Source organism: Mytilus trossulus, chromosome 3 (genome assembly GCF_036588685.1).
Source record: "Mytilus trossulus isolate FHL-02 chromosome 3, PNRI_Mtr1.1.1.hap1, whole genome shotgun sequence".
Lineage (NCBI taxonomy): Eukaryota > Metazoa > Mollusca > Bivalvia > Mytilida > Mytilidae > Mytilus > Mytilus trossulus.
The window spans coordinates 62490287-62778644 of NC_086375.1; the positions used below are offsets into that span (position 1 = coordinate 62490287).

The following is a 288358-nucleotide window of genomic DNA, read 5'->3' on the forward strand; positions in this document are numbered from 1 at the left end:
GAGTTAAATGCCTTGTTTATCTTTATAACTGTGTCCTGTTACCTTGATAATTTACTAACTATAAGTCCTTATTTTTTTTTATGTTACATGATATGTAAAAGCACTGGCCTCTATATTATTAACAACTTTTTACGGTTCAAAATCTCGAGGTGTCTGTTCCTGAACAGAGGAAAAACTAATTTTCGGAAAAATACTAACTAAAAAAATATATTTTTTTGTGTAGTTTCAATCTCTTTTTAAAGGGACAACACTAGTGTTTTGAACACAATCTCGTGCTTATGTCATGCTAGCGTTTATATATGAATTGAAGTGTTGAAGGTATACATTACCCACCAAGGAAATGTACTTATTCCTAATTAGGAAGTAATCAAATAAAACGGTATAATTAGTTGTGACGGATCGTGGACACAATTGGATCAGATATCGTCTTCAGGGACAGCTATTAACATTTAAAACATAAACTATATAAGACTTGAAATAATATGAAATCGTGCAGACAACCAGTTTTCTTCTTTTGTGTGCTATTAAATAGAAAAGGTGGAGAAAATTTAAAGATTAATATTCAAACAAACGTTTCTAAATATTTCCTTCATACAAACAGAATATAGATTGCTTAATTTTAGAAATATTTTGAATCTTTGTATCAGTAAAAGAAAGCATAACTCTGATGTAGGTTTGTCATGTTAAATCAGGAAGAATCAGGAAATAGATGCATTTAGTATGATAAAATATGCTTCAATTATAAAATAATTGAAATCATTTCATCGTTCAGTCATGAGACTCAGTAACCTTACATAACGCCATAAGTTACAAAAAATATACATATAACTAGATGACATAAGCTGTTATGGTATATTGCCTATGTATAAAACTATAAAAAAAAACGCATTACTTAATGCATATCATTTCAAATGTGAAATATTGTTTCAGCGATTGCTTGACCTCAAAATCCGTAATTGAACTAAAAGCAACAGAAGTATACCACTGTTCATCTCCACATAATATGATTTTCATTAAACGAATAAACGTTATCACTTTATAACTTAAATGGAAGCGTACCAAGCAGACGACACATTGAAGGATTAGAGTGCATTTTTAAAAAATATGAGCAAAAGTTTTTTTTTTAAAAGACAATTAAAAAAACATCAACATATTTCAAAAATAAATTTATTTGCATTTATCTGGTTCAGAAACACTGTTGCTCACGAAAAGATGCAGTTAGTTCACATAATGTCAAAATTGGCATTATGCTTTTGATGTTTCTTTTAATCATGCTAATTTTATAAAGAATTAGTTGTGATCTTACTTCTTGTACAAAATATCTTCTTTTTTGCACACGAAATGACGTCTTAAATATGCTTCATTTATATTACACCTGATATGTTGATGCTTACACCGTATAGCTAAGTAATGTTTACAAAGAAATTGCATGATCAATTACTCTATTAGTTTTATATATGTCTATTTGTTATTGATATCTGACAAATTTCAGGGGAAGATAGTTCAAACTCTAATATGCATTCATAAATCTTAGTAATATACACATTTTGACATAAATTGTTTTCATATATGGATTGATAATATAATTCGACATTTACTTAAAGAGGAATATTATTCCACGGAGTTTTAAATGTCAAAATAGATAATAACAAAATAACCATAAACTATGCACTACTTTATTAATTGGAAATGTTATGTAAGCAGCATAACTTCTTGAAGATTATTTCTACCTTTTGGGGATAAATTGCTAAAAAATAGTAAAGTGTGGTCATGATCAGGCGTACATATTGTTTTATTTACGTGAATATTTACGTAAATTATTTAAATTTGATAAATGTTCAAATTCCAATTGTGGATTTTAACATTTAACCGAAAGAAATTTATAAAAAGCTTTATTAAAACCCCCATTAGAAAACACTTCTATATACTACTGATATGAATAGTTTTACTCTACTTATATTCCACGGTCGACGAATCTCAGTTTTCAATGCTGTTTTAATCACAAGTCACTTTTTTATGAATGTAAAAATTATGTTCTAGTAAAATTTCAATCATTATGCATGTTGAAAAAAGGGACTGAAAATAAACTGACATTTCCATGGCTAAAAATAACATTTTAGATGAAAAGTTCAACTTTTTAAATTTTATTACTATACTTAAATTTTATTTTTTTTGAATATTTCACCATGTTTACTGCTTTGTATCATAGTTTCAACATTTTGCTAAAAAATGGGTGGGCTTTTGTTCTCTTTTTAAGAAATATTATGATACAATGTTTCTTCTTGATAATTTTTTTTCCGTCTCTTATACTTTATTAACACTAAAATGATTTAATATTTGGATTTGAAGTATAAGTATATGAATTATGTCATTTTGTTTATCATTGTTGACATATTCGTTTGTTTTTATAGTGATTATGGCAATAACACGATGTTGACTGCTGTACCCGTTTTATTTGACATTTTTACCTGTTATGTCTGTTTGTTTTGTTCACACATTGTTGGCAATATAATGAATGTTTCACGAGTGCCACACAAGTGAGAGGTTTAAGTTAGCCAGCTAAAACCAGGTTTCAGTCACTATTTTCTATATTAGGAAGTGTATGTACCAAGTCAAAAAATATAACAGTTGTTTTTACATTCGTTTGATACAATTGAAATTTATGATTTCGCTATTTAGTAAGGGATCCCGTTTTTAATTTGAAAGAGTTATGTAATGAATTTATTAGACTTTTTAGAAAATATGAAGAACATGTATAAAATCTAACGGGATGAGATATATTACGTTCGCAGCGGCACTTTTTTTAAATAACCTTCGGCAGAACCGCTGAAAAACAAATATTTCATAACAGAGAATGAATTAGACCTCAACCCGATAAAAGCTTTATAGCAAAAGGGAAAGTCTTAAGCATTTAAGGTCAACCTGACATGAAGGAGTTGGACCCTTAGTTAAAAAAATAATCTTTATTTATTAACAGAAAATTTAAGCAAGTGAATAGTTTAATATTGAACATCATTCATGCAACACCATATTTAATAAAAGGTCTATCATTGATGCTATTTATATAACACATTTATTAATATATAACCTTAACACTTTTGGAAAAATAAATCGTTCGCGTCTTGTTTATTGCTAGGCACTGGTTCAATGTCATTGCAACGGTATAATTTTCATAATATATAGTGTGTTATAATTATATAATATCTGTTGATTTGTTTGTACATTTCACTTTTATTCCCTATGCTGAATTAAAAAAATCAACGGCATCCACTTATATATATATTATATAACCTTAAAACTTTTGGACAAAAATCGTTCGCGTCTTGTTTAAATGTCATTGCAACGGTATAACTTTCATAATATATAGGGTGTTATAATTATATAATACCTGTTGATTTATTTGTACATTACACTTTAATTCCCTATGCTGAGTTAAACAATCAACTGCATCCACTTATATATTATATCCACGGATAAAATAGAGATAAATTTTTTTAAATAGTGAGAATTGTAGATATAAATGACATTTTTCCAACAACAAATACTCCGCAGATGATGTCACAAAATGCTGGACTTTTTGATCGACAAAAGATTTTTATTGGGTTTATGTATTGCTATTCCAACAGGTAGCCTGTTTTCAAAAGGTACTTTTTGTGCACCCCTAATGGCTGACTTGGTTTTTTTTACTCATTTGAAGTAGTATTCATATAGAAACTGCCTAAAGACAGAATAATATAGCATCTTGTTAAATACTTCATTTTTTTAGTTTTAGAAATATTGATGATGTCCTGTCGTTGAGTGCTTTCATCTCAAACGGATTTGAAATGATATATCTGAAAAACTTCATGATTTAAACATTCAAATCGTCAACTCTCAATTTCTAGTAACATACCATCTTTACCCATCGTATTGTGTTTACTTATTTCAATAAGTACGTCAAACTTATGCATATTCACACTAGTTTAAGAACTCCACCAACAGGAGGATCAAACAAAAAATGAGGAACGATAGCAATTACAATCATAACTTGGTCCACCGATACGATATGTTTGTTGCATTATTAACCAGTGACACATTTTCGCGGTCTAGTTACCAACTATACGGGAATGACTGCTCTTTGGATTTTTGAATTTGAATGTTCTATAAATTGATAATTGAGATTTAAACATTGGTTTACTACTGGTGAACTAAAAATATATTGAAAGCTTAATATTTGAGTAATATATTAAATTCTGTAAAAGGATAAACACTTTTAAGTTATTTAGAATATATTTCGGCTTATATTTGTTGTAGGTTTACACTTTTTTTTACCTTTGAAATGGTAGACGCAATAACGTAACGTGTGAACTTAAACATCACGTTAATACGTGCAAATTAAAAGATATTTCCATTAATGTAAGATATAGCTTGCAAAACTAATGGCTTTTACGTTTGTGAATCTCACTTTTGTTTAGATATAACGCCCGCACAGCTTGTTTTGCGTCTATGTTTTCAGAAATTACCATATTTCAAAAAAATATTGTTAAAAGTATAAATGTTTAATCTTTATGAATGTAATTCGACACTTTTTATAAGCTTGTTGTTTCAGTAGGCGTAATTGACTCATTGTATAACCATCACTTGATTATGATTGTGTATCTGTTAGTTAGAAAGATTAAAATTTATCATGTACGAACTCTCTAGCTTACACAAGCATCCATTGAAAAATACCAGCACATTTTTATGGTACGGTGTCATTGAAATTGTTTACTCTTTTAAACAAAATTGTTAATAACAAATGAACCCAATACAATGGAATATTACACTTTAGATAGTAGATTTTTTGTCTTTTGATTTTCCTCTAAGTTCAGTATTTTTGTGATTTTACTTTTTACAGATAAGAATATAACTTTTGCATGACAAGGTAAAAAAAGAAGTCATTAATTGTCTTTTTCAAAATGACTTTTAGATTAGGAACTACGCGAATTATGTAGTAGTAATAATATGGCTTAATTATCACGTAATGCATGTAAATTCAGACAGAAAACTAACCTAGCTCATTACTTAAAACAGTATTTTGTTTTATTCGCTTTTGGATAAGAAATAAAACTAAGACGACACAAGTTATCATGTTCAAATCGCGTCAATTGATCAAGGTATCTTTTTTCTTAATTATGAATCAACAATTTTTTTTCTATGAAAAATAAATGTAAATTCTTTTTTATTAATCTACTCTATATTCCTATACAAAATTATTTCATGGACATCGTTTTTTTTACATAGTTTTCCTTTCATTTTGAATGGCTTTTTTTCGCGGGAAAATCGCGTCATTTCTGAAATTCATAAAAAAAAACGATTTGCTTGACCTGTATTGCCTACCACAATATTAATGACGCTGAATGGAAAGTACTCAAAGAAATGGAGGCCAGAAGTGGGATTTTGAGAAGTTCTAGAATGTTTTTAGACATTCGGAAGTCGGGATTGAAACGGCCATTAAAAATTGTTATGTTTGAGCAATACTTGAGAATAACAATGAAAACTTACCTTAAGACAGTTTTTTTTTATTCTGCACTAATTTTTCTACGCTGGGAGTAGCGTAGTAACGTCATTGCGTATTTCCCCCTGTGTGTTGAGTTCAAACACAAATACCGAACGAACTAACAAGACGACCGATTTTAGACTAATATTTTTTTTAATAAATTTGAAAAAAAATTATTTCAACCAATTACTTACAACATGAACATTACTTGATTAGCATATTGATTATTTTTAAACAAATTTGAAATTTTATTTAGAACTTAGAAAATTATGTGTCGATTTTTTATTCAGCTTTCGGCAAAACTAATTTGCACCCTACGATCGTTTACACTGAATTTAGATGCTTTCCGACAAGTTTTGATTTTCATTATCACATGTGAATACATTGCAAATGAAAGCTTTTTAAAATAGTGTATCTCATTTTTTTTTATATTTAATACTTTTTGATAAATTTTATTTCAAAGTCGTGTATCGTTTCTTTTGTTGACTAGTATATGTAACACATACATAAACGACAATCACTGAATTTACAGGCTCCTGACTTGGGACAGGCACATACATAAATAATGTGGTGGGGTTAAACATGTTAGCGGGATCCCAACCCTCCCCTAACCTAGGACAGTGGTATAACAGTACAACATTAGAATGAACTATAAAAATCAGTTGAAAAAGGCTTAACTCATCAGATGGACAAAAATACAAGTGTACGGTAATGGCACGATTCAGTCTACTTAACATTATGTGATAACACCGAATGTTTTTTTTATCGTTGAACACGTATATGAAATGAGAAAAGCGACGGGTGCGACTATCAGATGATGATTCAGAAGCACAGAGATACTCTTAAATTCTTGGTTAGCCGTTATTTACTATGTTCAGTGTATTTTACTGTCTTTTCGTCGTATTCTGTCGTAGTTTATGTATGTTTTTTTTCGAGAAATGATTTTTACTTGGTATGGCATTAATCTTTAGACGTAAAAAACAATACTTTAGTTATAAATGAAGGTCAATCTAGAAAATATACAAATCATATTATTAAAACTTTTTTTTATTAGGAATTGGATTTTCAAATATGCAGGTCTCGAGCCAGCTTTTGAGCAGTACACTTGGTAGGGTTAAATTTTATAACATGCTCGCATCTTACGATTTTCTTACGATTTTCGAGAAAATAAAATTAAGTATTCTTTCTAATAATAGAAACAAAATATTTTAACATGATATAAACATCATGCCCAAAACAAATCACAAGCTACCTGTTGGAAACAAATAAGTCGTCTTTAACATATGGTAAGATAGTCTTGGGGTTAAGTGTTCATGAAAATGGTCATTCAAGAAAAGCGCTTCTAGCACAAAATCTTTATAAAATATTATTTTCAATAACATTTAAAAAAAAATAAAAAAATAACATTTTATAAAAGCAAATCGACAGAAGCGATTAATGATTGTTTTGCATCAAGATCTCTTAAATCCAAGACTTGGAAGTATAAAAGACAAAGGTCAAGACATGACAATCACGGAATACTACAATAGTAGTATATTACGTTTAATTCTAAATGCATGCATAAACAAACATGCTAAACACTCACCTATCTTATGAATACTAAATTATAAATCATTGTCACGCTTTTAATGATTTATCTTCATCAGGAACTCTTTAATCCTAAACCAGAGTGTATACATTGAATAGATGGTTATATGTAGGATTTCAGATAATTACAATTCTGATAAATTTTTGGGACATCATCATATCTTCTTCATGTGGCTTTTTCATCAACGTTTATCATGCATCTCATTTTATTCATAGTATTAATCTTTCCTTAATTAAATGAAGTTCTTTTTTCAAAAGAACCTGTTAAAATGCTTTTCAAATGTGTTACTTTTAATTTGAAGTTAAGCATAGAAATTGAAAAAAGTTTATTTCCTTGTTTTACTCATAGGTTATTTGCTATTCAACTTTGTACTTGTTTGGCTTTAAAACAAAAATTTGATATGAGCGTCACTGATGAGTCTTATGTAGAAGAAACAAGTTTCTGGCGTTCTAGATAATAATCCTGATGCCTTTGATAACTAATTATTTTAATTCACTGTTTTCCGCGGTTGCAGCTTTCCTATTAGCATTTAGTAGTTTTTTTAAGTCTGTATAACTTAAATCTCCTATAAACCTACCATAACATAAAATAACATTCCAAAGCAGAATCAGAAAATGACAAATATATATTCAAACTAAGTCGAAAATAAAACAACAATGCCGTGACACACACTACATAAAAAGACTAATGAACACGAACACAACAAAAAACGGGCTTGATCTCATGTGCTCCAGTAAGATAGACTGACCCTGTTCTATATTAGGAATCCATAATGTTAATCATGTAAGTACACATTCGGTGGTAAGTCTCTTTGGGTAATGTCAAAGAAAGAGGGACGAAAGATACCAGAGAGAGAGTCAAACTCATCGATAGACAATAAACTGAGACTGCTATGGCTAAAATAAAAAACAAATAGACAAATAATAGTACAGAAGACACAACATAGAAAACTAAAGACTAAGAAACATGAACCCCACCAACAACTGGAGGTGAACTCAGATGCTTCACATGTGGCAGCCGTCGAGTTAGAGGGAAAGAGGACAAGACTGTGATAACAACAACTGCAAGATATTAGTCGTCATCCTCATACTGTTTATAAGGGATAACTTTACGACTTTGAACCCTTGGTTTAAAGATAATTCCTAATGTAATTGTAGATTTAGAAGATAATCAGAAAGAGTAAAGAAAATGTGCAGGTCTCGAGCCAGCTTTGGAGCAGTACACTCAGTAGCGTTAATTTTATAACATGTGCGCTTCGCACGATTTTTGAAAAAAAGTTATTTAGTATTCTCTCTTATAACAGTTTCAAACAAACAACATTACGTATAAGAGGATGAAAAATATAGACTGATTTTTAAAACGCAGGTAAACATTGCTTGAAGCATTTGAAGTTATAAAACACAAACAAAATATTTTAACATGGTATTAACATCAAAACAAATCACAAACTACCTGTTGGAAACACTTTGTTTTACTATGATAATCCATGATAAAATGAGCGGGAGATACTAAAAACATAAGACTAACAAAAATTGATAAAAAAACATTTAAAAAACCCACAAAAAACGACAAAAACAACTGACAAAAGTCTACAAAACATTTCAAGGAAAACTAAAAAATAAATATCACGATAGTTACTGAATTAAAAAAAAATGTGGTATGATTGCCAATGAGATTTCTCTTTACAAGACATCAACAGACACAGAAATTAACAACTTTATGTCACCGCATGACCTTCAACAATGAGCAAAGCTAATGACACATTTTACAAGAAAAATGTTTTTGTAATTCATTTTTTATAAAATTAAATGCTTGAATTTTCACATGTGGTAGTCATTGTGTATTTATGATAACCATATATAACAGAAAATTTATAAAATACCACCATATTTTCAGTCAAGCGTAAATTGTAATATAAAACAGTTGCCATATATATATTATCTGGTATAATGTAAAAATGTACTAAATTTAATATGCTACCAAAATCACATTTTGATTGACACTCGTAACAGTATTGGAATAGTCGTCTTTTACATATGGTGAGATAGTCTTATAAATTGTAGCCCCTGTTGGGGTTGAGTGTTCATGAAAATGGTCAATCAAGAAAAGCGCTTCTAGCACAAAATCTTTATAAAATGTTATTTACAATAAAAAAAAAATTAATTTAATATTTTATAAAAGCAATCAGACCGAAGCAATTAATGATTTTTTGAACCAATTACTCTTAAATACAAGACAAGGAAGTATAAATAGAAAAGGTCAAGACATGACTTACAATCACGGAATACTAAAACTGTAGTATATTACGTTAAATTTAATTGTCTGCATAAACAAACGTGCTTAACACTCACATATCTTATGAATACTAAATTATAAATCATTGTCACGCTTTTAATGATTTATCTCGTCAGGAACTCTTTAATCCTAAACCATATTGCATACTTTGCATAGATGTTAATTTTCAGGATTTTAGGTTAATACAAATCTAATAAATTTTAGTGACATTATCATCTCTTCTTCATTTGGCTTTTTCATCAACGTATATCATGCATCTCATTTTATACCTAATAGTAAAAGAAAAGAGGCACGAAAGATACCAAATGGACAGTCAAACTCATAAATCTAAAACAAACTGACAACGTCATGGCTAAACATGAAAAAAACAAACAGAAAAACAATAGTACACATGACACAACATAGAAAACAAAAGAATAAACAACACGAACCCCACCAAAAACTAGGGCTGATCTCAGGTGCTCTATGTAATATATACTTAAAGAAATGTGAAACGATTGATTGGTGAAACATTATGTTTATCCAATTCTTAAACCAATGCATGTATATATCATAACCTTAGTCTTCTGTGTACGATTCTATCATTTTTACGCAAATATATCGTATAATCGTAAATGGTTTTCTCTCTGTCTGTTATGATTTAACAAATATGGCAGCTCATTAAAAGCCATGTTTAGACTCTGAAGTTTACCTATTGTCACCTTATAGTAAACATCAACCAAAAACATGGATATTGAGCACGTGTTTAACATGTACATTCAGATAATTGTTTATTTCAGTGACAGATCCATGCGTATTGCGATCACCGGATTTTTTACGAGAAGGTTCACGCTAAGGTCACCTTGGATACGTAAAATATGTTGGAGAATTGCTTCCTGGAAGCGAGCAATTAAAAAAAAGTAAGCTTCTTCTAAATGTGGACAATTTAAAGAATTTTCATCAGAAAAAATTATATGTACATAAGTTTAATAATGAAAACTATCCATTTTGTTATTAAAAAAACATATGAATCATTTTTATTTTATTTCAGGTTCCATATGACTTAAATGATGTGAAGTTCTTCCTTTAAAAGAAACTGTTAAAATTCTTTTTAAATGTGTTTCATTTAATTTGATGTTAAGTAAAGGAATTGGGAAAGTGTGTTTCCCTGTTTTATTCATAGGTTATTTTTGATACACTGTTTTCTTGGGTGCAGCTTTCCTATTAACTTTACATTTTTAAAACAAATTTGTATAGATTGAATCTCTTATAGATCTACCATAACATAACATAATATTCCAAATCAGAATTAGAAAATGACAACTATGTATTCAAACTTATAAGTCGAAAATAAAACAACAATGCCATGACACACACAACATAAAAAGACAAAGGAACATAATAACCACAAAAAAATAATGAAAACAGGGACTAAAGATACTCGTAGATTGAAAATAAACTGACAACGCAATGACTAAAAATAAAAAGACAAACAGACAAATAATAGTACAGAAAACACAACATAGAAAACAGAAGACTAAGCATCACGAACCCCACCAAAACTGGGGGTGATCTCAGTTAGATCTGACCCTGTTCTGATATGTGGAGTCCATCGTGTTGATCATGTAAGTACACATTCGGTCATAAGTCTCTTTGGATTATCTCAAGTTAGAAGAAAAGAAGACAGGACTGGTTACAACAACTGCAAGATATTAGTCGTCATCTGATTTTTTTTTGTGTTAACTTTACGACGCTAGGCATTATTGAAACTATCATGGCTTACAAATTTATGACACGTGATACTGAATATGCAACAGATACTAAAAATCTGCAGACGCGTTATATCAATCGATTCTTTTGAGTTTGTTATTCGGATATTTTCAGTGCTCAATCCTTTTCCTTAGCCCTAAATTTAAATTCGAGAAGTTTACAAAGTTGTTTTAATAGCTTTATTTTTCGATAAAAGCTTTTAAAGACAGTTAGTCATATCAAAATTAATTTCTTTATAATGTAACGAATTCATGCATGATTACGAGTTTATTCAGTTAAAAGAAATATGTAATTTGATGTTAAATCGAAAGAAGTATTACATAGCAACTGCAGACCGTAGTAAATTTGCCGGGTAATTCTTACATGTTAATTGTAGTTTGTTTTAAGTTAAATCGATTGATAAAAGGGTAACAGCTTTTGAAAACCAATCAAACATGACGATTTTACTAAGTAACATGAAACCGTTTTCAACTTGAAAAATAAAGTGTTATTGACAGGAAATATTGTTTTTTAATTTTTCAAGTGAACGGGTGATGATAAATGAATTCTAAAAAATAAACGTTGGACACAATCATATAGATCAAAGTGTGGTATAGAAATCGTTGTTTCTCTATAAATATTTCATTTGATTAAATCACATATATAAATAAAAATAGAATTTTGCAATTTTTTTATTTCCCGAAACACTGTAATTCATGGTTATAAAAGATCTCTTAATGAAAATATGCAGTAATATTTTTTAAAAGAATAAAACTCCTTTGATGAAACATAAAAATACAAAGGAGTATTATCCGAATGATAAGACTCTGTAAAACAAATAATTTCACTTTTAAAGTTACAGTCTACGAAATCAAGCATAATTAGTAGGTTTAGCTAGCTATAAAACCAGGTTCAATCAACCATTTTCTACATGTGTAAATGCCTGTAACAAGTCAGAAATATGACAGTTGTTATTCATTCTTTTGACGTGTTTTATCTTTTGATTGTGCAATTTGATTAAGGACTGTTCGTTTTGAGTTTTCCTCGAAGTTGAGTATTTTTATGATTTTACTTAATATGAGAGTCGCCTAGAATAACGATCATTGTTTATGCCGAAACCCTGATGTAATGTATTTTTGTTCCCTTTGTATTACATTTTTTGAACCTATTCAGACAGTAAAGGTTTCAGAATATTGGGCCAATGCCGTAAACATTTGCCTTATGTAAAGCTTGATACGATGTTTCAATATTGAAATTTTATATGGTCATTTGTACTGATACTTTGGTACATATAGAGAGTTGTCTCATTGACACTCATACCACATTTTTATATCTATAAACCGTACAATGTGTCATGGTTGCCAAACCGAAGAAAGGCAGATGTTAAGAACTAATAGTGTTACGCCACCGTGTTTGGACTTTTTATTTTATTATATTTGTGATTTTTAATTGGTGTAAATTATAAAGTTGTGTACATATAATCACTGCGATCTTGATCCATATAGATATTTGTTGTTATGTTCTCATCCGTATTTTACTGAAGAATTAACTTACTTAAAATTTACAGTATTTAAGATTCTCTCAATTTTATATATTGACTTTATAATGTGAGTGTTATTGTTCAATTTGTATTTGTGTATTAATTTCATTGACTTTGCAAAATGCAAAATAAGGATAATTTGTGAGTTGTGTTACCAATAAAGATGCTTTTTTTGAACGCATGTTCCTATTCTGGCAATTCTATTCAAGATCCTACATGTGATTACTCACAAATGTAGCCCGATAAATCAAATTATAAATTGCTGTCCAAATTAAGAGTGCTTGGAAATAATATTTGATAGACTTGATAAATAACAAGGTCTTCATATCGAAACGCTGAAGTACTGTTAGCTTGAGTCAATCACTATAAATGCATCGAGTATGCAGAGTATTGGAAGGCAGTGCACTTGGCAGATTTTCCTGCGCCACACATGCAGAGTATTAGAATGTGTGACACAAGTTGATTTTCCTGCATTAAGAATGCAGAGTATTAGAATGCATTGTCTCGAGTAGATTTTACTGCACCTTGTATTAGAATGCCTTGTCCCAACTTGATTGTTTCTTATCGACAACATACTTGTTGAGTTTGGAGGTAGACTTTTCCAACAAATTGTCGGCATCCCTATGGGAACAAACTGTGTGCCTCTTCTTGTCGACCTCTTCTTATTTTCATATGAATCGGAGTTCCTCCAGACACTTGTAAAAAACAAGAGAATCAAAGAAGCTAGATTATTCAATTTCCCTTTCAGATATATTGATGATGTTCTTTCCATAAACAATCCGAACTTTTCTGATTGGGTTCCATTAATATATCCCCCAGAACTAGAGATAACAGAAACAACAGACACGGCTTCCTCTGCCTCATTTTAGACTTATATCTCGAATTTGACTTACACAGTCATCTCAGTACCAGAATCTATGACAAACGAGACGATTTTAATTTTGAAATTATAAATTTCCACCACCTTAGTAGCAATATACCAACTTCACCTGCATATGAGATATATATTTCCCAACGTATTCGATATTCAAGAGCTTGCAGCTCCTACTCAGACTTTGTAAAACGTCGTCAGTGTCTGAATAAAAAGTTGAACGTCTCGTCCTTTTTCTAAAAAAGTTCATCGGAAGGTACCAAGACCTTGTTGATAAATATTCCGTATCAACTTCTCAAATAATAAACGATGGTCTTGATGTATAGATTCTGCGTACTGATGTTGTTGATCATCTTAACAACGTGTTTTATTGTTCTTTCAATTGTCTTTGTTCTATTATTAATATAACATTTACTGTTGAATGGTTATATGTGATATCCGTTTGACGTGGCTCGGTACTTATACATCTCGTCAGTGTGTTTGTATTGGCTTTCATTTTTTAGTGGTTTGTTTGTGTATGCGACTTTTTGTATTTCTATTGTTCTTATAACGTGACTCTGTACGTTAAAAGATCTCATCAGTATGATATTGTTCTATTATATGTCATTATGATATATTTCTATTATGAATTACTATATACGTTGAACCACAAACGTCAAAATCCTTCAATCGCGTAGTGGAATGAACTATTTTTGAACTCTTGAATATTCTATATATAACTTTTGGACTAGTTTAAATCTCTGTCTATTTCTGAAGTTTATTCTTACATACTTTTGATTTTTTAACCCTGTATGCTCACATTGTCTATGTAAATTTTAAAATTGTGTATATGCACATTGAACAACAAATTTATGTGACGTATAAAATTTTTTGACGTCAAACACTCAAATCAATCAATGTATTCGTAGATAGTAGATCTTTTTGTGTTCTGTTAAGTTGTTCCTTTTAAAATTGTTATACGATGATGACTGATGTACCCATATTTTGACTATTGTATTGTTTATTTAACTCATCAATGTATATATAACGGAATTTGATAAGACTGTCATTAAAGTGAGGGGGTTGGCGCTGTAGAACCAGGTTTAATCCACCATTTTCTACATTTAAAAATGCCTGTGGCAGGAATATGACAATTCTTGCCCATTCGTTTTAATGCGTTTTGTTATTTGATTTTGCCATGTGATTGTGGACTTTCCGAATTGATTTTCCTCTGAGTTCAGTATTTTTGTGATTTTACTTTTTGCATAGAGCACTTAAAGAATTGTTTTATTAAACATGTTGTATATCTTATTATATAAAACGTATTCTATTTCATGTCATACATTTCATGAACCAATGTATGTTTTTGAATTACGTATTAGTGAAGCAGAAAATAATAAAATTCATGAACTTTCATTATGTTCTTTTCTTCCATTGACGGAGTCCTATATAAGAAGCTCTGGGAATCTTGACTCGAACACTTACGAACGTAACACTATGTCGTCTTTTCATATTTCTCATTACAATGTGTTTCCAAAATAATTTTATTTATGCTATCTTCCTACAACCGTAACAAATCATCTGATAAGATGTAAAAGAAAAGAGGAACGAAAGATACCAAAGGGACAGTCAAACTCGTAAATCTAAAACAAACTGACAACGCCAGGGCTAAAAATGAAAAAGTCAAACAGAAAAACAATAGTACACATGACACAACATAGAAAACTGAAAAATAAACAACACGAACCCCACCAAAAACTAGGGGTGATCTCAGGTGCTCCGGAAGGATAAGCAGATCCTGCTCCACATGCGGCACCCGTCGTATTGCTTATGTGATTACAAATCCGGTAAACAGTCTAATTCGGTTGGTCAAATTCATGAAAGGGAAGGGGATTGTAGTTACGACGTAAGGAACATATCCGATATCATTTGTGAAACGGTTATTCCATAACGGTCAACCAACTCGTGATGGCGTCCGTAAGATTTACGAAGGGATGATTTCAACTTCACCATTTGGAACTCTTGGTTTAATAGCTTCCTTGTGAGCAGTAACCCTCTATCAAGAAAATCATGATAGGAAATGCAAGCACGGGAATATCGTATCAATTGGGAGATATATACCCCGTAAGCAGGTGCTGCTGGAATGTTGCTACTTAGAAATGGAAAGTTCACAATTGGAAAGCTGAAATCATCTCTTTTGTCGTAAAGTTTTGTCTTCAACCGACCCTCATTGTCAATTTCTAGATGTAAGTCAAGATATGAAGCCGACTTAACTGTATCTGTAGTATCCTTTATCTCCAATTCGATGGGATAGATGCGATCCACATAGTCACCAAATTTTGAATTGTTTAGTGAAAGAACGTCATCTATATAGCGGAAAGTAGAGTTAAAGGATATTGTTAACTTCTTATCTTTCTTCCTAAGAAGTTCCTGCATGAAGTCAGCCTCATAATAATAAAGAAACAAGTCAGCAAGTAGAGAGGCACAGTTTGTTCCCATTGGGATGCCGACAGTCTGTTGAAAAACCTCCGAAGGGTCAAAAACCGACGAAAAGTTCTTTTTTGGTTTCATAATGGCAATGTATATATGAATGGAGAAACTAGAGAGTAAATTGCAAAATTTTTACTTATTCGTAAAAAATTCTTTCATATCAAAATACACAATATATATACATCTGTACAAAACGATAATAATGAATGAAAATACATTACAAGTGAAAGTGCGATCTACTGCTCACTGATAATACCCCCGCCGCAAGTGAATAATATTAATAGTGTAAAAATATGCAAGTTTTCGGTAAACAGGAAGTTGTCGAGTGATGAATCTGAAAACGCAGCACACAGTATAGCTGACTTAGATAAACACTGAAACCAAATTATAGAAATCCTTGTATTGTAGTTCCTGAGAAAAATGCGACGAAAAATATTCATGGGACGGACGGACTGACTGACGGAAGGACAGACAGAGGTAAAACAGTATCCCCCCCTTTTTTAAAGCGGGGGTATAAAAACAATAATAACATATTACATAACATATTACATAATACAGTAGCTTCGCCTAGAAAATGGGGTCAACTAAGCCAAGCCAAAAATGTCATAGTTAGACAAAACAAATCACCTAGTATAAAAAAGAAGCAAAAACAAAAACAATCAATTTTCTAAGTACAGAAAAGGAGTTGAAAAAGGGGATGGAGGGAGGGAAATTGATAAAATCCCAAATAAAATCTTGTTTACATAAATATCGATCGTGTTGCTTATCAAGGATGTGTAAACTGTGACGTGTAGTGTACATACTGGCACACATTATCTAATGCAGGGGCTCTCCAAAGGAAAAGGCAAATTAACTAAGAATAAAACTAAAAAATTCCGTCATCTGCATAAAATAAGTTATTAAAACAACTTGCCTATAAACGCTCATTTCAATTCGTTTTCATCCCGTCATTTTTATTTTGCTTTTTTAAAACGATTATGTCGTTAATTGGCCAGAAATCAACTTCAGAATGTTAAGCTATGTGATGAATATCTTAATTAGAATCATTGTCATATATCAACTGAGATGAAACTAAATTATAAACATAAACAAATTTCTGAAGACACGGTTGAATTTTGTTCTTGAAAAGATAGATTTGTAATTTTAAGCGGCATATTTTACCTTTTTTAGAGATCTAGTTCCAAAGGATATCGTCTAAATGACGTCAACATTTTCGAATAATGGATACGATATGAACCAAGTCTTTCATCGAAGGTTAATCAATATAAAGCCAATTACTACAAAAATTCTGTATAACTTGCATTGAACCCCCCTACCCCAACTTTCATTGTATATCCCCTCTAAGTATTGACCATATTCATAACCCAAGTAATCTATAATTGACGTACTTGTTTACTCCGTTCTATAAAGATTTTTCGTATGATATCAACTGAAGTATCTTGTCTATATTCAGACCGTTAAAATATATTTATTTGTGCAAAACAAACACGTTTTGTGTACATACCGCTTATTATAAGGGAGAGGGCTAATTCGTTCGAATACGAAGATGATTATCTTCTGACATCAGACTCGGACTTCTCCTGAACTGATTTTTAATGTGCGTATTGTTATGCGTTTACTGTTCTACATTGGCTAGAGGTATAGGGGGACGGTTGAGATCTCATAAACATGTTTAACCCCGCCGCATTGTTGTGCATGTCCCAAGTCAGGAGCCTCTGGCCTTTGTTTGTCTTGTATTATTTTAATTTCAGTTTCTTGTGTACAATTAGGAAATTAGTATGGCGTTCATTATCTCTGAACTAGTATATATTTGTTTAGGGGCCAGCTGAAGGACGCCTCCGGGTGCGGGAATTTCTCGCTACATTGAAGACCTGTTGGTGACCTTCTGCTGTTGTTTTTTCTATGGTTGGGTTAGTGTCTCTTTGACACATTTCCCATTTCCATTCTCAATTTTAATTTGTATTGTATTTGTATCTTATGTGATACTGTACGTGTATGCTTTATTTGTATACCTATCATGTCTCGCATATCAATTTTTTATATTGCAGGTTGTACTTGTTTGGCTTGATAATATTTTGATATGAGCGTAACTGATGAGTCTTATGTAGACGAAACACGCGTCTTGAGTACTGAATTATAACCCTGGTACCTTTGATAACGTTTTACAGTAGTGTTCTGATGTTCAAATCTAACAAGTCGATAATGAAAAGACACATCAAGGCAACAGACAAAAAAAAGTGAGGAAATAAAAAAAAATTAGAATAAAATTCAACAGAAGCGGAACAAGATTGGTCGTCAAGGCTAGCGTCTACTGATTTGTCTTCATCAGCTGTAATGCGAATTCTCAATTTACCTTCACTGTCATTTCTAGCCGTTTGAAAACCATTAGTCTTTCAAACTACAATAGCCAAAAAAGTGTCCCAAAACAATACTTTTGTGGATTAAACTTTATCAGGAACCATTAAGGCCTAATATTTAAAGGACTGGATGAAAAAAGGTAAGAGCTACAAGACCTAAAAAGATAGAACATTAATGTTATTTGATGTTTTATCGAAAGAAGTAAATACATGGCATATGCAGACCGTAGAATTGTATAATTATTTGCTGCGTAATTTTAGCACTTAATTGTAGTTTGTTTATAGTTAAATCAGTTGAAAAAAAGGTTGACACTCTGTGAAATTGTGAGGGAACATTACTTTTTAATCCTTTATATGAACGAATTATCAGAAAACAAATGTTAAAAATATACGTTAAACACAATTGTACAGATAAAGAATAAAGCGTTGCATAGAAGTTGTGTTTTTTTTTACTTTGATAATTCATTTAATAAAATCACATGTATAAATGAAAATAACTTTCTGGTTATATACCAACTTTAAATTCCAATATGCTGTAAAAACATTATTTTCCCTTTTGAATGTATAGTAATTTTAGTTGGCTACAATAAGTATGAAGACGGTCATTGGAATAAGTGGTTAAAACATTTCAAAAATTTATTAAACGTACACCAGTTGACCTATTTTGGTTTTGTATCTCAGTCATGTGTATCCGACATCTGCTTGTATCATTTTCGTCATATCGACTTTGTAGACAGGTCTTCCAATAATGTTATACTACAACAATAATGCATTTCCTTTTAATTCTAATTAGCAACATGAACTAATGCGCTAAACACACAAAGATATTATGTATATTAAATTACAAATTAGTGTCACGAAATCATGCACATTTACTTACACTTAGATATATGAATGGTCGCCTAGACTTAATACCAGTGTTCAGACTGAAAAAAAAACACACGAGTGTACCCTGATGCAATGTGTTGCAATGTGAAACTATTCAGAAAATCTAAATTCAGAATATGAGGTGGACAACGTGAACACTTGTCATATGTAAATCTCTGCTCGTTTTATGTAGAACCATCTCTGTTTTATTGACTGGTGTATTGGATCTTTAAATTTAGCATGCGGAAAAGAAGTGTAAATGATATATAAAAAAAAATAAAAAGTTTTCATAGAATTGCAAGATGGTAAAGATTGTGATTTTAGTTATGCAAAATCCTTATTTGATTGACATCGGCGGCTGAATATACATCATCAAAATATTTCTAAAGACCATCTTGAATTGTTGAAGGAATCATGGTTAGAATTTTCGAAAGATATTTACTTGATTATTTTGACGACCTGGCTATAAATTTATTTTTTGTAAGGAGTTTAATAATTTTTCATACATTCAGTACGCGACATGTTTGTTTCCTTTTTATTTTTTATGTTAATAGTACCAAATGATAGATTCAGGTGTTTTATCTGCTTAAAAAGAACATTTTTTTCTTGCAAAGAGAACAAATTATCGACAACCTCTGGTTTCCTGAAAGGGTTGAAAACGTGTGTGCTTAATGTACGTCGTATGATGATAAAACTCTTCAAGAAGCATAATCAAAAATTTTGATCGCTTGAGATAAATTTTTGGTTAGTTTTGGTTGAGTATGCTTGAGAATTCGATATTTCGGGCTTTTAACTAAAAGATATAAATAAGTCCGTTAGTTTAACGAAATATATTATGTCCGCATTGAAAGAGCGATTAAAGAAATCAAGTTTACCGTGACATTTTAACCTGATCATTATGAATATCACTTTGTTCATATACTTGTATAAAATATTTCTAAAATTTTACATTTCAAAAACATTTAAAGTCTTTTAAAGGCTAGGAAAGGATTATAAGGTTTATTGACCAGGTGCGTAAGAATTTCCTCAGCTCGCTGATAAAAGTCCTTAATTGACTGCTTCCAGAATGTTATCAAATGACTTTCCGTTTATTTCCGTGACGTTTATCACATTCAACTTCGTGCACAATGACGATCACTAACAAGCTTGATTAACGTAAATAGTGCAGGGATAAAGGCGACCCCTTCTATCTGGTAAATGACGTCATAAAGGCGCGTATAATTGACGATTTTTTTTCCGGTGACGGATGAACTCGAAAGTGGTCTATTAAAATGGAGAAATATGTATTTGGTTGTCTGTAAATTATTAATTAGAAATTCATAAAAGAAAAAAATTCAATTAATAGTTCTTGTCTGTATTTTTATCTGCGAAAGTATATGATAAAATGATCATTTCATGTCATACCAGTATTTCATATCAGACCCTTTATCGGCCTGCGTTCCTGATATAAGCACTCGAGCCTGCAGGTCTTGGGCTGATATTATGACCGAGGCTGATAAAGAGTCTGATATGAAAAATACCATTAAATAATCTATACGTAACATACAGTTTTACACTTAATCTGCAGTTCAAAATTTAAAATCAGCATTACATTTGAAATATGACCAAACCTTTGATATAGATGGTGGACATTTTTATATTTACATCCACACAGTCTAAAAACCAAAAAAAACTAGCTAAAATCGTAATTGATTTCAATGAAGGCCAACAATGATCATTTCAAAATTTAATATTAAAATCTATGATTTCAACACACTTTCTATATTGTTCATCTCTTCATGAAAACATTGAAAAGAATGAAAGGAAACTTATCTACTGCCTAAATTTATTTCAAAATCACCAAGTTGACATGTTTGGTACTCGTTATTCATGAACCATTTACACCACTAGTTTAACATGTTATATACAGTTCGTAATTTCCATCTAAATTTCATATAATTAACATTTCGTTATCCTTTTTAATATATTGACTGCCATTTGATGAAGGAATCAATTTTATACGTTCATCCTTTTCAATTGTTTTTTTGTGACATTTCCAATTGTTTATTCAAAGGTCAAAGGTTAGATATGATAAACCAGATAAAAATGAACTTCTCTTGTATCGGAAATAGATCATTTTTTGGCGTCACGAAACGAATAAATAAATGGTTTTAAAAATTAGTGAATAAAAAAGAAATGATTTTATCATTGAAAATACTGTCACAATTTATAATGCATTACGCCGTGTCATTTATGTTACACATAATTACACCAATATTTTATAAGAATCGTTAAATAATTTACAAAATTACATTAAATTATATTATATTCAATGACTTTACATAATTTACAGCATCATAACTTAACTTTTTGTCCGATTATCTGACATTTGTTATATAACAATAGTAAATAACTAATTACAATATCGTGATTTCTACCCATTTAAAATATAATTGTATTGTTTTTCACGTAGTATGGGGTATTGAGTTTTCTCATGTTACATATTTCTGCACATTTCATTTTGTTGTGCAAATTGTCTTTAACATGTTCCAAATGAATAACAGATGTTGTATAGATGAAATAATTAAGGAATAAACTAACTTTGTTGTCTTATCACTAAAAATGATCACTAATTATTCCCCATTACAATTCTTCTTTAAATTGTTTTTAAATTGTGTTGTTATAAATGGCAGTTTCCAAATGAAAAAAGAACCGTATATGTCTGTTTTTAGTTAACAATTGTTATTTTGAATTATAACCTTTGCAAGATAGCCTGTCTTAAGAGTATAATATCATTGACGAATAGAAAGATCATACAAAATACGTCTGTGATTTATAAAGGAATATATTTTCCCGGCATAAACCCATTAAATATACCTTGCTTATATTTTGTTCAACAGATGTGTGTTTCGTCTACAAATTATTCACTTATGACTCTGGAATCCAAAAATTTAAAAAAGCTAAATAATGTACGAAGTCGCTGTAGTCTGATAGATTCAGTAAATCGTAATCCAAAATACTTTTCTGTCTTGAGAAAATATTAGTTGATTTTCATATTCTCTAATTAATGCTTTATAATGTAAGATATGTTAAATATTTAAAGCTTGGAGATGAAAACAAAAATATTCAAGCTTCAAAATATGAACCAGTCTCCAAAATTATGGAATAATCAGCTCGACACACAAAACCATAAGTTATATATGGAAAGACAACATAATAATAAAAAGAACAAAGAACGATAAAAGGAGAGTACAGATTCAGCAACGCACACTCCCAAAAAGAAGGAATGAGAGCACAGTTCACAAGACATGAAAAATGTAGGATAACAGAAATACCAAACTCCAAGGAAAATTTAATACGGAAGTTTTTTTTACCAGTTGTCAAAACTTAAATCTCAAACTAAGCAAACGAATGAAAACCAACTGTCATATTTCTGGCTTGGTACAGGCATTTCTTTTTGTAGAAAATGGTGGATTAGACTTGTTTTGCAGCTAGCCAAACCTCTTACTTGTATGACAGTAGCATAAAATGATATAAATTGACAACAATGTGTGAAAAACTGTATCGTTGGCGTCGTTGTTATATTTGTCATGGTTTTTTTTATAGAATTTTATTTAGTTTTGTTGTATTAACTCGGTTTTGCCTGCTGAATTCCTTTAATTGTCACATTAACTGTATATGTTTGACTTCTTACCCAATGTTGTCAATATAATATAACACTATACAACTATCATATAAGCAGAAGGCCTAACTTGCTATAAAACCAGTTTTGACCGATCATTCTCTTCAAAAAGTGAATATTTCAAGTCTGGAATATGACAAATGTTTTCCATCCTTTTTGTTGGTTAATAAAGTCTACTTTTGAATTGTCAGTTATATGGATTTATACCGTTTTAAAAAGCATTGGAGTTCGGTATTGTTGATATACCCTTTTCCTCACTCAATAATGATAATCTTAAAGATAATAATAATAACAATAATTATAATCATATTTACGCAAAAGCTACAGTGAAAATACATAGACAATCCCTTTTCTCGAGTTCACCGTTTTGTCGTTAGAAATACGATACCATTGACTTTGTGAATCATAAATAAATAAGACAGAGACTTTTGACATTCTTCACAACCCTTCTTTATACTGGAAAATAATAAGTTTCATAAAATGATATGGAAATTACAGAATTCAACCTTGATGTTCAAATTAGACGAAATTTATATCCTTTATATAATCAGATTGAAATTATATGAATGCTATGTAACAGAAGAATCTTAACACACCTCCTATAAGAATTTACAGTTTTTATTAAAACCAAGACCACTTTTTTTCTTCTTTAGTCTATTATTATATAAACATTGTACATTATTACCATGAAATACGTAAAATGTCGTTCATAAACAGTTAACGACCTTACATAATAAGATATTCTACAAAAACAACATTCTAGCGGTGATGTCGTAAAATGTTTACATATAAAAACCAGTTGATACGATATTTCGTAGTTAACGTGGTCCGTATAATTTTATTTTATTTTATTTGATTGGTGTTTTACGCATCTTTCAACGCTTATGCTTTTTCGTGGTGGTAAGTTTATATTGTTGGAGTAAGCAAGGGTACCAGGAGAGGACAATCAACCTTCGGTAGGACAATATATACAACCCTATTCAAATAATATTGGAGTCGAACGCTCCTGCCACATGCGGGATTCGAACTCACGAACTCAGTTTTTACAGGATAGTGATACAGTACTACTACTGCCTAGACCAATTGTCAATCAATTTTTCTTGAAAGATGGTTGTTGTTGAGGTAAGGGAACTTCTTGGTAAAATCATAGTAATTTTACAGTTTACATATCAAGAGCACATGAAGGATCATGTTGAATAAAAATAAGTTTTCCGCTCCGGGTTTGATATTTTGTAAAAACGGCGAAATGATAACGGTGTCTCCCTCAGTTTTAGTTTGTAACCTGGATTTGTTTTTCCTCTATCGATTTATGAATTTTGAACAGCGGTATACTATTGTTGCCTTTATTTGACATACTTCGGAGGGCCTGTTACGAATTATGCACAAACCCAACCAGCGGAAGGCGGGTGTAGATAAATCAATTTATATTTACGGCATAACAAGTTTTAGTAGGGGTGACAACCGTGACATTTTTCAAAAATGCGAGTTAATCAGGAGCACCTGAGATCACCCCTAATTTTTGGTGGGGTTCCTGTTGCTTATTCTTTAGTTTTCTATGTTGTGTCATGTGTACTATTTTTTGTCTGTATGTATTTTTCATTTCTAGCCATGGCGTTGGCAGTTTATTTTCGATTGATGAGTTTGACTGTCCATCTGGTATCTTTCTTCCCTCTATTTTAAAAGTAACTTGTGTTATATTAAGGTACATTAGATTTTCCTGAGACAAGTGCCTATGCAAAGGAGTTTTGATATATCTCCAATCAAACAAAAACAGAGTCAAACTATAAAAAGACAATGTAAAATAGTAAATTTGAAGAAAAACACTCAAACCAAGACCTAACAAAAATGCCAAAAAAAACAAAAAGTTATAACTTTCTATATGGTTTCTTTTCTTCAGATATTACGTTTAGGGGAAAAAATAGTTACTGTCTGAGCTTTTTATAAAAAAAACTGAAAGAGAAGATATTGGAAACCAATATATCAAAAACAGTACAATTGTAACACACTGCTACAAACTGTTTATATATCTCGTTAACATGTATAACAATCCTTCCTAATTTGGTACCTCATAAGACTAAAAAATATCAAGCTTCCATTCCTTTGTTTCTCAAATCATATGGGTTAAAAGTTTTATTTGAATTGACAAAATATACTTTTCATATGTATTGAATTCACATTTTCCTATAGTTTTATGCATTCAAATTTTAAAATGTCAAAAGTTGAAATTAAATTGACATTCAACTTAAAAATGTAACTTTTTTCAAATCATCTTGGATTTTTCATAATATCTGATTTTTTTTCGTAGTATACTGTAATAAAGCTTATCATTTTGTATTCATATCCACGTTTTGTTGTCAATTTTTATGCTTATAACTAAAAGGCAGACTAAACCATTTTTAGTTGGAAACATTGGGAATAAAATCATATAATTGTCTATAAATTTTATATTCCCTTTTTTGTTTATCTGTCATGAAATTATGTATTTTTTTCTCGAGTAAATATCTTACGACATGAATAATCAAACTTCAATCAAATTTTGATTCTTAAAAACATTAAACTTATTGTTGAATAGGCAAATGCAGTTAGAAGTCTACACAATACATTTTACAAAGTTTCTTTTGATTTACTGCAATTTACATTAGATCATAATGTCTTAAAAACTTATTCAAAACTATGCTGAACCAATCTGTTTAAGTGATTGTGCAATCTTATTTTACATCGTTTCAATGTTTTCACAAATGTTTTACAAGTACATTAGTAGATACTAAAATGATCATCTAAATTAATAAAATAAGAATCCTATTTATTTTATTATATAGACCAAAATCTGGAAATTGTTAAGAATAAAAAAATCTACTCGTAGTACTCAGCGAAAAATCCTGATTCAAACAATTTTATTCAAGAATATTTCATGTTTTTTTTTGTTTGAATAAATAACTTATATAAAGATGTATAACTCCTGGTTTGAATGGGCTTCGTGTTGACCTTTTTTGTAACCGTTGTTTTTATAAAACAAATTTACTTTTGTTAATGTTGTCATTTTATTTTTTTAATTTTTAATGTCCCTTTGATACATTGTAATATTTTTTATATATTGCATCGCGTATACCTACGGAGAAAACCCTGCTTATTTTGTTTACATATATAATCATTCCTTATAATATAACAAATAATCAATGCCCATTGTGTGGCCAAATTGCAGTTCATTAATAAGATTAAGTACTAAAGTTTCTTTATAAAAACTAGATGTTCTTGTTATCGAATAACGTTTTTTTTTATTATTCATACTTAGTAACTTTCACATACATCTTGGAATGTATCTTGGAATGTCTCAATCAAAAGAAATCATAAAAACCAAGAAACAAGACAAGAAAGTCATCTCATAGCAAGTATTACCAGTCAACGAACTAAACTTTTATCCATCGAAAGACAAGAAAATAATGAAACCCATAATTACAACTGTTACAATAACAATTGATAAATACATACCATAATAAAAAAATAAAAGAGAAATGAACAATCATCAATGAATAATGCTGCATTATACATTTCCAAAAATTTGTCAGAGAACTAAAAACTAATTTTCTTTTTTCAAATAATTTCTAATAAATGAATTCAAGATTTTTGTAAATTCGATAGGATACAAATATGAGCAATTGTATTTAGATTTCAGTAAAAATTGATATGTATTCTTCGTTTATGGTGAAACTTCTGTGTCCTTTTCCAAATTACGACATTTTGATTGTGAATACGCATTGCGGGTAATGCATGCATAGCAGGAGACATCTATCCTGTCGACGAATCGTTTTTAGGTACAAGAATTATATTTCAAACTTTCAAGCTAATAAGTAATTTTCGGACGATTGGACGATACCATGTATAACCGAATATGTCCTCGTTTTCGTAATAGACACTCTTTGTAACAGTATTATTTATTTTTCTGTTTCCTCTTTGATGATTGTCATAAAACTATTATAAAAAGCTTTAATAAAAATTAAACGAAGAGGAAGTTTAAACGGAAATGACTTCTTTTGTGACACCATCATCCCTTTCCTACTGTATTTATACAAATGAACGATTATTTCTTTAACTGATTTCTCTTTGAAAAAGTATTTGAATAATTGATTTAAAAGGTAAAAGTTATCTAAGTGAGAGGAAGCTGATTTTGTCTTCAAAACTTGTATCTGCATTACAGCGTATCTTTTCGAGTGTCCGTTCATATTTCTCAGAAATTTTAACTGTTGAAACCAAAACTGTCAGGCGAATGTACTTTAAACTGTTTCAACTAAGCAGTTTCATAGGTATAGCTTATGTTAAAACTTCGATAAGTTGAAACGCGCGTTTGGTGTACACAATTTTAATCCTGGTATCTATGATGAGTTTAAGGTAACCGATATCGTCCTCTCAAAGAGTACGGTATTTGAAAGTAATACGACGACGTTTGCTGTCTAGATTTTTTTCTCACATCTTTTAATCTTTCGTGGTAAATGCATCCTAAAGAGTCTTTCTGGTGTTTAAAAATTGTTTTTTTATTTTCTTTTAATGTTTATCACTTTGAAGTAGCTCACCCATACGAGGTTGACAAATAGTTAGTCAAAGAAGATTATAAATATGAAAAATTAATAACAAATAGTATGTTCACAAAATATATTGTTCCCCTAAGCACTAAAAGTTTATTGCTCTTCTTAAAGTATCAACATATTTCTATCAGGTTTTTTTATTGTCTCATTATTGTAACTTGAATTCAATATTTAACCTACATTATGAAGATAAATATATCCTGTATCATTAAAATGCTGTGTAATAATTGTAATTTTTCGCGTTTGAATACAATTATCACTCAAAACAAGCAAATTTGCTGCTGAATTATTAACCCCAAGATAGTTGTCCATATAAATGTTTAATCGATTTGTTAGAACAGATAAGTTTACTCTAGGTTCATTCAAGATTAAAAACAAAATCGTTTATCATTCATATGTTAAACTACTACTAGCAATACTAGATTAAGGGCATCCGATACAGTTTCTCGATATAATGTCATTTTTATAGTTTTGAAATATGTTGTAGGACTTGGCGAGTTATAAAATAAAACACAAAATAAAACATAGGTCGCCGTGCTCGTTTTCAAGAAAATTGAGGCTGAAAATTGGGGATTTGTGCATTTTTGTAAAAAAAGGGAGACAATGTTATAAAAATTTTGGAGCAAATATTCTTCGTCGTAAACTATTAAGATATGGTTCAATTTGAAGCTGTGATAAGTGACAGTAAGGAAAAAATAAATCCCTACACGAATGACTATACATTTATTCAAGCCTTGCTTGACATTGCGGAGCAGATGCTCAAATTGGTATTTTTTTAATCCCAAAAACATGGAAATAAAGTGTTTCTGAAAATGTCATTTTTATCATTTTTCATAGGTATAGCTTATGTTAAAACTTCGATAAGTTGAAACGCGCGTTTGGTGTACACAATTTTAATCCTGGTATCTATGATGAGTTTAAGGTAACCGATATCGTCCTCTCAAAGAGTACGGTATTTGAAAGTAATACGACGACGTTTGCTGTCTAGATTTTTTTCTCACATCTTTTAATCTTTCGTGGTAAATGCATCCTAAAGAGTCTTTCTGGTGTTTAAAAATTGTTTTTTTATTTTCTTTTAATGTTTATCACTTTGAAGTAGCTCACCCATACGAGGTTGACAAATAGTTAGTCAAAGAAGATTATAAATATGAAAAATTAATAACAAATAGTATGTTCACAAAATATATTGTTCCCCTAAGCACTAAAAGTTTATTGCTCTTCTTAAAGTATCAACATATTTCTATCAGGTTTTTTTATTGTCTCATTATTGTAACTTGAATTCAATATTTAACCTACATTATGAAGATAAATATATCCTGTATCATTAAAATGCTGTGTAATAATTGTAATTTTTCGCGTTTGAATACAATTATCACTCAAAACAAGCAAATTTGCTGCTGAATTATTAACCCCAAGATAGTTGTCCATATAAATGTTTAATCGATTTGTTAGAACAGATAAGTTTACTCTAGGTTCATTCAAGATTAAAAACAAAATCGTTTATCATTCATATGTTAAACTACTACTAGCAATACTAGATTAAGGGCATCCGATACAGTTTCTCGATATAATGTCATTTTTATAGTTTTGAAATATGTTGTAGGACTTGGCGAGTTATAAAATAAAACACAAAATAAAACATAGGTCGCCGTGCTCGTTTTCAAGAAAATTGAGGCTGAAAATTGGGGATTTGTGCATTTTTGTAAAAAAAGGGAGACAATGTTATAAAAATTTTGGAGCAAATATTCTTCGTCGTAAACTATTAAGATATGGTTCAATTTGAAGCTGTGATAAGTGACAGTAAGGAAAAAATAAATCCCTACACGAATGACTATACATTTATTCAAGCCTTGCTTGACATTGCGGAGCAGATGCTCAAATTGGTATTTTTTTAATCCCAAAAACATGGAAATAAAGTGTTTCTGAAAATGTCATTTTTATCATTTTTTCTGCATAAACTGCATTTTGTCATGCTTTCTCCAAATCTTAATTAAAAATTATATGTCACCGTGCTGGTTTCTATGCTAAACGCGATTTATCCTAAAAAAATTGCGTCCACTCCTTTGTAACCTCAACGTTAGCGTTAAAGTGCACGACGTTGCTGGCAGACTTTTTCGACGTTATCGCTGCAAATTACCGGCGACATTTTTCAGATGTATAAATATTGTTTGAAAAGAGCTCCCTAACATGCTAAAAATTGGTAATATTGTTTTCGGAAATAAAATCATGTAAATCATAAATACATCTCTTTGTTTGTGGTCTAAGTGACAAACATCTCAAGAAAAGTGATTACAGACTGTTGATAAATTTTACGGCTTTTAAGATTAAAGACTAGGCAATTTAGAACTTGACATACGGGTACATGTATTATACACACTCGTATATCAACTGATGTATTAATATATACCATAATTATGTTGACCTCTAGATGTTTTTTTGTTTTGTTTTGTTTTGTTTGGTGGGCTGCTGTTTCATTACAATACTCCTTCAAATCCCTCTATTCACGTTTTAATCACTTTAAGAATTTAACATTAACTCATAAAATTAAACTTTAATTTGGGTCAATGATAACAATTAAATAGAATTGGGAGGCTCCTAAACAGATAATATAGATGACTATGCGGTATGGGCTTTCCTCATTGTTAAAGACCGTACGATGACCTATAGTTGTTAATTTCTGTGTCATGTTTGTCTCTTGTGGAGAGTTGTCTCATTGGCGATTATACCATTAATGTGAGTACATTACATCATTCAATAACAAATAACTGAATGATTTACTTCATTAAGAAATTTATGAGTAAGATAGTCATACAGCAAACTGTGCTTCGGGGCATAATTCAATAAACACTTTTTATCTTCATCGAAACTATCCCAATACCCAGCTCTAAGGTATATTCATAAAGAGAAGTGCATAAAACCAGACGAAATCAAACGAACCAACAGAATGAGTGACAAACAACTATTGTATTGTGATATAGGTACATGCATTTTCTGAAGCTAAACCTCCCACGTGTAAAAAGTAAAATCAGAGGGAAAAAACAATCGGAAAAGTCCAAAATCACATGGCAAAATCAATTAACAAAACTCATTAAAAATGAATGGACAAGAACTGTCATATTCCTGACTTGGTACAGGCATTTCCAAATGTAGAAAAATAGTGGATAAAACCTGGTTTTATAGCGTTAACCTTTTCACTTTGATGACAGTCTCAGTAGTTGTTTGCAATTTCGTTATATTTACCAAATTGGGTGAAAAGCCAAATCATACACATAATGCTATTGTGGCTATGTTAGAATCCAGCATACCATGTGAAAGAGGGACGAAAGATACCAGAGGGACAGTCAAACTCATAAAAAGAAAATAAACTGACAACGCCATTGCTCAAAATAAAAAGTACAAACAGACAAACAATAGTACACACGACACAACATAGAAAACTAAAGAGTAAACAACACGAACCCCACCAAAAACTAGGGGTGAAACATACATCAATGTCATAAAACAAAACCGCCTCAAAAGTTCAAACAAATGGATATCGGGAAATGCAGGCATAACTAGTGACACTTCTCATGTTGACGCACCCGGTATCGCTCCTTTAATAATGCATGTGATTCCCTCATTTTTTCTTTACCTTGATTTGTCTTCTTAATCGATTTACTTTATTTGAACATAAATAAATTACTGTTGCCTTAAAGAAAAGAAAATTGAGAATGGAAATGGGGAATATGTCAAAGAGACAATAACCCGACCATAGAACAGACAACAGCAGAAGGTCACCAATAGGTCTTCCTTTCAAAGCAGCGAGATATTCCCGCACCCGGAGGCGTCCTTCAGCTGGCCCCAAAATAAATATTTCAACTAGTTCAGTGATAATGATCCCCATACTAAACTCCAAATTGTACACAACAAACTAAATCAAAAATGATACAAGACTAACAAAGGCCAGAGGCTCCTGACTTGGGACAGGCGCAAAAATGCGGCGGGTTAAACATGTTTGATTATTGAAATCTCAAATCTCATTTTGTTTAGTTCGATTGTATCACATTCCTGTCTTATTGTTTTACAACTGTGACATTTTTCCCCCAGATTATTTTCTTTGATCTTGAAATTGAACTGTTTTGAAGTCTCTGTAGGTCATTTGTAATATTACTTCCAAACAATAAGAAACGATTTTTATAGCACGAAGAATTTGTTAATGAATGATATCTTGAAGTCCCTTTGTCAAAGAGTCTCATTGACAGACACCCCATATCTAGCCAGAAATTATGTCTTATCACGGATCGGTATGATAAGTTGTCCATAAAATCCTTAAACGTTCCCATTTTGTTTAACATCTACACTCTTTTGAATTCATAAAAATACTTAAAGTGCCCTCAATAAGGCCACTTCTGGTTTTGCACCTCTAAATTCTTTCTACCTTCTGAGGCTCTGTTCGGTTTGGAGCCTTCTTGACTAAATGCGCATGGCAGTAGTTAACGTTTATGGCTATATAGAGCATGTATATAAATATTTCATTTTGACGAAATTGAAAATTTTAATTATCTTTTTAAGAAATGAAACTTTACAGTTCTTTTAAAATTATTTTTAGTCTTTTGTTTTCTTCTATAACAGCTAACTTTTGACATTTCCGTTTTTCCATATTGATGGATTTCCAGATTTTATTATTTTAATTTGACGAATGCATGACATCAGTTTTAATTTTGTCTTTTATACAAATAGACGAAAAGAGATTATTAATTCCTTAACTGTTTTTTTCTCCATTTAAGGTTGGTAATATCTCGATTCTTTTTTATGCCATGTCATTGGATATCAGGTGTCTCATTGCAATTAAACCACATCTTCTAATTTTTATATTTATCAACGGTTTTAAAGGATGCTATCCAGTTCAAAATTGATACTTTTAATGTACTTAAAGATGTATATGCACTACAAGAAAGAGATGTGGATGATTTATAATGAAAAAAGTAAAATAACAAAAATGCTGAACTCCCGATGATAATTCAAAACAGAAAGTCCATTATCAAATTGCAAAATCAAAAGCTAAAACACACCAATCGAATGGATAACAACTGTTATATTCCTGACTTGCTACAGGCATTTTTTTCTTATGTAGAAAATGGTGGATTAACCCTGGTTCTTATAGCTTGTTTTACAGTCACATTAAATTCCTTTATATTGAACACGATGTGTGAACAAAAAAAAACCCACACAATTGGAAAAAATGTAAAAAAAAAGGTACAGCAGTCAACATTGTGTTATAATTATAATTTCTATAAAAAAAATATGTATCAAAGAAGCAAAAAAGGTGTTACGTTTGTGCATTAACATTATATTTGCGCTAAAAAAATACTATGCGTTCACGCAGCTTTTGATTACGTTTGTACGCAACTATTTGACAGGTAAACTCAGGTAAATACAGGTTATAATACTTATTTATTCTTTAATTTATTCAAATATTTACAAGTAAAAACACCCCTTCTGATAGTCTAAGTTTACTAGCTTACTAACGAGAGAGTGGAACTAGGATTTGGAGGCAGGATGAATATAGGAAGATGTGGTGTGAGTGCCAATGAGACAACTCTTCATAGTCTGTTGTATTATGCACAAGTACTAAATACTAGAAACATAAAACAGATAAAAATGTTAAAATGTTAAAAACATTATCTAAAAGGTAAAGAAAAATACCGATAGTAAAGGAGAGGCGAAAGATACCAAAAGGACAGTCAAACTTATAGGTGAAAATAAACTGAAAACGCCATGACTTTAAATTTTGGTACGTGCAGACATTATTCATCTGCCAAATTATCACCAACTGTTATAGGATCAAGTAATGTCAACCCAAAACAATTTGTCAACCACAATCCAATTTCGCATTCTAGGTTAGTATACTGAACACTGCCCAAGTTTCTGAAATTTGCGCCACCAATTTTATCAATAATGGGATTTATCATGAATTTTATATTGTAATTTAAATTAACAAATTTTAAAATGAATAATTCATAGTCAGATATAATATGGCAATTACCAAAGAATAGTCAGTATATTTTTTTATAAGTATATTTATATTACCTTCATGTTTTACCCTGTGTTGACCTTCAAAAAAACAGGCGCAATTGTAATCAAAAGCTTTTTTGTTATCCCTAAATGCATGCAAACGTTATGCACCATAAAAAGGCATACAGGCAAAGTACCTTCGCTTAAATTAAGGACAAGAATACAAAATGTTTGCATAGCACAATACAACAATGACGTGGCTACAACATGTGGAACATTTTTATGGTCATCTAGAACACATATATGCTATTGGTTAACAAAATCTTAATGGTGTCCAAAAAAACATACGACGATATATTTGATCTTAACCACATGTATCCTTTGATCGTTTAACTTCATTGTGAGCAGCAACTCTTAAACGAGACATTTTAATAGGGAACGTCGTATCAAGCGCTAGAATAATAATTCTTATAACTGGACGACTCGCAATTATTCGAATTCACCATTTTTATGATTTTACTCTTATTGCATTGTTGTTTTAACTTTTTTTTAACGAAAAAACGTCGTTTTAACAACTGCAAATTTAATTTACTGAACAATCTCCCTGTTTGTTCAGTAAAACTAACGCTTCAGGGATGCCCTGTCAAATGCTGTAGACATGGTATTAATTATAACAGCAATAGTGCAATAAATCAGAATTTAGATAAAATAAAATAAAAAAAAAACTGCAAAGTTTTGTTTAAGAACATAGATTCTACATTGTATATTGAAATCTGAGAATGTCAACAAAATTTGATTTTAAGGTATAATACTGAATTCTTTTATGTTCCTTTTGTGAAACTACCGAATTTAAGTGTCATAAGGTTGACGTGATGTTAAACTGTAAGAAAGACATTTATGTTTTTTTTTTATTATTCCCGTTTAACCAATTGTCTATCACATCTTTAAAATACATAAATGTTCATATATTCTGCAAGACGTTATTGTTTACCTGTCAACAAAATAAACATTGAAAACCAACCAAAGTCTTTAATATGTGAATATAAAAAAAAGAAGATGTGGTATGATTGTCAATGAAAAAACTCTCCACAACAGACCAACATGACACAGAAATAAACAACGATAGGCCACCGATATCAATTCAGTTTCTATCGATATCAGGAAAACTTAACATAAGGAGAGTTATGCTTTTCTTTTTGTGTCCATTTTGGATATATATTCGTGAGCTAAAACTTTTGGTTTATCTCATCTTCTTATTATTTTTTTTGTAATCCCTATCCTCTACATGAAATACTCTGAAAGAAAATCAATCAAACATATGTGTATAGTTTACAATATCGCCATACAGCTATATACGCATGACCGGCAAGCCGAAAACAAGATTTCTGCAATATTAAAAGTATTTTTAGATATTTTATTCCCATACGATATTTTATAGGTTTTATATCAATTGTACAAATCATCTTTATGTGACGAAATGGATACCCTTTACTTTGGTGGGTGTCATTTAATGCTTACTTTTGATTCTTATGCAATCATATTTTTGGCCTGAGTGCCAGATATTATCCCCGACAGACATCCCACACACTGACATTTGTATGTTCAGTTTCGTTTGGGTTTTCTCGAAAATAAACACCTTTTGCGTATCATTCGGTAATGAAATGTCATTTCTCTATGAGAATGTTGTCATTGACTGTTTGCTTTACTTTCGACATTTAAACACTATCATTAAGATACAATTAACATCTTTTTGATTTTAAAATCAAAATTAAAGCATACCAAATGTTCATATCGATAAAAGAACGCTATTTGTACTAATATAATGGCTTCTGTATTTTGAAATCTAAAATTACAAATACTTTATCTAAATGAAATGATCTTATTGTTCAGTATTTTTGTGATTTTACTTTCCATCGTACAGAATAAAGGAGAATACAAATAACTTTATTTAAAGTTTCTTACTGAAGTGAATATATATTTATGTTCATTTGTCATTTGTATAAAAATCAGTTTTCATATCAGATTGCCACATTTAAAGTTTCCATGGATCATTCTAAAAGAGTTTGAACCAATGTTTTAACAGAAGATAACTCCAGACAAACAAATCTCAATAGCACGTTTTATTGTAAAACATAGATGTAAAAATGGCTTGATAGATTAGCCTGATCAGAAAGAATTGTCATAGAAATATGTCTTGTCAGTGCTTTATCTTTATTTCTGTTGGGAATTGTTCGGCTGCTACTAGCTAATATTTCTTATTTTGTCTGACAGTGCTTCTATTCCTATTTATTTTTTCTGGAAGTCAGGTAAAATTGATCTATGTATTTTCCTTACTTAGGTTATCTTTTTTTCTTCATTTTCTGTGTTAAAAATAAACTGACCAATTTATCTAAGACAACGTCTGACGTATTCAACAAAAAACAATAAAGCCAACTTGACAGATAATATTAGAATCTGAATATGACAAGAAATAAAAATGGCAGAGACTACACTGAAGTACTATAGTCAAAAATTGTATTCCAATGCTAAGGTCGACAAATATATGGACACATGTTGACGCTAATTTTTTCGCTTTTCGATAGAAACTGGTACTCTGAATATCTTTTTTGTAGGAAAATTGTGAGATTTGAGCATCTGTAAATAACTGTTGCCTCAATTTGTGTTTTGATGATAAACCTTCTCCCGATAGTACATCGTCTAAATCACCGTTAAGAAAAAAACATATTATTCCTAACACAAGAGAGCACATCTTCGAACAAGTCAGTTTTGATAATCAGATCTGATTACCATATCATTCGCTGTATTTAATGTATTTAAATATCTTTATGAACAATCTATCGATGTTCTTACTGTGAATGACCACAGAAGTTAAAACAATGATTGAAATCAGATTTAAAGACGAATTATCGTCCAAACGAAACTATTTTATTTCCGCAATATACCTCGTTGCATTAGAATTTCATATATCATTACGTCACAAACTTGTTTATCTTACGATAACGAGGCAAACTTTATTTCCTGAAAAGTAGATATAGGCATAATAAATTCTTTATCTAGTTTGAGCTTTGGTAATCAAATAGGAATCATCCATAGTTGTTTTCTAATACGTCTATCCTCTAAATCTTGTCTACGAATGTAAGGTACATTCGTCATTCGTAGTGCACAATGGTTTGTTAAAATACAAAAATGTTGATAAAACAAAATCAAAATTATTCTTTCTTTTACGACGAAGGTTCGTCTTACACTTTGACGGTAACGCCCGGGTTTCAATCTATTTCAGATGGAAGACATTAATTTGGTCCTTTTTTTTCAAAAAGTTTTTATGCTCTTAAATTTTTATTGTAGTCTTCAACATGATATGGATAGTTGCAGAAGTTAAACCTTAATGCCAAATATTTCAAAATGGTTACATCCAGTTTTGACAAACTAGACTTTATATTTCTCCTCAAAAATGATAATCTTCTATGTCAATTCATTTATGGAACATTTTATAATATGTACTTGTGCATAAATTATTATCTGAATTATCTGAAGCTAACAACACTTTGGTCTTAATATTCTCAGGTTAAAATGGGCCCATCCATATTTGGGAAGTTTTGGAGCTTTATTTTCAAAAAGTCTTTAACTTCGCATTTGGCTTTACCTTTAAACGATTTTATTTGCATCTTATGTCATCTGGAGTGTGAGTTAAAATCTATGTATGACTATTGTGTATCGGCATAGTACTATTGTCTTTATTTATGTAGACGAAATGCGCGTCTGGCTAACCAAAAAAATATCTTGGTATCTATTTTTAGTTTGAAAAAAGGAATGTGAAATGATATGCATTTGTAATTGGAACTTTCTCTAAAGATTTTAAAGATTTATGGAAGTTTTTGCAAGAATAATACCAAATTCCTACTTGGATTTCAGTGATGATATTGAAATATGACCAGGATGAACAGAGGCTTTTAAACTTTGGTAAAGTGTTTAACTCAAGTCGTGTTTCTTAGGAAAGTGACCCGAGTAAAGAATTGATGGTATACATTAATTAAGTCATTACCTAATGTTTGCGTATCCATCTCCAGTTTACAAGTTTATTGATCGGAAAGACAGGAAATACCACCTAAATTAGACAATTATGGTTTACATCTGCATTTAGCAACGTCTCGTGGGCTAGAACCTTCCGAAAATTGACAATTACGCTGACAGTTTACCAAACGTAATAACTTGCCCAATGAATCTTATCATCTTCGAATATCTTTATTGCAGACCATTTATTCTGAATCATATGTTAATAGATAAAGAATAAAAAAGCAAATAAGCAAATACATTTATACCATATGAAAATGCAGTAGAGGGCGACATACCTTATGTATGCTGTTGTATGTAGGCGTTTGTTTTTGTTGCACCTCAGTGTTTCTGTTGTTCTACCTTTTCCTCTTACAGTTGATATGTTTCCCTCGGTTTTAGTTTGAAACCCGGATTTGTTTCCTCTCAATCGATTAATGAATTTTGAGCAACGGTATAATACTTTATTTACCCATTTACAAAAGATAATCAACAGTAACGCTAGCGCGCTGTCATGCTTTTAATATTAAGATCACATTAAAACTTCAAGGTTTATATAGTTATGTTGGTTTTGTTCATTCGTATATTTTGTCTTGGAATGAGTTCGGGGATACATTATTTTAGATATATTTGGAACTCGCGTTAATGAAATTGAATTTAGTAGGCCCAAAATAGTATTGATTAAACTTCATATAAAAAAAAGTTGTTGTGCTAAATTAGACAATAGCTCACTCAAGACAAAGGACAAGGGTGTGAACAATTATAGGTCTGGTATAGCCTTCAAAAAGTAGAAACATTCATATAATTATGAACGTTCGAGAATAAATAATAAGGGAACCAAACATCAACAAACAAGATGTAACAAGGTTAACTAAACCATCATTTATAGACTTTGTAGAAGGACGCCGAAAACTCAATGCTGCTTTAAAAGCATATGCCATGGCTATAAAAACAAAGAAGTATAATAGTTATCAAAGGTAAGCTAATGGTAAAAATGTAATGACTTTTATATTTGAAGTATGCAATTACAAATACTTTATCTAAATGAAATGATCTTATCGTTCAGGTTTTTTTTTATATACTAACAAAATAGAATACAAATATGTTTATTTATAGTATCTCACGAAAGTGTATAATATCTTTTTGTTCATTTGCCAAACAAGTACAAAGTTGAAGAGCATTGATGATCCAAAATTTCAAAATGTTGTGCCAATACGGCTAAGGTAATCATGCCTGGGATAAGAAAATCTTTAGTTTTCGAAAATTCAAGGTTGTGTAAACAGGAAATTTATTAAAATGACCACAATATTGATATTCATGTCAACACAGAAGTGATGACTACTGGGCTGGTGATACCCTCGAGGAAGAAACGTCCATTAGCAGTAGTTGCATCGACCCAGTGGTGGAAATAGTTATCAAAGGTACCAGGATTATAATTTAGTACTCCAGACGCGCGTTTCGACTACATAAAACTCATCAGTGACGCTCATATATAAAATTAACATTAGCATAGCAGCACATAATGTAATGTTATTTTATTGTCTGTTGTCCCAATTCTGTTACAAAAGTTAAAAAAACCCACCAAAGACATAAGGAAATCGCAGCAATTCTCTTCATTAAATTCTTTATTACAGCAATGCATCACTTTAAATCTAGTTAAAATACAGAACACTGACAACTGGCAGATATATTTGCTACAAATATGTGTTGGTTTAAAGTTTGTAGGAGTCAATAGAACAGAAAATACTTCAAATTGTTTTTTTGTTTTCTTATTATAGACAGATAAATCTACCTTGAGATTTAGTTTTAACTGTAAAAAGTGCCCCACCTACACTTTATAATGCTTCTTTTGTTGAGTTGCAATTTACTCATTAATACACCCATTTTAAACAATTGATGTTTCAAGATTACGTGTCTTAAAGAATGCATAAATCTTCATTGTACGGAGATTGTTGCTAAATATAGCTAAATACGATAAAGCAATGCCTTTAATTAAAAAATGATTAAGCGACAGACTCTCTTATTTCACTCGTTGTAGGACCCAAGTAATCCTTTAAGTCCTTAATGTATTTTCATGCGTTGCTTTTTTAAAACACTATGCAATATCTTTGTTCTGGGTATTCCATCTATCTTTTTCACATAATGAGAGTGTGTATAATAAATTCATGAATATGCATCAAAACCATATTTCATTTCAGACATAGTTGTTCTTTTAAAATATGTGTTATGTTGTTCACCTCTGTCACGTCCGGGTTTTTTTTCTTTCGGAAAACATTATAGACTTATTTGTAATGTTTCCTTTTTAAATCTGTTATTTTTTTTATCTAACTTGAAAAAATATTAATCCTTTTTAGATATTAAGAAAAACATCTAGAATTTACCGATTTAAAAGACAGAGTTAGGTAAATATCCGTGAGAATAATTTTTTCTTTCAAAGAAAATAAATTTCGCACTGAAATTTTACATACCAAAAGGTAATGAACGTAAACACAGTAACTGTTTAATGCATTTAGTAAAAGAAAGGAAGACATGAGGTACGTATTTCCGCTTATTTCAATGCACTCATTTTGAAAAACTACCTTAATGAGTTTGAAATGCTTGCTAATGGATTAACACATGACTGACCATGTTAAATCACATGTATTGACCCTAGTGCTTATTTTAGCTGCAACATGTTATACTGAGCTGTATTACGAAATGGTTTTCTGCCAATAAAAGAGAAAGAAGTGAAACGTAACTAAAATGATTACAGAAACTAGTAAGTATTTATCGGAAAGTTGTTTCGTCAAGGGATACTTTATGGTTGACAGGCGTGAAAAAATGAGTATAGATGATTATTATGTGAGAGTTTTCCGAATAAAAGCCTTCGTTTATTAGGAATAGTTGTCTGATCTGCCATAATACATTTGATTACGAATTCTTCATCACCAGCACGTGGGGATAAAATGACAATTTATTACAAGGAATTGAATTACAAAAGATTTATATAAAAATGAAGATAGTCAGTTTTATTTATCTTTATTCTCCGATTCTCTAAATATTCTTTAAATTGGATAACAAATAATATGAAATTTAGTAAAACATACAAATGATTGATTGTGTTTGCAGATAATGTGTGACCATCAAAAGTACTTATAAATATATCTTAGGGTGTTGCGGTTTACTTCTCATTTATATGTACAACTACAAGAAAATGAAAATAACACATGAAACATTTCGTGCGTTGAAAGAAACAGAGGTGAAAGATACCAAAGCGACATAAAGTCTAATAGTTCGAGAATAAAGCTAAAAAAGTATCAAAAGACAAACAACAGTATACAAAACACAATAAAGGTAAAAAAAACCAAAGACAAACAAGAATGTGTCCAACGTACACGGATGCCCCACTCGCACTAACATTTTCCATGTTCAATGGACCGTGAATTTGGGTAAACAATCTAATTTTGTATTTAATTAGAGATATCATACTATAGAGAACATTTGTACTAAGTTTAAAGTTTTAACCCTGTATGCTAGCATTGTCCTTGTGAAATTTACTTTTTTTTTATATGTACATTGGACGACAAATATATGTGACGTATACAATTTTCTGACGTCAGACACGCTAATCAATGAATATGTTTGTAGATAGATGTTTTTGTGTTCTGCTCAATTGTTCCTTTTAAATTTGTACACGATGATGACTGCTGTACCCATATTTTGACTATTTTATTTATTGTGTCTGTTTAGTAACGCATCATTGTAAATATAACAGCATTTAATGAGACTGTCATAAAATTGAGAGAGTTAGCGCTATAAAACCAGTTTTAATCCACCATTTTCTACATTTGAAAATGCCTGTACCAAGTCAGAAATATGACAGTTCTTGTCCATTCGTTTTTTATGTGTTTTGTTATTTGATTTTGCCATGTGATTATGGACTAACCGAATTGATTTTCCTCTGAGTTCAGTATTTTTGTGACTTTCCTTTTTATGGACTTCAACTACCTTGACCAAATACTTTAACCTGAAACTCGCACTTTCATTTTCTATATCCAGTGGACCGTGAATTTGGGGTCAAAAGTCTAATTTGGCTAAAAAATTAGAAAGATCATATCATAATGCTCCTCTACTATCGTAGTTGGGACAAAAAACATAAACAAAAACTTGGGCTGATCTCAAGTGCTCCTGAGGGGTAAGTATATCCTGCTATATACATAGCACCCATCTTATTACTGATGTTAGTACACATCCGGTTATAAGTCTTATTCTGTAGGTCAATGTCGTGAAAAAAGAAAAGGATCGTTTTTACGACATATCCGTTATCATCTGTAAAATGGATATAAGTGTAATACCACAATTGATTTTTCCCTATCAATCTTTGTTACAGAACTTTTTCAAAAATACAGAATAGATTTTTGTTTCAAATACAGAAACACTTAGCATGAGTAATAATTTATTCTGTCCTGTACTACATACACAATTTCACATTGCATAGCATTTGTGAAAAATATAACCATCACCAATCAAATTTGAAACTCTTCTTTACCTGTGTGCAAGCTTTAAAACTATGTAAGCTCAAGTTTCGAAAATATTCTATTAACACCTCCAAATAAAAAAGAAAAGTGCTTTGAATTGCTAGAACCAAAATATATTTTTATGACTCAGATTTTTTTTTACTGCAATGAAATGTAGAATATCTTACCTGTAACTGTCATATTCAATGGAGTATTTTATACGACCCTTTTTTCGTATGCAACCGAAAGCGACGTACTATGGTTTGGTTGTATTACACCTATACTATAACGGTCAATCAACTCGTAACAATTTTAACATCATCACTTGGAGCTCTTGGTTTATTCCTTGTGAGCAGCAACCCTCTATCAAGGAAATAATGACAGGAAATACAAGCTCTGGAATATATTATCAAATGAGAGATACATATACTCCAAACGCTGCTTGAATCTTGCAACATAGAAATGGAAACATCCCAATTCGGAACCTAAAATCATTCTGTTTTTTGGAACGTTATATATGTAAGTCAATATATGAGGCAGACTTAACTCATCTGTCGTATCCTTTATCGCAAGTTCGAGTGGATAGATGCATTTAAGAAAGCGCTTTTGATATTTAACCATCGGAAATCCAAAATCCAGAATTTTTATTGCGACGATAAGGCCTCTACGAGTAATGCATATCCTTCTATAGTACTAGAATGCAAAAATACCGAACTCCCAGGGAAATTCAAAACTGAAAGTTCCTAATCAAATGGCAAAGTCAAAAGTCCAAACACATCAAACGAATGATTAACAAATGTCAAATTCCTGACTTGGTAAAGGCATTTTCTTCTTTAGAAAATGGTGGATTGGGCCTAGTTTATAGATAGCCAAACCTCCCACTTTTATGATAGTCGCATATATTTTAACTTTTGTTAAATCTCGGTTTATACTAAAGGAATCAATTTACCAAATCTTTAGAAAACATGTGGTTCCTACTGCAAAAAAGTTTAGATTTAATAGGACGTTTTAGCATTAGCTTCGCTAATCTTACAGGCATACGCATTTTGCTGCGTTAAGGGCATACGATACAGTTACAGGGAAGGTAATGACGTTGCTAACGTAATTTGTTATTTTCGCGACGTCAAACTGTGACATATCGGGAAAAGATGCATTTTTCGACTGATTTTTATCATTCAAACTGATTTAATTTGAAAACGAGTTCATGGACCCCTATTTTTCAAAACGGCATTTTGTTTCATTTTGCAGGGAGATTATGTGACCAAAATTTTATAAAACTGTAAATAGAGGATTTTTTTTAATTTTGATAAACATGCAGTAAAAAATGACGTTTTTTCCTCAATTCATGAACATTTGATAAATATGAGTTATTTCTGAATAAAAAAATGCATATTATTTTAGGATATTTATAAAATACAGAAATTACCGATTATTTAACAAAAACAATTTGTGTTTATCTTTTATAACAAATAAGTTATGTCTTTCTTTCGAAAAAGTAATTACTGCCACAAATCTGAATTTCGAGCAAATATACAAAATTTCGACCTCATTTTACTCAAAAAGTAGCACATGAAGGTATATTTTTTATAACAAATTTGATTTAATCAAGAAAAAAATAGCCTATATGCAAATTTTCATGAACTTGTAAATACAGGATCAAAACTGTATCGTATGCCCTTAATTTGCATATGCGTTTGCATTTCACTTTCTATTAAGAGTAGATTGTTGTTGTTATTGGTTTTGGTAGGCGGCTTACTTATATAGAAATTGCGCCTTTAATTCATATAAAATTAATATTATAAAATATATAAACTTTATTTATAGAATTACGTTTTGGCGAGTTCTTATATAAAGTAGAATGATTTTGAGTTATTTGGTATCATGTATTTTAAAACCAGACCATAAAAACGCAGTTTAAAGGGAGAGCTTATATGGTGCTCAACTTGTACTATAATTTTCTCTGACTTAAGAAATGATGTGTATCTAATGTTGTTTTGTCAGTCAAAGCCGTGAAGGTCTCATCATTTTATGCTGATTGCAGATTCCGCCTCAACTTGAGTGAAACATTAATACTATTCAAATGCGCACTTCAATAGCCGATTTCAATCATATTACTTCCAATGGAATCATTGCCCTAAAATAAAATCAGTCCGACAACTAAATTGGGAATCATGGTTAATCAAACTAAACGTATGATATGTAATATTTAGATGATTTCATATAAATAACATTTGATCATCATCCAACTTTCTTATATGTTCCCAAATCACGCACATTTATGAAGAGATGTCTACACTTTTCCTATCTCATGTAAATCAATCGACCAATAATATTCCCGATGGAAAATTACAAAAAGTGTTTCATAACTTCAAAAGCATCGATCAAAACAAATCCGTACAGGAACGTTTCCCATGTGACTTTTGGTCCGATTAGATATATTGGATAACAGACAGTATAAAGGGTAAATAGAAATATACAATTATTGAAGATGACGTGTTAAATTTGGCCAAAGTGATGTCTTTCAATGTCACCTTGGATGGTTTGATATATTTTGTCTTAATTGAAAAAGGCACAATGTCAAAACTATCAGGCGTCTTTATTTACATATATATTAAGAATTTTTTTTTTTAGATTTTTTAGAATTCCAGGTACTGCCGTTTAACTGGATTGTCATTTGACGTGATATCAATTGACAATAACAATGCATTTGTAAGGATTTATGATCAAGACAAACTTCATGTGTAAATATAAAAAAGAAGATGTGGTTTGATTGCCAATGAGACAACTATCCACAAAAGACCAAAATGACACAGACATTAACAACTATAGGTCACCGTACGGCCTTCAACAATGACAAAAGCCCATACCGCATAGTCAGCTGTAAAAGGCCCCGATAAGACAATGTAAAACAATGCAAACGAGAAAACTAACGGCCTTATTTATGTAAAAAAATGACCTGTTTATTATGATTACCTTTTGTTATAAATAATTATACTTAAAAACGCATAGTACACAGTTTTAATTTCAGTCTTGCAGAATTTAACTTTTCGTCATTCTTGAGGTGAGAAAACACATATTGACTCTCCCCTCGATAGCTAAGCTAAGTTGATGTTCCAGTCGATTAGAAAGAAAGAAATCGAGGTAACAACTAGAAACTAAGGAACCGCCTGAACTATTGAGGAAGAGGTAATGAATGCGTCGACAGGGTCTGGGTCTTGTCATTCAAATTCACACTCAGTAAAACTGTCACTATCGGTAAAATTACAGATCAGACTACAATAGTAGTATCTGATGATGTAAGACTGAGAACGCTATCGTAATTGTATCCCGAACAAATATTCAGTTGAAAAAACTGTGACATGATTACCGTGCATAATATTGCGAGACAATTAATGCTGTCCTATTTTCAATGAAATTATCAACTTAATACAAAAGAGGAACGAAAGATAAATCGAAAATAAACTAAAAACGCCATGGATAATAATGAAACACACACAGACAACCAATAGTACACATGACACAACATAGAAAACCAAAGAATAAGCAACAAGAACCCCACCAAAAACTAGAGGTGATCTCAGGTGCCTCTGGAAGGGTAAGCAGATCCTGCTCCACATGTGGCACCCGTTGGGTTGCTTAAGTGATAACAGATCCGGTAAATAGTCTAATTCGGTAGGTCATATTCATGAAAGGAAAGTTTTCAATAAATCAAATTACTATAGAATATGTTCAGTATGTTCAAATATGGGTCGTAGGTAGTATTTTAATATATCTCAATCACCAATATTGTAAAAATTCTAAATTTTTTACTTGTTAAATATTTCTTGCAGGAAAAGAATATATATTTGATATAAAATGCATAAAGTAAAATACGAAAAAGTGGAACGAAATGACTGATCCTGCAACATAAAAACAATATTGCGAAACTTTCATTAGGTTTTTTCGTTAAATCGTTAAAAGTGAGAGGTTTAGTGTTATAAAACCCGATTCAATACACCATTTTCTACATTTGAAAATGGCTGTACCAAGTCAAGAATATGACAGTTGTTGTCCATTCGTTTGATGTGTTTTATCATTTGAGTTTGCCTTTTAAAGGGACACTAGCAGTCAAATTCATGTTCACCGATTTTAATCAAATTCTAATATTTGATTTTTACACCGTAAAACATGTATCCAAACTATTCAAAAAGTTTAAATAAACAATAAACAGGGCACGGGCATGAACATACGTAGACTCATTTCTTGTGTATTTAAGTCTAGACGCCAGCTAACTAACTAAAGACATCTGATGACCATATAAGCGATGTCAACATAAATATAGATATAAATAGATTAAGCAGACTTGTGCTTTTGGATTATTATAGGTCTATTTCATTTTATATTATAGATGAACAATAAATGTTTATCATCGTTTTTACAAATATAAGATTTTTTTTGTGGATCGCATCAGTCTATCAAATGATTCACCTTTGTTTCGCTTTCAATGTTGACATTTTAGACATACAGTTAAGGTGTTATCTTTCTCAAGCTAAGGGATTAAATTGAAGTTCACATGAATAGATTCAATGAGGTCGGATTGTTTACTTGCAAATGAATAATTCATAATCAATGTTGTTTTTTTTTAATTTGAACCGTACTGGCTGCTAAAAGTTAATTATTATTTCACTATATGCAATCCATTAACGATTTTTTCATATATCTCGTAGCTAGCGTCCCTTTAGTAAGGGACTTTCTGTTTTGAATTTCCCTCGAAAATCAATATTTTTGTGATTTTACTTTTTTCAAATGTTCATGTTTTCGCCATGGCAACGGAGATGGGATTTCTATTATATTCAGAGGAGTACAAAAAGTTTAAAAGTGTCTGATGTTACAATTTGACCCAGGGACAGTTCATATGACGTCATACTGATATGTGCAAAAGTCTAGACCATAGAGTCGCGAACTTTCCTGTTGAACACTTAGATCATATTTCTTATACGAAAAATAGGTTTAAGAACTCGTGAAATTGAATATCGTTTGATTTTCTTTGGTTATTTTAATTAGTAATAATAAACTTGTCATAGGTATTTTTATTATCATATTGAAATTAAATAATGAAAGGTTATATCAAACAATATCAAGTTCTTGCTTGCTTATGAAACCAATTATTTTTTTAACATGTCAATTTATATTGTTTAATTGTACTTTTATGGTAATACTTGGCTTTAACTGATACTTTCATCACAGTCTTACATTCTCATTTTCAAACGCGTCGATTGTAACCAGATGAATGTGACCTGTATATATTACACGTAAGAGCGCTGTTTGAGATTTCATCAGTATGACAAAATTTAGTTTCTTCTTAGTGTTATATTTAATACTGCCATAAAAGTGCGAGAGGTTGGGCTAGCCACAAAATCAGGTTCGACCCACCCTTTTATCTTAAAATGTCCTGTACCAAGTAAGTAAAATGGCAGTTGTTTTGTTAGTTTGTTTCTGTCAAATACATGTCGTTTGTTTTTTGTTCACGCCAGTGTTCCTGATGTTTCGTTGTCTTCCTGTTATAGTTGATGTGCTTCCCTCGGTTTAAGTTGTAACCTGGATTGTTTTTTTCTTAATCGATTTATGACTTTCAAACAGGAGTAAACTACTGTTGCCTTTATTTTTTAACCAGTTGATAATATGATGAAAGCTGCATGGCAAGCATTATTTAGTGTTTGTAAAAGAGTTCGTATTGCTTCGAGTAAAAGCTATAATATGCGAAGTCTCTTTGATATCCATTGAACTAACTTTCTGTTTTTGATAATTTCTGGTTTGTTCATTGTCAGCTTTAATTTAATAATTTATAATTTTGATTTTCATTTGAAACAATTGGTTAGATGTATCATGCCTTCTCTTGTAGAAACTAACATAGAAACAAGGATACCAAGTAAACTAAGCAGATAACTATTGTGGTTATCTCTAGTTTAGAAACTCGTATTTAAGTTATTACACGCGTTTCTGGCTCTCCTCAACCACTAGATGTGTTTTAGACATACATGACACAAGCTTGCATGATGTTACTTACTTTAGTTTCTACATGTCTTTTAAAATTTTACGATTAACATAGTAATTTAAAGTTGATGGTACTATACCAAGACAGTTTTATAGCATAACTTCTGTATCTCGTTATACTCAGACCTGAATCTGTGTCTATTGTATCTTTCATTGAATGTTGAATGTGCTTTTTCATATGTCTTTTTTGGTTTCTTTGATACATATGAAGTGACATCCCGACATTGTGTTATTGTGCTAGTGTAAATTTTGGCATTTTTGTTTTCTATTTCTGCTAAAGTGCTTAGTCTATATGCCTTTTAGTTTTCTTTGTTGCATGTTTGTTTGTTTTTATAGTGATTAAAATTATAACACATTGTTGACTGCTGTGCCCCTATTCAAAAATTTTACCTATTATGTCTGTTTGGTTTGTTTACACATCTTTAATTGTCCATATAAGGGAATTTGTTGCGGCTGTCATACAAGTGAGAGGCTTAGCTAGCTTTAAAACCAGCTTTAATCCACCATTTTCTACATAAGAAAATGCATCCACCATTTTCTACAAAGGAAAAAGCAAGTACGTAGTCAGGTATATGAAAGATGATTTGCATTCCTTTGGTGTGTTTCAGCTTTTGATTTTGCCATTTGATTATGGACTTTTCTTTTCGAATTTTCCTCGGAGTTCAGTATTATGTTTATTTTACTTTTTACTTACTACACTTTGGATAATCTTATTCCAAGTAAACGCGTTTGAGCTTTTGATTTTGCCATTTTATTAAGGAATTTCCGTTTTGAATTTCCCTTGGAGTTCGGTATTTTTGTTATTTTACTTTTTACTACAAACGATACATCCGAGATACAAAAATGTACAACAGATGAAATTGTAAGTAACATCAGACAGTCTAATAAGATATGATGGCGGTAGATAGCATCGTAAACTTACAAAGTAGGGAAATACTCTGTCGAAGAAAACAAAAGAGTAGCAAAATATTGTTGTATGTTACTTCTTATTTCAATATTCTATAAATATTATCCTTTCCAAAAGTGTTCGAATAGTGCACACTTTGATGTGTTTTTTTTTTATTTAATGTTCATGAATGAATTGTGTTAAAAGTCTTATGAAAAAAAGTTATTTTATGAAAACTAACATGGATCATTGCTGTACCCTGTCATGTAGCTTTACATTCATTCCGTACACAAATCTATTTAACCAACTGAATGCAGTACCAAAAAAACAAACATAGAAAAAAGAAACTTATACCAATTTAGCCTTCCTACCTGGAACAAATGCGTTCAAGAACTACGAACTAAAAATACTTATTCTTATCAATAAGGAAACAACTGCTTATATTTCCTTGTGTGGGATGAGGTACCATTTGACGTCGTTTAAACACAGACACTCGTCATAATTACTGCCTACAGTTTCTCTAATATCTATTACTGAAATGAACATGTAAACATTTCTGCATGGTAACTCTCGACATGACCTTTCCTGTATAGCACATAAAAAAATTATTACTTAACAATTAATCACCATTTTATGGATACCAATAACTACAAGTCACTGGTGCTTTCAACTTTTCTTAGAATTATGTTCTTTCTAATCCGATTTCTTAAGCATAATATGAGGAGAAGAAAAACCATATGGGATTTAGATTCATTAGATGGAGAAAAACCTTGATCTTAAAAAGGTCAAATTTGACTAAATTTCTATTAACAGTTTCGTTTAAGCTTTTAAAATGATGTCCTTGAGTTCAATAAGAAACGGGCACAAAGAGTTTTAAGGTCAAACATTAAAGCCGATTTCATCTCCAATAACTAGAACGGTGCTTTTGAGAGGAGTGTCCTAAGGGAAATATTTCAAAGTTGATAAAACGCTTTTGAAAACGACTTGAGCAACACTACAGATAGCAGATGATAAAACAACAAATCGCTAAGTGGTGGTCATGGCTATGAACGTATTTTAGAAAAAGTTGTCATTTGATTAGGGAATTTCCGTTTTAAATTTTTCTCAGAGATCAGTATTTTTGTGATTTTACTCTTTTTTGTATGCTTTAGTTTTATACATTTATATTTTCATGGGGAAAAGAAAGATCTACCTCTTTTTCGTTATTTACTTTACAAGATTGAAGAAAATGAGTGAAAAAAAGAAATTAAAGAAATAAGAGTTAATGTATCAGATACTGTTTTCACTACTAAACATATAAACTCCTTATTATCCATGATATTATTGTTTATATTCATGTCAAAAAGTTTTGCAGTATTATAAATATCATCAGGTAACAAAGGAAACTTTGACTTTTGAGTTAACTTAGGGACTTCATTATTGAACAGTAAAAGTCAAAAACATCAAAATCAGATGCATCCTGTATTTTCTGGTCCATGCCATTGTTCAGATTTTGTCAAGTAGAAACATCCCAAAACCAAATTTGCGACAGACAGACACATGCATCAATATTACCCTCTCATTGAGCTGTGGATAAACTAGACAATAACAAATTCAAATATCTCAGTTCATCCTGTCAGGACTTCTTGTGATACATTTGATTAATTCTTTAGACCTTAAAAACAACTGCTTCTATAGTTTTTGTTCATTATTCTAATTTTTCTGGGTTTTTTTCTGTTTTCTGTTTTAGTATTTTATCCTGTTCTGGATCGCTCTACCTTTTTTTTTTCTATTGAATGATATTGTTCTTGTTAGTTCCATAGATTCACTAAATTTCTGATTCTGATTTAAATGTATCACTTCAGTTTTCCTTGTTCGTTCAGTATATTATTGATATTTCCTTTTTTTTTTTTTTTTTTCTCTTTTTTTTGTTATATTTCTTCCTTTGTAAAGTATTTCAATTTGTCTTTATCTATTTTTTGTTTTACTAGTATTAACATAATATATCTCTGACTTTGTTCAACATTTGGGATCTCATTGCTGCTATTTAACTCATTTTTCTTCCTCATAATTTTTTTTTATTATATTTTTTTGTATGGAAAAAGAAAGGATATGCAATACTAAAAATTGAAAATAAAATTTGATTCAATTTTCATAATGCACTACAGTTTATCTCAAGACGAATTCTTTTACAACTGTTTTTCATCTTGACAGTTGCATGTAGGTATGCATGATGTTACTGTTTTTTTTTTATTCTAGTTTTATTTCTTGTTAGTTTCTTTCAACATATCATAAGACTTTGAGAACTAATTGTTTCTTCAATTTCCTGACATCATTTATTTATGCAACATTTGATAAACAATTTGCATTTTCATTTTGATATCTCATATAAATATACTAAAATTTCCTTCTCTTTTTTTCACTTTTTTGTCTCTCTTATAACATCAGTCGTTACTACAGAGTAATAGAACATATTGTCTGATCAAAGCAAATAGTATAACTCAGTAATAATTCAGTGATGATGACATGATAATAATTCTTATTTTTCAATGCTTATATTTGCTGCCCTTATTAGTTTCAATAGATCATAAGCCGTTTCTTTACAAACTCGACAGATATCATCATCCTTATTTGCATTAAATCCATGTGAACAATGAATATAGCACAATAGTATCACACAGCAGCCTTCCATGCAGTCAGAATTCTCTTTAATGTAGAAACTGACAAATATGGCAAGTTTGAACACAGTACTGGTAGTGTTGGAGAACCTGAAAGTATTCAAATATATTTAAAGTTTCAGTAGAATTAACAGTTAGTCTATATAACCTGAACTTACATAAATTGCTCACTGATTGAAATATGAGATCACTTTAATATGTAACTGGTGTAATATATATATAAATTTTCATTAAACACTTAGTGGTAAATAGAACTACATCAATGGTTATCGTTCTCAATCAGCCATATATAATGATATCAATATCAGTCATGGTAACACTCACTTTATCAAAACCCTAATCTGTTTTACGTCATGACATTGAAAAACATCTATTTAAGGTATATATTAAAGTGTATATTATGATAAAGGCTCTTTCTATATCACACACCATATCAACCTCCAACCAATATAATCCCTTGTGTTGCACTCTTGGGATTATATTGATGTCTCAGATTGATAAATATGTAATATTGAAAAAGCCATATAATATTCTCTATGTATCAACACACTGATCAAAATGTGATTTATAGCATATAGTCTTGCTATTTCCATTTTTCTAATGCAGTTCAAACATAACAAACAGAAATTTCATCACCTTATTTCAATCTGTGTCATTGACTGGTGATATGTAATTGAAAATCAAACATAAATAATGCAGTTACAACTTATTATTATTTTTTTAAAACAACAGGCTCTCAAGAGAGTTAATCCCTCATCTAGTAGTATAATACCATTATGATATCTATTTGACTTTTATTTGGATCTGTTATATTTGCTTATTTCTAAACTTATTTACTGAGTATTCACTGATGTTCTTTTGTTTACCATGTAAGAATTTTTTCCACTGTATACAATTTTAGAATATTCTATTGTATACAATGTTAGGATACTCCACTGAATTTAATGTAGAGGTCACCATTGTTTGTAACAAAAGTCTCGGGTCAAGTTTCAAATATATTTGACAGTGACTGCCAACCAAAGATTCCCGATCAAAATCAAATACAATAACGAGACAATTACCTAAAATTGAAATAGACAGACCATCATATTTACATGTGGCAGGTTTGTTTTTTTTAAATTTGAGAGATCCTCACACCCCCCTTTTTTTGCATCTAGACCTGTTGAATTATAAAAGAAACAGAAAAAAATACACTCTAACAGTTTGTTTTAGAAATAGCAACTGAAGTCTATAAATTTGGTTTCACATATACCAAAACAGATGTATAACAGTTCTATTATTTTTGGTAAAACATCATTTAATAAATTTATACTATATACAGCATTGTTTCCAGTATTCCTACTGGGCAAGGAACTATGGTAGAATTTTTTTAATCTGTGTTATAAATCATTTTTAATAATGTTATCGTAACAATCTATTCTGTTTTTTGTGATGATTGAATATTGTTCCTGTTATAGTTTTCCACCTGGAATTACATGGTCTTGATTTATTTTTCTATTGGAACACAATGTATAGGAACATTCTATTGTTCTTCATAAAGCAATGACTTTTACTGCAATGTATTGTATCTGCTTATCAAATTAAATTTGAAAATATGCATAAATCAGACAACTATTTGTGCCAAATATGCATGCATGCTTCAAACCTTTGAGAATCAAATAGACCCAAAAGAGGGTGAAAACATAATGTTTATTTAATTAAGTATGATGAGTTAGATAGAGAAAATTCATATAACAGACATATACAATAATTAATACATTTCCTTACATAATTTTTAGCATAAAATCAATAACAAAAAAATAAACTGTGTGTTTCTGGAAGTCTATTTTTTTTAGCACTTTCTGCATTTAATGATATAAAGAACTAGTTTTTACCAGTTTTCATTGAAATTTATTATCTCACAAGTCATCATAACATAAACTGAAAAGTTATTAGGGGAAAACAAAGACAAATCAAGCTGGATTGACTTGTAATTACAATTGTGTTCATTCCACTATGTACAGCCATAAAACAACAATTTGCTATCAATTTGACAGAATTTTGATTACTGTTAAATGATTAATATTTTTATCAGGCCTTCTGCTCCATTGGTTTAATTGTTGATCACATGATAAGTTATGTTTTATTTGGTTAATTGTGATTTTTTTTATTTATGTGTAGGTATAATAGGGTGGGTGTTGGTTCAGGTTGAATGATTACAGTTCAGTCAAATGTCACTTTATATCAGATTTTATATGTAACTTCAAAATTACAAACCAAGTTGGAATCTGTCTTCATTGATTTTGAGCTGATTTGCAATGGTTTTTTTTAGAATTGATAACAAATATATTTGAAGATAAAGTAACAAAACATAAAAGTTAAAATATATGTTTAGGATGTTTCATTTGGGGCATCATAAGAATTCAAGGGAAAATAATTTGGAAATTAAATTATTTTAAAGACAAACTTGGTTGATTTTATATAATCAACATGCATAAAAAAAATTATCAGCTGGCATGATAGTTTTAGAAATAAACTTCATGTGAAACTAAGTAAAAACCATAAGCCTTTGTTAGTCTTGTTTGTTTTTGGTTCACTTGTATGTTTAGGAGTTGAGTATGGCATCAATATCACTGAATTAGTATGGTATATATTATTATTTAGGGGACACCTAAAGCCGGCTTCTGGGTGTTGGATTTTCTCACTTCATTGAAGACCTATTGGTGGCCTTGAACTTTTTTCTGCTATTTGGTCAAGTTGTTGTCATTTTGACACATTCCCCGTTTCCATTATCTATTCTATTAAAAATAAAAAAAACAAAGAATTCCCTAAGGAAAGAAACTGAGACAACAGACAAAACCCAGAGGCTGGGAAAAAATTGGTTGCTTATATAGGGAATCACTGAAGCGTGACTAGAGTGGGCCCCCTCCTAGCCAGTCAGTGGGCCCCCACTTATGAAAATTTCTAGATTCGCCACTGAAACCTGACAGCAATATATCCCTCTGCCTTTTGAGCCAGTAAGCTCTGATTAAGCTTGTATTGATTGTAATGTTTGTACTCACCTTCTACGATAATGTTGGAGATATTTGTTGTAATGTTTGTACTCACCTTCTACGATAATATTGGAGATATTTGTTGTAATGTTTGTACTCACTTTCTACGATTATATTGGAGATATTTGTTGTAATGTTTGTACTCACCTTCTACGATAATATTGGAGATATTTGTTGTAATGTTTGTACTCACCTTCTACGATTATATTGGAGATATTTGTTGTAATGTTTGTACTCACCTTCTACGATTATATTGGAGATATTTGTTGTAATGTTTGTACTCACTTTCTACGATTATATTGGAGATATTTGTTGTAATGTTTGTACTCACCTTCTACGATAATATTGGAGATATTTGTTGTTATGTTTGTACTCACCTTCTACGATTATATTGGAGATATTTGTTGTAATGTTTGTACTCACTTTCTATGATTATATTGGAGATATTTGTTGTAATGTTTGTACTCACCTTCTACGATTATATTGGAGATATTTGTTGTAATGTTTGTACTCACCTTCTACGATTATATTGGAGATATTTGTTGTAATGTTTGTACTCACTTTCTACGATTATATTTGAGATATTTGATTATATTGGAGATATTTGATGTAATGTTTGTACTCATCTTCTACGATTATATTGGAGATATTTGTTGTAATGTTTGTACTCACTTTCTACGATTATATTTGAGATATTTGATTATATTGGAGATATTTGATGTAATGTTTGTACTCATCTTCTACGATTATATTGGAGATATTTGTTGTAATGTTTGTACTCACTTTCTATGATTATTTTGGAGATATTTGTTGTAATGTTTGTACTCACCTTCTACGATTCTATTGGAGATATTTGTTGTAATGTTTGTACTCACCTTCTACGATTATATTGGAGATATTTGTTGTAATGTTTGTACTCACCTTCTACGATTATATTGGAGATATTTGTTGTAATGTTTGTACTCACTTTCTACGATTATATTGGAGACATTTGTTGTAATGTTTGTACTCACTTTCTACGAATATATTGGAGATATTTGTTGTTATGTTTGTACTCACCTTCTATGATAATATTGGAGATATTTGTTGTAATGTTAGTACTCACCTTCTACGATTATATTGGAGATATTTGTTGTAATGTTTGTACTCACTTTCTACGATTATATTGGAGATATTTGTTGTAATGTTTGTACTCACCTTCTACGATTATATTGTACTCACTTTCTACGATTATATTGGAGATATTTGTTGTAATGTTTGTACTCACTTTCTACGATTATATTGGAGATATTTGTTGTAATGTTTGTACTCACTTTCTACGATTATATTGGAGATATTTGTTGTAATGTTTGTACTCACTTTCTACGATTATATTGGAGATATTTGTTGTAATGTTTGTACTCACCTTCTACGATTATATTGGAGATATTTGTTGTAATGGGTGTACTCACCTTCTACGATTATATTGGAGATATTTGTTGTAATGTTTGTACTCACCTTCTATGATTATATTGGAGATATTTGTTGTAATGTTTGTACTCACTTTCTACCATTATATTGGAGATATTTGTTGTAATGTTTGTACTCACCTTCTACGATTATATTGGAGATATTTGTTGTAATGTTTGTACTCACTTTTGTACTCACCTTCTACGATTATATTGGAGATATTTGTTGTAATGTTTGTACTCACTTTCTACGATTATATTGGAGATATTTGTTGTAATGTTTGTACTCACCTTCTACGATTATATTGGAGATATTTTTGTTGTAATGTTTGTACTCACCTTCTACGATTATATTGGAGATATTTGTTGTAATGTTTGTACTCACTTTCTACGATTATATTGGAGATATTTGTTGTAATGTTTGTACTCACTTTCTACGATAATATTGGAGATATTTGTTGTAATGTTTGTACTCACCTTCTACGATTATATTGGAGATATTTGTTGTAATGTTTGTACTCACTTTCTACGATTATATTGGAGATATTTGTTGTAATGTTTGTACTCACCTTCTACGATAATATTGGAGATATTTGTTGTAATGTTTGTACTCACCTTCTACGATTATATTGGAGATATTTGTTGTAATGTTTGTACTCACTTTCTACGATAATATTGGAGATATTTGTTGTAATGTTTGTACTCACTTTCTACGATAATATTGGAGATATTTGTTGTAATGTTTGTACTCACCTTCTACGATTATATTGGAGATATTTGTTGTAATGTTTGTACTCACTTTCTACGTTGTAATGTTTGTACTCACCTTCTACAATTATATTGGAGATATTTGTTGTAATGTTTGTACTCACCTTCTACGATAATATTGGAGATATTTGTTGTAATGTTTGTACTCACTTTCTACGATTATAATGGAGATATTTGTTGTAATGTTTGTACTCACTTTCTACGATAATATTGGAGATATTTGTTGTAATGTTTGTACTCACTTTCTACAATTATATTGGAGATATTTGTTGTAATGTTTGTACTCAAATTCTACGATTATATTGGAGATATTTGTTGTAATGTTTGTACTCAAATTCTACGATTATATTGGAGATATTTGTTGTAATGTTTGTACTCACCTTCTACGATTATATTGGAGATATTTGTTGTAATGTTTGTACTCACCTTCTACGATTATATTGGCGATATTTGTTGTAATGTTTGTACTCACCTTCTACGATAATATTGGAGATATTTGTTGTAATGTTTGAACTCACTTTCTACGATTATATTAGAGATATTTGTTGTAATGTTTGTACTCACTTTCTACGATTATATTGGAGATATTTGTTGTAATGTTTGTACTCACCTTCTACGATTATATTGGAGATATTTGTTGTAATGTTTGTACTCACCTTCTACGATTATATTGGAGATATTTGTTGTAATGTTTGTACTCACTTTCTACGATTATATTGGAGATATTTGTTGTAATGTTTGTACTCACTTTCTACGATTATATTGGAGATATTTGTTGTAATGTTTGTACTCACTTTCTACCATTATATTGGAGATATTTGTTGTAATGTTTGTACTCACCTTCTACGATTATATTGGAGATATTTGTTGTAATGTTAGTACTCACCTTCTACGATAATATTGGAGATATTTGTTGTAATGTTTGTACTCACCTTCTACGATTATATTTGAGATATTTGTTGGTGTTGGAATATCAAACCAGGTCAGATATGGGGTCAATTGTAAAAGTTCATAACCTTTTAAAACTTCTCCTTGTAAATACTTAACCAGCAATTCCATGTGATCTGAAAAATAGTTGAAAAAAAATACTGTAAATTCAGAAAATATCGCAGTTTTTATTATTGCAAAAAATGTGACAGAATTATAATTGGAATAATTTTAACTCGCATTTTGAAATTTCACATATTGAACAGGATTTTTCTCAATTTTTCAAAAATTCAAATTGCATTTTAGTCTTAAACAATAATAAATGCTCGCAACAGTTTCTGAATTAACAGTAGTTACTGGAGTAAAGAAATATTCAAATAATTCAGCTGAAGATTTTGATTAATTTTGATCACTCTTGTTCGATTATTTTTGAAGTGCTATTTAATTGCATTATCATTACAATAATAGAGAACAATGAACTTAAAATAATTATAAAGCAAAATTATTTTTGTTCGAATTACCATACTCAAACATAATGAAGCATTGCTATTTCAAAAATTGGAAGATAGCCAATTAATAAGGTTAACTAGGCCTGTCATTTTTTGTTCTGTATAAATGACAAACAAAGAACAAATAACTAAAAGTAATCACAATTAATGATGCCATGTCAAAGAATAAGAGAAACGTCAACAAATTGGACGATTCATCTATCAAAGGAGTCTGACTATAACACCTGGTATACCATGTGATACAGTTAAAGTACAGGACCCTTATATAACATGCTGACATAGGTAATGACATTTGACATTCTTTGACTCAATTATTTGATTTCCAAGGGAGTATTCTTCCGTGGCTTCATATTAATATAATATGCTATAATGAGAACACATTTCTTCCTAATTTACCAAGTTAACATTTCATTCTTAAAATAAATAAACAGGGAAGGCATCACAAATAAAATTAATAGTTACAAATTTAAATCGATCAACTTTTCAAATATTTGAAGATAGAAAAGCAATTATTTTCCAGGGAAATCATCCATTTCCTATCTGCACATAAAACCACGGTAACCAGTGTAATTAAAAAGTACAACAACAATGAACAACGTTCATCAATTCCCTCTTTAGTCCAACTTTTAAAATAGCTGACTCTTTGTAGCTTATAACTTAATTACTAGTCCTTTTATCAGGCATTTTAGTTAAAAAAATAAGATATTAGTTTAAGTCATCTGCTATCTCTATTTATTATTAAATCGAAAACATGCAATAAACTGCATCACAAAGTAATAATAAAGTTTCATGTGATTACGTATTATATAAAATGGTTCATTAAAGATACAATAAAATACCTAACGGTTTACAGAAAATATTTATCAGAATATTATATAACATTTTGATTTACAGATAATTCCTAATTTCCCCAAAGCTGACTGCCATAAAATACTTCTGCTCCATTTGCAATGTTGAAAATATGAATAGCTGGGAAATTCATAATAAAGTTGTTTATTAAGATTAAAGTTATAAATATTAAGTACAGAAAGTACAAAAATCTATAATTATTAACTAAATGAATCTGAAATCAATATTCTTCATTGTCAAAACAATATTTATTGTGAGTTTGCCTTCATTTTTTTTTATTAATAAAACCTATATATTTCACTAGGTCTTCATCAAAAATATATATTTTATGCAAAATTTGATGTATACTAGTAGTAATCAATAATTATGAAACTAAGGCACTTTCTTTATAGTTTTCTTGCATTTGATTCTTTTATTAATTATAAAACAAGGAGATGTATCCAAAGTTTAAATGAAGTGGATGTAGGCAAACATAGGCAACCATACAGCCTTCTACAATGAGCAAAACCCATACTGTATAGTGGGCTATTGAAAGTCCACACATTAAAAATATGAAACAATTCAATTGAGAAATCTAGAGGCTTTTTTTCTAACAAAACAATTTACTAATCCATTTATTCTTGTTATACGGTATAAAAGACTGTTGGACCTTAGGGTTAGAAATGAGGAATTCTAATAAATATTTCCTGTGGATCCTTCATGTCATTTTTTAATGTTTTTAGATGTTTGATAGAAAAGTTCTTTTTATTTCTCTTAATACACCAATAAAACACTATTTATCTTTCAATTTTATGAAATTCAAAACATCTGCATGAACTTGAGGTTTATCTCCTGGTATGGTAACAAATATCACAACATTTCACATCTGCTAGCACAAACTGTATGTGTTTAGTTATAATTATTGGAAAATTATCCTAAGATAAGATTTCAAATCTTTTTTTTTTTTTTAATTTCATTAATTTAAAGTATTTTAACAAGAATGTGTTCATATTAAATGTATGCCCAAAAACCCCACTATCATTTTCTATGTTCAATGGAACTTCAGTTGGGATCCAAACTCTTAATAAAGCATTACGATAAGAAAGATCATATCATAGGGAACATGTGATTGGACTTCAACTTCATCAAAAACTACCTTGACCAAAAACTTTAACCTGAATCGAGACAGATGGACAAACAGACAAACAAATGAACAGAGGCACTGCTTGAAAAACATAATTCTCATTAGGTTGGGCATAAAAAGAAAATAAACAAGCATTCTGAGAGTATATCATGGCAATACATAGTCCCCTTCTGGTTAAAGATTAATTGTCCTGGAAAAAAATACTAACTTGATCTATAAATTGTCATGGTGTTAACTATATAACAAATATCAAGTCAATATCTTCAAGCAATACGAAAAAAAAGTGATATTTTAGGTGAATTTTAAAGGACCACAACTATGCAAAAAATCATTAGAACGAAACAAAATTAAAACTTAGTCTGTAACCTGTCATGATAAAACTATATACCATTTATCAAGTCAAAGGACCATAACTGCTCACAAAATTGTCGGACCCACACCTCATTCTAACTTGACCTATAACTTGTCAGGATAAAACAATGAACCAAATCCATATGTTCAAGCATGACAAAAAAAATGCCAGAAACTGATCACTTGAATCATTTTTTTATTATAAGTCCACAACTTCGCACTAAATCACAAAATATGATAAAAACAGAATACCAATTATAAAAATCAATATCTTCAAGCATAACAAAAAGAGGGTAGAAAACTGATTATTTTAGTGAATTTTGTAAGTCAAAGGACAATAACTCTGCATTAAATCATCAGACTGGACCAAAATCAAACTTCATCTGCTAGCCGGTGTCACTGGAAATAACACCAACGTTTGCTTTTTTTCAAGATGAGACAAAAAAAAATCTATATTTAATAACAGTGACTTTGAACTAGGACCTATTGACCCTTAAAAGTTATAGACTTCTTTATCTTTTTTAAATTTTTCATTGGTATTAAGTTTCTTTTCAATAAATGAAGAAATCTCATTTTTTTTTCCAAAAAGCCTTTTAATATATTAAGCACTTGACCATATTGACCCGAAAATAAGTTGGAATCAAATTGGAATCAATTTTGTTTTAATGGGGTCTTTAATTTAGCAAGGGAAATTCAAGATTCTATCCAAAAAGCTTTTGTTTTGTACAGATGAACTGACAAACAGGTAAGTGACAGCTTAACACTGATCTAAAGGACCTTGACCACAGCAAATTCAACTGTTTTCTTAATCTCATATGAATTTGTTGAAGTTTTTTAGTAATTCCAAGGTATTGATAGACACCTATATTAAAGTGAGAAAACTAATATGTCTACTAGATCAATTTCAAATACTTGTTTCATTATACAACTTTGACATATGCAGAGGTAGAAATGAGAGAGTATTTTATTTCTTTTATCATTTCTTTGGAACGTGACAAATAGTCTTTACTTGATGAAGATTATATAACCTAGTCGTTTGTTTAACATCAATTTACGATATTAAATTTATCCGTCCAGTATACATTTCCTAATCATAAAAACGATACACAATTACTTTATGAAATTGTATGACGTTAGTTTTAGTAATCATTTTTTGTTATTTACACGATGACTGTGTTGGGCCATGCCAGACAACAATTATCATGGCTCCTTAACCTCAGTGACTATTCCTACTGATGCAGTTAGACATACGATCTTACAGTAATCAATTACTTCTTACATAATACAAATATAATCATACGATTCATTTGATTTCTGACACGCTTCAAAGATCAACTGTTTTATAAAGTCATAATTATCATGCAATATAATTTATCAACATTCTATATCGCAAATAAACATTTATTCTTTCTCGTATAAATGATACTTGTTGCAATTAAAAGATGTATTTTTGCTTTGCTAGGAACAGTGATCATAAATATATCAAATGACACTTTATCAAATAAAAATATATCAATAAGTTAGACAATCAAACATAAAAAAAAATTCGTAAAATATAATATGGGAGTTTTAATAACGTTAATTAAGCAATCATCTTAATTAACGTAAAATTTATAGAACCAAGGTACATGGGAGTTAACGTCCAAAATCACTCCATAAATCTATCATAGAAGAGTACACACCACCTAATGGAGGAGACAGACTTATTTAATCATTATTACTCATAATTAGCCATTGTAATTGTATAACATAAATAAATATCTATAAAGATTACTTGTACTTAGCCAAAAGAAAATCCATACAAATGTATAACTTTAATACTGTAAGTGCAATGTAAGTTGTTTTTGCATCATAGGCGAAAGATAAAAAGATTAATAATTTCAAGCGTTATTAGCAAAAAAAAAATGCAAATTTATTAGTGAGGTATGACGATTCTATAGAAGTAATTGCTTGTCATAATTATTTCTGAGCAGGAAGGAAACAATAATAGATTAAGTGTTAATATCTTTTAGTGTTTTAGAAAAATAATCAAATTTTCATTTCACACCTACTTGTTATATGTTAGTTCATTGATTTCTCTGTCAGAGTCATTTTATTTTAGCTTACAAATTTTATATGATAGAATTTTAAAGATGGATATTGCATTAACAATATATAACCTGCTTGCTTCAACAATCACCTTGCCCAACAATTCCACAGAACTAATTGAAATCACTGGAAATTGCCCAAAAATTCCACTTGGATTTCATTGAATCCCTGTGGGATTAAAAAAATATCACTGAGATTCCAATAGAATTCCCATTGGAATCCTTTGAAAATCCAGACAAAATTGTCAAGTGGAAACCAGTGGAATTCAAACTGGGATTTGCATAGGATTCCAGTGGAATTCCACTGACCACTTTTAGTAGGGTAACCTGTTTTTCTATTTGTCAAGAACCTTTTCTAGTGTATGTGGTAGAATCTTAAAGATGAATATTGCATAAACAATATCTAACCTGATTGCCATTTGTCTAGAACATTTTCTAGTTTGGCTTTTAGAGACAACAAAAACTCCATCTTTAACAGCTGATTCTTGTGGTCTACATCCTGACTGAGTATCTGATGGTTACTTCTATAGTATGCTAGAGCAAGCTTCAGTTGTATTACACCCTCTGACTTCAAATCAAAATCTGTTTTGTCTAAAATCTAAAATAAATTAAATAAATGTAACACCATCTGCTCTACAGTTTTTGGTCTAGAACCTTAATTAAATAAATAAATCAACAAGCCTTGAGAACAAATGTATCATTTTCTGTATTTAATTTAAAAAGAGAATTAGAAGATGATATATCATTGTCATTTAGACAGCTATCTGTTACTGACCAAATGAATAAGATGTAAACAATTACAGGTCATTGTATGACCTTCAACAATTACCAAAACCAATACAGTATATTAAGCTACACAAAAGCCATTTAATGACAAAAATATAAAAGTGAAAACATACAACCTGGTATGCACCAAAACAATAAACAAATAATGTTTGGCAGACTACAACTATAACTTTAAAATTTAGAAACTTACAGATGATAGGTCATATTCTAGGTTATTATAAGACCTGAAAAGATTTCTTTTCATTAAAAAATATCAGATCTTGCAAGTTGCTGCAACTCAAATTGCTCAAATCAAATACAGATAAATCTAAGGAAAGTCAACAAAACTATGATATTGAACTAGAATGAACTTGTTTTCAATTACTAACCAATTTTTACACAGCTCTTGACAAGTAATCAACTATAAAAAAAAAATTGGTTCCAGATCAGTTCAGTTTTGTTTGTTTGTTTTATGGTGCAAGACTTATTAAGTTTAAATTTTTGATAAACATAGGGAATACAATTTTGATTCATGACATACATTTATGACCCAAGGTTCAGTGCACACGCTGAAATGTCTCGCCTTCTTTACTAATCATTGATATTATGTTCATAGTCCTAAATATAAAGCTTTACTACAACTATCACATAAACTTATCATGATCAAGGAAAATGTTGTCAAGGTCATATAAACCAAACAAGAAATACATGTAAATCTTACAATCATTCAATACACTAAACATGGTTGACCGATTGCTTAAAGTTTCTAAGAAACAGACTTAACCAAGAAAACTAAACATTGACCAAAGAACCATGAAAATTAGGACAAGGTCAGATGAACAATGCCAGGCAGACATGTACAGCTTGCAATTTTTCCATCCAACAAATAAAGTTGACCTATAACTTGTAGTTAAAGAACTAGAGGCTCTAAAGAGCATGTGTCGCTCACCTTGGTCTATGTGAATATTCAACTAAGGACACAGATGGATTCATGACAAAATGGTGTTTTGGTGATGGTGATATGTTTGTAGATCTTACTTTACTGAACATTCTTGCTGCTTACAATTATCTCTATCTTTAGTGATTGGCCCAATTTTTTTCAGTGGAAAATGTTAGCAAAAATTTACAAATTATATGAAAATTGTTAAAAATTAACTATAAAGGGCGATCTCTATCTATAATAATATTCAAGATAATGACCAAAAACGGCAAATTTTCCTTAAAATTACCAATTCAGGGGCAGCAACCTAACAACAGGTTGTACGATTCATCTGAAAATTTCAGGGCAGATAGATCTTGACCTGATAAAACATTTGACCCATTGTCATATTTGCTCTTAATGCTTTGGGTTTTGAGTTATTAGCAAAAAACTGCATTTTACCCCTCTGTTCTATTTTTAGCCATGGCAGCCATCTTGGTTGATTGGCAGGGTCACCAGACACAATTTTTAATCAAGATACCCCAATGATGATTGTGGCCAAGTATGGTTTAATTTGGCCAAGTAGTTTCTGAGAAGAAGATTTTTGTAAAAGATTACTTAGATTTACGAAAAATTGTTAAAAATTGACTATAAAGGGCAATAACTCCTAAAGGGGTCAACTGACCATTTCAGTCATGTTGACTTATTTGTAAATCTTACTTTGCTGAACATTATTGCTGTGGACAGTTTATCTCTATCTATAATAATATTCAAGATAATAACCAAAAACAGCAAAATTTCCTTAAAATTACCAATTCAGGGGCAGCAACCTAACAAAGGGTTGTCCGATTCATCTGAAAATTTCAGGGCAGATAGATTTTGACCTGATAAACAATTTAACTTCGGTCAGATTTGCTATAAATGCTTTGGTTTTTGAGTTATAAGCTAAAAACTGCATTTTACCCCTATGTTCTATTTTTAGCTGTGGCATCCATCTTAGTTGGTTGGCCAGGTCACAGGACACAATTTTTAAACTAGATACCCCAATGATAGTTGTGGCCAAGTTTGGTTGAATTTGGCCCAGTTGTTTCAGAGGAGAAGATTTTTGTAAAAGATTACTAAGATTTACGAAAAATGGTTAAAAATTGACTATAAAGGGCAATTACTCCTTAAGGGATCAACTGACAATTTCGGTCATGTTGACTTATTTGTAAATCTTACTTTGCTGAACATTATTGCTGTTTACAGTTTATCTCTATCTATAATAATATTCAAGATAATAACCTAAAACAGCAAAATTTCCTTAAAATTACCAATTCAGGGGCAGCAACCCAACAATGGGTTGTCCAATTCATATGAAAATTTCAGGGCAGATAGGATTGACCTGATGAACAATTTTACCTCATGTCAGATTTTCTCTAAATGCTTTGGTTTTTGAGTTATAAGCCCAAAACTGCATTTTACCCCCTATGTTCTATTTTTAGCCATGGCGGCCATCTTGGTTGGTTGACTGGGTCACCGGACACAATTTTTAAACTAGATACCCTAATAATGATTTTGGCAATGTTTGGTTAAATTTGGCCCAGCAGTTTCAGAGGAGAAGATTTTTGTAAAAGTTAACGACGCCGGACGATGACGGACGCCAAGTGATGAGAAAAGCTCACTTGGCCCTTCGGACCAGGTGAGCTTAAAACAGACCAAAACACAAAAACTTAATATTGAGCAATGAATCATAAAAATGGGGTCAAGGTAAAATAAAACCTGCGAGACTCACATGTACATAATAAAATATTTCCATACACCAAATATAGTTGACCTATTGCATATAGTACTAGAAAAAAAGATCAAAACTCAAAAACTTTACTTTGACCACTGAACCATGAAAAATAAGGTCAAGGTCAAATGACACCTGCCAGCTAGACATGTACACCTTACAATTATTCCATACACCACATATAGTAGACCTATTACATACAGTATACAAAAAACAGACCAAAACACAAGAACTTAACTATAACCCACTGCACCTTAAAACAATGAAGTCAAGGTCAGATGACATCTGCCTGTTGGACATGTACACCTTACAATCCTTCCATACACAAAATATACTAGACCTATTGCTTACAATATCTTAGATATTGAATTGACCACCAAAACTTAACCTTGTTCACTGATCCATGAAATGAGGTCCATGTCAAGTGAAAACTGGTTGACAGGAATGAGGACCTTGCAATGTATGCACATACCAAATACAATTATCCTATTACACATAATAAGAGAGAAATTAACATTACAAAAAATCTTAACTTTTTTTTCAAGTAGTCACTGAACCATGAAAATGTGGTCAAGGACATTGGACATGTTACAGACGGAAACTTCATAACACGAGGCATCTATATAATAAGTGTCCACCTTTTAAAATATAAAGCTTTTGAGAAGTAAGCTAACTCTGCCCCTGCCACCAGATTACTATCCCTATGTTGAGCTTTCTGCGACAAAAGTCGCAGGCTCGACAAAAATCAAATAAAAAACATTTGAAATAAATCATACTTCAACAGTCCAATCTGATTAAAATAAGCTATATAAAAAAAAGAAGATGTGGTATGATTGCCAATGAGACAACTCTCCACAAGAGACCAAATGACACAGAAATTAACAACTATAGGTCACTGTATGGCTTACAAGGATCTGAAAACATTGTGTCCTACTTTCTTTCAGGAGCCTCTGGTTTTGTCCTAATAATACACACCTTTTTTTTACACAAAATTTGTAGGCAGTAATTTGATTAATATTGGCTGATTGGCTGAACATTAGAACAGAAGAAGAATGGAGTGTTGTCAGAATGACAGTCAGATCCTTGTCAGCAAATCTTGGAAACATGATCTCTATTTTCATCAGTCAACAGTCAGAAGTCTGACTGGAATAAGATGTGGAATTCTTATAAAGAACCTACTTTCTTTAACATCCATAGAAAACATCTTAACCCAATAAGCGAAAAAAAATGACAACACAAGCAAAATTAATGTCTCAAAATAATAATTTGATATTCACTTCCTACAAATAAAGTTACACTGTTCTTAGACTTATATATCCCAAGGTGTTCTTATGATTGTCACTGCCAACTATTCAATTTTTATAACAAATTAAATTCAAATTTTCTTCTCTCAAAGGGAATCTATTTCAATTTCATCTTACACAATATCTAGAAGTTTTTTCTCAACTCATAGTAACAGTTTTACCTGATTAAGTCCCAGCAAGGACATTATAGCTTCTGGTTTTTCCCTGGTGACACATTCATATAACACTGCTGACAGTATCTGAAGAATAGCACAAGCCTGAAAAAAAGACATTTTTGGTTATTATGTCACTAAATAAAACCTAAATAAATGTATCTGTATTGTCTGAGGGGGTTAAGAACTGTTGATTTTAACTTAACTGGACTCTTCCTGTTCTGCTGTGATAAATGCAGTTATAAGCAGGAAGTTGTTCAAAAACCAACTTTAAATTTTCATTCAAGTTTTGTAGACAAAGTCTTTTAGAATTACAATCTGTTATAAGAAAATGTTCTAAGGATTCTCTGTCATTTTACTTCCCTTTTCAATTTTTAATCCTGTTTTTTTCTTCTTTTTTTTTTTTACAAATTGCATGTTGTTGAGTTGCATGGTTCTTCTATTGAGTGTATATCATAGTGTATAAGTAAGTTTTATTTCAGTCAAAGCTGTTTATTTCAGTGCAAAGAACTTTTGTTTTTGAAAATCAAGATTTAGAAGCATTATTTTAATCCTAGTCATTAGATGCTTTCTAAATGAGATGATGAAACCTCTCTGACAAACAGGTCACAAAACATATATAGAACTTTATTACAGAAAAGCAACACCTCAGAAAAATTACAAACATGATAAGATTCAAACTTGAAATACTATTCCTCTGCAGTCTATTATCTTGCTATTGCATATATAAAATTTTAAAGTGGCATTAAAACATGTCCATCAAGTTTTCTAAATTGTCAACAAAATGAATCTATGTTATTTTCATTAGTGTGCTCCGCCATTGATAAGAAACATTGACAGATTCAGATAGAATGTGAGGATATGGCTGACAATCTGCTTTTTAGATCACATTTTTTATTTTTATTTTATTTTGCATACAACTATCAAAATTTTGTTTCACCTTGTATTAGGATAACTTTTTACCATGACTGATAATTAACTCCTTTATGTCAATAGACATTGGATTTTTCTCCTTTGAAATACCAGAAAGTAGTTGACATTTAAGACTAATGATCTATTAAACTGGCAAGTTATCTTATAAAGTTAAAGATATTTTAAGCAGTAGGCAGAAGATGAACTTATAGATGTTTCTACGTTGTAAATTGGTATAAAGTTTTGTTTAATGTTTCAACGTAGATCACACCTAGATAAATTAAAAGTTTCATTAATCATAGTGTAACATCTTTCCCACTAGTTTACATGCAATAGCCTTTAAAATAATGCGGAAAAATTTACAAAATATCTAATTTGATCACAACGTATCTTAAAACAAATAATGACTATATTTCATGTCATTTTAGCCATAATTTTACAGAAAATAGTGTGCATGCTATTTATTTAGCAATCCTATTAGGTATTAGTCTGATTAAAATGTACCAGGGTGAGACATGCACAACAACACAAATTGTACTTGTCATGCCACAGGCAAAAAAAAAGAAATTTTACAGCTCCCTAGATATAGCATTATCTAGAAACTTGTGCCATTTATATCTGTAAATATTCCATCATGTAAATCCTAGTGGATAATATCTCTGTTTCAATAATTATAAAAAAAATGTCTAATTATAATTTTACGTGATATTGATTTTCTTTTCTATTGCATGCATATTATTTGAATTTTTAATGTAATTTAATATGAAAATTGTCTTGTGTAAACATTGTAAAACAGACAAAATTCATACCAATTTATTATCAGTGGATACTAATAATAGCTGTTAACTAAATGAACCATGTAAGAGTTTATGGTATCATTAATAAACATTACTTTCTGCATTACAGAACAAACTCAACGTTTTTATCTGCATCAAATCAGAAAACAGCTTCAAATCCTTCTGAGTCATATCATAACAAGAAAAGGTCATTATGTAAACAACAAATTATGGCTTAAAAAGGTAATCAATGACTGTGGTCATAACAATGATCACAAATTGAGTGCACCTGCAACACAAAGCTCACAAGTTGGGTGCACCTGACATACAAAACTCACAAATTGAGCACACCTGCTATAAGGCGCTCAAAAATTGAATGAACCCTGGATGCAAACCTCACAAATCTCTTTTGTTATGGATAAAAAAAATGATTTACCTGGATCAAATCAAAGTATGGAGTTACACAACTAAACAAGAATGTGTCCCTAGTACAGGGATGCCCCATCCACACTATCATTTTCTATGTTCAGTGGACCGTGAAAAAAGGGTGTTATCTCTATTTTGGCATTAAAATTAGAAAAAGCATATCATATAGAACAGGTTTACTAAGTTTCAAGTTGATTGAACTTGAACTTCATCAAAAACAACCTGCACCAAAAACTTTAACCTGGACCCTGACAGACAGACGAACAGACCAGAAAATATAATGCAAGTAAATGGGGCATAAAAATATATGAAGTATCAAGTACAACTCTTATGCAAACTTTAGGAAATTAAACATAATTTACACATTTGTGACTGATACATGTGAATGGAAATGAGAAAAACAAAATATATCTGAGCATATCTCTTTGTATATGTGAGAGAGAGACATAATTCAAGTAACACAATCCCCAGATCTATCCTAATGGTAATACATACATCAAAGATATCTTATTCAAACTAAGTTAATGTCAGATTACCACATCAAAAAGCAGCAGTTTCATTTATTAAGCAATGTCTAACAAAGTAAAGTACATTGTCAGTTAGCTTTTGATGTCCATATACTCCATTAAAGAAGTTTATTTACTTTCATGTCTGTATCAATGATTCCTCCAAACTCCCACTATTGGCTTTCTAATCACACGATATCGAGTGTCAACTCTGTTTCTAAGATCTTAATTACTTTAACATAGACATGTCACTTAAAAGTATCATCTAAGTGTTTGTAAGAACTATAGAAAATGTAGGAGGTTGAAGACTAGGTTATAAGTTTACACATCCTGGAACAAGCCTCTTTTTCAAACATAAGTTGTATAGGTAATATATAAATGATATTTGTTCAAGTAAAGCCCTTGACTGTACAATAGTACAATAAAACAGAATAATGGCATAGAAATGTGTTGGTGGTATTGTTTGGTTTTTTCACTTTTTAAACTTTCAGGTGTTAATTCCTCTATCATAAAGTATATTGTATATTGACACTGAATTTAACTCACTCATGTTTAATACAAAATATCTGAAAGTTTTGAAAATAATACCAACAGAAATTTAAAAAAAGTAATATCTAAGAGACAAAATGATTCACTATTGCAAGTCCTGTTTATCCTCAGGAATTGATCTTATGGTTAAATAAACTTGTTTATATTCATGGCTAATTTAATTCAATCTATCAGTTTTTATCATTGCTATGTGTGTGATGGCTGCTCCTTTAATCATGTCTAGATTTGATATTATTGGTAATATTCATCATCAAGTTATCACATATCTACCTAACCATGCAAAGAAGATCAAGTTACGGTGAATATGATCTAGTTATGATTAATTACAGTTATACATGACATAAACTAATATTCCTAAATCGTCTATTCATGAAATCATCAACAATATTTCATATTTTCATTTCATCTGCAAAACATAATCAATAAACAAATGTCCAAAGAACCTAATAACTTCATATTAAGAAGATTAAAAAATGACTATTTATGTGTATAGATTTACCATCTTGAAGACAGCGATATGATTGAGACACGGACGGAGAATTTATGGATACTTTCGAGCTTTATATCATGAAATCATTTTTTTTGTTAGCCTTGTATGAATACGTGATTATTTAACTTAAAATCACAAGTTTTACAACATCTATTTCAGTCTTAGTTCTTATTTTCTTTTAATTAGATATTTTAAATCTTCTTTATCAATAAAAACATTTGTAATCTCTTATTACTCTCATGTTTCTTCATTCGTAATGTTTTAAGTGCAAGGCAAATTAAAAACTACACATAACGTTAATTCCATTGATCTTCGATAATGTTTTCAAATTATACACTATATACTATCTCAGATAATTATTTTATGAATAAGAAAGTTCCTTTGAATAATAAATTTATATTTTAATTGTAGAATTACTGTTTTTATTACACTTGAAAACACTAGAACTTTCTGATATACTTTTAAAGTTTTTATAAGACCTAGTTAATTCATAAATACTAATAAATGTCTATGTGCAAAGGGGAATAACTCTTGATTTTGCCAATATATGCATATCTCATGTTTGTGAACAAATTTTGTACTTACATACCCCATGTGGGCACTTAAGGGAAATAAAATGTCTTAATGTCTTTTACAAATTACAAAGTTCATGAACATCTAATATACCACATAGGAAGGGTTGCTTTAACTTCTTGCATATTGAGCAATTAAAGAAATTCAAAGTTCAAAGCCACATAACTCAAGATTTGTCAATGGACTACTATGACCTGCATATGTTGGTAGCATTTGACTAATTTCTTACAATGTGCATATTTTCAGGAGCATCTGAAGAAGCAGCAGTAAGAGTTGATTGTACAGAGAGCACACTGATAACTAAACAGGAGTTGAGTGCACAAAGAGGAAATTAAAACTAAACAGGAGTTGAGTGCACAAAGAGCACAATGATAACTAAACAGGAGTTGAGTGCACAAAGAATACAATGAGAATAAAACTGGAGTTGAGTGCAGAAAAAGCACAATGATAACTAAACAAGAGTTGAGTGCACAAAAGGCACAATGAGAACTACACAGGAGTTGAGTGCACAATCATAATTCACTAGAAGATGAGTGCACAACTAGCATAATGATAACTAAACAGGAGTTGACTGCACAAAAAGCACAATGATAACTAAACAGAAGTTGAGTGTACAAAAGGCACAATGATAACTTAACAGGAGTTGAGTGTACAAAAGGCACAATGATAACTAAACAGGAGTTGAGTGTACAAAAGGCATAATGATAACTAAACAGGAGTTGAGTGTACAATCATTATTTACTAGAAGATGATTGCACAACTAGCATAATGATAACTAAACAGGATTAGACTGCACAAAAAGCACAATGATAACTAAACAGGAGTTGAGTGCACAAAAGGCACAATGATAACTAAACAGGAGTTGAGTGCACAAAAGGCACAATGATAACTAAACAGGAGTTGACTGCACAAAAGGCACAATGATAACTAAACAGAAGTTGAGTGTACAAAAGGCACAATGATAACTAAACAGGAGTTGAGTGCACAAAAGGCACAATGATAACTAAACAGGAGTTGACTGCACAAAAGGCACAATGATAACTAAACAGAAGTTGAGTGTACAAAAGGCACAATGATAACTAAACAGGAGTTGAGTGCACAAAAGGCACAATGATAACTAAACAGGAGTTGACTGCACAAAAGGCACAATGATAACTAAACAGAAGTTGAGTGTACAAAAGGCACAATGATAACTAAACAGGAGTTGAGTGCACAAAAGGCACAATGATAACTAAACAGGAGTTGACTGCACAAAAGGCACAATGATAACTAAACAGAAGTTGAGTGTACAAAAGGCACAATGATAACATAACAGGAGTTGAATGTACAAAAGGCACAATGATAACTAAACAGGAGTTGACTGCACAAAAGGCACAATGGTAACTTAACAGGAGTTGAGTGCACAAAAGGCACAATGATAACTAAACAGGAGTTGAGTGCACAAAGAGCACAATGATAACTAAACAGGAGTTGAGTGCACAACTAGAATAATGATAACTAAACTGGAGTTCAGTGCATAAAGAGGACAATGATAACTAAACAGGAGTTGAGTGCACAAAAGGCATAATGATAACTTAACAGGAGTTGAGTGCACAATCATAATTTACAAGAAGATCATTGCAAAACTAGCATAATGATAACTAAACAGGAGTTGACTGCACAAAAAGCACAATGATAACTAAACAGGAGTTGAGTGCACAAAAGGCACAATGATAACTAAACAGGAGTTGAGTGCACAAAAGGCACAATGATAACTAAACAGGAGTTGAGTGCACAACTAGAATAATGATAACTAAACTGAAGTTGAGTGCATAAAGAGGACAATGATAACTAAACAGGAGTTGAGTGCACAAAGAGCATAATGATAACTAAACAGAAGTTGAGTGCACAAAGAATACAATGATAACTAAACAGGAGTTGAGATCACAAAGAGTACAATCATAACTAAACAGGAGTTTAGTGCATAAAGAGCACAATATAAACTATTAAAATCTTTTAAAAGCAAAGATCTGACATTTTACAAAGAACAAAAAATCCTAAAATATTAATGCTAATGCAATACCATACCATATTTCAATGATATCACATAAATACTCCTTCATAAAACACCTACTAAAAAAGGTAATTTCTTAAGTCATTGGAGCACTGCTACTGAAGCCACAAGGACTCATACTTTAAGTATCAATAATGTATAACTGATAGTTAATGTACTCTAAGAGAACAATCAACAATGTCTCCCTTCCAATTACATTTGTTGCAGGAAGAATGAACAGATGAGTAGCAGAAAACTGTCATATCAACAATAATTTCTTCTTCAGAAACTAGGTGACAAGTAATTGCAACTAGAAAAAAACATCTATTTCAGGGCCTTTTATAGCTGACTATGCGGTATGGGCTTTGCTCATTGTTGAAGGCTGTACGGTGAACTATAGTTGTTAATTTCTGTGTCATTTTGGCCCCTTGTGGACAGTTGTCTCATTGGCAATCATACCACATCTTCTTTTTTATATTAAGTACTTTATCACTACACAATTATTTACCAAAGTCAGCTATATGGTTATATATAAATTTATTTTTATACCCAACATTAAGCAATGTTCTACTAATAGAAACAGTGGGCCTTTTTTATTATGACTATACCCAACATAAAGAAATGTTCTACTAATAGAAGCAGGGGCCTTTTTTTATTATGACTATACCCAACATAAAGAAATGTTCTACTAATAGAAGCAGGGGCCTTTTTTTATTGTGACTATACACAACATAAAGAAATGTTGTACTAATAGAAGCAGGGGCCTTTTTTTATTATGACTATACCCAACATAAAGAAATGTTCTACTAATAGAAACAGTGGGCCTTTTTTTTATTATGACTATACCCAACATAAAGAAATGTTCTCCTAATAGAAGCAGGGGCCTTTTTTTTATTATGACTATACCCAACATATAGAAATTTTCTACTAATAGAAGCAGGGGCCTTTTTTTATTATGACTATACTCAACATAAAGAAATGTTCTACTAATAGAAGCAGGGGCCTTTTTTTTATTATGACTATACCCAACATAAAGAAATGTTCTACTAATAGAAGCAGGGGCCTTTTTTTATTGTGACTATACACAACATTAAGAAATGTTGTACTAATAGAAGCAGGGGCCTTTTTTTATTATGACTATACCCAACATAAAGAAGTGTTCTACTAATAGAAACAGGGGCCTTTTTTTATTATGACTATACCCAACATATAGAAATGTTCTACTAATAGAAGCAGGGGCCTTTTTTTATTATGACTATACCCAACATAAAGAAATGTTCTACTAATAGAAGCAGGGGCCTTTTTTTATTATGACTATACCCAACATAAAGAATTGTTCTACTAATAGAAGCAGGGGCCTTTTTTTATTATGACTATACCCAACATATAGAAATGTTCTACTAATAGAAGCAGGGGCCTTTTTTTATTATGACTATACCCAACATAAAGAAATGTTCTACTAATAGAAGCAGGGGCCTTTTTTTATTATGACTATACCCAACATATAGAAATGTTCTACTAATAGAAGCAGGGGCCTTTTTTTATTATGACTATACCCAACATATAGTAATGTTAAACTAATAGAAGCAGGGGCCTTTTTTTATAATGACTATACCCAACATAAAGAAATGTTCTACTAATAGAAACAGTGGGCCTTTTTTATTGTGAAAATACCCAACATAAAGAAATGTTCTACTAATAGAAGCAGGGGCCTTTTTTTATAATGACTATATCCAACATAAAGAAATGTTCTACTTATAGAAACAGTGGGCCTTTTTTTTTTATTATGGCTATACCCAACATAAAGAAATGCTCTACTAATAGAAGCAGGGTCCTTTTTTATTATGACTATACCCAACATATAGAAATATTCTACTTATAGAAACATGGACCTTTTTAATGGGACAGAAGAAAACATATAACATAAGTTTGAATCAGAACTTTTTCGGATTAAAAATTCATGTTCAACTAAAACTGATTTCAGATTTACAACACAAATCTATCAAAAAATACAAATGACAGAAGATAGGAGCTGACATTGACCCATTCTGACCAGCTGAGCTGAGGTTGACAATGTGAAAATGTGACAAATGGAAGTTATCAGCGACCTTGACTGGCTGTACAGCCCTCACACAGTCAGTATGTGAGTTCTGGTCTGAAGTAGGCTTTATATTCTACCCTGAGATGCATTTTCATATTTGTTGTGCTTCCTTTTACCTATACCACCCAACTCATTTGCTCCTTAATTTTCATATGAAGGCTTTGAGATGTGAGCAGAAATTATCTGAAGAGAAGGTATCAGTGATATCGTAAAACATAAGGAGACATCATCATACATACTTTCTACAAAGCTGTCTTATTGAGGGAAGAAAGAAAAGAAATAGCCTGTTAAAAAGTGAATGGGTTTTATGTGTATAGATACCAGCTTTATTGAGGGAAGAAAGGAGAGAAATAGCCTGTTAAAAAGTGAATGGGTTTTATGTGTATAGATACCAGCTTTATTGAGGGAAGAAAGGAGAGAAATAGCCTGTTAAAAAGTTAATGGGTTTTATGTGTATAGATACCAGCTGTCTATGAGTTTGACTGTTCTACTGGTATCTTTCGCCTCTCTATTTAACACAACATTACTTTTTTTTAGTAAAAAAAAATGTGCCAAAATCTTATAATTTTTACATATCAAGCTGCAAAGTCTATTAATAGTAATGCTATGTAACATATAGACAGAGATACACATATTTAGGCATGAAAATTACTTTAAGATGTGAGAAAACTAGTACAAAAATGTTTTAAACAATTAAAAAAAATATAAATCTTAAGTACTGCTGTATTTATACATCAATTAAATTAGAAGGAAGCAATTTTTATGTAAAAATGATTTTATTTGGTAAAGTGAATTTACACCAATAAGATTTATTATACAAGATATATCATATCTTAAACTAAAATTTGGTAAAGTATGATGTAGATTGTCTAAATAAAATGCAAGGATAATTTATTATTGATACTAATTTTCCATTAATTTCTTTTTTTCCCACAATAATGTAACAGAATTTTAATAACAAACACATAAAACAGCCCTGATATTAACACTGCAAGCATATAGATTGCCAAGTGAAGGATTGTTTTTGAAAATTCCAACAAACACAATACAGCTGTCAAATTTCACGTCAAATAGAAAATTTATTCCAAAACCAAATCAAAAATTTATTAAGCTGTTATTAGTTTCTAATACATGCAATACTATAAACCATTTTTTTTAGAATTTATACGAGCTCCAATGACTCATGCTATAGCTGCACGACCATAACAGTAACTTTTAATACAAGCATGATTCCCATCCTGTTAGATTCTATCTCCCCTCCAAGGAATCATGTCATAATACCACAATCTAATTTGTCATGCTATCAAATATTTAAAAGGCATTTGATGAGGTTTTTAAGGTGAAGATGCCTTTAATCTGACATTACTGTTTGGTTGAAGGGCAGATTTACTAGGTAATCTTTGAAGAAATGTCCCTTTAAAACACGAATAGTATCCTTTCATGTATTGATATTATCTGTAGTGAAATTAAAACTTAATGAAGTTAATTCAGAGTCAGAACACTTAAAAAATGATCTTTCAAATTCTTTTTTTTAGGAAAATGAAATAAAAAAAGAAGAGAATTGAAATGGGGAATGTGCAAGAGACAACAACCCAAACAAAGACCAGTAAACAGCACGAAACAGGAAACAAAAACAAGCATTATAAAAAAAATGTGGAGAACTGATTATTTGAGTGATTTTTCTAAGTCCAAGGACCATAGCTCTGAAAAGAATCATCCGATTAACAAATGACAATGACATCAAGTTATCAATAAAGCTCACTTGACCCCTCTGTAACAAGAAACTATAATTCAAGTAGTATATCAATACCATGATGTAGCCATAATAATTAAAAATATCATTAAATAGCAATGAAAATCAGCCTACTCTGTAATAAAGATGATCAACTACACATGCTGCAATGTCTGGTCTCCTTTACTAACCATTGATATTATGCTTATTCATGTAGTTCTTAATATATAGCTTTACTACAACTATCAAATAAACTTAACATGATCCAAGAAAAAGAGATCAAAGGTCAGATGAACCAAACTAGAAATACATGAACACCTTACAATCATTCCATACACCAAATATACTTTCAGTATACATGTAGTTGACCTATTGCACATCCTAGAAACAAACTTAACCAGGAAAATTGAACATCGATCAATGAAGCATTAAAATGAGGTCAAGATGAATTCTTATGTCCTTTTCAAATTTATTTTTTTCTTCTGTCCTTTTCAAATGTAGTTTTTTCTTACGTCCTTTTCAAATGTAGTTTTTTCTTACGTCATTTTCAAAAGTACTTCTGTAAAGCAATGACTCGCTTTCAATGTACAAAAATATTTCTTCAGCAGTCCTTAAAAATATCCTTCTATGTATCTTATTTACCTTAAATGTTTTTTCATTTGGAAAATTGCTTCATCAAAAGGCTTTAATAATGATCTGTAATATGATCATTACAGTTTGAGGATTAGGAATTAGAGCAGGTTTGTTATCTCCTGTAATAAAACCCTTAGGGCTAGCAGTTGTTGGCATCTCTTCATGATGCAAAGGCCTGTGTGAGAACACTGATTTATAAAATTAGTAGATGTTGTAACTACAGTAGCAGTTACCAGATTAGTATTACGCAAATGGTGATTGGAAATTGAACTTAATTTTGGACTTTTCCTAAACCAAAAACAAAATATCCAATAAATCTCCATTACTGTTATATTGAAACATAAAATATTTAACTGATAATCAAATTATGAATCTGTGTTAATTTGGCAATTAAACGTTATATAATTAAGGATATCAGTGAAGTTTACACTTTATCAGATCTGTTTTTATGACAATATGTAAGAAAAATTTTAAAACACAATTTTGAAATGATATATAACACAAGGAAAATTTACTATTTCACATAAATTGTCAGTCAACTACTTTTTTTTTCACACTTGAATGTAACAACACTTAAATTACATACACATCTAAAAGGAAAAACTTAATAATGCAATCACTAATATAACTATGCCATTGATCCAATTATATAATTTTTAACAAACAGATATTATGAAACTGTAAAATTCCATATCAAATACTAATTCTATTTCATTAATAGTATATTTGTTCTAAAACTCTTATTATAAATTTTATCTGAAATGTTTGTCATAACACTATATGGCTTAGTTTCAATTAATCTTTTGTTTCATTGTTCCCAAAGTGCTCATATTTTCTGGATTTGTCCTTTTTATTAAAATCTTGATAGAAATTCTCTACAATAGACAAAACAAAATATTTCTTATGATTCAGGGGGGAAAATCCAGATTAAGACAATCTTTTGGAAAGACTATTTTCTCAAACACTGGTAAACTGTCTGGTCAAAACAGTGACATATGATGGTTTGACCCAATTGATATTTTCAAGATGGCTTGTTTGCACCAAATTACCTTTATCAATTTATTTATGTTTACCAGACAGATACATCAATTTTCAGCAAATTGTGATGATACCTTAAGTACAATACTTTATGAAATAAACGAGACTACTGTTGCATACAGTAGAATGAAGATTTAGAAGGTTATTTCGTACAACAAGACTATTTCGAAAGATTATAATATACAGATGAGAAGTGCATTGCTGTTCTTATTGGATATCTGTCATATCTACATCAGATTTAGTCACAGAAGACTAATTATCAAAAAAATGTATATATGTATTTACATCACTAGTTGGTTTTTTTTGTAATCAATGAAAGATTGTGATTTCTAGATGGAATCTAAAAATCTCATTGACTGAATTCAACAAAGAACAATAGATATTGTTTTTATCAAATGGGACAGTTCACTTCGGAAAAATTTAAATGGCCAGGTATACATCAACTGATTCTGGAGTAAGATTTTATTTTGTGTCCAATGCTAAAAGAACCACCATCAAGTTTCAGGTACCTGGCCTGGTTCAGAAACAGAAGGGGAGGTAAATCTAGTGATTGATCATTGAAATGTACCAATTTATAGTCTGGACTAGTGCAATTACAAACCTACACAAAAATAAAATGTGCAATAAAAAAAAAGTTTACTAAGAGTCATTTAAACTCTTGCATTCAAATAAGTAAAAAACTAAAGCATACAAAAAAGAAAAGCAATATTACATTATACCATATAAATAGTACTGAATCTGATGAGAAATACCACACTATGCTATAAATTTCTGATGGGTTTTGAGGTTGTAAACCAAAGTTCCCAATAGGATTATAAGTTTCCATTTACCAAAAGTTTGGCAGCAATCAGCATATTTTATCGTATTTTGTAAGTCAAACATCTATTTGTAATTCAACCAGTGAAAATGTTTGATAATGTTTACAGATCAATGGCTGATGAAAACCAAATCATAATGTGCTTGTGGTTCAGGGAAGCTAAATGAATTTACAATCAATTAAAATTTAACACATAATCAGGGCCTTATATATGAAGACATTAAACATAAAATACTACCTCCGTATACTTTGATCTGAGGAAGTATTCTGTCATGGCATGGATTCTTGTGTCACTAGTAAAGGCTTTTACAACATCTGGCTGTGAAAACAAAATGAAATTATTACATCTTTTTTATAGTATTTCATCAAGATTGTGTGAAACATTATATGCACTGTTAATTGACAAAAAAGTATGTTTATGAGCCTTTTAATATTTGATAGAACATACAAATCCATCCTCCCTGGATGACAATCTATCTTGTACAGATAAAAATCAATCACCATTTATTACAAGATAAAAACTCTCATTAAAATGACAGAAATCAATAGCGATAACACTTGTGCGTTGTTTTTTCTTCAAAGGTTTAAGTCTATACAATAAAACAGTTCAATCAGATCGAAACAAGTGTAGTTTGTATTGCACATCCAATTTTTGTTTTATTTTTATTATCTTCTTTGTATAATAATATGCTATTATACAATATATGCTAAGAAAGATAACTTATTTTACATAAATATCTATAAATACCTTGTAATACATCATGAGCTAAGAAAGATAACTTATTTTACATAAATATCTATAATTACCTTGACTAAACAATGACTAGAATGATCACTGGTTAAGGATTTAGCTAACATACTTCTATATCCCTGCAACAATAAAATGAATATTATTAATTTGTAACCTGTCAACCTTTACAGTACCAAAAAGTTATGATTTGTATACTGAACAGCTACTAACAGGACTTGATAAAAAAGATAAATATTTAGAGGTCTACCATAATAAACAAAAAACTATTTGTCAACACATTTTATCTGTGTTGAAGATGGATGCTAATTTTTTTAGGAATTGGTGACACCTACCAGCTAGACATGTACACCTTACAATCATTCCATACACCAAATATAGTAGAACTATTGCATACAGTATAAAAAAAAAACAGACAAAAAAACAAAAACTTAACTATAACTACTGAACCATGAAAATGAGGTCAAGGTCAGATGACACCTGCCAGATGGACATGAACACCTTACAGTCCTTCCATTCACCGAATATACTAGACCTATAGCTTATAGTATCTGAAATATGGACTTGACCACCAAGCCTTAACCTTGTTCACGGATCCATGAAATGAGATTGTGGTCAAAAGAAAACTGTCTGACAGACATGAAGACCTTGCAAGGTATGCACATACCTAATATAGTTATCATATTACTTATAATAAGAGAGAAATTAACATTATAAAAAATCTCAACTTATCTCCACTTTTTTTCAAGTAGCCACTGAACAATACAAATGAGGTCAAAGACAAAAACTTTGTAACATAAGACATCTATATACAAAGTATGAAGCATCCAGGTCTTCCATTCTCTAAAATATAAAGCTTCTAAAAGTTACCAGACACTGTAGCTGGATCATTATCCCTTTGTCAAGCTTCCTGCAACAAAAGTTTCAGGTCACATCACTGTATTACTTTTTGTCAGCTCATTTTATCTTTGTTAAAATGCTATTTTTTTAAGGAGTTGGTGGCAACTTTTCAATAAAATCTTAATATTACTTTGCTGATTATTTGTCCTACATAAAAATTCAGTTCAATCCATCCATAATGTTGTAGTTTAATGTGACAGCTGTCATGTTGTTGGTTTGTCTGCAGAAACACTGCAAACAATTCATGTATTAACATTCATGAGGTAGGGCCACAGTTCACTCCCTAAGATTCTGTACAACATAATTTTCTGTTTATCACAAAAGTAAAAACACAAAAATAAAACAAAATGATAAGAACAAAATCCAATATTTACCTTAGGATCTTCTACATAAGACAAATGGCCTGCTCTTTGTTTAACATATAATGTTCCCTGCTTAGATAACAGACATAAGACAAATGGCCTGCTCTTTGTTTAACATATAATGTTCCCTGCTTAGATAACAGACATAAGACAAATTGCCTGCTCTTTGTTTAACATATAATGTTCCCTGCTTAGATAACAGACATAAGACAAATGGCCTGCTCTTTGTTTAACAAATAATGTTCCCTGCTTAGATAACAGACATAAGACAAATGGCCTGCTCTTTGTTTAATATATAATGTTCCCTGCTTAGATAACAGACATAAGACAAATGGCCTGCTCTTTGTTTAACATATAATGTTCCCTGCTTAGATAACAGTCCAATATTTACCTTTGGATCTTCTACATAAGACAAATGACCTGCTCTTTGTTTAACATATAATGTTCCCTGCTTAGATAACAGACATAAGACAAATGGCCTGCTCCTTGTTTAACATATAATGTTCCCTGCTTGGATAACAGTCCAATATTTACCTTAGGATCTTCTACATAAGACAAATGACCTGCTCTTTGTTTAACATATAATATTCCCTGCTTAGATAACAGTCCAATATTTACCTTAGGATCTTCTACATAAGACAAATGACCTGCTCTTTGTTTAACATACAATGTTCCCTGCTTAGATAACAGTCCAATATTTACCTTAGGATCTCCTACATAAGACAAATGACCTGCTCTTTGTTTAACATACAATGTTCCCTGCTTAGATAACAGTCCAATATTTACCTTAGGATCTTCTACATAAGACAAATGACCTGCTCTTTGTTTAACATATAATGTTCCCTGCTTAGATAACAGTCCAATATTTACCTTAGGATCTTCTACATAAGACAAATGACCTGCTCTTTGTTTAACATATAATGTTCCCTGCTTAGATAACAGTCCAATATTTACCTTAGGATCTTCTACATAAGACAAATGACCTGCTCTTTGTTTAACATATAATGTTCCCTGCTTAGATAACAGTCCAATATTTACCTTAGGATCCTCTACATCAGACAAATGACCTGCTCTTTGTTTAACATATAATGTTCCCTGCTTAGATAACAGTTCAATATTTACCTTTGGATCTTCCACTTAAGATAAATGACCTGCTCTTTGTTTAACATATAATGTTCCCTGCTTAGATAACAGTCCAATATTTACCTTTGGATCTTCCACATAAGATAAATGACCTGCTCTTTGTTTAACATATAATGTTCCCTGCTTAGATAACAGTCCAATATTTACCTTAGGATCTTCCACATAAGACAAATGACCTGCTCTTTGTTTAACATATAATGTTCCCTGCTTATATAACAGTCCAATATTTACCTTAGGATCTTCTTCATAAGACAAATGACCTGCTCTTTGTTTAACATATAATGTTCCCTGCTTAGATAACAGTCCAATATTTACCTTAGGATCTTCTACATAAGACAAATGACCTGCTCTTTGTTTAACATATAATGTTCCCTGCTTAGATAACAGTCCAATATTTACCTTAGGATCTTCTACATAAGACAAATGACCTGCTCTTTGTTTAACATATAATGTTCCCTGCTTAGATAACAGTCCAATATTTACCTTAGGATCTTCTACATAAGACAAATGACATGCTCTTTGTTTAACATATAATGTTCCCTGCTTAGATAACAGTCCAATATTTACCTTAGGATCTTCTACATAAGACAAATGACCTGCTCGTTGTTTAACATATAATGTTCCCTGCTTAGATAACAGTCCAATATTTACCTTAGGATCTTCTACATAAGATAAATGACCTGCTCTTTGTTTAACATATAATGTTCCCTGCTTAGATAACAGTCCAATATTTACCTTTGGATCTTCTACATAAGATAAATGACCTGCTCTTTGTTTAACATATAATGTTCCCTGCTTAGATAACAGTCCAATATTTACCTTAGGATCTTCTACATAAGACAAATGACCTGCTCTTTGTTTAACATATAATGTTCCCTGCTTCGATAACAGTCCAATATTTACCTTTGGATCTTCTACATAAGATAAATGACCTGCTCTTTGTCTAACATATAATGTTCCCTGCTTAGATAACAGTCCAATATTTACCTTAGGATCTTCCACATAAGACAAATGGACCTGCTCTTTGTTTAACATATAATGTTCCCTGCTTAGATAACAGTCCAATATTTACCTTAGGATCTTCTACATAAGACAAATGACCTGCTCTTTGTTTAACATATAATGTTCCCTGCTTATATAACAGTCCAATATTTACCTTAGGATCTTCTACATAAGACAAATGACCTGCTCTTTGTTTAACATATAATGTTCCCTGCTTAGATAACAGTTCAATATTTACCTTAGGATCTTCTACATAAGACAAATGACATGCTCTTTGTTTAACATATAATGTTCCCTGCTTAGATAACAGTCCAATATTTACCTTAGGATCTTCTACATAAGACAAATGACCTGCTCGTTGTTTAACATATAATGTTCCCTGCTTAGATAACAGTCCAATATTTACCTTAGGATCTTCTACATAAGATAAATGACCTGCTCTTTGTTTAACATATAATGTTCCCTGCTTAGATAACAGTCCAATATTTACCTTTGGATCTTCTACATAAGATAAATGACCTGCTCTTTGTTTAACATATAATGTTCCCTGCTTAGATAACAGTCCAATATTTACCTTAGGATCTTCTACATAAGACAAATGACCTGCTCTTTGTTTAACATATAATGTTCCCTGCTTCGATAACAGTCCAATATTTACCTTTGGATCTTCTACATAAGATAAATGACCTGCTCTTTGTCTAACATATAATGTTCCCTGCTTAGATAACAGTCCAATATTTACCTTAGGATCTTCCACATAAGACAAATGGACCTGCTCTTTGTTTAACATATAATGTTCCCTGCTTAGATAACAGTCCAATATTTACCTTAGGATCTTCCACATAAGACAAATGGACCTGCTCTTTGTTTAACATATAATATTCCCCACTTAGATAACAGTCCAATATTTACCTTAGGATCTTCCACATAAGACAAATGGACCTGCTCTTTGTTTAACATATAATGTTCCCTGCTTAGATAACAGTCCAATATTTACCTTAGGATCTTCTACATAAGACAAATGACCTGCTCTTTGTTTAACATATAATGTTCCCTGCTTATATAACAGTCCAATATTTACCTTAGGATCTTCTACATAAGACAAATGACCTGCTCTTTGTTTAACATATAATGTTCCCTGCTTAGATAACAGTATCCTGAAAATACACAAAATGACTGCTTCATCTAAATATTAGCTTAATGAAACAACATGAAAAATATCTAAGATGTAAAACTAATATTCATATAAGTGTGCTAAACTTTTGTTACCTGGAAGTTCAGTAACTCATCACAGAGGTATCCAGACTAACATTATAATCTGGAACCAGTTTATAACAGAAAAAACATGAGAATCATTTATTATGACAAATTAGAGCTGTTCTTGATTAGTCAATCTTGACTTTTCTAAAATGATTTTCTAGAATTACCATTCTTAAATGAAATATAACATATAAATTCATTTTTTTTAAAGATGAACAATGAAAAATTTCAATCAAATGAACTCTTTATTTTTATGAATGATTTAAACAAACTCACTCTAGTATACTCCAGTTCTTATCTCTATGGAAAACTATCGGCCAGTATCTTGGTCCCAGAATATGTACCTGGCAATAAAAGAGAAGTACAGTATATTGAGCAGTAAGATGAAAGGAAAAATGTACATAATTTGCATATCAATTAATCATATATACTTCGTAATATATACATTTCAATTGTATGTGTACAAATGTAAAACACATGTACAAACAATGGCAATTATGTAGTATCAGATATCCATAATGATATAATTTCCAGTCGCAGCCAGTTGATCACTCTATGGCATTACAATTATTATTTTAATACTCTGTGGTGATCAGTTTGTATTGGTGGAGGGAGCCGGATTGCCCGGAGATAATCAACAAACTTCTGTAGGAAAACTGACAAAATTCTAGTTAATTAGGATTGGAGTCGAGCACACCTTTACAGCCTTCTCTAGGAAAACTGACAATTCTAGTTAATTAGGATTGGAGTCGAGCACACCTTTACAACCTTCTCTAGGAAAACTGACAATTCTAGTTAATTAGGATTGGAGTCGAGCACACCTTTACAACCTTCTCTAGGAAAACTGACAATTCTAGTTAATTAGGATTGGAGTCGAGCACACCTTTACAGCCTTCTCTAGGAAAACTGACAATTCTAGTTAATTAGGATTGGAGTCGAGCACACCTTTACAGCCTTCTCTAGGAAAACTGACAATTCTAGTTAATTAGGATTGGAGTCGAGCACACCTTTACAGCCTTCTCTAGGAAAACTGACAATTCTAGTTAATTAGGATTGGAGTCGAGCACACCTTTACAACCTTCTCTAGGAAAACTGACAATTCTAGTTAATTAGGATTGGAGTCGAGCACACCTTTACAGCCTTCTCTAGGAAAACTGACAATTCTAGTTAATTAGAATTGGAGTCGAGCACACCTTTACAGCCTTCTCTAGGAAAACTGACAATTCTAGTTAATTAGGATTGGAGTCGAGCACACCTTTACAGCCTTCTCTAGGAAAACTGACAATTCTAGTTAATTAGGATTGGAGTCGAGCACACCTTTACAGCCTTCTCTAGGAAAACTGACAATTCTAGTTAATTAGGATTGGAGTCGAGCACACCTTTACAGCCTTCTCTAGGAAAACTGACAATTCTAGTTAATTAGGATTGGAGTCGAGCACACCTTTACAGCCTTCTCTAGGAAAACTGACAATTCTAGTTAATTAGAATTGGAGTCGAGCACACCTTTACAGCCTTCTCTAGGAAAACTGACAATTCTAGTTAATTAGGATTGGAGTCGAGCACACCTTTATTACCTCAGTTTTTACAAGCTTATGATACATAAGTTCAACTTCTTAGACAACTTGGCCACTGATGACCCATAGGTATCACAATTTTTTTTAAATGTCCAAGCTTATGAAATGAATAAAAAAAAAATACGGTTATATGTCCTTGTTTCATTTCAATAATGCTAAATGATATAAATGTACATAAATTATCAATACCTCTTGAATGAGATGTAACTCTGGCAGAAGACAGGGAGCTGTAGTTGTAAATGAAACATTTTGGTAAGCTTCAGTATCCTGCAATGTATGGATAAAATCAATAAACATTATATTTACTAACATCAAAGTACTATTTTCAACATCACAAGGACTTGTAATTTCAATAACATGTTCTTGAATCTTCAAGACAAAACATGAATAATAAATCATTTACTTCTGTTATTGTAAAATAAAAAATATTCATTCTATCAAAATGTTTAAAGAATTCATCTGTTGTCAATAACTTATTACAAATATTCAAAAACATAAATATAAGTATGAATATCTAAAAATGAACATTCAAATAATACTGATTATATCTTTTGGCAAACACAGGGTATACAAATGAGTTATACCAAACTTTCAAGGCAGGACACAAAAAAAACCAAAGCTTAATACAACCAGATGCTCCGCAGGGCGCAGCTTTATACGACCGCAGAGGTTGAACCCTGAACGGTTGGGGCAAGTATGGACACAACATTCAAGCTGGATTCAGCTCTAAATTTGGATTGTGATTAAATAGTTGACACAGCATAGGTTTCTGACACAGAATGAATGTGGTCTATAAACTTGAAAATTTTTTTTTGCCTTTGAGCAATTCACTATGCTGTTGAATATTAATCCTCTCAAAAAAATGTTTGAAGAAATTTTCTTTTTATTTATGAAATCTGAAATGAAAAAAAATGACCCCCCCAAATTTTTTTTCACATCCCCCTTTCCCTTATTTCAAAACTGATCTCAATTCAAATTTCTAATGAAGTTTGCAACAATAACTACTCATTTAAATATATCATAAAATATTAAAATGTAAAAAAAGTGCTTGTTATCACTGACAATGACTGAATGGTAAAGATTGTTTTAATCTATCAGTTGGTAGTAAAAGTGAATATACATTGTATATTGTATAAAACAATGATTTCAGTTGATTCAACTACTATTCTGGACAAAGAAAGAAAACTCCAATTGAAATCCAATTGGAATTTCTTGCTATTGCACAATATTGTGCAATTAGATATTTCTTGCTATTGTGCAATACTGTGCAATTGAAAATATTTGCTATTGCACAATACTGTGCAATTGAAGATTTCTTGCTATTGCACATTACTGTGCAATTGAAGATTACTTGCTATTGCTGAATTTATAACTGTGCAATTGAAAATTTCTTGCTATTGCACAATACTTAATATAATACTTTTGGATCCTGATTTGGACCAACTTGAAAACTGGGTCCATAATCAAAAATCTAAGTACATGTTTAGATTCAGCATATCAAAGAGGCCCAAGAATTCAATTTTTGTTAAAATTAAACTTAGTTTAATTTTGGACCCTTTGGACTTTAATGTAGACCAATTTTAAAACGGGACCAAAAGTTAAGAATCTACATACACATTTAGATTTGGCATATCAAAGAACCCCAATTATTCAATTTTTGATGAAATCAAACAAAGTTAAATTTTGGACCCCGATTTGGGCCAACTTGAAAACTGGGCCAATAATAAAAAATCGAAGTACATTTTTAGATTCAGCACATCAAAGAATCCCAAGCATTCAATTTTTGTTAAAATCAAACTAAGTTTAATTTTGGACCCTTTGGACCTTAATGTAGACCAATTTGAAAACGGGACCAAAAATTAAGAATCTACATACACAGTTAGATTCGGCATATCAAAGAACCCCAATTATTCAATTTTTGATGAAATCAAACAAAGTTTAATTTTGGACCCTTTTGGCCCTTTATTCCTAAACTGTTGGGACCAAAACTCCCAAAATCAATTCCAACCTTCCTTTTATGGTCATAAACCTTATATTTAAATTTCATAGATTTCTATTTATAAATACTAAAGTTATGGTGCGAAAACCAAGAAAAATGCTTATTTGGGTCCCTTTTTGGCCCCTTATTCTGAAACTGTTGGGACCTAAACTCCCAAAATCAATACCAACCTTCCTTTTGTGGTCATAAACATTGTGTTTAAATTTCATTGATTTCTATTTACTTAAACTAAAGTTATTGTGCGAAAACCAAGAATAATGCTTATTTGGGCCCTTTTTTGGCCGCTAATTCCTAAACTGTTGGAACCAAAACTCCCAAAATCAATCCCAACCTTTCTTTTGGGTTCATAAACCTTGTGTCAACATTTCATTGATTTCTATTAACTTAAACTAAAGTTATAGTGCGAAAACCAAGAAAATGCTTATTTGGGCCCTTTTTGGCCTCTAATTCCTAAAATGTTGGGACCAAAACTCCCAAAATCAATCCCAACCTTTCTTTAGAGGTCATAAACCTTGTGTTAAAATTTCATAGATTTCTATTCACTTTTACTAAAGTTAGAGTGCGAAAACTAAAAGTATTCGGATGACAACGACGACGACGCAGACGACGACGCCAACGTGATAGCAATATATGATGAAATTTTTTTCAAATTTTGCGGTCATATAAAAAAATACTATTTAACAACAATTTGAATGAAATCAAACCAGCTAACAAAAATAAACATTTATAAATTTTCCAAATACAATACCTGAACTAACCTTGAACTTGACCTCCATTGGTACATAACATGGCTGTCCTGTGTCTACATCTCTAGGTAAAACTACTCTCATCTCAGTAGCAAGGACATACAAATGTCTGAAGGCTTGTAAATGGTATCTGTAATCAATGAGGTCTAATTTCAGTGATAAGGGTAAAACATAGACCTTATAAACAATTCTCTAATTGTCTCATCCTTTGTAAAAAGTATCTGTTATAACTAAATTCTGAACATAAGACCCTGAATATACAAATGGAGAAAGAACTGGGACATTCAATGTTTAAATAATTTGAAATGGTATCTTTCAAAAAACAACAGATAGACCTGTATAAATAGTTTGATGACCTTTACCTACACATTGAACATTAACACTTTTTAAAGTCGAAAAGCCTACATAGAGTGATTTAATATTTCAATGCAGTGACTTCATATTTTTTGTAAGCACTGACAAATTTCAACTTTCATCTCTGACATGAGAGAGTTGTAGAGAGGAGCTACTTACACAGAATATAATATTTAACTGAATTACCAAATGAATGGAGAAAAAGTTCATTTTTAAACACAGAAGCATTTACTGGTAGATAATAATTGGAAGCAAAACACTTAGTTTAACAGGAAATATGTATTTATTTTTTTCAGTGTTCTATCTAAAATTCTCTCAAACTATCTGCGACTATTTGAACAAGAATATTGTCCTACCTGTTATCATTACTATGTATAGGAAACTTAGGAAACATAGCACATAACAATACTGCTATAGACTCTGGAGCAGTCTTTAATGAATATCTGTAATAAAAAGGAAATAAAATTTAAAAACTAAGCTAATCTGAATATCGGATATAGATATTACCAAGATGTAGTTTATTATAGGCTTCATTGTGTTAATAAGATTGAAGGCCGAAACCTTTAAATTTATCAAGAACCATTCAAGTTATGACTTTGAAGTATTACAGCCCTTAACATTTCAAATTGATAAATTAACAGTAAACAGAACAAAATCACAGCATCTATTGTATTACCAGTTTTAATTTACAACAAAAATCAATTACTGCACTGTAGATTTGAAATATGGTACTAAACATGTGTTAGACTAACACATAAAAGGCATCAATATTATCTGTATATGGTCTACATTATATTAAAATAGCCAAAATGTCTTTTGTTGATGCCATTAGAGAACTATATCCTTTGTTTGGCATTTGATACACTAATATCATATATGTTTAACTTACCTACAACCTCCCAGGAATAGAAGTCCTATAGACATACTGATGGCCATGTGAGATCCATACATAACGTACAAGTTATATGGAGGTCCAACTCTAGATCTAAGGTATCTACAGATCCTCAAAACTTCTAAATTACCAGTTCCAGCCATTACCTTAAAAACAGAATATTATGTCTATTTAGCTTTTGCAAACTTCTTTTTTATTTGTTTACTCAAAAGAAACATTGACTCATCTTTTTGTCATCATATGTTCAAGGTACTATATAAAACAAACATTATGTAAAATTACTACTACATTTCACAAGATTTTTCATGGATATTAATTACAATACAGAAGCATAAGAAACATACAATGTTGTTAAAAAGTCTAGGAGGGTGGAAAAGAGTCTAATGCACTTTTTTAAAAACTCTGTTGATGACTACAAAATTTGAAGTTTTACTTTTTTTTTTTACAATATCATTCAGGAAGTTTAATTTTTATTTATTTTCAGAGCTTTACCTATCCCTCATACAATACTTACTGAAACAAACATCACTTGAAATTTAATTATAACACTATTATTATTACCTTCAATGATTTTGATATTTTGATGACATGGTAAATCCAAACAAGTGCAGAATTTATGAATTTGAAAATATAACATTCAAGTCAATAAAACCCTTGTGATGCAATAATAATCAATAGAAGAATCTGTATAATAAACTTACAAGTGCTATTGATACTAATACAGTCATCAAGCAACTCTCTACGGTACTTTTACCTGCTTGTTCAACCAGTCTAGGATTTGTTTGGAATGTCAAGAATAATTTGATACTTCTCATCTGAAAAGAAAACCATAAAATATGACTGCATAGAATAAAAAAAATATTCGATTAAAAAACACTTTTGAAACTTAATTTTATATTATTTTTGTCTTCGTCTACATCTTAGTACTATCCTTTTTTTTGCAAAAATTTATAACAAGACAGTTTTTTTTTAGGTTTATAAGAAGTTCAAAAAAAATCCACACAACTTTGTTTTTTACAAATAATTTGAATTACTGGCTTCTCCTTGGTTTAGATAAAATGCTTCAAATAATGCATTTAAGATGTCATACATATTTACAAGCTGAAAACTGTTTTCCATTGTATTTGATAACAATTTGTATTATACTTACTAATGTTTCAAATGCAGACTGATTAGCTGTACCTGCAAACTTGAGACCTATCACCATACTAGCTCCAGCCAGAATATTACAGTAAGCTTGACTGAAAATTTAAAGGCATTTTAATCTTAAAATCTAATCTGAATATATTTTACTGTTATACAGTTGCATTTAAATTTTAATAATTCTAAAAACATCTTTTTTACTTATATAAACGATTGATACTCACAAAATGTTTACTCAAATATATATCATACTCATTTAAAATGTGTTCATGATAGTAACTTATATTAATATTTAGGTAACTTTTATTATCGCTATTTTAAGCATTTTTCCTTTGATCTTTTTTTTGTGATAATTTTACATAACATGCTACTCGCTTGAGATGGAAAATTATCGCTATAAACTAAGAAGGCATGTGGCGTTGCTAACGAAACTGACATGAAATTGAAAACGTCGGCATAGGTAAAGTAGGGATAAAGAGATTATCATTATTCAACTTGATCGCCGTACTGGCTCAAGCGAGAAAATCAATCTTGTTAAGATGATCAACAATAATCTATAACTATTTAAAAAAAAAAATTATATGCAAGCTTTATATCTAACCTTTGTGTTTCAAAATCAGTCATATTGTCATCTTCAGCTGATTCCTCAACATGACCTCTGTTGAAGGCATTCCTCTGTAAAATCTACAAATAATCAAATAGTCACACAATATAATAGACTTTGATCCTAAGAAAGGAAAGAAATAACAAATAATTAATGATAAATCCCTATGCAATACTTCATTAAAATGTTTTAATGTACATTAGCCATCAGAATACTATAATTGAAAATAAAAATTTAACAAAAAAATTAACAAACATATCAATTTACAAGTCTAGGAGAATAAAATCATTTATAAAATCAAACAAATATGACGATACAGATACCTCAGGAACATTATTCTTCAGCCATTCAAAAGTAGGTAATACTGTATCCCACATCACCAATCCTTTACTTAATGTCTGAAATCAAAGTCAAACAGCATATGAATCTCAAATATAATAAGTTTCACCTTTAAAAATAACAACATGTTCCAAATACATAAAAATATTAAATCCAATTTCAATATGAACTTAAAATATAAGCCTACCATCAATTTAAGAAGTTTGGATTTGTGTTCTAGCGTAATTTGTATTTATACATTATTGTGTTTTTTTTTTTTGCTCTTTAAGTAAAAAGCCTGGCACCATATTAGTGTTTTACAGTTTGTGTTTGTAAAAAAAATGTTTGGTTTGTGGGGGTAACGGATGAGAATTAATGTACAAAGCTATATTAACATCTCCAACATATGATCCTACAAAATAAACTGTATCTTCTTTACTTTACTTGTGGTGTATACCTATGTTCAACATTAAATAGTCTGGTCTCACATTACCATAAAAACTCTTGGAGTATGCCTACACTTAACTTTAAGAAATCTCATATCACCTGATATAACACCATTATACCTACCCTCAACATTAAAGTCTTCTCTCACATTACTAAACACAATCCTGTTACGCTTAACTGGTGGTGTATACCTCCACTTAATTTTATGAAATCTAATATCACCTGATATAACGCAATAATACCTACCCTCAACATTAAGAAGTCTGGTCTGACATGATCTAACATAAACTGTGTATCTGCTACACTTAACCATTCTGCTACAGCACTGAAACAAATAGTTTAATACTATACCATTTATTATCTAAACAGAGTTTTAAAAAATCACAAAAAAATAGTAAATTTAGGAGGTTTCGAGATAACGCAGCTCAAAAGATTGACTTTTATAACTATCCTAATATTGAAAAGAAATATTGATTTTTACCAAAATTGTTTTCAATTAAAAGAAAACTAAGTTAAGAGGGGGTAAAAATAAGACATCAGAGAACAAATATTATATTCAACATCATAGCAGAACAAGAATGTGTCCAAAGTACATGGATGCCCCACTCCCACTATCATTTTCCATGTTCCATGGACCGTGAAATTGGGGTCAAAAGTCTAATTTGGCTTTAAAATTAGAAATATCATATCATAATCATCAAGTGTACTAAGTTTCAAGTTGATTGGACTTCAGCTTCATCAAAAACTACCTTGACCAAAAACTTTAACCTGAAAATCCCACTTTCATTTTACATGTATATGTTCAGTTGACTGTGAAATTGGGGTCAAAAGTCTAATTTGGCTTAAAAATTAGAAAGATCATATCATAAGCAACAAGTGTACTAAGTTTCAAGTTGTTTGGACTTCATCTTCATCAAAAACTACTTTGACCAAAAACTTTCACCTGGGGACGAACGGACAGACGGACGGACGGACGGACGAACGAACGAACAAACAGAGCCACAGACCAGAAAACATAATGCCCCTCTACTATCCTAGGTGGGGCATAAAAACACAGACAACTGATTTCACAAGAAGACGTGCTACATTTCTGTATCTCAGTATACAACAGCTGTCTGAGTACAACACATTAGTAAAACCATACCTGTTATTAGATTTAAAGTAGAGCATGCCCAAAGCCAAAGTAGCTCCAGGTGAAGTCACATCTACATTTACTGCATCTCCTTCCTGTGAATAAAATAAACACATTATAAAATTTACATTAGATTGTATGTTCTTTTCAAACCTAACTAACTAATTGATCAAGCTAATAGACTAATCAATAAAGTGACTTTATGTAATATCAGTTTTAAATTTTCCAATTGTAATGTTTAAAGGAGTAGGATCATTAAGACCCCTTTTTGGCCCCAAAATAAAGCAGATTTACAAAATTGTGAAAATGTAATCTTTTAGCTATTTACTGGATAGAAGAATGCTTCTGCTACATGAATATGGGCTGCTTTTAACAATACAATGTATATATATTGGGTACTAGAATCATTAAGTCATGCTAAATTACTGAAATCTTCACAATTTAAGCATTTTAGTTAAATTTTAGACGGTTTCCGTCTTAAATGAAAGTGGTCACATTTGTGTTCATTCAAAATATTGAAATGTAAGTTGTATTTGATGAAAGTGTCTAAAATCTTTTGTTAGATGAACCTAAAATTTGAGGCCAAAATCTGCCCTTACCTACTCCTTTCCTGGAATGTATGTCTATTAGACTGAAATATACACCCAACAATTATTCTTTTCCAGGAAGAATAAATTGGGAAATGCAAAATTTCCAATAATTCACTTTAAGAGCTAATGTGCAATCATCGGTTACATAATGAAAATTACTTGTCAAACAAACTTCTCTAGATAAAATAAAATAAAGCATTCAACTATTCTAAAATACTGAAAGAACCAAAAGCTATTGTAATCTAAACTATATTTACAAGAAGGTAAATGAAACATGTCTTAAACTACTGTAAGTTCCGAAAATATTGCATGCATTTATTTTTGTGATGATATTGGACAGTGGACAAAAATATGATATAAATTACTGTGATCACAATAGGAATTTCAGAGGAAAGCAAGAAAATTCGACGTCATTTTCTGATTTTAACCAATGAAGTACTGAGATCAAACGATTTTTTTTTCATATAATGGGTGCAGAAAGGGATAAATTGATGAAGAATAAGATAAATGTATTTATAAGATATCAGGATATGAGTACATATTGCAATCTTCTCTCAGTCACATTATTCCATTTCATTAAAAAACATCACAATAATTTCTGAATTTACAGTATACATAACTCTATCAACTTCAACACTCTAGAGTCTACTGAAAGAAATAATAACAGCCTAAACCAACATGATCATTCTATATGACCATACCTTGATATGGTAACTTGGTGATTTGTATCTCTCTTTGTTAGGTCCAATCTGAAACAAAACCATAGGAACCCCTTCAATTCACTCACTATCTAAAAAGCCTCAAACAATAGTAAATTTAAAAGTATAAAATCATCAGATATACACATATCCATAGTATATTTATTGCCATGGTTAAGTTTTATACTACATCTTGCATACAGGCATTTGCCTTTATAATCTATTTATCAAAGCCCTTTTTTCTCTTCATGTTAAAATACGTTTCTTTCATTGCATACTAATATTGATACAGATAGTGATAATACAAACTTAGTCTTTACACTATAAAAACAGTCACAAATTCTGAAATAATAATTGACTACAGTAACTTTGACAACACTTAACAATTACATTTTTACACATTCAAATTATCTTTGTTTTCATTTTACTAACAAATATTGTTGAACCTTATTATTTATATAGAAAATGACATGACAACATAAACAGTCATAACTATTTAAAACAAAGCTTACCAATGGTCTCTTGTGTCCACCAATCATAAAATGACAAAGTGTGTCAGCCATGTTTAAATCAGACTTCACAACTTGTTCACCACCCTTCTACAAAATAAATAATAAAAATCACAATTTCAAATCAAAAACAGATTACTTTCAATGAAAATGAATACTTGAAAGGCAAAGTTGACCATAGATGGATAGTTGTCTCATTGGCAATCATACCACATCTTCTTTTTTTATACTTAAATGACTTTTTTATTTACCTCCCCTTCTTTTCAAATAGCTATTCAACTGTTTCTGTTCTAAAATATCATTGGCTTTCAAATATTAGGCTTTGACCTTCCTGGTGAAATTAAATCCACAAACGTGTTCTTTAACATTAATTAAAATTTAATTAATAAAATATTTTTTTATTTGTTTATTTTAATTGTGTGCGAGAAAGACTTATTAGGACAGAGAAAAAAAACAACAGTTTTAACAGTTAACTATATGGACAAAAGAGCTATGAAAGATGTTACATTTTAAAAAACATGATTAAAAAACAAATTTACTAACCCCAAACATAACCAGTCCTAAAGCCAATCCAGCAGCTAATGAGTATGATTCTCTGTCATTACAATTCTCCATCTCTGGTCCTGGTGGTCTACCTACATGTAAATAACTCAAATCAATACTACATCTAACACAATTATCTTTCTGTTCTTCATTTTCATTAGAACATTAAACCTATTTGATTTGAGCACTTCTTTATAAGACTGAAAGTGGAAATCAAAGTACATAACATTCAAAAAAATTGAATACTGTAAATACAGAAATTATTGTGATGTTTTCATCATTGGGAAAAAGGCGACAAGGTTATCATTGCTATAATTTATACTCACATTTTTGAATTTTTTATATGAATTAAACAGGATTTTTCTCAATATCGCAAAGATAAAAATCCCATTTTAGTTTAAAATGGAGAAAAAATCGCAATAATAAATAGACACAATAACTTCTGAATTTACAGTAACTAAATGCTTGATTTTCATAATTTCACAAAAAAGTTTGGTAAACATATTTTGGTTTAAATTGTCATTAATAACTATAGAATAGAGCAAAATGGTGAGTTTACAAATGAGACAACTATTCAGACAAAGTTTGGGTTTTAAATCTTGTTCTTTTATTGAAGGTGGTACCTAACACTACAGGGAGATAACTCTGTAAAATCAGCAAAACATTAAAATTATGTTGCGTTGTCAAGGGAATTTAAGCTTCTCAATGATCAAAATAAGTGTTTGTCAAACTGCTATATAACCAGTGTAATTTTTTCAATAAGACGGTTGTTTCAAACTTTTTGAAAATTTTATATTTTTATCAAAGGGTAAAATTAAATACTTCGTCAAATTTTATGAAAATTAAACGAGCCAAATTAATTTTACTGCAGGTGTTGGGTACCACTTTAACAGCATATATTATAAACAATGAGGAGCACAATGAATGTCAAAGAAAAGAAATGGTATGCACTGAACTTACCAATTTCAGCCAATAAGACTTCAGCTGTATGTCTGTGGGCGGTTCCTTGGAATACTAGCCCCACCCCTAGTATAGCAGCGACCTGAACATTATGTGGAACATTGAGTTCTGTAGAGGTAGGGGGCAGTAAAGCTGGTACATGAATACTTAATACTTTGGTGGTTGATATATCCATTGTTCCTCTCCTGTAAATAAGTATTAAAACATGTGTCATTGTGAATAAATATATTCTCTAAATTTTTAAACTTGTCATGAGTATTTATGTCGTATCCTGTATAATATCTGTAAGTCTGATTGAATTCTGTCAATCTGTTTACAAAAAGTAAACTGTTGCAAGCCAATACAAATGATCCCCAATCTGTTGCCACTTTAAAGTCAGTGCCAGACAGGCCTCACAATTATGATATGTATACACTATTCACTGTCAAAGCATACCTTGTAATATACAACTGGCTCATAAATTTATTTTTGTACAATTTCGGTTATGTTTCAAAATTTTAAGTTCTGTATTTTAGACGTCAACAAGATATATATATAATTTGGTACTTTTTTAGTAAAAAGTAAAAGAAAACAGTTTTTTCTCTGATTTGTTATTTGGATGCTGTCTCATTGATTAAAACTAAACATCTAATTGGATTCATTATAAAACTGTGATTGTACTTTAAACTTACTTTGCTGCAGCCATTCCTAATAACAAGCCAACTGTTGTCATTTCATGACCCTGTAAAAAATAGTACAATTTACATAGGAAATCCACATAATTTAATGTCTTTTCTTGTAGCATTGTTTTTTGAACTAATATCAGTCTAAGAAACTTATATGCATCCATTATATAATTGAATATGGCATTATAAACAATAAGATGATTTTTTTATGTAGAGTTTACTTTTATTTAGTTTATGACGTAATATGATTGTTAAAGTCATATCAAGTTTGCACAAACCTTCATATATCCCAGAATTGTTCACTGACCACCAAAATTCATGCAATTTTGACTTGTTGTTACTAACAATTTAAACTTAAGACCCAAGACAAAAGATAGAGAGACAGCTGTTAAACAGACAAACTTATATATTGCTTCCATAACTTATATTGATTGAGGAGTTTGAAAGAAAATCATTATTGAAAAAATAAACCGATTTTATGAGCAATACAGAAACTCTATAGCATATACAGTAGACTCCACCTAATCGGATATCGGTTAAACGAATATATCGGCTATTGTAATATTATGTCAAAACACCGAACCATTCCCTATACATTTCAGTCAAAATACATCGGATAATCGAATATCGGTTATTAGAATATATCGGCTAATTGGATAGGAATATTCATGAAAAATGTGTGAAAATCCTGTACAATCGAATATTTTTAAATAATTTCATATTTTTCTTGACAGGAAATGAAGCCGGAAGTTGCGCCATTACGAAGTTTAAGAAAACTTCAGTACAGAAATGTTTCATTTTATTAATAAAACGATCTTTTACAGTCAAATAAAACATGTTTTTTCTTGTTGTCTTGTTTATTCTATGAATCTGATATTATATTTTGCCTAAGATATGTTTATTATGTGTTTATCCAAATGGGATCGTTATCATTTACTTCACAAACAACGACACGACAGAAATAATAAACTGTGCATGATGTTCATCAATATTTATTAAATATGAATGAAAAGTACCTTTTTCTCAACAATTTATTAAAATATATATAAAAGTCCCTTGTAAAAATAAGGAATCGTTTGTCAATAGCATATCCCAGGTGAAATAGATTTATGTAACTTGTACACACGTACGCCATTTTCCTAATTTGCATAATATTCAGCTTTTAATTTTGAACCACGACAAATAAGATAGAAAAGCAAATTAGTTTTACTCATCTTGATGTCCTATTTTATAATCATAAAAGTAGTTGTATTTCTTGAAATTGGAAATGTGTTTCATAAATAAAAAACTGTAGAAAATTAGATCCGAGTTCGATCAACTTCTTAAGCTATTAATAGATTTACCTGTGGCCTACTTCCGAGAATTCATAGTTATTTTTAGCTTTTACCTGTTTTAACACTTAACACACAAATGAAACAAATCACGCAAAAACAACAAGTCTCATTATTTAAGAGGTATATATTTTATTCAGATAATCAACACATAATTAAAAATCAACAGACTGACAGATATCCAAAATACATTATAATCAACTGATCGATCTATTACTCAATCAACCGAATTATCCGAACTTGTACCTGAAAAAAACATTGAGATTATAGTTACAAATTTCCATTAATAAAGCAGCTTTAATAGCTATTGGTATCTTAGGGCTGTGTCTGTCAAGTTTGAAAAAAAACTTGGAGGAATATACGTTCATCGGCTAATTGAATATATCGGACAATCGGATATTTTTAGCTGACATTTTGGGTATCCGATTGGCCGGAGTCTACTGTATAGCCAGTTTAGCACTGACACAGAAACTTTAAAAAACAAAAAAAAAACAGAAAAAAAATACAAAAGACATACCTTACTAAGATAATCATGAACATTAAGCATATGAAGATTAACAAGATGACCATTTAGTCCAAGGGCCATCAGGAATCCAGCATATTCATTGGTCAGATCATTACTCTTTGGTTTGTTGTATATTATCCACGTAGAATCAACCTACAAAACAAATCAATGTAGAAAAACAACCATATATCTTTTTAAATATGAGTCCTTTCATAGTACAAAAGAATATAAGCATTGAAAAAGTAAATTGCTGTTTATAAATAATTTGCCTTTTCGATTAGAAGCATTTTGCTGTAAACTAGCTAGAAATTAGCCTAGAATCCATAGAAAAATCAGCAAAATTTCTGTTTAAAGGCATTCTATTGAATGATTATACAACCTATATTTCAATCCTTATACTGTAAGATCTGAATCCATGTAAAAGTTTGAAGCTTAAGAACTACCTGTAGCATATAAAAAAAGTTTTTCACTACTTATACACCAAACTTAAAACTGATACTATCTTTAACTAATCCAGTAGCTATAGTAGTAGTAGTTTACCTGTGATGAATTAGCCATTCTCAATCCAGTAGCTATAGTAGTAGTAGTTTACCTGTGATGAATTAGCCATTCTCAATCCTGCAGCAACACGATTGTGGAATTGTGGCCATGCTGACATATCAGGTGGGGTATCAATGTGGGTTAGATCTATAGTAGTAGTAGTTTACCTGTGATGAATTAGCCATTCTCAACCCAGCAGCCACACCATTGTGGAATTGTGGCCATGCTGACATATTAGGTGGGGTATCAATGTGGGTTAGATCTATAGTAGTAGTAGTTTACCTGTGACGAATTAGCCATTCTCAACCCAGCAGCCACACCATCTACAGTAGCATTTCTACGAAACAATTAGGTGGGGTATCAATGTGGGTTAGATCTACAGTAGCATTTCTACGAAACAATAGTAGTTTACCTGTGATGAATTAGCCATTCTCAACCCAGCAGCCACACCATTGTGGAATTGTGGCCATGCTGACATATTAGGTGGGGTATCAATGTGGGTTAGATCTATAGTAGTAGTAGTTTACCTGTGATGAATTAGCCATTCTCAATCCTGCAGCCACACCATTGTGGAATTGTGGCCATGCTGACATATTAGGTGGGGTATCAATGTGGGTTAGATCTATAGTAGTAGTAGTTTACCTGTGATGAATTAGCCATTCTCAACCCAGCAGCCACACCATTGTGGAATTGTGGCCATGCTGACATATTAGGTGGGGTATCAATGTGGGTTAGATCTACAGTAGCATTTCTACAAAACAATAAGAAATGATTATAAGTACAAATATTTGTTAATTTCATTTACTTCCATAGTAGTTTGTTCTCTGTTTTCATTTGGAAAATTTACCAGTATGTGAATAAACAAAATACTTGTTAATCAGTAACAAATAAGGTTAATTGTGTGCAGATTTAAATTATGTGGCATAACCATATTCAAGTTACAAGTATCAACAGATTGTTGATAATGACGTCTTTACACTAAATCCATTAGAAGTTGAATGTGTTCGGATTCATATTTTAATCTTTAACAGATGATTTTTTATTAGTTGTTATTGGCTTTTAACTTACTGCAAGTTCTATCAGATCTGTTCTTAGTGTCTTTTTTTTTGTGGAGATGTACATGTATAAATATACATCCAATCTGTGATTTATTAAAAGTTTTTTCTGCTGTGTGAGGATTTGATAAGTTGAGCCCTTTTCAACCATTTTTATAGTATGTTCTTTGCTTATTGTTGATGGCTGAACAGTAAACTATAGTTGTAAACTTCAGTGTCATTTAATTTTGTCTGTGGTGGAGAGTTGTCTCATTGTCAATCACACCACATCATTACATGTTTATACATGCTGCAAAGAAATTTTGATTCACTTAAAATTCAATTGCAGTAAATTCTGGGTCTATAAATGTTTTTACTTTCAGGAAATTAACCAAATACAATAGAAAAATACAGAAATCTCAAATGATTGTATAAGAATAAATTATTAATTAAAGGGCATAATTCATAAAACCTTTAATATTGTTAAGAATTACGCTAATATTAATGTACCTTTTTGCGGTACAGCCACTATCTTTGTGACGTCGCCTAATTGTGATACTTTATGTTGTATTGAATAGAAACGCATAATGGCAGACGTAGTTCTATCTTTAACACCTTAGTTAGCTAACGATCAAATACACAATGCAACACAATAATCTACAAATATAATTATGATCTGAACTAGCACAACATTTAATCCCTCATTCCTCTGCAAAACATACATTACATATAGGCAATAATTGTTAACCTGTCATTATACTATGATTTTCCTTTGGAACACTAACCTTGGTGGGGCTCTTCCTGTCAGACATAATTTAGGTGTAGGTAAAGCTTCTGTAGGCAGTGGATGGTAAGAACACATGGTGAACATTCCTCTGCAAAACAATTATAGTTATTGTAGACAAATTGACATCTTTATACATGTATCTATGTTTTATTATTGAACTAAAGATATAAATGTAAGACAATTTTCTACAACTTAAAGTGTTCATGATCTTATATGGGATGATAGTAGTTTCATATCAGAGTTTGTCAAGGTTTAATTAGGGCTTACAACACAGCATGCCAAATATGCTAACTATTGGAGACATGTAGATTCCACAACTGCAACAAGTGTGTTACGATATTCTCCACTCGAGACAGTTAAATTTTAATATTTAAAGCGTGAGGCTTTGCAGAGCATTTTAAATAGTTGAGAGTGGAGAAATATCAAAATACACGAGTTATAGTAAAGGAATCTGTTTCTCTAATGATTTTTATCTATCTTATTGAAAGATTTGAACAAAGCTGTGTACTTTTTATGTGACGTCATCAGGCATGGTCGCCTTTTTTCATGACGTCACAATTGGAAATTCATAAGAAACATAGAAAATTTAACTTCACAATAAAATTTCGACCAATCATTTATCATTTGCTGAGAACAAATTTTTCACTAGAGATTAGAAATATTTTTCTTACACCTGTCAGGAAATGTGAAAATAGCATGAAAATTAGAGAACATGTATTACATTGTTATGACCCAACATAATGCTGCTTTTTTTTAATTGTGTTGTTCTTAAATCAGAGACATGCCAAATTGTGAAATGTCCATGGAAACAGATATTCACTACTAAGCTTTTTTGTTGTTGATAGGCTCTATATTCTTATTCACTCAATTTAATTCATATTCACATATTCATATGTCACAAAAAAAGTTTTTAATGTCTGCAATAAACTTTTAACTAACTGATACGATTTAAACCCTACTATGAAGTTTGAAATTCATTGAAGGGTTGGAATAGCATCAGATCCACATTAAACAAGTACAAATAAATTAATCATAAAATATACTCTACCTTCCACATGGTAATGCCATTGTCCTGATACAAATAGAGTACAAATGTCTCTCTTGTTCTTCAATAAAATCATGGTCACTGAAATAGCAAAATTAATAAATAGTTCTGAGGTAATATTTTCTTTTTCATTCACATTATTCCTAGAATAATATTATGCAGTTCATATGTCCATATATCTATCATAAACCTTATTTTCATTGAAAAAATATTGTGAAGGGAAAAAGGCTCACAGTGAAGTTTCAAAAAGCAAGATTTTAAAGGTACATGTAAACTTTAAACAAGACCAATTCTAGGTTTAGACCTGCATCACTGCATGCAATTGTTTAATTACTATATTATACTTGATCTTAACTGATCATTCCCTTTCACTGATGCCAGTAAAACTTGGGTCAATATTCCTTCAACAAGAACCAAGAAAAATAAAACAACATTTTTTCTTACATCGAGTGTTGTAAAATATCAAACAATAGGCAAACAGAAAGTCTACATGGCCTACTCACTTCAACTCAACATTATTAAGCTGCAGACCAACTATAAAACCATACCCTTTTATTGAAGCCAAGAACATTGTTGACAAAAGTTTTCTTTTGATAGACGGTATGGGCTTTGCTCATTGTTGAAGGCAGTACGGTTACCTATAGTTGTTAATGTTTGTGTCATTTTGGTCTTTTGTGGATAGTTGTCTCATTGGCAATAATACTGCATCTTCTTTTTTATAAGATAGACAGAAGGAGTGGATCAGTTACTAGACTTGCTTCTATGGTATTTACCTGACTTCTGGTCTCTGCACAAGGGCTATTCTTGCAGGCCTTGATGATTGCAACAGTCTTCTCACTTCTTGTACCCTTAAATCTTCACTAAATCTCAGTTTTAATAGCTGAAAGAATTAGAAGAAAATAATAATTAATAAATTTCTTCTGTTCACATCTTTGTTATATGGTCATTGTTAGTTATTTGTCTCCGGTAGAATAATCCATGTTTAATTAGGCCTTGTTTTTTTAATTTGTTGGTTTAAGGATCTGAGGACCTGATTTTGCTGATTTTCAGAATAAAAATAAAATTGTCTTTTCATGCTTTATTTTTCCCACCGACCCTAACAAATGCATTATCCCTGAATTTTTTTTTTACAGGAAATTACTAGATGCAATGTTGATGACAGCTGAGCAATAATATTTCAACGAACTAAAATTTAAGAAATGAGGACAAAATAGCATATAAGAAAGGTGAAATACCTATTTATTTTGCATATTTTTCTGTCTTGAAAAATATTTTTTTTTCTTTTTTCCCTGACCGACCGACCGACCGGACTTTTTTATTGGGAAAATTCGTAAACCAACAAATTAAAAAAACGTGGCCTTATATCCATGAAATTAACTTTTCTAACCATGAAATATTAGGACGCCTGAGACCTTTGAAATAAATAGACTATTGTATAGCTAGCAAACTCTGTGGACCATACTACAGTATGGGATCATACCAATATAACCATAAAAAATTCAAATGTACCTCTTCATCAGTATGTGCCATGCCATCCTCTTCTTCCTTTGTCTCTTTATTTTTAGACTGGTACCAATTATTTACACCTGGTCTTGGTTCTGGCTTAGCTTTAGTAAGTGATAACAGTTGAGATATATCTTGTCGACCTATAAAAGTACATAACAGCCCACAGCTTTAATATTTGAACATTTGTTTTTTCAATATTCAGGATTTATGTTAAATTGTAAGGAGTTCAGTTACTCATAATACTAGTACCCATTATTGAGAATATTGGCAAAAAATGACTTGAACTATTCTGGCATACAACTCTTTATACAAGTGAAAACATGCTGTAAAATTTTACTGATCAAACATCCCCTGCCTCCACATTATTAAACACATTTCTACTCCAGTCATTAATGACATTCAATGTTAAATAATACCTATGAGAACATATGCCTCCTCTGGCCAATCAGAGGGTGGATTACATCTACAGTGGAATATAGCTTCACGAAATGGTAGAGCTATTCCTATTGGAAGTCGTTCTAAATCCCTCTTTGTCATACCTGAAAATATTTGAAACATATCATTGTAAGCATTTAGGAAGCTGAACTAATCATTATTTTATTAAGATTTGTAATACAGATCACTTTATAATTACTACTGTATCCTTTTATTTACAGTTCCAATCTAACATTTACATATAGCAGATATCGAATATGACTTTTGTTGAATAAGATAAACAACTCAATTAATACATGTATCACACAACTGTATTTTCAGCAGATTTTTGGTGATTATAAGGAGAGAAAAATTATCAACTTGCTATATTTATTTTAAATCATCATTAAGACCTACAGTGAAAATTAAACAAAAAAGTGTTCATAAAATAATATAACTTAAAAATAAAATAATGTGATAAGTGTGATAAATACCCAGTTCTGTCATATATAAAACCATCCGTTCCAATACACTAGCTGTAGGTACAGTGATAGAGAAACTCCGGGAGAAACTCCTGGACATTGATAAATCACACGTAGGAGCTCTGTGGCCTGAAATACATATATGTAATTTTAAAAAGTCTAATATGAATACAAACAGCATTTCTATAATATTTTTAAATACCATGTGATAAAAACTAAAGGCTCTTAAGAGCCTGTGTCTCTCACCTTGGTCTATGTGTATATTAAACAAAGGACACAGATGGATTCACAAAATTGTGTTTTGGTGATGGTGATGTGTTTGTAGATCTTACTTTATTGAAAATTCTTGTTAGTTACAGAGGAAATATTTTGTAAAAGTTTACAAAAATTTACCAAATTAATGAAAATTGACTATAAAGCACAATAACTCCTTTAGGGATGGTCAACTGACCATTTTGGTCATGTTTACCTATTTGTAGTTCTTACTTTGCTTAACATTATTGATGTTTACAATTTATCTAGATCTCTATCTATCATAGTGTTCAAGATAATAACCAAAAACGGCAAATTTTTCTTTAAAAGTTACCAATTGGTAGGGAGTAACTCAACAACCAGTTGTCCAATTCATCCAAAAATTTCAGGGCAGAGATGTATTTACTTAATATACAATTTAACCCATTGTCAGAATAGCTATAAATGCTTTGGTTTCAGAGTTTTAAGCCAAAATCTACATTTAACCCCTATGTTCTATTTTTAGCCATGGTGACCATCTTGGTTGATGGGCTCGGTCACCGGACACATTTTGAAACTAGATACCCAAATAATGATTGTGGGTAAGTTTGGTTAAATTTGGGTGAGTAGTTTCAAAGGACAAGATTTTTGTAAAAAATTACAAAATTTACCAAAAATTGGTAAAAAATTACCAATTCAGGTAGAGCAACCCAACAACCCGTTTTTCGATTTATCTGAAAATTTGAGGGTAGATAGATCTGAACTTGATATACAATTTGACCTTGTCAGATTTGCTCTAAATGCTTTGGATTCAGAGTTATAAGCAAAAATCTACATTTTACCCCTATATTCTATTTTTAGCCATGGCGGCCATCTTGGTTGGTTGGTTGGCCCGGTCTGCGTACAATTTTTTTTTAACTAATTACCCTAATAATGATTGTCGCCAAGTTTGATTAAATTTGGCCCAGTAGTTTCAGAGGAGAAATTTTTTGTAAAAGTTTAAGACGACAGACGCCAAGTGATGAGAAAAGCTCACTTGGCCCTTTGGGCCAGATGGGCTAGAAATAAATAGAAAATGAATCAGAATGAGAATTTTTAAATAGACTTGATATTTTGTCCTAGGCCTGTCTAAAATATCACTGAGAATTTCTTGAGATAATCACATGATGCACACAATGTTGCAATTTTCAAGTCTGGTTATTGTCAACATGAATTAGCAAGAATTTTACATTTTTTTTAATAAAACTTAAACATTACATTATATAGATATAGGAAGATGTGGTGTGAGTGCCAATGACACAACTCTCCATCCATTATGTTCTATAACCTTTTTTGGATATAATTTTTTCCCTACAATTAACATGCAAAAATTGAGGAGAATAAAACACCATTCAACCACATGCATCTTGCTCCCTAATAATTTGCCACATAAATATATATATAGTCTCAATCCACTTATGACAAACATATATAGAGCAAACGTGCAATTGTTTCATATTCAACATACAATTTTTGGAGATTTTGGAGATGAGGAGAAACACATACATAATAACAAGATAAATCAAACTGGTGCTACAGGGACTTCACAACAATATCTAGTAAGAATTATCTTATGAATTTTATCCTATACTAGAAATTTGTTTTAACACTCTCTTGGCTATTTTACTGAGGTATCTGAGGGATTTCTATGAGGTAAATTATATTCATTGACTGTTTATAAGGAATGTTTGTAAAGAAGCAAGGCAATCTGCACTAATAGAAAGGAAACTTGCTAGCTTCTAGTGGGCAAGGAATACCAGACTAAACATATCTATTTTTATCAATCTGATTAAATAACGAGATTTTTAGTCTTTACAAAAGCATTCATAATCTCTCTTTCTCAATCTGATTAAATAATGATATTCAAGACAGCAGAAAAGCAACCATATCTCTTTTTCTCTATTTGAATAAATATTGAGATTTTAGACGGCAGATAAAGCAGGATTTTCAGTGTTAGATGATTAAAATAAAGCATTTTAATTTATGCACCATTATCTGTGCAATTTCTGTCATCTGCTCCTACTAATGGATGATATGAATGATGCATTTTTAGACTATAGAAGAATACAACACCAGAAAAGGAGAGGAAAAGTTGAATTACCAGTACCTGATTTTATCTTTGTACCTAGCATTAATCATTAATAAAATTAAAAAGTCTAACATAAAAAGTCTAACATAAAAAAATCTATAAATAGAAAGGACAAGGTACGATAAGGCATGTTATGGGACCCCCTATTTTCTCACTTTTCAAATTCTGTTTTGAAAAGCTACTTTTTATGTTAAAACATTCACTGATGTTTTGAAGATTGTTTGGATGAACTTAAAAACCACTAATTTTTGCATCTGGTTGAGGTGAGGGGGTTAACTTTCTCTTATTATTCAAATATTGTAACCATTATTCATTTTGCAGGTGATTTCACAACAAATTCTTATTTCTATAGTGCCTGCGCCAAATTGACCCAGGATCATAAGTGTCATAACAACTGTTTTTGCTGACTAAATCGCAATATTTTTTTCTAGGTCACGTAGGCGCACGTTATTGAATTTTAAGAAACAATGGCCAAAAATTGTTCTTTTTACGATTTTGATGCCCTTTTACCCCCATCAAAACTCATCCATTTTCTGAAATTAATTGTTTTGAAATTCATACAAACAAACTTCAAACCTAACAGAATATTTTTACAAGATAAGTAGCTTTCCAAAGCAAAATTTAGAAAATGAGAAAATAGGGGGGCCAAAAACGGGCCTTATCATACCTTGTCCTTTATCTAACATTATGTTTTATCAATAAGTCACAAAGGTGGACTTAGATACATCACTCAGAATTAATCAATTATGTCAATACATGTACATATATTCTGGTGTTCAGGGTATGTTCAAATTTTTTTTTAGTATACAAAAGAGTTCTGTTCTATTACTTCCGTCTAAAAACAATTTTACAGCAAGCTGTAACAAATGTTTTCTCATAATTTTTTTTTATTTCATATGAAGCCATAATCTTTCAATCAGTTTAATTGAGATTTGGAGCTTGCTTGTAAGTAACAGCTAGAAGTCCTTTGCTAATTTATGAATCAATGTCATTTTGGTTTAGTTTTTTTCTGTTACCCCTTCTAACATCAGACTCTGACTTCTTTTAAACTGAGTTTTACTGAGTGCATTGCTGTGTGTTTGCTAATTCTACATTGGCTAGAGGTAAAAGGGGAGAGTTAAATTCTCACTAAACATGTTTAACCCTGCCTCATTTATGAGCCTGTCCCAAGTCAGGAGCTTGAAAAATCTACAAAAATTAGACATCAAGCTATCACCATAAACAACACATATCTGAGGTCACTAGTCTGGAGAAAAAAGACAAACTCTTTCTAAATATCTCTAAACGTACATGAATATCATAATATGAAAACTTTCATCTTGTATTTGCAATTATACAGAATTTTACCGTTGCTATTTAAATTGGCTAAAATTTAACATACCTGCAGGGGCCACTCTCCTTAAACATCTCTCAATGGCTTGTTCTGTGTTTAACTTCTTCTTCATCATCAATGCATACAACTGAAATATTATCATCATACTAAATTGTGAGCAAACATTTATATAAGATTACACAAAACCCTTTGCCTCTACTACTCTTGGAATACATATAAATGAAAAATGCTTGTTTCTGTAAAAGCTTATTTTTAAATTCCATACCTGTATGAGTTAGCATAAAAATGTCCATGTTAACAATTGATAACAAGGTTTTCTTTAACAACTTATTTCAGACTTGTTTATTAATCAGAAAGTGAGAACTCATTGTCTTCCAATAAAAAAACATTTAATTATAAATAATCTCTAAAGTGAATCTGTAAGCTTAACATTAAGAAATAGGGGCAATAAGGCCCTTATTTGGCTCATATATTACCCCCAATTTAAAAATTACCACACATATTAATAAATTTGTCCAAACTAGCTTCTAGGTATTCAGAAAATAAAAACAAATTTCACATTGAACAAGTTACCATGGCATCAAACCATGACTAAATTTGCATATTTTGAAAACAATAGATATAGGAAGATGTGGTGTGAGTGCCAATGAGACAACTCTCCATCCAAATAACAATTTAAAAATTAAACCATTATAGGTTAAAGTACGGCCTTCAACACGGAGCCTTGGCTCACACCGAACAACAAGCTATAAAGGGCCCCAAAATTACTAGTGTAAAACCATTCAAACGGGAAAACCAACGGTCTAAAATCTTGATTTTCCACGGTTTTCATCAAATTCTAAGTATGTTTCCACCATGGAAATAACGATGGAAAACTGCATAAATTCTGCATTTTTCAGCGTTTTTGCAAAAATGGTTCTTATGAATGACTACAGTTAAATTGGGTCGTCATCAGATAAAAATCTTTATGTTTTTCGTTTACATTTCTTGACCCAATTTATTTCCAAACATTATGTGCCACTCTGAAAAAGTTATCAAACATTTTACTTTCTTGTGCAAAAACTGGGCCTAATGCCCCTACTCCTTTAAAATATTGTATGTGTACTCACTGAGATAACATTCCTGATATTGTTACACACTGCTGGTATAAAGGGAAATAATCCAGGATCTTCATTCCTCATGTGTTTCAACACCCACTGGTAAACTGATGGTACATGTTCACTGTAAATACCGGGGTACTGCATCTTTGTTAAATTCTCTGAAGACAAAATATACTAAAAATCAATCATGCTCATATTGGCATACATAAAACTTAAACAGTTCCTTCATTTGGACTAATACAATCTTCAATCAGCTTCATAAAGCAGAAATAAATGAGGTGTGCTGATGAGGTTACTACAAAAAATAACTAGTGATTCCATAATAAACAAACCTGACATTGTGAAAACACATCTTAAGAGTGTTATAACAATTATAATGGTCATAAGAATGCAGTAAAAAGATATGGCTGAATGTAATATCAAACACCAATAGTGGCAGGATAAGGTTGTAAATTTACCACCTAAAATTTTCACCATTTTTTATTAATCTGAAATTATATCCATATCACTAGTTTTTAATTGAGGTAACTGGAGGTAAGAGTTATTTCCAACTATTGCTATGATGGAGGCCAATGTGCACAAATTCACTCGTAAATCGGCTAAATTCAAACGGTTATACTGACAGCTAGATTTAGAATTTGTTTTAACTAAATAATCATTGTCTGTTTAAGCCTTGTATGTGTCAAAACTAAGGTCTAGTAGAGATCTCTTATCAGACTTGTGCTTGTAAATGTTATAATTTGGTTAGTCAAATAAGAGAGCCAACCAATTCGTCCTCTAACATGAATTCCAAGGGAAATAACTCTCACTCAAATTATGTCATACTGAAAAATATCTACTCAGGTGAACACTGTTGTGATAGTGAAAAAATGTTTTGATCTTACCCCCAAATATTAAAATAACGTATGAAGACTGGTGTCTAAAACTATACCTACCACTGTTTATCTGACTAATGTCATCAATCTGTTGACTAAAACTATACCTACCACTGTTTATCTGACTAATGTCATCAATCTGTTGACTAAAACTATACCTACCACCGTTTATCTGACTAATGTCATCAATCTGTTGACTAAAACTATACCTACCACCGTTTATCTGACTAATGTCATCAATCTGTTGACTAAAACTATACCTACCACTGTTTATCTGACTAATGTCATCAATCTGTTGACTAAAACTATACCTACCACCGTTTATCTGACTAATGTCATCAATCTGTTGACTAAAACTATACCTACCACCGTTTATCTGACTTATGTCATCAATCTGTTGACTAAAACTATACCTACCACCGTTTATCTGACTAATGTCATCAATCTGTTGACTAAAACTATACCTACCACCGTTTATCTGACTAATGTCATCAATCTGTTGACTAAAACTATACCTACCACCGTTTATCTGACTAATGTCATCAATCTGTTGACTAAAACTATACCTACCACCGTTTATCTGACTAATGTCATCAATCTGTTAACTAAAACTATACCTATCACTGTTTATCTGACTAATGTCATCAATCTGTTGACTAAAACTATACCTACCACCGTTTATCTGACTAATGTCATCAATCTGTTGACTAAAACTATACCTACCACTGTTTATCTGACTAATGTCATCAATCTGTTGACTTAAACTATACCTACCACTGTTTATCTGACTAATGTCATCAATCTGTTGACTAAAACTATACCTACCACTGTTTATCTGACTAATGTCATCAATCTGTTGACTAAAACTATACCTACCACTGTTTATCTGACTAATGTCATCAATCTGTTGACTAAAACTATACCTACCACCGTTTATCTGACTAATGTCATCAATCTGTTGACTAAAACTATACCTACCACTGTTTATCTGACTAATGTCATCAATCTGTTGACTAAAACTATACCTACCACTGTTTATCTGACTAATGTCATCAATCTGTTGAAACAAATGTGGATAATCTCTACAGTAATAATCTGTGTAGTTAGAGCACTTCAAATCACTAAAATAAAAGAAAACATGTTTTTCTTTTATGAGTCTTCATATCGATATGTTTGAAAATGTTGTTATTTGTTTTTCCATAGCATACAAGGAAGTAATATAAATACAGAACTATAACAGGTATTTCAAAAATTGGCTATACCATGTATTTCTAAGATATCTAAACACAATATTAGAGGTGGGATAGGAGGGGTCCTGATCCCGAAATCCCGGGCTTAAAAAAACGAAATCCCGAGGTCCCTAATTCAAATAAAGTAAATCCCGACGTCCTGAAATTCGAAAACAAGAGTTCCCGGACCCCGAAAGGGTCAATCCCGAAATCCCGAGCTTAAAAACAGCCAATCCCGGAGTCCCGATAAAGGTCCTATCCCCCCTCATATTACAGTTTCCTTGACAAATCAGTCAGGTAACATTTAGTTTCAACACTAGTATAAAGAATATAACTATTTACCTGGCTATCTGCAACAAGATGGGAGCTAACTTAGAAAGTTCATCTGTCAGTAAAATGTTCAACTTCATATCCTGGTCAAAAAATCAACTTAAACAATCAGAATTCAACATGATATTTTGTATGATTTCCATAGCAGAAAAATTTCCACATGTATCAAATTTAACATGATATTTTGTATGATTTCCATAGCAGAAACATTTCCTAATGTATCAAATTTTAAGATGAACATACTTCTACATCGTTTGGTTGCTAATACATACTTAAATATGAACAAAAGCTTTTAAGTTTCATTAAACAGAGTAAAATATCAACTTCTTTTTATTTTGAACATTGATTTAAATTGTAAATATATTGTATATTGATCTGTTTATATATTGCTTCAACCTAAAACATCATCAGCACAATATTACATATATCATTGATTTCCAGCAGTGTATAACTTCTTGAAATTACCATTTATACACTTCATAAATAATTTACAGTAAATCTAACAAAACTCTATTCCGACATGTGTCATTTACAGGACATGAAAACATCCAAAAGTAAACCTTATATCATATATACTTGATAATCAGCAATATAATTGGCTATTTTGTCTTTCACAGAATTCAATTACTGTTATATACGGAAAACATATTTTTTGTGTCATACATTAATGATAAAGAATAAGAAACTAGCTTACCTCATAAACCAAATGTAAAGCCATCAATATAGATGGTATGTGTGCAAATAATTGTGCAGATGTATTGATGCCACAAGGCTTAGAGTAAGATGTGGCATCAGGTAATGAGCTTGCATGACTTAGACCCAGTGATGATTCCATGGTGGCATTCATAAATTCATTGTGGTCAGAATTTATCAAACATTCCCAGTCCTGTAAAATACATTGTAATTTTGAATATCTTTCTGATAAGTATCTTCTTTTAACATGTGAAATTAACATTTGTCCTCTTTATACATGCTTTTATTTTGATATCAAAATTTATGTCTTTTACTATATATAAAAGAAAATAATCATGAATATGGTATAAAAGTTTTAGAAATAACTTTTTGTTATCATTGCCTTATTTACATTCATAATAATATAACTGTAGCATTTTTACATTTCTTACAGCAAAAAACATCCTAAGTTGTTCCTTCAAATTATTTTACTGCTTACTATAGAATAGATATACAATTTCCTGGTGTTATTTTTAACTTTTGTATGTAATTCATTTACATTCATAATAATATAACTGTAGCATTTTTACATTTCTTACAGCAAAAAACATCCTAAGTTGTTCCTTCAAATTATTTTACTGCTTACTATAGAATAGATATACAATTTCCTGGTGTTATTTTTAACTTTTGTATATAATTCAAAATATGTACAAATTTCAATCATGCACTGGGGATTTCAACTTTTAAGTATGAACAGTTTATTCAGACAACTTACCTCTTCACAACCTTGATCAGATTGTTTTGGTTTCTTTTGAGCAACAACTGGTGACATAGAAACATCAAGATCTTGCTGTAAAGATATGAAAAAAAATGTGAGTCATTCAAATGCATATATAAATGCCACTTTTATAATTTTATTTTAACCATATTGTTTTCAATTATATATAGATAAATGATATCTTATAATGATAAATCCTACCAAAAACTTCAGAATTTAAAGTGGTTTAAAAAATTCTGTAGTGTCAAAGGTATCTCAATAAGAACTTATAATTGCAACTTTCAAATAATAGTTGATATGTAATTTATTCAATCTTAAAATTTGCTTCTAGGAATGAATTTGAAGACATTTCAACATCATGAATCCATAGTACCTGACTTGTCAAGGCTAATCTTGTAGTATCATAGCCCATTAGATTGAGAAGGCATCTTGTAAACAAGGCCCATTCAGACTGGTTCCCAAGGCCACCTGGAGTATTTCTTGCTGTATACCATTTACCAAGTAACAAGATGGCTAAGTCTTTTGGTAACATGTGTTTCAGTCCATTCAGACAAGCTTCAACTGCAAATTTAAGATTACCATATTAATGAGATATTTGAACTTGTTAAGTTTAACTAGAAATTTATACCCATTCTTCATTTTACGATAATTTCAAGATAGCTAATTATTTATATCCCTACTTGTAATCAATAAGAATATAATAGGTATTCAACAATTGATGCAACATTAAGATTATCAGGTATGCACTTTAAAGTAAAAGAGCCTTTATGATACTTAGATTGAGAACTTCTGTTATAATCTACGGTGTAAAACATACTTACTGCCTGGTGAATTAGTCTGGTTAGGCATAGCAGCTCTACAGAGGTGACCATTCATTAATTCCTGAAACATAGTAATAGCTATATCATTCTACATAATATTTTATACGTATCTAGAAGTAGTAGATAACTAATGTTTTGCATTATCTTGAAAACCTTGCAAAATGTGTAAAATTATAAACTTAATGTATTTCAAGTTTAATCCACATTCAATCCAGATATAGTTTATAATTTTTTCTTTATGGGTTTAACATTTATGTTCACTTTTGTTTTGATAAAAATCCCAAAGCTTTAAGTACAGAAATATCTTGAAAACATTCATTACAATATTAGTGTAAACATATTTTATTAATTAAATTCAGGTAAAGTAACGTACACAAATAGGCATTTACATATACAGGTGAAATAATTAATAGGACCCAGAAACTAGCTGTTAGCTTATATTAATCTGTTTCCTACATTAGAATATTGATGAGGGGATAAATAGACATAAAAAACTGACACCATTATTACTATCCTATACCATTAATTGCTTGGGAAGTATAGAATGCTTACACATTGTTTAATTTTACAGTAATATTCCGTGTCTTTAATACTTACAATAGTAAACTTGACTCCAACATTATCCCTGAGACCTTGAACAAACCCAGTTGGAACTGGACAATCCTCAAAGTTAGCTGACTCGTCTGCATCAGATACGGGAGAAATATGGTTCAGCTGTAATCATAAAATAACATGTCAAAACATGGAAAGTTGATGGTGCCATGATGTTCACCACTTTTAATAAGCTTACAAGTTATTCATAATAAGGATATATTTAAATACATGATCCATCTCTATTGAAATCCTATGTTACATCTTGATATTTATTGGAATTGCATGGTCAATTATGGATAAAATTACAATCACTATTCTAGCATGGATAAAATTACAATCACTAGTCCAGCATGGTATTTATTGTAATCACTTGATCCATTAATGCCATAATTTCATTAACATGGTTAATTAAGGTACTGAGTAATCATTTATCAATGTGTTCAAATTGAAATATCCTACCTCTTCATCATCAAATCTAGCATCCATAGCACTAGGAGGTCTACTGGAGGTAAATATTCTACCTCTGGTAGGACTGTTAAGTGGTGTTACGGTTCTCAACATACTTATAGATCCTGTTCCTATAGGTAAAGTTGGTACATGGAGCCTGTTGATCTGTGTAAATATTGAAAAAAAATTAAGCATACATATACAGTTGTGTTGCTATAAACTTCCAAACTGAATTTCCTAAAAACAACCAAGGCAAAGTTTTCTCTGTATACATCCAGTTTCTGAGATTTGTCGTTCGTAGTTAAGTGATATGTAAATTTTTCATCTTAGACATCAAGCTAAATTGCAATTCAGACAGATTTTGGTATATCTATTGGCTTATTTGCTTATGAAGATAACAGATGACAGACATTAACTGTAAGCAATGGTTCTTGGGTGCCTTTCAAGACAGCTTAAGGTGGTACCTAACACTTTAACTAAAAATAATTTGGCTCGTTTAATTTTCTTAGAAATTATGACAAAGTATTTACTTTGACCCTTTGACAGAAATATAAAAATTTCAAAAAATTTGAACCAACCATTTTATCAGAAAATTACACTGGTTATATAGCAGTTTAACAAACACTTATTTTGATCATTGAGAAGCTTAATATTCCCTTATGAACACTATGTCATTAAAACGTTAAGCTGATTTTACAGAGTTATCTCCCTGTAGTGTTAGGTACCACCTTAACTAAAAAGAGCACAAAAATAAATGAGTTTCAGATCTTACCTTTGTGCTCCCACTATAAACCCATAATACATTTGTAGGGTCAATAACTATCAACAGATCTAAGGTCTGAAAAATAAAATACAATTTTATTTAATATATTTTTATAAATATCCAAAGCATTGTCAGAGGTTTTCTAATGAATTAAAAGCCTATATAAAAAAAGAAGAAAATATGTCTATGGGACACAGATGATGCCCCTGCTTGCATATAACGCTATAAAGGGCATAACTCCAGAATGGTTCAAGTGATGCCAACCAAATTCCTAATTAATCTGAGTTTTGTGGTTATCATAAGCATTGTGTATGAGTTTCATAAAATTTGGTGTTGATAAAGTCAGAATGAAACCATTTTTGGGATGTTTGAACGAACTGACAAGGGTAATACTTAATGCGCTTTTGGGAAACAAGTTTATATTGCAATTTATATTAATCCCTTTTCACTTTGTGGGTGCGAGTGCTGCCTTGTAGCAGCATTAGCCTACCCTTTTTCAAAATCTACAAGGGTGTCTTTTATGTGTAATAGATATGGCTCTTTCTAAACACAGTTTTAGTCATTTATGATCCCCTTCCAACGGACTATCATTGTTTCTCAAGACCATACTCGCAAATGGTGACAAGGGAGATTCAATTTTTGTTGCTTATTTGTGACACTAGATTGCTGTCTTATGCCTCGTTCACACAGACATTTAATTTGAATTGAATTCGAAATTGAATGCAAATCGAATTCGCTAATTGCATTCACACACTCTTCTTTTTTAATTCGAATTGATTCGAATTGGCTAATTTGAATTATCCAATTCGCATTAGAAATACGCTTTTGTTAGTACGTACTAAAAGGTAACCTCATTTGGACAGTAAAGCGAATTTGACGTGCATTGTAATTCGAATTAGAATGACGTTAGGAAGTAAAACGATTTGAACGTGAATTAAATTAATTCGAATTAGTTAATGCGAAACAAATTCGAATTACATGTGAACTTAGCATTATTAACATACACCCACATCTTCTTATGTTCAATTACATATTTACAGAAAATTTAAATACTTACCTCTACTGGCAAAGCATCTTTTGCCTGTATTACAGATACTGAACCAAAAATCAGCTGACTAAGGTCATTGCTTTCTTCAAACTTAACACATCTGTGATAAAAAATTAGGTTGCTGATGATGATATTTTTGTCAATAAATGACTAGATAATCTTAACTGGTTATTGTATTATTTATTTTACTTTAGAGATTGATAGTTGAATTTTCATACATTCAAAGTCAACATTAAGTTCATATAAACAAATAAAAGTGATCAAAACAACAAAACTACAAAATTTTCCAAAGGTAACACAATAAAAATCTGAGTTAAAAATGCCAGCCTACCTTAGTTGTTGTCTGTATGATATAAGATAGCACATATATTGTTGTCCACATAGATCTCTGGTCAGGAAGGCTTTGGATGACTTTCCTAAAGATCCATCTCTACAAATCATTATATGTAAGAATTCTTTAAAAATGATCTTTTATCCCTATAGAAATAATTTATTTACAAAAAAATTCTAGGAGCAATATTCCAATCAATTACATTTCTTTGCATTCAGTTATTTGTGATATTAAGACTTTTTTAAATGGCTGTTAAGTATTATTTACAGACATGTTATGCTTCTATTTGATATTTTTTACATTTGAAAACAAGCTTTTTTCCTGAATTATCATGGGGTGAGCAGACTATTGGTATCTGTAAAGATTTTCACTGATATAACGGTCATTGTAGTGTCTCAATTCTTTTATGTTTTTAATTTGGTAAACACTTACTTGAGACACTACTTTTTTTTTAATTTTGTCAGAAAAGTTAAGCATGCTGCTTACGCTTCAGATAGAAAAATTACAATGGTTACCTTATGGCTGGTGCAGGTTCTGTCCATAGATGTTCAAAGCATACTTCTGGTTTAAGTGGTTCTACCCATTCAGAGTAGCTCTCATTTATCAACGATACATTATAGGAACCTACAGGTGGTGTCCTGAAGAATCCAGCAGGACTTCTGGCTACACTGGGGGACGGAGACTGGAACCTGATCACTGAGGCTGTACCCACAACTGCTGGGGACTGAGCGCGACTGTCAAAATATGAGATCATTAGATATTTACAAGTTTTAACAAAATCTTTTGCACATGCATGTGTATAATTTAGTTTATGGTGTTTTCTTTCTCTTTGCTCTGGTCTTTTATTTTTTAAACATTTATTCTGAGTTAAATTACCAGTCTAGATTGAATTTTCCATTAAATTTGATGCATTCAAAATTCAAAACTACTTTTAATGTTACATAAGTTATTTGATTTTTTTCCAACTGTGCCACTTATACATCAAATTGTTTTACTAAAACAAGAGTTATAAAATTTAATATTGTTTGTTTTACAAGTAATATTATTTAATCAAAATATATTTTCATTTCTTTATGTAACCACAAACCTAACAGCAGCCATAGTATTAACAGCAGGACTCAGACTTTGGGATCTGATAAATCCACCACCAGGAGAACTGATTCTACCAGAGAAGTTTCTCATCGGAGATACACTTGGTGACTGGGCTGACAAATTACTGATGAAACGAGAATGATTACTTGCTGACAAATTTAGTCCAATTGAAGTGGTGTTACCAGGGGGCTGTAGGAAACTGGTCTCAAAAGTGGCACATACCGAACTGCACTCCTGTACATATATATTATTAAAATGAATCATAAAGAAATAAAATCATGATCTTGGACTCAACTCAGAGGTCAATGAGTATGCAAGAGTTTCTATATAGTAACATAATATATAATTTTAAATAAATTTCCAGAACATTTTGAACCAATTTTTACAAAGTTACAATGTAGTATCTGTTTCATATAAATTAAAACATGTAAATGCTGTGGAATTTTTCATTTGAGATCTATTTTTTTGTTAACTTATAGCATGGAATGGCTTTCTATATATTTAGGTGTAATTTACTTTGATTCAATAAACTAGTATCATGAACTATCATTTCTTACATCTGCTCTGGCTTTTCTGACCCTCCATACAGTATGTACTCCTATCATTGTATCATATGTAAATACTAGGGATGGTTCCACACTGGTAAACACTATGTGCTGAGTATTATCTGTTAAGTACGAAATCTTAGGGTAGCCACTTACACCTATAGAATATAAAAAAATATTTGTATAGTCTAATATACAAAATTATTGAAAATTGAGTAAAAGAACATAACAGGCTATTATTTGAACTTGGAATTATTTTTAATTATGGAATTTGCATAATTTCTTGTGCTTGAATTTTTTAAAATATTCCATGTTTATTCTGTACTTTGATGTTCTGTGCTGTGCACAAAACTTTCTATTACAAAGCAGATAGTACATTTTCAATATAATGTACTGTGCCGTGCACAACACTATCCATACAAAATACATTGTATGGAAAGTGTGATGAACCGCTCAAAACATTAAAATACCAAATAAACATGGAAATTAGTAAAAATTTCAAGCACAAGAAATAATGCAAATTCCATAATTTCAAGTTCAAATAATCAGTCCAACATCCATGCACAAGAAAGTGAAAATTTCATATCTTCTCTCAATTATAAAATGGTTGAGTAGTGCTATAAATCTGTCATTTCATACTGATAAGGCGACTGATATTATTACAACAAACAGATGTTTAAAACACAAAATTGTTAAACTTTTAAAGTTTAGGGAAAATGCACAGGCACTTATGGGGTTGACCCTCCCCTTTTTTCCTAATTTTTGGTGTTTAATTAAATTTTTATTGGAATTGTTCTTGATGTTGTTTATCCTGACTTTTAAGATTAATTTGAAAACCTAATTATTTTTAAATATGTTTTTTTTTAATATTTTGATCTTGCAATTTATTGGAAAAAAATTTTTTTGTAAAAAAATCAAAATCACATATATATAAGAAAAAAAAGATACATTTCTTGATTGGTATTGTGTATTTATTTTAATCTCTTCTTGTAATTGTCACCTATGAATTGAGAAAGAAACCATGTGGCATCTGTGAACTAACATAATATAATTGATGTGACAGTTTAATTTGAAAATATTGTGTTTTCTAAGTGGTGCAGGAGATAAGTTCACTTTCTATTCAACATCATTTTGATGCAAATTCTTGGGCTTAGTTTGAAGACTGTAATAGCCTGTTACATGCAGATTTATTTTAAAACTTAGGATAAATTCTACCATGCATCCACAAAAATAGTTAACAAAAGGATGATGATTTTTGTCTGATTTGTTTGTCTTATTTTCATATCTTTATGAGTATATTTCAAAAAGATGCATCTTCTTTTTTATATGTTGTCAGACATGAAAGACTTTAATCAACTTTATAAAAGTTAAATTATTTACTTTCTACAAAAGTCTTATTTTCACACTTGTTCAAATTTTTTATTCCGTTATAACATACCTGATGTTTTAGTAATAACAGGAGCTACTTCATCCAGTGGATGTAACATACTGAATACTGTCGTCTGATTGGGAGAGTTTCTGAAATAAAGTTACAAACTGAAGGAATCCATAAAAAAATCTAAATAATGCAATTTACTTGAAAAATATTGATAATATACTATCATTGTGCAATAAAATAAAATGATATTACCAACAGGAACCAGCAAGTCGTTATAGGGTCGGATAGATCAAACGCCAGTCATCTGCCATTCGGAGTTCCGCAAGGTTCAGTTCTCGGACCAAAACTGTATTGTCTTTTTTCGAGACCAATTGGAAATATATGCCGTCGTCATGGTTTCAAATTTCACTGCTATGCAGATGACACACAGGTCTACATGACAATAAAACTGCTCGATGACTGGAACAACTATGTTAAAAGACTTGAATTGTGTTTGGAAGAAATTGGCATTTGGATGTCAAACAATCTGTTGAAACTAAACCAAGATAAAACGGAACTGATCGTCTTTTCATCGAAACATCAGTCGAAGAACATGCCTGTTTTCCAACTTAAAGTAGGTGAAAATGTCATCAACAGTGTCACATCGGTACGTAATCTTGGTGTTTATTTTGACAGCCTTCTTACCATGTAAAAACAAGTTGCGTCTATCGTAAAATCATATAATTACCATCTGTGCAACATTGGACTAGTCCGACATTTCATCTCTACGGATGCTTGTAAAACCCTGGTTAATTCCCTTGTAACTTCCAGACTTGACTACGCAAATAGTCTACTCTTCGGCGTTAACAAGTGTCAAATTGAAAGGTTACAGAGAGTTCAGAACACTGGAGCCTGTCTTGTTACGAAAACTAGAAAAGAGAACACATTACACCTATTCTCGCTGGACTGCACTGGCTCCCTGTTGAATTCCGGCCAAAGTTCAAAATCCTTGTCTATACGTACACGGCACTGCAAAGAACTACCCTGGACTATATACAGGAACTATTACATCTCCAAACAACAACTAGGGCACTACGATCAGAGGGCAGCATTAGACTCGAACTGCCACATGTCCGAACAAAAACGTACGGTGAAAGACAATTTAATCGTGCTGCCGCTACCCTATGGAACAATCTACCTGTACAAATTCGTCACTCTAAATCTGTTTAGTGTTTTAAAAAACAATTGAAGACATATTTTTACAGACTTGCATTTAATAAGCTGTTATCTTAATTCTTATTCCTTTTATTTGAAAATGTGCTGTGATTTTTGTCTTTTTGTTTTCTTCGTACAATTTTTATTCTAGCAAAAGTTTTCATGACCATTTCAATTATTTATCACAATCTTTCTGCTAAATTTTTAATATATTTTCGCTTTCTATGTTTTAATTTACTTTTTTTGTACTTATCATTGATTTTAATTCTATTATTTTTCTATCATTATAATTATTTATGTTCATATATCTTTCATATATACGTTTTTAGTTCTTTTAAATACAACATTTTTTATTTCATTTTGTTTTGTGGTTAACTTGTTATATTTTTATCATGTATATATATATGTAAAGCGCCTTAGAGTGATTTTATTGTTATATAGGGCGCTATAGAAATTTTTACTATTATTATTATCATTATTAATAATATAATAGTGTTTTTGATTAAATGGACAGTAACTTAAAACGTAAGCATGAGGTGTACATTGCAGTGACTCATCCATAATTGATATATAACAACAGGTTTCCCAAAACAATGTGCAGAGCTTAACCAAAATCAAAAGCAGAATCAAATCTAGATTCTAGTTTCCAAGTAGGATTACCTTTTACCACTTGTCATCTCTGTTGGTGACACTGTTCTCTCAAATAATAAACCATTCTTGATTACCCAGGAATTAGCAACCTGTAAGACACAAAGTTAGTGTTCATTTTGAAAAATTCAATTCTTCAGTTTTGTTTTAAATATATAAGATTTGATAAAAATTTTCAAAGAATGTGTTAATGCTAAATAATTGGGTTTATTTTAAATACTATGTTATCAGCTTTTAGAAGTTCTTAAAAAAAATTTCAAACCATGTTACAAAATAAAATCATAAATACAAATACCTGCACTTTTCCATTGAACCATGAAAATTGCTATCCATAGTAAGGAATGATCTATAAAAATGTACATGAGCATGATGAGACCAAGGGAAGGTACATGCACTTTCAAATATCAACTATGGGTGACATAATTATGTAGGTGTTTCTATTGAAAACATATGATAAATCCTAAAATTCCATCCCTAGGTATCTCCATTTTTAAAGAACCCTAGGAACCATCGAGTTTTAATGAAAAAGCCCTTAAAAGTTTTTCTTTTTTTTAATTTTGTTCATTGATACTTCAGTAGCTTAAAAATAAAAATGATCTCTGTAGATGGTTGAAAACATTAATATTAAAAAGCCAATAAAATGACTTAAGAGAAAACCATATAGTACTCAATGTACATTTGTTGTATACATTTATTAATAGACCTGAAATGGTAAAGCTGTGTTGAATTCTCCTCCTTTTTCCATGAAACAGCTGACAGATCCAGACTCCACTACACATATTCCCTTCTGTAGATCACCTGAAAACATATATCAAGTGTGCATTTCTAAATCTAAAAGTTATATGCATTGGATCTAATCAAATCAACTTAACTTCTATATGCTTTGAAATGTATTCTAAATTACTAAAGAGTGGAGAAAATTCCCTATCTTTCAGTATAAAAACATGCATGAAACAAACTTTTTCAGCATTGTGCACACAGTTTTTCAGCTTTCTACTTCCGACTGGTAAAAGACGTATTTGTGAGTCTGATGTTCAATAGAAATTTCAATATATAAACAAATTTATGAACATACCCTGAATATCTGTTGTAGGTATGGAATTAACAGGAATCTCACTTTTTGGTAGAATAAAACTACACCAGAGCGCCTGTAAAACAACAAATAATAATAAAACTATTATAAAATAAAACTCATTTGATTTTCAACATAATTTTAATTCAGATATTTACTATGGTAAAACATAATTTGCTTTGAAATTATCACAACTGTCAAAAAACTTCTTTTTTTTAAATATCTTATAGGTAAATGTCATTTTGAAATGCAGGTACTGCTCACAATGTGATACCCATCCACTGCAATTTCCATGATTTGCTGAGTGGAACTTAAGAATTTGGATTAAAATCAAAATAGCATGTTCACAATAGCATTATGATTAAGATTATGAGAAAGTTACTATTGTTGTTCTCACCTGTAACACCTGAGATTCTACAGTAAAAGTTTTCATCACTGATCTGGCCCCATTCTGTCCTCCTTTGCTCCATACTACAGTGCAACCACTCACATACAGTTCTTCATCAAATTCCTCTTCTGTTGCAATTGGGTCATCTATATGATGTCGGAAATGCCACTGTTCCTTCTGAATATAAAAAAAAACAATAATCTTAATATACATAGTAACAGTTCCCTTTTTGTCTTGTAAATAACAAGCTTATTGAAATGACAAATAATGTGAACAAATAATTGTCAATGCTCTCCAAAATTGTTGTTCACCAGATTGTGAAGGTTGGTTACATGTTGGCTTGTGTTTAAAACTATGAGTTTCTGCAATGTGAATTGATTTTCATTTGTTGTTCACTAACTTTGGACAGTTACAGGAAATCACAAATGTATTTGTTCAGTGAAATATAACCGATTCATTTTTTTTCAGATTTGAAAGTAGTAAACTTTAAGATCTGTGTTATCAAGGATTCAGCATTCTCAAGAAATGGCTGGTAATGTGACATTGATGGCAAAAGGTTTCTACTTTTTATTTCAAAGAGAAACATCTCAGTTATTTTAAAATATTAATTAAACACTAAAAATTTCACAAATTAATGAACAACAAACATTTATCATGTTTGCAGTACAAAATCCTTAGAATAAAAGACAGCAACACTTCATCATGTTCATAGAAATTGAAAAGCCTTAATATTAGGAAGGTTTACATGTACATGTACATAATTTTTCCCACTTATTATATTTTATAACTCACAATGTGCTTATGAGAGTATTTTATTCTGCAATATTCTAATAACATTTTTCTTACCTTGTTATTTTCTTGTATAGATATATCCCTGAATGATTTAAGTAGTGGTAGGCCATGCTCAGCCTGTACTGCATTCTGAACCTGCAGCTGAAACTTCCCAGGATGACGTCGGCAAAATTCCCGGCCAAAAGGGACAAAGTCCTGGGTGTCACAGGCCGCTATCATATCATCGACATCCAGGTTGACAGGTTATATATATCTCAAACTGAAATGCAAATAAAAGTAATTAATTTTATTTTGTACTACTGTAGTGAGTCTAACACTAAGCATGCTTTCAAACATTGTCAAACATGGTACAGACATGATAGACCACCACGCCGCGATATAGCCTTTTTGTGCTAATGCGGCTTAAAGCAACCAACAATCAATCAATGATAGACCACTAGAAGAAAATAGAAAAGTTGATTGAACATGATGTGCAAAAAAGATTCATTGACTAGTGAACTGGGTCATAAAAATTGAAAACCTTTCATTCAAATCTGTTTGACAATTCGATTTGCAGTTATCTATGTCTTCTTTTTTTCACTACCACTTGGTTCAGACAGAGACATGTATACTAAAGAGATTAGCGACTTGTAAATCTCGCGGACTTCACGTGTGTAAACTCGTACCCAGCATCCTCTAATCATAAGATAACGTGATTAGCAGTAGTCTAGACAATCGATAATAATCACTAGGAACACCCTATTGTTTTTCTTTGTATTAATGACCAGGACAAAGACTTTCAGAATTAAAATCTTGTATTATAAACAAATTCATGCCACTGTTTACATGTAGCATCAATCGGTCTGTTAATTAGGGGGTCCCATGATTAGGTGTGTATGTGGAAAATTATTACCTTTGCAGGAAATAACTGTGTAATGTCGAAGATGTCAGCAAGCGAAAATTTCCCTTTTAAAATTAACTTTCATCTCAATATTTATATCTATATTAAAATTGATGCTTGGTGGTTGTTGTGATATTCACGATGTCCAAGACAGATTTTTTATCATGGGACGACAATTTAGATTTAGATATATTGTATGGGGAATACACAGACACTGACCCAATTGTAGATAGTGACCACAACTTTGTTCTAGCGACAGGTGTGCACCCCTCCCCCCCCAAAAAAAAAAGGTCAAGGAAATTGATAAGAATTTAAGTGCAGATGTTACTGCTACTGATGTTTACAAATGTCCTGACTGTGACAAGATTCTGAAATCTATCTCTGGGTTCCGTGGACACACTTCAAGACAAGGAAAAAAATTGAAAGGTAATTTAGGCGAAAATGTTACTTTTTTCCTTCATCCTTTTAACAAGGACGCATTTGTAAAAAAAAAAAAGAATATGCAAAAGTACAAAAATGTACATGTCCTTTCAAAGTATTTAAGGTCCTATCCATGCATGCTATGTTAATTTTGAACTACTTCCCTAAGAAAAACTTTAAGAATCATCAATTCCGCCAAGATTGAATAATTGTTATGAAAACAAAATGTCAAAGTGGCTTGGTACTTAATTTAAATGGCTTCGTGGTGCATATATCATGTATATGTCTTATTAAGCATAACAACTTGACAAGATATGTTGGGCTACTTTACACTGTGACACAAAGTTTCAAGTTTTAACACCAGGGGTTCACACTACCTTGTTTATGATGTTAATAATTAATCTAGAAAGACTTCATCAATTTGTTAACAACAGGTGACATTTCTGCATGTCCAAGTGGTTTAATTACATGAGTTACTAACTTATTAAGCGGAAGAATCATACAGCTACTGATAACCTAACATATTTGAACTTTTATTACGTCATGTACCTTTCAGGATGTTTACTTATTAATAGGTGTCAAATTATAAACAGTTTAATTACCATGATCAAGATTTTTAATTAGCAACATTAAAACCTGAATCAATGGAGCTTATCAACAAGAACATTAGCATGTGTTTAGTAATTTAATTATCATTGCTTTAATTTTCAAGTAAAAGTACATTATGACTCTGAAGCCATTTTGAGACCATTCAAGTAGTTTTGTTATTCAACGATCATTATATTCAGGATTATCCTAGTCCAACTATAATAGAAGAAACCGTTTTATAAACCTTATATGTCATTGTTTAAACAAGCACAACCTCGAAATTTTGCTTAGTTTTATTTATTTTTGTTCCAAAAGTCGGGAGCCTTATCGAGTACTGAATCTTAAATTTGGGCTTCTTGAATCAGGATATAAATTCGCCTATAATTTTATTAACTTTTACTAAAGAAATCTTAAAATTACAAATAAACTATGCCTCTACATAAATTTAAGTTATTCTTAACTGAATTGTTTTGATGATAGATTGTATTTTATTTTAATTTGGTTGTTTTCTGTACGTTTAAGCTGTTTGTAAATAATCAATATGGCGGATTGTTTGGCGAATTTTCTACTCTCGAGAAATCTCATGCACACGCGTGAAGTTGACCGCTGGTTAATATCCGTAACGATAAGTTGCCAATCTCTGTATTTATATGTCTCTGGTTCAGACTAAGACTTTTATCTTGTTGGCAGTGTATGCACGTACCCACATGCAAGTACGAATAGCCAAATTGCAGTTCGTAGGCTACGCATACCCACATATTTATAATAAAATGGCATCAGATCAGGAATGAAATATATACAGAAATTATCGCAATTAGTAAATAAATTGATTAAAACTACTTAGAAGTTTTTTAAATATTTATAAGTGAATAGTTTTCTCATTTAATTAATATTCTTAAAATGGAAGAGAGTGATATTGGGAAGACATTTCAAAGTTATGGTCTATGTGCATATAATACTAAGGACACACATAACAACGGCGCTCTTCTCCACCGTGTATAAAAGCCTAAACAAGATTTTACATGTACCACTACAGATACAGATTGTCTGAATGATAACATTTATAGCTAATATAGGACTTTCTGCAGGTTGGTCAACAAATGGCATTGACCACGGTCTTGCACAGTTCACTTGTGCAGATATTATATTCATTACCAGTAAAAAAGCATTGGTTTGCAATTCGTCTTTATACATCCAGCCACAGTTCCTTTAATGTGATTTGATTTTACTTGCGCTTTATATAAACACAGATTTATAGGTGATAAGCACTAATGTATCATGCTCAGATGAAAATCTTTGCTGTTCGAAAAATTCTGCCAAAAATTTATGAAACCGGAAAACACAAATGTAATATACAAAAACAAATCCCGATCAACTATGTAACACATCCGGATATAGCTGTCAATAACTTAGTTTTTATAACTTTTTAAGAGATTTTAATATACATTGATCATGAAGTACATATAACATTCCACTGAGAAAAACTGCCTTTTTAGATTTTATTGAATTCTTACATCTTAACCTATTATTATTTTAATACATAGATCTTTTTAAATAAAACCTCTTTTTAATGTACATTTTATGCATACCAAAAAGCAAATTTAAATGAAACATAATTTTAAATATAAATAAAACTAAGTCACATACTTAAGTGAATACACTTGTATGGTAGAATACTTTGTAATAATAAGGTCCATGTAAATATGCCTTGCATGACATTCCTATTGTTAATTGTTTATTTATATGTGCTGTACATATGTTGGAAAATTTTTGTTTTATCATTTTAAAAACAAAATTTTAAGTTAAGGGAAAACTCCATATATATTTGGAGGTGCTCCTAATTAAAGGAGGCTTATACCAAGAAGAAGAAGAAGAAGAAGTCAACTTGGCCTATAAAAGAAAGGGCGAAATAGTCTAAATAGAATAAGCTCTACACATTTTGACGATATGTCAGTATTTTTTATAAAATGGGATTTATCAGTGGACAAACATGCCTTGTTTGGTTCTCATGCACTTTAGTAATAATAATAATCTACAAGCACACCTAGCTTGGTCTATTCAGGGACTCTCTATACTTATAATTAGTATAGAAAGTCCTTGGTCTGTGTCATTTTGATCCAGGGCATATTAAACAAAGGTCACTCAATAGCATTACAAAGAAACCTAAAGACAAGAATATAATTCATAACAAAATTCTCTGTTTTGCTGATGGTAACTTGATTCTAGCTGACTTATTGTAGATCCTACTTTAATGAACATTGTTTATAGTTATCTCCACCAGATTGTATAATGAACTTGGCCAAGTAGTTTCAGAGGAAAAGATTTTTGTAAAAGATTACAAAAATTTACCAAAAAAAAACGTTAAAGGGCAATAACGCCGAGATAACTCCTAAAGGGATCAATTAACAATTTGATAATGCTGACTTATTTGTCAGTATAGCTTACTTTTCTGGACATTTCTGCTGTTTACAGTTTATTTCTATCTATTAAATTCAAGATAATATAAAAAAAAACTGAAAAATTTCCTTATAATCACCAATTTTGGACCACTGTTGATTGATTCGTGTGAAAATTTAAGGGCAGATAGATCTTCACCTAATGAATATTTTGATCTCAAATCAGGTTTTCTTCATGTAAATGATTTAATTTGCTGAACAATTTTGCAGTTTACAGTTTATTTTTATATCTATCAGACGACGGACGGCAGACGCCAAGTGATGAGAAAAGCTCACTATTTCAATCCTGGTATCTATGATGAGTTTATTAATGCCCTTTTGGACCAGGTGAGCTAAAACAATCTGGTGGATAACTGGACATTTTATGTGTTTTTATTTTTTAAACATAATTATATTCCCTAATCAACTCATCTTCACGTATTTCGTGTGTTCTATGTCTTATCTATACGGTTTTACATCAAATATAAACTAATGTAATTGTAAAATCGTATGATACAAGTCAGAAAACATCTAATACGCAAAAATAAGTTAAAATATCAAGGAATTTAACTCTAGAAAACATTAAAAAAAAAACACCAGATGTATATACAGAGAAAAAGGAAATTCCTTTCCAAAAGTGCTTGTGTTGAAAGAAAAATATTGGAAAAAGGCCGCATTCAGTGTCCATTGAACTACCATGAAACCCTGGTCATTTACAATTCCAGCATCGGGATAATACCAGCTCTTAGTCAAATAAAAACTCAGTTTGACAACATGCAGTTGTATAGAACCAAATTAGTCGATCAAAATTTACTTCAATTAAAAAAAAAAACTTTGATCAGGGACAATCTATACTAACGTTAGAATAGAAAATCCCTGCTTTGATAAAATAAAACTGGCAAGAAAAGATTCAGAATGCATCTTTGAAACCAATGCATACTGCTTAGAATTTGATGAGAAAAGAATCGGATATCCCTAATACTGAACAAGAGGTTTTAGTGATTACACTGTCCAAAAAGAAAACCGTCATTGGGTTAAAGTTCTAAAATGTTTTTTGTATTTTTGTCTTTAATTTTTGCTTATGTGTTTGTCTATATGCTTATTGTGTTTCTTTTAAACATATGACGTTGCTCCGTACTTATACATCCCGTCAATGTATTACTGTTCTATGACAATTTTTGTGTATTCTTGTCTTTCATTTTTGCTAATGTGCTTTGTCTATATGCCTTATTTGTTTGTTTATATAATGATTAAGTTAATAACATAAAGTTGACTGCTGTTCCCCTATTTGTAACATTTTTACATATTAGGTTTTTTTGTTTTGTTCATTTAGTATTATGCGTTCTTATCATTTTCAATATCACCGGGAATTTGATGCGACTGTATTTTATCCACCATTTTCTACAGAAGAAAATATGTCTGTACCAAGTCATGGATATGACAGTTGTTTTTCATTCGTTTGGTGGGTTCAAGTTGAGCTTTTGATTATGCCATTAGATCAGAGACTTTCCGTTTTTAATTTTCCACGGAGTTCAGTATTTTTGTGATTTTGCTTTTTTATACAAAACATCCTGTATAGAACTTATGTAGAAATAAAATTGAGAAAGGAAATGGTGAATATGTCAAAGCGACAACCACCCGACCATAGAGCAAACAACAACCGAAGGCAACCAATGGGTCTTCAATGTAGCGAGAATTCCCGCACCCGTAGGTGTCCTTCAGCTGGCCCCTAAAATATGCATAATACAAAGGCCAGAGGCTCCTGACTTGGGACAGGCGCAAAATTGCGGCGGGGTTAAACATGTTTATGAGATCTCAACCCTCCCCCTATACCTCTAGCCAATGTAGAAAAGTAAAAGAATAACAATACGCAAATTAAAATTCAGTTCAAGAGAAGTCCGAGTCCGATGTCAAAAGATGTAACAAAAGAAAATAAATAAAATAACAATAATACATAAATAACAACAGACTACTAGCAGTTAACTGACATGCCAGCTCCAGACCTCAGTTAAACTGATTGAAAGATTATGTCTTCATCATATGAATATCAGGTACAATCCCTCCCGTTAGGGGTTTAGTATTATACTATCATAAAATATATGAGAAGAACATAACCCGTGTCATGCCAACAACTGGTTTTTTTAGAAATAAATGTGTTTAGTTCCGATGCAAAGACCCTATCAGTGAATCAATGTTAAAGCCAAAATATGCAATCTTTAATGACCTGACAACAGTATCGTAACTATATCCCCTTTTAATAAGTCTATTTAAAGGTTTTGTTAGTTTCTGAGGAGAATACTGACATTTTTGTGCTTTATAAAGAATATTTCCATAAAATTTTGGATGTGAAATACCTGAACGTATAAGATGTCTGCATGTTGAGTTATATTTACGAATTATTTCGTTATACCGGTGATAAAATTTAGTAAATGTTTTGACCAGTTTGTGATATCGAAAACCCTGGTGTAATAAATTTTCAGTAGTACATAAATTTCTCTCGCTAAAATCTAATACGTTGTTACATACACGAGCGAATCGTACAAGTTGAGATATATAAACACCATAAGATGGTGACGTTCCCTTGGATAAAAATGGATAATTAACAATAGGAAATGAAAAATCATCTCTTTTATCATAAATTTTTGTATAAAGCTTCCCGTTTATGATATAGATATCCAGATCGAGGAAAGGGCAGTGGTCATTGTTATCATTAGCTTAATTTAAAGTAAGTTCTACAGGATAAATTTCTTTAGTTTACATACTGAAGTCGTCATTATTGAGAGCCAATATATCATCCAAATATCTAAAAGTATTGTTAAATTTTTGTATCAAATGTTGTTTTGATGGGTCTTTACTAATTTTAGTCATAAATTGTAACCCATAACAATACAAAAACAGGTCCGCAATAAGTGGTGCATAGTTAGTCCCCATCTTAGTATGGATATTTTCTCGAAACCGTGCCAGTGATATTGTAATGTTGTTTTAAATGGTGCCAAGTAATCAGTAAATCTTTATTTAAAGTCGTCATATTAACACAATGTTGAAAAAAACTCTGATGAGCTTTTCATCGAAATTATCTATGGTTCATAAAGAAAAGAGACATGGTGGTCAAATAGTGCATTCGGATGTATGGTTCCTGCCAATGAAATTAGGTGTAATTTGGTCTTTATGATACAACCGACCTCGAACACCTGTAACGTACTTAATATGTCGTTTATTTATACAGCTTCGCTAATTGCTGCGAAAATATGCTCATAAGAAACTTCATGTCAACTAATGAAAATTTCGCAGTTATGAAGTTAATTGGCTGTTCTCTTTTAAAAATACCAATTATTTCATTGCATGTGTAGACATCTTTATGTTATCATATGTAATATATGTCTCTGTAACTATATACTGCCTGTTTTTCATGTATTTTCATGCCTAGCACACAGAAAAAAAGCATGAACACAAATATTTCACGGACAACAGAGACATGTCAATTTTCTTACTGGCAGTGATAAAATGTGGTAAACAAGTCAAAATAAGTCAGAATAAAGACGAAAGCTACGAAGTTCGTCTACAGAATGTGTTTTTCTACAGCACAATGTAGAAGTTGAATCTGACATCGAAATGTATAATATACAAGTGGCGTTCTAAACAAGGGTTAAAGGAAAGGAGTGTATGGATGACGAGTGTAAACCTGAACGTTTTTTTTTATCACACGGCAAATATATACAGAGCATAGAAGAACCTTTATAACAGAATAAACTTACAGAAACATTCTGGCCTTTATGGCAAGCCGCTGTGGAATTTATTCCCTATTTATTAATATCAAACCAGATTCTCCGCAGGGCGTAGCTTTATACGACCGCAGAGGTTGAACCCTGAACGGTAGGGGCAAGTATGGACACAACATTCAAGCTGGATTCAGCTCTAAATTTGGATTGTGATTAAATAGTTGACACAGCATAGGTTTCTGACACAGAATGAATGTGTTCTAATGAACTTAAAATTTTTGTTTTCTCTTAGAGCAATTCACTATGCTGTTGAATATTAATCCTCTCAAAAAAATGTTTGAAGAAATTTTCTTTTTATTTATGAAATTTCAAATGAGAAAAATTGAACCCAATTTTTTAATCACATCCCCCTTTCCCTTATTCCAAAACTAATCTCAATTAAAATATTCTAATGGAGTTTGCAACAATAACTACTCATTTAAGTACATCATAAAATATTAAGATGTAAAAAAACAGCTTGTTATCACTGAATGGTTAAGATTATTTAAATTTATCAGTTGGTAGTAAAAAGTGAATATACATTGTATATTGTATATAACAAAGATTTAAGTTGATTCTGGACAAAGAAAGATAACTCCAATTAAAAAAAATCTTGCTATTGCACAATAGTGTGCAATGAAATATTTCTTGCTTACTATTCTGGACAAAGAAAGATAACTCTAATTAAAAAAAAAATTTGCTATTTCACAATATTGTGCAATTAGATATTTCTTGCCATTGCGCAATACTGTGCAATTGAAAAGACTTGCTATTGCACAATACTTAATATATTAATTTTAGATCCTAATTTAGACCAACTTGAAAACTGGGCCCATAATCAAAAATCTAAGTACATGTTTAGATTCAGCATATCAAAGAGGCCCAAGAATTCAATTTTTGTTAAAATCAAACTTAGTTTAATTTTGGACCCTTTGGACTTTAATGTAAACCAATTTGAAAACAGGACCAAAAATGAAGAATCTACATACACAGTTAGATTTGGCATATCAAAGAACCCCATTTATTCAATTTTTGATGAAATCAAACAAAGTTTAATTTTGGACCCCGATTTGGACCAACTTGAAAACTGGGCCAATAATCAAGAATCTAAGTACATTTTTAGATTCAACATATCAAAGAACCCAAACGATTCATTTTTTGTCAAAATCAAACTAAGTTTAATTTTGGACCCTTTGGACCTTAATGTAGACCAATTTGAAAACGGGACCAAAAGTTAAGAATCTACATACACAGCTAGATTCGGCATATCAAAGAACCCCAATTATTCGATTTTGATAAAATCAAACAAAGTTTAATTTTGGACCCTTTGGGCCCCTTTTTCCTAAACTGTTGGGACTAAAACTCCCAAAATCAATACCAACCTTCCTTTTATGGTCATAAACCTTGTGTTTAAATTTCATAGATTTCTATTTACTTATACTAACGTTATGGTGCGAAAACCAAGAAAAATGCTTATTTGGGTCCCTTTTTGGCCCCTAATCCCTAAACTGTTGGGACCTAAACTCCCAAAATCAATACCAACCTTCCCTTTTATGGTCATAAACATTGTGTTTAAATTTCATTGATTTCTATTTACCTAAACTAAAGTTATTGTGCGAAAACCAAGAATAATGCTTATTTGGGCCCTTTTTTGGCTCCTAATTACTTAACTGTTGAAACCAAAACTCCCAAAATCGATCCCAACCTTTCTTTTGTGGTCATAAACCTTGTGTCAACATTTCATTGATTTCTATTAACTTAAACTAAAGTTATAGTGCAAAAACCAAGAACATGCTTATTTGGGCCCTTTTTGGCCCCTTATTCCTAAAATGTTGGGACCAAAACTCCCAAAATCAATACCAACCTTCCTTTTATGGTCATAAACCTTGTGTTAAAATTTCATAGATTTCTATTCACTTTTACTGAAGTTAGAGTGCGAAAACTAAAAGTATTCGGACGACGACGACGACGACAATGACGCAGACGACGACGACGCAGACGACGACGCCAACGTGATCGTTTATTAATATTAAATATTATTTTTTAATATTAATAAATCGAATATTTAATATTAATAAATATTTTTTAATATTAATAAATAGGTTTTATATTTCTCATATTAAAAAATCATTTTTTAATATTAAATATTTGATTTAATAATATCAAAAAATGATTTTTTAATATTAAAAAATCATTTATTAATATTAATAAATGATTTTTTAATATTAAAAAATCATTTATTAATATTAATAAATGATTTTTTAATATTAACAAATAGGGAATAAATTCCACAACGGCTTGCCATAGGCCTTTGCTTCACATTATGGGAACACAGTTTAAATGAACCGCAGTTATTTCTGTGTCTTTTAAGAAATTTTGTGTCAGTTTTCCAATAGTTGTTGGAGATGTGAAATCAAATTTGTTGGACAACTGTATACAGCGTTTTCGTTGACACTGGGTTTGACAAATTTCTTTTTTTTGAGATATGACAATAAGATACCATTTTAGGAAACTAGAAAAGTAGAGTGTGTATTTTAGAGACAATAATTGTACCTGCTATTCGTGAAGTAGTAGCTAAAATATGGTCTGACAAAAAAGGTACTTCATTGAATATTTACGATGTTGTGCCTCCAGGAGTAATTTTTATTTAGAAAAAAAATTTATGGACAGGCGCTAGTGAAAGTTCTTGTGATTAAACACACAAAATAGAACCCCTATGTTAAGTACCATTGTTTAAGAAGCAGTTTGGAAATGCAAAAGATTAACTGAAGAAGAAAGGCATCTATGGAAATAATGAAGTATGTGGTCCGCTACCTGTAAAAAAAGACTATGCGGTTATGTGTGGATTTCTGGAAACTAAATGATATGAGAATAGCAGATGTGAATCCGATCCCGAGATTTAGGATAATTTGGATGATTTGTATAGGTCTCAGAAGCTTTCATCACTGTACTTGATACAGCTTATCTTCTAATTCAAATTACCTCTAGTGATTTAGAAAAGACTGAATTTTCGACCCCATGCTGTGGATATACACAGTTTGCATCAATGCCATTTGAACTGTGTAACTCGGCATCTAATTCCAGAGAATAATTGTAGCATCAATAGCTATTTCCAGTGACATATTGCAGTGTTACATCTTTATGACATTATTATTTATGGTAAATCATCTCAATCGTTCAAATTTTGTAAAGGCCTTAATGGTTTTGTGGTAGCATGTTCACACCGAGTGCAGAAAATTGTGGGTTCGAACCCTGGCCTAGTCAAACCAAAGATTTTTAAATAAGTATTGGCTGCTGCTACGCTAAGCACACTGCATGAAAGAGTTGAAGAGTAAAAATAATGTGTTCAGGTAGGGTGACATGTACTCCTGTGTTGTTACATTTAAACTAACATGTTAAAAATTAGACTTAGCATGCCCATCTTGTACAAAGCGGGCTTAATATTCATATTACCTAACCCTAACCCAGTATTCTCGGTATAATTGTTATATTATTTCAAGTATTTATTTTCGTATTATATTTAAAGAATCTAACTTTATATTATATCTGAACATAGTATTATAAATTTAACAAATTTTAAACAGATTGTAGTTTTACTGAGATTACTTTAGCTTACCTTGCAGAATGGTCAAATATTGGTTTTCGTCGGTGTCATTTGTAATAACAAGAGGCTGTCACAACGACAGCAAACCGGATTTATTAGCATTTATTTGTGTCCTGGCAATATCACAAGAACCATTACTGATGATTGGTGAAAGTGAAAATTGTCAATATCAAATTTGACCTCTATTTTGTCATCAGTATCAACATATTAAAATTTGAAAAGATTGAATGGTTTGTGAGTAAATGCAACAACGTGAATGGAAATACCATTTTACGATCTTTCAAGAATCATAACTCCTGAACGGTAAAAGTCAAAATCGTCATTATTGAACTTGACCTCTATTTTGTCATCAGTAACAACATATTAAAATTTGAAAAGCTTTGGTTGAATGGTTCATGAGAAAATGCATGGACACGACTGGAAACACCATTTTTCAATCTTTCAAGAACCATAACTCCTGAACGGTAAAAGTCAAAATCGTCATTATTGAACTTGACCTCCATTTTGTCACCAGTAACAACATATTAAAATTTGGGAAGCTTTGGTAGAACAGTTCATGCGTAAATGCACGGACACGACTGGAAACGCCATTTTTCAATCTTTCAAGAACCATAGCTCCTGAACGGTGAAAGTCAAAATCGTCATTATTAAACTTGACCTCCATTTTGTCACCAGTAACAACATATTAAAATTTGGGAAGCTTTGGTAGAACTGTTCATGCGTAAATGCACGGACACGACTGGAAACACCATTTTTCAATCTTTCAAGAACCATAACTCCTGAACGGTAAAAGTCAAAATGGCCATTATTGAACTTAACTTTCATTTAGTTGTCAGTAACAACATATTAAAATTTTAAAAGCTTTGGTTGAACGATTCTTGAGTTAATGCACGGACAACATTTGATTGCCGCCCGCCCGCCGAGCATCCCCAATTTAATAACCGACATTTTTGTCACAAAAATCCGGTTAAAAATAGTTAAATAAATTGTTCCATGAAATTCAAAAAAAAAAAAAAATTAAAAAAAATATTCATATTACATTAAAATGTTTTATACTAAATATGCATTTCATTAGCCCCTTGACGTTTAGCATTTCTTCTCTTCATGTGTGTGATCTTAGGTGCTCATTTTAGTACAAAGAATTTTGACAGATGGTAATTCCTCTAAATAGATAGGTCAAATTGGAGAGAGAGGAGTGGCTGCAAGTATTGTACAAAACTAGACATACATTCGTGCATGAACAGCTTTAAAAGATGGAACCCAAATGTTTCACAGACATGAGATTTATTCTAAACTATATTTCAATGATAAAGATAAAGAAGGCAATTTGGCAACTTCCTGTTAAGAAAATAAGTACTAAAGGCTGAAAAAAAATGTAAAGAAATAAGGTAACTTTTATTGACAAAAAAAAAATCATCAAGACAAGTTGTAAAATGTCTAGGTAAGACACGGCAGATATTAAAAATTGTAAAAACCATGCATAGTGAAAAAACAAAAAGCTACTATAAAATGGTCAAAATCTTTGAATAAGCATTGTATATAGGTTATAATTGTCCTTAATGACATTTAAACAAATAAGCCACTAATATTAACTGTGTGTATTGTTTTTGGTAAAGATATCTAGATTTATATATTTCTTTTTAAAATATTTCTTAGACCAAAATAAATATGTTATCTAAAGTTTTAAGCAAAAGCTAGTCAACATTTTGATGGAGGATGGTATACGATAGTAGTTAGGCTCTTTAATAAAGTGTCTTTGAGATATAGATAAACGCTTGTGCCTTTATCAGTATGTACATTGGTCTAGTTAGAGAAGTTTTTTGAAATTAGAGCTCCATTCTCATAAATTTATAATGGTATTTTGAGTTACCATGTTCTACAATTCGTGCTTGAATGACTTATGAAAAAAAAGATGCACTTTCCCCATTTCAATTAAAAACAATTTATCATGACACAATTATATGAGAAACAAATGTCAAAAGACTTCTAAGGACAACTAAAAGTGCTAAGGTCACAAATGATACACGACCCATCACCCCCATCCCTTATTTTCATTTCAACATTTGTATTTGTAATTTAAACACAATTGAATAATTTAGTTTTAGATTATGTTAGATTATGTTCCTTTAAGTTATGAATCTAACATAATCTGAATGGAAAAACAAATAGACAGACACTAGAGCGGATGCACTGAACTACTTTGCTTATAAGGGTGTAAAAAATGAACACTTTTTTCACTGTGTTATAGTGGAGAGATTTATACAAAACCTTTCAAGGCCATTTGAATAAAAATAAATAATTAAAAAATCTGTCACACCAACATCCAAGATCTATACGATCAATATTCAATAACAATCAATCACAGTAACAAAACTTTTACAACCAAAGCGTAGCTCTTATATTTTGATTACAAACATTTGCGAGGTATAGTTTGACAACAATGTCATGCATAAAAAATAAAATGTTAACTACCTGGCTATAAACTAACACATTTTACCATGCAACTGATCAAATCAAATTTAGACTTTTACAGGAGCTATTGAAACTTATGGCAGTTGTATGAAAATTCTGCAGAAAAAAAAACACAGCTTTTTCAAGGCTTTCAGACATTGCATCAGAATATGATAACATATTTTCTTGCAATAGGTCAGTTCAATTTAGAATTGACCAGCTGCAATTAAATAAGTTAACACTTGATAAATTTTGAATATAATTAGCTACAATCTTTTATTTGATGTTTACATAGTAGTTTCATCATAAATATTATGCAATAGTGACTTTATTTTAGGTGCTTAAAATGGCACATCAAAATGTTAATGACTAGAAATGAAAGAAAATGCTCTCATTTTTATACTAAAACAGTGGGAGGTATAGTCTAAAATGATTAGATCATCAAATTACTTTACAAAACAGCATATATGTAAATATAAAAAACAGCACTTAAGAACTGAACACATGTAAAAAAAAATCAGAATCAAAACTAAAATACAGAGGTAAAAAAAAGTACAATCAGAAATCACACTTAACAATATATCTTAATGTAAACAAATAAATTATTCTTTTTTTTCTTTGACCTGGATTTTGAAATAATTGATAAAAAAAAATCCATCATTAGTTCAAAGGTTCATAAGACTTTTTCTGTCAATATTGAATTGATAAATCATCAGCCTATTAAAACTTTATTTCAATATCTAAAATACAACTTTTCTCTTACAATTTCATCTACTTCAATGGTCAATATGGAAATCATAAAAGTCCAACTTTATATCAGAAAGAATTTGAATCATACCAATATCTTTTTTAAGTTAAGCTTTTTCATTATGTATAAAACCAAGGATTTGTATAAAACTAAATAAATAAACTTAGTATTATATCATAAATAGAAGTCCTTTTACAGTATACAATTAAAATATAACCAAAGACTCTGCACTGCATTTTCCCCATGAAAACAAAAGTATCTACTTTAAAAAATGTACATGTACTACAAGGGGGTTGTTTAACAACCTTGACTACCTATGAGGGTCTCACTTAAATATTGTTAAACATCTTATCCGCTTTCATACAAATGACATTAGCTGTACAGAGAACCATGCTGTGTCCTGGTTTAAGCAGAATGTGTGCAAAGTACCAATTCCATGGTCATAGCTCCTATGAAAAGTGTCAAGTTTCAAAGAAAGTGCTGGGCAATTGTATTACTGTGAACATTCCTCTATTTGTGAATTGTTGTAAAATGTCAATTGTTAAAAAAAAAAAACCTGAATTGAGACTTGGCAAAGAACCATATAACTAGTGAAATCAATTCAAGGATATATAAAAATGTACTGACAACTTTGCTAACAAAGCATATAAAATTTGGGCATTTGATTTTATAGTTTCACCACACAATTAAAAGCCACAAAATTTGGTCAATAACAAACAATAACACATTTATAATACATTCAGTAATAGGCATTATGTAGATTAGCAGCCTGTCTAAGTATCAAGTCCTGACTTCCAAGGAAGGTGTTGTACGAAGAGACAGTCTTCCATTTCTTCTCTTTCTGTAAAATAAATAAAATGATTGATTGATGGGTGCTTAATGTCTAAATATAAACCATGCAAATTCAGAAGGATAACATGTCAATGTCATAAATATATCCTACTACTGGATTAAAACAACATTGAGAACAAAGAAAATGCTACCATTAATTGCTTGTTAGGTGTTTAATACCATTTTCAGCAACTAATGTACTATTTCAGGGTATTCATTTTTTGGTGGTGGAGGAAGCAAGAGTGTCTGCTGAGAACCACCAACCTCTGAAGGAAAACTGAAAATCTTAGTCAATTGAGATTGAAATTGAGCAAACCCTCCATGTGCAGGATTGGAAATCACAACCTCAGTTATAAAATGCAAAGCTGAATCCTTCCAACAGAAGTTGTAGCATTATATAGCAATTTTACCTGACCATATGGGGAAATAGGTATTTAGTCGGATCTTAACACGTTCTTGTGATTTGTTTAAACCGGTTTTCAATAAAAACATACGAAAAAATGTCAAAATGTTTAGGACTTAATTAAATCTGTATTTCGGTAAGATTGTGCAAGCATACGATTTTTATTGCGTCTTACACTTTGAGGAGTGAATAATCTGTAACTACTTTATTCAAATATTCTGTAAAAACGTTAATTTTGAGCCATGAAAGTCAAGTGGCTCAAGAATTTTTCTGAGGAAGTTTTAAAAAAGTGCAAAAAAATATTTTTACAGTGGGTTAGCTTTCATTAGTCTTCACTATCTATAGATTAACAACTTTTGGTTATATTTATAATTCAGAATCATCATTGAAGGTGGAGCACGATTGCGCAGTTGATTAATTATATGGATGTGCCATTTGTATGATGAGTGACATTCCGTGGTATTATGTGCCAATTCGAAAAAGTTATACGAGAATTGTCTCCCCTTTACAGGTTCATTTTTTTTATAATTATGTTTAGGTTTCTGATATAATTTTGAATAATTACAAAATGAATCAATGCAATATATTTCAGTTTTTGTTATTGATGTATCAAAACAATTGATGTACGAATATAATTTCATAAATTTGAAACGTTAAAATTTTTTACATACCAATATAAAGAAGTTTTTAACATTTTTGAAATAGACTATGAATAAAATTTACATGAAATTACTCCCCTTCATGATAGATTGATTGGGAAATGAGAAAATAATTTTATTTTTTTAAACAGATGAAATCTATATCAATCTGATTACAATTGTTAACTAGCAGTTTTTGAACATTTCATTCAGAACCATTAAGAGAACATTATAATTTTGGAAAAACAAGGAAAAAAGGAAAATTGTCCGAAAAATCACTGTCAAATAGGTGTGTTTGACTTTTGAGAAAATATTAGAGTTATCTCTCTTTGGGTATATGTTGAATTAATTGCCATTGTTTTACAAACACTTGTCTTTTAAAAAATATATCTAGATGGAAATCATTACTAACAAAAAGGTTAATACTAACAACTCTGTACATACCAATGATGGCACCAAAGAGGTTTGTCTCTTCTTGGTGTTTTTATGTAAATAGTAAATAAATAATTTTAATGATAAAAAAAAAAAAAAAAAGATTGGGAAATGAGCCAGAGTTATCTATTTGTCATTATAGAGAGGGAGTAGCAAGCAAATTTTAATTGTAGCTAATTCATTGTTAAAACTATGTTCCACTTAAACGAATGTTATTTTATACAAATATAAGGACATAAATAGCTAAATCTACAAATTTTGTTTGAAATTATGAATTTTTATTGCAATAGATTAATATGCTACATTATATATGGTAAATGTAAGAATTTGACACCTCAAATCTTAACAATTAACTTTGTTTTTAAGAGGATATATTCTAGTAGTATACCACTGTTTAATAGTTATAAATTGATGCCACTAAAAAGAATCTGAGTCACAAACCAAAACTGAGGGAAACACATTACTGAAATGAAAAAAGAATATTTTATCAAAACACTTACATTTTTAAGGTTAAATTCTTTCTCTCTGTCTTCCTCATCAAAATGTAGATTCCATACCTCTACCTCTCTCCATGCATTATCTGTATTATACTGATCATCAAAATATCCCTTGTAGATAACAGTGGAAGTAAAGGGAGATGAAGATCCATGGGAGGGAGAAAACTGTCGGAAAAACTAAAATAACAAAAAACACTTCACTGTAAAATTATATAATAAAAATATCCATCAAATGTATGTCATAAAATTCGAGAGTCTAGTAATTTTGAAAAGGTGAAGTGACAAGTCCAATCTAATTTAAAACTTTAAAGTTTGAAAAGTCAAGTGTAGCATGCTTTTAATATCAAATGAAAACACAATTACTAAACATACCAATAGAATGTCTTTATAAAATAAATCTATCAATACCCAAATTACTTCTAAAAAGCATGGAACCATTTTGTCAGAATATACTTTTCTGTTTTCTTCCAGAATATAACTTTTTTAATGTACTCTTCAACTTAATATGCTTGTAAAAGTGCAAAATATGACAACAAACCTTTATCATATCAGTGTCTTCCATGTCTGGATTGACCTTGGTAGCCGTATCTTCTGCTGTGAAGGTCAAAAACTTCTGACATACAGCACTAAACATAGTCAAATATCCATAATCACCTCCCTGTAAAATACACAATCTAAATTTTTTCTGTTATCCTACTGGTAAATGATAACTTTTATTAAAATTTCTGCACAAATCTGATGTCATTTTATCCTTTAACTCTACTTTCCGCTATATAGATAACGTTCTTTCACTAAACAATTCAAAATTTGGTGACTATATGGATTGCATCTATCCCATCGAATTGGAGATAAAGGATACTACAGATACAATTAAGTCGGTTTCATATCTTGACTTACATCTAGAAATTGACAATAAGGGTCGGTTGAAGACAAAACTTTACGACAAAAGAGATGATTTCAGCTTTCCAATTGTGAACTTTCCATTTCTAAGTAGCAACATTCCAGCAGCACCTGCATATGGGGTATATATCTCCCAATTGATACGATACTCCCGTGCTTGCATTTCCTATCATGATTTTCTTGATAGAGGGTTACTGCTTACAAGGAAGCTATTAAACCAAGAGTTCCAAATGGTGAAGTTGAAATCATCCCTTCGTAAATTTTACGGACGCCATCACGAGTTGGTTGACCGTTATGGAATAACCGTTTCACAAATGATTTCGGATATGTTCCTAACGTCATAACTACAATCCCCTTCCCTTTCATGAATTTGACCTACCGAATTAGACTAATTACCGGATTTGTAATCACATAAGCAACACGACGGGTGCCGCATGTGGAGCAGGATCTGCTTTACCCTTCTGGAGCACCTGAGATCACCCCTAGTTTTTTGGTGGGGTTCGTGTTGTTTATTCTTTAGTTTTCTATGTTGTGTCATGTGTACTATTGTTTTTCTGTTTGTCTTTTTCATTTTTAGCCATGGCGTTGTCAGTTTGTTTTAGATTTACGAGTTTGACTGTCCCTTTGGTATCTTTCGTCCCTCTTTTACTTGTTTAGAAACATATTAGATTTCAATTAGGTTAAAAGATTGATTTTTAAAGTCTGAAGTTTTACTGTCTATAGTTACTATGTTTGTTTTGAGTGTCACTGATGTTTTTTTTGTAGACAAAACAAGCATCTGATGTATATATAAAATTTTAATTCTGGTATCTATGATGAGTTTATTTAAAACTTTTAAAAGACTTCCTATGACTAATTAGATATATACTGATCTTGGGTAATTTTTTCATAATGGTGTTTAAGCACACAAAGTTTCAATCAAATCTGATGACTGGGTCTTAAAAGAAGTATGTTACCCTTGGTAATGAATACTCTGAACTGTCATTATTCTGTATGGCTATCGTTTCCAACACTCTTTTATCATCAACGATCAGGAAATCATCAGAGTTATCTTTCCTTTTCCAACGTGTGATAACCACCATTACATTATGATTAGGTCCCCATCTGTGTAGTCTCCCTCTTCCTCTTAAACCTGTTCTTCCTCGTGGGTTACTAGTTATATAGATATATAAAATTATAATGCATTGTTTTTGCCTGGCATACACAGAAAATAAAACAGTTCATATCATTCATTGTACCGGTATTTTCTTTTTGATTTTTATAAAAATTACTGTTTTGTTGCCTATATGAAGAGAAGTCCATCGATTTTGTTGAGTAAAAACTAATGAAAAAGAAGGCAAATAGAAGGGAAAAATCAAATCCATATATGACAAATGTTTTTAAAATGTTTTATAATATATTGTTTGAATGATGTCTTTTAAAATTTATCAACAATATCGTTGAAGCAGAGAAACTGTTTCAATTTTGATTTCACATAATTTTCAACCAATAAATTAATATCTATTAAAACTTTCTTACATAGGTAAATTACAGGTATCTAGCTGATATTTAACTTTGACTCCATCTTGTTTAATGTAAGTTTTTCTGTCTATCGACCTCTTCTTGCCTTTAATAACAACAGTTGTAGATGCATTCCATGCAGGCATTATACTAACTATTTCTGATTCTCTCACATTCTGCATAGACATGGCTTTACTGTCTACTAGAGATCTGTAACATCAATGATATAGCAATATTTTATCATAGATCTGAGAATTGTTCCCTAGTTGAAAACTTATTTGCATGTAAAGTATATATAGAGTTATATTTTTGATATTCTAAGGTTCTTACAAACTGGAATATACCAACTTTTTGATGACTCCAACTGTTCCTTTCATTACACACTGAACTTTTTTTTCCTTTGAAATACATCCCCATACGAATTATACTTATAACATAACTCCCAGTAACAGCACATACTTGTGGCATTGGCATTTCAAGTACCCAGAATTCTGAGATTTAACAATAAACTACATATTCCTATACACCAATACATGATTGGCAAAGGTCCATGAAACATCCTCTGCTTAAGAAAGGGGACTAAAGATACCAGAGGGACAGTCAAACTCATAAATCAAAAATAAACTGACAATGCCATGGCGAAAAATGAAAGGACAGACAGAAAAGCAATAGTACACATGACACAACATAGAAAACTAAATAATAAACAACACGAACCCCACAAAAAAAAGGGTTGATCTCAGGTGCTCCGGAAGGGTAGACAAATCCTGCTCCGCATAAGGCACCCATCGTGTTGCTTATGAGATAACAAATCCGGTAAATAGTCTAATTAGGTAGGTCACATTTATAAAAGGGAAGGGGATTGTAGTTACGACCTAAGCAAAATATCTGATATCATCTTTGAAATGGTTATTCCATAACGGTCAACCAACTTGTGATGGCGTCTGTAAAATTTATGAAGAGATGATTTCAACAACTTCACCATTTGGAACTCTTGATTTAATAGCTTTTAATAACAAAAGTGAAATAAAAAAGAAAGTATCATTTACATTAAGCTAACATTTAACCTACTGTAGATAGTCTTGATCAACATATGGTTGTGTCTTCTCTGGATAATTGTCTTTGGGGAAAGAATATACAACTGGATCATAGGTAATGTATAGTATCTGTAATTGTAAAATACAAACACAGTTTGTTGAAAAAAAACATTAAAGGCTAAATTCAACTTCTTCAAGCAAAGTTTACTTTAGTTCAGATGATTTTAGCATCATTTTTTGCTCATAGCTTTATTCATATTACATGCACAAGTAAATTGTCTTTGGATTTTTTTGGCTCAGAAGATTCCAGATAAAGGTTATCAGTTGGACACACTGACAATAAAACATAATGTTCTCCTTTCTATCAAAATTTTAGCACAAAATATTGATATACTGTAAATTCAGAAATAATTGCTGCATTTATTTTTGTGATTTTGTCATTTTTCACCAAAATGTAATTTTAGTTTTTGAGATATTTAAAGAAAATCCTGTTTAATTCGTGTAAAAAATATCAAAATGCAAGTTGCGATGATAATCCTGTCTCATTTTTCACATTAATAAAAACATAGCAATAATTTCTGAATTTACAGTATCTAAATTTATACCTCCCAAGGCACATATTTATCAAAGACAGGAAATCTGGTTACAGTTGTCTCTGGGTAAGGTGATCTTCTACTGAGCACATGTATAAAACTCTTTTCTGCTACCAAGGCTGGCTGCAACTGTGGATCTGAAAAAATATTACACAATCTAAATATTTGTTTTACTTTGGTCTGTTCATGTATATCAATAGATTCTTTCTATGTGACTAGTTTTCTGTGCATTCAAATTTTTAATCATATTTTATGGACTGTTACAGTGAGTAACACACCTTTAGGAATCCCTTTTTGTCTTTGCATTTTGAAAAGAATTTCTTTACAATAAGAAATCCCAATTCAAGATAAAAGATTGAGTTAAAAGTTCAATCAAGTCATATTGACATGAGCCAGTACACAATTCTATAGCCTTTGTCAGTAATTTTTCTATTATTCTTGTTCATTTTCAAACATGAAATGAGGTGTTCAGGTCTCTGTTCTTATCTCTTTATCTCTTTAGTAAATAATTAGGATGACCTATACTTTGTCTATTTTTGAAAAGTGCTGTAGATTATACAATGACCTATAAATATAATATTTATTCTTTTTTTGGATGTCTCACTTTGTTTAACATTATCCTTTTTTATTCATTTCAAAATTACTTGTCATATAAATTCATTTTTACCGTAATTAATTACTGGTTATTTAGTTTCAAATCTATAACCTCTTTGGTATATGGCCTTTCAAGACTACATGTACTGAACATCAATACTTAACTATCTAAGGCCACGGTTTTTTTATTTGTTGGTTTACGGATCCGCTGACCTGATTTTGCCGATTTTCAGAATAAAAATAAAATAGACTTTTCATGCTTTTTTATTCCCGCCGACCCTTATCAATGCATTATTCCTGAAAAATAATTAAAATTTTCTTTTTTCATAAAATGAAATGCATTAATCATTTACAAAGTTGATAACACTCTGTTGTGAAAAATAAAACTTCCAATTTACGTTTCTAAATATAGACAAATCAATTATAACTGACCTTGAAATGTCTTTTGCGCAAATAATTTTGCAGAACGAAACCTGTGTTGAAAACCTATTACAAAATAAGTTTGTTTCCCTTATTTTTCATCAGTCCGTAAGATGCATCATCTCAGAGAAATAGACTTGTCCAAATGTTGACAGGTGGAATACATCAATTAAAGTACTGAATATTAACAAATCATTTGAAATTTTCTTGTTTCATAAATATCAATCATTGGGATAAAAACAGGATTGCATGACAACTGATAAACCCGATATTGTCGTTTTTCCAGTGGACGAGTCTATTACGTTTTTCGACTCGTGTGTTGAAACTTATTTTTTGTACGACGTTTTCACATTTTTTTCTTTATCCATTTTGGTGATTAAAGATCATTATTTACCAAGTTTTCCGGAATTGATTGAGAGCTACGCGAATCTGTTTTTCTTGTTTGTGAAATGCCCGTGCAACCCCCCCTTTTTTTACAGGAAGTTATTAAACGATGTCATGCGATGTTCATGATCACTGATCAATAATATTTCATCTAACTAAATGTTAAGAAATGATGACAAAACAGCAAATAAGACAAACATTTTGTTAGTAAGGTGAAATATATGTTTATTTTGCATATTTTTTCTGTTTTGAAAGATTTTTTTTTCTTTTTTTTCCGACCAACCGACCCGACTTTTTTATGGGAAAAATCCGTAAACCAACAAATTAAAAAACCGTGCAAGTTAATTTTAATTTTCGTTATTTTGTCTTTGTTATTTTTTCAACCCACATAAATCAGTCATCAGAATAACAAATGTTTATTTTATGTGATTTTGTCATTGTATGACCTTATTAAAAATCTATTGTATCATTGAAACGGTTCTAATGCATATTTGTAAAAATACCTATATGGTCCAAAGACTCATATCATCAGGCCTGATAATAACCAAACAAAATCCCAAATACTCATATGGCCCTAACATATATATTAGTTTTCCAGAATACAGCATGATATATATGAATAGGTTTTCAAGCATTTATCAGATTCTGAACTTATAACTTACCCATTCACAAGAATGTTTTAGAAAAAAAGTATGAACTGAAGGAATTTTCTACATACTGGGATAAATAAACTTACTGATTTTCTCAATCATGTGTCTTAGTTCTTCAAGTGCCATTTGACAGTTAGTAACATTCTGTTCCAAATTAGAAATCTGTTCTACTAATTTACCATCAAATTTTCTTTCTTGTAAAAACTGGCTCATTATACTCTCTAACCTAGAAATGAATAGTTTGTAAGTTGAGAATTAAATATAGTATTGTTTGTACCAAATTTTTTCAAAACATCATATTCAAGTTTGTTTCCATCTACCAGTAAATCCTTAATAGACAGGACATACAAATTTAGCCCTATCATTTCAAAATACATTACCAGAGTATGTTTCAGGCCATTAATTCATTGTAAGCACACATTTTTTTCTCTGAATACTTACGTTTGATTGATCTTTAGCCCTACTTTTTGTCTTACTACCGACATCTTTCTGTTTGTCATCCTGTATTATTTATCAAAATACTCACATCTCACTTTGTTTTTAGGACTTCTGTTTTTAGACTTGTAAATTTCTGACTGCTTACAAAGGACTTTGAGTTAGGAGCTATTGTTTATATTAAAATTGACATCAGAGTAATTCAGCTATAAATTGTTTGGCTCATGTTCTTTTAGACTGTTGAAACCTTTAGCACCACTGTTTTTTTTCACATTTGACTGTGCTTATAAGCTCTACTGCTTTCTACAATACTCACATTTGACTTTGTTTATTAGCCCTGTTATCTTCCGCTTGAAGCTGCTCTTCATCAGTTTCCAATTTCTTGACAAAGTTCCCCCAATAACTGTAGTTCTCTGTATACTGAGTCATCATGATATTTATCTTACTAGCTCCATCCTAAAATATCAATTTGAGTAGATGTTAGACTATAGGATTAATTCTTTTCTTACAATTATTATTTTAACTACCATACATTATATAAGATCCAAAGGCCATGATTTCAGATTCTTTCTGAAAATTGACAAACAGTTGAATTTTCTCTACTTAAAACTATCAACTTTTTAATAATAATTTTAATCCTAACTAATTTGAAAGTTACCATGTAAAAGGGAGTAACATCATTTTTTTCTCTTTGCATTTATCAAATACACTAGGAGTAAAACTAAATATAAATTTTAACTCACTACTGTTTCCTTTTTTTTCTTGCAGCAATCAGATAAACGCCTGCAGCATCTTCTCCAACAATACCTGCATGAGCTGAATATACACTGGAGTAGCATTATGATATAGCTGATGATGTTTAATGGTGGAGGGAGGATTAGCTTCTCTTCAAAGTCTATAATCAGACTATACTTCTGGTACTTATATATAGATTCTGATTCACCTTGTACTTTAGAATTAGTAGAGCTGTAAAAAAAAATAAACTCATATTTAATTATTTTTACATGCTTTGATTAATGCTTTATTCATAATTAATGTGTCTGAAAATGTAAATAGAATTACTAAAACTTAAGTAACAATTGAAAGAGTCTGATGTGCCTACATTCGTTACACTCAAAAACATTTATTTGAAAGCCAAGAGTAAACGAAAATGCAACAATTTTGAATGTAAATAGATTGACTTTTATTTTCAAGATTTTAAAGTGAAATTCTTTATACTTTTTAAAACTTAATATGATATTAAGTACTAAATGAAAGAATACAAAAACACAGAAAGTCAACAAAAGATATGTGCAAAATATTCGTTATTTTGTTTATAACATCATTAAAATCGAATATGTAGTACTATGTTAATGTTACATGCATGTTATACATGGATGATTTTTATCTTTGATAGGCCCTTTATTTCTCCTGTAAACTGTAGGTCAGTGTCAATTGTCTGTATTGAGACTTGTTGAAAAGGTCTAATAATAAACTAATTTTAACTTATAACAAAATTTATTTAATATAACAGCTGAACTTACCTAAACAAAGCATACAGTAAAGTAACCATTATCAATTTAACAATAAGTAGATACTGTATAACTATCAGGTAACCTCCTAAACTATTGTATGGACACTTTTCTATTGGTGTAGTATCTCCTGGTGCTGAGGCTACAAAACAATTTCATATCAAAATATCTGAACTTAACCTCAAATACATGTTCAATAAACCAAATCTTAGTCATTAAACTTTCCAGTTTTTTTAATTTGTTAATTTCTGATTCTGAGAGTGATAATTAATACTATAACTTTTTTTGAAGTTCACAATTCAAGGTCTCTTACATTAGCACATTCACTTATTTTAAAATATCATATTGCTGGGGACACTTTTTTTCTTAAAAATCCCTATCATATACCATACAAATACCATAAATGAATGATTGCAAACTTAGTAAAACACTATTTTGTTAAATAGTCTAAAAGAAGAAGTTATAATGAAGGATCTAAATAATATTCTAGTACATTTTGTTCTGTTTACTCAGAAATACATGATAAGATGATGATTATCATATTGCAAACTTGCTAGGTTTCCATAGGGTTTCAGTTGCAGTTTTTTTTCCTGATATACAGAGAAAAATCCCTCCATTTATTAATCTTAAAATGATATCATCTCAAATTATTTACAGAAATGACAATCAAATACTTACCAAGATTAGTGGTGTTGAAATGCTTCCTAGTCCACAGTGATGCAGAATCTTTATCTAAAAACATAAAAAGACAAGCACAATCATAAAAGTTGCCTTATTCATTTGAACTATAATAGAGGTACAATTTCGTGATCTATAGTTTTTAACTTTAACAGCATTTGGGTCTCTGGTGAAATATTGTTTAATTGACAATCATACAATATCTTTTTTATTTTTATTCAGATATCATTTGGTTTGATAAAAAATTGCAGTATTTATTCCTGCACTGTAGACAGCTTAAACCTTTATTAACAGATTTCCATGACAAGATATTAGTTGACACCCTCATTTTTCATGATAATAAATGGATGGTATGTGATGTAATATAATAGAACATATACAAAAATGTTCTAAATTTAAAAAATGGGATCAATAGCAACATCATACAGTTTTTTTGTTGGTGAATTTACATGAACTCATCAAGCGCAGAAGTGTACATTTTATCATTAAAATATAAATAAGAACTTACTATAACAGTGACCAATAACCGTAGTATTTTCATATATTTTGGAACATGGTGCACCTATAATAAAACAATTCATAAATATTTTAAAATAAACATTCTGTCACAAAACAAAAAAATATATGTTTTAGTTGAGCTACTTTACTTTAGTTTATTTGCCCCTGTATAAAACTATTTCTGTAGAAAAGATGAAAACATTAAGTTTGAAAGGAAAAACTCATGCTGAATTGAATGTATATTTTAAAAGCTTTAATTTGCCACTTTTTATATATTTACTAAATTACGTGTATCTTCTCATAGATTACAAATAGAATTAGGTAGATATCAGGGTATTCCCCGAATTAACAGAATATGTAATAAATGTTCTTCCAATACTGTCGAAGATGAGGCTCATTTTCTATTTGATTGTAACAAATTTGAGGATGATAGAAATTGTATGTTAGCTAGTATTGCACAATATAATTCTTATTTTAATCATATGAACAGTCAAAGCAAAATTATCTGGTTATTTAGTGTAGAAAATGTTGAGTTACTTAAAATAATATGTAATTTTATATACAAACATCTTCCTTGGTGAAGATTAGTTAAAGGAAATCTATGTGTGTATATACATTTGATTGGACATAGAAAATTATATTCATCTGAATATCACAGACATACTAGCCGATTAAGAAAAAAAAAAATTGTTAAGATATATTATTTATTCAAATGTTCTCTTATATCCTTGAGGCATCGTCCCCTGGTATCAACTGCATTCAAGTTACCTATGATGCTTCCTTGTTTGCTTTTGATACAGGTAGGAAAGAGACATTTACACACATTTTACATGCCTATGGCCCATAAGGTATCGCCCCCTGGTGTCAGCTGCCTTTAGGAAACCATAATGCTTTCCTATTTGCTGCTGACACAGAATGAGTCATGGACATGTTCAATTTCTACTTTCTTTTTGGCTAATTATTATATATTTAATTGATCCAACTTTTTGTGTACTATACATATGTGGATATCTATTTTTCTTTTTTTCTCTTTGGGCTACTTGTTTGTTATCTATATCAACCACACTTGCAATAAAATGCATTAGTATTAAAAAAAAAACATACTATAGATTCTTTATCTACGTATTCTTTAAGAACTTAAATAGTTCTCGTTTAACTTTTTTTTTTTTTTTTATTATCTCATTGTTTGTATTGTATTATGAAAAAAATTATTGATGTTGTAATGTTTATGCCCTTTGGGGCCCATAATTGGAAAATAAAATATCTTATCTTATCTTATCTTATAGGCAATTCATTATCATTACAAGGTTTTGACTTTTAAATGCTTTCAAGGTGACTGTTTGATCAATAACCCTTCAGCAATATTATAAAGGAATGTAATAAGTAACCTACCTTCTAAATCATCTATTTTTGTAAGAAACATAGCAAAGAAAGCTCTAGACAGTGCCACCCTTATTCCTTCAGGCTCCAAGGGAAAGTTTGGATACAGAACTGCGTGCATGGTTATAGCACCTGATACCATAATGATCAAATACATCCTAAACCATGTCAAAAAGTCATGTTTTACCTGAAATGTAACATCAAACATGTTTTTCAACAGCCTGATTTAAGACGATTTCAAATATTTCTCTACAAATTTTGTTTTCAGAATTCAGAAAGAAACAAGAATGTGTCCATAGTACATTGATGCCCCACTCTTACTATCATTTTCTATGTTTAGTGGACCGTGATACTGGTATCATAACTATAATTTGGCATTAAAATTTGAAAGATAATATCATAGTGAACATGTGTACCAAGTTTCAAGTTGATTGAACTTCAACTTCATCAAAAACTATCTTGATCCAAAATTTAACCTGGAGCAAGACAAATGGACGAAGAAAGGAATGGACGGAAGGACAGAAAGAATGTACACACAGCCCAGAAAACATAATGCTCCTCTAATATCTTAGGTGGGGCATAAAAACTTTTAGAGTTTGGAATAACTTCACTGTTCACAGTTTATCCCCAAAAATTGTTATGCGTACACAAATTAGATATTGGGAAAATTTATTCACAATGCAAAAGTACTGGTAGAAAATCATAGGTGTCATATATTTAGACCCAAAAATAATGCCCAAAGGTTAATATTCTTACAGTGCTTATCCAGTGACCTTTGGGGTATCACATTAGCAAAGACCAAAACAGTTTACCAAATTGCAGTTAGGTTTCTACTCCAACTAACTGATCAACTGGTAAAATATTTTAGCAGATTGCTCAAGTGAAATGTTGTTAGTAAGAAGTGAGTGCTGTAAAATAAAAAGTAAATACTTACCATCCAGAACCAGTTAGTTGATACCTTTGTCAATCATTTCTAACAAATATAATAGCTTACTATAGTATGAGTCACTGAATAAAAAGGTCTAATTTTGACATGGAAACTTCTATCATAAATAAATATTATAAATGAATAGTTCAAAACATTGTTTTGTAGGTGTATATTTTATAGCTTTGTCTTCTAAGATGAAAGTTATAGTGCAATTGTGATTCGAATAACATTTTCTATACAAATTACTGTTCTGCTGGCATTAAAGGGAAATAATTTATATTGAGTTCAAATGTACACTAAAAATTTAATCAATGATACATACCACGCTTATGATTTTGACTACAAAAGATTCATCAATACGACTAGAATAAAAAAAAAATGAAATGCCAAATTAGTATGAAGTTGAAATCATAGAAATAATGTTACAAACAAATTAAAAGGGGAAATTTGATATTTGTCAGACAGAACAAAATTTTGCTGATTATCAGTCATGTAAATTATTTCCCTTTATTGCCAGCAGATCAGTAATTTGTATAGAAAATATTATTTGAATCACAATTGCACAATAACTTTGTCTTAGAAGACAAAGCTATAAAATATACACCTACAAAACAATGTTTTGAACTATTCATTTATAATATTTATTTATGATAGAAGTTTCCATGTCAAAATTAGACCTTTTTATTCAGTGACTCATACTATAGTAAGCTATTATATTTGTTAGAAATGATTGACAAAGGTATCAACTAACTGGTTCTGGATGGTAAGTATTTACTTTTTTATTTTACAGCACTCACTTTTTACTAACAACATTTCACTTGAGCAATCTGCTAAAATATTTTACCAGTTGATCAGTTAGTTGGAGTAGAAACCTAACTGCAATTTGGTAAACTGTTTTGGTCTTTGCTAATGTGATACCCCAAAGGTCACTGGATAAGCACAGTAAGGACTAATACATTCAATCACTTTAACTTGACATTAGGTCATCAACAAATAGTCTTTCCAAAACAGCCATAAAACTTCATCATTCTTACCATTCTTTTAATGCTGATGAGCATAGGTCCAAGTACTGAACTGATAGGTAAGAATACAACCAACACTCTGTAGTAGAAATAGAGCAGACCTAAACTCATTATAAACTTAGTGGTCAGGTAGGTAAAGAATGGCTTGAAATACTGTGGTATCCTTGCTGTCAAAATGACCATCAATAAAAAGGCCATCACAAATATTTCAAATACTGTCCAGAACAAATCCATCTCTTTGTATTTCTGAAATGATAAATAACATTATTTCATTAAAAACATTGGCAATCAAATCAATTTTTCTATTTAAAAAAAAAATTCAGTCCACATTAAATTAACTCCCCATCAAGTTATAGCTGATAGATCAGATTCCAGTTCAAGACTGTACCAGATGCATACATTATTACTATTTACACATTATAAAATGATCACAAATTGTACCAAAATGATTTCAAAACAGTTCATCCAATTTGCACAAGAAATATCTTTGACAGAACAATTCTACGAAAGATAAAACACTTTTGACCCCAGAGTGAAGTTTCAGTTAATTGCATATGAGATACTTCACTGACATAAAATAATATTTTCATATCAGACATCTTATGACAAATATTTGTTTAAAGAAAGGCTGTTGTGCTGAGTCTTCCTTATTCTTACAGCAAATACAGTAAATAAAATTCAAATAAATTTAATACAGGAATACTAAAAGAGCATGTTATATGATATATCAATATTGCAGTGTCATTTTTATTCAAGAGGAGGAATAAAAAGGACTTAATTACTACCTCTTGTTTACTTACCTTTCTTTTAACAAATGTAGTTCTTACGAGTTCTGCCCATATCATTAAAATCCAGGTAAATACAGCTATATCAAGTGAAAATACACCACAGTATGGGTACAATGTGGCCAAACTGAATAAAATCAGGAACATGATATAAAATACCTGCAATCAGAAAGTTAATAAAATTAAGAATGGAAATGGGGAATGTGTCAAAGAGACAACAACCCAACCAAATAAAAAAACAACAGCAGAAGGTCACCAACAGGTCTTCAATGTAGCGAGAAATTCCCGCACCCGGAGGCGTCCTTCAGTACATTTATATATGATATATTTTGAAAAAATACTTGAATATGTTTTATAAAAAAGAAGATGTGGTATGAATGCCAATGAGACAACTGTCCACAAGAGACCAAAATGACACAGACATTAACAACTATAGGTCACCGTAAGGCCTTCAACAATGAGCAAAGCCCATACCACATAGTCAGCTATAAAAGGCCCTGATATGACAATGTAAAACAATTCAAACGAGATAACTAATGGCCTTATTTGTGTAAAAAAAATGAATGAAAAACAAATATGTAACACATAAACAAACGACAACCACTGAATTACAGGCTCCTCACTTGGGACAGGCACATACATAAATAATTTGGCGGGGTTAAACATGTTTAATCAAAAGTCCAAGAAAAAAATCAATAGACAACAAAAAGTGAGATGTTTCCCTGAAAACTGTATATCACAGAAAAAATCTGCCTGTCTAAGAGAAAATGTCTATATACATGGTTTTAGTTTTTATTTTGAGAGAGGACAACATCTTTTTTTTTTAACCAGTCTTGGACATTTGTTAAAACAAAGTGTGATTTTACAGAAATCTAACCAGTTTTTTTTTTTTAAATTTATGAGTTTTCACCTTGCAAGGTTTTTTCTACTACATGTATGTATTGTGCAAATGCACTAAATAAGAATAAGAATATTTTTTAATTTATTTGGAATATGTACTTTCATTTCACATTCTTCTATGCCTCTGAGATAGCCTTGTTAGTGTATTTGTTATATTTATCTTAAAATGTGTTTCCAACTGAAGATTTTTTTTTTTAAACCAGAAGTATTTTGTACTTTTTTATCAGAGCATGTCACTTCCAATGGAAAAACTCTATCATTTGAATTTCAATATAATTGTAAATCCTTAAACTAATGGTTGCATCATTATTTCGAATCTTGGATTTCTGGCACAAATGTGTTTAAGTAATGCAAATACTTTATGATGGAAAATCTCCATTGATTTTGTAAATCTGAGTTTTCATTACTGTAACAATTTTCTCCATATCTGAAATGATTGCAATTATAATTCCCAATAAATATTTCAATATTTCCCATTATCAATTAAAACCACAGATTTTACAATTCACTGTGCCATAATTTATCTACATCAATACCTGATTAAGCCAAAACTTGGTGATAGGTGCACTCCATAAATAATAAAACTGTAAATGTATTGGAACCTTCAGTCTCTCTCTTCCATACTGCCAAACACTTCTCATTTTAAAGGCAACTGTTTCTGTAGGTTTCACTATCTGATGGAATATAATTTTTCTGATATAATCAATGTTGAATGTTAATCAACTAATTTTATGTTAAAGGTTAAAGCCACAATTTCAGAATCTGACTGACAAATCACCTTCCCATTACACATATGCACACTTACTTTGATTAATCTAAGGTCTCTAAAAAACCCATGTGCTGGAACTGGAATAACTATTACAAGGGTCATGGGTCAAGGTGAAAGTCAGAGAAACCAGTTTTTGGTATTTGACACATCCTGATTCCATGATGCTTCTACTTACTATTAGGTAGCAATACACAGTTAAGAGTTTAGCTTCACATTTTGGCCCCGGTAGATTTTTCAAATATGGAAATTATTGTGTATTAAAATTCATTTTTAAACTGCTGAATACTAATTTAGCCTTCAAAGATGGTTTATAAGAACATAAGATTATTCTGTACATGTTTTATGGGCAGTTTTCGGTTTGACTCTCCATATTTTCATAGCTAGACCGGCCATCGGTCCAATAAACAATGTAATGTTTACAAACAGTTTTTTCTACACAAAGTTTTTGACTCAATTTTACCAAAAAATGAGATGATGGACATATGATTTTCAATGGATTTGTTGAAATATATATGTTAACAGTTTCAGAAAAGGTATGACTTCAAGCAATTGAAATTCTACTTTTGGTCAAATTTTGGGGAAATATGTGAACCCCCCCCCCCCTTTTTGCAATATTTTATAACAAATAAATGCAGACTGTTGCCATGAATACACCTGAAAGAAATTATATTTTACCATTCTATTTTCAACCGGTGGTAAAAATGAAAAATTTGTAAAAAAAAAATATCTGTGCAATATTTTTTTCAACACCGCTTGTTGCTGCAATTGTCAGATACTTTCTATGGCCCCGCAAACAAAGTTGTCGGGGCCATATAGTTTTACCCTTGTTTGTCATTCTGTCATTACCTCATTCCATCATTCTGTCATATTGTCATTATGTCATTTTGTCATTCTGCAACAAACCATTATACAGGCTTTTTTTCTAAATGTCTTCAGATATTGGGCTAATTTTTTGTATGTGAGTTAACAATGATGAGTTACAGATCAAGTTCGAGTTAGACATCGAGTATAGGTTTAGTTCCAGTTTTTATTTTCCATTTTTGACAAAATTACAGGCTTTAATAAATTGTTGAAAATCACAGTTATATGAAGTTTTTCAAAGTCTTAAGATTTTGAGCAGATTTTTGATATGCCAGACTACCATCATGTATGTGTCCACATGTGTTGTTGAAATTGCAGATTTTTCAACTTTTTTAGACTGGGCTATTCATGTTGTTTTGACAAATTTACTTTTTCTTTATTTTTGTACTAGTATGAATCTTACCCAGTCATCAACAAATACAGGTCTATGGTGGTTAGTTAATGGTACATCTTTCTCTGTCTGTTCATCATAATCATCTGTAATATATATAAATAATTTAATTTTGGATGTAACATGTCTTCTGAATGGCTGACGTTGTTTTGTTTATCAGCTCATAGACACAATTTAGTCATGTGACTGTGACGTCATCAAAGATTTTACATCTTTTTCTCCCGTTTAAAATGGAATTTAGAACTAAATTGTAAGAAATAACTGTAATATTTTGTGTCTATTCGAAATAACATAAAAAATGTTGTTCACACTTTAAAAAAGCTACGCTGGTTATTTAGTGTGCACAACATGTTTGATGCTATTTCTTCATAGACAGAAAATATATTACAGTTATTCCTTAAATATCTTTTATAACGTATTCAAAATCACAAAATAGTTTTGGTGATGTTTTATCATCAGCATCCAAAGTATATTTGTATTATATAGACCTCTTGTAATAAAAATAAACCCTCTAAAAACTTGATACTGCTAACACATAATATGTTAGCTTGGGAATCCATAGTAAAAAAATATATTACAATGACCAAAAAAAACTACATATCCAAAGCTACCAATAAGTTTGAGCTTTCAGATCAACACTGTCATTTGGTAATGCTGTTAGATATTTGTCATCAAAGAATAGTGCAGTACAACAGGTGCTAATGTGAAGCAGGAACTGTTTACCCTTCTGGAGCACTTTAGTTCAGCCCTGTATTTGTTCAGATTCATGTAGCTCAATCTTTAGTTTTTTATGAAGTGTTTGATGGATTTGGTTGTATTTTTAAAAACTTTTTTCAATTGCCTGCATACTTTGTCAGTTTTTCATCAACTAAGAAATGTTCAGTGTCCTATTGGTACCTTCCCCCATATTTTTGGTATCTCATCTTGTCTTTTCTTTACATATTATTTGATGTAAGCAATTAAACATTTATAAAGAAAACACAAAAATAATGGAATTGATATGGCAGACTACCATGGCAAGATAAATGTATGTACAGTAAATTCCAAGTGAGATTTTTCAAAATGATTCAATTTAAAAAACAATAATTACCATTAAATTTGTTAGAAAAAAATGAGAAATTGATTTGTATTAGCAACCACCAAGTGTATATGAGAACCATCTCAATAACTTACCAAAGTTTTGTTTATATAAATAACACCTCATTCAAAAACATTCATGTTGTTCTTACAGATGCTCATTGTTTTCAAATAAAACAAGAATGTGTCCATAGTATACGTATGCCCCACTCGTACTATCATTTTCTATGTTCAGTGGACCATGAAATTGGGGTAAAAACTCTAATTTGGCATTGAAATTAGAAAGATTAAATCATAGGAAACATGTGTACTAAGTTTCAAGTTGATAGGACTTAAACTTCATAAAAAATACCTTAACCATAAACTTTAACCTGAAGCAGAACAGACAGATGGACAAACGAACGAACAGACGGATGGACAAATGAACAGAAACACAGACCAAAAAACATTATGCCCATAAATGGAGCATAAAAATATCCATAAAACAAAATGATTTTGCTTTTCGAACAACAAACTTTGATATTTCCTTTCTTTCAACCATTAAATCTTAATGTAAATTCATAATATTTGATAGACATAACAATAGAGACTTTGTTCATATCTATCAAGCATCTGAACATAAGACTGGTATGAATTTTATGACTTATAATTCTCCTAAAGTAATGCACCATGTCCATAAACCAACCAAATTTGTTGAAAGATAAAAATACATGTCATGGTGATACTCATATTTAAGGATTGTTTTTACTATACGTGATGATAAATGATGTCAATAATTTCTCTCAACACAACCGTTCTTTTGAGTTCTGAACCAAGATGCAAAAACACTAACAAAGTTACTCATTCATAACATAAAGGTCACAGGGACACAAATGTTAATGACAACTGCTGTGATGTGTTAGAGGTTGGAGAGCTGTTAATTTCCTTCCCCATTCACAATTAATCTCTGCCATACTAGACATGCTTCTTTATTAGGGGTAAAATCCAGTTTACCGGTAGGTGATATTATTACTTTTTAATTAAATATGGATTCCAATGTAAAACTTAACTCTTTTAGGTGTGAAATGAAGGATAAAGTTACCTAATTTTGCCAAATGCTGACCTTCTCTTAAAAAATCATGTAAACAAGTTCGGATTATCCTTTTACTTAGAGTTGTCTGTTGATATGGTATGGACCCAAATGTAAAACCTAACAAGGCTCCATTAAACAGTGACCTACTTTGGCATAGATGTTGACTTGCTTCCAAATTGAATCTTTAATCAAATCTAGATGATCTTATAACTTACAGTTTGTAATATACAAACTCAGAAGTGAATGTATAAACTTAAATAACTTTGGCTTTTCAAGATGATCAAATAAGTAAATTTCTTATGCTCTGATTATTTATCAAATAAATTTCTGATAAAATATGCAATGTTAATAAGTACTTTTGTTAGTATGCACTTTAGAAAAAAACATTTCTCTTGAATATAAAACTTAATCGGAAAATGTGCCTTAGCTAATTATTATACTAAGCAATTCACATATCAAACTAATACAGCTAAGGTGTAAAATTGTTGTTTCTGAACTTAAAAAACAGAGTTCTTTTATACAGTGGATCATTCAAACATGCAGTGAGCAGTTAAAACTTTACTGCAGCATTCAACATGTATCTATAACTTTTTTACAACATTGGAAATCAAACATTTAGAAAGACTTACAATATTATTTAAGCAAAAGCTGATATATTTTTACTTACTTGTTTTTCCTTTTATGGAATGTAAATTAGTGTAAAATCAGTGTTTTCATAGACTTTTCAAAAGTACACATACTTACCTGAACTCAGTATACTTGAAAGACTTTAGGGGTTGCTTTAGCTTACTTGTTATGATTTTTTTTCTCATTTAGGGTTAACTTGGTGTTGAACGCAGATCTATGATTGGTTGTGTTTTTATTCAAAAAAAGAGATTGAGTGATTTTCAGCTTAAAATTTTGTATGGACATTTGTCTTTTATTGAAGACCATATTTTGACTCTAAATGTCTCTAGCTTATTTGTGTACTTGGGTTGTTAGTCTATTGATGTTTTTATACAAAAAATCCATTTTGTTGCAAATTTAAAAATCTGAATTAATTTGTCAATATCATGCTTGCTATATCAATACTAGTCATATCAGTAAACTAAATCAGTGTGCTTCATTCTGTTAAATGTATTAAAACAGAAGTTGCATAAAGAAACCTTTAGAATTACACATTTAAAAATTCTATTCACATCATGTGACTGGGTTAAAGTAATGGTATTAGTGGCATGCATTTTGTTAAAAATACTTGGAGAACAAGAATGTGTCCACAGTACATGGATGCCCCACTTGCACAATTTCTCAATAGCATGTATAGTTGACCTATTACAACCAGTTACTTAAAAAAGTTTAGAATCACAAAAATGTTGATTAATAAAATAATGGTGAAAAAGGTAAAAAGAAAGTAAATTCTGACTAAAAGGTTTTCTTCCTTGAAAAAGAAACACTTTCTAGAAGGGTATAAATAACCATGCCAAGTTTCATTAACCCAACTCCAAGAGGTTTCAATGTAAACTAACAGAAATGATTTGTGGCAGACAAACTGATGCATGGACAGACATAGTCTGCACCAAAATATATTCTGACTTCTAGTCCTGAAACCTATTTTCTCATGTGCTTGAACAAAGTTTCGCCAACACTTACTAGTCCAATACATTTTTACTAGTTTTGGGCATCAGACAAGTGACTAATGGCACAGACTGTTAAAACAAGCTGACTACTATACCCTTCAGAAAACCAATGATATGAGGTGATGATCTCATAAATGCTTTCAGAAGGACATGTACATCTTATACTGATTTGATAGACTTCAGTAGCATGCCATTTACTAAGAAAGACTGACGAGAGACTTATATAATCACCAAAACTTTAAGTTCTATCATCATACCATAAAAATGGATACTATTTATAAATAATACATGTATATAGTACTGAAATCTAATCTCAAAAGTTATTTTATTTTCTGATAATGGCGTTGTATTCAGTAAACAATTCTAGAAATAAATGATATTAAAAATTTTACTTTGCTAAAATATTTGCCCTGAAATTGAACATTACTGAAGTAACTAGAGACAAAAAAAATGTTGAACAAGTTATCAGATTAAAAGAAAATTCCTGAAACCACATACACAAGAAACTACTATTTAAGTACAAATAATGTACAAATGTTATATGTGTAATGCATACTAACATGTATATGTACTATAAGGAGACAAATGTTCTTTAAAGGGAAACACATACATATATATAAATAATATTACTCTTTAGATTTATTAGTGAAAGGTAAAATTGTATACACACCATCCATTATTTTGTCCTGCCTCCTTTTTTTATCAGCTAAATCATACTCTATCCAGATAAACATTGGGAAAATCAGTACCAAGCTCAAATAAATCTATAATAAGACAAAGATAAACATTTAAAACAGGACTTCAGGAGCCTGTGATTCAGTGGTTGTCGTTTGTTTATGTGTTACATATTTGTTTTTCGTTCATTTTTTTTATATAAATAAGGCTGTTATTTTTTTCGTTTGAATTGTTTTACATTGTCATACCTTTTATAGCTGACTATACAGTATCATTAACATTTTTACTCATACCTTGCCAAATGTTTGAGGAACTGTGTCAAAGTTTGTCAATTTGTTCGATTGAAATCAATAATTAACCATGAAAAAAAACTAAGAAGACTAAAAGCTGTTTTAAAACAATCCACATTGAGTTGCATAATATTTATCTATAGTGGAATCTACAATATAATTACAAGCAAAATCTTATGAATAATTGCAAAAGTGGTTAGTTCTTTTTTCTTGTATTAAGAGCTTATTTAAAGAAAACCATAGTTGCTCAGCACAATTAATTTTAATACCTAACAAATGTTTAAAGATCTCATGGTGGCTCTTTACCAATAAATGAGTAAATACTTGTATGAGATATGGCCTTCATTAATGTGCATCAGACAAGATAAGGCTAATGATTTACACTTTTACATACCTTCACCCAGTTAGGTATCTTAACAGGTCCCCAATCATACTTTCTAATAAGTAAGTTTCCAAACCACCTTCGTCTAAGCCACTTCTGACAGATATAGTGGGCAATAAAATGCTTATTCTTTGACATATGAGCAAGTTCTATAACAGTCTTGAAATTGAAGTCCTCTAGACGTTCATCCAACAGTGCTATTGTGTTTATGTTAGAATCTTTGTAACTGTAGTCTAATAACTGAACTGCCATTTTGCCAAATTCTCTGAAAAAAAGAAGTAATTTTGAAATGATTGTAATGACAATCTTTGAGTGTATACAATTTACAGTTAATTTTCACCAGTATTTCCTTCTTCTTTTTTTAAAGTTTCATAAGTTAATAGACATAAAATTTGTAACAACTGCTGCTGACCAAATATGAATTATTTCTGTTCCGAAGCCAAAAAAAAAGAGTGAAGAAAATATCTGTTACACAAACTGACATACTTATTGTTGAGGTGAAAGATCTATTGTACCATTCCTAAAGTGGTGTTATAAAATCGTTGTAAAATATATACAGATCAAGAGACTTGGATAAAAGAATATCCTTTTCTGCCAAAAATGAGTTAAAAATAAAAAAATTACCTTGAAGATGCCAAAAGCCTCCTTTTTAAGTCAACATCAGGACACCATTTTTTTGCCATTCTATGCCAAATCATACTGACAATAATTGCCATTGCCATTGGTTCCTCGGTTTTCTTCCACAATGTCTTTGTTAACTCTGCATCAAAATTTAATGCTGCCCAATAAACTAAGATATTGAAGGCCTAAAAAATTTAATAATTCATTTTACTATTTCTTACAATATGTCTCCACCATTTTGATGCTATGTAAACCTTTAAATCAAAAGAGCTAGTTGTATTTGAAAAAAAAAGCAGATAACAGTTTGTTCTTCTGTTGTTCCAATGTCTGAGAGGGAAGGTTGAGCACTCACAAACACTTAACATTCTGTAAGTGCCTGTCCCAAGTCATGATACTATAATTCAGTGGTTGTCCTTTATTACTGTATTCCATATTGATTTTTCTTTTATTGATTTGCCATAATTCAGGCTTTTGGTTTTTTTTTCATTAAAATTGTTTCTAATTTTATCATGACATGGCCTTTTATAGCTAACTATACATTGAGGGTTTGGTCATTGTCAAAGTCTGTACACTGACCTATAGACTGTTGTTTACATCGGTTTTCTTTGGTCTCTGGTGGATAGTTGTCTGATTGGCAATCATAACACATGACGTTAGTTTTAAATTTGAATTTGAAATAACTTCCCTCAATCATACTTATAAATATGTGTGATCAAACCTTTCTTTCAGCTACAGCAGGTGCTGAAACATTGCCATCCATTGCCTCAATTTCTTCAAAATCAGTAAATGAAGCTAGCTGAGTCAGATATGTTGCTTTATACAATAGTTTATTCATACCACATTTGTATCCATATACAAATCTTTTACCAACAGGATAGTCTGAAATCTAAACCAAAAAAAATCATTAAGTGACAAAAAGCTATACTTTAGATGTTTGACTTGTTTAAGCATCTAAAATAATGGACCCTTGTTGATCACAGTAGCCTTAATCCCTGACCTGAAAAAATATGCACCAGTATTATAAGCAACATTAGCAGCAACTTTTTCATACTAAGCAAGATTGTTTTGAATCAGATTCACTTGTAAAATTTTACAAAATTAAAAAAAAATCAACAGTAACTTTTTCTCACATTAAATAACTAGAGGCTCTAAAGAGCCTGTGTCGCTCACCTTGGTCTATGTGAATATTAAACAAAGGAAGCAGATGGATTCATGACAAAATTGTGTTTTGGTGATGGTGATGTGTTTGTACATCTTACTTAACTGAGCATTCTTTCTGCTTACAATTATCTCTATCTATAATAAACTTGGCCCAGTAGTTTCTTTGGAAAATGTTAGTAAAAATTTACAATTTTATGAAAATTGTTAAAAATTTACTATAAAGGACAATAACTCCTTAGGTATCAATTGACCATTTTGGTCTGGTTGACTTATTTGTAAATCTTACTTGCTGAACATTATTGCTGTTTACTGTTTATCTCTATCTATAATAATATTCAAGATAATAACCAAAAACAGCAAAATTTCCTTAAAATTACCAATTCAGGGGCAGCAACCCAACAAAGGGTTGTTCCATTCATTTCTGGGCAGATAGATCTTGACCTGATAAACAATTTTACCCCCATGTCAGATTTGCTCTAAATGCTTTGGTTTTTGAGTTATAAGCCAAAAACTCCATTTAACCCCTATGCTCTATTTTTAGCCATGGCGGCCATCTTGGTTAGATGGCCAGGTCACCAGACACATTTTTCAAACGACATACACCAAAGATGATTGTGGCCAAGTTTGAATTAATTTAGCCCAGTAGTTTCAGAGGAGAAGATTTTTGTAAAAGATTACTAAGATTTACAAAAATGGTTAAAAATTGACTATAAAGGGCAGTTACTCCTTAAGGGGTCAACTGACCATTTCTGTCATGTTGACTTATTTGTAAATCCTACTTTGCTGAACATTATTGCTCTTTTACAGTTTATCTCTATCTGTAATAATATTCAAGATAATAACCAAAAACAGCAAAATTTCCTTAAAATTACCAATTCAGGGGCAGCAACCCAACAACAGGTTGTCCGATTCATCTGACAATTTCAGGGCAGATAGATCTTGACCTGATAAACAATTTCACCCCCATGTCAGATTTGCTCTAAATGCTTTGGTTTTTGAGTTATAAACCAAAAACTGCATTTTACCCCAATATTCTATTTTTAGCAATGGGAACCATCTTGGTTGGATGGCCGGGTCACCAGACACATTTTTTAAACTACATACCCCAAAGATGATTGTGGCTAAGTTTGAATTAATTTTGCCCAGTAGTTTCAGAGGAGAAGATTTTTGTAAAAGATTACTAAGATTTACGAAAAATGGTAAAAAAAATGACTATAAAGGGCAATAACTCCTAAATGGGTCAACTGACCATTTCAGTCGTGTTGACTTATTTGTAAATCTTACTTTTCTGAACATTATTGCTGTTTACAGTTTATCTCTATCTATATTATATATTCAAGATAATACCCAAAAGCAAAAAAAAATCCGTAAAATTACCAATTTAGGGGCAGCAACCTAACAATGGGTTGTCCAATTCATCTGAAAATTTCAGGGCAGATAGATGTTGACCTGTTAACAATTTCAATCCATGTCAGATTTTGTCTAAATGCTTTGATTTTAGTTATAAGCTAAAAACTGCATTTTACCCCTATGTTCTATTTTTAGCCATGGCGGCCATCTTGAATGGTTGGCCGGGTCACCGGACACATTTTTTAAACTAGATACCCTAATGATGATTGTGGCCAAGTTTGGATTTATTTGACCCAGTAGTTTCAGAGGAGAAGATTTTTGTAAAAGTTAACGACGCCGGACGACGACAGACGATGGACGAATAGTGATGGGAAAAGCTTTTGGCCAAGTGAGCTAAAAAGTGGATCAGATAATTGTAGTAAAAAAGAAATTCAGTCCTGATTTAAGGCAGGATCCACAATCAACAAGTTTATAATACCCATGTTAAAATAGCATATTGGTCAATCTATCTGGTAATCGTTACCTGTGCAGGTAACAGCTAGTATGAAAAATAATTTTATATAATATTAAAGCGTTTATTGATGTATTGTAAAGATACCTACTGGTGAATAACCCAACATTTCTCCGAGGCAAATGGTGCGGAAGAATTCAGGATCCTCAAAGTGGTTTATAAGATACAGAAACTTTTTATGGCTGAAATATTTGTGCACTTCTATCGCATCCCTGTCTAAGAATAACTCTACAAACTTGTGTCTGTCCTTCTTCATCATGGCTAAGTCCAACAAATTATTGGAAATCTGTTCATAAAATAATTCATTGCTTTAACAAAACATTGCATTAAACTATCAACATTGATAAATCATTTTTTTTCAATAAAAATAATCATATTTCAACCTCATATTCGTCTTAAAACATAGATATTTAAAAAAAAAAAAATTAATAGTGTTAGATATTAGAAGATGTGGTATGAGTGCTAATACTACATGGATAAAACCAGAGAATTCTGAAAATCCGACAAAAAGTAAATAACATCCTTAAAAAATTTTAAAAGCTTTTATATCTTATTAAATTTTGTTCAACCTAAAATTATAAGCTTTTATATTGTATTATATATGACACTAACGGTTAAAAGGTTATAAACAATTTTTTTTAGAGTAGAAGTTACTGATTTTGCATTTTTTTACTTTTAATAGAAAAAAAAGAAAATGAAAATGGTGTTAAAAATTGAGCTTAATTTTATTGAATTAGAACAATATGACACAAGTTTAAAGTTCAAGATTACCTTCATCCTAACCTAGTTATACTATAACAATGTATGAATGTGAGGTTTACCTTTATCCTAACCCAGTCATACTTCTGGAATATCTGTGATAATGCTAGATCCTGTCTATTCCAGTCTAATGTCAGTTTCAAGTTTTTCTGCAGTTGTTCTTGAAGCATTCTACCTTTCTGTGGTTCTTGTGCTGCAAAAGAAACATTATATAAGTAAACAATAAAATTTCATAAAAACATATGATAAGTTTGCAAAGTTGTAGATCTTTTGTACTAATGTATTTGGTAATTCCTGTTATTGTATTTATGTATCATATTGTGTAAGTCTTGAGATTTTCTTCCAATGTTTATTGTTGTTCAAAAGTTGTCAATATATGAATTTATATTCTTTATTAAACTAGAGGCTCTCAAGAGCCTGTGTCGCTCACCTTGGTCTATGTGCATATTAAACAATGGACACAGATAAATTCATAACAAAATTGTGTTTTGATGATGGTGATGTGTTTGTAGATCTAACTTTACTGAAAATTCTTCATGCTACAATTATCTCTATATATAATGAACTTGGCCCAGTAATTTCGGTGGAAAATATTTTCAAAAAAATCTACAAAAATTTATGAAAAATGTTGAAAATTGACTATAAAGGGCAGTAACTCCTAAAGTGGTCAACTGACCAAATTGGTCGTGTTGACTTATTTGTAAATCTTACTTTGCTAAACATTATTGCTGTTTACTGTTTATCTCTATCTATAATATTATTCAAGATAATAACCAAAAACAGCAAAATTTATTTAAAATTACCAATTCAGGGGCAGCAACCCAACAACTGTTTGTTTCGATTCATCTGAAATTTTTAGGGCAGATAGATTTTGACCTGATAAATAGTTTTACCCTTTTCAGATTTGCTCCTGATGCTTTGGTTTTTGATTTATAAGCCAAAAACTGCGTTTTACCCCTATGTTCTATTTTAAGCTGTGGCGTCCATCTTGAATAATTGACCAAGTCACCGGACACAATTTTTAAACTAGATACCCCAATGATGATTGTGGCTAAGTATGGTTAAATTTGGCCCAGTAGTTTCAGAGGAGAAGATTTTTGTAAAAGATTACTAAGATTTACGAAAAATGGTAAAAAATTGACTATAAAGGGCAATAACTCCTAAAGGGGTCATCTGGTCATTTTGGTCGTGTTGACTTATATGTAGATCTTACTTTGCTGAACATTATTGCTGTTTTCAATTTATCTCTATCTATAATATTATTCAAGATAATAACCAAAAACAGCAAAATTTCCTTAAAATTACCAATTTAGTGGCAGTAACCCAACAACTGGTTGTTAGATTCATCTGAAATTTTCAGTGTAGATAGATCTTGACCAGATAAACAAATTAACCCAATGTCAGATTTGCTCTAAATGCTTTGGTTTTTTAGTTATAAGCCAAAAAAATGCATTTTACCCCTATGTTCTATTTTTAGCCATGGCGGCCATCTTGGTTGGTCGACCAGGTCACGGGACACAAATTTTCAACTAGATACCCAAATGATGATTTAGGCCGAGTTTGATTTAATTTGGCCCAGTAGTTTCAGAGGAGAAAATTTTTGTAAAAGTTAACGATGACGGACGATGGACGCTGACGGACGACGCCAGACGCAAAGTGATGAGAAAAGCTTACTTGGCCCTTTGGGCCAGGTGAGCTAAAAATACTTACATTCAAACAAAGCCAGAAGAATGTACTTGTTTAAATTCTGTAGAACACTGGTGTCAGCATCAATGTCTAACACTGTCACAAAATTTTGTTCAACCTAAAATAATAAACTGTTTTTACTTAGTTTGATGATGAAGATAACATGTAAGTCTGCAACTTGTATCAAAGAACAGTATCTTTTCTTAAAGCAGCCTTGAATCTTGGTTCAATATAGGTCCAATATATCTGGGACTTTTCTGGTCCCTATAGAAATAATCTGTCTTTCGGCCATCAATCAGGAAAAGCCAATGTTTATCTTATTCTAAGATTTTAGGTGTCTATGATGTTATATTTATATATGTACTGTTGATTCATTTATTTTCGTGGGTATCAATTTTCGTGGATTGAGGAAAACTTGCATGTTCGTGGATATTTGATTTCATGGTTTTGCCAAAGTCTGCAGACAAAGCTATAGAAAATTTGTTATTCGTTGTACATTTAATTTCGTGGTTCATCTGAAAATTGGTATCCAACGAATAATAATGAATCCACAGTAGTATGAAAATCATATACTTGAACCATGTAAGATGTTTTATGATTTGAGTAATTAGAAATCCTGAACTATGATTGGTTACAGAAGCCTCATAGTGATTTTTGAGACAATTTTTCTTCTATGGACCATGTTCACAAGACTATTTTTGTTACAAAGAAATGTATAGACAAACTGCCAGCTTAGATAAGTTTTACATGTGTTGATTACACTCTAAATAAACAAATCAATGGAATATACTTCACTATCTTGCATGTAAGCGATCTACAATGGATTGTTTTCAAAACAATGATCCAATAGCTTATTGGTGTGAAAATTGAACTAAGTAACTCTCAAGAACTTTTATTTGTATGGTTGGTTCAGTGTACATAAATAAACTCAGGAAAAAATAGAGTGTTTTTAAAATTCTTCAATGATCTCCTATACATTTTTGCTAGTTTTTATCCAGAAAATTCAGATTTTATGATGCTGTAAATGATTGAAAGATGGAGGCATAGGTGATTACCGGTACAGAAGAGCAAATCCAGAGCTACTGGTGAAATTTATAGATATGAACATAGGAAGAAGAATTTGGAGATAAGATCAGAATGAAAAATAGCCTAGCACTAGAGCAATCTGTTACACAGACACAGAAACGATGATGAGGACAAATGATAACAGAATGAGATCTAGATGAGTACTGTATTTCTACTTATTTCTTTATTATCTGCAATATTCAAAGTAAGGAATTGTGGTATGATTGCTAATGAGACAAAGATCCACCAGATTTCATTAGATTTTACTATATTTCAAACTTTCATATATTCTCAAGTATGTACTTTTTCATAAAAAAACAGATGCTCTGCAGGGCGTAGCTTTATACGACCGCAGAGGTTGAACCCTGAACGGTTGGGGCAAGTATGGACACAACATTCAAGCTGGATTCAGCTCTAAATTTGGATTGTGATTAAATAGTTGACACAGCATAGGTTTCTGACACAGAATGAATGTGTTCTAATGAACTTAAAATATTTTTTTTCTCTTAGAGCAATTCACTATGCTGTTGAATATTAATCCTCTCAAAAAAATGTTTGAAGAAATTTTCTTTTTATTTATGAAATTTCAAATGAGAAAAATTGAACCCAATTTTTTTAATCACATCCCCCTTTCCCTTATTCCAAAACTAATCTCAATTAAAATTTCTAATGATGTTTGCAACAATAACTTCTAATTTAAATACATCATAAAATATTAAGATGTAAAAAAACTGCTTGTTATCACTGAATGGTAAAGATTAATTTAATTTATCAGTTGGTAGTAAAAAGTGAATATACATTGTATACTGTATATAACAAAGATTTAAGTTGATTCTAGACAAAGAAAGATAACTCCAATTAAAAAAAAATCTTGCTATTGCACAATATTGTGCAATTAGATATTTCTTGCTTACTATTCTGGACAAAGAAAGATAACTCTTATTAAAAAAAAATTTGCTATTTCACAATATTGTGCAATTAGATATTTCTTGCCATTGCACAATACTGTGCAATTGAAAAGACTTGCTATTGCACAATACTTAATATAATAATTTTAGATCCTGATTTGGACTAACTTGAAAACTGGGCCCATAATCAAAAATCTAAGTACATGTTTGGATTCAGCATATCAAAGAACCCCAAGATTTCAATTTTTGTTAAAATCAAACTAATTTAATTTTGGACCCTTTGGACTTTAATGTAGACCAATTTGAAAACAGGACCAAAAATGAAGAATCTACATACACAGTAAGATTTGGCATATCAAAGAACCCCATTTATTCAATTTTTGATGAAATCAAACAAAGTTTAATTTTGGACCCCCATTTGGACCAACTTGAAAACTGGGCCAATAATCAAGAATCTAAGTACATTTTTAGATTCAGCATATCAAAAAACCCAACCGATTCCTTTTTTGTCAATATCAAACTAAGTTTAATTTTGGACCCTTTGGACCTTAATGTAGACCAATTTGAAAACGGGACCAAAAGTTAAGAATCTACATACACAGTTAGATTCGGCATATCAAAGAACCCCAATTATTCAATTTTGATGAAATCAAACAAAGTTTAATTTTGGCCCCTTTGGGCCCCTTATTCTGTTGGGACCAAAACTCCCAAACTCTATACCAACCTTCCTTTTATGGTCATAAACCTTGTGTTTAAATTTCATAGATTTCTATTTAATTATACTAACATTATGGTGCGAAAACCAAGAAAAATTCTTATTTGGGTCCCTTTTTGGCCCCTAATTCTTAAACTGTTGGGACCTTAACTCCCAAAATCAATACAAACCTTCCTTTTGTGGTCATAAACATTGTGTTTAAATTTCATTGATTTCTTTTTACTTAAACTAAAGTTATTGTGCGAAAACCAAGAATAATGCTTATTTTGGCCCTTTTTTGGCCCCCAATTCCTAAACAGTTGAAACCAAAACTCCCAAAATCAATCCCAACCTTTCTTATGTGGTCATAAACCATGTGTCAAAATTTCATAGATTTCTATTAACTTAAACTAAAATTATAGTGCGAAAACCAAGAAAATGCTTATTTGGGCCCTTTTTGGCCCCTAATTCCTAAAAATGTTGGGACCAAAACTCCCAAAATCAATACCAACCTTCCTTTTGTGGTCATAAACCTTGTGTTAAAATTTCATAGATTTCTATTCACTTTTACTAAAGTTAGAGTTCGAAAACTAAAAGTATTCGAACGACAACGACGCCAATGTGATAGCAATATACGACGAAAATTTTTTCAAATTTTGCGGTCGTATAAAAACCCAACAAATGGAACAACAAAATTATGATTGTTTTAAAATGGGAGTCAGAACACGAAGTAACTATATATGTATAAAATTTTGTTGATGAGAAGAAAAAAAGAAAATGCATACAAATACAGTTTTTCCAGTGAATCCAGTCTTCAATGTAAGCTTAGCTACAGTTTTTAAACATGCATATCCTAGCTTGAAGAATTGAGAATAAAATTTATCAGATATCCTGTCGATATCTGGAATGCAGCATAGACAGTTTGTCATCTAGGTACTGCAATGTGACCATACCAAGCATTGCAATAGTACAAAGCTTAGTGACTTACCCTTTTTAAAGGAACTGTGGGAAATGTATCCTGTAACAAGTGGTGAAATCATGGAATTTAAGGTTAGGGCACATTAATATTGGAACAAGATAAGAAAAATACTTCTAAATGTCAAACAATAATTCTAAAAGCGCTACAGAATATCTAGGTAAATAGTAAATTTACAAGAACAAACATATTGGATAGATATTCATTAACAATGATGGTAAATGAACCATACAACAATATAGCTATAAATCTGCAACATATAATTATCATCATATACAAAATAAATCTATCTAACACCACAAATAGTTAAACATGTCAGGCTTGGATTAGATAATAAAATGTCGAATCAGAGAATGTATTGATTGTTGTGAAAAACTGTATATATGTTTGTGCCGTCTGTGTTTTTGTTCTTCATGTGTGTAAATATAAACTGTTTTGAGTGATCAACGAAAATTGACGTTTCACAAAGAAAAAGGCGGGAAAGAGAAATAAAGCAAATTACTGACTTAAGTATACGCAACCTACTTGCACCAGCACTACTTTCTCCTTTCCCCATCACACCTTTCTATTATCCATATATGTTTAACATTTGTTCCATTATAACAAAATAAAACAAATATGAATGTGATATATTCAAGAGCCGCCTCAGATGGCGAAGAAGGGATTAAAATAGGGAAAATGATCCCAAGGCCCTGTACCCTGTTAATACAATCAGATATCGAAACACCTAAAATCTCATCGGCAGAAATGCTACATTACATCAACAGTGAGATAAATCTCGATATATCAGCCCTTATAGGATACTTTCAATCCACGGGTATAAACAAGTTCTCAGCCTCCTTCAGAGATGAACATTCAAAGGACATATTCCAAGATGCCTTTAGAGATAAATTAGAGGTTCAATATGTTCCCTTTAATATAGAACAAGCAGAACCCTTACAATGGGAAAACAAAAAAAAAACCATTGACATTACTTTGTTTGGTATACCATACGAATTAAAGCCAGAGTATATCAGAAATAAAATGCAGAAGTATGTAGATATAGGGGAAATAAAATACAACAACTATAAAGATTTCCCTGATATATCTAGTGGGGTCGTTACTGTGGTCGCAAACAGTATAAAAGAGGATATACCCAAAAAAATCTATATAAAAGGGCAACAAATATCCACTAGGTATGAAGGTCAGCCACATGGCAAAAAATGTTTCAATTGCCAAGCATATGGGCATATCTCTAAAGATTGTCCAGAGCCACAACGTAGAGTCTGGGGTTCAGCAAGAACCCACCCTACCCACCCTACAAGATCAAATAGTAATGAGTCACTATCAACACAAGACTCACAAGAATCCCAGGATTCACAAGAAACTACTATAGTAAACTCAGGGGAAATAGAGGTAGAAATTTACCATGAGAATGAAACAATAGAAGTGACCCAAGCAAACACTTCAGATTCAAACCCCATTGAAGAAACCTTAAATGAATCAAAGAGCAGCAATGATTCAATTGATGCTGAGATCATAATAACTCAAGCTCTGGAGGTAAAATTCGATAAACCACAGTCAGAGACTGAAAAAATAAATGAAAAACAAAAAGGGGAAAAAAAGTCAAACCAAACTGATTACAACGATCTGATGGAGGACTTAACTGAGATTTTAGGCTCAGTTTCTGAATCAGATCCAGAAAACAACGAAACAGAAGTAAAACAAATAAAAAATAAAGAGTCAAATGCCAAATCTGGAGCCTCAGTGGCTCAAGGAAAAGGTCTGACCCAAACTACTCAAATAAAAGTCCTAACAGACAAAGAAAAAAAGAGAGTAAGAACAGAAAGAAAAAGAATTGAAAAAAGGAAAAACCTAAGTGACAGCGAAAATGAAATAGAAAAAAGGAAGCCAGAGGCAAAGAAACAGAACAAATAGAACAATAGTCAAAAGATAAACTAGATCTAAATTAAAATTAAAGAAAGATAAAACTATTATATTGTATATTTATTATTTATTTATGATTAGTATCTTCACATTACTTCTATACTCTCTTCTACTAACTCACATGAGCACACTTCATATCATTTCACAAAATATAAGGAAAAACATAAATACAAAGTATAAAGATGTTATCAACAGTTACCAAGATGCAAATATCATCTGTCTACAAGAAACAGGGGTTTTAAAAAGATCAACCCAAGTTGACATTGAAGCCACAACAAATTTTAAAATTTACAGTTCCGATGGAGAAAATAGGGCAAGGGGTGTTTGTATATTAATAGCAAAAGATGCAAAAGAAATACTTCAAAAACAGGTTCCAGATACGCTAAAAGGAAATTTCATCCATATTGAATTTAAAATAGAAAGTAAAAAATATCAACTGTTAAATATATATAGTCCAGAGAATACAACAAGACCACAAACAGAATTTTACGATCAATTAAATAAATATGTTGAACAGATAAATGTGAAAACAGACGTAGTAATTTTTGGAGGGGACTTTAACCTGATAACATCAGAAGTAGATTCAAAAACAGGAATAATTAAAACAGGTAGAAGGACTTTAGATTTATTTAATAGTATAATTCACAAACTAAATATAAAGGATACTTACAGATATAGAAATAAAAATAAAAGAGTATACTCATGGGCAAATTTCGACAACAGTTCAGCAACAAGAATAGACAGAATTTATTTATCTAAACATATCTGCAACAAAATAAAAGACACCAAATATACACCCTTTACAAGATCAGACCATAAAGGATATAAAATAAGAATTTTAATGGGCCATATAAAATGGGGAACAGGATTCTGGAAGCTAAACGAATCATTATTAAAACAAAAGAAGTATACAGAACTAATAAGAAATTTTTGGAATTCATGGGGAAAGGAGAAATATAAAATGAATATCTTAGATTGGTGGGAAAAAGGGAAAAAATCAGTAAAGGATATAACCATAAACTATAGCAAGGTAATAGCAACCAAAGAAAAATACAAATATAAGGGCTTGATACAAGAGCTAGAAGAAGAGGAAAATAAGAATACAAATGATATATCTAATGACAGAATAAATAAAATAAAAAAAGAAATAGAAACATTAGACGAAAATAGGAAAAAAGGAGTTATAATAAGATCAAGGGAGGAATATTATAATGGAGATCTAGAAAATATAGAAATTTTTGAATTAGCTGAAGAAAAAAGGGGCATAAAAAAAGAAATAAGAGAACTTTATGACAAAAATGGGATATTAAGGGAAAACAAAGAAGAAATAATAAACGTGGTTAGAGACTTTTATGAAGGACTATATAGTAGCCAAAACATAGAAAACGGAAAAATTAAAGACTATTTGGAAGGGGTCAAAATTAATAAATTAGAGGAAGCAGATTGGATACATCTGAACCCAATCATGACAAACGAAGAATGTTTTAAAAATACAAAAGATTTCCAAAATAATAAAACACCAGGAATAGATGGTCTAGGGAAATCATTCTATGTCGAATTTTGGGATATTATAGGCGAGGATTTGACAGAAGTGATAAATAATATTTACTTAACAGGGGAAATGACGGAATCTATGAAAACCGGCATAATTACTCTGAGTTATAAAAATAAAGGAGATCCTAAAGATTTGAAGCAATGGAGACCCATAAGTTTATTGTGTTTTGACTATAAAATTATAACAAAGACCCTAACAAAGAAAATGGCAAAAGTGATAAACCAACTAATAGATGTAAATCAGACAGGGGCAGGGCCTAATAAAAAGATCACCGAAAACATATATGGGATAGACTCAATCATAGAACTCATGGAAATGAATGATTGGAATGGCTATCTTGTATCCTTTGATCAAGAAAAAGCTTTTGATAGAGTGGAACACAACTACACTATTCAAGTTATGAAAAAAATGAATTTCCCCCCGGGCATAATTAGATGGATAGAGATTATTTATAAAGATATAAAGAGTAAAATACAGATAAATGGGCACCTCACAAAAGAAATAAGAATAGAACGTTCAATAAGACAAGGGTGCTCCTTATCTATGACAATTTACGCATTAATCATAGAACCCCTGGCATCAAATATCAGAAATTCGAAAGATATAAAAGGAATAAACCTACCAAACAGACAAGAAAACTGCACATTATTTCAACACGCAGATGACTGCTCTACTATAACAACAGAAATAACAGATTATGACCATCTTGTAAAAGAATTTAAAAGATTTGGTGAAGTATCGGGGTCAAAAATAAATGAATCTAAAACAGAAATATTAAAAATAGGAAGGAAAAAAGCAGTTGAAAATCAACACATAAAGGACTTAATTAAGGAAAACGTTAAAGTACTGGGAATAAAGTTTGGTGAAAATAAAATAGATAAAAACTGGAATCCAATAGTGGAAACTATAACAAAAACATGTAAGGAATGGGAAAATAGAAATATAGACATATACTCAAAAGTACAGATAATAAATACATACATGCTAAGCAAAGCATGGTTTGTGGCACGAGTAATTCTACCAACTCAAGAAATAATTAAAAGAATAAATAAAGCAATATATAAATTTATATGGAATGGCCCAGAGTTAATAAAAAGAACAACTTTGAATAAAAAGAAAAAAAGGGGGGGAATTCAAATGCCAGATTTTGAAGAAAAAATCAATGCTATGTGGCTGCAAAAAATAAGTGATATGATTAATGGAAAATCAACAATCTGGAAAACCCTTTTCACTTATTTTTTGGGGATAACAACAAGAGAACTGATGCCAGAATTAGCAGAAAATAAATACAGCCACTCAGAACATTTAGGTGAAAACGCAAACAAAATTAGAGAACTATATATCCAATACAGAAGTAAAATCAACCTGACAGAAAACATTACGCTCAAAGAAATTTATTATGAAATTATAGAACAAAAGAAAAATCGAATAACAATAGAAGAACAAAACAAAGGAATAGAATTCACAAACATTTGGTCACTTATAGATAATATTGAAAATAACATACACAGAGAATTTATCTATAAAATAATACACAGAGCCTTCTTAACAGGAGAAAAACAAATAGAGAGAGGAATAAGAGGTACAGATCCACAATGCAAGTACTGCAATAGACATTTCGAAACATTTGAACATCTATTTATAGATTGTAAAGAATTACAAACTTTTAGAACCTATGTGACACAAAACGGTCAGTCAGAAGATCCAAAATTTGAAATCAGTGCAAAATCTCTATTACTAGTAGGCATAAAAATAGAACTAATGCCGATCCTATATGGATATACACACACAATATGGATTTGTAGGCATTACGAAGGTATTCTAAATTTGTATAAATTACAGAGGAAATTTCATAAGGATAAAGAAATATATAAAAAACACAACTAATCTCAAAGGATACAAGATAGCAAGGAAAGAAGATAAAAACATCATAAAGATAAAAATATAGCAATAAAATTTGGAAAATGGGATTGGGAGACTACTTTGTTAGAGCTTAACTCTAATAGGGTTGTATACCCGTTTAGTCTCCACAATGCCCAGAGTCAAATATATTGAAATAAAAAAGGAATCAACAAAAAGAAGCAAGATCAAAATATCGCAATAACATTGGACAATGGGATTGGGAGGCTACTTTATTAGAGCTTAACTCTAACAGGGTGCATACCCGTTTAGTCTCCACAATGCCCAGAGTCCAATATACGAAACAAACAAGGAACCAGCAAAAAGAAACGAGACCTAGCTTAAACAAAAACCAAACAAACAGCTAGAGATGATATCACGTCGAAATGTAAAAGAAAACAGAAAAACAACCAACAGAGTGAAGAATATTACAAACTATAAAATGAACAATATTTAATTTAAAATTTATTGTTATATATATTGTTATGTTATTGTTATGATGAAAATTATATGTATTTTCATTTCAGTAATAAATATCGAAAAAACTTTCTCACGATAACACGATGATGATAATGTGAACAAAAGCCAACTATCAATCGGCCATAACAACTTTAGGCTAGATGATAGTTGAGAAAACTTTTTATTTTTCATTTTTCACTATATCGAAATTTTTAATTTTTGTACAGATAAAATTAGGTTTATTATAAATTTCTAAGCAGATTGTAAGCACACTATTAAACACAAAATTTTACTAACATTCTCAACCACTATGGTTGTAAATTATATTAAGTTGAATTAGATTTTTTTCATATAAATAAGGTAATGGCCAGTTCACGACTAATCTGAGTGTTGAGAAAAAAAGAAAAAAAAAAAAAAAAAAAAAAAAAAAAAAAAAATCTAACACACAAATAATACACACCTTCAAAGAAAACTGTATACATTCAACCATCCTGTCTCTACATTGATTTCTGGCTAAAACATCATTCTTAAATTCATTAGGAAATGCCTTCATCAATCTTTTTAGAAGTTCAGGTTTAACATATGAATTCACATGCTCTTCATCAGGCCTAAAGAAAGATTGATTAAACTTGAAACCATTCAAACTAGCAGCTCCAAGGAGCCTTGTATAGCTCACTTGGTATTTTTGCATAAAATCTATTCAATTCCATGATAATAAGATGGAAGACTTCCAATACAGTAAATTCAGAAATTATTCCATGTTTAAAAATGCAAATAAAGCGACTAGTAGAGTATCACAATAATAAAAACTCACATTCTGATATCTGATACATATACCTATATGTACTATGTAGCTTTCCTAAAATCACTATAATTAACCTTGCTTTTTTGTTCATTCTTCTTAAATCGAAATAAAATATGAACACATTAAATAATTCACTCAGCATTATCTCATTTTAAAATTGTTATGCAACATTAAATAGATAGATTAATGATGTTTGCATATCTTGTTTTTTACTTTTTATTTGATATTCAGAATCATCTGGCCATATCCATGTCTTGTCATTAAATCATTTTGCTCATTAACTCCTAATTTTCTTTTCATAATCTGATTTTTAATGTTTCAAAAGACATTATTGAAAATCTTATAAAAATTCTTAATATTTTATAACATTTTTGGAAAGAAAAAAGGTACCTATGTTTATTTATCAATATACCAAAAAATCAAGAGAGAATCATTTCCCATCAAATTTCATTTCAATTTTTACAGATAAATGTTTACCTTTTTTTTATTTCGTCATGTGCAAATGAGAATAGATCAGCAGCAGATCCTGTTCCTTTCAGAATGACTATTGGTACTTTGATTTTGATCAGATCACAAACATGTTCTATATCTGTCCTACCACCTTGAATCAGCAGACCAACAAGTGGAGTAGTGGTACCTGTGATTACTTCCCCTGATCCATTATCTGAAAATAAATTGAACAAATGCATAAGAAAATATGATGCCTATAACTTGAGCATAGCAGGAAGAAAGACCATGATTTGTATTAAAACTTAAGTAAAGATCATCAAATCCATGGTAAGATTTATCATTTTCATACATTTCTCTGAAACTCTTATTTCTTATGTATGACCATGACATAGATAGGTTTGTGGCCTTCTACAATCAAGTCAAGCATGCTTTACATACCCTATATTCAGTACATTCACTACTGCTTTATTAAGATTACAAATTCATTACTCAATAAATAATAGTTAAGGTATCCCTTACCATCAATTTTTCTGTACTGTTTTGGTTTGCCAACAGGACGTCTGAATCTTTTCTCTATAGCTAGTCTATAATCATTTACATCTTGGTTAGTCTTAACTTGATCTAACATTATAAAGTTGGTAAGGTCAGGATTTAGTTCCTCTAACAGCGACATGTTGTCTTGATCACTCAACTCAATGCTGATTTCTGAATCCTGTGGTGAAATTGTAATTTAAATACATTTAATATATATATACAAAATCTTCCCAGCCCAAAAAAACACTAAAATTGTCATTTAAGAGCAACAACATCAAGTAGTCAATAAATGGGTCAAATTATATCATCTTTTTTGCTGGACTATTCTTGCTGATATTTTTTTTGCTCTTTAGCAGTTTCTGTCCCTCTAAAACAGTTTGCAATGGTTTTGTGAAAATGGAATAAAATTTACAAACTTTAATCTAGATACTCTTCATGTGCTTGTTCTGTGATTTTGTTTGAGAAGATCTTAGAAAATGTTTAAAGACAACACACAGCATTTGTGAACTGATAGCAAAAGCAAAAAAAAACACACTGTATTCAAAGGAAAATCTTTTAAAATTGAAATCACCTATAGAATTGCATATTCCTTACTTACTTCCTAAAATTTATATCTTTGTCATTTCAACAGAAACAAAGATCTCTCTATCAGGTTTGATTCCTGCTAAGGAAATTTCTCTCTCAAAATCTTAAATACATGATACTTGAACACTGATATATAACTGAGGGGGGAAAGGACCTTTATCAGGACTTCAGGATCGGGTGTTTATAAGCTCAGGATTTCGGGATTTAACCCTTCGGGATCAGGGAATTCCTTCTTTTCGAATTTCAGGATCCATGATTTTAATTTATTTAAATTAAGGATCCATGATTTTAATTCATTTTAATTCAGGACCTCAGCATTTTGTGTTTTTAAGCCCGTGATTTCGGGATTAGGACCCCTACTATCCCCCCTCATAACTCATTCCCATACATTGTCTAGTTCACAAACCTGGGTCTCAAATACTTCAGCATAGGACAATTTAGAAGTAGGAATAACTCCTATTGCTGTTATTTTGGGTAGTTTCTCAAGATTATCTGAAACTAAGTGCTGCTTAGAAATATTGGCTGCTAATAAATGTCTTCTTTCTTTCTCCTTCTTAATAGCATTTCCTATCATCTTAGAAACACCAGTGTTAGTACCATCTGTTAGTAACCACATGGATGTCGTATTTATTGCCTGTAAAAAGAAATTACAGATGTTCAGAAGTCAAATAATTAAAAGTTTGGTATTCACTTTAAACCTCAATTTGATAAAAAAAAAAATCTACCTGACAGCAGAGACATGACTTCAACACATAATGTAAAGTCTTCATTTTATTATATTTACAGGTTATTAAATAATAAGATGTGTTTATGAGATATGTACACTTTTGATTTTTATTTATTTTGAAAGCTTTTCTTTTCACCAAAATAATACCAGTTAATACCTCCACTATCCCCTTCTGGAAATCGTCTCTTTGTTTCTGATTCTTCCATCTTTTCCATAGATCAGGGTTAGATATAATAGATACCACTATGTTAGGTGTCCCTAACTTCCAGGCTTTGTAGAAATAGTCTGCTATCATATCTGTACTTGTTTCTTCTGCCATCTTTACATAGTAGCTCACATTGGACTGAAATAAGACCTCAAATTAAGCAACACGGAAAAATAAACATACACTTCATTAAAAATGATTGTTGATGTTTTTGTTGTTTGACATTGTTGATGTTTTTGTTGTTTGCAATTTTTGATGCTTTGTTATTCTGACATTATTTATACATTTTGTTGTTTTGACATTGTCGATACTTTTGTTGTTTTGAAATTGTAGATACTTTTGTTGTTTTGAAATTGTAGATACTTTTGTTGTTTTGAAATTGTCGATACTTTTGTTGTTTTGACATTGTCGATACTTTTGTTGTTTTGACATTGTCGATACATTTGTTGTTTTGACATTGATGATGCACTGTTGTTTTGACATTATTAATCGTTTTGATGGTTTAAAATTTTTGAATGCATTGCGTTGTTTTGATGTTATTAATCGTTTTGATGGTTTAAAATTTTGGAATGCATTGTGTTGTTTTGATGTTATTAATCGTTTTGATGGTTTAAAATGTTTGAGTGCATTTTGTTGTTTTGATGTTATTAATCGTTTTGATGGTATAAAATGTTTGAATGCATTGTGTTGTTTTGGACTTTGTTAATGAATTTTATTGTTTTGGCATTATTGATGCATTTTGTTGTTTTTACATGATTGTTTATGCATTTAGTTATTTTGAAATTTTTTATGCACTATTTTGTTTTGACTTTCTTCATGCATTTTGTTGTTTTAACTCTCTGATGCATTTGTTGCTTTGAAAACTGTTCTTGCATTGTTGTTTTGTAAACTATTAAAAAAATGTATTTTAATTCATCTGACATCAAATTCTCTTTTTGAGTCAGATTAACACAGAATAACTTGTATGTTGCCATACAATAAGTTTTTTCTTTAGATTATTTTATTTTCTATAATTTCTTACTTTTCTCTGTACACATCCTTGTGTTGAGAACTTGATTATCCCCCCAGACATCCCACAATTTTCTATCCATTTTAGATCAGCAGTATCATCCCCATCATCTAGTCCAGACAAACTGGTGACTGTAGCATAGACAGGGTCTATAAACACCACAGGGAATTCATCCATCTCAACCTCTGCCATGGTATCAATCAATTCAGCTGGTTAAAAAATGACCATCTACAAAATTAAAACAAACAATTATATAACTAAATAATATAGTAACATATCTGTCATATGTTAATTTATTTTGGCAAATATTTGGATTGCAAGATGTAATATTTCTATTACCTTTCAATAGAAATAAGTAAAAATAAATTATCCTTTGCAATTGTACAACATCTTTTTTTTTAATCAAAAATGTCTCACAGAAATATGCCATTTTTGGCATATATTCAATAAGAATTTGATGATGCTTCAATGAATGAACCTAATCCAAAGATGTTTTTAGCCTTGACCACATTTGAAAAAGTAAGAGTTACTTCTAACTTTTTTTTCTAAAATTTCAAAATTTGTTAATAAAATTGAGAATGGAAATGGGGAATGTGTCAAAGAGATAGCTTATGTTTTTTGGGCTCATTTATCATTGAAACAGTAATTAGACCCTTACCAAATGCGTAAAAATATTGATGACAAAATATTTAACAAGGTACATACATTGTATAATAAACTAAAATTAGTTTAATAACTTTTAAACAAAAATGCACATGTGTCGTGCTAAGCATACCCCACTCACAATTCAAAGCAAAAATGTGCACACATAACAACTTACTGTTTATGTTTACATCTCGACATCAAAGGAATAATGGACCCATAAAATTAAATTGAATGACATTATCTGCATCAACCATTCCTATTGACATGATTGATGTTCTGTGTAAATAAATAGATTTATCGCTATTTTGTGCATTTTTCCTTTGATCTTTTTTTGTGATAATTTTCATATCATGCTTCTCGCTTGATATGGAAAAATTATTGCTAGAAACTAAGGAGCCACGTGGCGTTACTAACGAAATTGACATTGAAATTGACAACGTCGTCACAGGTAAAATAGCGATAAACAGATTATCATTGGTCATCTCAACTCGATTGCTTTTCTCACTTTCGCTGTACCAGCTCAAGCGAGAAAATCAATCTCGTTGAGATAATCAACGATAATCTATAAATATCATGCATATATTCTGTCCAGAGTATCTAGTTAAAAATAAACGACGATACTATCAGGTGACTTATAATGGTGACATAAACTAAAACATATTATATGAGATATTATCACTAGCCCCCCTCCTGAAAAAATTGTCCCTTGCAAAATTAAAATAGAATATGGTGGACACCTAAACTACAATTCTGTAAAATTCCTATCACTCAGCAAAAATAATCGATAAATATTCCTGTTGTATAGCCAAGATTTGTTATAAATAGGTTTCTGACTTGCAGGAAATTATCAATATGTAAAAAGAACATTAATTCATCAATAATTTACAAAGCAAATACATTTCAATGACAACAATCTGTGATCTGTAGACTTATCAGAATTAGACATTGGTAATTGGGTACACTTTATCAAGTCATCAAAAGTGTCTCTATATCATGTATATTGGTCATCAAGTGAAAGTCAGAAAACCACTTTCATAACAGATATATAAAGTTTAAAACTGCTCATATGTAAGCTCTTTAATGCTATCTTTGCAACAGGTTATAAAGAATTGCCAATAAAAACAGCATTCTTTGGCATATGATTATTTCCTACATGTAGAATTGCAATACATGACTTTTATCTTTTACATCATTCAACCTATGTCAGTCCTTTACCTTATTTTTTATATACCTTTCACTCATAATCAATAAGGGACACAAATATATTTCCTGGACTCATTTATAGTTTGAATTGTATGCTGGAACCCCCCTTTTTGTTGGCCTATCAATGCATTTGAATGGGGACATATAGTTGGAACCCCTCCCCCCCTTTTTTTAAATGGCTAAATCCGCCCCTGGACATTGTGTTTAAATTTCAAAAAGATTTGATCAATGAGTTATTTTCATTATTAGGAAACTAAAGCTTGTGACTGACTAACACATGGACATGTTCATTACTTAATATCCCCTTTGTTTGGGGCATATAATAGATTGTGTAACTAACTAATTAATTAACTTATTTTACATAGTATAAAATACAGTACAAAAGGATCATAGCTGAAATACATGAAAATATAGAAAACATCAATAAAACAAACAAAAAAAGACAGCAATTGTGTGTGTCACTGTGTAATGTATAACAAACAATAGACAAAACACCCACATCAATAATATGCAATTATTCCCATGGATGAATAACTAATCATCATATATTAGTCTATATATAAAAGAAATCTGTTGAGAACATCAGTCTCCGAACAGTTAATTAAATATCTGTGTATGTTAACGAAGTAAAAGTACTGAAACAAATTTTCATATTTTATAAATATTTGCAAGTGCTTCTTAATTTTTTTAAAAGAGCACTACTAATTATAAGTATTGAAACTAATTTTATTTTATATAATACTTACTATATATTTTTAAACAGGAAATGTATGCACTAGAGTATTTCCTAGCAGAAATGTTTGAACTAAAGAAGAATCCACTACAATAATAAACTTCCTATTTGAAAATACCACTTCATTCATATTCTAAAACAAGTGTGACTGTCTGCGTAAAGTTCAATACTGTGTGGCATCAGGCCACATACTGACCCCTCAAACAGTTGTTGCAAGCAGGGTTCTTAAATGTGATGAGAGTGTGACACTCTCTTTACACAAGGCATCAGATCTTAAACCCCCCTCCAATTAGACATGTAAAAATTAAAAGATATATCTGATCAATAATTGAAAATATCTAATAAAGAATAAGAAATATCTTGAATGTTGGATAAATATTAATATGGTGTACCTGGTGATTCTTAAACTTTCATGGCCTTAATTATTTGTCACTGATCTTTAAAAAAAAAATTGTACTATAGCTTCAACTGAGACTTCTATAACTACTGTGTTATAGGAGTCACAAGCTTCAACAATATCAAATCAAAATTATTTCTATTTTAACTTTCGCAATAAAATATAGGCTAATTCATACATTTTTTCTATAAAATTTTAAGAAAATAATAGAAAAAAACTTACTGCAATTGCGTTTGTATTTAACATGATATAGTCATACAAGTTCAAGGTAGTGTCATATAATAATGATATTTCACCTGTAAATATTACAGATAGATGTATAATAATTGATTTCTTCCTCCTATTATATATAGAATGTTGTCATACATATGCTAATTCAATTAGTGAAGCATGAAAAGTAGTAAAATAACAAACATTTACAAAATTGTTTTTTTTTTATGTTTGACTGACACATTTACAAGTTTGATCTGATCAAAACCAGATTTCTTACTCTGTTAGTAGGAGTGTGACATTCCTTATAAGGGAGCAGAGATGTTCTATCAGATTAGACTTTAATTTACCTTTAATTGAATAGTCATAAGATAATATAATGTTTGTATGCACTTTTAGTATTTTTCTTGCTCTGATTTCTTATGCTTGACATGCTTGAATGGATGTGGCATAAAAAATGATGATGTCAGAAACGAAATAACAAATGTACTTTGTTTTTTAGATTACTGTAACACAATGTTTTATAGTATATATAATGTCTGTTAACTTCAATCTATATTCCAGCTTGCATACCCTACAACCCAAACCTAAAATGAGATTGGTGATTGTAGGTGTTTAAACGCCACTTTTAAGCGCCAAATTTGGGATATCATCATGATGATGGGGGTCAGTTTTTATAGGTGGAGAAAGACGAAGTGCCCAGAGAAAACCACCCCCCTTGATAGGAAAAATGACAATCCTTGTTAATTAAGATGGGAGTCAAGTAGTGTACCCTCATGAGCATGATTCGAACTCACAACTGCAGTGTTGACTGGCTAGTGATAACAGAACTGGAACTACTTAGACCACTTAGCCACCGAGGCCCCAACAAACCTAACTTTGAAGTCTGACAATAACATGTTGTATATGTTCCACACCATATGAGTTACCAAATGGTGTATATACCATGTATACTCAGATGTTCTAGTACATTTAACTACATTATAAGAAATTTTACTGTTATCAGCATTATATAAGTTGACCCTTCAAGGTTTACAAAAAAAATTAAAGTATTTTTAAAAAACAAATTTTGATATATTTACCCTGTTTAATCATACGAATTATAAAGTAAAGTGAATTTTACTCACAAGTTATAAATTACAGTAAACACATTTTTGCATGGTCATTATCGATTTTTTCCATAAGAAACATAATATGTTGTCTTTGACTTAATGAACCGTTAAACCATGTCAACTTTTAAACTCACAGGCACTTTAGACATTTAACCCTTTTTATCTTTTTTTATCTTTATTCTGGTCATTGGTGTTAAAAGTGTGATTTGGAAAAAATATTTTTAGTCATTATTGTTATACTGTTTAATAAAAAAAAAAGAGTGCACATGCTGTAATGTCTTGCCAGCTTTAATGACTATTGATTTTTTGATGAAAGTCTTAGAGATAAAAGTTTTTAAAAGCATTTACTTAGAAACTTGACGTTTTAAAAAATCTATGACAATGAGGGCAAAATCAGATAAATCATGTCAGACAGACATATATACCTTATAATATTTTTATACAAATATAGTTGACCTATTGATTATGCTAGGTGAAAAACAGACCAAAACACAAAATCTTAAAACTGACCAATGAACAATGAACAATGAAAATAATGTAAAGGTCAGATGAAACCTGCCAAACAGACAGGTTCATCCTACAATCATTCCATACACCAAATTTAGTTGGTTTATAGTACATGTACATTGTACTTAAAAAAACAGGCTAAAAAACAAACTTAACATTGACCAATGAATCATACAAATGAGGTAAAGGTTAGATGATAGCTGCTAGACAGACTTGTACACATTACAATAACTCCATACACAAATATAGTTGACTTCTTGTTTATGGTACATGAAAAACTGACCAAAATACAAAAATGCAGCATAAGTACGAGGAGTCAATTGATATTTCAATATATTTCAATCAAGTTGAACTATAAGTAGATCTTATTGAGCTAATGATCATTGCTCATCAAAGTTTTATCTATTCATCATAATTGAAGATAACAAAAATAAGTATGCCAATAAAAGAAATACCTATTTGAATTTTAAACACCAATATTTTGCCAAAAAGTTTCAATTGTTAAAAATCCAATGGTGAATTAAACTGAAAAGGTTCTACCAAAAGTTTGAACTATTTCAAATGTATATTATTAATCATGGTCTGTGAGTTTTATGCACTGTCAACAAGGTCAAAGAAGGTTGATGAAATCCTTTGAAATCAGAAGTCCATTACCAGTTCTATCAATCAACTGATACATTTTAAGCAATTTGAAGTCAAAGGTACATTATTTATTTTAATGCATCAGTAGCCTTTAAATTCTATAATGAGGAAAGTAAACTTTTGTACCTTCATGGTGTGCATAGTCCATTTAAAGTTTTAATGTTAGAATATTTTACAAAACTTATTTTCTTTTTATAGTTTGATCGTTTGAATGAAGTTTACAAAATACAAGAGATATGGTGTAAAATAAACTGTTGATAGAGATGCTTTGCCTGTTGGCAGTAAATTCAGAAAAACAATCAGAAGGACAGCAACATTTCTAATTAATTCAAAGTTACTGGACCATGACATAGAGGGCAGTGCATAAAAAGGATCTTCAAACTAAGATGTACTGATAGTAACGTAACTTTAAAGAAAATATCATTGTCAATCATAAGTTGTTACCATCAAACTAACTTTAATAGAAATAATATCATTCAAAATTGCTTATTAATTCAGTCACTGGACCAAGACCTTATAATAGAGGGGAAAGCCTAAAGATAGTCAACCAACTATGTATTGAAAGTAATGGTAACTTTTAAGAAAATATCATTTGACTTGTATCAATAAAACTTAAGCAGAAAACATAACTTTGAAAATTGCTAACTAATTCAGTCATTGAAACATGACCTAAGAGGCAGGGCCTGGTCTGGTTATTATATATAGTCATCAAACTGAAGAGTACTTGTTACTTAAAAGAAAATATCACAAGAAGACCAAATCAGAAAATATAACAATTGCTGACGCTGCCAACAATGATGCTGCTGCAAATAGAACACCTATGTCTTGCAATCTGTCTGTATCATTTTTGTTTTAATTCCTTGATATACTGGTGGGGGGTTTTTTTTTGGAGAAAAAAAAAAGATTTATGGTAAACTTCAATGAGACAAAATTTGTTGAGCTCTTTAAGTTGCCCTAGGTCTAGATAAAGTTGTGAATAAATTTTATGGAGATAATCAAAGGTTCACCATCAATACTAAATTCCCTAGAGGACAAAACACATTAAGAAATAAATGGAGACAAACATTGATAAGGTCACTGACTTGGGACATGGTCATCCACATTTGATGAGTTTAAACTAGTTTTTTAACACTTAACCCTCACCTTTAAAATCTCTATATGACATGTATGAGTGGAAGTACATTTATTTCTATGAAGAATTACAATTACAGTTGTAAGGGTTCTAAGGAATCAAGTGTCTTGCATGCTATTGCTGCTGTTAGTGTATTAGCGTTACATTTATTGCAAAATACAATTTATCAGTAAAATAGGAAAATATAAAAAACAATAACACTTTTTTCTTTGGATGTTTTTTTTTTTTAATATGAGGAAGAAGCTTCCATCAAATTTTTATAGCATTCCATAACGGTTCGATAAAACTGTATTTAAATTTCAACTGCTAAACAACTTATATGAAACAATTTATGAGCCAATGGAGTTATGGAGTTGTCTTGAGGGACATTTGGACTGACAATAAAATTTGTCTTGAATAGATTCCCATTCTTAATTTGTAATTTTATGAAAAAATGTTTCCTTATGTAAGACAATTGGACTAACATTGTAACATATGATCTGTACTAGTAAGTTGAAAAAAGACCTGATCTCAAGATTTTAATGTTATCTGGATATAAAAGTTTATACTTCAAATGAACTTATTTCAAAATTGAATTTGGTAATGTTTTTAATAAACAGTTATAAGGGCATTGGCAGCCACCTTGGCAGACAATAGTTTACATATATCAGTGTCTGAAAGGATTTGCCAAAGTCAAATTACACCAAATATAGTTGACCTATTGCAAAACGTTTTTCACCACTCAAACATGAAATGAGGTCAAGGTCATATGACACCTGCCAGTTGGACATGTACACCTTACAATCATTCCATACACCAAATATAGTAGACCACTGGCTTTAATATCTGATATATGGACTTGACCACACCACAAAAACTTAACCTTGTTCGAAGATCCATGAAATGAGGTCAATGTCAAATGAAAACTGTCTGACGGACATGATGACCTTGCACGGTATGCACATACTAAATATAGTTATCCTATAAATCATACCTTAATAAGGGAGCTACCATTTGATTTTTATGGGGGGGGCTAGGATGAAAAATTTTGTCCTGCCTTTTTTTTTAGTTGTAATCTCTTTTTTTTTGCCAAGTTACTCATCCTGCCTTTTTTTTTTTACTCAAAATCCTGTCCTGCCTTTTTTTTCAAATTTCATCCTAGCCCCCACCCCCCTAAAAATCAAATGGTAGCTCCCTTAGAAAGAAATTAACATTAAAAAAAATCTAAACTTTTTTTCTGAGTAGTCACTGAAGCATGAAAAGGAGGTAAGGAATAATGGACATATGACAGATGAAGTATGGAGTATCCAGGTCTTACACCTTCCAAAATATAAGGTTTTGAAGAAGATTGCTAACGCCACTGCTGCCACAGTATCACTATCCCTATGTTGAGATTTCTGTGACATAACTACAAAATTAAAAAAAAAAAAAAATGGGCTCATGATTTATTCTGGACTGACTTCAAAAAATCCTATTCCAACTGTCCATTTCATTAAACTATTCTTCACAAAATTCATCCTTTTATCTTTTTCATATGACACATAATCAATTTCTTTTCCTGCCCCAAGCAAGTATCATCTGTGATAGATCATATTTGTTTACAATGTTAAACTAGAACTTTCATCAGATTAATTCCTCCATCTTTCAAAGCACAATGAGGATCCTAATAATTACCCTGGCTTTTGATCAATTGTTTTACCACCCCTTTACAGAGAAATAATGCCAGACACAGCAATGCTTACATATTTGGCCTTTTATTTGTAGGCTGTAGGTCAATCTGTACATTCCACTTTACAAATGTGTTGTCTCCAGTGTTGTATCAAGAATGTTTTGTAAGGAGCTGGCACTGATTAGGCCACTCCAGTCATGTTTCAGTGATTCCCTATATAATCCCACAAAAGGGGGGGGGGTCTGAAAAAAACTCTCTCAATCTGCCTCTGGGCTCTGGTGTGTTTTCTCTTGATTAACCACTATCTGAAATGCTCATACTGAAAAATGAAGCACCAATAGAGAGTTATTCAAAATAAAATTGTCTATATATAAAAAAGAAAATGTGGTATGATTGCCAATGAAACAACTATCCACAAGAGACCAAAATGACATAGACATTAACAACTGTAGGTCACCGTTGGGCTTCAACAATGAGAAAATAGATATAGGAAGATGTGGTGTGAGTGCCAATGAGACAACTCTCCATCCAAACAACAATTCAAAAATTAAACCATTATAGGTTAAAGTACGGCCTTCAACACGGAGCCTTGGCTCACACTGAACAACAAGCTATAAAGGGTCCCAAAATAACTAGTGTAAAACCATTCAAACGGGAAAACCAACGGTCTAATCTATATAAACAAAACGAGAAACGAGAAACACGTATATATTACATAAACAAACGACAACTACTGTACATCAGATTCCTGACTTAGGACAGGTGCAAACATTTGCAGCGGGATTAAACGTTTTAATGGGCCCAAACCTTCTCCCTTTTTCTGAAACAATAGCATAACATCACAACATATAAAAACATACGATAAAATATCAATTGGCAGACTTAACTCAATCAAAAAAGCCCATATGCATAGTCAGCTATAAAAGGCCCCGATATGACAATGTAAAACAATTCAAACATGAAAACTAACAGTCTGAAAAAACTCTCTCAATCTGCCTCTGGGCTCTGATGTGTTTTCTCTTGATTAACCACTATCTGAAATGCTCATACTGAAAAATGGAGCGCCAATAGAGAGTTATTCAAAATAAAATTGTCTATATATATAAAAAAGAAAATGTGGTATGATTGCCAATGAAACAACTGTCCACAAGAGACCAAAATGACATTAACAACTATAGGTCACCGTTGGGCTTCAACAATGAGAAAAGCCCATATGCATAGTCAGCTATAAAAGGCCCCGATATGACAATGTAAAACAATTCAAACATGAAAACTAACAGCCTTATTTATGTACAAAAAATGAACGAAATACAAATATGTAACACATAAACAAACAACAACCCCTTAATTACAGGCTCTTTAAATGTATGAGACATTTGGACTCAGCTCAAATTGGTCAGTCCAAAATCAATTTCCATCTTTCCAATCCCATTTGTTGATGTTAAAAATATGTCCTTGTGTTAGACAGTAACAACTTCTGTCAAACATAATCATTTTTTATTGTCAAATGATCTGCAGGTATTATATCCTGTCCAGGATCATACCATATCATGAGAGCCAAAAAAATGAACACTCTGAATCTGATTATTTTTAAGATAGGATTAATTCCTGGATTAAGCCTAGACTCTTAATCCTAAAAAGGAATAGCTGAATCCTAAGGACTGAAGAAATTCTGCATATATATAAATAAAATTCATATGCTGTGAGTACAGAAAGAGTAACCTAATTTTACTTATAAACAAATCAGGAGATAAATTTCCAGTGTTAAATTCTTATGGGAACTTATTTGAAAGGTGAATTTTCAAATGCATTGATTCAAATTAATATAATACATGTAATTGACCATTAATAGTGAATAATTCTGAATTATAGTATATTTATACATGATATGAAGATCATAAAACTGATCATAAAAGAATGTAATACTCCAAATCAATATACAGTTATCAAATGTAAATGCATCTTAATATAGGATGCTTTAAAAAAGAGGGTAATTTTTATATAAACTCTTGCAAATTCATTAACCATATTTTTGGCACATCCCCATACACCTAATACTAGTAAGTCAAGAGATAGTTAAAAAGATTCTTTTAAAACAAGCATGCATAGGCAACACTCAAATGTACAACATAAGCATTTAACATTAAATATTATATTTAATTCCTGAATATTAAAATTTGAAGACATGATACCAACAAACATAAAAAGACATTAGAAAAGGTGACCAATTCTAGGGGAAATTTAGAGGTTAATTATCTCCACTATTAAATGTGTTATTTGTAATTTATCATTTTTTACTTTTTTTTTGTAATTTGAAATAAATCATTGCATAATTAATTAAAAATGCTATGTTATATATCAACTTAAACAAACTTCAGTCCTTTTATATAGGAATTTCAAATTCATGAACATAATCCCACAAATTTTCTACATCGAAATGCATACCCATGTAAATGTTATTAAAATGTATTATGTCAAAGTAAGAACCAATTGTTCAATGATTTTTTTTACGTGGATCGCTATTGGGTTGAACCTCATTTATAATGTACAATTTGAGATTGATCTATAAAGGAGAGTGGTAATGGGGGTACCTTCATGAATGACAAATAACGGTACAAATTCTTGACAAAGCTGTTAACAGTAATTTTTGATAAAATATATATGCACTTTCTTTTAGACAATCAAAAATCGTATAAATTTGACGAATGATGGAATCACTTTAATATTTTTCAAAAATAACGGTAACAATTATTATTTGAGACGTCTGACGAATCATGAGAAGGATATCTGGGTGAATCACTGTAAAATTTTAATCAATTTGACGCTAACAGTGAGAGGGGGTAAGAGGGGTCCTGATCCCGAAATCCCGGGCTTAAAAACACGAGATCCCGAAATCCAGGTCCATGTGGTGCTGGGGCAGCTATTTTAATATCACACAGCACAGAACATGTGGAGTTAACCCAGCCAGTTTCCAATAGAGGATCTATTTTATTAGGGGAATTAGTAGCTATCAAGCTAGTAATAGATTTTCTTATAATTCCAAACAACAGAAAAAACACTGAATCCATCCAAATTTTCTCAGACAGCCAATCAGCAATTGGAATTTTAACTTTAAATTGGAAATCAGATAATTATGGCAAAACTATTCATGATATTTAAATTGGTATATTGGCACTTAAATCTGAAGGAATCATTGTTTCCATTGAATGGACCCCTGGACACGCTGACATACAAGGTAATGAACTAGCAGACCAACTAGCTAAAAAAGCAGCACGGGAGGCAGAAAAAATACAAAGCATTCCAATATTTACAAAGCAAGATATACAAAAAGGAGCAAAAGACAGTGTGATGGTAAAATGCCAAAACCGATGGGACACCAGTGATAAAGGAAGAAGATATTATGCCTTTCAACAAAATGTAAAAAATACACTTCCAAAAGACAAGCTGTCAACTGAATTATTTAAGAACAGGATATTGCAATTTAAACTTTTACAAATCAACAATATGCCCAGCACTCATCGACAAATGCAGCTGTGGACAAGTAGAAACAGTTGAACATTACCTACTGGATTGTGAAAATTATGAGGAGGCTAGAGAAAAACTCCGCTTAGCACTCTACTTCATAACAGCAAAACTAACACTTGAATCTGAAGTATTGTTAGCAACAACAGAAAATGATAATTACAAACATCACATAGAAGATATTCAACATTTGTTAGGGGTCTTTATTAAAGATACTGGAAGGTTCACAAAATAGATAGTTAAGGTTTTATAAGGGTTAATTATTTATTCAATTTTAATTTAATTTTTTGGGGTAATTAATTATTTAATTATTTTTTTAGTTATATATTTTTTTCTGCAGTGCCACATCATAAATACAAATGTAACAATGAGTTTTATACAAAAGTGACGTAAATTTACCACTGTGATTCAAATTACAGAGAGATTATAGTGTCAAGTTGACACTTCTAAAGACTAAAGACATCCCAGACTTAAAAACATGAAATCCCAAAGTCTCGAAAGTCGAAAAAAGAATTCCCGGATCCTGAAATTAAAAACAACCGATCCCAGAGTCCCAATAAAGGTCCTATCCCCCCTCAACAGTAGCGGGAAATTACCTTTTGACGCTGACAGTAAAGGGCATTACAGTAGACTCCACCTAATCGGATATCGGTTAAACGAATATATCGGCTATTGTAATATTATGTCTACCATCATAAAGGAACCATTCAGGTCTGCTTCAAACATATATAATACATGTATGATATGCATCTATTGATCCAGATATCAATTATTAATATTAATATATGTACATGTATATGATCTTAAATTTGGTCCCTGATTTATCATAGACATAGATATGTGTCTCACATCAGTGCAAATATCATAGTGTCAAATTTACCTAGAGGGTTTAAAAATAAAGAATTTCAACTGTCCCTCATTTCATTTTCTTTAAGGGTTTCACTATAGACTAATGTGATGTTAACAACGTCTACCTTCAGTTTCACTTTCATTGTTTTTTTCGTGTCTTATCCGTCGTCGGCTCAAATTTTACGAATAATTTTCAACTTCCGGAAAGACATGCAACGACAACAACTTTTTTAGACTCACGTTGTCAATACATGCTTATTTTATATCAAGAACGAAAAATCAGCTAAAAAATATGTCAAGTTTGAAGTATTTGTTCGTTATTCCCGTCCTTGTTGCCTTGCTTGCTTACTTTTATCCATCAGATTACGATTATGAAAACGATATGAACGAGCGACTTAAACAAATTTTGTCCGGGTTACTCCGAGCAGAGAAGAAAATCGCACAACCAAAGGCGAAAATTGCAATTGGGTTTGGTGGTTGCCAAGATATGTTTGTAGATGGTCTTGCACTCTTAGATGCTTTGAAATTTGAGGCCCCAGAAAACCCTGAACACTTTATGTCTGTTGATACTCAGCAGGAGTTGACAAAGATGATGGCATATTTCTTTCAGCATGGTGCTGCAGCAGAGTAAGATAACTGTTTTTATTGATATTTTATGAAATTTTCCTTTGATCTTGCTGACTGATAATTTTCCTTCTCGTCGGAGTCGAGTGAGATGAAAATTGTCACTATAAACTAAGGGGGCATGTACATGGGGCGTTGCTAATGAAATTGACAGTGTCGTCATAGTTAAAATAGCAATTAACAGATTATCGTTGGTCATCTCAACTCTATTGCTTTTTTAAGTAATGCCGAACTGGCTTAAGCGAGAAAATCAATCTTGTTGAGATGATCAACGATAATCTATAAATATTGTGGTAGATTTCCTTTCATATCACGCTGATCATGCTGATTATAAATATTGTGGTAGATTTCCTTTCATATCACGCTGATTATAAATATTGTGGTAGATTTCCTTTCATATCACGCTGATTATAAATATTGTGGTAGATTTCCTTTCATATCACTTTGATCCAATGAAATGAGTTACATAAGAAATAATCTGCTTCTTCCTCCAACTTCTGTTTAAAAGGTAAAATGAAAAAATACTAAAAATTAAATGAGCAACATGAACGAATAGAATTAATCATTGTGAATTGAAGAAAACAATACTCCTTAATATGATCTTATAGCTATTTTGAAATATGTCCTGGTTGACCTGAGAAACTGTCCTGCTTGAACATGTTGAATTATTGACGTCATACAACAATCACTTTTCCATTGTGGCATCAGATACTTTTGTAAATTTGTTAAAGGTGGACAAATACAAACATTTTTAGATATATATACATTCATGACAGTGTACATGGTGTCTGTACATGTAAAATGTATGTTTATAAAAGTACATGTACAACATGTACAAGAGTTCATGTACATGTATTATACATTTGTACATGTTATATTTTTATTTGTAAAACTGTGATAAAATGACAGATTTTGATTAGTTGATACAAACTGAAGAGATATTTTGTTGTGCTCTATCCCATAGCTAACACTCTTTTACAGTTTACTCTTCATATGCTCTTCATCTTTCTTTATGGAGAGCTTATAATGATCAATTGTAGACCAGTTTTATCCCTTAAAAAATATCATTGTCAACCTTAGCATCAACACAGATTTTTATCTCAGGATAGCAATTCACAATCTGCAAATTACCCTCTCAACTATGTTATTTATTTGATATATTATTACATTTTCATTGGTTGCAATGAATTACTTTGATTTCCCAGTGAAATAAAAACCGATAATTTCACATGTGAAATAAACATGGTTATAAACAATACTAATAGGCGTTCACGGTTGTCAAGATGTCGATTACGTCGGATCAAAACAAATTGTAAATGCGAAGTACAAAATGTAAAAGATACAATGTACAAATGTATAGTTCCTAATAACATTCCACTTTGATTTCACACAAAAAGCCTTTTGCTAATATATCAAAAAGTATTACTTATCAAAGAATTCAAATAGAGAAAATATTCAACTCATGGCCGAACAACACTGATAATTAACAAATCCTTCCATCTGTCCCACTTCATGTTAAAGTTTTTGGTCAAAGTAGTTTTTGATCAACTTAAAACTTAGTACACATGTCCCCTATGATATGATCTTTCTAATTTTAATGCCAAATTAGAGTTTTAATCGCAATTTCATGATCCATTGAACACAGAAAATGATTGAGTGAGTACAAATGTAGGTCATCTGTGTCCTATTGGAACACATTCTTGTTTTTTAAGAAATAATCTTTACAAAATGTGACAAAAAAGCTCTGCGACCCATACATACAAAAATAAATGTAGTTCCATTTAATTTATGATATTTAAAAAATTAATGATATAATCTATATTTTAGAAAATTAATACAAACTCCTTATAATTTTATTTTAGACGTTATGTTGGAAATGAAACATTATTTAACCAGTTAACAAGAGCAGCTAAAACAATTCCTGGATACAGAGAAGCTATAGGTGGAAATGCCCCTGCCATGGCACAAAGACTGGCTCAGGAAGGTGCAGAAGTTCTGTTGGCTGCTAAATTATCAAACAATGCCAGGAAAGCACTTCATTCTAGTTTACATAGTAAGTATTACCAATGTTATTTCAACTGAATCGGATGGAGCGTATGTTTTAATTTCCACAAGGACAGTCAATTTGAAGATGTATGTGATGAGGATGATTGCCATTATAATTATTATTGAATTCTAATCACCTAAAAGTGTCACCAAACGCATATACAAAAGAACTGAGTGTATGATATATGGGATAAATAACTAGACACTTCACTGATGAGTTTATCCCAAAACTCCTGTCTAAAGTTGGACTGGTCTTTAATAGGTGAACTATTTAAACCCTGTCAAGTGAAATAAATATAGTAATAGTTCATGTAAATGTACATCTTTATCAACCATGTTAAGGTTCATGTGGACCCTATGGCTAAAATGGACGTATTTTCACCTGAAAATTTTCTCTTAGTACAGGCAAACATGTGCATCTGAAAAAGTTTTAAGGTATAGCATGCCCTAGATAAATAGAATTGAATTGCATTTTATGATTTAGAAAATTCATATCTTAACTGGATTTTGCCGTACACTTTTTTTCGTCTCTGCAGAAGATGATAAAATTAACAAACAGTTGAGTTTACCTTGATATGGTCCAGTCGTTTACACAGTTTAAATATCCAATAATTGTCAGGTATCTATTGTCCATCTAATGTCCATGTCAATTAAAAATGCTCACTTTAATTTTTACCTGTGGGGAAGTTTTCAAACCTGTTTCCCAACTTAGTTTATTTTGGCACCTTCTGGAGGAATGAAAAAAAGTGCACGGCAAAATCCTGGTAAGTTTTTATTTTTCTAAAACATAAAAAATACTTAAAATTCCTTTATCTAGGGCATGCTATGTCTGATTTTTTTTACAGATGCGCAGGTTTGTCTGTACTCAGAGTAAATTTTGAGGTGAAAATACGGCCATTTTAACTAAAGGGTCCACATGAACCTTAACATTTGATATAATATTCAGCCAGCATTGTTTTTATCGTTGTTCGCTGTTCATGTATACATGTAGCTTGAGTTAATTTGGCTCTAACTATAGGAAATCGGACAGGATATACTTAAATTTTGATAATAAAACTTTTGATTTTACAAGAATGAATAAAAAGATCTAAACTTATTTTCAATTAAAAAAATCCAACCATTTAGTGAGCATAATAACAATGACCTGAACATATGTCAATGTGGGAACTAAATTACAGAAGCACTGATAGATTTTTGACTGCCAGATCCCACTTATTTTATTCTTATTGAAAGTTCTGTAATGTATATATTATGTGTTTGCCAATTGTTCTGTTACTTGCAAGTACCATTGAATTCAATCTTCAAATAGCATATAGACCTTATTTTAAAACTGCTTTAGATACAATTTTACAAAACAGAATAATATTGAAAGACACTGTATTATAGGTTAGCCTTTTAATTTATTAAATAGTCATTTTTCCACTAGGCTATGTGTCACATAGTGTTCCAATAAACACATATTTTTTTTGTAGTACTTGGAGATGTTCTAGAAAAAGATGATATCCATTTGATTTTAGAATACAAAACAGGAGATAAATGGGGGAAATTTACCTCTCCTAGAGCTAACAGGTTAGTAGCAAAGTCTTCAACAGCAATCATACAATAAAGATTTTAAAGAACATTTGGTTATATATATATATCTAAAAATAAGGAGATGTGATATGATTACCAATTAGATAACGTAACTATCCACCCCAATTCAAATGAAGATACTGAAAGAAGTTATAGGCAACTGTATGGCCGTCAACAATGAGAAAGATCCATACTGTATAGTCAGCTATAAAAGGCTTGGACATGAATATTGTAAAACAATTCAATCAAGAATTTAATTGTTAAATAGAAATGAGAATGGAAACAGGTGTAAAAGAGACAAAAAGTTGCCATCATTGAACAGCAAAAATCCTTTTTGTAATGTTAAAAATCAGTGAATACTGTGAAAGTACTTTAATTTGTGGAGTACCAATTTTGTGGTTTTCGTGGATGACTTTATCCATGAATTTCAGTGTCCAATGAAATAAAACAACCATTGTACAAATCAAGACATGAAAAGATCCCGGTCATCGGTAGGTTTGACTACTGATATGATTTAGAGAATATATTGAATAACGCCAAATCTGAGAAATTCAATACTTTAATAGCAGTCACCAAACTACAAACGCAAGATTATACCCATTTAATAACTGTACAACTTTTGATCTATTAATTCTCATAAAAATATTTTTAATCGATGAAAGTCAGATTTCCGCTGTTGATATGCTTGTATGATAAAGTGTTCATTTTATATGAACATATGGGAAATAACAATTTCAGGCTGGGCTTGATTTTGAAAAGAATTATTTTACAATTCAAGATATGTCCGTTAAGCGTCCGTTTTATCCGTTGACGTCCGTTCTGTCCGGTGGAAAATTTTGAGCATGTTCAAAACTTTGAACAGACGTCCAACGGATAAAATGTCCGTTGAACATCCATTGCATCCGTTTTGTACGGTACTCGTCCGTTTTGTATCCGTTACATGTTCGTTTTGCATTCCTTGGAGATCTGGTAGACCAATTCACCAACGGACGTCTACCGGACGCCTAACGGATGCCTAACGGATATAATGGATGTGAAACGGACATTAACAGAAGGATAACGGGTAAAACGGATGCCTACCGGATGTAAAACGGACAAATGCCAATTGAAATTTCGCATGGTTTATTGCCTTTAATTATCAGATTATTTTGTTCATCCGTTTTATCCGTTACGCTTCCGTTAGGTGTCCGTTTTATCTGGTACTCGTCCGTTGGATGTACCGTCAACGTCCGTTCTGTCCTGTACGTATCCGTTTCACGTACGTTCAATGTCCGTTGTGTGTCCGTTAGGCATTCGTTACATGTCCGTTAGTACACCAACGGATTCCCAACGGATAAAAATTTTGTCAACGGATAATTTTTTTTTATTCGTTAGGCGTCCGTTCGAGCTATCCGGTAAGGTGTGACCGAGGCTTAAAGGCTTTAATTTTTCAATTTTTTTTTTAGAAAACTAAAATCCATGAATTTAAAAACCCATGAACATGTAAATATTGCTTAAACCACGAAAATTGAAACCCACGAATTAAAATACTTCCACAGTAAGTAAAAACATTATTTTACCGATATGCTGCAATTGTAAAGATTAGCTACTGTCACATCTCTAATAATTGAGTTTTTAAAATTTGTCATTGAAGGTTTATAGTTCACAGTGACAACAGTAATCCCTTATTGGAGACAGTAGATGATTTAGAAAAGGAAATCCTAAAGTTTGACCCTTCTGTACTTATTGTTGGTGGATTACAGATGATGGATAATTTTCCTTTTCAAGAGGGTATGATTTGATCAAAAGCATTTAAAAATTGCTCCTATGTTGCATATTCTTGTACATATGTACCAATAACATGTGGATAGTATTGTTATATAAGTACTAAGAATAATAAACAAATGATGTTGAATTTATTCTAATGAACCATTCCTTATTGCTTAGCCACTGAGAATGTGTGCTAGAGGAATTTTCTCTCTCTCAAATTTTAAGTTTTAAAAACCCTCAGATCCCAGGTGTTGTGACTATTACAGTAATTCCACACAAATCTATTGATAATGTGAACAATGATTCTTGTATCAATTTCCAATCCAATAGCCAAATGCTTTACAATATTTCGCTATTTTAGGTAGTCTGTACATGTGGTAACATCAGATTAAAACTTAGTACACATGTACCTTTTCAATTGAACTATTTGATAATATGCAAAATAAGGGTTTTGACCTTGATTTCACAGTTCACTGAGCATGGAAATGTCATAACCACTGATTGAAAACAGTCACAATAAATATAGAAATTTGAAATGAAAAAAATTATAATGCAATAAAAAACACGACTGGAAAACATAATTTAAAGTTCATTATAGTCAAATATGATGAATAAATTCATTTTGTCATTTTCAGGTCAAATGGAATCAAGACTTGGCAAATTGAGGTCACTACTGGCAACTTTACCTAGGAATATAAATACACATTTTGAGATGGCTTCATTCTCTGATCCATCACTGTTACAGAAAATCATCAGCACAGTGGTTGAGTATTCAAATTCATTAGGTATGAATGAGCAAGAGTTACCTAACCTTGTCAGCATATTACAGTATGGAAATGTTTCTCTCCTTTCTGATGCTCACCCAAGAGTAGCGTCTGTTTTAGACCAGATGAGACAAGTATACAAGCTGTTGAAAAATACAAAGGAAGTTGATGGAAAAAGAAAATTAACCCGTCTGCATGTCCACACTCTTGCCTACCAAGCCATATTGACAACCAAAGGTTCACCCTGGAAAAACACAATGTCTGCCACTGCTAAAGCTTCTTTGACAGCTCATCGACATGTTTGTGGATCAAATTGGATACACACACAAAAGTCAAAGCTATTGTTGGATGACTCATTCTCATCTAGTATATCAGCCAGTTCCACAAGAATTCCAGTACACGAGAAACGTCCTGTGTCATGTTGGGATGAAGATGATTATCAGATTTGCGTTGCCCCTGTGTTAGTATGTACTCAGGTAAAACAGACAGCTGGTGGAGGCGATAACATATCATCAGCAGGTCTACTGGTACAAGTCAATTAAACTTTTGACTTTCATATTTGTTGTTGTTTTTAAAACAGATTCCACTAGAAAATATGTTTAACTTTGTTTTTATGTGTACTGCCAAGATATGTTTACGAAATTTGCCATTATTTGAGGTACTTAAATTAAAAATGTGTGTGTGAAACTGGCAATGACATTTTAGTGATGAAGTAATCAATACATTTGTAATATGATAAATATTTTTTTTCTTCGTGTAGCTGTTAATTCCTTTTATTTTTTAGCTGTAAGGATTGGAACTGAATGAATGAAAAATGAAATAAGTAAATTATGGTTTTTGTGTGATAGATATTTCAAGCTTATTATCATTTACATATATCAATATGATTGGTTTTGTAAGCTATATATCCTGGGACCACATTGTATCAGCTTTTCATTGACGTATATAGTTTACTATATTTACATATTATTTTGCACTGGTAATATACATTTTGTAATATCACACTAAAATTTGTATATATATGAACTAACAAAAATGGCGTAATTTTACATAGAAGATCTTGGTTTTATAATCTTTTGGGGAATAAGAAATTTTAATGGGAATCTTTTTTAATTTTGGGATAAAACAAGGTTGTCAATAATTTCCAAATTTCTCCATTCAGGTCTTTATATCAAAATTGTTGTACATGTAGTTTTATATTGAATTTAACTCTGCTAAGTCTAATATAAAAAAACAAGATATGTTATGAATCATTTATGATTGCCAATGAGACAGCTCTCCACAAGAGACCAATGACACAGATATGAATTAAACAACTTATGTCCTTTTGTTTTTAAAACTTCCTAGTTCTTTGTATAGATTTTGTTTTTCATTTTCAGTTTCTTGTCTCTTATTATTATTTAATAAATGTCTTATTCTAGTCTTTTAATTAATAATCATCCTCTATTATTCTTTTCAATGTTTTTTTTATATTATAAACTTGTTATGAAAATACCTCTCTTTGTTGCTAATTTATAGTTTTAAATATTTATGTTATTACCCTTTGCTCCTTGAAAAAAAGTATTAAATCTATATTTAACATGTTTTCAATGTCAATCATGGTGCTAGATAAACAAAAGAGGTGAAAAATAAAACATTTTTTTTTTATAAGTTTGTTTATTTATAAATGTATAAATATGATAGTTGTTCCAATAATTTGTGGCACTCAAAGATTTTTTTAATGCTTATTACTGCAGTGTTTGTGACTTGTTTTGATGAAAAAGTGATATAACTTTAAATTTTATAATTTTCAAAAGTGTTTCAATTAAACTTCTTGATCAAGTGTCACAATTTATTGGAAAACAATCATAAGCCTGATCCAGAAATCCATGATCATGTCATAATATCAAGTAAAATAACTGATGATGTGCAATTTTTGTTGTTGTAGATTCTGAATTTCATATTTTGAGGGTAGCAGGGTAGCAAACTCGATGTGTATTTTATTAACATTTGTTAAAGCAATGAAAAATTTAGTTTCTTATGCTATAGTATGTTTAAATTTATAAGTTGCAAGTCTATTTTAGTTAAACCTATCTGGTAGCATGCATGTATAGAAATCATCTTTTAAGAAAAAATATTTGGAAGTGTTTATTATTTTAAAATTGGCCGTTTCAGAATCTAAAGCATCATGGGTAATTTCATTGTTCGTACCCCAAAGTGAAAATAACGTTATGTCATTGGTTGAATTTCCATTGTTTATAACGTTTTAAACCAATCAAAACGCTTTGGTGTACGCTTTTGAAAATATTACCCAGGATGCATTAGATTCTGAAACGGCGAATTGCAAAGACCAGCTAAATGTTGTTTCCATCTTGAGTGTTAGACCTTTATGTTTTAGAAATCTATATTTTTTTTTATTAAATGATGCAAAGTGTGTTATGCTTTAAAATGTTCCCAGTTTTTAAAAAGCTTTTGACTAGACCAATACAATTTTTACACGGAAGAACATTTTATTAATTGTATATTTCCAGAAAATTATGAGCACTTTTACTAAAATTTCATATGGAATTTCAGTCATCAGCTTCAGTAAATAATGCAACCATGGTTTAAACACATTTTAAAACACAACTTGCATACTAATTGATGTTCAATATTTTGTGTTAATTAGTTATTTTAAAATGAATGTTAAGTAATATAGACAATAAGTTATGGTATAATTTTGTAGATGATAAGGATTGAATAAATAGATTTTTTTCTTCAGTAATTTTATAGGTATATGCTATGCACAAATTTCATGTTCATATATTTCATTAGCAGTTATCACAGTTGTTGTCCAATTTATTATTGTTACCACTTTGTAATAAATTAAATCCTTCAATTTTTTTACTTCTTTTATTTCAATGAGGCCATTTATTCTCATTTCTGCTGATCTTCTGATACTCTATTACATCACAAATTTCTTAAACAAGAGAACTGAGATTGGATAAATCATTTAAGCAATTTGTAGATATATTGTGAAAGTTTAAAGCCTTTTGAATACACCAAATTAAAGGTAAGTGACTAGTAGTACTGACTACTCAACAGCATATATTAAAATGAATGAAATTCTCTGCATTTATCAGTTGAAAGAAGCCAGCTGTTGGGACACCATTCATGTGTTCTTTACCTTAAAGCTTATAATAAGTGTATAGACCATACTACTAACTAGATGTACCATTTGCCCATCTTCGCTAGCCAAGGGTGACAATCCACTCCCCTCCTGGAAGTTGATTCTAACCCTTGGCTAGCAAAGATGCCATTTGCCATGAAGGATACATAACCAAATTTTACACTTCAGTGTCTTTTTATTAAGTTTCCTGTCAACAAAGTTTAGTAACCTTCACTTCTATGTTTATGGCTACATCTACATGTTAGGTATGAAGTTTTATCTGGGAAAGACAGCTAGACTATATACCATAAGATTTAGATGCCCAGTTTAGATGACATGACCAATACTATTTCAAAGTTCAGTGACTCAAGTCTTTTATTCATTACTGATACATGTATTAATTTTCAATTAATTCATAGTTCAGAGCTCTAATATTAAGTGACCTACGCATATATAACTAGGTGTAAGGATGCATCTTAGGGAGAATAGCATAATCTAGTAAAAGTTAAGTCATTCTAACCTTCACATAGCTTCCATGCTTCTCTGTTTTTGTGTGGGACAAATATAATTACATTACTTTGGCATTAGATCGCACATAGGAGTAGCAGTGGCTGATCCAGAGAGGGTAGTTTGTTGGTTGGAAACCCCCCTTTTTATACCCCCGCTTTAAAAAAGGGGCGGGGTATACTGTTTTACCTCTGTCTGTCAGTCCGTCCGTCAGTCAGTCTGTCCCATGAAACTTTCGTCACATTTTTCTCAGGAACTAAACATCCACCCTTTCTGTAATTTGGTATCAACATTTATATATGTCAGCCATACCGTGTGATGCGTTTTCCGATTCATCACTTGACAACTTCCTGTTTACCGAACGCTTGTAGGATTTTACACATGATAGCCAAGTTGAAAATTTTCGTCACATTTTTCTCAGGAACTGCAATACAAGGATTCCTGAAATTTGGTTTCAGGATTTATATAAGTCAGCTATACCGTGTGATGCGTTTTCAGATTCATCACTCGACAACTTCCTGTTTACTGAACACTTGTATGATTTTACACATGATAGCCAAGTTGAAAATTTTCGTCACATTTTTCTCAGGAACTACAATACAAGGATTTCTGAAATTTGGTTTCAGGATTTATATAAGTCAGCTATACTGTGTGATGTGTTTTCAGATTCATCACTCGACAACTTCCTGTTAACCGAACACTTGTATGATTTTACACATGATAGCCAAGTTGAAAATTTTCGTCACATTTTTCTCAGGAACTACAATACAAGGATTTCTGAAATTTGGTTTCAGGATTTATATAAGACAACTATACCATCAGATGCGTTTTCAGATTCATCACTCGACAACTTCCTGTTTACCGAACACTTGCATATTTTTACACTATTAATATTATCCACTTGCGGCAGGGGTATCATCAATGAGCAGTAGCTCGCAGTTTCACTTGTTTTGGATGATCAATGCATTTGAATAGGGAATAAATTGCTTCGCTGAGGGCAGCTATATACAAATGCAGAGGTCCAACCCTGACCAGTTGTGGCAAAAATGGACACAAATATTGGCTTTTGATACAGGTCTGAATTCAGCTTGTAGTTAAATTTTTGACACATAATAGGTTTTTGACACAGAACAACTGTAGTCAAAGAAATTGAAATTGGTTATATGATTTGAATTAATATTCAATTTTTGCCTTTGTGCAATCCACTATGTTTATGTGAATTGTGTATTGTGTTTTTCATCTCTCCTCCTTTACTAATCATTGATATATTTTTGAGATCTCAATATAAAGCTTTACTACAACTATCACAATAACTTGACATGATCCAAGAAAATAATAGGCCAAGGTCATATAAACCAAACAAGAAATACATGTACACCTTACAATCATTCAATACACTAAATATACTAGACCTATTGCTTATAGGATATGAGATATTGACCTTACCATCAAAACTTAACCTTTTTCACTGATCCATGATTGAGGTCATGGTCAAGTGTACGCACATACCAAATATAGCATCCTATTGTTCATAATAAGAGAGAAATTAACGTTTACAAATTTTTTACCTTTTTTTCTCCAAAAATGGTAACCATGATAATGAGGTCAGACAATTTTGTAACATGAGGCATCTACAAACAAAGTATGAAGCATCCAGGTCTCCCGCCTTCTAAACCATAAACGCTTTTAAGAAGTTGAAAAACGTTGCCGCCTGACCACTATCCCATGTCCATCTTTCTGCTGGACAAAAAACTCGCCACTGATCAATGAAAATGATGTCAAGGTCAAATAAATCTGTCACACTGACTGACCTTTTGCACATTTTACGAATAAAGAGACAGGACTGAGAACATTAAAAAGTAAATTTGAGTTTTATAAGTTTCGTAACATTTTGTTAAGGTAAATTAAATTAGAAAACAGAACATTTGTAAAGGGGCTTAACTCTAGAACAAAAAAGTGACACTAAATATAGTTGACCTAAAAAGTCGAACCTGATCTGTAAGTCGTGGTAATAAGCATTGTTTCTAAGTTTCATAACATTTGGTTGAAGAAGACTGATGTTTAATAGTGAACAGAAATGGAAAATTCAGCAATTGTTCTATTAGGAATGGGGCATAACTCTAGAATGGTTATAATGACCATAAAAGGACAACACAAAATTTTAACTTTAACCACTGGACCATAAAAAGACAACACAAAATATAACTTTTAACCACTGAACCATAAAAAGGAAGTCATGGTCAGATGACACCTGCCTGTTGGACAAGAACCTTATACCAGATATATTAGACCTATAGCTTAAAGTATCCGAGATATGGATTTAACTTTATTCACAGATCTATGAAGTAAAATCACTATCAAATGAAAATTGTATGAGACCTTGCAAACTAAATATAGTTACACTCAAACTTTAATATATATACAAGAGAAATTAACATTACAAGTATATTTAAAAAATAATGAGGTCAAGGACATACGATAGATGGAAACTTTATAACAAAAGGCATCTGTATACAAAGAATGAATCAACATTGTTTTGTCAAATTTATAGCTTTGTTTTCCAACAGCAAGATATTGTGCAATTGTAATTTGATTTTTTTTTTCTAAAGCAATAACTAATAGTCTGCTCCTATTAAAGGGAAATAAACAGACTAAACATTGGACATGAACCATGAAAATGAGGTCATGATGAGATGATACCTGCCAGCCAGACATGTACAACTTACAATCATTCCCAACACCAAATGTGGTTGACCTATTGCTTATAGAACTTGAAAAACAGACCAAACACAAAAATTTATCATCGATAAATGAACCAAGTCAAATAAAACCTGCCAGACTGCCATGTAACCATTTAAATATTCCATTCACTCTAGCTATCCTTCAACTAGTATTTGAGAAACTGACCTTATCATGCAACTTTAACACTGATCCATGAAATCAGGTTGGTCAGGTAGATTCTGTCCAACAGAAATGAAGACAATTCAAGGACCCCATATACAGAAATTCTTAACACAAACACTTTTTTCTCCAAAAATGAGGTAAAGGACATATTGAGACTGAAATTTGGGAACTTAAAATATCTGCAAACCAAGATATGAACCCTGAGGGACACAAATACCATCTAGCATTCAGTCTTTAAATGATTATCGTTTTGTAATTTTAATGTGCCTGTCTGTTTGTTAGTCTTTGTTGTGTATTTTAGTAACAATCCTATTGTTTGGATTTCAAACTAATAAAATTCTTATTCTTATGTCACAGAGACTAAAATAAAAATGTTCAACCATCTTATAAAAGAACAAAATATATAAATCAAATTCAAACCTTGTACATTTGCACACCTCCAATACATGTACAAACAACCAACAAAGTAAAAACTTCATAACATTCAAACTAGTGATTTTGTCGACTTTTCTATGGTTTTGATGTTTGTCCTTTTAAGTAGAACACTACTGTAGAAATGTTTCTTGGATAGGGCACGTCTTTTGCCTTTTTTTGTCAAAAAGAAATGCACTATGAAAACTTCTCTGGCCTCATGTTTCTTTTGTCAACAAAACTTGATAATTAGGCATTTCAAATTGTCTTTCAGAATCAAATAATACTCTTTACCATGTTTACCTTCTAGTGCAAATTAATTTCCATTCTTTTAATCATCGTTTTAATTTCACATTTGTTTCATGTACTACAGAGATGTCTCATGGTTAAGGTTGCTGCATACAGAAAAGCGATGGGCAATTTAGATAATGGAAACAATAATTCGTAAGATGATAAGATTATCTAGCAATACATTGACTTAACTTAACCCAGATAAGCTATTGTAAGCCATAATATGATGACAAGTAGAAAGTATACAGTTTATGTATTTGTTTTCTTCATATATCTATTTGGAGTTTAGTATGTCTATTTTCACTGAACCTGTACACATTTTTGTTAAGGGTCCTAGTGTAGGACTTTCTTGATGTGTTGAAACTCCATTGGTTCTCTCAGCTGTTTTCTGCTCTTTGGTAGGGTTTTTGTGTCTTTGACACATTCCCCATTTCGATTCTCAATTTTAGATGCTTGACTTACATGATGCCAAAAGCCAACTGGCTCACAAGGCCATGCAAGTTCATAAAATGTATAAAGGACAGACTGGAAAAGTAAAATCCAGGTGAGCTAAGAATGATAAAATCATAAGAAACAACAAAAGTTTTTTTAATATTTTTTCTTTTCTTTTAATCACATTCACCAGCACTAGTTTGTTCAATAAATTAGTTGTCTCCTTTCACTTGAAGATTTTTCCTTGATTGAATTTTTTACCACCAAAATCTCCCTCCCAATTCCAATATTCTTCTACCATTTTCTTTGTTTCTGCTGTAGTTGGGTCCAATTTTTTCCATTCATAGGATTCATAATCAATCTGCCAGTCAGGAGTCAGCTGTAATTATATAAATTGTGTATTGAAATTTAAGATGTAAATTAGAATGGTTTCTTTACAATAATATATTTTTCTGTTGCCACTAACTTTTATAAACTGGTTATTTTAACTTTTTTTTTAATAGGAAACTTTTTAGATTTAAATCGATGATCTTTTAATATTTTAAAATTATTCGACAAGACTCAATTCTCAATTATAATTATACAAGTGTAAAAAAAAAAGAGAGTGTTAGTCAAGACAGATTATGTTCTATGCTGGCTTTCTTACTGAATATTAGAAACAGCCATATGAAAGTACAGTTTTTTTCATGAAGAATCTTATGTCAAAATTTGAAATTTGCAGAAAAATAATGATCAACTGGCATTTAGATGAATGGAATAATAGTCCCGTATGTTATTTTCCTTCAATCTGTTTAGTTTAAAAGACAAACATTTTAACACATTTAATTAACATTGTTTTGACATTGATTTCTGTCATTCGATCAAATATAAGTTGTATTAGAATGAAACAATACGATTTGCATAATTAACTATTTTTTGTGCACGTTAACAAATGTCAACCGATTTCCTTGTTTGTACCACCACGGGCAACAAGATGGGTGCCACATGTGGAGTAGAATCTGCTTACCCTCACAGAGCACCTGAGCAAAACCCAAGTTTTTGGTGGGACTTCATGTTGGTAAGTCGTAAGTTTTCTATGTTGTTTGTCTGTTCATCTTTTTCTTTATTTACTTTAGCCATGGGGTTGTCAGATTATTTTTCAACTGATGCATTTGAATGTCCCTTTGGTATCAGTTGCCTCTCTTTAATAAGGATTGTTCATGTATAAAAATGAGATTATTGAACTGGAGCCCTTGTGATTAAACACATATCAAGAGAGAAAGTTATTTGACTTCGCAATTGTATATCCCCCTCCCCATTTATACAAACAAAATAGGGGAGTTTGAATCACAATTGCTTTCTTATTATAATTCAGCCTTACCTCAAATGCTAATTTGGGGCCTCTCCAGAACCAAACACCTGATATACTGTTTTTGTTATCTTCTCCAAATATACACATACTTCCAAAAGCATTCTTCCTCAGTTTTTCCACTCGTTGAAAGAATCCTGCAAAAATAGAATAGAAAATTTTATTTCAAGTCTTGTTTACATGAACAGTCTCTGTAGAGATATTAGCCAACATGTAATAATGCACAATTTAATGTTTCAAAGACTGAAAAACCCAATTACCCCACCTCAATATATTCTTCTGACATCTAAAATTTCAGTTCCTTTAATAGCCTATGATCGATTGATTGGTTTGTGTCTAAAGCCACTTACACCACTATTGTGCTATTTCGTGGTTGTCAGTTTTTGTTGGTGAAGTAAGTATCGTCAGTTCAGATCAGTCATCTGTAAAACTGATTTATAAATTGGTCCTATTGAAATATTCATGTATGTTCTCGTTCTATGCATTGGTTTTCCGTAAAACATTCATAATAGTTTTATTCATCAAATTTCAATGCCTACCATGAAAATAAAGCTGGCTTAAAAAATCCTTGTTTACAGGATACCAGTTTTGATAGCTCATGAAACTTGGTTGCTATCAAGTTCAAGACCATTTCTGCAAAACTTAACATATATACAAAGTTTTTAAGCAAACTTTAGATTTCTCTTACCTCCTATTAAATTGCAGGTCATGAAAATTTTGGTCAGTTCTTTACTATACTTGTATTCACAATACCATATAGAATAATTGTCTTTTTCAAAATTGTTCCAAAAATACGGAAGTGCAACTTTTAATGTGTCCTTATTGGAATATTCACGTTTAAATTCATCCATGTTGAATTTTCTGAAAAAGAAAAAGCTTCAATTAAAAATACAGTCACAAAAATCAATTTTTACATTGACTCTGAAGATTCGTGTCAGATCATAACTCAGTGTGTGGTTAAATGCAAAGACTGTTTGAGATTGACTAATACCATTGTCAGGACAATACTCACCATAAATTAGTTAAGGAAATTTTTTTAACTTGAGTTGACAAGAACTACAACAGTTCAAATACAGTTGCATCAAGACTGCACAGTGACACCCTGAAATGTCTCACCAGCTTTATCTATCATGACTGAATTACCAGTATCTAAGTTGAAATTGTTTAACATTGATTTGTACTTTATGTAGCTTATTAATGATCAATGTGAATGAGGCCAAGGTCAGATGAACCCTGCAAGACAGAATTGTACACCATACAATCATACTATACACCAGATATATAGATATCCTAATGCTAATCCAAGAAACATACTTAAATATGGAAATTTCAACATTAAACCAGATGCTCCGCAGGGCGTAGCTTTATACGACCGCAGAGGTTGAACCCTGAACGGTTGGGGCAAGTATGGACACAACATTCAAGCTGGATTCAGCTCTAAATTTGGATTGTGATTAAATTGGATTGACACAGCATAGGTTTCTGACACAGAATGAATGTGTTCTAATGAACTTAAAATTTTTGTTTTCTCTTAGAGCAATTCACTATGCTGTTGAATATTAATCCTCTCAAAAAAATGTTTGAAGAAATTTTCATTTTATTTATGAAATTTCATTTCAAATGAGAAAATTGAACCCAATTTTTGTAATCACATCCCCCTTTCCCTTATTCCAAATAAATCTCAATTAAATTTCTAATGGAGTTTGCAACAATAACTACTCATTTAAATACATCATAAGATAAAACTGCTTGTTATCACTGAATGGTAAAGATTATTTTAATTTATCAGTTGGTAGTAATAAGTGAATATACATTGTATATAACAAAGATTTGAGTTGATTCTGGACAAAGAAAGATAACTCCAATTAAAAAAAAATATTGCTATTTCACAATATTGTGCAATTAGATATTTCTTGCTTACTATTCTGGACAAAGAAAGATTACTCTAATTAAAAAAAATATTGCTATTTCACAATATTGTGCAATTAGATATTTCTTGCCATTGTGCAATACTGTGCAATTGAAAAGACTTGCTATTGCACAATACTTACTATAATATTTTAGATCCTGATTTGGACCAACTTGAAAACTGGGCCCATAATCAAAAATCTAAGTACATGTTTGGATTCAGCATATCAAAGAACCCCAAGATTTCAATTTTTGTTAAAATCAAACTAAGTTTAATTTTGGACCCTTTGGACTTTAATGTAGACCAATTTGAAAACAGGACCAAAAATGAAGAATCTTCATACACAGTTAGATTTGGCATATCAAAGAACCCCATTTATTCAATTTTTAATGAAATCAAACAAAGTTTAATTTTGGACCCCGATTTTGACCAGCTTGAAAACTGGGCCAATAATCAAGAATCTAAATACATTTTTAGATTCAGCATATCAAAGAACCCAACCGATTAATTTTCTGACAAAATCAAACTAAGTTTAATTTTGGACCCTTTGGACCTTAATGTAGACCAATTTGAAAATGGGACCAAAAATTAAGAATCTACATACACAGTTAGATTCCGCATATCAAAGAACCCCAATTATTTAATTCTTGATGGAATCAAACAAAGTTTAATTTTGGACCCTTTGGGCCCCTTTTTCCTAAACTGTTAGGACCAAAACTCCCAAAATCAATACCAACCTTCCTTTTATGGTCATAAACCTTGTTTAAATTTCATAGATTCTATTTACTTATACTAAAGTTATGGTGCGAAAACCAAGAAAAATGCTTATTTGGGTCCCTTTTTGGCCCCTAATTCCTAAACTGTTGGGACCTAAACTCCCAAAATCAATACCAACCTTCCTTTTGTAGTCATAAAGATTGTGTTTAAATTTCATTGATTTCTATTAACTTAAACTAAAGTTATTGTGTGAAAACCAAGAATAATGCTTATTTGGGCCCTTTTTTTGCCCCTAATTCCCAAACTGTTGAAACCAAAACTCCCAAAATCAATCCCAACCTTTCTTTTGTGGTCATAAACATTGTGTCAAAATTTCATAGATTTCTATTAACTTAAACTAAAGTTATAGCGCGAAAACCAAGAAAATGCTTATTTGGGCCCTTTTTGGCCCCTTATTCCTAAAATGTTGGGACCAAAACTCCCAAAATTAATACCAACCTTCCTTTTGTGGTCATAAACCTTGTGTTAAAATTTCATAGATTTCTATTCACTTTTACTAAAGTTAAAGTGCGAAAACTAAAAGTATTCGGACAACGACGACGACGACGCCAACGTGATAGCAATATACGACGAAAATTTTTTCAAAATTTGCGGTCGTATAAAAATTAAAGAACCTTAGTGAGCGGGCTCACATACCCCACATTAACATTTAAGAAATAAAATAAGTGTAAGAAAAAAAAATTAAATCATAATTTCCTGTCAATATGCACTACATAGTATGTCCTTATTATCTGAAAAGGTTTTGTGAAATTCTGTTGTGTGGTTTGAGAGGAGTTGCGATGACAAACTGTATTAGTAGTACATTAAAGTAAATAAGTTCAAAGGGGCGTAACTCCTAGAAAAAAAATTGAATCGCAATTTCCCGTCGATATGCACAACTACATAGTATGTCCTTATTATCTGAAAAGGTTTCGTGAAATTCTGTTGTGTGGTTTGAGAGGAGTTGCGATGACAAGAAACAGGACTGACAGGTCAAAAACATTATACCCTCCGCAACCCATTGCGTGGGGTATAATTAGGTCAAAGTCTAATGAACTATGCGAGACAACATGTGCACCATGCAATAATGTCAGTATACCAAATATAGTTGACATATTGCCAAAGACGAGTCATTGCATTGTAACCCCTGTCTTAGGTCCATGAAAAATATGCAAGATCTAATACCTCAACCATTTCTATACCTATGCTTTGTCATTGTAATTTAAACTATATACTGCAAACATAATAAGTGCATTACAACATCAACGATTGAACAACTTCACAAATCTTATTAAAAGCATTTTAATTTGCGACTAAAACTTAAATAAAATATCAATACAAAACCAAAATGTTAATTTGCAACTATTTTTGGTGTTTTTGTATTGAAGGAAAGAGGAAGAATATGCAATATATTTACCCTGCAGGAAATGGAGCAAATGGATCTTTATCGTTCTTTTTAGGTGCATCATCGTCATCTTCATCATCATCATCTTTTTTCTGCAAATAAAATATATCTAGAACATAAATCTACGATATATTTATAGATTACCGTTGATTTTCTCAACGAGATTGGTTTTCTCGCTTGAGCTGGTACAGCGAAAGTGAGAAAAGCAATCGAGTTGAGATGAACAATGATAATCTGTTTATCGCTATTTTACATATGACGACGTTGTCAATTTCAATGTCAATTTCGTTAGCAACGCCACGTGGCCTCCTTAGTTTCTAGCGATAATTTTTCCATATCAAGGGATATAAAAATTATCACAAAAAAAGATCAAAGGAAAAATGAACAAAATAGCGATAAACTTTATTATATACTTAGAAGTAAATACAGAAAAATTGTATGTGTAATACAATCATTGGCAAGCGTGCAGTATCAGCCACCTGTGATGATATCGATATTAGCACAGTTGCAAAAGCTTTATCACACCTTCAACCTGTATGACGTCTTTATAACCCCTATTTATATGTCGTTAAAGCCTGAAGGTTCAGTCTTATCACAATCTTGTTGTGATATTTTGACATGCTGACTGAATGAATGAATAATTTCATTAAAATATCTTCACAATTGTTCACATCCATTAAAAAAAAAATCTTATTCTTTGGATTATGGAAATATCAAGCATCATTACATTTATCAACCTTGGTAGAAAAAATAGCTCAAGGTTTCACATATGTTTGGACTAACACACAATTTTTTTAATAAAATGATATTTCTAAATAGAGTAAAAAAAGTACAAAATTATTGACTAGGCTTGAGAACATATAATGACTAAAAGGTAACATTCTTTTTTCAGCATGAAGTTATAGTTGCAGTACTAAATATCTTTATAACATTTTGGCTTTTTTTTTCTATTTGAAATCGCCACAGTAAACAAATGGACTATATTTTCATACATAAATGTGTTATATTCAATTTGAAAAATGTAGGGCAGTAGAGTCATGCTACAACTTCAAACAAACATGTTGATGCACACCCAAGTCTCACACCTTTTTAGGTGTCAGGATTTATTCTTCAATTCGTAAAAAAAGTTACTCGCAACACACAACATAATATATACAGGTATTGAATTTACAACTTTCAATCTAATTCTTTATATTTCTAACTTCTTTACCGCAGGTTTTTCTTTTTTGGGTTGTGCTTTGGGTTTATCTGCTGGTTTCTTCTCTTTCTTTCCACCATCAGCTTTACCATGGAGTTCCTGATATTTCTTAGCTAAAAAAGTTGAGAGGTACTTCAATTATATTTTGTAGTAGTACTTCAATATGGTGTTTGGAACCCATGTATATGGTAGTCTATTTATAACACTGTGTCAGGCAAAGGGAGACAACAGTAAAACCATAAGAAAAGAGGCATGAATTTGCTAATCCTCAAAACATATTAAATACATCATGTACTCAGAATATAAAAGGTTTTGCAAGGGTAAATTTGTAGGCTTTAATGGTCATTCAAATCTGAAAACCCCTTTAAAGAGCTGAAAATCATGTATGGAACATGTAGACTTTAGAAACAAGGTTTGCTAATAAAGACTCGGAGTTCCAAGTTTTTCTTTCCTCAACACATTAACAACATTCTATTTATAACAATGTTATGATTGCCGTGAGGAGTAATGATTCCATGTTACTAACATCTACCTCATTTGTTCTCTGTAAGATTGTTGTCTTATTGATTGGCAATTATATCACATCTTATTTGAATAATCATATCAAAAGAAATAGATGAGTTTTCCCAACTCAATTTGCATATATTCTTAAACCTTTTGAAACAGTAACTGAATATCAATTAATTGAATTATGGTAGGATCTCAAAATGATTGCAAATTCATTGTTATTGTAAACCAAATGAACCTTTTCACAGAGTCATCTTCTCATGGTAAAGTATTCCAACTTTGGTTAACAAATTTCAAACATTGAAAACTTGCCGAAAGGCAAAAAATAACTATGTTGAAAAGTTTCATTTAGTCTGCAATAAATAAAATGAATGATCAAGATACCTGAAATTCATTATAGCTAATCATTTACAAATTATGAAAACTCCAAAAGGCAACCAAGAAATGTATTTAGCAAGAGCCATTACTTTGAAACTTATTTTCATGACATAGCACACAGCTATGACACTGGCCCTTTGAATCATCATGTATGGAACATGTAGACTTTAGAAACAAGATTTGCCAATAAAGACTCGGAGTTCCAAGTTTTTCTTTCCTCAACACATTAACAACATTCTATTTATAACAATGTTATGATTGCCGTGAGGAGTAATGATTCCATGTTACTAACATCTACCTCATTTGTTCTCTGTAAGATTGTTGTCTTATTCAAAAGAAATAGATGAGTTTTCCCAACTCAATTTGCATATATTCTTAAACCTTTTGAAACAGTAAATGAATATCAATTAATTGAATTATGGTAGGATCTCAAAATGATTGCAAATTCATTGTTATTGTAAACCAAATGAACCTTTTCACAGAGTCATCTTCTCATGGTAAAGTATTCAAACTTTGGTTAACAAATTTCAAACATTGAAAACTTGCCGAAAGGCAAAAAATAACTAGGTTGAAAAGTTTCATTTAGTCTGCAATAAATAAAATGAATGATCAAGATACCTGAAATTCATTATAGCTAATCATTTACAAATTATGAAAACTCCAAAAGACAACCAAGAAATGTATTTAGCAAGAGCCATTACTTCGAAACTTATTTTCATGACATAGCACACAGCTATGACACTGGCCCTTTGAATCATCATGTATGGAACATGTAGACTTTAGAAACAAGATTTGCCAATAAAGACTCGGAGTTCCAAGTTTATCTTTCCTCAACACATTTCCAACATTCTATTTATTACAATGTTATGTTTGCCGTGAGGAATCCAGATTCCATTCTTACATGAGAAAATTAAGTTTAAACTTATGGTACTATATCTTCTTTTCATCTACCTTATTTTCATATTCAATAAAAAAAAATGTAGATGTGTGTAGCCTACAGAATTTGATAATATTCTGAAACCTTTTCAAAAATTAAACCAATTCAAATTATAGCGGTATCTCAAAATGGCTGTGAAATCATTGTTAAAAAAATAAAATAAACTATCTTTTAACTTTAAAAACAACAGTATATATGCTTGTTGCCTGTTGAATTTGTATAAATTCTAAAACCTTTTTTCTGTATTAAATGATGGATAGATTTAGGCATTCAGCTGTTTAAGCACATTCAAAATTTATACCAGAACTTTTCTTTTTTTTCAGTCACATTTGTTAGTTTGAATGAATAATTTACATGTCATTTAAGTCAGACCTCCTCCACTAAGCAGGCATTACAATACATACAAGCAATTACAGCTAATTTACTTGAGTGTGAAGGTAAAGGTAATATCTTTGTAAGTTGCTAGCTGAACTGTGATATCATTATTTGGTTTGGTATACTTTTCTCCTGTTAGAGAAGACAGGTCTTACAGATGACCAATCTTTCAGTCTAAGGACTAGACTTTTCTGGAAGGAGTGTAGAATACATAACTTATAATGATTTCACCATCCAGCTAGCAAGCATGCATAGCGGTTAAAATTAAACTAGTAGTTTCATAGAGAAGAAATGTATGCTGTTATTACCATCAAATTCTGCCATCTTCTCACAGAATTTAAAATCTCCAATGACTTTTTTAAACTGAGGTTGGTTAACAAGTGTTTTAAACCATCTGTTGACATTTGTGAAAGACTCTACAAACTTGGGATCTAAAACCTGTAACAACAATTAACCTTAATTAAGTCAAAATAATCCTCAATTACTCTGAAACTAAGCATTTCAACTCCAGTGATATTGTTATCTTTTTTCAAAACTACCTCTACCCTTTTTAATTGGGAAAATATGCGTCATTTTCATCAAATTGGGAAATTTAAAATAAACCATGAATTTGACTGAAATTTCAATTTACAGACCCATTTTCAAGAGTCAAACCCAGCTATAACATAAGATCCTATTTTGTCAGTGATAATACATAAATAGACCCCCAAATGTGCACATATAGTCATTTTAGGCATGACAAATGTTTAAATGAGTGTTTTTCAGTTGGTATTCATGCACAATTACTACTGAGACTGCACTGTTGGGGACAAAAGTTGTCTTTTTGGGAATAATTTTAAGCCATTTGTTTTTCTAATTGGGATTCTTCTCCAGGGGAAAAAGCCTGTATTCTCCACTAATTAAAGGCAAACAATATCACTGAACTCAACCATATATTTTATCAATTTCTAAACATGGATGTGCTATGTATAGTAAATATGTACTTTTTTTTTAATGAATGCATCATTTAAACTGTTTATATTAATATAGATTAATCTGAATATCAAAACTACATCAATACAATATATCAAGTTAACTATTGCACCTTTTATAGCTTACTATGCTGGGTTTTGAACATTATTGAAGGCCATACTGTGACATCATCTGGTTTTGGTTGAAAGATGTCTCATTGACAATCATATTGTATATTCTTATTATTGTACCACTTTGTCACCAAGCAGAATGTTTTCAGAAATACATGTACATGTAGTTATTCTGAATATGGAAAAGTTGCATTGTATCAACCCTTTCATGTGATCAGAAAGAACTTTTCTCTGCCTTCAGTTCTTACACATTTGCCATTTTAAACCAGCAAACATGCCTTTGATGAAGGTTCTACCTTATTGGAAGTCATTCAAACAAAAGTAAAAGGGTTATGAACTTTCAACATGAATATAAAATATTTCACTATATAGCAAAGGCTAGAAACAATCCTCTAATCAGGTGTATGTCAATGTTTGTGTAATTTATATCTTGTCCATCTGATTTCTTATGATTAAGAAATTCCTCATAGTAATTTAATAAGTGTCTAGAAAATCAATCTAACAATGGTACAACTCAATCATAAACAATAAATTGTAACAGCAATAATTGATGATTATGAACTTTCCCCCTGTTAGTATGCATTGAAAATATCGAATTGATTGGGATTGGCTTTAGCTGTGTAATTGACAATTTTTTGTGGACAAATCTTACCAATAGTTACTTACATATTTGTACAGGGACAATAGATTGCAAGCAACACTAATGTCAGCCTGGGTGATACGTTCTCCTACCAGGTATGTACGTGTCAGCAGGTAGTTGTCTAACACAGACAGAGCTTTCTTCACCTGTGCCTTAGCACGCTCTGTTTCCTAAAAAAATAATCAACAAATTTTTACAAATGAGTTTTCATTTGTTCAATTTCATTTTCCCCCCCTTTTAACATGTTTAAAATTGCCTTTTCTCATTACACACATACTATAAAAAAAAATAAAAAATCTTTCAATCATTTCTTTCAACATTTCCCCACACAAATTTGAAATAAAATAATTATCTCTGCTGGAGTTTGGTTCAACAATTACTTCTGTGGAATTACAACTTTTTTTACTTCATGTCCAGGTTTTCATTTTAACTGCAAAATTTTTATATCTCCAACTTTAATTACAACCATCAGCAAATGCATGAATTATCACGCTAGACAAAATTGTGATTTAAACAATTCAAATCCACTAACAAGATGTGCAAGCAAATTTTTAAGACATGTTCCGGTACTTCATTTTTGTACTTCACAGTTCTACCTCTACAGATAAACTGTAATTTGCAACATATGTCCTTATCTTGTTCTCTAATTTTACTTACTGTTTTGTTATACTGCACAATACCTAGGCATGGGTATACCCAGGTACAAGATGCTGGAAGAATCTCATTGTCACCAAAGTTAATCCACTGTAGGATGAATGATGCATCTTTGTCATTCTTACCCCTCAACTGAGTGTTCCCAACTAAAAAAACATTTACTTCATGAGATTCATCAATATGCCTTTGTTCATGAAATGTAGAACAAGATCAATGAATATGACTTTCATTAAGAAAACTGGCAATCTAAGACTCCATGCCGATTAAGATTGGAGTAGGGGGCACCTGCACAAGCTTAATGTTGAAAGGCTAGATATTAATGTAGATGAATCAATCAGACACCTAGACCCATATATCACAAGCTTAACTTTTGAATGATAGATACATGTAACTTGTTTAACTTTTGGTGGTAAATAAAATGCATATTTCAGGAAAAGAAGATGTTGAGGTGATATGAGTATGATCCCTCTTCATGTAAGCACACTCCCACAACACAAGAGACTGCTATAAAGCTTTGACCTTGACCAGCAAGGTGTGGATCAGCCATAACATGTTTTTGTGAAATTGGTTTTAGTTTGTCAAATATCATGAGTCTTGAAATCTGTAATTTACTAGAGACAGAAACAGCTTTGAGGTTGAATATTAAATACCTTTTGTTTACATTACAATTCTGAAAATACAATCCAATGATAGCCTCCATTATTATCAGGCACCATTTTTTTAAAATTTACCTTGTATGTTTAAAGAATGATAACTTTCTGAATTTTAATGCTGTGCTTATTGTTTGGCAAACAATAATTAATAGTTAATTCTCCATGAACATAGACGAAAGATAAAGAACAATGGATGTTCTTAATCTTACATCATTTAATATATGCACATATTGCTCTTTTTTTTAGTTGTTTCTCTTAAGGTTCATCATAACCTTTTGGCTAAAATGGCCGTATTTACACCCCAAATTTTACTCTGAGTACAGACTAACCTATACACCTGCAACAGTTTTAAGGGATGGTAGGAACTAGATATATAAATTTTAAATGCATTTTATGTTTCAGAAAATTATTAACTTTTCTAGATTCTGCTATCTATTTTTTTTCGTTCCTGCAGAAGGTGCCAAAATTAACTAAGTAGTGAAAACGATTGAGAAGCTCCCCTCATATAATCAATGTTGTGAGTAGTATTGATTTAAATGGACAATAGATGGACAATAGACACCTGTAAACAATAGGTGATTTAACAGGTTTAAACTGTGTAACTGAGTGGACCGTATCAAATGAAACTCGGGGTGTTTGTTTATTTTGCTATCTTCTGCAGACTGGAAAAAAATGCACATCAAAATGCAGGTAAGTTTTTCATTTTCTGAAACGTAGACTTCATATAACTTTTATATATCTAGTTCCTGCCATGCCTTAAAACTTTCCTAAATGTACCAGTTTGTCTGTACTCATAGTAATTTTTTGAGGTGTAAACACGACCATATTTTTCAATTCCTTATGATGAACCTTAACAGAACATTTGCATGTCTCATTGTATGCATACCTTTTGTAAATTGTGAATAAAAAGAAAATCTATAAGGTACTTACGAAAGTGTGCAATGGCATTGCTTTCAAATAAGCAATCTCCTCCAGCTGTAACAAAGGCTGGAACCTGAAAAATAACATGACATACACTTTAAAACTTACAAATACATACATCTTATTAGCTTTATAATCAAGTGAAAATTTTCATATTTTACATTCAATGCCACTCTCCATCATAATCATTAAGATCTAAATCTAAAATAGGATGTGAACAATGGCATAATTTTGCATTATTCAAAAAAGTAAGTTATTTCATTATATTTAATATATTAAGGTTCATGTGGACCCTATGGCTAAAATGGCCGTATTTTCACCTCAAATTTTTCTCTGAGTACCGGCAAACCTGTGCACATGGAAAAGTTTCAAGGCATAGCATGCCCTAGATAAATAGAATTCAAATGCATTGTATGATTTAGAAAATTCATAACTTAACTGGATTTTGCCGTACACTTTTTTTCGTCTCTGCAGAAGATGATAAAATTAACAAACAGTTGAGTTTACCTTGATATGGTCCACTCAGGTACACAGTTTAAATAACCAATTATTGTCAGGTATCTATTGTCCATCTAATGTCCATGTCAATTAAAAAATTTTACCTGTGGGGAAGTTCTCAAACCAGTTTCCCCAACTTAGTTTATTTTGGCACCTTCTGTAGGAATGAAAAAGAGTGCACGGCAAAATCCTGGTAAGTTTTTATTTTTCTAAAACATAAAACATACTTAAAATTCATTTATCTAGGGCATGCTATGCCTGAATTTTTTTACAGATGCGCTGATTTGTCTGTACTCAGAGTACATTTTGAGGTGATAATACGGCCATTTTAGCCATAGGGTCCACATGAACCTTAAGACTTGTAGATATCAAAAACCCAACCCTATGATAAGAAAATATGGAATGGCAAGTCAAGTTTTCTTATGAAAATCCAACATACCTCTACAGACTACACTCTATATAAAGAGAGAAATACAGTTCAAAGTTAACTATACATCATGATCATTCTGAACCATAATGTACTGCATGTAGTTATTCTGAATATGACCAAGCTGAAAAGTATTAACCTGTTCATTCAATCAGAACAAACCTTGCTCTGCCTTCAGTTCTTACACATTTGCCATATTAACCAGCAAACATGCCTTTGATGAAGGTTTTAATCTTACTGGAAGGCATTGCCTAAATAATTATTATTCTAAATGGTAAGCTAGTAACAATGAATTGATGTGTTGACCTCCATTATGACACTGATAGATGGTACATAATGTATGTCGCCCTACCTACATGTAGACAAATCACCGACTTTTAGTCTTGCATGTACATTTTTGTTCTTATCCAGAATGCCAATGAGTCGATGCATGGGATAAGTAAATCAGCAGCAAAACAAATATACAGAAAATCATTCAGACACAAACTTGAACAAATAAGGAAGAATGGGTGTATGAAAGAGATGGTATAACTGTCATTGAATCTGTCAAGGGATACTAGATGTATATGTACAATGTTAACTTGTACCACCGTCATTGCCCATTAACAAATATCTGACAAGTTCATGTTTTGCCATGTAGATAAAATTTCTCAGCAAGAGGCAAGAAATATGAAAGTTCTAACACTAATTCAATATGTGACAACTAAACTTTATTTAAATGCATGTACATGTAGTTATTCTGAATATGAAAAAGTTGCATTGTATCAACCATTCGTGTGATCAGAAAAAAACTTTCTCTGCCTTCAGTTTTTACACATTTGCCATTTAAAACCAGCAAACATGCCTTTGATGAAGGTTCTACCTTATTGGAAGTCATTCAAGCAAAAATAAAAGGATTATGAATTTTAAGGAATATCAAATATTTGTCACTATATAGCAAAATACTAGCAACAATTGACCAATCATGTGTAGACCGGACTGTTATGTGTAGGCAGTATAATACATCTTGTACAAGTTATAGCTATTTCATTTGTCTGCCGTTACTGGACATCACACAGGTTTCCATGAAATTTTGATATATATCATAATACAAAATATATGTCTCCTAAATGGAAAAGATTGTTGCATGATGTCAATAGTTCAAGCTGGACAAATTCTCTGGTCAGCTGGGAATATAGATAAGAATTATATAGACGTTATAATGCAAAATTTCTGACTTCAAGATGGAAAAATGATTGTTGTAACTTGTAAGACAATAATAGTTCAAAGTGAAACAGGGCAGATTCTCAGGTCAACCTGGACAGATTTTCAAAAAGCAATACACCTTACAAAAACATGTATCGCTATTCCCTGTTGACCTGGCCACTTGAACTTTTTGCGTCATAGTGATACAACAACCACTTTTCTATTGTGGCATCAGATATTTTGTTTTGAGATGTGTGGTATACAGTAATGGCAGAAAAATAGCGAGAAGGTGACATACATTTATGTGTATAATGGCAAACAAATAGAGAAAAGGTGACATACATAAAATGTACAACTCTTGAAATTATTTATAAAAATCTGAAAATTCAATAAAATTAATTTTGATGTTACTTTTTGTGCATGGCAGAACTGGCTGTGAGTGGACAGTATCATATATATATATAAGCAATTCAGATGTTTGTTAATTTAACCATCATTTGCCAGTCAAAATCCTTAAAATAATAAAAATATTGTCATAATTTTCAGTTTATTTCTCGACACATAAGTATAAAACCCATATCAAAGTTTCGATGTATGACCACATTTTAAAGGCGACTTACTTTTCCAAGCGGAAATTTAGACAAGAAATCTGGAGTTTGATTGGTTTCACCGAACTTGAAACTTGCAAGCTTGATTGTTGTACGGCTGTACTCCGCTGCAATTTGAGCTTTGAAAGCTCTGAAGTTGTCAGGGTATGTGTATAGAGTCTACAAAATTGAAAAAAGATAAAGATTATTTATTGTTTTTCAGTTTATCAAAGGTAAATTTAATGTTTGAGGGAAGATTGCGTTGATTCTAAATTGATTGTCACGTATATCAATGTGTAGTACCCCTGTCGCCATTGCACCGGTAAAAAAGGAAGTTAAATGTGAGCTTTCCGGTATGGCATGCGCTGTTCAATAGGAATTGCTTCAAGTGCCCGGATGTTTCGTCTAGAGTTGTCAATATCGAACTAAAATATTTAATTGATCGAAACAGAAATACAATTTTAGTTGAAAATGGTAACATAAGTGCTTCATTGATACATATTTGATATTGCATATTTATTATGATATATTTTTTTTGTATCCTACACTCTAAAACACAATATATAGGGTTCATTTGTACAAATTTTATGTCCATGATTCTGAAACTGGACAGGGAAAAGGGGGGAATTTGGGGTACAACCTCATCAATGTCAAATACCCAATGCTTCAACTACATTTTCTAAGAAATTATTATTTCTGTATACATGAATTAATTGCAAAAAAGATACGTTTTCAAACACTTATACAGACAACACATTTACAGCATAATCAATATCAATAAATTTCCTTATACGGTCACATCAGCAATGATGACTATAGTTGGTGAATCGTGAATTCCAGAGTACAACTGTATATGAAAAAAAGATGTACTTAAATTAATCTGTTCTGGTGCCAAAAGTTTATTATTTTAGCAAGTTGGGGAATCTGGTATTTTTGACTGGCCGTGGTAAGAGGTAAAGAAATGAATTGACTGCTATAAGTTGGTGTGGGAACTTCTACATCATAGTTACTCAATTGATCATGTTGATCTTGCTGTGAGTTTCTAGTGACTTCCATTTAAGATGGTCAATTATGGAATTGACACAAATGGTATATGTACCTGATGGTGACACAAGGTGCTGCCCTTCTTTGTACCTTTTCAATATTATTTTTTTGTTTTTGGGTGTTAGGGGACCAAATTGAAGAGCAGTTTTCGATGTTTGATCGTACCATTGATTTGAAAGCCAAGTTTTTTGTTTCTTCCAGATTCATTTTAAAGATTCTTCGTATAAAGCCTAAGATCTTGTTTGCTTTAACTGTGATGTTGTTGATATTGGTATCCCATGACACATTGTTGGATAGGTCTGTTTGGCAATACATGACATCGATTCAAATTGGACTAGCTTAAGAGTATCATAATAGATGTAGATTTGAGAGTGTGGCATCAGATTCGGACGTTGATTTGAGGAACTGGTGGCGATTCTTTCAAATACCTAAAAAGTAAATAATGTTATGAATATGTTTATATTGGTATTAAAGCAGCCGCCAGTCCCTAGCCATTATTATATATACATATTTTGTTTAGGGGCCTCTGGATGTGGGATTTTCTCACTGTGCGGAAAAAAAACAATTTGTGGCTTTGGCTGTTTTCTGCTCTTTGGGCAGGTTATCTCTTTGAGTGACACATTCCCAATTTCAGTTCTCAATGTTGACTAACTGTTTTATCTGTTTCAGGGAAATGAAGCATCACTTCCTTTGGAATTATGTTCAAACTGTAAGTAGATTTGATTGATACATTGTACTTGTGAATAAAAAGTTTTAGGTTATTTTGAATATTTTTCAGATGACAATGGATGATGCCTTAAATGAACTATTTGCAAACTTATTTTCACAATTTTGCCTTTATCTTAAAACTTATATTGGAAATTTGAAATGGTAAAAATGAACCACAATATTTACTAAACGACCAATTGCAGTAATAACTACTACTTACTACATCTTAATTTGATTCAATATTTTTTTGTCTACTGTTTGTTTTACATCAACGTGTAAAGCTTTTGTCCTCTGTTTGTTTTAATCAAATGTGTAAAGCTTTAAAGGTATGATATTTAACTATTGGTAAGCCACATATTAAGTTCAAATGCATTTACATTTATAGTTTGCAGATTTTACAATTGTCAAATATTTGTATCAGTCTTTCAACAAAGGCTACTTTATTTACTGAAATTACTGAATATAATTTCAGTTCTTAGAATTTTAGGCCCAATTTAACTGTTTGTAACATTATCCAATTGACCTTAGCAATGCCCACAAATATAATTGAGGTCTTGGGGTACAGCTAAATTACTTAAATTAAACATCTGTTTTGGAGCTAAAAAATCAAACTTATAAATTTTCTTGCTTCATTATACAATACAAATGTAGTTCATATAATACATGTACACTATACAATAAGCATGATAAGTTCATGAACATAATAAAGTTACTCCTTTTTACATGTGAAAACATATTAAAATATTGGGATTAATTGTTTAACCTTAACTTAACTAAAAATTTAGTTTAATTTTTAGTGTTTTGTCTATATATAATATAATGTTGATTTATATTTATCAGTTGATGCAGATGAAATTAAAAGACTTGGTAAGCGGTTTCGTAAATTAGATTTGGACAACTCTGGATCACTGAGTGTAGATGAGTTTATGTCATTACCAGAATTACAACAGAATCCTTTAGTACAACGAGTTATAGATATATTTGACACAGATGGTAACGGAGAAGTAGATTTTAAAGGTAATTTACATTTGTATCTGAAGAAATATATATAAAACTTTGAGTTGAATCTTGATATTCTGTTTAGTTTAGAAACAGATTTTGTGTTAATATTGATGCCAAAATTGACAAAAATTTGAAAACTGTAATTATATACATATGTCATTGATGAGAAACTTGACATTAATCTTATTCAGTTTTACAAAACCTTCCACCAGCCATACAATTTAACACTTTAAATGTATATATGCATGATATGTAACATCTTTGCTAGCCAAGGGTTACAATCCACTCCCGCTCTCTTCACCCTTGGCGTATTGAGATAAAATTCTGGAGACACAAGGTAAGGACTTTTATTGGTTGCAGACTTGCAGTCAAAACTCGTTGCATCTAATCAAAAAGCGCTTGTAACATGATCACATGTAAATGTAGAAAGTGTTTGTAAACAATTACCACATGTTTATTGTGCCACAAGTCTTTAAACATCTCTAAACATTCGACTATATTTAGTGACAACTTGACTGGTTTTAATCAACAAATAAAAGTTCCTGTGTATGTTTCATGCACAAATGCATGGATGTTGACGTATATTTTCATTTCCAGCTTTACAAAGTGTGTAAAATCTAGACGCTACTGTGTTTTTACCTTAAAATTGAAGAGTTCAAGTGCTATCACAAATGTTGACACAATCTGCCAAGGGTGAAGAGAGCGGGAGTGGATCGTAACCCTTGGCTAGCGAAGATGGATATGTAACACAGTATAAAAACCATTAAAAAATAAACCACAAGAAAATGGAGTAGTACACCTCAAATTTGATTGGTGACTGAAAACCTTAATAAGTGCAGATCAGGATGTTAAAATACAATCTCATTTGAGACTAACAACAAATTTATAGTGTTTAAGGAGTCGCACAAAACCACAACTAATTATTGGAAATATATTTCAGATTGACTTAAAATTCACTAAACTGCTTTTTCACAACTCTAATAGGAAGTGTTTTGCCTTCTCTTGTAATTATTCCAATTTTTCTTTTACAGAATTCATAGAAGGAGTATCACAATTTAGTGTTAAAGGAGACAAATTATCTAAATTAAGATGTAAGTATAATCATTTCTTATCTAGGTTATCTGCGGACTGACCCTATTTTGAGGTCTTTTTCCAATCATAATTGTTTGGTTTTTGTTATGAAGATTCACCTTACTGGAAATGTTAAAATATGTTATGTAATTAAACATTTTTTAGCACATCTGATGGTTCCTCAAGCTAGGAACTTAGAACTTGAAAGAACACCATTATGTTATGTTGAGAGTCAAGGTTCTGTTTTGAAGGTGGTACTTTGACCCATAATGTTTTACTTTCACATATTGTTATTGAATGAAGAGTTGTCTCATTGGCACTGATACCACATTTTCTAATATATATCTATATAACATATTTCTTAAAAATTTATTTCCATCTTACCATCTGAACTTCATAATTTCAGTTGCATTTAAGATATATGACATGGATAAAGATGGATATATATCTAATGGAGAACTGTTCCAGGTGCTTAAAATGATGGTAGGAAATAATCTCAAAGACACTCAGCTTCAGCAGATTGTAGATAAAACCATTATACATGCAGATACTGATGGTGATGGCAAAATATCATTCGAGGAATTTTGTTCTGTAAGTATTGTGGATGGTTTTGGTGGTGCTTCTAGAAAATAAATTGTTGGTAGCTTCATATCAGGTTAATTTTGGATTATGTATTTCATGAAATTAAACTTTCTTAAATGTATGAAAGCTACCGATCCTTTTTGGGGATTCTGTGTCAGAGCCATTTTATGATTTGGCCGCTAATAGTCCTTTATAGCTGCAAAAAGCAGTCTGGAAAACTCAAAACTAATTACGACACCTCAAACCAATGTTTTTTTCCATTGACAGAAACAATCTGTTCAACAAAAGCCTGTTAGCACTGAAAAGACGACTTGTTTTCCTTTCAGATTCCATCAAGTTTGTGAAATACCTTTAACAGCAGTGTTTTTTGTGTCTAGCATTCAGTAGGTAGTCAAATCAGTAAACTGCTCTGGACACACAATTCCAAAAGGGGATTTATATTTTTTTTACTCTTAATTGAATATCTTTCAATAGACTTTTTTTATTTTAATAAATGAATGCACTTTTTTTATAATTTTTATCACGTGTTAATATCACATGTTTATTGTTGTGTCTGCTCATTGTATTATGTAGTTTAATAATGATCATTCCAAATCTTTATTTTCTCACGGTGATGATGGAAGCAAAGCCATTGGCACATTTCATTTCCCTGGAGGTTATATGGCCCTACTCCCTCAGTCATGGTCTATTGACTTTGAAACTATTTTAACGGTTTAAGTGGAATATCTTTTGATTATATAAAAAATCCAAACAAAATAAAAAAATCAGTCTTGGTCTACTCACTTATGAAACTTTGGCAAAGTTAAGATGTTAAAGTTAAGATTAGTCATATTTTATACATGTATATAGTTCTGTAAGCATTGACCCATCTCATTTCATTTGGCCTTGTATCTTCATTCAGTTTTCATTGATATTGATATTTGTGTAATTTACATCTTAGTGAGCGTATTGTGGTCCTAATTGCAACATTTTTAATTAACTGTCAAATAAAAAAAACCAGATCTTGTTGACTTTTTATATATATTTGTTTCAGAATTGCATATGCCTCCACCCCTATTTCCAACAGAAAAAAATTAATGCAGTGTACAACCCTCCCTAACATTATTCCTGGAATATCCTGCATGATAATCAAGAATTACTGTATCATATCTATTGTTATTGTATTTTATGTTTTATATTGTCAATTTGTAATAATCCCTGGCATTATTATAAGGCCAAGCATAAAGAAATAATGCTGATATCTCATTCTAATGCAAAATTGAATAACATTACTTTTTCGTCATAATTTCATTTGGAAAATCGAATATAACAAATATTATTTGAAATGCTTTAATGCACCTGGACAGACTACATACATGACATGGGTTCATTTCAGTAGCGAAAAAGAATAAGAGATTTTTGTTTAAATGCTTTTTTTATGCTTCATTAGGGAGGACATCAAAAGTTAAATGTAGGATAAAAAACTGAAATTCATAAAGTTTTTTGACTGACCCCTACTCCCCATACTTAACTTAATTTGGGAAAAAATTGATTGACCAATAAGGATATAATATAAAATCAATGTCAATTAAAGAAAACCTGCAGCAATTTTGACCACCCCAAACTGTTTGAATTAAGTTTTTTATCCTTCAATGATTTTTTGATGTCGTCCCTTAAGGAAATACTCAAATAGAAATTGACAAAATGATGATTTCAAATACAAAATGTGAATTTTTGTTATTTTGTGAAAAATCACAAACCCCCATACAACAATTATTTTGGAAATTTGAAAGGGTGCTTTCCCTTTTTTTGTCTATCCTATACAAAATTGTCTTTAACGAATTAATTGCATTAGAATGAAAAGGAAATCCAATGATCCTTAAACAGCAGAATTTTTTTATTAGGGAGTTCTAAACCAATAACATGTTTCTAGAATCTACTAATATGATTGTTAATTTCAGCAAGCAAAGACTGGCTTTATAGTCAAAAGGATATATATAATAAAAAGTGTGTCAACTTCTCTTCATAATTTTACATTTCATCACTAATTGGTACTTAAAAATTTTAAGTATTTTTAATTCTCTCAAATTTTCCCATGCCTTCACATAGCATATATTTATTGTAGTATTTGGCTTCAGCTTGTAAATATATGTGAATGTTGTAAAATCATGTTGTGAAGACTGTTTTCCCAAATAAAAGTAAGACACACTTTTTATTTTTATTTTCAGGTTGTAGGGAATATGGATGTCCACAAGAAGATGGTCGTTGATGTGTGAATGCTTTTGAGACATTAAGTCTTTCTATCATGCCTATGTCTTATCATGATCATTTGTATATTTATTATTTTCATTGCAGGTCGTTGGAACTATGGATGTTCATAAGAAGATGGTAGTTGGTAAAATTTGAATATTTAAATGTAGTCTTTGAATTTTTCCATGACATTTTTTTTGTCAGTTGACAAATCCATTTATGTATTTTTGCGTAATTATTTTTCATATTTTTACAATTTCATAACTCCTTTGTTCACATATAGAACTAAGTGTTTGTAATTGTTGCAGTTTTATGAAAATTTTTGTGTGACATTTTTACCTTCCTAGTACGAATCAGGTTGATTAGTGTACCTATTTAGTCTATTGTAAATGATCCAGATTACAAACTAATTTCATAATATCAAGCAGCTAGTCATTGATTTAGGACCTAAGTTGTTTATTTCATAGAGTCTCAGTTTGCAACAATTAGTTACATTTGATATTTTTTCATTATTTGCCTAATTTACATGTAATGGTGGTACCTAAGATCTGCTCAAGTGTGAATCAATGAATTATAATCTTGCTTGCAACATATTTCCATTTATATGTCAGGACATTTTGTATTGTTTTCATTTTACTCCTGTAAATTGCTTCTTTATACTATAAATAGGCTTAAATGAAATCTAAGATAGAATGTGGCTTTTAATATATTGTGTTACTAAAAATCCTTTTCAACCTATTTGGGCCAGAATAATCTTTTAATGTTGTTGGAAAAAATAGTAAAAGTTGATATAAATCTATTCAAAAAAACTTAAATATGAAACTTTAATTAGCAATGACATTGTTTATTTTCAAAATTGTATTGCATTTTAGACAGAATAACTTACTATATGTTAGGACAAATAGTAAACCAACAAAAAAAAGCTATGAACACCAATTTCTTGGTGTTCAATAAAAAGTTTTGGGAATATGTAAGCTCCAATGGAAGGAGACATCTGAAGAAAATTGAATAAGGTTGTATATAAAGAAAAAATATACTCATGAAACACTACAATTTCTTATAGTAAAATATAAGTCTATTAAATGTCTGCCATATTGTGCAAGGGATTTTAAAGCTTTGTGGGAAATATGTACAGTAAGAAGAAGGAATGTTTAAATTATGTAACTAAAACATTTCATCACAGTTACATTTGTAAGATAGCCATTGTTCATTTGAATTTTTCACTAATTTATGAGGCTTTTTACATATCATTGAATATGGAATATTGTTGAAATAAATTAAATGTGCTCATCGAATACAGCATATATTTCCATAAATGTACTTAAAGAAAATGTGTCTATCAAGGCTTAAATGTATTATAAGAAACATTATTAATATTCTTCTTTTCTTTTTCAAAAATAATGGGCAAATTATTTTCATCCTTTTGTTTAAAAGGAACATAGGACTAGCATAAAACTTGGAAAAATTTGAATGGTCGAGGGAAAAAAGTGATATCACAAAATAACATCAGATAAATATGTTAGCATCACATGATTTGGCATACTATTCTTTTATTTTACATGATGATACTGAAAAATCATTCTTTTGCTACTACCCAATCTATAAAAGTCAGAAAAGTCTTAAACACTTTTGGGGATTTTGTTTCTCTACTCAATGGTATAGATCGTCTAAGCCTTATTTGGTACATCTTCTGAAACTTTGTATGACATCTTTTACACCTAGAAAGACACTTATTGTTTCAATTTTCTTATTTAAATAAGCTGACAGGTGAATTACAAGTAATTCACCTTAAAAAGTGAATATGGTTTCGATTGGATAAAGGTTCTTGTACGGGCAGATATTACTGTATAGTCAGATAGTTAGAGACATATCATAGTACGAAAAACTGTTTCAGACAATTCCTTTTTTTCTAAGAACTACGTAGGTGAAATAAAAATTCTTTAAAAGGCACTAATGCAGATCCATTAAAAAGTTACCCAAATATAAGCCTGTTGTTACCCTTCTTATGTCTACACAGAAAACATTTCTTTTTTATACGATTTATATTTCTCTGTTTAGTTCAAACCTCTAAAGCTTTAAAATTTATGACAATGAAATGCAACTACAAGTCATTTGACATAAATGTTAAAAACAAAAGAAGCCCATTCTTGTCTGTTTCATGTATTTGTTCTATGTCAATAGTAAATTTGGGCAAAATTTTTCAGTGAATTGTGTGATAACTTTGTTATATAACTTCATTAAAAACCAGTTTTTAGTAGAAATAAAAGCAGTTATAATAGTAAAACAACACACACCAAAAAATTCCGCAGAATTTTTGGATATTTTTGAATTATAAATATATTTGAAGTAATTCCATGAAGCTATACTTATGGAACCTTAAAACTTGTACAACTATTGTAACATTTTATCCTTATCAGTACATGTACTAACTATATGTTATATGTGCCTATAAACTGTTCTAAAATTGACAAAAAAATACAAAGTTCTATCTATGGGTCTTATATTGTATTTTATAATTGTTAAATTGTGTTTGTTTTTTGCTATAATCATCAGTTTGTAAACTGGACATATTTTATTGTGATTATAAAATGTTTTAAATGTTTGAACAAATGGATTGTTACATATTTTGTTTTTGTTTTTGTTATTATTTTTGAGACAAAGATTGCTTTATACATTATTCTTTGCTCTATTCCTTGCTGTACAGATTGCTTTGAACATATTAGTTATACAATATAATTTGTCCCTCTGAAAGTTCACACATTATTCACACTGTTATTTATTTCTTCACAGAAAAATCACATATTTTAGAAAGTTTATTACATGGATAAAAAATAATATTAATTAACATGCATATATTGGAATGATGATTAACTGTGTAAAAACATTGACACGCAAAGGTTGAAATGTATGGTCACCATTGTATTGAAAAACAAATATAATTTTAATTGTGATGTCAAGGTAAACTAATAAATTGTAGTTTGTAAAATGATTATATAAATCATCATGGGTAGTCATGGTCGTTTAAAAACACCTTTGTCGTAATATAAGACATGCTTTTTGGAATAATATTGCATGCTCACGATAGAAAAGAGATTTATATTATCGTTCATATTTTATTACTGAATTGCCAACTGTAATTTACTGTTCAATTATTAATGACCTGTAATAGTAACAGTTTGATAGTCACTTTTTCTAGCCAGTTTTAGAACAAAAATAAATAGAACAATTTGATTTAATGATTTTTATGCATTCCAGGAAATTCTGAAATGATTTTGTCTTTCAAGTTTATATCTGAAGTTTACTTAGCTATTGTATAGCAAATATTTATCCTACAAAGTATCAACAAATTTTTGTAATTTTTTTTGCTCATGTCATTTGTATTTGAATGATAGTTGCATATTTTTGTGTATGTTGCTTTTTTTTTTCAGTCTAGTATTTTTATTCTGCAAAATTATTAAAAAAAAATTTGTAAAAAGTAGTATTAATTATGCATAGAAGTCTGTAAATGAAAATCAGGGATTAGACTGAATGCTGCTTTATAAGAAATTTAAAGTCACCAAATAGTGAGCAGCAGATACTATGATACTGTGAAGATATGATAATTTTGAACACTAGGAGTTTTTTTACAATGATTTTTATTATAATGCAAAATATACAGCTTTTTTGTGGACTTAATGACTAAATGAGTTTCTACTTTTTGCTACTCTTTACAATTGTAGGCACTAAATATAATTTTCTCATTTCACTGAAGTCCTGATCGTTTCTTATAATAGCTGTTTCTGCTGTATATACAGAAATGTAGTAACTTTTTTTTTTGCTTTCTACCTCTCTTGTATATTTAACTGAATGGAATTGATATACCTCAGAATTAAATCAAACACAGATCTTAGAACACACAAGGATGTATATCTGCTTTATATAAGACACCTTATACCTATAAATCATTATATCTGACTATGGGAGTAATTGTTTATGCTCATTTGTTAGTCTTTTTGTGAAGGATTGTTGTGAATGCTGGATGTCATTCCTTACTTCGGAAAACAATAAAGCCATTAACATGTAGTTTTAGATTTAGGTACATCAAAAAAGTTATTATAACAAGTTTGCAATGTCAGGTGGTGATTAAAAGCTCTTATTTGAATAATAATTAAATAACATGCTCCGATAATTATAATGTTGAATTGACAAAAAATCATGATACAATAACCAACCTACATTTAGTAAGTTTTTTTTAACCAAAATATCTTTCTTGAAAAACTTGAATCCTAAGATTAAAGTCTTTAATTTTCTATAATCTCACAACAAAGAAAGATGAACTAAAACAGTTACTCTCATAATCCTGACCACTTCTACCATCCTACACATTGAGCTGATGTCTAATTATATTTGAGTATCTCTGAAAAGATTTTTTATACTTAGATTTATTTGAATGTTATTTGTAGTGCTTGCTTTTTTGTGTGAGTTCCTTTATATTGTTTGTATCAAAGTTTTCTGAATTATATTGAAATTTTTGAATACTTCCTTTTTTTACAAGATTTTTGTAAGGTCCTAGTGATCAGAGATTTTAAACATTTAATTTTCAAAGGATTTCAATTTGAAATTAAGATTAAGTGCATTAATTTACACCCATATTTGGAATTTTTTTTTTGCATATCTTTTAACGAAAAGTATCGCATAACAAAAAACTAAAATTTAGTGCTCCAGGGAATGTTTACAGAAATTGTCATATATCTTAATTTCATTTGTCAATTTTGAATGCTTTGCCAATATGTTGTCTTTTTGGATATTGTGATGTATTTGTATACAAATAATGATTTCTCTTTCTTTCTTTCTTCTTTTTTTTTTAAATATTTTACTTCATAATTGCTTTCAATAAGCTTTAGACATGTTAGATTAGACATAATATATATATAATAAAAAATTAAGATATGAATATCATATGATGAAATATGTAATTAAAAGGAAGAACATTTTTGTTTAAAACTAAATACCAGAAATGACTGTGGGCAGTAGACAACTTAGCTGAAACAATTTAACCCAGTTTTGATGTATCACAATATTTTCGCACAGTTGAATTATTTTTCGAACCCACATTTAGATATAGACTCTATCTACATTGGTTGGGTAGTTCATTGTTCAACAGTCATTCAACCACTCAAATTCTTTTTCATGATAAATATTGAAGTTTTTAGTTTTACAAAATTAGAAGGTATTAAAGCATAATCAAGTTTTCAATTTATAATGTACTGATGTTATAGACATCATATTCTGTTGAATATGTTAAGGGCAGTATTTCTGGATTTATGAAAAAAAATAAAAGATAAAAATTGTTGGGAAGGCGTACTGTTTTAGTCCTACACAGTTTTGAGTTTGAATCACCTTTCATTTGGTCATTTTGTTTACTTGAAAAGGCTCGGAATTAAATTATCATTGGGTAAAATAATACATAAAATACTCAAATCAAGACATATAATAACAAAGTTCAGTAAAGAAGGGGGATTTTATTCATCGCTGAAACTGAGATGTAAATCTTTCCCTTTCATACAGTGCAGTGTCTATGTAAAAGAAGAAGGTTCTCAAAGGCCTAAACTTTTGAAAAGTTTAAATAAAGATAAAATTTTGCCAAAAGTGAGCATTTTCCTTTCAAAGTAGAGCTCATTCAACACATGAACAATTGTTAGCTCAACACAAATAATTGATATTAAATTGTTTATAAAAGATGTTTAAATGTTGAACTTAATATCTTACAAATGCATTACTTGTTTTGGAGATTTACTTTATTAGTCCTCAAGAAAATAATGAAATTTATTAAATTATTTGGTGGAAATGTTCTTTGATATAACAGAAAACATTGATACATAAACATGAAATGCATGGTTTGAGATTGTCAAGAAGTATATGTTGTGTTTATGTCTAATTATAACTTATATTTAAAGCAATATTTATATACAGCAGACAGATATTGATATTGTAAATTTCCAAGTTGATGCTGTTATTAAATTTACAGTGTTATTTGTATTTTTCTCTCACAAATATTACTGAAAATTAAAAGTTTCAAATTTATTTGATTAGAATTATTATATGACACCAAGTCATGACCATAATACTAGTGACTTTATTATACAACCACATTTTTTTTGCTTTTGTATAATGCAACAATGTTGGTGGTGTCAATTGGTCTTTTATAGTTGATTGATGTTTCATTGGCTTTCATACCGTATCTTGCTACATTAGGAACAGAAAAATGGATTTCTTTTGTTGAGATTTGTGGGCAAAGGGACAATAACAATCAAAACCAAAACGTCAAGTGATGAACAGCAAAGCATTTTGATGCCCCATTTATTGGCATTATCATAATGCCATTATGTTGTCTGGTCTCTGCATTTCTTCCTTCCTTCTTCCTTTTGTTCGTCTGTCTGGCTTCAGGTTAAAGTTTTTGGTCGAGGCAATTTTTGATGAAGTTGAAGTCCAATCAACTTGAAACTTAGTAAATATGTTTCCTATAATATGATCTTTCTAATATTAATGCCAAATTAGAGATTTTTTCACATACCACTGAACATAGAAAATTATAGTGTGGATGGGGCATCTGTGTACTTGGGACATATTCCTTTTTAGCTCACCTGGCCAGAAGGGCCAAGTGAGCTTTTCCCATCACTTTGCATCCGTTGTCGTCCGTCGTCTTTGTTTACTTGTACAAAAATCTTCCCCTCTAAAACTACTGGGCCAAATTTAACCAAACTTGGCCAAAATCATCATTGGGGTATCTAGTTTAAAAATGTGTCCGATGACCCGGTCAACCAACCAAGATGGCTGCCACGGCTAAAAATAAAACATGGGGGTAAAATGCAGTTTTTGGCTTATAACTCAAAGCATTTAGAGCAAATCTGACATGAAGTAAAATTGTTCATCAGGTCAAAATCTATCTGCCCTGAAATTTTCAGATGAATCGGACAACCCGTTGTTGGGTTGCTGCCCCTGAATTGGTAATTTTTTAGGAAATTTTGCTGTTTTTGAGTATTATCTTGAATATTATTATAGATAGAGATAAACTGTAAACAGCAATAATGTTCAGCAAAGTAAGATATACAAATAAGTCAGCATGACCGAAATGGTCAGCTGACCCCTTTAGGAGTTATTGCCCTTTATAGTCAATTTTTAACAATTTTCATAAATTTTGTAAATTTTTATTTTGAATTTTTCAAAAACAAAGGATTTTCTTACGCCCAGGAGTAGATTACCTTAGCCGTATTTGGCACAACTTTTTGGAATTTTGGGTCCTCAATGCTCTTCAACTTTGTATTTGTTTACTTTTTAACTGTTTAGATCTGAGCGTCACTGATGAGTCTTATGTAGACGAAACGCGCGTCTGGCGTATTAAATTATAATCCTGGTACCTTTGATAACTGTTTAACAAAATATTTTCCTCTGTAACTAATGGACCCAGTTCACTACAGATGAAGATAATTGTAAGTAGCAAGAATGTTCAGTAAAGTAAGATCTACAAACACATCACCATCACCAAAACACAATTCTGTGTCTTTTGTTTAATATGCACATAGACCAAGGGGAGCGACACAGTCTGTTAAGAGCCTCTAATTAGGATTTAAAATCATATTTAGCAATGAACTTTTCATTCAAATAAATCAGGAAGACTGGTCAAATAATTAGTAAGAATCAGGTTGTCTTCATATTAACATTACGAAATATCAACTTCGAGCACAATATGAAGCTTTATGTTGAGTGAGCACGGTGAAATATTTAAATAGTTAATATATCTACCTTGGGATTGGGATTTCTCATTTCCAAATTTGTGCTTGCACCTTCAGTCATCTTTTGCTGATTGAATGTTTCGCATAGTTAACATGTTAAAGCATTGCTATTTTGATTTCAAAATTTGCATTGTACAATCGAAATTGAATTCAGGCAAACACTTAGTCTATCAAGTCAATAGTGATGATAAAAGATAAGTAAGCGATAAAATCATCGTTGATATTATTATTTTGTTTTAAACTGAAAATTTTTAAATGTATTATTGATGAAGAAAAATCTTTTATAATATCCTCTATGAAAACTATTTGAAATATAAAAGTTTCAATGTATTAAAAAAAAGAGACAATATTTCATGACCAGAATTAAGTAATTTGAGTTAAAAATTAAAATATTATCATTAAATGTTGAAAAATAGGAAACCGGATTTTTTTCAATTGTATATCTATTTGAAACTTAGCAAAAATGGTTATCTACGGAAATTGACAAGAGTTTATACCAAGGAATTACTATTATTGTCAAAAACTAAGATTTTCTCCGAAAAAAGGAAACCAGAAATTCGTTTAATGTAAAGCAGATTAAGATTTGCACTATAATTTACAAAATACATACTAAATAAGTTGAATTATCATATACTTAGACTAAATAACATATGATTTTTACCGTATGACAATAGCATTAAATTAAAGTATTTTCCATATTTTTCGAATTGGTGCTTAGCGGGCTGATATGAAAAGTTTATCACATGCTTTGATTGTTATCACATACCTTTCCGTAACGTTATCACATGGCGTTCCGGTGATACTCGGTAAATCCCGGAAAACACACCTCAATGCTATGTTTTCAGTGAAAAACATTACAAAGTAGTGTACAAAACAATTATTTGAATACTGGAATGTATATTGTGTAAAATAATTAAATTAAATTAAATTAAAAAAATATTTTATAGTTTTTCTGAAACATGATTTAGAAAGTTGCTTTAAAAAAGTTGACTTTTCCATACAACGTTCATTATGTATATTGTTGAATTATTTTTTTGTCGATTCGTCTTTTAAAAATATGTTTTTTTTTCTCTGTTGAGGATTATGATAGAAAGATTTCATATTGAATGTATCAAATTTTGGGTCTGACGTCCGTGAACTTTTTACTCTTTCAACTTCTTTTCGGGAACCACGTAAAAGGATCAATATATGAATCTTTTCTTTTTCTCTACTGTTGAAGCATATGATAAAAAGATCATAACATGTCATTTTTCGTATCGCATGTATTATCAGCCCTCGGTCAATATCAGCCCTCGAGCCATGCGGCTCTTGGGCTGATATTGAACCTAGGGCTGATAATATATGCGATATGAAAAATAACATGTAATAATCTGATAATATTTAACATCTCTACAATATTTATGATTTATGTCAACTCTTTTTTATTTGTAACTTTAAAGTCAAAAAAATAATCATTTTGATTTTTCTCAAAGCGTTAGTTGCTTAGAACTTTATGATAAGTAAAATGTAGTATGAGGATTGATTATGGATACAGATTAAGTCGAGTTGATGAAAGTATGAATTTGGCTGTAAAGAAGATGATAGATACTAGGGGATGCACAGTATTTGTTAGATTATCCGACTACTGTATATTTGTGTATGCTTTCATAAACACTGCTGCATCGACGTTTGATCAGATTCCATGATTTTGATTAGCAGAGACATTGTACAACTTAAACTTTATTTCCATGACTGAGATAGTTATCAGTTCCAACGCTTTTACAACACTATAAAAACTTTATAAAATTTTATATAGAGTTGTAAAGTGTATAACAGTGCACACAATTTTAGTTTGACACATTGAAAACGGAAAGTGCGGCATGCTAATAAAGGCAACAGTAGTATACCGCTTTTCGAAATTCATAAATCGATTGAGAAAAAAAAGCAAATTCGGGTTACAAACTAAAACCGAGGAAAACACATCAAATATAAGAGGAGAACTACGACACAACAGAAACAATTTAATGTAACACACAGAAAACGAACTATAATAGTACAATGGTCTTTTTCCTAACAGGACATTTAAAGAAAAAAAAATTGTGGGTTGAACCTTGTTTTGTGGCATGCCAGACCACTTTTATGGCAATGTAAAATATAACATTAAAATGACAATATTACATGACATGCCTACAATACAAATAAATGGGAGAACATATAAGACAGAGAAACACACGTATAATATCTAACAAAAGGTATCGGATTTAAAATTTAATACGACAGAAGCGCGTTCTGTACAAAGTTGAAGAGCAGTGAGGACCAAAAGTTCCAAAAAGTTGTGCTTAATACGGTTCAAGTTTTTGCTTGGTATAAGAACATCCTTATTATTTTCAATTAATTATACTTTTGTAAACAGTAATTTTTTTATAAAATGACTATATGATAGATATACATGATAAAACAAAATATATTATCTAGCTATGTTGGTGTTGCTTTGCAATCAAACTGTTAACCTAATATATCGCATAAATTTAGCTGACCCAAACTAAAGTAAAAAATTGAACTGGGTATTAATTATCTTTACCATACCATACGAATACATCAGAAAAAGGACTAACAAATACAAACGATAAGGCACTTTACAAAATTCGACGAGAATAACAAATATAACATGAAAACTAAATACATGAATTTTGGATAGAAAAGTACCGTGACACGTCTTATATAGCAATGCGAATTCACTAAACAAAACAGTCATAATCGTAAATAAGTCACGTTCGGTAATTAAAATATCAGACGACGTAATGACAAACCACATTCTAACACGTGGTAAAAATGTCCTTAGTCAGTTTGGACAAAGACACATCGTATGGATCAACCAATTCGTGATGGTGTCCGTTAAATTTACGGAGTGACATTTTTTATCTGTCCTCCTCATAACTTTGTAGGAGCAGTTTTTTCTGCGTTAGGAGCACACTCCTTTAGATGAAGTCTGTATAGTGTGAACATGCACGCGGATAACGTATCAATTGAGATATGTAAACACCATACGTAGGGGCAGAGTGTATGTTACCGCTGAGAAATAGTAAATTGATAATTGGGAAGTTGAAATCGTCCCGTTTATCATAGATTTTCATTTGAAGTCGTCCATCTGTGTCAATATTGAGTAAATGATCAAGGTATGAAGCAGTCCTTCTGGTATCAGTAGTATCCTTAATTTCAAACTTGATTTGGTCAACACTTTTACACCACAATAACAAAAATCATACAATTCCATAAAATAAAAATCAGGAGGCTCGGTTCTTGTATATCCGGTTATTGTTTATGGTCATATTTTGTATTATTGACTTTCGTTTTTGCTTATGTGCTTTATCTGTATGTCGTTTTGCTTTTTTCGTTGCATAGTTTGTTTATTTTTATATTGATTAAGATTATAACACAATGGTGACTGCTCTACCCCTGTTTTGATATTTTTACCTATAACTATCGGTTCACTCATTGATGTCAAAATAAGGGAATTTAAGGAGACAGTTAACTTTGTATTTATTTGGCTTTTTAACTATTTTGATATGAGCGTCACTGATGAGTCTTATGTAGACGAAACGCGCGTCTGGCGTATAAAATTGTAATCCTGGTACTTTTGATAACTATTATAGAAGCAAGCCATAACACCAGGTTTAATCCACCATTGTCTACATAATAAAATGTCTGTACTAAGTCAGGAATATGGCAGTTGGTTTTCCATTTGTTTGATGTGCTTGAGGTTTTAAGTTTGCCATTTGATACGGGACTTTTCGTTTTGAATTATCTCTAGAGTTTGGTATATTTCTTATTCAATTTTTGGTGTGAGATAATGAATAAAATATTCACTAGAATGACGTAGCTATGAAGGACAATGGACCAACGTTCGCGGCCTTCAAACAGGAGCTCCTACCTAATGGTATGTTCAGTGTAACACAATGTACTGATTTACTAAGTAAATACCTTTTATTCAAATTCGTAAATGAGAAAGATCTAGTTTTTTCTACTTCTTGTTTGAACATCATGCTCTAGCACTCTATATACTATCCTCTACAGACTGCCTCGTCAATACCCGATTGTAACGTTCTCTCAGTAGCTAACAACATCAAGTCACATTGTTATTTTTAACAAACTCTAGTTCTCTATTTTAGTTTTCTCAATTGAAATGTTTCATATTTTTCATGTGGGGACTTTTTTTTTAGAAGACTATACACTATAAGGGTTTTTCATTGGTGAATTCAGCACGAATTCTAATATTTGCTTACATCCACTTTATTTGAACTTTAAATGTGACGATTATTAATCTTTTATTTTGGATATCACAGGATATACTTCCTTATTCGATGGCATTGATAGAAATGACGAAGTCCGCTGTTTTGGGGTTCAAAACACAGTCTTTTTCATATTGCTAGGTATATCATTTGAATTGACTGATAACCTATATCCAAATCCAGTGATAAAAAGAACTGAGATCCATATAAAACATCCACATTATCTCCAATCCTAGGTATCGGATACATATCTGTTATAGTCTTTTCATTTAGCTGTCGGTAATCGACACACATCCGCGATGATGAATCTTTTTTCTTTGAATTAAAACAAGACAAAAGGACAGAACATGAAAAACATGCTTTTACTATGATATTGTAATTCTGTAAATGCTTTATCTCATTCTCCCAAAAAGTAATAGAACGATAATCAGATAATCAAATTTTCTTCGTATAGATATCATAAAATATCAGCTGTCCGACACAATGCGAAGCTTATTAGCTCGTTCGGTGCGCCCACTCGCCAAACATATTTCACGTTCTGTATGTATGTGCCTGTCCCCAGTCGGAAACCTGTTATTCAGGGGTTGTCGTTTAGTCGTATGAAGCTTAGTTGGTTCGCGGTGAGAACTTCATGGTCATCAGTTGTAGTGAGGTCGTAATAACGTCGCTGTGAGATCGTAGCACAGACTCTCCGAATATAATCACGCTTTCGCTACACTCTCGCTACGATGGTACAGCGACCTTTGCGATCTTACTACGACCTTAGTGCACTCTCACTACACTTCTACTACGACCTGTTGTAATTAGCCACGACCGTACCACGATTGTTTTGAACATGTTCAAAGTTGGCCACGTTCATCACGATCTTGAAGATTTCACCGTGACCGTGATACGACCTTACTGCGATCTACACGATCGTACTACGATCATCAAAATTTGCATTTTTTTTTACAGATCGTAGTGCGATCGTGGCCTAGTGGGACTGCGGCAGAAGGCATTGTATATATGCTTTTTTGTGCTTCTTTGTTAAATATGCGTTTGCTTTCATGGTGATTAAGACTAGAATACAATGTTGGCTGTACCCAGATTTTTCATATCTTTACCTGTCTGTTTGTTTTGTTTACTCATCGTTGTCAATATAATGGAATTTAATGCGACTATCATACAAGTGAGAGGTTAAGATAGCTATAAAACCAGGTTTAATAAACCGTTTTCTACATGAGAAAACGCATGTACCAAGTCAGGGATATAACAGTTTGCCATTTGATTAGATTAGGGACCTTCCGTTTTGAATTTTCCTCGGAGTTCAGTATTTTTATGATTCTACTTGTTGTACACAACGGTCGACTTTTTTGTTGACCTGTTCAATTGTTACAAGTGAGCCATGTAACTACCATCATAATCCTCAAAACAAATGAGTGTTCAACATGACATCCTAGTATCCAGAATATACTATGTCTTAATTTTGATAACCAGTTTTGGAACTCCCGGTCGGAAATTATATTCATGCATCTTGCTCGCTTAATGTCGATACCCGTTTTTCCCTTGTTCGGCGTGTGTAGTACGCACCAACGGCTTCAACTTTTTTCCAGCACCTTGTCTGCATGCATGAGTTGTTTCGTTCCATTTACTTCAAGATGTACGATTTACACATGTTTCACGTATCTGCCGTTCATGAGTATTTGTATTCTTGCTTCTTTCCATGTGCTTGGTAAAAATGTCTGCATTCTGTCCGCTTACTTCAACAATTTGGTAATAATTTCTTGCTAGTACATTTATATTGTTCATTTATACGTATGCATTTTACTTGCATATTGCATGTTTATACCTTCTTGATTGTCTATGGCTTAGTTAATCTTATGGTCATCGTAAAATCTTCACATTCTGCATTAGCATCAGGACCATGGGATCCATTATTTTGGTCAATATTCCAACTATTCAATTTCGCAATGTTTTTCAAAATAACACTGATATCTGCTTAAATGTTTTTAATGTATCTCTAATTATTGGCTTGGCTTTGGGTTAAGCATGCTTGTTTGCGTGTAGATATCGGGGATAATTTACAGTCTCTGGTAGCATTAGTTCTGTCGCCATCATCTTTAAGTTTTTGGACGTAACAGATTTGTTTCTTGAAAGTAATTATAACCTAGAAGTTTCTTGAAACTAGTTTATTTGTGTATGTGTAAATACATTATGCCGTCTCGTCAATCATGATTTTGATAATTAGTGAAATTAAAAAAGAAATTATTAGTGTCATAGTCAGTGTCATGGTTCAGTAGAATATCGTTCGGCAGTAAACATTCAACAATATACTGATAATAAATGTGAAAACACACTACATGAGTGATAAAAATATACCAAACTGTATAGATGTGAATAAATATAGTAAACTACGTTGGTCATTAACTTATTTTTGAAGATTACCATGTGAAAGACTTATTCGGGGGTCTTATACTACGATCACATTTGATTTTGGATTTTATCATGAGCTAGTTAAGGAAGATAACCTTCATTTGATGCTCTTCAGCTTCGTTCTTTGTTTCGCATTTTGGATTTTTGGGGATTCGGGCGTCACAGATGGGTCTTTGGTGGACGAAACACGAGTCTGGCGTGTGTTCTGAATTTGGTCATGGTATCTATGATGAGTTTATTGTATGTTTCGAAAATCCGGAATTCTGAATTTTTAGGATTTATTTTCAAAACACAAATGATTTTATATTTGTATGAATGGTAGAAGAGTTATATACTGGATCATTGATATTAATATTCTGATTCGATTTTCGAGTTTAGATCCGTTAAAGAAGCAAATTCAGGTGAAATTGGGCATACCCTTTTAAATTAAAGTATTACCAATTTTGGTATTTGAGATAGAGGCCCTATTGCATTGGGGACATTAATCTTTGACTGAGCAACAAAATATGTTCAACCCACCATTTTTTTTCTCCTAAAAACTGTACCAAGTCCGGAAAATGGCCATTGTTATATTATAGTTTGTTTCAGTGTGTGTTACATTTTAGTGTTGTGTTTCTGTTGTATCGTACTTCTCCTCTTATATTTGATGTGTTTCCCTCAGTTTTAGTTTGTAACCCCGATTTGGTTTTTTCGATTTATTAATTTCGAACAGCGGTATACTACTTATTGTATACCCCTTTGGTTTGCATGCTTTCAACGTTTTATATATTTGACTGTTGATCCCTTACGAAATTTATGATCAATATTAAAAAAAATATCCTTGTGTGTGTAGTGATTTCGTTTCATGAATTAATACATCCTTTCCTTTCGATTAGGTTATTTAAAATCACAATTTAACAATTCTTCAAAACAATTTTCCAACCGACTTTTTTTCCTTTTTTTCAGAAATATTCACTTAAAGCTGATTTTTTTATTTTTTTATCTTAACAGTAAACTAATGAAACGTTCTGGGAAAAATGTGTACATAATTCAAAGTTACATTGCTTCAAAATCAAGTGGGTTTTTTATCACACATTTTCCTATGTACACTTGTCTTCTTATTGTCATTAAAATCAATTTAAAAGTTCGAATAATCAAAAAGTTATGAAAGTTACGTATGTTGTAAATACAATGTTCTTTCATTAAATTATTATCAGTTCATGAAATTCATTATTTTCTAAGACTCAGTATTATATCTTTACGATAATTGCTCATAGTTTATGTAAATGCATATATCCCTTTGGGGGTCTTTTGTATTTGCAATATCAATGGAAAAAAGAGCAAACATTTGACTTAATCAAGGGAAAGGAACAAGGTATTTATTACTGGGTGTATTGTCTCCAAATCTAGATTTTTACCTGTAAGTTAAAGATTTTGTGAAGTTTGGTTTGCTGTCTTTTGTTTTCTATGTTTTGTTTTGTTGTGTTGTTTATCTTTTGGCCTTTTCTTTCTGTTTTTGGCATGGCGTTTACAGAATATTTTCGACTATGAGTTTGCATGTCCGTAAGGTATCTTTCATCTCTCCTTTGAGACGGTCCTTAATACGAATTTAAACAGATTTCTTTGCTAGCTGTCGATAATGCATGATACTTTGTGCATCGAAGTGCATAGATTTATGTATTAAAAACAAATCAGACAATAACGGTCGAAGAAATATAATATTGTTATACTTTGTCCGTTATCTTTGTTGATATAGAAACAGTTCTACAAAATTTAAGTCCTGGTATCTATGATGAGTTTATTCGACATTAAAACAAGGACGACGGAGCAAATCAAGATATTTTCATTAATTGCTCATACTAATGTACGAAACAGCCAAACAATTCCAATTGACTGCGCTGCTCATTGATTTTTACATGCATGCAGGTCAATGAGAAAAGATGAAGAGGCAGATATATGAGAAATCTTTTGAAAACAAAAACGGTATAAGTATGAGAATAAGAAAGCGTTTCATTTTACATTGTTAATCGTTGCTATTAATTGTGATTCCCTAGATTTGCATTTCATTTGATTCTGGTTGTTATTTTATTGAACTTCTAAGGTCTCTTCTAGGGCATATCAATATTTACTTCAGTCGGTAGCGCTCATATACTACAATATAAAATACAAAAAGAAGCATTCAATTCTAAGAATAACATTTTTATGGTACAACGAAGTTATAAGAATTATATACTCAACTGTTCGTTTGTTTCTATGCATTATTGCGGCAGAGTAATGGGAAGAATGTTGCGTTTGATTGAGAAATAAAACATATTTTTGGATTGCATCTTAAATTTGGACATCCAATCAAAAGTACGAATTCCTGTACATACATATATTCCTGTATTACATATATGTAATGTAAATTTTCAGTTGTAAACTATTAGGGGTTAGTTATGTAGTTAACAATCCGTTCGCATATCAATATAATAAATTTGTCTGTTACAGGAGGGTTGCTACAGTTTCAAAATAACAAGCTTTTCATAACACTAGTATATATTGATGGTGAATTATTAAGTGCTCAAAAACTATAAAAAAATAAAAAGGATTTTATAAGACTTTTACAGATGGTTTTTAATTATACATTTAAAAGTTTTATAACAAGAAAAATGGGGGTCAATGGGCAAATTTTAAAAGGCATTCAAATGGATAAAAGCATAGGATTTCGAAAATCTGACAAAAATTCCAAAACATGACAAGCGAACATCCTTAATCAAGAAGGAAAAGATATAGACCACATCATTCAGATGGTATCTATATTTGTATATAAGTAATATCTTGTAAAATCGTTAGTCTTACCACAAAGACACGGTAAAAAGACGGATTCTGTTTTTCACCAGTTTTCAAAGTGTACAGGTTTCAGGTCTGGAAATAAATTGCTTGACACGTTTTTAATAAGAAATGATAACAAGTTATCAAACAAATAAAACGATATTTGAGTATGCATGTATAAGTTTTACATGAAGATATTCATAAAACTTTATTTGAATAAATGCATCCTTAATCACATGAGTTAAGTAACGTATTAGAAAATGTGCCATGTGACAATCACAATCGCTTGCACGAGTCAATTATGTCTAACACTTTCTGTCAAATATTTTTGACAAAACAGTATAACAAAGATAAACAGTACTTTGAAAACATTGATATTAAGTATGCTTCAACACTGATATTTCACTTGAATTTTCTTTTATATATACAGTACATAAATGAGTTATCCAAGATTGTATTCTTCATGAACCAGAACATTGTCTTAATGCAAGACGACATCAAAAATAAAGTTATATATAAATTAACAATCATCAAGAAAAACAACAACACCGTTCTCAGCTCTACGAATGAATAAGAATGTTTAAATCATTTTATGGAGTTACTTGATGGAGTACCGAATTGGAATGTCTGTGGTGGCGTCGGCGTTCTTACATTGTTAGAGAACGGCCATAGCATTCCAGAAAACATGGCTGTTGATTGTTTGTTCTGGATTATTTGTCCTCTTTGTGCAGCTTCACGGTCTCGTCTTTCGCGCGCACGTCTGTTCTGAAACCATATCTTCACCTTCAATTAAAAAAAAAAATCATACATTTATCACTTGCATTTTAAAATAAAATTTTTGTCTGAACTTTAAATTATCTAAAGACCTGCATAAAATCTTGTCAGATTGGTAACTGTTTGATTTGTTCACACATCACTGTCAATAAATGGAATTTTATGCAACTGGGATACAAGCGATATTTAGTTAGCTATAAAAATTAGGTGTAGTCCACCATTTTCTACATAAGAAAATGCCGATACCAAGTCAGGAATATGACAGTTGTTATCCATTCCTTCAATGTGTTTGAACCTTTGATTTTGCCATTTGCCTACAGATTTTCCGTTTATAATTTTCCTCGGAGTGCGGTATTCTATTTTTTTTACTTTTAACATAAGATAGAAATCGAAAGTGAAGTAGAAACAGTATTTTGCATTAACTGCAATTATAAAAGCTTGAATATTTGCTTCCATTTTCAATAAAACAAATGGTTCAACGAGTAAGCTTAAAAGTACATACAGTTAATAAAAAGGTTAATATATCTATACACAGATTGATATTGTGTGGGTGTACAAAAGATTTAATGACTTAAAAGATTAAGCAATGAATATTTCAATTATATACTTAAAAATGAACTATATACGTCCACAAATCACGATATTTAAATAATTTTTTTAAGTATAAACATCACAAGTTGCATTTTTCCTCGACAAAACTTCGATTTTTATTTTTGGTTTTCATGCTTTGGACATTTTCTATTAGAAAATTTGTTGTTTAACATTTGTTAGTATTGATTGATATTACATTAATGTACATATATGTAATATTCGATAATGCTTATTTTTCAATAAATTTCTGACATATGAAAATGCATGCATTACAAAAGATTCAAATAAAGTTGCTGACTGTGTGGACAGATGGGAATTAAAAATGGGGAGAATTGACAAAAGGATAAATAAGGATAAATTTACAACCACGAATTCGTTTTATTATGCGTTCCATTGTAGGAGAGACATCAAACTTTAATAGGTCGAAACCATGTTTTTTTTTGTATTGTCTAAATACGTCAATTCACAAAACGATGACCTCAGCTAAATGTTAAAATAATGACGCAAAATTATATTGATATTACATTTATTGACTTGACTAATTAAATACACAATCGTGCAATGTAATGAAAAAGTGCCAAACATAGATTGAAACATGATTAAATTAAACAAGTTTGATTTATCATATTAATACAACAAAGGGTAATCACATCTGACTTTTATGCGAAAATAACAAAAAATCCATAATTAAACGTTTAGACGAGTGATGTCCCTGCTGCTAAGTCAATGGCGCGTTTAATTTTCCATGCTGATGGTGTTATTTAGACGTATTTATGGTATTATGTACACTGTGATACGTGGTCTGACCACTCATTACATTTCTTTGGACACTGGTTAATTATATGTTATTCACAACAATTCTCTAATTTGATCCATTTTACCGAAAAATTAATCTCCCCACAGGTGGGAAAATTACCGGAGACAGTAATTATATTGAACATATCAACAATGCAACTGTTCGTACCTAATCTCTAACTGAGAATATATAGATGTCCGCATGTCTCTGAGAAAATGAATAAATAAAAATGTAAATCAACTTAATAACTTGAAAACGAAAGATTCTCGTCTTCTCGTGAGAGACCGCTGGTGGTGTGAGAACAGAAAACAGAAAACAGAAAAATAACGCTTCTTGTGATCAAGGGTTGCCTTTTGCGGTCATCATTTTGATAAAAATTTGGAATAAACTTATCATAGATACCAGGACTAGAACCACTTTTATACATATTTTTAAGTTTTGTCAAAGACAGACCATATTATATGTCTATGGTTCAATTTAAAATTGTGTAGAATATGTAAATTATAAACACTAATGTATCTTACATGTCATATTGCATCAGTTTGAATGGTCTTCCCCCATTTTGTATTTAACCTGGAGTTCGATATTTTTGTTCGACTTAACTTATTTCTTCTATCAAAAGAAAAAAGAATCTTATGCTTATTTGGCTTTTTTTTTTTGAATTTTAAATGTAAATCTTTATCGTATCTGTAAAAAATCTTGAAACAAGTATTTGCGTACATGATGAATTTAATCCACAAATATTTTTTTTAATGTTCTGTTCTGTCTAAGATGAATACATTTTGCCTTAATGCTTTTATTTTAAACACATTTTTTTACAGGCAAGCACCCCAGTCTTAGTGTTCTCCAAGTAGGAAAACTAATGACTAAATCATATTTTGTAGGGGATTGTACATGAAAAATTTCCATTGATATTTTCCTTTGTATTTTTTTTAATGAGAGCAAATAATATGTCATGGAGGGTAAAAAAAACAGGATTTTTTAAATAAAACAGTTTTATGAATATTTAATTGCGATTATAAACAAACTCAAGAAGACGCATTAATAGATGTAAAAGTTCTTAAAAATATAATTTGTTTTTGCATTTGATATTGGAGTCTTTTTTCACGTATAGATCTATATTCCGGTATTGCATATTTTAAATGTGTAATAATCTTTCAATCCACCTAAAAAAACAATGCTAAATAAAAATATTAAAAAAACGTGAAAACAGATACTTATCTTGATAATTACAATCCAGTAAAAAAACAACTTATAGGAGTTGCTCATGATGATTTATTAATTTTGTTTAAGGGGGCTCGCGGGTCTAAATAAAGGCAACAGTAGTATACCGCTGTTCAAAACTCATAAATGCATGGACAAAAAACAAAATCGGGGCAACAAACCAAAACCGAGGGAAACGCATTAAATATAAGAGGAGAACAACGACACAACACCGAAACGCAACAGCACACAGAAACTAAATCATGTTTCCCCCTAAAATAAGAATTCGCTATATTTTTCTATAAATGAACTTTATTTCATACTTAATAGAAAAATAAAATAAAAAATAAATGGGATCACCGATTATTTACGCTCACAATCTGCCTTCGAAAAAAAGCATACATTTCTGTAAATGTACTTGTGCATCTGTTGAACTAATAGGAGAAATAGAGGTAATATCGAAATAAAAAAGGAACTAAATTACAGAAATCGCTAAATTTTACACTAGTTTAGTTTAAATACAACTTATTTGAAAATAAAAATAAAAAATATAGATCACCGATGAGTAAAAAAAAAGATGAAAAAATATGGGATTATTGCACCAAAGGGAGATCATTTGTGGCTTTTTCAATGATATAAACATTTTAAAAGTAACATTCTAATATGACGTCCTTATTATGCTTTGTAAACAAAGCTGTGTTCTAATGAGCATAAAAATATGTTTGACACATGCGCACGAACTTACTGTGTATATACACGTTATTTCCATCGTTATCCTTTAAAATGTATACATTTAAGCAGCTAGCATAAACTTTTAATATATAGTTTTATAAAACAACTTATATTTTTACCCTGCTCGTTGTTTTTTAAACTTATCAATTATGAAATGTAATGCACAGACTCCTTGGGGAGGAAACGGGAAAAGCCAAACATTTTTACGGTATTTTCGTAAGCTTCGACCTATAAAAATACTGTTTTTGTCCTATTAGAATCGAAATAATTCCTTTGTGTCATGCTCTATGCTCATTTTAACATGGGTAGGCATTATATTTGACCACATTTTACACCTCGCTAACGCTCAGTGTAAAATATCGACAAATACAATGCCTACCAATGTTAAAATGAGCATAGAGCATGACACGAAGGAATTATTTCATAATCCGCGAGCCTCCTTAAGTGTCAAAATAGGAAAATTGAAGCATTATTCTAAAACACACAACTAGCAATCAGTAGAGATAATGCGTAGAACACTACTGAACAGACTTTTTTTCTGATCTTTATACATGAATGAATTTTTAATACTATAGAAAGTGTTTTGTAAGATTTAACAACATTTTAATAAAAAAAAAATCAGGTATGCATGTTCTATGAATTTTTCCTAACATAAATTAAGGTGAAAGTAGATTGAATTAGTACCCTGTCTCTTTTGAAAAATGCATTTAAGATATATAATATCTCAAATTTTCTCAATAAATATTTTATTCCCAAATAAATATATTTTATACATTTGAACGTTTTCTCAAATTTTTTTTTTAACTTTTTATTCTTTGAAGAAAATAAGAGAACAGATCCTATCTATGCAAACCATATGATTTGGATGATTTCACGGTATTTTTAAATGACGAACGTCCTTTTTGCACCTAAATGTAATCTTCTAATACGGAAATACTTCGTCTGAATCATAAATATCTTTCGTTAATATCGTTGGTGCAATCTTTGAAATAAATATGATTTTCCTAGTTTTGTTGCATCGTCATGATGGGACGATTCGATGCCTCTAAAGTTTGTTGGTAGGATGTGTTGTTTTTTTTTATTATAAATTCACACATTTGTTTTATCCCTTATATTATATTAACTATGTATTTGCATTTAGGTATCGCAGATCAAATTTGTTCGTTCATATTGTGTTAGTTTATGTTTTTGATTGAGTTAAGCCTTCCAATTGGTATATTGTGTGTTTTTCTATGTTGTGATGTCATACTATTGTTTCAGAAAAAAGGAGAAGGTTTGGAACAATTAAAACGTTTAATCAGTTGCTAATGTTTGCACCTGTCTTAAGTCAGGGATCTGATTTACAATATTTGTCTTTGTTTGTGTAATTTATACGTCTTTCTCGTTTCTCTTTTTTTTTATATAGATTACCGTTGGTTTTCCCGTTTGAATGGTTTTACACTAGTAATTTCGGGGTCCTTTATAACTTGTTATTCGGTGTGAGCCGATGCTCCGTGTTGAAGGCCCTACATTGAACTATAATGGTTTACTTTTATAAATTGATATTTGGATGAAGAGTTGTCTCATTAGAACTCATACCACATCTTCCATATCAACAGTATCTTTATATTTTGGAAAAGACTAAAATTATAGCAAACCACAGAAATACAGTTTTCCTGTAAAAGGTAAAACGGTTTAACGCCATGGCTATGTTATCGAGGTAAAATAGACGAAAAACCTTATCAACGAATTTAAATGTTTCACACACATGTGCAACAGAAGGAAAAAAAAATAAAAACAAACCAAACGAACGAACGTAATAGAACAACCTGGATATGCTTCATATTAAAATTCATATTATAAGACATACATCCCTCTTTTTTATTTTGTAACCCGGGATTGCGCTCTCAATTGATTTATGACTTTTGAATTGCGGTATACTGCTGTTGCCTTTATTTATATAGTATTGCAATGCTCGCCGTATTGTTCTATAAATTTTCTATATTTTTCTGTTTAACAGTCTTACAAATTGTTGTAAAATTGTTCCAAATGACATTTCTACTAAAGTTTATAAGACATGATTTAATAACTACGTTATTTGATCTATTCAATATAAGAGCATGACAATTAAGTTTACAACAATGATGTCTAGAAAACAGATTGAAATTAGTTCTAGTATTATTAATGCACCTTTTAATTCAAGACGTACTGTACAAATTACTTTACGAATTCTTTAATTTTCCTATAAAATTGTCTTTTTTCTTTGATATTACTATTTTAAAAGATAATAAAACCGGTGGTTATATTAAGACAAAGATATTAATGTATACCATGATGAGAACTTTATTAGTTGCTTTCTAATTCTACTCGAGCGGCTAATTATATGTCATCAATGTATAATGGACATGTATTCTAGTTTTAGTGTTTCAGAAAACTTAATTTCCTATTTTTCAGATTTAATCTGATTTAATCTGTACAATAAACTCGTGGATGTTATTGGTTATGAAGAGAAACAAACCAATATGAAGTTTACTGACACAATACACCATAGAACTCAAAATCATTTGCTCTCAAATTACATATCTTAAATGACAAATTAAAAGACTATTGCAAAAATCAACACAACGTTATTGTTACAATATACACGATATAAAAAGTTATTAAACAGCAAAGATAGAAATATTATGACAGGTTGGAGAAATTTGTTATATTTGTTTTCAGCTGAATTAGGAAAATATTGTCGTAAACCTTACATCAAAAGAACACTAAAAACGTTAAGAAATTATAATATAATCTAAAAATTGCACAAACTGACGAAAAATAAATTTGTAAGAATATCGACAGGGTCCTGTTTTCTGAAGTTACATAGAACAAAATTATACCTCACTCAAAAGACGACATTTCTTACTCTTAAGAGATGCTTTTGAAAGTGTCTCTATTAAGGATAGTTCCTTACTTTTAACACATTGATACACGTGCAAATTTTATTCATTTGAGTTTCAATATACTCTCGGGAACTAACAGTTTTCATGAGTAGTAAAAGCTTTAACGTATTCGATTTTACATCATATTCGCATTTCAACAGTTGTTTAATACAAACCAGTTCATTTTGATAAGCCATGTCCTAAATTCGACAATTTAGCAAAATTCGACAATAGACGTAAAATTGTAATTTATGTCTTAACTTCTTAAGCAGCAATTTGTTCCCCTAACTTTTTTTAATTTCAATAGTAAATTCTGAAGCTCCTAAATATCATGATCAAGATTTGACAATTATTTGAATTTTACCTGTTGAAACAAATACAAAGACAATATGTCATACGTCTTTGCTTAAAGACCGTAAATATAAAAAATGAACAACTCTGAATTCTAATGTTACAAGAAGTATATCGAAGAGAAATGATCGACCTGTTCTCATTGTAAGATTTATAAATACTTCAGAGATCAAAATCACAGGTCCGGCAAAGTCAAATAAGTAAAATTATATTTTTAAGTACCATAACAATATATGCTTGGAAACAGAAGTAAACATAATATCAAAATCCACCTTCCATACAATAACAAAAATGATAAATGGTTATAAACTGACAATGTGCAATCAAAATGCTCTATTCAAACCTAACCAGAATACCAAATAGCATATGAATATGAACATGTTGCTTGTAAAGAAAACATATTTCCGTATCACTGAATGTTACACTTCGCAAATAACACGACCGATTTTTTTGCCTTTTTAAATATAATCTACAGAAGACTCACGCTTGCATCTACAGACTCTCCGCTTTATCGGTATTTTTGTTATTTAACTTTTTATGTTAGTCCTTGTTTCTGTAAGATTCTACACAGAGTAAAATAAATGATAAAATATTACACTTACCCTTGTTTCTGTAAGATTCAACAGGGTAGATAACTCAGCAACATCCATACTACTAAGGTACTGTGTTCGACGAAATTTCTGCTCTAATGCCGCTACTTGATGTTGTGTAAAAGGAACTCTGGGGTTTCGACCAAGCTTTCTTTTCTTAATACAATCTTTCCTTTTGTTTCCTTCAAATATACAGACAACTTGCTATATTCATTGTTTGGATTACCAAGTCAGGACTATCGCAGTTGTTTTTCACTCGTTTTTATCGACTTCCCCGTTTTTAATTGAGTTTAGAGTTCAGTATTTTTGTTAAATATTTTTTTTAACTGGAACCATGTTGAATAGTGAGGTCTAGTTAATTTTCCTGGTATTTATCTTGTTATACACTTTAATTATGTTTCATTGCGCAGTTTTTCATATATCCATAATGTGAATACATTAACGAAAGTAAGCACCATTCATGGTCGTTGAATACAACCTTGTAGCAATAACTTTTGTTTTAAATTGTGCAATAAAGGACATCCAAATTTAAAACCAAAACGTATTAATTATTACCTGATGGAAAATAAGTTTCAACTTATATAGAAATACAATGTGTTTGCTCATATGCTGTATATGAATATATCAAAAATGTTCAAAAGATTTATGAAATACAAGTCTTGATCAATCTTTTTTTATACCTAGGTATAACAATTTTTTTTTAGAAATTCAGCATAGTGTTTTGAGATCTCAAAAGTTCCAACGTAAAACTAGTATGCTCTGAATTTCAGAAAAGATTGATACTATTTTTCAAAATGACATTTGTGAAATTATTCAAGGAAAAGAAACTGTAGCCATATTTTATGACTATACGGTAAGCTGTAATATTAAAAAAAAACTTATCTTGTTATCGGTTTTATAGAATTTATTGTATATAATCATTTACTAAAAGAAACAAATATTGTTAAAGTTAACCGACCCTAAAAAGATTGCAAATTGATATTTTAAATTAATACATTATTGTTTGAATAGTGAACCGAAAAATGGGATTAGGATCAGCTATCGAATATAAACAAGTAATTTAAATAAACCGAATTACGAAGTAATATTTCCAGCAGAATCTATAACGTTTAGGCACAATTCAAGTATACGCTAACAACTCGACATGGGAAGAGTAAAGGCAACAGTTGTTTACCGCATGTTCAAATTGTAATAATTTGAAAATGGAAGTACTTAATCAATATTTCACCGCGGAAACATTTAAAAGTATGGTAGGGTTTACTTTTTTATATGCAAGAAAGTAATCTAAAAAGCAATGAAAATCAGTCGAAAGTCGGAAACAAAATTGCAGAAACTACTGCAGGATTGACGTCATCAAGTTTAATTTATTACATTTTATTGTTATCAAACCTTTATTTAAAGTTTTTTTGTCATACCTGGGACTTTGATCTGCGAATTATATGATTGAACCGAATAAAGAGAAAAAAGAGGATGATAAAAAAAAGAATTTGAAAACTAATTATTACTTATTGCAGAACATGTAATTTGGACATTTCGGACATTTGAAAATAAAGACTTAATTTTAAAGTGATGAAAAGTCTAGGCTTGACTTTTACGATGAGTTGAACTTTCAAAGAAACCCGTTTAGCTATAACTGTCTCCGAAAAGCATCATCTTGTTGTGAAAATTAGACATTAAACAATCATCTATTAACTTTGTTTTGCCATAAAGTCTTTCACACCGATTGTGCTATTTGTATCACAGTTTGACCATGGACTGCAGCTAACCGCACACAAAGTAAATCTACAGGATAACTAGATGGACGACCGGAAGATACTGATCACTACAATGGTGGGCGGCACTGAATCGTTTGTGCGGGCCTGTTATTTGACAAATACAAGGTAGTTTTTACTATTTGTTAATTATAACCTCAGTGTAAATTTACACACAAGATTTTTAAAATGCTTTATGCCTGCCCATCTGCTACATTTAAACATCAATTTAAAAGTGTTAAAACTGTTAAGAATATCTAGTTTGTCATCAGAATACAATCCAAGGTATATAGGTAACTTCATTACCTGACATAAAATTTAATTTTGGAATTGAAATGGAATAGTTGAAATTTTATAAACTATCTGCATTTTATATTTGTAGATTTGGATTGTTTAACAACATTTTGTTTTACTTCATTTCTATTGAAAAATGTAAAGATATTCAAACCAATTTTAGTTAAACAATAGGTTATAGATAAAGTCAAGATAATAATACATAAGCTATGGAAACTAAATAAGTGTATTAATTTAGTATACCATAATTTTTTTTTTATATAAACATTGTTTCGGTTTTATATATATTGTTGGTTTTTTTAAAATAATATATATATATATATATTATTATGTATCATATATCATATTTAGATATGTCGAAAACTGATTTGAAAATAAATAATGTGTCTACTGGAGTATGTTTAGAAAAACACTAAATCAACTGGGTTTTATGACAAATTATAAAACGTTGAAAACTCATTAGTGAGGACAATTCAAAAAGCATCCACCAAAATTTCAGTCCAGAACTCAATGAATGAAAAATAAATGACTACCACTCTTATTCCTTTCAAAGTTCACACCATTGGAACATCGGTAAACTACTGTTGTCTAAATTGATTTAATGGCTTACAAAAAAGAAGAGGACACAGGTTGTATAATTGCCAATGAAACAACTATTCTTTAGAGAAAAAAATGACGCAGAAGTTAACAACTATGTGTCAACGCATAGCAATATACAATGTAAAAAGCCCATACCGCATAGTCTGCTATAAAAGGCCCCTTCCGGTTCATTATTTTGCTGTAAAATTATCTTGTCAAACGAAATCATAAACTTATATAACATATAAAAAAGAAGATTTGGTATGATTGCCAATGAGACAACTGTCCACAAGGGACCAACATGACACAAACATTAACAAATATAGGTCACCTTACGGCCTTCAACAATGAGCAAAAGCTCATACAGCATCGTCAGCTATAAAAGGCCCCGACATGACAATGTAAAACAATTCAATCGAAAAAACTAACGGCCTTATTTACATAAAAAAAAGATGTCATCAAGCGTTTTATGCTTGGAACTTTATTGTGGTTGATGAAAAGGAAGGTAAACGTTATTATTAACATTTCATCAGATTATTTTCAACAAAGATTCGAAAAGCCATAAGGTTTAAACTTATAGCCGCTGTGATGAAAATACTATTAGAGAATTAAAACAAAAGTATCGTTCTTGCACCATCAAACTGAATCAGAGAAGTTTATAAAAATGTGACTCCAAACTTATTAGTTATAGATAGTTCTAAAATATTAAATCATAATTAATATGAACTCGTTCACCACAGATGTGAACTGAAATCAGACGTGACCATAAGCCTCGTTTAAATCATACGAAATCAAAAAGGATTCACGTTACATCATAATTCAAAGTATTAATATTTTCCACAAATTTAATGGATTTAATATTCTTTGAAAATCGAAATAAATAAAGTTTCTTCAACAATTGGTATTATCAAATGACAACATTAATTTACTTTTACTGTCTTCGACATAGGTCTTGAGGACATAATTCTTGTCTGAATAGTTTCAGGTATTGTTTCAAAGTCCCCCCTCTGGAAAATTATTTTAATCATAAGATATTACTTTCATATTGGAAACCGTAAACTTTCATCAAATAAATTTTCAAAAGGAAAATATAGTTGTATTAAATAATTATTAAGAAGTAAATAAATTGAAATAGAATTTATTAACTAATCGGTTAGTTCTGACTGAATGCACGCGACCATATGCTCACCCTCAAATAATTTCTGGTATTCAGTTGGTTAATCCATCGTTTTTTTGTAATGAAAAAAACATATACCTACAATTACAGTAACTGGTTTAAGGGTTAATTGATTGCCGTGTAATAAGAATGAATTTCTATAAACCTGTTTCACAAGTTTTAGCAGTTGAAAAACGCATCCCATTTAAAATTTTCATCTCTAATGTTTACAAATATTTAATTCTTTTTTGGGTACATAAAAACAAAGAAAATACACATATCGAAAATCAAGCATGTGGTAATAAGAGAAAAAGACATATCATTCATTGAAATTAGATAAATGTTATACGCAAGAAATAAATTGCTTAAGGATGTACACCTCTGAGGAGCCAAAAACTTCTAGAATTAAACTTTTTTCTGAAACAGATTTTTGGGTTTATATGACTGTAAAAATACTTCAATTCTGGTCATGAAATCTTGCCTATTTTTTAAAACATTCAAAGTTTGATGTTTCAATTAGTTTTCCTAGAGGATATTATAAAAGATTTTGCTTCATCAATATAACATTTTAAAATTTTCAGTTTAAAACAAAATAATAATATCAACGATGATTGTATCGCTTACTCATCTTTTATCATCACTATTGACTTGATAGGCTAAGTGTTTGCCTGAATTCAATTTCGATTGTACAATGCAAATTTTGAAATCAAAATGGCAATGCTTTAACATGTTAACTATGCAAAACATTCTATCAACAAACGATGACTGAAGGTGCAGGCGCAAATATGGAAATGAGAAATCCCAATTCCAAGGTAGATCTATTAACTATTTAAATATTTCATCATACTCACTCAACATAAAGCTTCATATTGTGCTCGCAGCTGATATTTCATAATGTTAAGGGTGAACACCTCTGAGGAGCCTAACATTTCTAGAATTTAAGTTTTTTTCTTAAACTGATTTTTGGGTTTATAACACTGTAACAAAATAATTGGTGAAGAAAAAAATCATATGATGGTGCACTTCTTTTTTTGCTACGACCCTTTGAAAATGCCCGATTTTGATGATTTTACCATTTTTTATCGACTTTTTACCTTTTTTGGGGCTATTATCGTGAGAAAAAAAAATCACAGTTCCACAATTAAACTTTTGTTCATACTCTCAATATAGATGAAGTGGACCAATCTGAATAAATCCAAATAAAGAAACTATAGGTAGGTGTTTATATAAGAAAGTTTTATCATATTTTGTTGCTTTTTTGTGTCAAATATACTCTTTTGTGGTTAGTTGTCTCATTGGCAATCATACCACATCTACTTTTTTATATGTTGTCAATTTTGGAATTTTGTGATTTTTCTCTGTTTAAAGAATAAAATGCATATTATTTCAACTTCCTTGTTATAATGATTGACAAAATAATCTAGGAAAATTGAAAAGAAAAAGTTATATGGGATGTTTATGTTTCTGGTAAAATCATTTTTTGTTCCCTCAAAATTACAGCTAAAAAGACTGACTTGGTTATTAATAAAATTGGAATTTCTTATTACTCAAAAACTACTTGCACAATACTTTTCACAGAGTTAAGTTAGACAATGATTATTATCAAATTCATTGCTATTTTCCACTTGTATCACATATTTAATTCCAGAACGAGATTTCAATGAGACTGAAACGTCAGAAGAAAACATCCTTCAAAGAGCAACGTTAGTACATAATAGAAGAAAAATTTACTGTGGGAACAAGTATATCCCATTCGTATTAGCTTTGCATTTGGTAATGCTCACTTTACTATTATAAAGGTATGTTCGTCAAATAAAAAAATCATAACTACAAATGGAAACATAATTTAAATATATTTAATGTATATATAACCCTTATATATCATACAAATTCCACCACAATTTTTGTTTCAATGTCCCGAGTGTTCTTGCGTTTATATGTACTGTTGTACTGTCATGTATGTTGCCATTTTATCGGTGTCTGTTTCAACATTGTCATATAAACCGGAGGTTTGGCTAGCCGTTTACAAGGTTCAACCCATCACATTTCTTAAAATGTCCTGTACCAAATCGGGAATATAGCAGTTGTTATCAAATATTCTATTTCTGTGTAGGTTAGCGGTTTGTTTTTGCAGTTCAGTGTTTCTGTAGTTCCGTTGTTATCTTTTTTACTTGATGTTTTCCCTTACTTATAGTTTTTAACCCTGATTTGTTTTCGCTTAAACGATTTATAACTATTGAACAGCGTTTTACAACTGTTGCCTTTGTTTAAGAGTATTCTTATGCGATATCAACGTGTCTTAAAGGACGAACACTACATTTTACAAAACACAATGCTACGTGTATGCACAAGAAACACGATCACACATCACACATATAGACAAGATATAAAACGAAACATATACCCAAAAGAGAGTTGCTGCCTTCATACTTATCCTTAGAATCGGTCTTAAAAAAGATTAAGTACTTCAATCCTTAAATCTTGAAACAGTGACGGAAGACAGCATATGTATTATTCCAACTCGTAGGAGAATGATGAACTGGTGAGAATGCCATGGAAAAAACGTAAAACGATCCAAAGACGAACAATGAAATATGAAATATGAAACACAGCATACAAAACTAAAGGCTTTAAAATGTATTCGTTATTCAAATATGAATTTAATATAAGAAACATCTTTGCGAAGATTTTACATCACCGTAAGGTACATTCTACATGCATTGTTCTTAGCCATGGTGTTGTCAGTTATTTTTCTATCTATGAGTTTGACCCTCCCTCTGGTATCTTTTGTCCCTCTTGATTGAGTCGATGAACAAATATAGCACATTTTTATCAAAATGGTAAATTTTCAGTATGTAACACACACGAAGCCAGCATGGAATTATCTAACAATAAAATCTTATTTGATGAAGTTCTAAACTAAAAAATAATTGTAGTTGTTTTGAAACTTTTCATCATGCTGCCCACATAGTGTTAAACTTAGATAATTCAACAGGAGGATTTATCAGAAACTGCAATAGAACAAACCAGTCATAGATATTAGAATTAAATTTTGAATTTACGCCAGACGCGCGTTTCGTCCACAAAAATAAAGGCAACAGTAGTATACCTCTGTTCAAAATTCATAAACCGATTGTGAAAGAACAAAACAAATCCGGGTTACAAACTAACACTGAGGAAAACACATCAAATATAACACTCATATGTGACGCTCGAATCCAACAAAGTTAAAAAGGCCAAATAAAATACGAAGTTGAAGAGCAATGAGGACCAAAATTCCTAAAAGTTTTGACAAATACAGCTAATGTTATCTATTCTTGAGGTAGAAAAGCCATAGTTTTTCAAAAATTCAAAAGTTTTGTAAACAATTAATTTATAGAAATGAATTTTAAAATATCTCAATATAGAAGTCTATTCGTTTGATTAAAATTTAGAATAACGGATTGCAATCTTAATGTTTGTTCCATGAGATAGCCATGGCAGGGTAAAACGCGGCAGCGATACAAGGCTACTAGATTGGTACTTTACATGTGCGTTTTATCTAAATAAGACTCATTGGATAAAACAGTCCTGCTTTTATTATAAGTCAAACAAGCAATAATGTAATAGAAAGCACGTAAATAAAAAGTCTTCATTGTAAACAATTTGAGTATCAGATATCAAACAATAGTTGGCGACTTGCAGGGCGAAGTAATATTTATTTATTTGTTCTGCATAAAAATCAAAACATAGCAATAAAAATTTTCAGAGATGTATCATTTTACAAATCTGATATTTAACAGCTTTTTATGTCATATTTACGTTTATTTATCAGTTACGTGATCTTAATATGGTAAATCGATGAACTAAGTTATGAAATAATCTTATTTTAATCATTAAATAAAATCAAGTTTGATGTCGCAATAAAATTTGTATTTTACATAAAGAGCAACTATAAATTCGAAGTCAAACAAGCAAGGCGTGATATAAAGTACATAGATATAGGAAGATATGGTGTGAGTGCCAATGAGACAACTCTCCATCCAAATAACAATTTAAAAAGTAACCCATTATATGTTAAAGTACGGTCTTCAACACGGAGCCTTGGCTCACACCGAACAACAAGCTATAAAGGGCCCCAAAAGTACTAGTGTAAAACCATTCAAACGGGAAAACCAACGGTCTAATATATATAAACAAAACGAGAAACGAGAAACACGTATATATTACATAAACAAACGACAACTACTGTACATCAGATTCCTGACTTTTGTCAAGATACCGCATCAAACCCTAAACGATATTGATACATGTATAAAGTCAAACGAAAACTGAAAATAACGCCTCGTTATTTATATCAATCTTTTAAAGAAAACGTATGATAAAGCCACTTTTTTTGGCAATTGAATTAGAAAATCAAAAAGTATCATAAATATTATCATTCTCTAGCTGTTCCTCAGACTAAGTATTTCCATTTTTAAATGTTGTCTACCATATTGCATTAGTGTAAAACTGCCCTGTGAAAAAGCCTCAAACTGAAATCTTGTTATAATGATTCAGATAGGATCAACAGATTTACACAAATAGATAAATGTCTTACGAGATGTGTTGGTCCGTTTTACACTGCATGTAAAATATCTTTTTAAATAAGGATGTACAATTTTATAAAAGGGGTCGTATTTTTGTGACTGTCCCAAGTCAGGAGCCTCTGGTCTTTGTCTAAACTAAGGATTTTCTTATCCCACGCATATATTACCTAAGCCGTATTTGGCACAATTTTTTGGAAGTACAGATCCTCAATGCTCTTCAACTTTGTACTTTTTTGGCTTTATAAATATTTTGATATGAGTGTCACTGATTAGTCTTATGTAGACGAAACGCGCGTCTGGCGTACTGAATAATAATCGTGGTACCTTTGATGACTTTGTTAAGTCTTGTATGATTTTTAATTTTACTTCATTTATATGTTTCTTAGTTTAGTATGACGTCCATTATCACTGAACTAGTACACATTTTATGTTAAGGAGGCAGCTGAAGCACGTCCCCGGAAGCGTGATTTTCTTGGTGGTTCTCGGTTCTACTCTTTTGTCTGGTTCATGTCTCTTTGGCATATTACCCATTTCAATTCTCAATTTTATTGTTCAAATTAATTATGTCAAACCCATATTTTGACTATTTTATTTATTACGTCTGTTTAGTTCACGCATCGTTGTAAATATAACGAAACTTGATGAGACTTTCGTACAAAGTGAGAGGTTTAGCGCTTTAAAACCAGGTTTAATCCAATCCACCATTTTCTACATTTGTAAATGCCTGTACCAAGTCAGGAATACGACAGTAGTTGTCCATTCGTTTTTGATGTGTTTTGTCATTTGATTTTGCCATGTGATTAGGGTCTTTCCGATTTTATTTTCCTCGGAGTTCAGTTTTTTTTGTGATTTAACTATGTACCAACATAAGAGTCCCCATACCTTGACTACCCATTAGGGTTTCGCACGGTCGGTTACATCATTTGGTTTATATTTTCACAGAAGGAAAATTAACTAATATCCTTAAAAAAAGGGATCATTATATCTAGTTTTAAATACTTTGGAATCCAACAAAAAGCAATCGACAACTTAGGGAAAGACAATTCCATACGGAATTATTGTCGAATGATCTTGTTGATTGGGTAATAATTATGGTAGACAAAGTTCCCACTTTTACATCTTCTTCAGTTATCTTTATTTTCATTTCAATTCCTGCTATTTCTTTATCGACACGTTACTTTACTACAATTTTTACAACAATCAAAATGGGGGGAAATTCTGAGGGACATTCCAATTAAAAAAATATTATAACTTGGTTATAACACACGATTAAATAGGAAAAAGAAAAAGAAGCAACAACCACAAAAAGCGGGAAAGTTATTAGGTGCTGATGATGTCGTTATAACTTCTAATGCTGTTAAATCAGATTAAAATTACTCAAATATGCATTTGAGTGCACTAAATTCGTTTATTTATGACTATATTTACGAATAAAATTATCTTCATTTGAAATTGACTTATTGGTTAAAATTTATGGATGTCTCAATAATGGATTATGATTATGAAACTTTATTTGTTTCCTTTGAAGTGTAAAAGCCATTTCAACATATGAAGATCTGCATTAAAGATTAACATTTAATGTGTCAATTTGATTAAAGATTTAAATTCTATTCAAGTATTTTTTTCTACAAGAATAATATACCAAATATGAATATTTTTTTATCATGTTTGAACACACAAATTTATATTTGAAATGACATTAGAAAAATAAAATATGCATTTGATAATATGAAAGTTTTAACACCATTTCACATATTATTTTCTAGTTATACCAAAGTCTTAGATATTACGAGGACGGCATTGTGATCAAACCCAGCATCCAAATTGTTGTGTCCCGGTAAACTATAAATAAAACGTTTCACCCTTTTCCCTATCAATATTAAGTAAGAATTTCAGAAATATGATTTTTCACTGTGATTGAACATAGTAATTTGAATTTTAGTAAATGTGACTTAAGAACAATGTTGTTTTCCTATTAAAAAAAATAATATATTAAAACATTTGTTTAATAGTGTAACCCTCTGTAATACAAGAAAAGTTCTTGCTATTTTATGGGATTGATATAAATTGAAACGTATAAAAAATACCTTCAATCTAAGCAATAAGCACTTTATTGAAAGCTGATCATTTAGAACTTACTTGATAGTTTTGGTGGTTTATATCTCGTGCACTGTAACCATGGTAAACTATCGTCTTCATCGTCTGTTTCATCAGAATCTACCACATTTATATTTGCTTGTCCAGGGACAGTCTTAGTCGTCTCATGTGCTACCTCTCTTGAGTCATTCAATATACTGTCAATTGAAAACTTCATTTTTTCTTTACCAGTGGACGGAGTTTCGTCTAGTTTCCCTTTTCTTTCTTCGTCATGTTTTGTTTTTCTATCACTAAGCTCACTTTCAGGTAGAGAAGATAGCTGTGCATTACTGACTGTCTGTAACGGAATGAGTTGTGGTATTTGTGTTGGATAATACCCGAAATTGGAGTAAAGTTCTTGTCTTCTTTGGGGATTCATTCTATTGTAAACTGCGTAACTACCAGCGAAAAAAGAAGCGAGCATGTCCATGCTATTTTGCATAGAGAATAATTTTAAGGTAGAAATTACCTTTCTAATTTAAACAAATTGTCATTCACATAAACCACCTGTGAAATTAGCGGAAAATATGTAGTTTGAAAGGCTGATTGAGATTAAATAGAGATTTTAGTATAAACTGGTAAAATTGGGCGTATCTAATTCAGTTTTATTCCACTGTTGCAATTATTGTAATGTATTGCGCATGCGTTATACCCGTTATTCTGAAGGTTTTAATTTTCCAATGCGTCGAATACCTTTAATGAAACAATGATCGCACCTGAGACTGGAAGGTGGTTTTCAGCCTGCTACACCAAATTTTGTTAGTGATATCATTGGTATTACGATAGCATAATTACGCAAGGAGTTGGCGGAGCTCGCGAGTAATATATGTTGATTAATAATGTCAAAGAAGAGTTAATTAATTAATTAACTAATAATGCGAAAATTGAATAGATACGATGAATCCTCCATGACATTAAAACAATACGCGCACATAAACCACAGAAAGATGTTCTATTTAGATTTTGTTGGTTTCTATGGACTTTATTTTGCATGGAGTTCGGTATTTTGTATACATTATAAACGATAATGTCGTCATCTCAATGATAAAAAAATGAAAAAAATCAATGATGCAGTTTCGCATATGACAGACAGTGCCTATAACAAAAGGAACTTATTCTAGAATTAAGTCGGTCATATGTTGAATTCTCACTGATTCCGCTAAAATTACTCAGTTTGTGTTGTTCCTTGCATGCTTCTTATAGTCTCATTTTATTGCTGTTCAATAAAAAAATTGACGACATACGAACCAATTGACACATTAAAACCAGTCATGAGAAATATATATATACCCATTAAAGTTGTTTGAATAAGAGCATACAAGAAATAAAAGTGCTAATTTATCTTAACTGACGATATTGGGCTAGAAATAATGGTAATAATACAATTAGTTTGGTTGGAAACTGTTTTGATTTCCAATTTGCATTTTACACTGATATGAATTGTTAATCAGTATTACTGATATATATCTCAACATTGGCATTAGTCGACAATACTTGGGAAATGTTGAAGAGCTATTTGGTTTATGATTCATGATTACAGTTGGATAAGATCTGAAAATTTTAATGTTATTTTTACATTTGCGCCTACATTGAAATAAATGTATACTATTCGGACGAGTTTCTTCTGATCAGAAAAAAAAATCTCATGAAAATATCTCAACATTTAAAATAAGAAAAATATCAGATGTTGTTGCCAAGAAATGAATTTGCTTCAATTTTAATTAACTCTATGATATGTAACAGTGATGTTATAACTAGCAAATTAGTCCACAAATTCTATGCATAACTCATAACTGAAGTCAAAGATAGGAGTTTGCCTTTGATATCATATTTTGTCTGTAATAAGGACTTATAAATCCATTGAGAAAACAATGTTACAGAGTTTACTAGGAGATTAGAAATATAAAGACTTAAACTATAGCAGTGTATAATGCCAATGAAAGAAATTTATTTAATTAAATAAAAATAAACATTTAAGATTATTTTTAAAAGTTCGTAAAGGTTTTGCTGAAGAAGAAAAAGCCAACAATTACCAACACTCATTACTTCAATTTTAAAGACCCAAAGATATAAATCGTTCAAAGCATGCACAGACCAAAAGGGTATGGTAAACAGAATAATTTTACTTCATTTTAACTTATAACATATTTTTCTTAAATTCTTCAATGAATAATATAGAAATTATTGAGAAATTAATGTTCCAACTTTTGAAATTAAATTCACAAAAATACTGAACTCAGAGGAAAATTAAACACGGAAAGTCCCTAATTAAATGGCAAAATCAAATGATAAAACACATCAAACGAATGGACAGCAGCTGTCAAATTCCTGACTTGGTACATGCAATTTCAAATGTAGAAAATGGTGAATTGAACCTGGTTTTATAACGCTAAACCTCTCACTTGTATGAAAGAGGGACAAAAGATACCAGAGGGACAGTCAAACTCATAAATCGAAAACTGACTAAAGTGACTGACTAAAAATTAAAGAAGACAAACTTTAATGGTGGTATACAGTGTTAAAAATCAAAGTAATTAAGTGCTTCCCCTTGTTAGGTACTTCTACATCTTTGGCTTTTGAATTTTAGGGTGTGACTTTTCCTGATGTGGGTCAGGTTAGAAAAGCGTTTCAGATTCGCCTAAACATGAAGTAAAATTGTTAGCGACTTGTTTTTGCTAAGCATCTACTTTTCCGTTAAACATTATACAAGCCGTTTAAGAACTAGCGTGATAATAACATTTACAAGAAATTGAATTCGTGTTTTGAATTTAAGCTAATTGTTTCTTCATATTAAAGCATAGGATTCCTACTATTGTTATAAAATATAATTTAATGAAGCCCTTCAGGAATAATTCTCTTGGACAATTCTTTATTAAAACAGAAAAATGAATAAGATATTTAATATCCCATCATCCACACGCACAATTTTATAATTCGCACCCTATTTTAACCCGAGGAAATTTTTCGTAATTGGAATAAAGTCAGATTATGGAATGAAAGCCCGCAATGTGTTATTAAATGGAAACACAATGAACACGTATCTATAATGAAGGTTTCGTTTGATTTTTTAATGCATTATAGTTCAATATGACATTTATCTTACCTATATCAATATCCCAAGCGCCGAAGAAAGCAAATGACAACAATTACAAATGGTGGAAAACCACGATGCAACGACTTGGTAAGTCTCTCTTGCTACATGCATCACCTCTCATATCATAATCAACCCCATGGGTGACTGAGGAATGGCTTTATGGTGAGTTATGTCTTATTCAGACCGGTGTCCTATAGCCATTCTTCCCCCATGCCAAAATTTCCGGGGGGAAAAACTGGATCGATCCAATATTTCCCCCCGGAAAAATTGGCATGATCCAACTTTTCCCCTTCAGCGTTGTAAGGGGAAAACTAGGATCATGCCAATTTTTCCCCCGTGATTAGCATGATAAGCTAAATTTTCCGCCTTGTAATATAACGTCGGCGACGTCACGATAAGATTTTTTAAATGATAGTAACTTTTTTCTCAGTTTATAGTTACCAAAGCTTCATCGTTTGAATATACGTTTGATATGTATTTATATGTGTTTTTCTATGTTGTGATGTATAACATTGTTTCAGAAAAAGGGAGAAGATTTGGCACCATTAAAACTTTTAACGGCCCTCTGCAAATGTATGCACCTGTTCTAAGTCACGAATCTTATGAACAGTAGTTGTCGTTTGTTTATGTAATTTTAAATACGTGTTTCTCGTTTCTCGTTTTTTATATAACTTTAATAGACAGTTGTTTTTCCCGTTTGAATGGTTTTACACTAGTAATTTTGGGGCCCTTTATAGCTTTTTGTTCGGTGTGAGCCAGGGCTCCGTATTGAAGGCCTATTGTGGTTTACTTTTATAAAATGTTATTTGGATGGAGAGTTGTCTCATTGTCACTCATATCACATTTTCGTATATCTATATATATATATACAACTCGTCTAAACATCAACCCAACAATGTTAGATCTGTAAATTTGCTTTCGCAAATTTTTGGTTCTTCCCTCGCCGGGATTCGAACCCATGCTACTGTGATATATTTATTCACACGAAGCACATTTTGATCACATCCATTCTCTTTAGTGGACCCTTGGTATCATTGACCAAATAAATACAATTACTAGTACTTTAACCACTTCTGACCAGTCAGTAGTTTTTTCCTTGCATGTGGACATATAGACAGTCATTTAAAAATGTTAAAAGACTCTAGAGGTCACATATAAAGATTATTGAATAGAGAGACAGACTTGTTGACTCATAGACAGGCCGTACTGTGACCTATAGTTGTTAATATTTGTGTCATTTTTTGTCTTTTGTGGATAGTTGATTCATTGGCTGTAGAAAGATTTGTGTAAATGTAAATGAACAACAAATTTGTATATTTATAAATAAATCTAATTCTAGCACTGTTCGGTTTAATTTCCAGACTCTATATAAACATAGTGAAATCTATGATGGGGGAAAGATTGGCATGGGGGAAAAGTTACTATATGTATACGTATTGTCAACTTTCCGCAGGGGAAGAATCACAACGATCCAAAATTTCCCCGGGGGAAAGATTGGCTCATGCCAGTTTTTCCCCCGGGGGAAAAACTGGCATGGGGGAAGAATGACTATATAACACCGGCAGAAAACCCCTTCCCAAAGTGGGGCGTCTGTTTGAATTTGCAGGACGTAAAAATACGCAGCCACGTCCGGTTATGAGGGGAGGTTACATCCCATGAGTCGTGCATGTAAAAAGAATACCACGTCTTCGTACGTTAAGAGGCCTGTCAACAACTCTTTTGAACCTCTGCAAATGGGATGTTGTTATGCTAAATTTCTTTCTATATCCAATATACACTTTTGTTCAGTGGCATCTCAAATTTCCCCGACCATCATCCCGGACGACCTCATTTTCGTGACAAAGGCCAACTTATTGTATGTGTTGTTAGTTTGTTCTCGTCCCTGACCATGCATGAAATATTTGTCGCTGGACGGTAAGCAACAAGCAATTAATCAATTATTTGATTCAAAGGTCTTATTGAATAGAACGTACGCGTATCAAATTCAGGAGCATTGACAGTAAAATATACAGTAAAACGAATTCAGTATGACGTCAACTTTCACTGAACTAGTACACATTTTTATTTAGGGGCCAGCTGAATACCACAACCAGGTGCGGAATTTTCTCGCTGTGTTGAAGACCTATAAGTGGCCTTCGGCTGTTATCTACTTTTTGTTGTCTTTTTGACATATTCCGCATTTCTATTCTCAATTTCATATCGATAGAAAGTATTAAAAAAACATAAGTGTTAGACACATCAAATAATGTGGGATGGAACACGATGGACACAGCAATTTATATATTGTCCATTTCACAATACAAGACATACTGGGCTAGTAGGAGTTATTAGCTGTAGATACATAACGAATAGTCCAAAATATCTTCAGGTTTGACATTTATATATTTTACATTATTTGTTTTTTATTTCAGAGAGTTCTATTGGAATGATCAAGTTATACGATTGGACACAATTTTAACATATACAATATATGTAGATTGATAGCAAATATCAACTAGAGGCTCCAAAAAGCCGGTGTCGCTCACATGATATTTTTATTTACAATTGATGCATGAATAATGTAACCGTTATACTTTGCTCTAGTTTCAGAGTCATAAAAAAGTCATAAATGCATGCATCCCCCCCTATGTTTTATTTTTATCTCAATTATTTCATGAGAAGACTTTTGTAAAAGATTACAAAAAAATACGAAAAATTGTAAAATTTTACTTTAAAGGGCAATAACTCCTTATGAAGTCAATTGACAATTTTGGTCTTGTTGATTTATTTGTATGTCTTACTTGCTGGACATTATTGCTGTTTACAGTTTATCTTTATCTATAATAAAATTCAAAATAGTAACCAAAAACAATAAAATTTCCTTAAAATTACTAATTCAGGGGCAGCAACCTAACAACAGTTTGTCTGATTCGTCTAAAAATTTTAGGACAAATATATCTTAGCCTGATGAACATTTTTATCTCTGTCAAATTTACTTTAAATGCGTTAGTCTCAGAGATATAAGCCAAAAACTGCATTTTACCTCTATGTTCTGTTTAAAGCTAGGTCGGCCATGTTTGGTTGGCTAGTGGGTTCATCGGACACATTTTCAAACTAGATACCCTAATAATGATTTTGACTAAGTATAGCTTAATTTGTCTCCGTAGTTTCAGAGGAGAAGACATTTGTATAAATTGTAAAATTTACTATAAAGGACAATTACTCATTAAGGAGTCAATTAACCATTTTGCTCATGTTGACTTATTTGTAGATCTTAATTTGCTGAACATTATTGCAGTTTACATTTGATCTCTATCTATAATAATACTCAAGATAATAACCAAAAACTGCAAAATTTCGTTATAATAACCAGTTCAGGGGCAGCAACCCAACAACGGGTTGTCCGATTCGTTTGAAATTTCAGAACAACTATATCTTGACCTGATAAACAATTTTAACTGACATCAGATTTGCTCTAAATGCTTTGGTTTCAGAGATATAAGCCAAAATCTACATTTTACACGCTATGTTCTTTTTTTTTTTTTTTATCCATGACGGCCATCTTGGTTGGTTGGTCGGGACATCGAACACATTTGTTAGACTAGATACTTCAATGATGATTGTGGATAAGTTTGGATTAATTTCGCCTAGTGGTTTCAGAGGAGAAGATTTTTGTAAAAGTTAACAGACGACGACGACGGACGACGAACGCAAAATGATGAGAAAAGCTCACTTGGTCCTTTCGGCCAATGGGGCTAATAATATATATGAAACATTAGTTATAGACAGCAATGGAAGAGTCGTATTGTTACGAACAGAAGAAAAAAACGAATAAGAAAAAAAAACCAATTGATAGATTTCCGTTGAAAATTATCCTAATATGCTTTCTCCTAATATGCATAGTAAAGCATTCATTCAGATCTTAGTTTATTTTGATATATGAATTTTACGCTTTTCTACTGTCTACTGTTTCCTAGAAGACGCCCTTAGATTTTTATGTGTTTTTGGTAGTTGTGTAACTGTATCAATTTTTCTGTAATTCTCGTTCATTTAACATCTAATGTTTACCATAACTCATACTTTCTTCAGAGAAAAATGCAGAGGACGGAACGGAAAAGAGAACGCATATAATTAAAAATGATTTTTGAAATAAGCTTTTTATCGAAATTTCGATATACTATTATGTCTATTATATCTTATAAAATTTCTGTTTTTTTCGGATGTTTTACAAAAAAAATCTTCTGGGGTTGAATCTATCAAAAGGAAAGTACTAATAATACTGATGATATCAATAATAGTATCTATTTTAGAATATAAAAGAACTAAACAAAAAAGTTACTTGAGGCTTCTGTTGAAAACCAAAAAAATAGTAACATTTGAAATATAATTAGGTCTTATACCCAATAGTGCCAGCCTTAATTCTTATTACTGATGTTAATTCTGAAGGGGTAATTTTAATCATAACATTTAAGGAAATGCAGAAAGATCCTTTAGTGGGCCAGGAGACACGCACTATAATTTCATAAAATTCTTCTTTAAATGATCGTAAATCAAAGCGCTATAACTCTATGATGATCTATGACACTTCAGCTATAAAAGAATGTGAAACCGTTGGTTTTAAAATTGAATACAACAGAATCCGGACATTTGTTTTTCATTTACGACCATTGAACTGGTACCACTACGGATCAAGTCAGTACCTATGGTCAAACATTATTTACGCGTTTTGTCATTTTTAATCAAATTCAATTTTTAATCTCGAAGGAATATCGACTGAAGACAGGTGTGTTTTTTGTGGGGTTGTACTGCTTAAAGCTGCAAATGATATTTCTTACTTATCGTTTCATGTGTAGAAACATTCTGCACAGAGAGTTTCTTATAGAAGTAAATCAATATTTGAGTATGTGTTCAAAATGATTTGAAAATCTTGGATTCAGTTGGGAATCATAACAACCAACTAACAAATACTTTTAAAGGTTTATCCTCTGAAGTCATTTGTACTAGTTGTTACCGAAACAGTCAACTTTACCAAATACGTCACTGGATATTTAATAATCGTGTATTTCATAAGTCAACTGACCTTACTAACATCCTTTTTTGAAATGGTTTCAAAGGGAAGAAAGATACCAAACGATGCATCAAAAACCACAAGTCGAAGACAACATAATTAGTTACCAAAATCTACCATACACTACATTCTTCTATGAAATATATCACCTCATTTCATAACTGTTTCTGCTGTTATTCTAAAAGATTTTGTTTAAACTTTAAAAGAAAATAATTTCTTCGAGCGTCACTGATGAGTCCTTTGTAAACGAAATGCGCGTCTGGCGTAAATATAAATTTTTTAATCCTGGTACCTATGATGAGTTTATTCACAACCACTGGGGAAAATTTATTTCCCCGACGGTATCACATCCCAGTAGTCATCACTTCTGTGTTGACTTGAGATATCTTGATATTTTTCTAATAATAAATAAACAGTTAAAAAACTTAGAATTATCGAAATACTAAGTTTTTTCTACCTCGGGAATTGATTACCTTAGCTATATTTGGCAAAACTTTTAGGAATTTTGGTTCCTCTGTGCTCTTCATTTCGTACTTTTTTGGCCTTTTAAACATTTTCTGATTCGAGCTTCACTGATGAGTATTTTGTGGACGAAACGCGCGTCTGGCGTAAATATAAAATTTTAATCCTTGTATCTATGATGAGTTTATTAATAAGACAAACTACACAATCGAAGTACTATTTTCAATATATAACTGTAAAATAATCTATCATTTAAACAAGGTGTTATAATTATCTATACTTTCAAAGAAATTATTTATACAATAAAGTACTTTGTCATTTTCTATTACTCTTATAAATCACAAAGAATTCCGTGACAAGGAGGACGTCACTACTTTTATATTCTTTTCACACTTATAGTTGATTTAATTGACAGTAGAAATGGGAGGGTTTTGTCAAGTGTTCCATTTTCTTTTCATAACAAAGAAAATAGAGTATCACTTTAAAATATAATTGAAAGACACTTTATGAAATTGTTTTTTGTTATTTTTGCAGTAATCCTTTGAATATATCTAGGCCAATCGTGTAAACTAGTACTATCGACCCCAAAATAGGAACAGAGTCACAGATACAATATATATAAACACGACGAGCTGCTGCATTTCACACAAATGAAAGTACTAAACGTTTTGAAAACTTTTGTTATAATTTTTATTTTTTTTTAAAAGATAGAATTAGAAAACATTTCAAAATTTAAGGTTGTTCTTATCTTCTTACGGCCACTAGTATGTTTTCTTTTCTATTAATGGCATTTGGCTAATGGATCATTCAAAATTTTTCCAAATAAGAGAAACACACTTTACCATAATGCTTGCATTAAAGTTGGCGTAATTAAGAATAAAAGAGTAAGACATATAAGAGAATAACGCCAGATAAAAGACCAACTAAAAGACGTCGTCAAAATGGTACAACGCCGAGTTAGGGATGTCAGGGAGAACCCACAAGCACAAGTCTTATTGTAGATAATTCAAACTGTTTCCATCATAATGACATTAATAAACCTGTTTTGAATGTTAACAAAACAAAATTAAAAAGTAAAATTGATGAGGTTGATCAAACCGAAAATATTGACAATCAAAATGTTATTGATAAAAATGTAATTATGTCTACATACAGTTTCTATGATACAAATGCTTCTTTTGATACAGAAAATTTAGATATGTCAAATAGTGGTTTAAAAAGTACATCTCCTGATATGCTCAATATTTTATCACTTAATTGTTGTGGAATTATTAAAAAACTACAATATCCTGAATTTGAAACTTTGTTAAGAAGTCATGACATTATATGCTTAGTTGAAACCAAACTTGATGATAGAGATGAAATAAAACTACCAGGTTATATATTTAAATTTAAAAATAGAAAAAAAATTGCAAAAGTGAAATCTGGTGGAATACTACTTGGTTACAAACAGAAATATGAACACTTCATTGAGGTAATTGATACATGTAGCAAGTTTGTTTTTTGGTTCAAGATAAGTTCTAAAATTATGAACACTGATACCGATACAGTTTTTGGAATTGTGTATATTCCACCAGAGTACACGTCTTATGCATCTTGGGATGCTTTTAGTCAGATTGAAAATGAGTTTCTGGACTTGTCATCACGATATAAATTTGTCAGTTTGGTTGGAGATTTTAATGGTCGAACAGCATCAGAGAAAGATTTCCTTACTTTAGACTCACATGATCCTTCAAATAATTTCTCTGATTTAATAGAAAATAGTGTGTCCATTTTGGACTTTTTAGATATTCCGAGGGAAAGAAAAAATAGAGATATTGGAAAAAATAGGTATGGTTCTTTATTATTGGACTTTTGCAAGGGGAATAACTGTTTTATACTTAATGGGAGGATAAATGGTGACAAGGAAGGAAAGTTGACTTGCAGGAATGCAAGTGTTGTAGATTATTGCATTAGTAATGTGAATTTTATAAATAGATTTTGTACTTTGGAAGTAGTAGATTTTTCAAAATTATTTTCTGATGTACATTGTCCATTGTCTATTAGTGTGTATGCAACAAATGTAGAAGGATGTGAGGTACCTGATTATATAGAAGAAAGTGTAGAAAGGATAAGAAAGTGGGACAGTGATAAATTGATAGAATTTCAGCAAAATATAAACCATGGTAAAATAAAAGATCTTTTGTATAACCTGAAAAAACCAAGGGTTGATGTTAATGTAAATATACATGTTGAGAAACTATGTGAAATTTTTATAGAGAGTGCAAAAGCTACGTTTGGCATTACTCATAGTAAAAACGGGAAAACACGTCAGAAATCGTCTATGAGTAAATCCTGGTTTAACCGAGAATGTAAATTTGCGAGACAAAATTATCGTAAATTTAGACGAAAATTTAAAAAAAATCGAACTACAGTAAATAGATCCAATTTGGCTGGATCGGAAAACATATACAAGAAAACTCTCGACAAAAATCATAGATTATACCGACAAAATCTTTCAAAAAAATTGAAAGAATTGAGAACAAAAAATTCTAGAGACTATTGGAAAGTACTTAACCAGGGAAAGCGTAAAAAACAACCGGATATCCCAAAAGAGAAATTATTTGATTTCTTTAAGGATCTCAATGCTTCTCCAACGGATGATAATGGAGCTGATTTACCACCTCTCGACGAAGAGCAGGTTAATCAACTTAATTATGACTTGAATTTGTATATAGAAAAAGGAGAAATTTTGAAATGTATTAAAAATTTGAAAAACGATAAATCTTGTGGTGAAGATGCTGTTATAAATGAATACATAAAAGCAACTTCAAACCAGCTTATCGATATTTATGAAACATTATTTAATTTGATATTTGATACCGGATTTGTACCAGAGAGTTGGTTAGTTGGTAATATCATACCAATATTCAAGAATAAAGGAGACCGAAATAATCCTAAAAATTTTCGGCCAATTACCATTGTCAGTTGTTTGGGTAAACTGTTTACGGCTATTCTAACCGCGCGTTTGAACAAATATTCTGACGATTTCCTAATTTTACATGAAACACAATGTGGCTTTAGGCAAGGCTATAGCACTATGGATAATTTATTTATATTACATTCTTTGTTTGAACTTTTGAAGAAAAGAAAGAGAAAACTTTATTGTGCATTTATAGATTTTGAAAAGGCTTTTGACAAAATTTGGAGGGATGGACTTTGGCATAAACTACTGTTAAACAATGTAAATGGGAAAATGTTAAATGTGATTCAAAGTATGTACAAAGATATTAAATCAAATATTATTTTTAATAACAGCAAGTCTGATTATTTTCCATGTAATAATGGGGTAAGGCAAGGGGAAAATATGTCCTCTTTTTTGTTTGCAGTTTTTTTAAATGACTTGGAAATTTTTTTACAAACAAAAGACTGTAAGGGCCTTTTGACAGTTACAGAAGAATTAGAACATGAACTTGATGTATTTCTCAATATCATTTTATTATTATATGCTGATGATACTGTGTTAATGTCTGAAACACCAGAAGATCTTCAAATACAGTTAGATTTTTTTAATGAATACTGTAACTACTGGAAATTAAAAGTAAATGTATCCAAAACCAAAATATTATGTTTTTCATATGGAAGATTACCGGACAATTTACACTTTGTTTTAGATGATCAAGAAATAGAAATCGTTCAAGAGTTTAGCTATTTGGGTATATTGTTGACAAAAACGGGAAATTATAAAAAGGCGATTAAATCACAAGTTGAAAAAGGGACAAAAGCGATGTATGAGATACTAAAAAGGGAAAAATTTCATAGCCTATCAGTTTCTTGTCAGTTAGATCTTTTTGATAGAGTTGTAAAACCTGTTCTTTTATATGGATCAGAAATATGGGGATTTAGCAACTGTGATATTGTCGAAAAGGTTCATCTAAAATTTTGTAAGTTGCTCCTAAATCTGAAATCTTCCACTCCAAACTGTATGATATACGGTGAGCTAGGACGTTTTCCACTCTCTATTGATGTAAAATTAAGGATGATATCCTACTGGTCTAGATTAATTATGGGAAAACAGTCAAAGTATTCATGTATTATTTATAAGCTACTGTACCACTTGTATTGTACTAAACACATAGATTTTAAATGGTTAATATGTGTTAAAAATATATTCGATGAATGTGGCTTTTCTTATATCTGGAACACACAGCTCTTTTTAAATGATGTATGGTTGAAATATAATATTAAAGTAAGATTGTGTGATCAGTTCAAACAAACATGGAACGATACTATTCAAAACTGTTCCAAAGCATTGAATTATCGTATTTATAAGAATTTATTGTGTTTTGAAGAATATTTTAATATTTTAGACGAAAAAGATTTTTTGACATTATGTAAATTTAGAATATGCAACCATAAACTTCCAGTCGAACTTGGAAGATGGTACAATATAGAAAGGGAAAATAGAAAGTGTAATTTATGTAAGCTAGATATTGGAGATGAATTTCATTACATTATTAATTGTTCACATTTTAGAGAAGAGAGAAATAAATTTATAAATCGAAATTTTAGTGTAAGGCCAAACATTATTGTATTTACTGAAATTATGTCGTCTACAAATAGGACAGATCTCATTAATTTATGTAAGTTTATACGAATTATAAACAAGCGAGTGTGTCCTCCTGAATAAGTTCTTTTTGTCTTTGCTGTTGTTGTATATATTGTATATTTATGTTTATGTAGTTAATATATTGTATTATACATGCATGTCTTCTCTGTACCTATGTATTTGGTGATGAGAATAAAGATATATATATAGAATAAGAACCCAAGCAAAGCAGACAAAACAAAACAAAGCAACAAACAAAATAACATAAAAAAAACATTGAAAGAAGACGAGGTGATGGAACAACAATATGGACCATGCATTTACAATTCTAATACTCAAATCCAAGGTGACAAGAATTAAGAAGGTTGTTTTGTGTATTCAGACGAATGTTTGAATCAAAAATAGGTATACATCGTTCGTGACTTAAAATTTCTATATCTAATTTTGACAACATAGGCTCGTTCACCAATAAGATTATTATGACATTATAATTTTAAACTTATTGAAAGGCGAATTTGAACTTGATATTACGCTCTAGCTCAAACTATCAATTCAAGTACTTAGTATTTCAAATGGAAGTAGACAGTGACTGAGTTTTTATAGAAATTAAAAGTTGAAGTACAATAACAAACAAAACAAAAAAGCAGGAGGGACAATCATAAATATTACAATGTTTGCAAAGAATAACATGTATTTCTCAGTGAAATAAATACCGATAATTGGGGGAAAAAATAACACAATTAACGTGCGGTGCACAATGAAATTATGTATTGAAATGTGTTTAGGTTTCATAGATATCAAGTAAATTGTTTAGAATGAGTTGTAAAATATAAGTGGATGCGGAAAGATAAACGTACGGACAAACGTTGAACTTAACATACTCGTCAGAGTATACAACATTCAAAGAAGAGCTTCTTTTGACAATTATAACATTAAAAATCGCAATAAGGTGCTATCGGACAATTTTACTTTGACGTATACAATAATTATTGCACGAAACACGAATCAGTCCTGTTTCTTAGAAATACAACAGTAATTCCTACAACATATCAATTCTTATGGTAAATATTTGGATTAGTTAAAGTCTCTTTGATCTCGAACAGTAGATGAAAAACAAGTACAGGAAAAGGGTATTTAGAAGTTACCGAAAGCAAGCGCTAAGTACCTAATCCGCTGATACAACAAAACAAAAACATGTCGTCTTACTGCTTATATTGTTATATCCTGTACCTCACAGCAGTTTGAATGCTCTTAATCTTCATCGTCGTTATTATCGAGCGCCAGTGATTAGTCTTATGACGACGAAACCCAAACTAGAGCACAAGCTTTTGAATAGTTTATCATTTTATGGCTATGTAGCATGGGTTTTGCTCATTGTTGAAGGCCGTATGGTAACCTATAGTTGTTAACTTCTTCGTTAATTGTTCTTTCGTGGAGAGTTGTCACTTTAGCAGTCATACTGCATCTACATATTTTTACTGAAGCTTCTTTGATTATTTTTTTTTACGAAGTACCATTTATTTTTCGTTTATTTGTTAGGGTTTACGATAGGTCGTGAGCCATTCGACTTTTTTAAATGCATTTAAAGGAAATTAAATGTCGTAAGCCATTCGACTTTTTTAAATGCATTTAAAGGAAATTAAATCAATACTGTTTAGTTGTTTTTTAAATATTAGAAAAATGGCTAACTAATGGACTTAACAATGTATTAGTACTACTGTAAACTAATTTTACGGTCAACTAATTTTGAAAACATTAACTTTTCTTACAAAACAACTTTACATGTTTATATGATAAGTTTATTATATAAAATATGAATTGTGTGTATATACATATAACACAAATAACATTGGAATCACAATATTGTTTTATCCCTTTGTAGTCCGGCGGCTTTGTGAAAAATTGTGCACATCCTGTTACAAGCATGAAATTTGGCATAGACCTTCCTCAACTATTACTCTTTTATTTCAGATAGGGAGGCATTTGAAAAAAATGTCTCACTTCCGGTAAAATCCAAAATGGCGGACGTCATACTTAAATCAGCCCAATATCGAAGGCTAGCGTGTAAAAATGTGGTATTATCATGCTACTATCATAATATTTGGTACAGACCTTTGTTTTTTACTACTTTTGGATAAATTAAATAGATAAGATGTCTTCAGAAACCCCACTTCCGGTTAAAATCCAACATGGCGGACATTGTACTTAGATAAGCTCATTTTTAAGAGAGGGTAATTGAAATGTGTTTTCACATATTTCTACTATCATTACATTGTGTAGGAACCTTTCTTTGGTGCTTCTGATGGCTAGAATGTATAAGACATATGTCTTAAAAATCCTTACTTCCGGTTATAACCAAAATGGCGGACATAGAAATATCATTTTTTTATTCAAATTTTCAACTTTTTTCAAAATGTAAAGAAAATGATTTTATTTTGTGCTGGTCATTTAACTTTTGGCTTAAAGTAATCCCCAAAACCACTTATTCTAGCATGTTGTAAATGTTTAGATATAAAGTTGACACTTCCGGTAAAAATATGACGTAAATTTCAAAGATGAGTCCTCAATCTATTTCTTCGATATAGAGTTTTGGATGGATTGATTAAAACAAAACAAAATCACTATAGTATTAAAAAATATTTAAAATTACTCCTATTTGGCCAAGAATACATTTTTATTCACAGTCATCACCACATGCACACATCGCAGTGCATGGCACACCCGGTTTTCCACATTAAAAATAACCGCGGCATCCTTTCTTAAATCCATAATGTACAAGCTTCTGAAAAAATGATGAGGTCTCAGAAATATTTTTTTTTAAAGGGACCCTCTTTGTCCCTTCGCAATCCATTAATGACTAGACTAGGTAGCATAAAAGTCAATCCCAAGCTCGTCTCACTAAACACCTGCATAAGACTATTGCACGTTTTACATGCTTGAAAAGACTAGGCCAAGTCGTGGGAATAGCCTCACTTATAATGAGCTTTCCATTTTGTGCAAAAATTGACTTTCTTGCTTCGTTAATCATGTTAGCTCCATCTGATAAGTTTGTGCGATCTTACAGTAAAACCCCGGTGATTAAGGCTGATCAATCATCATTCTTTATGTTAAAGTCACATCCTCAAATACCATCAATGTCTCCCACACAGTCTTTTTTTCCTTTTAAAGCAAAGAGAGAACCGTATCACAACCGGTAAAGGTATGGGTCAGAAATAAGTGTGTGTGATCACTCATTGCCTAGTGCATTTGAAAGGCCATTGATAGATATTAATCCAAAGATTTTTGCATCCCCAAACACAATCCATAGTTTGTCTGCCCCTATGTCACGGAATAGCGAAATAGTATTGACAGCATCATCAGTGACTATTAATCATGACTCGTTTAAGTTCGTGTTTCACTGCATCAGACACATGCACCATGATTTAAGTGTCAGTCTCTTTATGTGATTGAACATGGTGCTACACTTAAAATACATCACGTGGTGGATAAGATAGAATATCCTGAGCATTTGTTGCTACAACTACCATACTCATCAAAGACTTCATCCACTCTTGTTACAGTTTCAAGGTATTTTATAAAGGTAAGGACATAATTCCCAATCATCATACTCGTTCGGAAACACTTTTAAACTGTATTAACAGTGGATGTAGTGTCGGATGCGAACATAGGCAATACTGGTAGTTTGAAAGCTGCTAAAAGAAGCAAGAGCAACATTTAGGGGAAAGGGAATACACAGACGAATCCAGGATTAAAAACATCCTCAAAATTGGCAAAGTTTTCTGAGAGATGACGACAGAAAGAAAGAACTTTTAAGTTTTCATTCACAGCAGCTTGCTCAATACAATTTTGAGTACAAGGTAGTTGAAGCAACAAATGCTCAGGATGTTCAGTGTTATCCAACACTTGATGATGTTTCAAGTTTAGCACCATATTTACACGAAGAGGCTGACACTAGAATCAAGATCGATGTGTCTGATGCGGTGAAACACAGACTTGAATGAGTTATGACTCAAACAGATACTGATGTCATTGCTGTTTCGCTATTCCGTGACATAGGGACAGACAAACTTTGGTTTGCATTTGGAAGGGAACAAGTATAAGATATATATCAATCAATGACCTTTCAAATGCACTAGGCATTAAAATATAACACGTTTGCTGGAAAAGAAACTGCGTTGGTGACATAAATGGATTTGGAAGATGTGCCTATAGCATTTAGAATGATGATTGACCATCCAACATCACAATATGGATTTGATAAGTTTAATGTCATTGAAAACGATACGTGGTTTTGTTGTAAGATCGAAAAAAAGAAACAGATTTGGTTAACAAGGCAAGAAAATATGTGTTTTTGGAATTTAACGATGTGAGAAACAATACCACAGTCTTTGTAAATGTTGGAAATCAGCTCTCCGATTGTGAATTGCGGCCTAACGAGTATGCTGATTGGGTATTATGTCCTTGCCTTAATAAAATACCTTGAAACTAAAATACGAGTGGACGAAGTCTTGGATGCGTATGGTAGTTATAGCAACAAATGGTCAGGATATTCTATCTTATCAACCACGTGATTTATTTCAAGTTCAGCACCAAGTTCACATTTAGAGGCAGACACTAAATCATGGTGCATGTGTCTGATGCAGTCAAACACGAACTTAAACGAGTCATGATTCGAACAGTCGTTAATGATGATGCTGTCACTACTGTTTCGCTATTCTGTCAAATAGGGGTAGACGAACTATGGATTGTGTTTGGGAGCGGAAAAGACTTTGGATTAATATCTATCAATGGCCTTTCAAATGCGCTAGGCAATGAGTGATCTGACACATGCACGTATTGTTATCCATGCCTTTACCTGTTGTGATATGGTTCTCTCTTTGCTTGAAAGGGAAAAAAGACTATGTGGGAAACATTGATTGCATTTGAAGATGTGACTTTAACTTAAAGAATGATGATTAATCAGACTAAATCACCGGGGTTTTACTGTAAGATCGTACAAACTTAACGGATGGGTATAACATTGTTAACGAAGCAAGAAAATAACTATTTGCGCAAAAGGGAAGGCTTTTTGATGCTATCCCTCAACTTGGTCATGTCTTTTCCTGCATGTAAATCATGCAATATACTTAGGTAGGTGTTTAGGGAGACGAGCTTGGGATTGGCTCTTATGCTACCCATTCAAGGCGAAGACAAAGAGGATAGCTTTTTAAAAACTCTTTTTGAGACCTCATCATTTTGTAAGAATCTTGTACATT

At 31.0% G+C, this 288358-nt stretch overlaps 6 protein-coding genes across 9 annotated transcripts; 2 read left to right on the forward strand and 4 right to left on the reverse strand.

Annotated features, from left to right (window-relative positions):
- Positions 1-51218: 51218 nt before the first annotated feature.
- LOC134712053 (anaphase-promoting complex subunit 1-like) lies at positions 51219-129421 on the reverse strand. Its single transcript, XM_063573189.1, has 54 exons — positions 129249-129421; positions 126260-126464; positions 125423-125590; positions 125029-125101; positions 124657-124751; positions 123966-124045; positions 122172-122251; positions 120746-120891; positions 120184-120422; positions 119612-119830; positions 119097-119195; positions 118775-118865; positions 117727-117792; positions 116967-117119; positions 116511-116627; positions 115914-115974; positions 115466-115653; positions 115090-115164; positions 114337-114528; positions 113655-113725; positions 113113-113204; positions 111218-111366; positions 110157-110235; positions 106429-106545; positions 105937-106059; positions 105524-105660; positions 104788-104894; positions 104018-104095; positions 102968-103057; positions 101791-101899; positions 100621-100761; positions 98779-98828; positions 98108-98292; positions 97148-97239; positions 96608-96694; positions 96099-96146; positions 94820-94902; positions 93922-94000; positions 93234-93308; positions 92908-92990; positions 92314-92404; positions 91865-91978; positions 91161-91309; positions 90628-90714; positions 89930-90047; positions 87362-87439; positions 85875-85942; positions 85420-85495; positions 80991-81053; positions 80422-80502; positions 67608-67703; positions 63093-63282; positions 57771-57902; positions 51219-51680 (listed from the first exon to the last, which is right to left on the reverse strand). Exons 2-54 carry the CDS (start codon positions 126422-126424, stop codon positions 51586-51588), a joined length of 5820 nt encoding a protein of 1939 aa, XP_063429259.1. The 5' UTR covers positions 126425-126464; positions 129249-129421; the 3' UTR covers positions 51219-51585.
- An 11177-nt stretch (positions 129422-140598) lies between these two features.
- LOC134712054 (transient receptor potential cation channel subfamily M member 1-like) lies at positions 140599-197884 on the reverse strand. 3 transcript variants are annotated; one of them, XM_063573191.1, is made up of 33 exons: positions 197755-197884; positions 185136-185351; positions 184067-184252; positions 183589-183816; positions 182583-182775; positions 182091-182277; positions 181269-181416; positions 174982-175011; positions 171351-171444; positions 169703-169833; positions 168973-169167; positions 166578-166745; positions 165863-166044; positions 165251-165503; positions 164562-164655; positions 160139-160212; positions 158642-158779; positions 157221-157364; positions 156433-156666; positions 154483-154657; positions 153101-153154; positions 152593-152646; positions 151927-152056; positions 151147-151369; positions 150720-150859; positions 150055-150194; positions 147933-148057; positions 147362-147456; positions 146309-146500; positions 145747-145942; positions 144429-144548; positions 143894-144067; positions 140599-141930 (listed from the first exon to the last, which is right to left on the reverse strand). In XM_063573191.1, exons 2-33 carry the CDS (start codon positions 185313-185315, stop codon positions 141829-141831), a joined length of 4779 nt encoding a protein of 1592 aa, XP_063429261.1. In that variant the 5' UTR covers positions 185316-185351; positions 197755-197884; the 3' UTR covers positions 140599-141828. The 3 variants fall into 3 exon arrangements, with proteins under 3 accessions (XP_063429261.1, XP_063429262.1, XP_063429263.1); XM_063573192.1 differs by having other exon boundaries at positions 197849-197863; XM_063573193.1 differs by lacking the exons at positions 174982-175011; positions 197755-197884.
- Positions 197885-197929: 45 nt separating this feature from the next.
- LOC134712055 (ADP-dependent glucokinase-like) lies at positions 197930-207335 on the forward strand. Its single transcript, XM_063573194.1, has 5 exons — positions 197930-198350; positions 200210-200400; positions 201866-201962; positions 203599-203735; positions 204350-207335. The coding sequence occupies exons 1-5, from the start codon at positions 198016-198018 to the stop codon at positions 205018-205020; spliced, it is 1431 nt and encodes a 476-aa protein (XP_063429264.1). The 5' UTR covers positions 197930-198015; the 3' UTR covers positions 205021-207335.
- A 4950-nt stretch (positions 207336-212285) lies between these two features.
- Positions 212286-228024, reverse strand: LOC134712056 (elongation factor 1-gamma-like). Its single transcript, XM_063573195.1, has 11 exons — positions 227914-228024; positions 227644-227790; positions 224923-224986; positions 223343-223485; positions 222712-222855; positions 221272-221401; positions 218779-218879; positions 217581-217660; positions 214187-214359; positions 213511-213635; positions 212286-212529 (listed from the first exon to the last, which is right to left on the reverse strand). The coding sequence occupies exons 1-11, from the start codon at positions 227923-227925 to the stop codon at positions 212377-212379; spliced, it is 1272 nt and encodes a 423-aa protein (XP_063429265.1). The 5' UTR covers positions 227926-228024; the 3' UTR covers positions 212286-212376.
- LOC134712057 (calcineurin subunit B type 1) lies at positions 227969-238461 on the forward strand. 2 transcript variants are annotated; one of them, XM_063573196.1, is made up of 6 exons: positions 227969-228084; positions 229324-229363; positions 230203-230379; positions 231396-231455; positions 231842-232026; positions 234352-238461. In XM_063573196.1, exons 1-6 carry the CDS (start codon positions 228082-228084, stop codon positions 234400-234402), a joined length of 516 nt encoding a protein of 171 aa, XP_063429266.1. In that variant the 5' UTR covers positions 227969-228081; the 3' UTR covers positions 234403-238461. The 2 variants fall into 2 exon arrangements, with proteins under 2 accessions (XP_063429266.1, XP_063429267.1); XM_063573197.1 differs by having other exon boundaries at positions 234225-234359.
- A 13568-nt stretch (positions 238462-252029) lies between these two features.
- On the reverse strand, positions 252030-270468 carry LOC134709614 (homeobox protein MSH-D-like). The gene is made up of 3 exons (XM_063569767.1): positions 269916-270468; positions 259441-259610; positions 252030-252271 (listed from the first exon to the last, which is right to left on the reverse strand). Exons 1-3 carry the CDS (start codon positions 270352-270354, stop codon positions 252074-252076), a joined length of 807 nt encoding a protein of 268 aa, XP_063425837.1. The 5' UTR covers positions 270355-270468; the 3' UTR covers positions 252030-252073.
- Between the last annotated feature and the right edge of the window lie 17890 nt (positions 270469-288358).

What these genes read in the sequence shown, in the direction of transcription:
- LOC134712053 (XM_063573189.1), bottom strand. Translation starts at nt 126,424, where the DNA reads ATGATAGCGGCCTGTGACACCCAGGACTTTGTCCCTTTTGGCCGGGAA. An exon ending in CTTTACATTTGGTTTATGAG is followed by an intron (nt 113,726 to 114,336) that starts GTAAGCTAGTTT and finishes TTTTTTGACCAG; the next exon opens with GATATGAAGTTGAACATTTT. An exon ending in CAATGGAGGTCAAGTTCAAG is followed by an intron (nt 87,440 to 89,929) that starts GTTAGTTCAGGT and finishes CATACATTGCAG; the next exon opens with GATACTGAAGCTTACCAAAA.
- LOC134712054 (XM_063573191.1), bottom strand. Translation starts at nt 185,315, where the DNA reads ATGGCAGAGGTTGAGATGGATGAATTCCCTGTGGTGTTTATAGACCCT. An exon ending in GTATACAGTTTTCTTTGAAG is followed by an intron (nt 175,012 to 181,268) that starts GTGTGTATTATT and finishes CACTTGTTACAG; the next exon opens with GATACATTTCCCACAGTTCC. An exon ending in TCATCAGCATTAAAAGAATG is followed by an intron (nt 154,658 to 156,432) that starts GTAAGAATGATG and finishes GTTACATTTCAG; the next exon opens with GTAAAACATGACTTTTTGAC.
- LOC134712055 (XM_063573194.1), top strand. Translation starts at nt 198,016, where the DNA reads ATGTCAAGTTTGAAGTATTTGTTCGTTATTCCCGTCCTTGTTGCCTTG. An exon ending in CAGCATGGTGCTGCAGCAGA is followed by an intron (nt 198,351 to 200,209) that starts GTAAGATAACTG and finishes ATTTTATTTTAG; the next exon opens with ACGTTATGTTGGAAATGAAA. An exon ending in ACCTCTCCTAGAGCTAACAG is followed by an intron (nt 201,963 to 203,598) that starts GTTAGTAGCAAA and finishes TTGTCATTGAAG; the next exon opens with GTTTATAGTTCACAGTGACA.
- LOC134712056 (XM_063573195.1), bottom strand. An exon ending in GAAGATGGCAGAATTTGATG is followed by an intron (nt 218,880 to 221,271) that starts GTAATAACAGCA and finishes CAACTTTTTTAG; the next exon opens with CTAAGAAATATCAGGAACTC. An exon ending in GCCCCAAATTAGCATTTGAG is followed by an intron (nt 212,530 to 213,510) that starts GTAAGGCTGAAT and finishes ATATAATTACAG; the next exon opens with CTGACTCCTGACTGGCAGAT.
- LOC134712057 (XM_063573196.1), top strand. An exon ending in CAAATTATCTAAATTAAGAT is followed by an intron (nt 231,456 to 231,841) that starts GTAAGTATAATC and finishes TCATAATTTCAG; the next exon opens with TTGCATTTAAGATATATGAC. An exon ending in CATTCGAGGAATTTTGTTCT is followed by an intron (nt 232,027 to 234,351) that starts GTAAGTATTGTG and finishes TTTTCATTGCAG; the next exon opens with GTCGTTGGAACTATGGATGT.
- LOC134709614 (XM_063569767.1), bottom strand. Translation starts at nt 270,354, where the DNA reads ATGCAAAATAGCATGGACATGCTCGCTTCTTTTTTCGCTGGTAGTTAC. An exon ending in TAAACCACCAAAACTATCAA is followed by an intron (nt 259,611 to 269,915) that starts GTAAGTTCTAAA and finishes GTATATTTGAAG; the next exon opens with GAAACAAAAGGAAAGATTGT. An exon ending in TGAATCTTACAGAAACAAGG is followed by an intron (nt 252,272 to 259,440) that starts GTAAGTGTAATA and finishes TTTTAATTGAAG; the next exon opens with GTGAAGATATGGTTTCAGAA.